Source organism: Dromiciops gliroides, chromosome 1, assembly GCF_019393635.1.
Source record: "Dromiciops gliroides isolate mDroGli1 chromosome 1, mDroGli1.pri, whole genome shotgun sequence".
NCBI lineage: Eukaryota > Metazoa > Chordata > Mammalia > Microbiotheria > Microbiotheriidae > Dromiciops > Dromiciops gliroides.
In genome coordinates, this window is record NC_057861.1 from 631,861,032 (window position 1) to 632,123,123 (window position 262,092).

Genomic DNA, 262,092 nt, shown 5'->3' on the forward strand with positions numbered 1-262,092 from the left:
AAATCCTATTCTAAACTGGGTACTAGAATAGGACAGGTCTCTGTAGGGTTTAGGAAGGTTAGGCCTTTTCTCTGTGAAGAGTTAGGCAGGTGGAGGAAGTGAACTTGAAGAGCTACCTCTGCCCTCGGGCTCTGGGGAGGGTTGACAGGGAGAAACAGGGTTGGGTTTAGAGAAGAAATAAGACTACTTGAGAGCCAGAGAGAGAGGGTGGGTCCCTAAGTTAGGCAGATGGTAAATATACTGTGAATCGGATAGATGGAAGGAGTTTTGCTCTGCTTTAGCCCCAGGGGGACGGTATGAGTGACTCAACTCAGGAGGAGTGTTGGAGGGATGGAGGAGCGGGAGCAAAGATTTTTGGCCCAGGAAAGAGTATGGAGCCTTAAAGGGGTTTGTGGGGAGGGGGAGGCCAAGAAGTAGTAGAACTAAGACCATTATGCCTGGTATCTCTCTCCAAGAGGACTCTACCTTCATCATCAAACCTAGCTCGGACCTTGAGGATGGAGGCTCCAGTCCCTACTGAGTGACCTGGAAGGAGTAAGTAATCGCCTCAATGGGGGATGGAAGAGGGAGGGCAAAAACCACAAAGCTAATCCTCACTCCATCCTAATAGTCCTGTAGGATCCGTTCCCAGAGTAGAGGCCCTGTGCTCAAAGGTCTGGGGCCCTGGGTCCTGCTGCTTTGGTTTTTTCCCCAGAGTGCCCACAGGACACATTTTAGCTGGGCATATACGATGAATACATGCCTGGCCCAAGAGACATACATAGCTCACAGAGAGACAGAGCCTATACACAACATGGTAAGAGGGAACAAAGTGAAAAGGTCCAGAACTGCATTCAAATCTCGGCTGTGCTCTTTGCTTGGCTGCCTGTGTGAGCTTGGGCAAATCCCTTCTGTTCTCTGGGACTTCTACAATGAAGTAGAATGGGGTAGATGCTACCTAAGATCCCTCTCAGCTTTAATCTTAGGATCCTAGAACTGGCTAGGGTCTGGCTGAAAACAAACTCATTGGACTGGGCCAGAGAGAAACTGATGACTTAACGTCTCACCAGCATTAGCCTAAGTGGCTTTATGCCAAGGGAAGTGTGGAGAGGAAGTACCATGTGGAAGTCCACTTAGCCAGGGAGAGTTACCCGAAAAAGGGGTGGGAAGTTGTTGCTGGGATGTCTAAAGAGTGAAAACCAATCAGACAAACACCAGTGCTGAAATGGGGTGTGGGGTGTGGGGTGGGAGGTGGGATTGCCTTGTTTGGTTAGTCTTTCCATTTGGGAAGGGAACAGCTCTAATTCTCTGCCTTCATGGGGAATTGGCTGGGTCTGCTTTGTGGGACGCCCCCAAGCCTGGTAGGCATGTTTTTCATCTCTGCATCTTTCTGAACTAGAGGAAGAAGAGGACCCCAGGAAGAGAAGCCAGAGAATCCCTTTTCTTGGGAAAGCCTGCAGAGAAAAGAGATAACTTGGGTGCTGTGGGATAGCGGCCTAGAGGGGAAAGGGGCAGGGGGGTGGTGGTGGAGATAGAGGCCTCGGGAGAAAGGAGAGAAAATGAGGAAGGGAATCTGAGAGTATGAAGGATGTTATGCAGGTGGGAAGGGCAGCAGCAATGGAAACTGGGGTTTTGCCCCAGGGCACCACTGAAATTAGGGGGTGCCGACAGCTCTTTTCATTATTCCACAGTGTAGAAACATCAGAGCTCAGTACTCGGTTAGCAAGAATATTAGTCAAGCTAAGAAGCTTCCAGATAGTGGGCCAAGGTGAGTTCCTGTGGAGTTCAGTTGGTTTTTATGCTTTCCCCAGGTGCAAAAATTCATGGTTAAATCTCTGTGAGTCTGACCCAGGAGTGGTATGGGACCCTTTGAGAGATTGGGGAAGAGCTTGGAGGTTAAAGAAATTCTTCTAATAGAACAGGCATTACTGTTGCTATGAACAGAGTCAGGGGTTACTCTCACTCACCCACCAGCACTCGCAAATCCTTCTGCAGGGGCCATTTGAAGGGCCAGCATTGCTTCCTTTGATACAGAAGGACAAGGTTTTACCCTTCAGGGACATATTAACTTAAATGAAAGCAGCCTCTTTTACTGATACTTCAAGTACCTATGACTACCTTAGTGTACACACTTCCTCCAAATGACCCAGAAGTCAAATCAAGTCCAGATTCTTTATTAAGTACCTACTTTGTGCCAGGTACTGTGCTAAGTACTGGAAATACCCAGAAAGGCAAAATTAGTCCCTGTTCTCAAGGAACTTAAAATCAAATGGGGGGAGACAACATGAAAATAACCATGTGCAGGTAAGATATATACAGGGTCAATTGCAGATAATCTCAGAGAATTTCTCCATAATTTAGTTGTGGTCTTTGAAAATTGTGGCCAGCCTGAAGAAGAGAGGAGAAAATAACACCTCTCCCTTTTTCCCTTCTTTGGTGAGCTGAAGGACTATGGTGTGGAAATAATTGTAGACTTAGTTGATATCTTGGTTAGTTTTACCAGGTGTTTTTTTCCCCTTTCTCTTTCTTTTCTATTCTTTGTTACAAGGTATGGCTCAATGGGTAGGAGGATGGAGGGGTATACTCAGAAATGAAGCTGATGTAAAACAAACAAAAGGTAGCAATATAATTTTTAAATTTTGGCCAAAATAGTATCTCCCTAGAACCAACCTGGTGATGAGTATCTCAGAACTTAATGAGGCTGGTCTTTGGACAAGAGACTAGTCTACCAAGATTCCATACCCTTGTTCTTTTAAGTGTCTTTAGTTTTTTCTCTTAAGTCCATTTAGCAGGACCCCTGCAATCTTCAAAGCTAAGTATTAGGTCTAAAATGAAAAAGATTTGATCTGTAAAGTGTACTTAGCCAGTAAGGCTGGCCCATTCCAAAGGACTGAGGAGTGAAAAAAATAAACAGACTGAGAGCTGTGGAGGGGTAGAAGGGAGTGATGGGATATTGGCTGAGGGGGAGCATGGCTGGTACAAGTGGAGCAGGAGGAAGAGGGGGAGAGAGGAGGAGAAAGGAGACTGCTATCTCGATCTGAATCATTGCAATTGCTGTGGAGAGAGCAATTTATTCCTATCAAAGACCCCAACTCCCTCAAAATCCCAAGCAGAGCTAGCACAGAATCCAGAGAGATTCTCCATCCTTTCTTGAGGCCAAGTAAATGCCTAAACCCTCTAGGATGGGACTGGAAAGTTGTATGTTCACTGCTGGAAAGTGTTCAGAGGTGGAGAATTCTGAAGGTTGAGCAGACCTTTATGTCTGACAACAAATCTATCTGCAAGAAATCTGTTTCCTCTTTGTAGAATTTGCTCTTCACTCAGGAAAGAGAAGTCTTGCTTGGTTCTGCTTGGGGAGGGTGTGCCAGGTCCTGAGGTGTCCCTCCCTTTACCCTCTGCTCCCACATTCCATGCTGATCTGGTAGATTACAGGGGACTTGTCAGGTGATCCTGAAAAGGGGGTCCCTAGGACACCAAGAGAGTCAGAAAAACGAGGTCAGGCAGGATTGAGAGCTGGTCACAGCCCTGAACCTACTCCTTAGCTGGGGAGGATGGACAAAGTCTGAGATAGAGATTAGCAATGCACAAAGAAAGAAAATTAGCCTTCAAAATGCCCCAGTTAATGTATTTAAGAGTGATTTGGGGAGTAGGGGTATGTGGGACTACAAGAGTGTCAAGGAGTATGGGGGTACGGAAAAGGAATGGGGAAATGGGCTTGTGTAGGCAAGGGTGGGTGGGGTTAAGAGGAATCTGTACTCTCAGGGAGCTTCTTGAAGGATGGTGGGGATTTCTTTCAGGAGCCGGTAAAGGAAAAGACTGGAATTACTGGGTCTGGGAAGAAGAACTGAATACCAGGGAAATGTATCAGGGGCTATCAATGGAGTTAGGGGGAGGGAGAAGGCCTCAAGGTTGAAGCAACAAAGCTAGAAAGAGGACCCCAAGTTTTGAGTAACATACCAGGCAGTCTCTGATAGGTACCTCCGGAGAGCAGAGCTGGCCCCTCTGCGGGAGAGGGCTTTCTGATAGAAGACAGATTGAATGTGATTAGAGGGGAGGGGGAGCTTTAGGGGTATTATCGAGGGATCAGCCCTTCCTCCTGCTTGGGAAACTAGGAACCCAGGGTACCCCTTCCCCACCCCCATCGCCACCGTGTAACTCAGGGACCTGGCCTGCTCCGAGGCAGGAGGACGGGCGAAACGACGACATCCACAAGCCCTTTTCGCAGGGTCCCAGGGTCCCCCGGGAAGGTCCCAGGCAGTGCCCCCTCCCCCCATCCTCCGGCTCCGCCCCCGGACCTCCCACCCGGCGGGGGGCTACTGGGCGGGCGACCCGAGTCCCGGTGGGCAAAGGAAAAGGAGGGGGTGGAGGGGGCGGGGCGGGGGCGGCGCCGAGTAAGGAGCCCAAGCCCGAGCCCGAGCCCTAGCCGGAGCCCGAGCCCGAGCCGGAGCGGGAGCGGAGCTTAGCCACCGCCGCCTCTAGGTCCCAGGCGCCCGCCTCTTTTTGCTCCAGGTCCAGCCCCAGCCCCAGCCTGGGACTCGTCCCTTGGGACGGCAGCAAATCGCAGCCTCCGGGTCAGTCCAGCTTGGTCCGGCCCGAATCTAGAGCCCGGCCCAGGATGGCAGCAGAGGCCCCTGCCCCCGGTCCCAGTCGTTTCCGGCCCGGTGCAGCGTCCAGCCCCGCCTCTGAAGGACCTCCCAACAGCAGTCCCTGGGAGCCTGGCGTCCCTGCCCCAGCCCGCTTCCCCTACACTAGATGAACTGCGGCCCGGACTTCCGGCTCCCCAAGTTCTGCACCCCTCTGCCTACCCCCAGGCCGTGCACCACGATCTCCAGCAACTGAAGCCCCTTCGCACTGCACCCTCCAGTTCCATCCCCCGGATCCGTCAGCCTTGCGCCCGCCACCCCCTCAGCCCTCCCTCCTCCCCCTCTTGCAGCTCTAATCCCCTTCCCCTCTTCACTTCCCCCGTCCCGCATCCTCGGTCCCTCCAGGGCCCCAGACCCCCCCTGGCCTTGCGAGCCTTTCCCGAGCTCTCCAGCCAGCCCCAGGACCTAAGAACCTCGGGTCCTCTACTTCTTGGGTAGGGGTTCCTCGTAGTCGCCCCCGCCCCCTCCGTTCCCCTGAGCTCGCGCCCCCAGCGGCGGCGCCATGGCCAAGGACCAACTGCGGCCCCGGCTGTGCCGGATGATCAAGGGCGAGCAGGGCTACGGTTTTCACCTGCACGGAGAGAAGGGCAAGAGTGGCCAATTCATTCGCAAGGTGGAGCCCGGCTCCCCGGCGGAGGCGGCGGCGCTACGCGCTGGGGACCGACTGGTGGAGGTGAATGGGGTCAACGTGGAGAAGGAGACGCACCTCCAGGTGGGCCCGAGGATTGTTGTGCGTGTGCGGTGTGCGTGTGAGTGTGTGTTTGAGTGTGTGTGTGTGTGTGTGTTGTGTGTGTGTGAGAGTGAGAGAGAGACAGAGACAGAGAGACAGAGACAGAGATAGAGACAGAGACAGGGGTCCGAGGGGAGCGGTGGATAGATGCTATCGTGTCTCTGTGTGTGGTGACACGGTGGCTGTATCTAGGTGTGATAATGTGTGATATTGTGTGCCTCTGTGATTATAATTGTGAGAGACTCTGTGATAGTGTTTGTGTGCGACTCTGTGCCTAAATGTGTATTCCTATGGGATAGTGTGTGTCTGTGTGGAGGTCTGGGAGTAGTAATGGGAAACTGTCTAGAGCGGGGAGCATGACACAGGATGTGTAAGCTAGCTGGCTCTGTGTGACTGTGTGGGTCTCTATTTTGAAGAGAGATTCCTGGCTCTATCTCTATTGGATAATGTATGATATTGTATTCAGGTGATACCATGTGTGGCCATATGTGACAAGGTGTAGCTGTATACTATTGTGATGCTGTGTGTAGCTAAGTATAGCTGTGAATCAAACTGTGTATGACCCTGCCTGTAATATTGTATCCATGTGACATTGTGTATAGTTAACTAAGCAGGCACTATTTGGCTGTATGTGCGTGGCCTTGTGTTATGGGTTCTTATACTGTATATGTATATGATACTATTAGTATATTTGTATACTGTGGGACCCTCTAGTTCTGTGTGATCTTGTGATAGTATGTTACATTGTCTATGACACTGTGTGCCACTGTAGATCTAAGTGTGACAGTGTGCTGCGACATTGTATGTAACTGTGACGCCATCCATATATGGACTGTGTGAGACTTTTTGTGTGTGTGTGTGCACACTGTGCCTGGGTGCCAGAGACCGTGCTGAACAGAGAAAGACACTGTTGTTCTCAAATTATTAGCCAGCTCACAGCTCTCACTTACACCCCCTGGGGAAATCTCCCTGTATGAGGAAGAAAGTTCCAGGGATCAGGAATACCTGTCTCCATGATGGGCATCCTGGGTACTAGCACTGGGTCCTGGAGCTGGCTCTGTTTGGAGGGGACAGCTCTTGGGTCTGGACTGTGGGCTTCCCTAGCACCATGACTCATTGGGAAGGGAGGGTCCAATTCTCTGTCGATTGTGTTTCCCATGTGTATGCAAGTTTGCATCTGTGTGTGTATTTTTGACAGAGAGAACATATGGGTATATGAACACTGGAATTGGATTCAGGAGAGAGACCTGAGCTTGAGTCCTTGTTCTGTTATTTACTAACTGTGTGACCTTGGGTAAACATTTAATCTCCCTGTTTATCTGTAAAATGGAGATGATAATGTTAGGACTTCTGGACTCACAGGAATGTTATGAGGAAAGATTTCGTATGCTAAAGAAACGTAAGCTATTCTCTCTTGGTTTGTCCTGGTTCTATGTGTTTGTGTGTGTGTGTATGTGTGTGTATCTCAATATATGTGTGAAACAGCATATCATACGGTCTAATCTTTAGCTCCAGAGCTACCTCCAGATACACAACACGGGCTTGCAGTTAGGGGCCTTATACTTTTGCTTACTCTGTCTTAGCAAACTGCAGGGGTGGGGTGGAGTTCTCTGTGTGTATCTCCATTGGTCCTAAGGGAGGAAAGGTTAGGTAAGGGCCTTTCCTTAGAGAATCAAAGAATGATGAAGCAACTGGGGATATTTAAGTTGGAAAAGAGAAGACTGGGGTAGGGGGAGATCAGGAGAGTCCTCCTTCAAGGCCTTGAAGGACTGTCATATGGAAAAGGGCTTAGACTGACTCTCTTAGGCTTGAAAAGAACCAGGGCAATGGGTAGAAGCTATAGAAGCAGAATTTACAGAAGCAAAGTTAGGCTCGACATAAAGAAAAAAGTGCTATGGCCGAGTATAATGGACTGACTGTGGAACTAGTGGGTTCCCTCTCAGTTGGAGGTCTTTAACCAAAGACTAGATGGTGACTTGTCCAGTGTGCTGTAGAGGGCTTGTTTCTCTGGTATGGGCTTGGATTACGTGGCTAATGGGGTTCCTTCCAACTCTGAAATTCTGTGATTCTGGGAATTAAGAGCCGGAAAAGGATTTAGAGACCACTCAGTCCAGCGGTTTCCAATCTTTGTATTGTGGACTCCCTTGGCAGTCTGCTGAAGTCTATTATTGACGGACATCTTCTCAGAATGATGCTTTTTAATGCTGAAAAGAAATAGGATTAAAAAGGAAACAAAGTATATTCAAATGCAATTAACAAAATAGATATACATACATATATGTAGATATATATGCACATGCATACATGTGCACACATATACTTATGCATCACAATACATGTATGTGCATGTATATACACGTATATATATTTCAGAGACTCTCTGTTAAGAACCCCTGGTGTATCCCAACCCCTTCATTTTACAGATATAGACACCGAGGCCTAGCCATCATGGTTACATGATTTTCCTAAAGTCTCATAACCATTCTCTGGTTGGACCTCAGTTTCCCTGCTGTGCTGAGCACACTTCTCATTTCCAGGTTGGCCACAGGGTGATGAATTTTATAATAATAATAATAATAATAATAATAACAATTATATAAAGCTTACTATGTGCCAGGTGCTTTACAGTATTATATCATTTGATCTTTACAACAACCCTGGAAGGTAGGTGCTATTATTATTCCCATTTTATAGATGAGGAAATTGAGGTAGACTGAGGTGAAGTGACTTGCCCAGGATCACACAGGTAGTAAGCGTCTGAATTTGAACTCAGCTCTTCCTGACTCCAGGCCCCTCTATTTATTCATCACACCATCTCAAAGACTAGTTGCCTTAGCAACTCTCCAAAACCATTTACTAAGACGAAAAAAGGTTGGAAACCTATGTCAGGAAGAAGGACTACCCATACCGACTAAATTACAGATCCTTGAAGTATTAATTATTCTCCTCCCCTGAAGGTTCATTGTGGTATGGAGGTGCCCTGGGGTTCTCTGGGGTTATGCTAACAGAATGCAAGTTTTGGCAGGTTCTGCCAAGCTGGGAAGACTGAGTACAGCCTGGCAATGGACTGCTTGTCTTTCCTCTAAGGATCAGCTTTAGCTTTGCTAAAGCTGGTGACCAGGTTGGCTGCAGGGTGAATTTTTGAGCCATAGCAACCCCCAAGACAGTCTTTTAAGGCATAGAGGAGTTGAAACCTTTGTTGATGGAGGGAGCACTTCCACTGATGAAATTATGGACTCTTGAATTATTGAAGCTTTAAAATTACTTGTTTTTGTGAAAACTAACCACATACAATCCCCATTTTACAGATGGGGAAACTGAGGTCCAGAGAGGATAAGTTGCCCAAGGAAAGTCATAGAGTGAGTAAGTGTCTGAAATGGGTTTGCAGCTCAGGTCTCCTAGAGCTGAGTGATCTGCTCTTGGATATGATCCAAGCCCCTTTAAGAAAAGCAGAGACAAGAATGGATATAGTGAGGCAGAGAGTTGGGGTATCATGCTCCCATTCCACTTCCTGGAGCCATGGGATATATGTTAGCACAGTTCCTGGCACATAATAGGTACTTACTAAATGTTGATTGATTGATCGATTGTCATGGAACTTATCCCAACCTGAGGCTCTGGACATCACACCCGTAGTTGGCCTGGGACCACATAGGTTCAATGGGGGATAAAGATGCTTATACAGTTTGTGTGGTTATTATGGGGGGTAGGCATCTATCTAACAGTCTAATTTTACAGATGAGAAAAATGAGGTCTAGGGAGGTGATGACTTGCCCAAGGTCACACAGCTAGGAAGTATCAGAGGTGAGATTTGAATTCAGGTCCACTGACTACAGGATTCTACTACATCATTAATGATCCCTCTGTGAGCATGCTCTCAGCAGCAAGGGAAGGGTCCTCTACATACCCTGTGCTACGATTTAGGCCTTTGCTCAGTGCTGGGTTAATATTTAATCAGTCCCAGGTGTGTGGTGGGCACCTATTCACCACTGCTCCCCTGGGTCCTGAATTCTTACTAGCATTTGTCTCTTTCTAGGAGGGTCTTTGGGCTGGGTCCCCACCCCTGGCCAATCCAGCTTTATTGTCTGTGAGCCCAAGCTAATGTCACACATAACCACATACAATCCCCATTTTACAGACGGGGGAAACTGAGGTCCAGAGAGGGTAAGTTGGCCAAGAAATGTCATGCAGCAAGTGTCTGAAATGGATTAGGAGCTCAGGTAGTGGGGAGGGCCCTTGCTGCTTTGCTCCCTGCTCCTCTCTGAATGTCTGCTTTGGAAACTTAGTGAATATTCAAGAGGTGCCAAGAGTGTGCACATGCATTGTGCTATTACCTTCCTCAATCATACCCTCACATTTACATTTACATTGTCATTCTGCTCCAGACACAAATACTCACTCTGTTATATGCACAGATGTATCATGTATAGTGAGATACCTGCACAGAAGTACTTAGTGCTAGAAGGGCATGCACTATTCTTGAATAAGAATGTACCGTGAGTGGTCATCCACCCCCTTCCTGAACACCTTCAGTGTTCATGGGAAGCTCACTATCTCCTGGCGTATCCCATTCCACTTTGAGATATTCCTAAATGGGGCAGCTAGGTGGCGCAGTGGGTAGAGCCACTGCCCTAGAGTCAGGGGACCTGAGTTCAGATTCAGACTCAGACACTGAGTAGCTGTGTGACCCTGAGCTAGTCACCTGCCCTGTGGGGAAGGGGAGAGAGAGAGAGAGAGAGAGAGAGAGAGAGGGAGCGCTCTAATTGTTTGTAAGTTTTAGCTTACATCAAGCCCTGTTGGTCCTATTTCTGCCTAACAGCTGTGCAAATACTTGGAGATGGATGATGTTCTCCATTAGACATCCCCAGTTCTTTTGGGGCTCTAGACTTTTCACCATACTGCTTGCATTTTGTCTGTGACCTTCCTAAAAGATCATGCACAGAAATGTACACAATAAGAAGCCACTGGTCTTTTCTGTTGCCATGTCCCATCATTGTTAGGTCATAGACTGCATCCCCCATGAATTGTTTAATTGTGGCCCTTCCGTTCTGTGCCTAGGTAGTTTTATAAAAATCTAATTTTAGGTCCTTTTATTTATGTCCATTCTATTTCACTGAATTCGATAGAAGCTGTTATTCTATCCTACCCCTCTCTTTGTTGGGACCCTGAAGGTTATGTGGTGGGTGGGTTGTCTGTCTCTCCTGGCTCTGCTTATTTATTTATTTATTTATTTTGCGGGGCAATGGGGGTTAAGTGACTTGCCCAGGGTCACACAGCTAGTAAGTGTCAAGTGTCTGAGGCCGGATTTGAACTCAGGGACTCCTGAATCCAGGGCTGGTGTTTTATCCACTGTGACACCTAGCCGACCTGGCTCTGCTTATTTGTAACTATGATAAGTGTGCCATCCATGCTTCTGTTTCAATCATTGGAATAGCTGTTGAATAGACAAGGACCAAGGTCAGAATTCTTTTATTTATTTATGAATTTTATTTTTTCCCCAAATTACGTTTAACTTTTTTCTTATTATTTATTATTTTTTTTATGAGGCAATTGGGGTTAAGTGACTTGCCCAGGGTACACAGCTGGTAAGTGTCAAGTGTCTGAGGATGGATTTGAACTCAGTCCTCCTGAATCCAGGCGCAGTGCTCTATCCACTGTGCCACCTAGCTGCCCCCCAAATTACATGTAAAAACAAATTTTAACATCGATTTTTCAAACTTTGTGTTCCAAATTCTCTTCCTTCCCTCCCTCCCCCACCCTCTAAGAACATAAGCAATTCAATATAAGTTACACATGTGTAGTCTTTTTTTTATTTAGAATTTTATTTTTGGTGGGGCTCTAGGTGGCGCAGTGGATAAAGCAACCGGCTCTGAATTCAGAAGTTCCTGAGTTCAAATCCAGCCTCAGACACTTACCAGCTGTGTGACCCTAGGCAAGTCACTTAACCCCCATTGCCCTGCAAAAAAAAAAAAATTATTTTTTCCCAAATTGCATGTAAAAACAAATTTTAACATCGATTTAAAAACTCTGCCAAGGCCAGATTGTTGGGGTTTTTTTTGTTTGTTTGTTTTTATTTGTTTGTCTTTGTGCAGGGCAATGAGAGTTAAGTGATTTGCCCAGGGTCACACAACTAGTAAGTATCAAGTGTCTAGAGACTGATTTGAACTCAGTCTCCTGAATCCAGGGCCAGTGCTTTATCCACTGTGCCACCTAGTTGCCCCCAAGGCCAGATTCTTGAACCACACTTCACTGAGGACCTCCCTCACTCCTCCAGGTTGCCTCACTCACATGGCTCCCACAACAGACCCGAGCATTTTCAATCACAACATGCTGCTGGCTGGCACCTTACAGGACATGCGTGCTCATTCCCCACTTTTTTCCCCTCCCGCTAAGTGTGCACCGTACTCACATGCTCTTTGTCACTTCCACCAGATATGCAAATTTGTTTGTACCCTTATTCATACTATACAACATGTATATAACATCATTGTTCTGTCGCCCTCACTGGGTCACTCAGCTGCAGTGGATAGAGCATTGGTCTGGAGTCAGGAAGACCCGAATAGAAATCTCGTCTTAGATACTTACTAGCTTTGTGACCTTAGGCAAGTCACTTAACTTCTGTTTGCTTCAGTTTCCTCATCTGTAAATGGGATGATGATAGTAACAGCCACCTCCCAGGAGGTGAGGATCACATGAGATCAATTGTAAAGAACTTAGCATAGTGCCCGACACTAGTAAGTGCTATATAAAGTTATCTATCATTACCTATCTTATATAGAGAGCTAGTTGGTAGGCAACGGCTAGAGCATGAGACTGAGAGTCAGGAAGACCTGAATTTGAATACTGCCTGGATACTTACGAAGTTGTGTGACCCTGAGCAAGTCACTGAAACTCCGTGCCTCAGTTTCCTCCAGTTGTAAACATGAGAATAATAATGATACTAATCTGTCACAGGGTTGTTGTTCTGAACCAATGAGTTTTTGCAGTGCTTAAAGTACTATATAAATGCTGTCCTATTGTTCCGTCCTTTCTCAGTTTCATATTCCTCATGATGTCCTTATTTCTCTGGGCTGGGCTAGGCACCCAGCCAAGGACCTGGGCTCTCTGGGCTTCAGCAACACCACTGGTTCTTAGTATACCCTTGGGCAAGGTCTCTTGCCCTGTCTGGGCCTCAAATTTGCCTTCTGTGAAATGGGGATTGTGATCCTTGCCCAGCCTCCCTCATATGGGGCTAGTTCGAGGAGCTACTCTGCTGAGAACTCTAACTATTACAGTTGCATGTCACCCAAGGTGTATTATTATTACTAGATTGGGAAACTCTCTGAGGGCAGGGATGATATTCTGTTCTTCTCTGCCTAACCCAAAATTTGAACAGGGTCCACCACGAAGTAGGTTATGTGTGCTAACCGAGGAACCCTCTAAACACGTGTGTGCATGTCTGCTTGCATACTCAGGACTACAGATAAGCACAATTAAGTGTGTTTGGTAGAAAGGGGAGCTTGAGTACCTACTTCCTACTCCTAAAAGAAAGGGTCAGAAGTGTTGACTTGCTTAGCTCCAGGGATAGTGCTCCCTCCCCCACATCCCCAAGCTTTGGTTTCCCCCATCTTGCCCAAACTTCCTCAGTGTCTGCCACTGAGATCTCTGGGGTTAGATCAGGAAAAAGATTAGGACAACATTTCCCTTTAAAGACACAAGCTTCTATCCTCTCAGCCTGATTTCCTTTTGACCGAGCCTGGTTTCTTTCTTTTCTTGTCCAACTGATGAAACTACTGGATAAATGTTTCAGAACTGCCCTATTGGGCAGGCTTTAGAAAGTCTTTTCTTTTTTCTTTAAAGACAAACAGGGTTAATGACTTGCCCAGGGTCACATAGCTAGTAAGCAACTGAAGGCCGGATTTGAACTCAGATCTTCTTGACTGCAGGCAGGTGTTGTATCCAATTGTACCACACAATTGCCCCAAGGAATGGTCTACTGCAGGCATCCTCACCCCATTGAGGATAACACTAGAATCACAGGATAAGAGGGAGGAGGAAGAAACTTAGAGATCATAGATGGCTCAGTGATTAGAGTGTTAAATATGGTTGAATTCGTGTGAGTTTGAATCCTGCCCAGACACTTACCAGCTAAATGGACTAGTTATTCAACCTCTCTCAGCCTTAGTTTTCTTATAGGGATAATAATCTCACTGGTTGTTGTGAAGATCAAAGCCTAGTATTATTACCAATGAGAAAAACTTAAGCCCAGAGAATGGGAATGATTTGTCCAAGGTCACATAGCTGTGACAGTCGAGATTTGGTCTTCTGGTCTCTCCACTATACTAAGCTGCCTTCCCATATGCTTTCCACATGGTGCTTTCTAGAGGAAAGAAATCTAAGGAGATTTCTGAGGGGAAGACAGGTTTAGGAAAGAAGGACTAGATTGGGTGAAATCGGTCAGTCAGTCAACAAGCATTTATTAAGTGACTAATATGTGGCAGGCATTGTCGCTAAGCCATAGAACATTCATAGGGAAAGGGAAGATAGGCTAAGTTCTGATAGACCCAAGGGAAAGGGGAAACCTGGCTAGATTGGGAATTCCTCCAGAAGCTTAGGGGAAACCCCCCAGGAAGGTGCCCATCACATTACAGAGGTATTAATTCAGCCCAGGGCTGGCCACACTGGGACAGCCAAGCCTGCCTTTGAGGCTTCTCTAAGAAGAGGGAGCTACCCATAGAGGGAGGATGTATAAAGATCATAGGATTTTTGAGGTAGAGGGGACCCTTAGATATCATCTGGTCCAATACCATCCCATTTTACAGACTGAAGAAACTGAAGACCAGAGGACGGCGGAATTTGCCCAAGGTCACCCAAACAGTAAGCAGCAGATGATTTTTCTTTTTTTGATGAGGCAATTGGGGTTAAGTGACTTGCCCAGGGTCACACAGCTAGTAAGTGTCAAGTGTCTGAAGCCAAATTTGAACTCAGGTCCTCCTGAATCTAGGACCTGTGCTCTATCCACTGCGCTACCTAGCTGCTCCGAGCAGCAGATGATTTGAACCAAGTTTCTTTGCACCCAAATCTGGCCCTCTTTTTACTAAACTATATATGTATTTGGTGGTAGTGGTGGTGGGTGTGATTTGTGACTACCCAGATCCCCAGATGGGGCATGGACTAGGTGAGCAGAACTCCCAGGACTGTGGCCCCTTTCTATCCTGAAAGCTGCTTCTGGTCACTGGCTTCCAGCCTCCATTCTCTCAGTGCTCTGGGAGGGGAGGGGAGATTTCAATAGTGTGGGAGTGGGGGGCTGGCCTAGCCCCGGAGGAAAGGGGGGAAATGAGCAAGGGGAGCCATCCTCGGTTTCTCACAGGCAGGACAGGGTAGGGCAGGGCAGAACCAGTCATGGGCAGGCGAGGAATCCTCACCCATCTCCTCTTGGCCCGGGAGCTGGGCAAGGCTTGGACAATGATTGTCCAGATGCTCATATGCCCAGATTCTAGCCACTTCCTGGACTGGGTGGGTGGCCAGCTGGGCTTCTAGCTGTTGAAGAGCCTTTGGCCTGGACTTTACCTACCTCTCCCCTCCCCTCAGGTAGTACAGAGAATCAAGCTGTGGAGGGTGAGACCCGGCTCCTGGTGGTGGAAAAGGAGGACTGACGAATACCTGGCCAGCCTGCACCTGACTTGCACAGAGGAGATGGCTCATCACGGAGTCCTGCCTTCAGCTTCCATATCCCCCCAGGATAATGGCAACTTGTGGGAGCCCCAGCCAGAGAGCCGATCCCCAAGGGCTGGGGGGGGGCAGCTTCAGCAGCCAGAAGGTAGGGACCAAAATGGGCTGCAACAGCTGGGATTGCATTAGCCCCTTCCAACTGACCCAGTCTCTGCTCTCAGAGACTCTGGTTTCTACCAGGGGGTGATGTAGTGGTGAGAATATTGCACCTGGAGACCTGGGTCAGAATCCCAGTTCTTCCTGCTACAAGTTTCCCTTTAAATTGCAGTTTCTTTCTGTCTAAAATGAGGAGAACTTGGAGCCTCTGATCTCTAAGCTTAGCTTTAAAACCTTCTGATCCTCTCCCCAGAGATGTGCCAAGTCTGCTGGGGCCAGCAGCCTCTCTCTGAGCTTTCTCAGCCCCTGCAGAGCATGGGCAGCTCTCTCTCTATTGGGAGCTGCCAAGCTCAAGTGCCTGAGCTGTTCCCTCCCACCCAGCCCTCTGCAACAAACACAAGGACAAATGTCAAGCAGAAGCTGCTCGGGGCCCCCCGAGGCAGCGGCCGCCACAGGGGGGTGGGAGAAGAATGCAGGGGTGGGAGGGGTAGGAGGAATCTCACAGCCAGTCCTGTGTGTGGATGGCGTGTGGGCATGTGGGAGAACTAGAGCCAACGCTCCTCAGGGGTGTTGGGGGGCAGGGTGTACTGTGAGGAGGAGAGCTGACGCGATGCGTTCCTTCACACATCCTCCCTGTAAGAAGGAGAGTTCCCTGGGCACTAGCGATTACCACGTTGTGCCCAGCCCTGCCCCCTCCTCAGAGCCCCGTGTACCATCCTCCCCCAGCTGAACGGGACTCAGAGCTGGGCTCCTGATGTAGCCACACTGAGGGTCGGAGGAGGGGAAGAGTTATGGTTCTAGGCCTTTGGTTCTTAACCTGGGCTCACCATCTCCAAACAGTCCACGGATAGATTTCAATGCAGAGGTGGGAGTGAAGGGGGTCTGTGGACGAGGAACATTGACTATTTTTGATAACTGCATTTCAGTAGAATGGGGATGAAATAATGGAGTCCGTAGGCTTCATGGGACTGCCTATTGGGGGTCTGTGACGCAAAAGAGGTTAGAGGACCCTTGTTCTAGGCAGAGATCCAGGAAGGGGTCTGGCAATGGGCTGGAGCTGGGGGGCCAGCTGTGGTTCGGATTCTGGGCTTGGCCAGAGAAGTCATCTGTGAGGCAGGTGGACTGTGTTCTCGGCCGCCTTGTGTCCTTGGCTTTTCTGGTCCTCATTGTTTAAGGAAGGGGGTCAGGACTTTGAAGGAAACTCCCCCCTCCATTGTGAGATGAAAGACCTCCCAGGGCAGGCCATAACAAACCCTCAGGAAGCCAGGCCCGAGCTTCCTGGGGCCCCACCCTAGACGCACCCTCAGGAGCCAGGGCACTGATTTCCCTACTTTAAAGGGCTCTTGATTATCTTCCCTGGGGCACCTTCTTCCTTCCAGGCTGACCACACCTGGCTGTCAGGTGAGGGGTCACTTGTGCTTTTTCTTAAAGACTCCAGCCTCCTGTTTCATCTGTTCCACTCAGTCTTCTCGGACCCAAGCCAAGAGGGAAGGTTCTTACTGAGTTCAGGAAGGCCAGATAGTAGAGAGCTATTTGTGTGTGTGTGTGTGTGTGTGTGTGTGTGTGTGTGTGTGTGTGTGTGTGTACACGCCTGACTGAAGATGAGTCTTGATTGTGCCAGGGGTGGGAGGCATGTCCACAAGATCCTCTTTACCACTTGCTGGTCTTTGCCAAATCCCCCTCCCCCACCCTCTGAAACTCTTCCCATCTCCTGGGTGCTCCCTTCTGTTCCAGTCAAGCTAGATTCCTTAGTCACCCTTTCCTCCAGCTCCCCCCCCACATTGGGCTCACATCATCCCTGTAAGTAAGCCCTTCTTATTCCTTCCTGCTTAGTCAACCCCTACCCAAACCCTACCTCCTCCATGAAGCCTTCCCTGATCCCTCTGACCTACCATCTCGGAGCTCCTAGAACCTTCAGAGTTTGCACACAATGATCCTGCTCTTACTCTCATCCCCCAGGTCCCCTGAGAGTCCCATGTCTTCCCCAGCCTTGACTACAAGTTCCCTAATGTTAGGGCCTGGGTTTGCTCCTCCTGTCTCTGCCCCAAGACTGTCTACCCCTCTAGGTCTGAACCTTTCTCTGCTGTTTCCTGCTGTCATAGTGGGCAACGGGGGTTAGGTTGGAATCTGGAGAACATAAAACTTTATTTGTTTGGTTGTTTTGTTGTTGTTGTTTTGTGGGGCAATGGGGGTTAGTGACTTGCCCAGGGTCACGCAGCTAGTAAGTGTCAGTGTCTGAGGCTGGATTTGAACTCAGGTCCTCTGAATCCAGGGCCGGTGCTTTATCCACTGCACGGCCTAGCTGCCCCAAACATAAAACTTTCGAGCGCTAAGAGTATTTAGACACAGTGGAGCCCAATTCCTTTCATAGCAAAGGAGACTTAGTTTCAGAAAGAGTAGATGATTTACCCCAAATTGCCCATCAGGTGACTAAGAGAGACAAGACAGGAAGCCCAGGTTTTCTGCCTTATAACCAAGGCCTCTTTTCTATAATCCAATCTCCCTTGGAAAGACATCCTGTTGTAAGGGAGATATTCAGTAAGAGGACAGAATGACAAAAGTCTGGGGACTATTGGGACCACGACTGGAAGAGCTATTTCAGGATCCCCACATTCTCATCCCGGGGCCAAAGCGGGCTCCCCCATAAGACACATGAACCCCCGGCAGGTCCTAGGCCCTTAAGGAAGAGGAAAATATAACCTTCTCTCCTCTCCCAATTTATTTTGGACATAAATGTTCTGGGTTCACCTTCCTGTGGAAAAATCCATTAGCCCAGGCTGTCCAGCCCTTATCTATGGGCTCCAGAAGCCCTTGCCAGGAGGGCAGCGCCCCTTGGGCCAGCTGGGGCTGTGTGAGGAGGCACAGGGGTCATTCTGGAGTCTCAGGAAGCCGTGGGGCGGGGGTGCTTCCTCCTGAGGTATTTTTAGCAAAGCACAAAGGCACGGGGGTCCCTCTGTCCTCCTTCGTGAAGCCTAGGGATGGGTGGGGGTAGGGGGAGGAAACCTGGGGAGCAGGGGGTGGGGCAGGCACAATGATTCTGGGTGTGGGGCTCCTTAGACTGGAGAGTCAGGCCATCCCAGGGGAAGATCATCCTGATCCCTACCACTGCTACAAAGATGAGGTCAGAGGTCGAGATATTTCCTCTCCACTTTCATATTAAAGACTAGGTACTGAGGGGGTGTGGGGGGGAGCTGACTTAAAGGTAGCCCTGAACCTGGAACAGAGGGGTATGACTCCAGCTGTCCCAGTGTCCGAGCTCTATCCTTGGGCCAGGTGTTGAGGGACCAGCCTCAGCCGGGATTGATTTAAGGACCGAAGATGATGAGGACGATGACAATGATGATGCTGATCATCAGCATCACTCAGCTATAGATATATGAACCACATATATTTATATATATATAAAAACGCAATAAGACTATATATAATACATATGGGTGTGTGTATATATATATATATATATATATTATATATATATATATATATATAAAATTTTATGGTTTTTACAATTGGCTCTACCTTTGGTGGAGCCAATCCCTCTTCAGGCTCTCAGGATCCAGTGGATCTTCAAGTCCTCGTGGACTCCAATAGAAACTGGCCTTTTAATCTCCACCCCCCCCATATTTTCTGATTATAATTGAGGCCTAATCTGGGGGAATCCCATCAGACCAAAGAAGGACCAAACAGTATTAACTCAGACCCTGTTTTCTGGGTGGGCCAGGATATAAAACCTCTGCGTGCCTCAGTTTATCTCTCCAGATTGGGAGGGCAGGAGGAGAGAAAGCCGTAGCCACTGTCCTCGTATAGACCTTGAATAGACCCTGTCTATCCAAGGGAAAATGGGCTGTGACGGTGATGATTAGCCGAGTGAATTCCTTCTCATTAACTTCCTACTACTCTGGGCAAATTGCAGCAGTGGCCTAGGTGTTCTAGACTGGGGGGGGCGGGCAGAAGAACAGAGGAAGGACCAAAACTCATCAGTAACATACACATACACATATACACACACACAATGTAATTTCTTCGCAAGAACTTCTAAGTAATTATTTTCCTTAGGTACCCATGAGCTGGCAGTATCCTAGTTCCTTAGATATCATTAAGCTGGGATAGATGAAGGTTCAGATGCCCAAGACTAGCCAGAGTCCAGTGGAGTGTTTGTCTTGTATTCTCTTTGCCTTCAAGGGGACTCTTCTGGCCTAGGAGGGAAGGGTGGGTGTTGTTTTGATTAAGGAGAGAGAGGTAATGGTGTTATCTGTTGTCAACAGTAACTCTAGGGGGAGGTCAGGGCTGGGGACAGCCCTTAAGATATGTATGGGGTAGGGCAGCTAGGTGGCACAGTGGATAAAGCACTGGCCTTGGATTCAGGAGGACCTGAGTTCAAATCCAGCCTCAGACACTTGACACTTACTAGCTGTGTGACCCTGGGCAAGTCACTTAACCCTCAGTGCCCTGCCAAAAAAAAAAAAAAGATATGTATGGGGTATGGGCTTAGGGATGGGAGATGGTGAGGGATCTTCTATGAAGTCTAGACTAGATGAAACCTTTCCAAGGCCACTTCCTTTCCCCCCTCAAAAAAAAAAGTCCGTAAGGAAGGATGGCAACAAGAACTTGTTAAAGCATCTACTAGGTGCCAGGCACTATGCTAAGTACTTTACAAATATTGTCTTGTTTGATCCTCACAAACAACTCTTGAAGGTATGCACTGTTATTATTTCCTTTTACAGTTGGGGAAACTGAGGCATATGGCGATGAAGTGACTTTCCTCAGGTCAGTGGCTAGGAAGTATCTATGGAGGGGGATGAGGGAAGGGAGGGTCAACCAGCCCGAAAGGCAGAGATGCTTTTAGTCAAGTGATCCTCACGACTATCAAAGATCTGATTGTGTGGGAGAGTCTCCAGTCTTACTGAAATTGGGGAGATGGGAGGGTGTGGGAGTACTTTCCTCAGTCTCCATAGGGAACGCTCAGAGGACAGGATTAGCGGTTTCCCTGTGTTCGTTTTCCGAATGCCAATTTTTCGTAGATTCCTAAGCATTTCACAGACAACAAACCCAGCAGTATTAGCTAGACCCACAGAGTGGGCAGTTCTTTCCTTCTGTCGCTACTCTCGGCCAACTTCAAACCGGTTAGGGAGGGTAAGCCAGAGACAAGGACAGGGGGCCCTGTAGGCTGGGGTTTAGGGCTGACGCCATCCCCAAGTTGAGGGAGGAGAGTTGACAGAGTGGTGCCCATGTCAGAATGGCTTAATATCCAGAACCCTGCTACAAAATCCCTGGGCTCTTAGAAGGTATAGAAAGAGCTGTCCCAGGGAGGGGCCGTGTCCTTCTAGTTTCCATATCTCTGGGCTGCTTGAATGGGGGCTAGTCCAGATCACCCTAAGAGGGCCCCATGGGTGAAGAGCGGGGCAATATGGGAGACATATTGTCCAGTTGATGCTTCACTATCTTTTCCCAACACCCCCCTCTCCCCTGCCACTTCCTGGGACCTTTATCCAAAAACAGGGCTGGGCCAGTGGCTCCTTTCCTTTTCTGGGGAGGGGGTGGAAACTGAGGCCCAGCTGCTTGGAACTACCCAGTCCCTTCCTTGCCATGTAACCCAGTTAGGTTCAACTATGGGCTCAAAGATTTGAGAGTTTGCCAGAGATTTACACTGAACAAGCCTAGGTTATATCATTGTGTGAGGGAGATGAATCTATGCCCTTCCCCCAAGTCCCCCAAAGTGACTCAGGCCCATAACCCTGGGCTATCAGACCCCTCCAAATGACTCAGACACCCCTTCCAGAGCCCCCCAGTTCCTCCTAGGTGACTCAGTCATCCCCTCCACCCTTTCAGCCGTTATCTTTCCCAGCCGCTCCTCAGACAAAGGGTCTGGCCCCCGCCCTGCCTGTCCCAGTCCCCTGGGTCCCCCAGGATCCCTGGGCCGGGGGAGGAGGTAAATAAGAGGCTGTCTGTACTCAGTTGGGGACAGAATTGTGTTCTCTCCCTGCGGGATAGCTGTGTCCGAGTGTCCATCCAGATGGCTCGATCTGGGATTGCTGCTCAACCTCCCAGAGCCCCTCCGAGGAGTCCCCCCTGGGCAGGCATACAGGTCAGGTTGGGTTGAGTACCATGTGTAACCAGGACTCTGGGCTGGGGAGGGGGTGACCAGAAACCTTAGGGTAAGGGATGTGTCTGAGCTTTGGAGACAAAGATGTGTGAAAGAAACTCTTGGACCAAGGGGCATGTGTGATCAGGAGTGCCAGGATGCGAAAAAGATCCCTGCTGGATCCTCTATGGGTTTACCCATAATCTGGGGGATATAGGAGGGAACTGAGGCACCTAGGACTGGGAGCTCTGCAGAGATGAGTATATTTGACTGCTCTGCCAAGCTGGCTACAACATGGTGGGGGTGCCTGGTCTGGACTTTGGGAGATTTGTAGGGGTGGATGGGAAAGCATCAACTTCTGTGCAGCCACCCTGCTCCATCCCTTCCTGAACCTAAACTTCCTTCCTGGATTTTGGGTGGCATCTTGGCATCCTTTTCTTTGCCTGTTCTCCATCATATTTAGAGAAGCCTTTGAAACCTGAGGAGCAAGGAGAGAGCTGAGGTTTAGGCTGTGTTGTATGTCCTGGGGACAAGCTCTTGTTCTCTCTGTGCCTGGGTTCAGGGCTGAGGATCGACCATTAGCTATCCTATTCCTGTCTCCTCAGGCCCTGCCTTGTATAAGCCCTGATACCTCTAGGGAGAGGAAGGAGGAGGCCTTGGGGAGTCTTTACTATCTGGGGAGGGGTCCTAAGCATTAGTCCTTATCTCCTTTCTTTGTCTTGGGCCTGTCCCTATGCTTGGTTTCCTAAGGTAGGGGCATGCAATGGGGTCAAGACTGTCCCCCTCTCTGCCTCTCCCTTTCCAAAGAGAGATCTCCTTTCTGTCAAGAACTAGTGGCTCAAATAAGGATGTACCCTATGAGGCTGGCCTCCCCTTCCAATTCAGGAAGTGCGTGTGGGTCCTGAATCAAGATCCTTCTGGCTGTGTCCCATGCAGACTTGGGTGTATGTGTTGGGGGGTGGGGCGGGAATGCCTTGTGGAGTGACATAGAGGGCTGTTCTAGTGCCCTGGGATGGGTGTTCTGTGAGTCATCATACCCCCAGGGGAGGTGGGATGCTGTCATACTGAGCCTCCCTGTCCCCTCCTTGGCACAGTCAAAGGCCTTGGACAATGGTTGCCGCCAGTGTGTCCGAGGCCGGGCCCCGCCTTCCTGCCGGGGCCACACAGCTGGCCATGCATGGAGTCAGAGAGATGCTGGAGTAGAGACAAGGGGGTATACTTCAGTGAGTCCGGGGCCTCTGCTTGCCTGTCTGTCAGATGGGGTTGAAAGGAGGGGTGTGAGAGACATCCTTGGGGTAGGGTCTTGCAGCCAGGGTCAGCTGGCCGGGATGGCAGAGGGTGGGGCAGGCAGTCAACTGAGCTCCCTGTTCAGCAGGAAACTGGCTTCTAAGCTAGGAGCCAGAGCCAGAGCCAGGCCAGGAGAAGAATGTCAAGCTATGTGATTTGGCTGGGACACGCACTCCTGCCGCATTCTCTCCCAGCCCTCACCATCCAGAAGGAAGCTGGAAGGGAAACTGGGGACTGGCCACTCCCCATTGGCCTTGGGCTCAGCCCCTCCTCCAGTGTCCCTGCAGAAGGGGAGATGCAGTACAGAAGCCTTACCCTGATTTGGGAAGCTCCTAATCCACTGATTCCCACTGTTGTCTCTGGAGTTTCCTTTCCTGGGGATGGTCTGCTCCAGGGTGGTGCTTTTATGTGTCTATCCAGGGACAGACTCCAGGGCTAGACAACTGGAGGACTGGGGAAGCTAGGTGGCGCAGTGGATAGAGCACCAGCCTGGATTCAGGAAGACCTGAGTTCAAATCCGACCTCAGACACTAGACATTACTGTGTGACCCTGAGCAAGTCACTGTAAACCCCAATTGTCTCTCCCCACCCAAAAAAAAGACAACCGGAGGACTTACCGGCTCTGCAATACAGAGGTAACAAGTGGAATTATGCTTTCCCCAGGAAGGTTGAGGGAAGGGAATGTCCTTGATGACGAGAGGCCCTTTTGGCTTAGTATCATCCCATCCTTATCCCATCCTTATCCCCCACTGGTTCGGTGCTATGAGGGAAGAGGTGTTGGGGCCTGCATAACTCCTTGGACTGTCATCTCCTCCTCCCCCCTCCCCCCTCCATCCCCGTGGCTTTCCCAGTCAGCTTAGCCCAGGAAGGACTGACCCCTGCATGCACCCTGGCTTCCTGTTTCCCTTATTCTGAGGCATAAGCTAAGGGAAGAGACCGCTGAGGCCGTGAGAAAGTTTCTGGGTGGAGAGAGCCTCTGCTGGGGGGCTGTTTGCACATGTGTGCTGAATCCGTGGGGCTTTTCTCTGTCCTTGTCCTCCTTGACCTCTGCATCACTGGATCATGGACCCGAGGATCCAACAGTATGGTGTGATGAGAGGAGCCCTGGGCCTAGAAACAAGATAGCCCAGAGTTCATATTTCTGCTTCTGATACTAAGCCGGGTGATCACTTTAATATCTCAGAGCCTGTTTCCTCATCTGTAAAATGGGTTATGAGAGGATTCCTGGAGCAGTAGATAGAACATCTACCTGGGATTAGGAACATCTGTGTTTGGGTCCTCCTGACAGCAGACCGCCTGTGTGATTTTGGGCAAAGTGCTTAACCTCTCAGTGTGCCCAAGTAGCTCCCAAGACCATAAAGCAGAAGAGTGAGTACCTATTTGCACAGAGAGAAGGATTTTCCTCATTGGGAGTTCTCTGTATCAAATCACAAATCTGGTTTAAAAAAAAAAAAGGAAGGGGGATTTAAAAAATCAGATAATAATATCTATAGATCAATGAGATGTAAAGCAAAATACATTCCTATGTAATTCTCTGACTCAATCACAGCTGACATTTGAAAGACACTTAAAGGTTTAAGAAGCAATTCATACACATTGATCTCGTTGTTCCTCACAACAAATCTGTGAGACAGCTGGTGTTATTGCCCCATTTTACAGATGAGCAAACTGAGGCTGAGACAGTTTGTGTGATTTGCCCAAGGTCCAAAAAGGCTGAAAGCCATCATGGTGTAATGGATAGAGAGATCTGACCTTGAAACCTCAAGTACTTGGGGTTAAGTAATATATACTGGGCTGAGTGACCCTTAGGGACTCAAATCACAGAATTGCTCTGGGCTTTGGCCAAAGGTGTCAAACACTGGCCTGCCCAGCCACTGGTCTGAGGGCCTGAATTCAGTCCACCACCTTCTTTGAGTACAGTGGGAATCAGATTAAAAGGCAACTGGGAAATGGGTTTGACAAAGTGAATAAAAATACAACAAAACAAAGAGAAATAGATTACATTTTAAAATTACATCTACCTAGGGCCTGGAGGGATCCTTAGAGTGGGCCCTGTTTCTTTTTGAGTTGATGTTACTGCTTTTTAGGCCATTCTATAAAATTGTAAATTGGGACAGCTAGGTGGCATGCACAGTAGGAGTCAAGAGGGCCTGAGTTCAAAATCCGGCCTCAGATATTATTAATTGTGTGACTCTGGACAAGTCACTTAAACCCTGATTGCTTCCAAAAAGGAAAAAAAGAATACAGTTATAAATTTCAAGGAAGGTGATGGCCTGCACTGCAAAGAGGGAGTTTCCTTATGTGGAAAGTTCCATTTATACTCTTGGAATCACAAACTAGTCCCTGTCCACACAGTCTCTGAGACAGGATTGGTACTCTGGTCTTCCTGTCTTCAAGTCCCAAGGGCTATCCACCACTCCTCCTAGGGCTATTGTGAAATCCAAATGAGATCAAGTGTTCATTGTGCTCTGCATACTTAAAGTACAATTTAAGCAAATGTTAGCCATTATTATTGTTCATTCCTTCCTTCTGAATATTCCCTTCCCCCGCTTATTTTCAGATTACAGTGCCTTGGCTTAGGACTATAAGGGACTTTAGGAGATCACCCCTCATTTTACAGGGAAGAAATGAATGTTTAGAGAGATTGAGTGACTTGTACAAGGTCACACGGCTAGTAAATGACAAAGGTGGGACTTGAACTCTGGTCCAGCTATACCATGCTGTCTCTGTGACACTCACGTTCTTAGTTATCGTTCTTTTTTTTTTTTTTTTGTGGGGCAAAGAGGGTTAAGTGACTTGCCCAAGGTCACACAGCTAGCAAGTGTCTAGTGTCCTGAGGTCAGATTTGAACTCAGGTCCTCCTGAATTCAGGGCTGGTGCTTTATCCACTGCGACACCTAGCTGCCCCCTTGGTTATCTTTCTTCTGGGTTTCTTCAATGGTTCACCATCTATCTCCTACTTCCTAAATGTAGGTAGGTATCTGGCAATGAGGATCTATGCTAAGCACTTCGTTCTCCATATATTTCTCTGCTTTGGCAATCTTATGCAAGTCTATAGCTTGGGTTATCACCTCTGACCCTCACAAGGATCTAGATCTTTCTTTCTTTCTTTCTTTCTTCGTTCTTTCTTTTCCTTTGCTTTCTTTCTTTCTTCTTTCTTTCTTTCTTTCTTCCTTTCTTTCTTCTTTCTTTCTTCCTTTCTTCCTTTCTTTCTTTCCTTTCTTTCCTTTCTTTCTTCCTTTCTTCCTTCTTTCTTCTTTCTTTCTTTCTTTCTTTCTTTCTTCTTTCTTTCTTTTCTTCTTTCTTTCTTTCTTTCTTTCTTTCTTTCTTTCTTCCTTCCTTCCTTCCTTCCTTCCTTCCTTCCTTCCTTCCTTCCTTCCTTCCTTCCTTCCTTCCTTCCTTCCTTCCTTCCTTCCTTTCTTTCTTTCTTTCTTTCTTTCTTCCTTCCTTCCTTCCTTCCTTCCATCCTTCCGAAGTTGGGGTTAAGTGACTTGCCCAAGGTCACATAGCTAGTTAAGTGTCAAGTGTCTGAGGCCAGATTTGAACTCGGTTCCTCCTGAATCCAGGGCTGGTACTCTATCCACTCTGCTACCTAGCTGCCCTTGTATATACAATTCTAATCTCTCTTTGAAACTCCAGCCCCGAGTTTCCAACTGATGGGTGGACATCTCCATCAAATGCTGCAAAATTCACCATGTCCATAATGGGACTCATTCCCACCCCCAACCTCCAAACCTGATCATTCTTCTTACTTCCCTATCATTGTTCATGGCACCACCAATCGTGCTCCAGGTAACCTAAACTCAAAATCTTGCCATAATCTTCAAGGGATCTTCTGGAGTCAGCTTGACCTGGCTCAGGGGAGCTGATTGTTAAATTTTCAGTGCAAGCATTTACACCTCAAAAATTTGCAAATGCTACATTCTGCCTTGATTTGTTGTCTTGTTGATTGTCCACCTAGACTTAAAAGTGCTGGAGAAGATGTTAATAATGATGATAAATTTAAAAGTATGTTCAGTATATATCTCTCTGCGGCCCCCCCCCCCCGCATTAAAACATTTACTGGTACACTCCTGTGAATACTTTCCTCTCACTTTGCTCCTTTTCATCAATCACACACCAAAGGACAGCTAGGTGGCACAGTGGATAGAGCACCACCCCTGAGTCAGGAGGACCTGAGTTGAAATCCAATCCAGACTTGGGTACTTGTTAGCTGGTATGGCCCCTGGGTAAGTCATTTCCCCTGTGTGCAAAAAAAAAAAATTTAAATCACACACCGCAAGTCTGTATATTTTGTCATTCCTGGTGTCTGTCCCCTACCTTTCCACTGCCACTTACCTCCTTACAGTTTAGACTCTCATCTCATATCTGGCCTGCACTACGGCAATAGCTTTCTAACCATTCTTTCTCTGTCTCTAGTCACTTCCAGTCTGAACCATCCTGTGTAGTTGCCAGGTTAATTTGCTAATGCACAGCTCTGAGTAGATGTTCCCCTGCTCTGAATACCTTTCGTGGCTCCCCACTGCCTGCAGGTAAAATCTAGACTTTTCAGCCTGCCTTTCCAAGCTCTCTATCGTCTGGCTCTCCTCTTGTAGCTCAAACTACTTCTGTACGGATCCAATCTGCCCTAAGCTTTCTATCATAGGTTTTGAGCATTTCCCTCAGTTTTCCTCATTGGTCTCTCTGGGCCCTTCCTTATCCTCTAAGGACCTAGCTCAGGTATTAGATTCTCCTTGAATCTTTCTTGATTTCACTCCTTGACTTGCCCCTCTTCCCACCCCTCACTGAATAATTACAGCTGGGTCCCAATTCATGTACATTTCGAATCTTATTGAATCACACGAAATGGTCACATAATTTAAATTGGCCCCACATATTTCTATTGCACCGGACCCATTTACCACATTGTAGCAAATTCAAATACATGTAACTGTTTCATGAGATTCATTATTCCATTAATTGGAGCCTACCTGAATAACAAGAATAAAACTATTTCCTCATACACAAGCCTTATGAGTGAGATAAAGGAAGTATTATTATCTTCACTCTACATTAAAAAAAAAAATGAGGGGGCACCTAGGTGGTGCAGTGGATAAAGCACCAGCCCTGGATTCAGGAGGACCTGAGTTCAAATTTGACCTCAGACACTTGACACTTACTAGCTGTGTGACCCTAGGAAAGTCACTTAATCCCCATTGTCCTGCCCCCCCCCCAAAAAAAAGAGATTGTGGGAAATTAAGAGACTTGTCCAAGGTTATTCTATGCTACATCTCTCCTTTGTGCTCCCATACCATTTGGGGAGGGGGGGTCATTTGACCTAGAATTTCAACAATATAAGGAACTTCTCCCAGCAATATAGATCAGCAAGCTATCCGAAATTTATATTTAGAGAATTGCCTGGGAGGGTGCTGGGAAGTTAACTAGCTTGCCCTTGGTCCACACAGTTAGTATGTACCTCAAGTTGGAACTTGAACCCAGACCTTCCTGACTCCAAAGCTGACTCTATATTCAGCATACCAAGCACTTCGTACCTCTCTTATGTACTTATCATAAGAGAGCAGCTTTAGTCAAGTGGTAGGGACCAAAGCCAGATTCCTGACTGTTGAAGAGTGAGTAGGTGGTGGAGGGGTGAGTAAGCAGGCAGGTAGTGAGTGAGTAGAACAGTGTAAATGACTCTTGAGAAGCTTGGCCTCAAAAGGGAGGAGAAGGAAATGGGTCGAGAGTAATAGAGGATGCAGGGTTTTTTTCTCCTAACAGGAACAACATGAGTGTGTTTATAGGCAGAGAGGAAGGATCCAATGTGTGTGTGTGTGTGTGTGTGTGTGTGTGTGTGTGTGTGTGTGTGTGTGTGTGTGTGTGTCATTGAAGATGCAGAAGAGAAAGGAAATAATTGGAGTAAGGTCCTAGAAAAGAAGGAAGAGGTTGGGTAGGATGAATATTAACCTTGAGAGAAAGTTAGGAGAAAGGATTCAAAAGAAATTGGGATTTCAGAGGTCTATCTAGTTACTCCGAACCACTCATTTTTACAGATGAGAAAACTGAGGCCCATAAAGGTTTAGTGATTTGCTCCAAGGTCTTCCCACCCTACCAGCTGCCACCAGTCGGGTGAGCTATGGGGAAACTTTGAGGGGGAGGAGATGGCCTTGAAAGAGTAGGTGGGGCGGGCAGCTAGGTAGCACAGTGGATAAAAAGCACCAGCCCTGGATTCAGGAGGACCTTAGTTCAAATCTGGCCCCAGACACTTGATACTTACTAGCTGTGTGACCCTGGGTAAGTCACTTAACCCTCATTGACCCACAAAAAAACCAAAACCAACAAAAAAAGGGGCCAGCTAGGTGGCGCAGTGGATAGAGCACTGGCCCTGGAGTCAGAAGAACCTGAGTTCAAATCTGGCCTCAGACACTTAACACTTACTAGCTGTGTGACCCTGGGCAAGTCACTTAACCCCAATTGCCCTCACTAAAAAAAAATGATTGAAAGAGTAGGTGGGGCAAGGTGGATGGAGTGGTAGACTAAAGCAAAATGTGAAAGAGTTACTGTGCAGCATTGTTCAATAGAGATGAATAAAAGGAGTGTGCCCGCAATACAGGTGCATGCAATGTGTGCATGTATGGTTATGTGGGTGTCTATTTGTTCATGAACACGTGTGCTTGTGTTTATGGGTGTCCAGGATTCTCTAAGAAACCTTTGAGACCTGGCTTTCTGTCACGTCTTGATCAGAATTTTCTGTGTATCTACCCTCATACACCCTTTTGTTTCTCTATCACCCTTCATTTCACAATATATCTGTCCCTCCCTCCTTTCAGAGAGCTATCCCTTAAAGAAAAAAAGAAAAAAGGTAATTAAGCAACAGATCAGCTGAGTCTGAGAGTATAGTGGTGTTCCATACTCTGTCTCCTACCTCAGTAAAGAAGGGAGGGAGGGAGATGCTCCTAGCTCACCTTCAGTGCTAAACTTGGCTCATTATAATTCTACAGCGTTCAATTTTTTTTTTTTTTTTTTAGTGAGGCAATTGGGGGTTAAGTGACTTGCCCAGGGTCACACAGCTAGTAAGTGTTAAGTGTCTGAGGCCGGATTTGAACTCAGGTACTCCTGAATCCAGGGCCGGTGCTTTATCCACTGCGCCACCTAGCTGCCCCTACAGCATTCAATTTTGATTTTATTTTTTCTCTTCTCATTTATGTTATTGTATTGTTGTGTTTATTGTTTCCCTGGTTCTGTCAATTGCATTTCATATCAGTTCACATCAGTCTTCCCATAGTTCTCCTCAATATTTGTCATATTCGTCATTTCTTACAGCACAGTAACATTCTGTTACATTCATGAGCCACAGTCTGTTCAGCTTCTCCCCAGTTGATGGGCATCTACTTTGTTTCTAGTACTTTGCTACTACAGAAGGTACTGCTGTAAATATTTTGGTGTATGCGGAGCCTTTCTCTCAGCTTTGATTTTCCTTGGTTATCTATGCCTAACAGTGACTCAACTCCCTTCTTTTAGCAGCAGCTGGAGAATCTCATTCTCCCACCTCCAGTAGCAGTGTGGGCTAGTGGAAAGAACATGGGATCGCACTGCAGATTCCCGAGCTACTGGTGGGTGACCTTAGGCAAGTCCGTTAATTAGTAGAATGTATTCACTTATTGTCATATTCTTTGTACTTAGCACAGCGCCTTAAACAAAATAGGCACTTTTGATAAGTGTTTTATTATGTTTCAGTTAACCTTGTTGAATCTTAGTTTCCCCATCTGTAATATGGATAACAGGCACCTACTTTTATTACCTATTTTATGAGGCTGATGTGAGGAAAATGCTTTTTAAGCCTTTAAAAGTTGGAAAAGGAAAAAAGTTGTAAAAGGAATATGAGTTGCTGTTATTCTGGACTGATGACTGAGGAGAGAAAGTGTGTATAGCTTTAGGGATGACAGCTTCTCAGTAGCTCAGTGCTCAGCCCTCAGCTTCACAGGCAAAGAAATGAAGATTCCATTGTTCCTCTTCCAGACTGGGCCAGTGAGACCAATTCCTTTCCTTCTGAGCCTCAATTTCCCCAATGTGTGACTTGTACTCCCCCACCCCGCCCCTTTCTGCCCACGCTCTGCCCAGCCCCCTCCAGTTGCCTGAGAAATCCGAGCAGCTGGGCTGCCCTGGTCCTGTCTCCTGGCCACACACCTCGATGTTTAATTCAGCACCTGCCCTGCTGCCTCTGAACTAGCTGAGGCCACTGTTGCTTGCTTGGGGAGCCAGGGGGTGGGAAGGGGGAGGCCCACCCCCCCCTCCCTGGGGGGCTCTCCAAGGTCAAGGTGGCATCTCACACTGAATTAAATGCTGCGCTTCCTCAGCCTCTGAGTAGTACTCCAGCCTCCCTCCCTGTGACTACCATCTTGTGGGCCATCTATCTAAGGAAGCCAGGCATAATGAGGAAGGTAAATCTGATGACCTGATGTGTTACCAGTTATGATCTTTGGATTCTCCATTGCTGTGGATAATCTGGGCTCCAAGATCCCCTCCTGGGATCTGACAGACCAGGGTCTGGACAAGTCAGGAGCTGTTGCTGATTTTGGTGACAGGGGCAGCTGGGAGCTGTCAGGGCTGGAGGCTGGGGGGGACCTCAGAGGGTCCTGAGGGTGGGGGCATGCTATGCTTGAAGCTCCTCTCTTCCCTATATTTTTCTGACTCTAGGCTTGTGGTGCTGGTGAGCTCTGTGTGTGTGTGTGTGCTGTGGGGCTGGTGGGGTGGGGAACTGACCAGCTTGAGTTAGCTGGGGGAGGCTCAGGCTACAGTTGGAATGTTAAGAAAAACAACCCAAGGGTCAGAGCCAGGATCCCAGAAACGACTCCCTTCCAACACACACACATGAACATAGACAGACACGGATCCACGTTATACATTATACACATGGATCATAGGTCTGTAGAATGTCAGAGCCAGAAGAGACCACACAGACCATCTAGTCCAGCCTCCTCATTTGACACACAGCGAAAGGGAGGCTTTGTGCGGGGAGAGAACAAGAGTCAAGGACTGTTTCCACTACTTTGTTCCATCACACACAGAGAAATGTACAATTCTTTCTTGCTCATGTGAATGTGAACAGATCGGACAAACGCGTAGAACCTCCCCCTCCTCTCCTCTCCTCTCCTCTCCTCTCCTCTCCTCTCCTCTCCTCTCCTCTCCTCTCCTCTCCTCTCCTCTCCTCTCCTCTCCTCTCCTCTCCTCTCCTCTCCTCTCCTCTCCTCTCCTCTCCTCTCCTCTCCTCTCCTCTCCTCTCCTCTCCTCTCCTCTCCTCTCCCTCTCGCTCTCATCTATCTTCTTAAGAACCAGGATCTGCAGATGAAGCAGGGAGCTAGTAGGGGTGGGGGGAAATTTTGCTGGAGTTGGGAGAAAGAGCTAAACCCAGGAAAGGCCACAAAAACAGTGAGTTCAAGAGGCATCCTCCCTCCCCTTGCCCTGGCCTGTGACCCTGCATTCCTTAGCATAGTTGTCCTGGTGTGGTGTGCATGTGGAGGCACCCAGATGCGACAGCTGGAGGGGAGGTCACACTGGCAACTGACCAGTCTTTCCTAGGTACCAGGGGATTCCTGGTAGGAAGGAGTGATGTGGGGGTGGGACTCAGGCACAAATGGGATAGCAGAAAGGGAGGTGAGATCTCTGTTTACCCTTGGAAGGGAGGAGAGTGCCTGGGCATAGGAAGTGTTGGCTGTTTGGCCTCCAGTGGTGTGTGTGTTGTGTGTGTGTGTGTGTGTGTTGGGGTGGGATAGGGATGGAGACTTGAAGGATAGTCCTCAGGCCTAGCTGGGACCTGTCCATTGTTCTCAGCTATTGGAGTGGAGTGGGGTCTAGATAGATGCCTATTTACCTATCCCGTGGGGAAGGATGGATCTGCAAAGCCAGAGGTGAGTGGAAGTCCTGTGGGTCTGACCATAGATATAGTCAGGTAAGCTTCAGAGACCATAACTCTGAGCCATGGCAGACCTAACGGAATGTGGCTCTGAGCCATGGGTTGAGTTGTGGGATCTGGAGAGTGCATGGTCTCACCTGTGTCTGAGGCCATGCTCAAGGCTACCTGTCCATCCATCTTTTCTCAGGATGTGCCTGGCACCCCCCGGGAGCTGCGCCCACGTCTCTGCCACCTCCACAAAGGCCCCAACGGCTATGGCTTCAATCTGCATAGTGAGAAGTCCCGACCAGGGCAGTACATTCGGCTGTGGATGCTGGCTCACCCGCCTGCCCACTCTGGCCCTTCGACCCCAGGACCGGTTAATTGAGGTAAGCTCAAGGGGGACTGATGGGACAGTGGCTTGTCTCTGTTTCTATGCATCTAGACCCATTTGTGTTCCAGTGTGTGTGTGTGTGTGTGTGTTTGTGCATAGGATCCATGTTTCTATGTGTCTATGCAGGGAGGTTAGGGAGGGGGGAAGGGGGAGGCTGACCTGCTGTGTTAGGAACCTGAGCCGTGTGCATTAGTCCCAACCTTGGCTGCGTTGGTGGCTCTAATAAATATTTGATGTCAACCCAGTGCTGGGGTGGGGGAGGAAAGGGGATGGGGATAAATAGGGTCCCTGGGAAGTAGGGTAGGTGGGGTGGGCTGGGCCTAGCCCTCGACTCTTCTCCCTGGCTCTCCCTGTCCCCTATTTTCCAGGCTCTCCTCTGACTTTACCTCTGGAAACAGGGTATGACCTTCTGTTCCTAACTGCAGCACTGAAGGTGGACTGACTGGATTGTAGAAGATCTCTGTTTAAGGCCCCTCCCTTCTTTTTCACTCCCCAAATCTGGCCTCACTTTTATCCCCTGGTCCCATAGGTAAATGGCCGAAATGTAGAGGGACTTCGTCACGCAGAAGAAGTTGTGTCCAGCATCAAGGCCCATGAGATGAAGCACGGGCTGCTTGTGGTGGACCCTGAGACTGATGCCTATTTCAAGAGGCTGCGGGTGGTGCCTACTGAAAGAACACGTCACAGGTATGTGTGGGAAGGGCAGTCCAGAGAAGAACCAGGGGACCCCATCTCTGGCTGTTATCATCTTTCTTGGGGACACCCAGTCCTATCAATTTTGGGATAAACTTGGCCCTGTCTATTTGAAGAACACTCAGCTTTCATCCCATCTGCCCTGGGATACTTAGCTCCATCCTTCTGTTGTGCCCTCAACCCAGGCCTCAGCTATCCTGGAGGCTTTTTGCATGGGCTCTTAGAAACCCTCAGGACTGACCTTTTCCATCCTGAGAACTCCCTATCATATCCCTTTCCATCCTAGGGACTTCTGGTATTTAGGGAATTGTTCCCTATAGACGCTATGTTGGGTTGGGATGGGAACCATGTATCTAAGCCTTCCAGGGAATGGATAATCCCGTTACAATGATGGGTTCTCTCTGGCCTCTGCAGGTCCACTGCCTTCCTTGATTACCAATGGGATGAGCCACCACAGGTGAGCAAGCAAATGACCAAAGATTCAGGAGGAAGTTGTGTGTGATAAAGGGAGAAGGGGAAGGGGTTGAATGCTAGTTCCCAAGACACAGGAACCTAGGTACATAGCCTTTTGGGGCTTCAACCCCACCTGAATCTGCAGTGGGCTAGCTGCCATGGGACAAGGGATGGGAGGCTGGACTCCTGGGCGTCCTTCCAATCATTGCTTCAGGCCAGATTCCCCCCATAAGGTTTCAGTTTTCCTCCCCATGGAATGGAGGCGACCATCTCTAGAGTCACCTCCTGATGGGCTTTGGGTGAGGACAGGGATCTGGTGTATGTGTTTGTGGGCAAAACACACTCAACATCCTCTTGGGACTCAAGGAGAGGCCTGAGAGTGTTAACTGTCTGATTTCCCAGATCAATGGCGGCTCGACCCTGCTCGTCTCGGACGTGACCTGCAGAATGTGGACAGGGACACAGAGGTAAACGACTGGCAGATCACCTCGAATCACCACAGCCTCTAATGTGCCCAGCTTCTCTTTCTTCATAATCTCCCTGCCCTAGCCACCCTTGCCCTGTGGTAGCCTAGTGGTTATCCTGACTCCTGGACTTTCTTCCTACGAGGCCTCTTTTCTTTCAACATTCATTTTCGTAGATTTAGAGTTCCAAATTTTTCTCCCTCCCTCCCTCCCTTTCCTCCCCCCTCCACAGATCACAATCAGGTTATATATGTACAATCCACAAGTATTCTTTTTATCAGTTCTTTCTATAGGGGTGCATAGTAAGCTTCTTCATTAGTTCCTTGGGATTGTCTGGATTATTGCACTGCTGAGAGTAGTTAAGTCATTCACAATTGCTCATTGAACAATACTGCTGTCACTACGCACAATGTCCTCTCAGCTCTGCTCACTTCACTATACATCGATGTTCATTAGTCTTTCAAGGTTTTTTTGGGGACTCATCCTGTTTGTCATTTCCTGTAGCACAAGTCCATCCTCTTTTCTTTTCATCTTCTCAGTCATCCCCTTCTTCCCCCTCTACTCCAAAAGTTAAACTCTCCACACCTGAACCTGCTCCTCCCCTTGTGGAAGCTTCTCTCCCCTCTGTCAGTTCTTCTTCCCTTCATCAATCTAGTCCCCTCCTTCCCATCATCAATCCTCATCCTTCTGTCTTTCTCACCTCTGCTATTTGCATTCTTGCTTTGACTGCTGGACACTGAGCCAGATGTACAGTCTGAGATAATGGCCTCCCCATGAGAACTGCTGGCAAAAATCCCATAGACTGACACCTAGCTGTTGTCTGTTGTCTTCTTCTTCTTCTTCTTCTTCTTCTTCTTCTTCTTCTTCTTCTTCTTCTTCTTCTTCCTTCCATGGCAATGAGGGTTAAGTGACTTACCTAGGGTCACACAGGTAGTAAGTGTCAAGTGTTTGAAGTCAAATTTGAACTCAGTCCTCCTGAATCCAGGGCCGCTGCTTTATCCACTGAGGCACCTAGTTGCCCCAACTCATGACTATCATAAAAAGAGAAAGGGATGAGGGCAAGGTTGGAGAGCTGTCCAGCAATAGAAAGGACTATCTCCACAGAATATTCTTTAGTCTGGATGACTACTTGTCAGAGATGTTCTAGAAGGAACTCCTATTGACTTATGGATTGGACTAGTTGGCCTTTGAAGTCCTTTTCAATTCCGAGAGTCTCTGATTTTTTTGGTAACACCATATTGACCCATAAGCTGTTGCAGTAAATAATGAGAGGCTCAGATGAATCAACGAATGAATGAATGAATATAAAAAGTACTTATTGAGTATGTTCTGGATGCAAAGCATCTTACTAAGTTGGAGATACAAGAGAAAGGCAAGATAGTTCCTGCTGTTAGGGGGCTCACATTCTAATAGAGGGATAGCATAAATGGAAGGTCCAGCGACTGGGCAGATGGCAAGGCTGAAAGGCAATGCATCGTCTTTAGTATCATTTCTGTTGATAAAATTATAACTGTTTCTGATGTTGAGCCATTAACACATTGGTTCATCAGTTTCTGGGAAATTGGGAGCTAATTGCATTTTGATTCCTCTGCTCTTGGCAAGATGACTCTGGGAGGAAAAGAGCTTGGTTGCCCACCTCCCATGGAGCTCCCTGTTCAGATGGGCTGCCCCAGTTGTGGCTCATCATCTAAGAGGGGAGGTTCAGCTCTTTGATGTGGCAATTGTGGTCTAAATGAGACATGAGTCCACCTGGGTGCTTTGTCTGGGTGTGTGGGTGTGCACGTGCCTATTAGAGGAGGAATGTATGACACAGATGGACATCTGTAGAATGAGTGTTTAACTTCTGTGTGGGTGCACCATCCCCTGTTGATAAACAGAAACCAGGTGGCCTATTTCTCCACTCCCCTCCCCTTTTTCTATTAAGCAAGGACAGCGGAGGTGGGGGGGTGAGGTGTCTTGGGGAGGACCCGGGAGTTTTGCCCTCTCGGCTCCATCTTAGGCTTGTCTCTTCCCCACAGGACAATGACATGGCCAAGAGGGACCCATTCCAGGAGAGCGGGCTCCACCTGAGCCCCACAGCAGCAGAGGCCAAGGAGAAGGCCCGGGCAAAGCGAGTCAACAAGAGGGCACCGCAGATGGACTGGAACAAGAAGCGAGAGATTTTTAGCAACTTCTGAACCCCTGTTCCTTCCCCATCCCCCACAGCCGGTGGCTCCTCCTGCTTCTCCCTGAAGGAAGGGAACTAGGGAACTCCCTGCCAGGAGGCACAGGCTTTGTGCTCAACTGCCCCACCCCCTTCCTGAGTCCAGAGCTCCAATAGTATCTCCAACCTGTGTCTGAGGAGCCTCCGGCTGAGGTTGGGGAGGGGAGAACTTCCTCTTGGTCCCAAGGATTTGGCCTGGTCTGTTTCCCTCCCAAGTCCCACTGCCTGCCTGCACCCTTGCTGCTGGAAGAGCTACTTCCCTGCCCCCCCCCACCCCCCTCACCCCGACCAGAGCCTCAGTGAGGCAGGACAGAGAATGGGGGTCTCTTTAGCTCCAGGAGCTAAACCTGACCCTGGGGGCTGGACCCTTGCTACAATTCCTGCTGTCTGTTCTTGTCTCTTTGGGGACATATTCCCTGAGAGGAGGGAGAGAGAGAGAGAGATTGAGACGCAGACAGAGAGGAAACAGACAAAGAAAGATAGAGGCCCAGTAAGAGAGAGACCCTTTATTATTGTGTTATTTTATTTTTCATTGGCCAGTGGATTTTAAGGGAATTTTTGTGTTACACATGTTTTCATTTACTGCCAGGAATCTTCCCTCCCCCCATAAGGTCTCAGTCTCCTCTCTCTCTCTCTCTCTCATCTTCTCTCTCTCCTCCTCTCTCTCTCTCTCTCTCTGTCTTTCTCAGGCAGCAAAACAAACTCTCTGCAGTCCCCCTTCCCTTCCCCAATCACTATTCCTCTCCTGTTAAGTCACAGAGAGCAGGGGGACCAAGGCCAGAATTGGCAGCTGACAAGCCCTGTGGGTGGTTAGGAGGGAAGGAAGCTCATTTGGGGCTGTGAGCCAACCTTGCCAGTCTGGGGTCTCTCAGGAGGTTGCCTCCATCTGGGGATGCTGGAAATAACTCAAGGGACCATCCTAGGTCCCTGGAGGCAATGTAGGGGCCCCCAGAACTGAGGGGCCCCCTGCTCCTTGTCACCTGGGCCTGAGCTTTGCTGCCTTATGCTCCATGTGTGCCTAGAACCTGGGTCAAGCCCTAGTTACTGGTGGGCCAGGGTCACCCTGCTCTGCATGAACCTCATTGGGCAGTTGGCTGCTGAACCATAATCCTCTCCAGCAACCTTTTCTCGGATGGGCTGAGCTTGGTAACCAAGGCACCTACAGCTTCTGCATCTTCTAGCCCTGCTTCTCAGATTGGCTCTTCAGTGCTTTAAGCCTCCTTGGCAATCGCCCACCCCTTCCTTGGGACAGCCTCTTGCCTTGGAGCCTGGAGGACAAGCAATGCAGACCTTCTGGGAGTTTCTTTTTTAACCCACCCAGTCTTTCAGCTGCTGACTGATTTGCATTGAAGACAAATGTTTTGGACTGGGGAATGTATGCTTTGAACCCTATTGGGGTCAATTATTAAAATGTCTTTGGGTCTTTTCCTCTTCCCAAAGTCACTGCCAACCCTCCTAGACGAGAGCAACCAGAGACAGTTTGTGGAAAAGGACATGGCCTGGAGGAAGATGGGGTCCCAGGTGGGGAAAAAGGTCTCTGTATACTGTTCTGTAAATGTTATAAAGTGCCTCCTTAGGACTGTCCTGGGTGTCCCAGCCCATTCAGGGAGGGCTGAACTCTGGGGGTGGGTAGGGAAGGGAAGGGTCTTAGGAAAGTGCTCAGGGCTGGGGGAAAAAAGAGACAGGTTTGCTTTGATAAGTTTGTTCTGTTTTATTGGGGTGGGGAGTGAAGATGGAGTGAGGATAGAGTGAGGGAGTATCATGGTGAGGTTGGGGGCAGGGGTCTTTGATGCACAGCAGCAACTGGGGTCCCAGATCTGATTGGAGAGTGGTGTTGTTTGGGTGTTTTACACCCAGCTGGCCCCTGGGAACTGGTGCCACCTTCACTGACTGGAGAATGCTCTCCTGGTTGTTTGGTGCTCCTGAAGAGACAACCAATGGATGGAGTGATTCTGGCACAGAAACCCGTATGAGTTCAACTCACTGTCACACTGGTATGGGCCACTCTGGCCTCTAGGTGTAGGGCCCAAACCTTCCTGAACACGGGATCTTCCTTCCATGTAAAAAGGCAAGACACAGAGTAGACTGCCTTCTCTTAGTGTAAGGGCCAAAACTGGTGGGCACACCCTCACCCACAGACTTCAGGAGGGGGGCTTACAGTGGCAGTTATCATGGGGAAGGCAGAAACAAGTTGTTACTCAGCTGAAATCATGTATGCAGGATTGCAAATACACACTTAAGCTTCCCCTGATAGGGCACCCCTAGAGATCACCTAGCTCTCTTTCTTGTAGTATGATAGTAATAACTGCTTTCTTTCTCCTCCCTCCACTTACTTGGAAACCAATGCAAGTATAAGCTGTCGGCTTGTAAGCTGTAATGTGCACTGTTAACATTGATATAAACTTGGAATTGCCATGTACAGTAAAGATAGGCTGCTAAGCTGTAAGAAAGGCTTGGATTGTTTTCGTGCCACTCAGACCGCATCCACCCAGGGTAAGGGCCAGACGTCAAGCAGCATCCCCTGGGTGTTCTCTGATTATGGAGGGGTAGAGGAGGCCCCTGGGCTCGTGGAGAGCTGGCTGTGGCTTGGAATTCTGAGACAGTGCAACTGGAAAGCATGGTGGGCAAGTCGTCATTCAATGGCAACTCAGCCCCAGACAGGTTAGTGACCAACTGTGCCTGCTGGAGTAAACGTCTTGATTCACAAGGAAGGCCCCAAAGACAACATGGGTTCCCCCAAGGTACCCTCTGACCTTATGGTGGGGTAAAGTACTCTTTGGGAGGGGGGAAGCTAGGTTGGTACAGTGGATAAAGCACCAGCTTTGGATTCAGGAGAACCTGAGTTCAAATCCAGCCTCAAACACTTGACACGCAATAGTTGTGTGACCCTGGGTGAGTCACTTAACCCTCATTGCCTGAAAAAAAAAAAGTACACTTGGTTTGGAGTCAAAAGATTTGGGTTGAAATCCTTGATCTGCTATTATGACCTCTTGGACCCTGGACAAGTCTTTTTGCTTCTCAGGGATTCGGTTTTGTCACCTGTACAAATAAAGGGATTGAACCTAGACAGCTAAGATCCTGCTCAGTGATCGTCTTCTGAGCAGGAGGATACAGCATTTCAAGCTGGGTCAGGGTGGGGTTTGGCATAGTCAGCAGGAGGAAAGATAACATGGGTGTTTTGCTCTGGGCCCCCTTAGACCGCTGCTGCTGGGGTTCCCACGGGATCTGTCCAAACAGCCTTCCCAGAAAGCTAGCCTTAGCCTATTTCCCAACTTCCTCACTTGCTAGCTGGCCCACATGCCTCACTTGCTCTGCCTTTCTGTGTGTCCCTTCTTCCACACAAATCATCACATGCAGACCCTTCCCAGAAGTCACTAACTCACCTCTCCTCACTGAGGGATAGAGGCAACAGAAGAAACGGGGACGCTGATGCCCCCAAAGCCAAGTTGCCTCAGGCCCCTCCATTCCAGCTGAAGGTCTGCCAGATTTTCTCTGCCCTCAGTCAGCAGCTCCCAGCTGATCTCTGTCCCTGGCTCTGCCCCAGTTCCTGGCCCCCTCGTGGAATGGAGTAACGCCATATTTCCAATCTCAAAGAACATCAAACTTATTAAACAGAACCCAATGTTGGGTACAAGTCTTAGGCACTCAATGGGAGGTCTAACACCAGCTGGCTGTCCATCTGACCCTCGAACTTTAGGGGTCTTTGTAGCAGCCTTCTTCAAGGGCTCTGGCTGCTGGGCACAAGCCTTTGTTTAAGGCAGTCTGCACACCGGGTTCACTGGCAGGCAGGTCTGCTGGCCGAAGCCCACCAGCAGCCAGTTAATCTCCTTCCACAGCTGCCTGGAGGGGAAAAGAGGAACAGATTCTGTCGTGAGGGCAATGTGGCTTGGCGGGTATGAGATTAGAGTGAGCCCTGCCCTGGAGTGATGCCCCCCACCCATGCCTCCTTTCCCTAGGCTGAAGCAGATGGTCCAGCCTGGCACCTTCCTTCAGGCTGGCCATACTCGGCCCAATGGGGGGTAGGAAGGACCGAGGCCTTTCAAGTAGCTCTCTTGCTCACATCCATCAACCAAGTCTGAAGGTTGAGTGCTACAGGAAACTGTAACACTCAGCTGTGGCAATCAGAATCCATTTGGCTCCTCCAGGGGTCATATAGGCCAGCTCCTGCCTCCACAACCTTGGCCGCCAGTCCTCCAGGCCAGCTCTGGTTTCCTCAGGGTACTCTGGTCTCCTTCTTGGTCCATTTCAATCTGTTGGTGATCCTGTGTACGTGTGTGTCCACTGCTGCGGGGGCAGACGCAGAGTGGGGTTAGTAAAGTTCATAAACAGGCTTCCCTGTCTGCCTCTGTCCTGGGCCCAGAACATTTCCAGGGCCGGCTTCCCCTCACCCAGACCTACTGAACCACAAGGGAAGACCGTGGAGTGTCCATTATCATCTAGAATGCTGATGGCCCGTCTCTCTGTAGGGCACTTTACAAAGCACTTATCCATCCATTATCTTACCTGATTTTTCCAGGCATCCTGTGGGAGAGGCTGGGCAGGGACTGTTATCCCACATTTTAGAGATGAGGACACGAAGGCCCAGGGAACTTGGGATGACTTGCTCAAAGTTACACAGCGTTAGTGGCAGAGATGTTTTTCTTTCTTTTCTTTTTTCCTCTCTCTTTTTTTGCATAGAGCAATGAAGGTTAAGTGACTTGCTCAGGGTCACACCAGCTAGTGTCAAGTGTCTGAGGCCAGATTTGAACTCAGGTCCTCCTGAATCTAGGGCTAGTGCTGTATCCACTGTGCCACCTAGCTGGCCCCTTCCCCAGTGAGGTGTTTTTCTTTAAAAAAAAAAAATAGATTTTTTTTATTGCTATCTTTGGTTTTTCTATCACCTACATTTCCCTGTATCCCTTCCTTCAACTCTTCCCAGAGAGCCATCACTTATAACAAGGATCAAAAAAGGAAGAAAAGGGGAAAAAAAAGTTCAGCAAAATCAATCAGTGCATTGAAAAAATCTGATGTGATACACAATGGTCCATGACTGCTCCACCTACTTCGGCAGAGGAGCAGGGAGCGAGGAGTATGTGTGTGTGGAGGGGAATGGAGTTTCTCTTAATGGTAGCACTGAGAGCACAACTAAAGTCTTCCTGACTCCCAGGCCCAGGATTTTTTCGATGGGGGCCATATTGATTCTCAGCTTCATTCAAGAGTTTAACCAGGGTCTGGCTCAGATGTCTGAGGTTTCTCTTAAGGCCTCTAGGGTCCTATGGAACTGAACTTGGTGGTATCAGGGTTGGTGGGGCTGGGGAGGCACTGGATAAAAATGCATCTGAATCAAGCCTTTTTCCAGGTGGAATATGGCTTGTCTTTTTCTATCAACAGATAGAGAATGTCTGAGGTGAAGGGCTGATCATGGAGAAAGATGAGGCCAGGATACTACCCCTGCATGGGCCTGGCCTGCTTAGTAGGGGTAGCTTCTCCTACTGTCCCATCAGTTCTCCACTGCAGTTCAAGGGCAGCCACCCAGGATGAGTTGACGTCAGGGTAGCCTAATGAAATGAAGTCCCAATAGCCACTGCTTAGGGACTTTTAATTGAATGGATCCGGCCCAGAGCTCTTTACTTTGCCTACAATGTTCAGTGTTGCTAAATTGCTAAACCAATATGAATTATTCACCCCAGAAAGCTGGGAGCAAACCATAGCCCACAGTTCAGAGCCTCTGCTGAAGCGATATTGTGCTCTAGCAGATTCCGAGCCTCCCCCCTCTTTCCCTGACTGGCTCAGCATCTATCTCTGGGCCACTCCAACCCTCCCCACCCCCAACGTCTCAGTCCTTGACATGTGTTCACACCAAGCTCCAGAGAATGGGATGATGGCCTCAATGAGCAGAGAAGTCCTTTCTTACAGCTAACCTGTGTGTCCCTGTGGCAAATGATGATCTTCCTTGGAATGATGCTGTCTTCCCTCAATCTTCCTCATTTCCACGGAAACTCAGGATCTCAGCTCCCATAACTTTTTCTCACTTCCAACCATTCTTGTGGGAATCCTGTTAATCACATCCAGGTCTCTGCCCTAAAACCTCACACTCACTACCTCACCAGCTGAGAAAGCTGTCCACAGTAAGCTGGAAGCCAAGCCAGGCCCAGCAGTTCAGGGGAGGTGACCCCAGGGATCCTCTCCGGATACAGAACTCCTCTTCACTTCCTGTGCAGGGCTGTCAGGCTTCTGGGAATCAGCTTTCTTACCCCATCCTCCCCCCCCCCCCACTCTCTCTTTCTCTGGGCAGTTTAATTTTTTTTCCACGAACAAACAGTGCGTGCATGGCTCTGGGGTCCATCTGGTGCAAAAGGCTGTGTCAGCAGCAGCTCTGAGTCTGGACTGAGGCCTCCAAAGTCCCCACACTCCCCAGATGGGTATTAAAATCCAAGGAATTCCAAACCAACGCTCAGGGTGTCTGGTCCTGTGTCCTTGCCCGAAGAACAACTCATCACTTTGTGCCTCTCTTGAGTGAATGGGGAGGTGTGTGTGTGTGTGTGTGTGGGGGGAAGCTGATTCAGCTTTGTAGCCAATCTCCAGGCCTCCAAGAACCCTTAGCGCCTGCCTACCCACCCATCCCGATCAGGGAAGCGGCAGCCATCCCTGCAGCAGGGAATGAGATCACCAACACAGAGCTGTCACTAAGCATTGTGGCTAGAGCAAGAAGAGCACAGGAAAGCCGGGCAGGGCTCAGCTGGTTTCTACCTGGGCCAAGAAGAAACTTTAACTCCTTCCTCACCTGGCTGCTGCAGCGCCCCCACTCTCCCCCCCCCCCCCCGCCCCCCCCCCCCCCCGGTACACCTCTCTCCTGAGCGGTGGGGATGGATTCTGGACAAACTGCTGGGGAGCTGAGGGAAAGAGTCACCAGACTATGCCATCCAGGGGCTCTGACGCATTCACACCAAGTGGCCAGACCCTCCCTCCCTCCCCTCTCTCTGCCTAAGCTCATTCAGCCTAGAGATCCCCTCTCAGTTCTTTTCCCTCTCACTCCAGACAACAGTAGAGGCCCCATGGAGCCCCCTGGCCTCAACTCATCTATCCCCCCCCCCCAACACATGCACGCTGCTTAGCTCCAGACAGCACTGCAACCTGAAGTGCACCCTGGGCAGGGCGATGTGTTGAAATCCGGGACATTCCTTCTTCTCTGTGATAAGCCAGCCTGCAGAGCTTGCCAAAGCCAGAACTGTTCCCCCCCCCCAAACCCCGCTTCCCTCAACTTCAGCTGCCTCTGCCTATTGTAGGAAGTAGCTAAATGGTTAAAGACCAGATCTGCTATCCAAACAGCAGGGCAGGGGAAGTGCAGGCCCTCCCCTTGCAGGCTTCTTTCAATCCAATACAATAAAAATTTTGAGGGGGAGGCTACAATGACAGTCCGGGGCATTTCCTACCCTACCCTGCTGTGGAGGCAGTATGGTACAGGGTTCGAATCCCCTCCATGACGCTTACTACCTCTGTGAACTCAGACAAATCACAACTTCTCCGGCACTAGGGATCCTCGTCTGAAAACAAAAGAGGCCATTAAGGCTGTGAAATGAGGATGTGGAGAGGCTCGAAGATTCCTTCCAGCACAAGAGCTGTAAGAAAGGAATCCTGCCACCTCCGTAAGGGGCAGAGCCTGGTGTACACAGGAGGGCAGGGGGCGGGGCGTCCAGCCCTGGCTCTGCCACGGGGTTACTGGGGGACCTCTGTCAAGCCCCATCGTCCCTCAGTTTCTTCATATTAGGGTTGGAATAGCTTCCTCAGGTGTGTGGCACCCCTTCCTCCCCTCCAAGGTTAGAAGTCACAGTATAATAGAGGCAGCCAGGCGGTGGAGCAGACAGGGTGCCACACTTGTAGTCAGGAAGACCTGAGTTTGAATCCTGCCTCATTTATCTATCTATCTATCTATCACCTATCTATCTACCTATCATCTATCTATCTACCTATCATCCATCCATCCATCCATCCTATGTACCTACCTATGTATCTATCTATGTATCTACCTACCTACCTATGTATCTATGTATCTATCTATCTTTGAGGGGCAATGAGGGTTAAGTGACTTGTCCAGGGTCACATAGCTAGTGTCACATGTCTGAGGCCAAATTTGAACTCAGGTCCTCCTGAATCCAGGGCTGGTGCTTTATCCACTGCACCACCTAACTGCCCCCTCATCTATTGATTAGCTGTGTGATCCCAGAAAAGTCACTTAATTTCTCTCTAAGCCTCAGTCTCTTCAACTGTAAAATGGGGCTAATAAATACCACCTACCTCACAGGGCTGTTACGAAGCTCCCATGAGAGAATACATATAACAAACAAGGCCATATAAATGTCCCTTATGGTTATTTTTAATGCCAGTAACTCCTTATTTACATGGTGCTTTACGATTTATGATGTGTTTCCCTCAGAAGCCTGTAGAGGCAGCATAGTATTCTTATGCCCATTTCACATCAGGAAATGGGTTGAGAAGCAAAGTGATTTGCCCATGGTCATAGAAATATTCGAGCAGGGACGTGAGGTCTCTTCCCTCTCCCCTGGCCTAGTACGGTGGCCCCTTTGCTGGTTTAATTAGATCACAGTGTACAGATATAACCTATATCAGATTGCTTTCTGTCTTGGGAAGGGGGAGGGTGGGAGAAAAATTTGGAACTATAAATCATATGAAAACAAATATTGAAAACGATCTTTAGATGTAACTGGAAATAATAAAATACTTAAAAAAAAAACAGATCACAGACTTGGTGTGAGAAGGGACCTGAAAAATGATCTAGTCATGGGATCCCAGATTTAGAGCAGGAAAAGACATTACAGATCATTTTGTCCAACCCCTTCATTTTAGAGATAAAGAGACTGAGGGTCAGAGAGATTAAGTGACTGAGCTTCCCAAGGTCACACAGGCAGCAAGCATTGGAGCCAGGATTTTTACTTGGGTGTCCATTGAATTCACTGCACCCATTGCTCCTCTCTCCATTTATTCTTTACCCAGCTGCCAAAGTAATCTTCCTAATGCATAGTTCTGACTATGTTCCAACTCTTGTTCAAACACTGCTGGCCCACCGCTGACCCAACCAAATGGAAAACCTTGATCCTGGTGTTCAAGGCCTGCCACAATTTGGATCCAATGGACTTTGCCCAGAGCCTTATCACATACCATGCTCCCTTGTTTCTACAGAAATCTGACTCTTTCTGGTGACAGGGTTTAAAGTCAGAAAAGGCCTTAGAGCCCACCTGGTCCAACACTTTCATTTTACAGATAAACTGAGGCCTGGAAAAAAGAAGTAATGACCCAAGGTCATGTAGAACATAAATGGCAGAAGCTGGATTCCAACCCAGGTCTTCTAACTTAACCCCAAAGCCTCTTGGATTCTGCTCTCCTGCCTCTGACCTATCTATGCCACGCTTTCTGTGCCCAGCTCTCAATCTGTCCTTATTCTACACCTGTGCCTTGGAATGGGCTGCCTGCCTTACCCCCAATCTGTCTGTTGGAATTCTCCCCTTCCTTCAAGGCCTCACTCAGGGGCCACTTCCTCCAGGAAGCCTTCCGGAAAGGGCTCGCTCCCCTTTCACATCTCTAACCCTGCTGTTTGGGCCTCTGCTGTGAATTCACCATAGTCTGCCTTGTTATGTAATTATTTATATAGTGGCCAGGTCCCCCTTCCTAAAGTCCCTTCGGCAGGGACCAGGTTTTGGCCCATCGCTATGTCTCTGGCACTTCACATATTTGGGAATTTCGGCTGGACTGATTTCCTTTGTTCCTCACCTCTTTATAGGGTTGTTTTTAGGGAATCTGGTGTCCTCCCTCTGGCAAAGGGAAGACCCCTGGATATCCCAATTCCAAGGCTGAGGCTGAGCCTGGGGAGGTGAGGCTCGTGCCAGGGAGGCCAGTGACTGGGCGCCCCCTGCTGGACTAGCCTTTGCCCACAAAGCCAGTACACCATGCAGCTCACATTCCTTCACTCCTGCTGGTCAGCGGCTCAGCTAAGACTGGTAGATGTGCTCAAGATCTCGGGCTGGAAGTCACGTTGGAGATCATTCAGTCCAGTCCCCTTATTAATTAATTTTTTTTTGGTGAGGCAATTGGGGTTAAGTGACTTGCCCAGGGTCACACAGCTAGTAAGTGTCAAGTGTCTGAGGCCAGATTTGAACTCAGGTCCTCTGGAATCCAAGGTCGATGCTTTATCTACTGTGCCACCTAGCTGCCCCCCCCCTTATTTTACAGAAAAGAAAACTGGCGCCCAGGGAGAAGTGATTTCACAAGGTCACACTGGGAGTTAGGTGGCAGAATTGGAATTTGAACCCAGCTCCTCTGGCTCCAAATCCTTTGCTCTTTCATGGCCATGCCCCACACCAAACTAGGCAGCTGATCGCATCCTGGATAAAGAGCACAGCGCCTGAAGTTAGGAAGAACTGAGTTCAAATCCAGCCTTACACACTTCCTAGCTGGGTGACCCTGGGTAAGTCCCTTAACCTTTGCCTGCCTCAGTTTTCCCATCTGTAGGGAAGATAAAACAAGATAACATTTGTAGAGTGCCTTACAAACCTTAAAGTGCTATGTAGATGCTAGACAGTTAGCTCAGGAGGGAAGAATTGTTGTTGTATATAGCTTAACTGGCTTTGGTGTGGAAGAGAGGCCAGGAAGGGGCAGATTGAGAGTTGAGTATATAGATATAAACAAGGGGAAAAATACAGGCAATGAAAGTCCTTAGATAAAGTCTCCTTCCAAGGTCTCCAAGAAAACAAAACAAAATGTAAACACCTTCCCTCCACCCCCATTAACTCTGTCTCAAGAGACCCATGTTCTAATAGATTTCTCTGGAGAGTGATGGGCACTATAACCAGGAAATACTTCTATCAAATGACCTTGGCAAACAGGGGAACTGAAACCCTCTCCCCATGACGTGAATAGGGTTTTCCCGTCCTTGCTGGACCAAGGCTGCTGTTGGAACACACCTCCAGTCCTTGCTTTCCTAAAGTGCTGGCAAAAGGACCCTTCCTATCGCCTAAGGAACTGATCAGGCCGGTGATCCCTGGAAGACAGGAAGTGACAGCCAGCTCTTCTCCCTCCAAGGTGGGAAGAAGCCAGCCATGCTGCCCAGGTGGATCTCACACTGCAGGTGTGCTCAGAGGAGGCTAGAATGTCCATGTTTGGTGTGGACCTATGTGTTTGCGGGGGTGGAGGGTAGGGGAGATGCAGGCATCTAGATCAACTTGCCTGTTTCCCACTTTCTACATGAATTCCATCTCTCACTCCTATCTCCTCCAGGGTCTATGATGTGGTCTCAGTCTGGAGAATTCACACACTAGCTTGGGGATCAATTGTCTCACTTCTTTTTCTCTAGGAAACCAGTGGGAAGATGATCTGATCTTGTCTGGGAGCTTCACAGCTGTCACCTGGGGCTTGGGAAGGCATAGCCCACCAATCTTCCCAGTGCCAGCCAGTACCAGCTTGTGGCAACTGAATCACCAGTCCCGAACAAAACTAGGAGAATGACATTTAAACACTCATTTCCTGCATTTCCCTGTCTCTAAATGGCCCTTTCAAAACCTCATTACCCAAGCTCCCATCAGCCTATTAACTCCATATCCTTCTTCAAGCAGCCAACTCTCAGTGAGACAGACCCCTGGTGGAGAGGACCCGAGGATGGTGTCAGAAGCAAGCCTCAAGTGCCTGCTGAAAGGCCCACGTTGTGGGATCAAGCAGCATCCTGCCACCAATGCTGGCTCCAGGCCAGGAGATAGGAAGTCTGGTCAACTTCAAGACCCCATTCTCACCCTCCTCAAGGCCGTTGCCCAGAACCCTGCTATGGTCCTATAACCAAATGCTTGAGTTCTGTCTTCAGGACATTTGTAACAGTGTTTGAGGCTGCTTTGTAGGTTACTCATTTAAGAACAAAATCAAAAGAGTCCCTGCTGTGATTATTTTTTTGGGGGGGGGGGGCAATGAGGGTTAAGTGACTTGCTCAGGGTCACATAGCTAGTAAGTGTCAAGTGTCTGAGGTCAGATTTGAACTCAGGTCTTCCTGAATTCAGGGCTGGTGCTTTATCCGCTGCACCACCTAGCTGCCCCCTAGGGTTTGAAGCTTAATCCAGTTTTTTCCAAAGCCCTAGGTCCTCAGAGACACAAGTGAAGATAGGCCCTCCCACTCCAGTCTTTCCTACTGCCAGGGTGATTTTCTCAGACACCTGATATGATCATGCTACCCTCTACTGCTCAGAAACCTTCAATTTCTCCCCACTGTCTACAACTGGGAGCCTCAACTCTTTGGCCAGGCTTTCAAAGCCCCCTCAATCTGGTCCCCTCCTACCTCTCCAACTACAGGGGATCCCCAAAGCTACTCTAACTTAGAACCACACTAAGACTTTAGGGACACCCTCTCCATCTTCCTTTGTTCCCCAACATACATATCATCCAGGAAGGCCCTTCTCACTCGTATCCTGCATGTAAGCATGCTCATTCTCACTTCCAAGACACATAGCATACCGAAAGATAGTTCCTAAACTCTCTCCACCAATCCACAGTTTCCTGCCCTTCAGGGCTGTGATAGAGTCCCGCCCTGTTCCTAGAAGCCTTCCCTTTTTATCACTGCAGACTGCACTGGTCCCTCCCCGCTCCAAGTTCCTCCAAACCTTAGCATCTGTACTATTCACAGCAGCATAAGCAACAATGAACTATTGCTCACCCTTCCTGCTGACACCATGCTGGCCTCACCTGAGCCTATTATGGCAGAAGGAGCCCAGGATTTGGAGTCTGAGGTCCTGGCTTGGGATCCCAGCCCTGTTACTTACTAACCTGCATGACCTTAGGCAAGTTTCCCTAATTTCCCTGGCTTTTAGTTACATCATCTCTCAAAATGGGAGGCTTTTCCTGTTAGTCCCAACTAGACTATGATTTCCTGCAGAGTAGAGGCTTTTCTTTTGCCACCTTTACCCAGTACATTAGTGAGGGCAACACACATAAATGAATATTTGTAGGTAGACATTTTGGCATGAATAATTCCCCGGTGCCTTGTCTGTTTTCATATCTTGGGGGGGGGGGGTTACCCAGAGTCAGAACTGTTGGATTCAGAACTGGAAGAGACCGCGGAGATAATTGAGTCCAAACTCCTCATTTATAGAGGCAAAAACGGAGGGCTGATGAAGGAAGTGACTTGTTCAAGGCACACAATCACTGTTAATAGCTGAGCTGGGTCTTGATTTCAAATCTAGTGCTTGCTATACCAGTGCCTTAAATAAGACTTGCAAGGGACAAGGGGACAAGTAACAGTGAAGTATGAAACTCTGGGACAGGAAACTGTGGGATGGGATTTCTGCTGCAATCCAGTGGCTCAATGGAGAAACTGCTAGGCTTGGAATCAGACAAAATTCAAATCTAAGCTTAGACACCAGCTAGATTTGTGTAACCCTGGGCAAGCCACCTAACCAACACTTACTTCAGTTTCCTCATTGAAAAAATAGGGATAATAATAGCACCTACTTCCTAGGGTTGTTTTGAGGATCTTAAGGCACTTTGCAAACCTCAAAGTACTATATAAATGCTAGCTATTAAATATAAATGCTAGCTATACCGAGTAAGTCCCTTTCCTTCTCTCAATATTGATTTTCGGGGCAGCTAGGTGGTGCAGTGGATAGAGCACTGGCCCTGGATTCAGGAGGACCTGAGTTCAAATTCGGCCTCAGACACTTAACACTTACTACCTGTGTGACCCTGGGCAAGTCACTTAACCCCAATTGCCCGGCCCCCCCAAAAAAAATATTGATTTTCTTTCCTGGACAACAGGAGACACGACTTCTGTCTCATCTGTACCTCACAAGAGGAGGTCCCATAGTAACCCACCACCAAATAAAATGCCCCACTTACCAATGCCTGACACCTTGCCCCAGGCAATGGCCATGGCCAAGTGTGCCATCTTGGGTCCAACGCCAGGAAGTGTCACCAGCTCTGCCACAGTAGCTGGGATGTCGCCCCCCGTATCGCTGCTTCAAGATCTTGCTTGTCTGCTTTATGTACTGCACTTTGCTCTGAAACATCCAAGCTGAGATCAGCTCTCTGCTCTCTGACAACAACAAGTACCCCCAAGACCAACCCATCACAATGAAAGAATACAGGTCTTTAATGCAGGCCAAAGGGGGACTGCATCACCGATTCCTCCTACCCTGGAATGGGTCAGCAGAACCTTTTCTTTGATCTCTTGGGGATAAAGACTTAATGGTAAAAAAAAGGGGGGGGGGCAGCTAGGTGGCACAGTGGAAAGAGCACCAGCCCTGGTTTCAGGAGGACCTAAGTTCAAATTCTGCCTCAGACACTTAACACTTACTAGCTGTGTGACCCTGGGCAAGTCACTTAACCCCAACTGCCTCACCAAAAAAAAAAAAAAAAAAAAGACTTGGTGGTGGTATTTCTGGGTCAAAGGGTTTACATAGTTTTATTGCCCTGTGAACAGAGGTCCAAACAACCGTTTTCTAGAATGGTTGGATCAGTCTACAGCTCCAACAACAGGGCATTAGGGTCGTTACTTTCCTGCATCCCCTCCCGTCAGCTGTCATTTCCCTTTTCTATTAGCCAATCTAATGGGGATGAGGTGCCACCAATAGTTGTTTGTTGGGGGGCAATGAGGGTTAAGTGACTCGCCCAGGGTCACACAGCTAGTAAGTGTCAAGTGTCTGAGGCCAGATTTGAACTCAGGTCCTCCTGAATCCAGGGCTGGTGCTTTATCCACTACACCACCTAACTGCCCCCCGCCCCCACCACCCCAGTTGTTTTCATTTGCATTTCTTTAATGATTAGTGTTTTAGAGCATTTTGTAGTCTTTCTATTTATGTGATAGTGATATTCCATCTCATTCATGTAGCACCCAGCTTTAGGGAGGGTGGCTTAGGAAGCTATTTAGACAAGCCCAGTCCTTTTTGGTTAACTGGATGAGGCAAGTACCTCATGGGTCAGAGGTCTGGCTTCGAGCAAGATGCTGCCAGACGCTCTCCTACTACTTGGGTCCCCTTCTAGGATCATGATTCCTGCACATCTGGGTATGCATGGTGCCTGAATACCAGGGACGTACAGTGTAAGGAAGATTATGAAGAAACAAACCCGAGGAGGAACAACCATCAGAAGTCATCAGGAATAACAAAAGCTTACTGTTCTATGCTTTTTTTGGGGGGGAGGGGGGTTACCTTTCCTCCCAAGTGGTCCTATGAGAAAGATGGTACCTTCATTTTACAGCCAAGGGAACCAAGGCTCAGAGAGGGTCACAGGGCTTTTAAGGCTAAGAGGCAGCTAGCACTGGAACTCAGGCTTCTTTCCTGGCTTCTTTCCATTAACCTACACATTAGATTCTCCAAAAATCCCAAGAAAGGCCACAGAATTGGTGGGACAGGGTAAGGACAAAGGAAGAATCTTGTGTGGCTAGTGCCTTCACCTTTTCCCTTACGGGGAATTCCTTGCTTAGAAACATACCCGTCAGTCAGCCGACATCCCTAGCTGCAAGGGAGTTTCTATATTCATGGCCAGATTCGTGGCAGCAGGTTTGTGAGGCACCAATCTGGCCACTAAGAAATTGCTGGTGTTTATGTCTCTCTCCTGGCATTTGTCATGGGAAAGGGAGCCACGTGTACTGAAAGCTAACAGAGCCAGGGACCTTGAGGGTGAGTGGGGAACAGGACGTTTGTTTGGTTGTTTGACCAGGCATGCATTTCAGCTCAGGATGTTTAGAGCGCAAAGCCAGAGAGAAGCCAGGGTCAAGTTGAACAGGGCACGGGTAGTACATGGAAGCCAGGGACAGGGTCTTCCCCAAGCGGGACACAATAGCTGCTTCTGGCTAAGGGCCTGTGACACCTTTAGCTCATCATTGTGAACAGTATGATCTTGTCCTAACAAGTTGGAACATGAACTCCTCTGGAAAGTAACGGGAAGGAGACCTGGGGGAAGGGTTGGCCTGATTGATGTCTCACATCCCATGCAAAGTCTGGCCTTTGAAAGGCTATAAACCCAAGAGGCCACTCATGGGCCTGATGCTTCAAAACAGGCCTCCCTTCTGCCCCTCAGTGAAGATCCTGGGAAAAACTATAAAGGGGAGACTGTGAGACTTTCAGGGATTCCTTCATTCCGAAGCATCCTGAGTTTGGGGACACTGAGGACATAAAGAAAGCAAGTAGCATTTTCTCTGTGCCAAAGCAGGCTGTGTTCCTTTGCAGACCAGCTTCTAAGCCGCCTGTTTACTGCAGTCCTGATCTGCAGACACGTAGCTGAGAGACCTGGGTGAGAAATCTACCCTCCAAGGCACAGAACACAGAGGACTATTTAAAAACACATCTGACAAAATAGAGCCCACGCTTGGTGCTGCCAGGAAATGACTCCACCCTGCAGGGTACCTCCTTCAGGAACAGGCAGAAAAGCAGAATTGGGTATATTTAGCTTCTGCATTTCCAAGAGCAAGGCTCCTAGGCACAAGGGGTGGACAGCCAGAGATGGCACCAGTGATTTGGGACTGGGGAGAGGGGGGGTGGTGAGAGCTGCTGAGAATACCATATACTTGCTTCACTTGGATGAGGCGCGTGACAAATTCCATAGAGTAAACAGGGGAAATCGGGGAGGGCCAACATGTCCTACAGATCAGTGAAAGGCAGGAAGGGAAGGGCCCAGAGACAGGGATGGTGAAGAAAGCCGGAGTGGGGGTAGGGAAGGCAAGAAGAATGGAAAAGACAACTGAGAAGTAATAGATTTCCAGACCTCTGCATCCAGCAGCAGCCACTCCCCTGACCTTTGGCCTCACTTTTCTAACTGCCCACAGGACAGCTCTGCCTGAATATCTCCATGGCACTTCGCACTCAACATGCCTAAAATGAAATTCATCATTTTCTCCTGAAAAGACACATCCCTTCTCCTGACTTGCTTATTTATGCAAGAGGTACCTTCATTCTCCCAGTTACCCAGGCTTGAAACCTTTGACTCATCTTTGACTTTTCTCTTTTCCTCCCATACCCTTCAGGCCACCTGAACTGCCAATACAACCCAAGGGCCCCTGGATCTTACAGCTGCACCCTCAGGATCTACAGACCCTTTCAATGATCCTGCTGTTGAACTCTCCTATATATGGTGTTGCCTCCTATGGATGACTCTTATTTTTCTATTTTTATCAATAACCCTTGGCACATAATTAGCACTTAATAAATGCTTCTTTCTTTCCCTCCTTCCTTTTTGTTCAAAGCTATTTATTCTCCTAATTCTTTCCTCCAGAGCATTCATTTCACTTTTCATTTATTCTAGGAATATGTACATATGCATACATGTATATATATGTGCATGTGCACTTATGTGTGCATGTGAGCACACACACACAAGCAAACAAATAAATAAATGCTTTGGGCAAAGTCCATTTTTCCTTTGAGTGATGACTTGTAGTTGTTATACTTTCCTTCCAGGGGGGCAAGTAGGTGGTGAAGTGGATAGAGTACTGGGCCTGGAGTCAAGAGGACCTGAGTTCACTCTCTCTCTCTCTCTTTTTTTTTGCATGGGGCAATGAGGGTTAAGTGACTTGCCCAGGGTCACATAGCTAGTAAGTGTCAAGTGTCTGAGGTCATATTTGAACTCAGGTCTTCCTGAATCCAGGGCCTGTGCTTTATCCACCACTAGCTGCCCCAGGATCTGAGTTCAAATATGGCCTCAGACACTTACTAGCTGTGTGACCCTGGGCAGGTCATTTAACCCTGTTTGCCTCAATTTCCTCCTCTGTAATCAATGGATCTGAAAGGCCTTCTATGGTATCTCAGGACAGAGAACTAAGGGCCTGGGCCTTTGGTGTCTTGGTCTACATGCTATTGTACCTACATTTGTCACTGCCTCTCTGTCTCTTCGAAAAGGTTCCTGCTGTGGGTTTCTGACCAGCCTGAGGCTCTATGGGAAGCCCTCTGGACAGAGAGCTTGGCAGGCCATACATGTCTCTGGTGATACTGGGAAGTGGCCGCCTGATTTGCTAGATTGCAGGAGCTGATTTTTCTGATGCTCCCCAACCCTTTTCTTATTTATTGCCTATGGTCTTCTAGCTGCCTATTTGTGCAGTTCTATGGTAGATGAAGTCACTGTAGTTTTTCATTGGATTTATTGATTATTATTTGGTCTAATGTGGGTTTTTTAGGTTTGTTTTTTCTGGAGTAGGTTTTGGGGAGCTGAGCTGACTGTCTCTTTTCAGGCAGCCATCTTGGCTAGAAGTCCTTCTCATCCATTGATTCATTCATTGATTCATTCATTTGAGCAGACATCAAGTCTTGTCAATTCTTCCATTGAGAAGTGTCTTCTACCAAGGTCCATCTCTTCCTTTCTATTCCTACCCAAGTCATTACTTCTTGCCTCAACTATCACAACAGCTTCTCACTGGGTCTCCTCACCTCCTGTCTATTTACCTGTCTGCCCCAATCCATCTTGTAAATGCTACTTATCATCCTAACACAAAGTTCTGACCATGTCACTCCCCTGCTTAAAACCAACAATGGGGGACAGCTAGATGGCACAGTGGATAGAGCACCAGCCCTGGAGTCAGGAGTACCTGAGTTCAAATTCGGCCTCAGACACTTAATACTTATTAGTTGTGTGACCCTGGGCAAGTCACTTAACCCCAATTGCCTCACCAAAAAAACAAAACAAAACCCAACAATGCCCATTGTCTAGAAGATAAAAATAAACTTCTTGACTTAACATTTGAAACTTTCCACAAGTTGAAACCAATTTACCTTTTTTTCTACCTCGATGCTTTTGCTCACTCTTTTCAATAAATCAACTGGTAAGCATTTATTAAGTGCTTCCCACATGCCAAGTACTGTGCTAAGTTCTGGGGATACAAAGAAAGACAAAAACAAACCCTGTCCTCAAGGAGCTTACATTCTGATGGGGGAGGGGGAGTAAAAAACAGGAACACACAAGATATATACAAAGTAGCTAGAAGGTAACCATAGAGGGGAAGGTCCTAGAGCAGCTAGGAGGACTATAGAAGGTGGCATTTAAGCTGAATCTCAAAGGAGGCCAGGGATCCTATGAAGCACAGGTGAAGAGGGAGAGCGTTCCAGGCACGGCGAGTACGAACGCATGGAGATGCATGATGGAATGTCAAGTGGGAGGAACAGTAAACAGGCCGGCATGGCTATTCCATCAAGCGTGTGGAAGGGAATGAAGTGTAAGGAAACTGGAAAGGCAAGAAAGGGCCAGATTGTATAAATGCCAGACAGGATTTTCTACTTGATTCTGAAGCTAAGAAGTAGCCAGGGGGCAGCTAGATGGCGCAGTGATTAAAGCACCGGCCCTGGACTCAGGAGTACCTGAGTTCAAATCCGGCCTCGGACACTTGACACTTACTAGCTGTGTGACCGTGGGCAAGTCACTTAACCCCCATTGCCTAAAAAAAAAAAAAAAAAAAGAAGTAGCCAGGATAATCTGTTAAGTAGTTGGGGTGGGGGAGAGGAGGAATGTGGTCAGGCCTCTACATACCATCCACTTCAAAATGTCCAGTAGGCAGTTGATGATGCATATCTGGAACTCAAGAGAGAGGTGTATATGTGTGGCTAGAACAGGAATAGATCTATATATCTGAGAATCATCTACATAGAGATAATTGAACCCATGGGAGCTGAAAAGATCAAGTGAGAGAGCAAAGAGATGATCCCGAACAAAGCCTTGGGGGCCACCCACTGTCAGTAGGACTGACATTGATGAGGATCCAGCAAAGGAAAATGAGGTGTGTTGGCCATGTAGGAGGAGAAAACCCAGGAAGGAGAGAGCATCCAGGAGCAGAAGTTGGTTAACCGTGTCAAATGCTACAGAGAAGTCAAGAAGGAAGTGGAATGAGTTTTCCATTAATTCTAGCATCTTTTTGGTTTGTCCTTCATAATCCACTTTGACCTCAGCCACATCTTAACAGGATGATTAAGAAATAAATTATAATTTTGGCAAGAGCAGTTTCAGTTAAATGATGAAGTTGGAAGCTGCCACCTCCATCTTTGCCAATTTTTAAGACCCAGATCAAATCAGACATCCTTCCCCACCCTAAACCACACCTACCCCCATGATTGCTTTTTCATGAAGCTTCCCTTACCTGCCCTCCTGGGAGACGAACAACTTGTCCCTTCTCTGACCTCTGACATTCAGTTATTGCCTACTGCTGTCTCGTATTGTTCATTTTCTTTTGGTGTGGGTCCCTTTTCTCCCAATAGTTTGAATTCCCTGTTGTCAGGGACTACTGAGCTCCCAGTAGAGCTCAGTAATCAATTACTGATTGAAGGACCCCTTTCCTTTCATGCCAAGTTGTACCAGTCCCCGACATACACTTGATGTCAATAATTTAGTGTGTTAGTTCTGCATTGAGAATTTATCCATTACTTTTCATTTATCAGAAGGATGCTTTACATACTTATTTCTTCGAATCAGTGTGTAAACATCCAGAGGGCCGGGGGAGAATAGATGGCATCTTTGTAGAAAACATAATAAGCTCCTAGTTAAGGAGCTAGGTGGTATAGTGGATAGCTCGATGGGCCTGGAGTCAGGGAGACCTGAGGTCAAATCCAGCTTCAAATACTTGCTAGCTGTGTGACCCTGGGCAAATCACTTAACCTCTGTTTGCTTCAGTTTTCTCATCTGTAAAATGGGGATAATAATAGCACCAACTTCCCAGGGTTGTTGTGAGGATCAAATGAAATAATCATTGTAAAGTGCTTAGCATAGTGCCTGGCACTTAGTAAATGCTATATAAACGTTAGCTGTTGATGCTATTATTATTGTTATTATTGTTGTTGTTGTTATCAGTAGTGGTAGTGGTAGGTAGTGTTAGTAGACGTAGGAATAGTAAATTGCTAGGAATAGAAAGGCACCAGCCCTTCTGGGGATGGTAATGAAGGAAGAGAAAGTGCCCTTTCCAAAGCTGGCTAAACTTGATGTCACACCTTGGTCCTCTCAGCCCTGGGGATTTCTGGGGAAAAACTCCTGGACTCACCCTCCAAAAGCCAACTGGGTAGATGAGTTGACCCAGGGTATTGTCGTCCATTTGCAAAATGCTGTCTAGAGTCAGGCCTCTCTCCCTAAGCCGCTGCATAGCAGCTGCAGTGACCTGGTCTTTGGTCTGGCTGGACAGCATCAGTGACAGTAGCACTTGGTATCTCATCACCTGTTGGGCAGAAACCAGGAGAAGGAGGAAGTCATACAGAGCAGGAAGGAGGTGACACCTTGAACAATGAAATGAGCTGGAGCCCCCGAAGTAGACCCTATAAACTAGCATAGCACCCAGTTAGTTGGTAGCATTCGTTGGAACCAGAACTGAGTGGCAATCATGCTCTGCAATGTCTGAGGCTTAAATGATAGTTTCCTCCCAGGTACCAACAGTAGTTATCCTACAGGAATCTAAAAGGAGGAGGTATTTATTTTGCTAACCTTTAATGATACCAGGCACTGAGAGCATCTCATTGGTTCAACAGAATGGCCTATTTCTGGTAGAGTCAGATTGATTCTAGGTGTCCCCCTTAAGGAGAGTTTGACAAAATAAAATCCTTATTTAATAGAGGGAGAATCTGCTTTTGAAGCTAGGATTATCATAGTTGCCAGAAAGGAACCTCCCACCCCAAAAGACCAAACAGGTGTAGAGAACACTGAGAACTGATAAGCTGGAGTATATGGACTCGCCTGGCTTCTTTACCTCTGGAGGAGCATTTTGGTCATAACACTGCTCAGCTCCCATGTGATCAACAGGTGCATCTTTGGACTTCCTCATTTCTCGGATGTTCTCTAGCTGAAGTCTCCAGTTTGGGGGTTCCCATTTAGGTTTCTTGGGAGTGATACCATCACTGTCCACTTCTCCATCTTTGTCCAAAGACTCATAAACCATCTCAAGTTTCACCTTCCGTTGTCTTCTCTTGGGTTTTGGTCTTTCTCCTTTCCCTGCAAAGAATCCATTCTCTAGTTCTAGATATACTTGTTCTTTCCTCTTAAAAAAAAACATCCCAGTATTATTATTTAAAATTTTTTTAAAATTCAGTTTCAAATTTTCTCTCCCTCCAGCCCTTCATATCTTTTCTTTTGAAGTAGGGGGGCAGCCTGGTTCTCAAAGGTCAGAAATGGCTAGAATGGGTGGGAAATGAAGCTAATGAGATCACATGGGATGAGCCTTTGGGTTGTATCCTCCCTACCACAGGGTAGAAAAGCCCCCTTCCCTTGCTTTCTCTTCCCAAACCACTCAGCGAGTCTTTTCTGAGTCTCCTACTGTGCCTCAACCCATTCTAAGCAGCCTGGAGGAGACTTCTCAGTTTCTGCCTACCTTAAAATGGTAATTGACTCTTCTGTCTGTTTCAACTTTGGTGTGATCGGCATGTCTTATTCTAGGTAATATAGGAAGGGTTGGTTGTTGTTTTTTTATTTGAATAAACAAACATAAATGTCCTATTACTTCAGAAACCCACCCACTCCAGTCCTATTTCAGGGTTCCTCCTGCTCTTCTGCCTCAAAGTCTGAGGGTCTCTGTTCTGCCCCTCTTTCTCCCCTCACAGTCCCCCTTCTCAGAATCCTCCTTAATAAGTGTGTGGTGTTGTTTTTTTTTTTTGGGGGGGGGCGGCTGATGGATCCTATGAGCGGGACTTGAACCCATGTTGAGAAGCCTCCCCACCCCCGCCCAAATCAGGATCCCAACATGGGTTCAAGTCCCTCTCACAGGATCCATCAGTCCCACAAACATTTATTAATCGTCTACTCTGGGTCAGGCACTAGAGATAAAGGAGTGGACAGGATCCTGGGGGGTCAACTCGCCCAACTCCTTCATTTTACAGGGAAGGAAACTGAAACCTAAGGTTACAAAGGTAGTAGAAATCAGTCAGGATTCGAACTCAGATCCTGTGTTTCTAAGTTTAAGGGCGAAAGATAGGTGGAGGTAGGACACAGGGGTGCTACCTGCAACTGCCTCTTTGCTTAGGGGCGGTGGAAGTTTCCCCTCTGTGAACAGCTGGCCCGAACACCGGCTCATGCCGCGGGTCACCATCCTCGGTCCAGTTGCGGTGCTCATAGTTGACTACCCACCGTGGACTACAACTCCCGGAAGGCGCTGCGGCCGCGTCACGTGACAACCAGTTCCTCAGCCTTTCTAGCACTGAGTCTCTGCCCACTTAGTTTCCTTTCAGTGGAAAATTCTCAAAGACCGGAAGTGAAGGCCGGAAGGCCCCGCCACGTGACGCATCCCGCCTCCTCCCTAGGTCCTTTGAGTCTCCTCCCACCTCGCTCGGTTTCGGGGGAGAGGGAGAGGAGCTGACGGGACTACCACTCCCTGCAGGCCTTGCCCGGGGTCCGCCTAGCGGGCCACAGTTTTGCCGGAAGTGGCGGGTGCGCTTCCGGACGGCCGCTGGGAGCTCTGGGGTTGTTGCAATTCTCGTCTCCCTGGTGGGGACTCCCTCAGTCGGTGCCAAGGGTGGTTCGGGGTGAGTCCTGTCCGGACCCCCGGATCCGGGGCCCCTAGTCCACCCTCGGATCGCGGCGTCCCAAGCAACAATGCCCAGGGCCGGCTGGTGGGCTGAGGCGGGGGGGTGTTCAGGGGGCTGGACCCAGGGCCTCCCAAGGAGCGGGGAGGCCGTCGCTGCGCCGGCCCGAGAGTCTGGGGACCCTCCCGGGCTGCAGCCGCCACGCCCCCTCCCTCCCCTTGCGGGCCAGCCGTGGTTCTGGTTTCGTCGCTGCTCTCACCCCCTTTTGGTGTCTGGGTTTGGGGCGTGGATTAGGCAGCGATTTGGCGATGGCGTGCCTGCCTGGAACCCACGGGGCGTAGGCTGATGTATGGAAAGAGCCTTGCTCGAGTCCGAGCACCCTGGTTCGAGGGTCTGCCCCGAGATTTGGAATTTTACACTCATCAGTGTAGGAAGGAGAACTTAGAAATGATCCGTCAGGGTTGCCCCACCCCCAACCCGATACAAACAAACACAAAACTTCACAGTGTGACTTTGGGCATGCCGTTTAATTTCTTCGAAGCCTTGGTTTCCTTTTCTATAAAATGGGGCTAATAATTGCAGCCCCTTCCTTAGGAAGCTAAGGAATGCGCGTTATAAACCGTGAGGTAGTAGAGAAGTACATCTGGGCTCCCCATCCATTTGGGCAGTGAAATTACCCTTTCCTTCTTTTTTGTTCCCTGGCCCTGGCTCATCCTCTCCTCACCACCCCCTCTCTCCCATCCACTCAGTGTGCGCCCATTGGCTCATCTTTGTACAGTGAGGAAAGTTGTGCTCCCAGACCTAAAAAGATCCTTTCATGACAGAGTCAAGTAGGACGCTTGGTTAGCTCTGGGACCAATGAGACTCAAAAATTGTGGGGGGAAAAGGATGAGCTTCCTCCCAACTGGTATGTGGAAGTCCTTGTATTGTTTTAGATGAACATGCAAGTATGGGGCATGGTAGGCGTTGGCTAAAACAGGGCTGAGGGTATTATGTCTGTTTCAATTGGACAGAGGGGCCCTGGCACTGCCTTGCTTACCATGGCTAAGCCACCAAGCAAAGATTCTGGGCTAAAGGAGAAGTTCAGGACTCTGTTGGGGCTGGGAACATCAAGACCTTCCAGGTCCTCTGAGGGGAAACATACTGAGTTTATCATCACTGCTGAAATCCTGAAGGTGAGTGACTTCCCTGCATGATTTTTCTGCTATTTTGGAAAGATGTGCCTGGGAAAAGAGGCTCGGTTTGTTATGAAATGTCTTGGGTGCTTAGTGACCAACAACACTGCTAGAGATAACGGTCTAGGAAAAACTACCATGTCTTGACTCTTGGAGGAATCTGCTGATTGGACACAGGAAAAAGGAATTCGAATTTTCATGAGGCTATGGATCCAAATATTTGCAAGCTATGATGGGAAGTATATAGTAGCAAGGTTACACCACTGGTTTAGGGTAGCAGTGCATGACAAATCCTCATTTCAGGAAAAAAATGGCCTCAGGCCTACCATCTGAAAACAAGTACAGGAAACTTGGAAGGGACCCCTGTTGGAATGACTTTTCTGTGGCATGGCTCATGGGGTAGATGGTGGCTTGGGCCTAACAGACTTCAAAGACTCTGGAAATGACTGAATTTCTCAACTTCTCTTCTCTTCCCAGGAACTTAGTGTAGAATGTGGCTTGAACAATCGGATTCGGACAATAGGTCAAATCTGTGAAGTAGCAAAAACCAAGAAATTTGAAGAGGTATGTTTGTGCCCAGGGGGATACATGTGAAGAGGTGGAGTGCTTGTTAGAGTCTGAGAGCTTCTAAACTGTAGGAACTGAAGAGATCTGAAACTTCTCCACTTTCCATGATAGGGAGAAAAGTTATTTAAGATGTGAGTGGTATTCTGGTAGGTCTGAACAGGCTGCTGAAAGGGAAGCAGGAAGGAAAATTCTTAGAAGATACTGAGGTAGTTTTTTGGGTAGAGGACTTGTTTTAATAACCTCTAATCTGGTGATTAGACCATTCCTTTTTTTTTTTTTTTTGGTGGGGCAATGAAGGTTAAGTGACTTGCCCAGGGTCACACAGCTAGTAAGTGTCAAGTGTCTGAGGCCGGATTTGAACTCAGGTCCTCCTAAATCCAGGGCCGGCGCTCTATCCACTACACCACTTATCTGCCCCCTAGACCGTTTGTAATGGGAAGTACAGAGGGGAATTAGCCAGGGGTCTCTGGTTCCTTCAGGCCAAAAATTATAGACTTCCAGAACATCTTTAGAAGGGACTCTAGAGAGCCCATCTAGTCACATCCCCACATTCGTAGAGGGAGAAACTAAATGATTTGTGCTGGGTCACTCCATGAATCATTGGTGGAACTGTGACTAGCACCGAACTTTCTTGAAGAGACCTGTGTCTTAACTTACGGGTACCTAGGTGGTACAGTGGATAGAGTGTCAGGCTTGGAATCAGAAAGACTCATCTTCCTGAGTTCAGATCTGGTCTCAGACACATACTAATTTTGTGACCCTGGATAAAACACTTACCCCTGTTTGCCTCAGTTTCCTCATCTATAAAATGAGCTGGAGAAGGAAGTGGCCAACCATTCTAGTATCTTTTTTTTTTTTTTAGTGAGGCAATTGGGGTTAAGTGACTTGCCCAGGGTCACACAGCTAGTAAGTGTTAAGTGTCTGAGGCCAGATTTGAACTCAGGTACTCCTGAATCCAGGGCCGGTGCGCCACCTAGCTGCCCCATTCTAGTATCTTTTTCAGGAAAACCCCAAAGGGTTGGACATGACTGAAACAGCCACAGCAAACAAGTCTTAACTTACTTCGAGCCATTCTATTTGTTAACCTGGCAGTTCTAGGGGATTGTGGACAATACTCAACAAAATGTGGATTTCTAGCCATTGCAAAGGAGAAAAACTTGGTTTTGTAGTTCTGAGATGGAAAGAGACTCCAATTTAAGCCATTTTCTTTTTTCTTTCTTTTTTCCTTCTTGATTTTTTTTTTTTTTTTTGCTGAGCAGTGAGGGTTAAGTGACTTGTCCAGGGTCACAACTAGTAAGTGTCAAGTATCTGAGGCTGGATTTGAATTCAGGTCTCCCTGAATCCAGGGCCAGTGCTTTATCTACTGTGTCACCTAGCTGCCTCCTAAGCAATTTTCTTTAACTTTGGTAATGTCTTTTGGGTGTCCTTATAAGGGATGGGAGCTGAGATTGAGTCCAGAGCAGTAACCACCATTCCCTTTCTTCCCATTTGCAGCATGCAGTAGAAGCTATCTGGAGAGCTGTAGCTGACATGTTACAGCCAGAGAGGCCAGTAGAAGCCCGGCATGCTGTTTTGTATCTGCTGAAGGCCATTATTCAGGGTCAGGTAAATCACGCAAATAAGGGGCCATTGGCTTGCTGTAACAACTTGCCCCACTATTCCCTTCCTTGGGTTCCTATCCCCTAGAGCGAGCCTGTGAAGGGATTAGGAGATCTGTGTGAAGCACTTCCCATTCTAGTAAGTGTTAGTGATGGCAGGCACATGGCCTAGTTAGGTGTTGGTGGGCTTGGAGTCTGGAATCCTTTCTCAGACACTCTCTAGCCTAGTGAGGGGAAGCCATTTAACCTCAGTTTCCTCATCTGTAATATGGGGATAATAATGATATCTACCCCACAGGGTTGTTGGGAGGATCAAGTGAGATATGGAAATGACTTTGCAAACCTTAAAGTGCTATATCAATATTAACTATTATTATCATCAGAAGTGGGAGAGTTAGTATCAGCTAATTCTTCTCCTAACTCTTCTAAAGACTTTCACACCACTTGCTTCTTGGGGAAGTGTTTTTGGCATAACTATAGAAGAGGAACTCATCTCGCTGAAGAGAGTAAGGAAGGAAAGGAGGCGATGGTTGTCATTTTCTCAGCCTTAGCTTCACTCCTGTCGTATTAAGTTTATTTGCATCATCCACTTAGGAGGCTGAAGGGAGAATTCTGGGAGGATCTTAAAATGGGGCTTGGGTGGGAAATGACTCCATATCTGAAGTAGTTCTCAGCACTTAGTTGTATGTTTTGCTCACAGCCTTAATAGCACTATTTCTGATATCTCTGGCCATTATGCACACATGTATTGGCAGTGGCACAGAAGACTCAGCGGCTTTTTCAGAGGAATGAATTCTCACAGGTTCATAGATTTGAAGAAGATAGACCTTAGATGTACTTTAACCTAACCTCCCTTATTTTTTTGTACAGTGCAAGAAACTGAGGCTCACAGAAGGGAAATGACTTGCTTAAGGTTACATGGAAAGTATATGGCAGAGTGGGAATGATTTTTTTCTTTCCCCAGGGGGAACGCTTGGGTGTTCTCAGAGCACATCTCTTCAAGGTAATCAAGAATTACCCCTCCAACGAAGACCTTCATGAGAGACTAGAAGTGTTCAAGGCTCTCACTGACAACGGGAGATACATAACTTACTTGGAAGAAGAACTGGGTGAGTTCATCTTTATGTCAGCTTGTGATCTGACGTGGGGAAAGGAAGATGCTGGGCTGCCCAGGAGAGGGCAGTAAAGCCTGCGGGTGTGATCAGCTGGCCAAGGTGGCCCTGGGTCGTAAACTTGGAATTAGATTTGGAAGGGACTTTAGAAGTCACTGAGGCCAACCTATACCTGACCAGGAAACCCTTCTCCAGTACCCCAGCAACTGGTCATCGGATCTCTCCTTGAAGACCTCTAGCAAGAGAAGACTCAGTACATCCCGAGGCAACCCATTTTACTTTTGAATAGCTGGAATTATTAGGAGATTTTCCCTTATTGGGTCTAAATCTATCTCTTTGCAACTTCCAGTCACTGTTCCTAGCTTTGCCTCTGGAGCCATGCAGAACAAGGGTCATTCCTTTTCTCTGTGACAGCTCCTTTCTCCTCCCCCTCCCCCGCTTCTCTTCCTGAGTAAACATCCCTGGCTCATCTGATCTGAGATCATAGTCTGCAATTGTGCTTTTAGTAGAAGAGATATTATTTAAGGCTCATTGGTGTCCAACAGCTTCATCCCTGATGCAAACATGCTAGGACAACCTATGCCAGACGCCCCTGCTACTCATGCCGTAATATTGGGGAGAGAAATCTCTCCCATCTGTACCCTCTGAATGACTCCAGCGCCTTAGAAATGGAAGTGTCCTAGCAAAGCTCCTCCCCTCCCCCTTGTATTCCTGAGGCTACAGAGGATATTGGCATAGCACCACTGGGTCCAGGGGTCCCTGAGAGGCCCTTCTCCCAAGGTGTTTTCACGTGGCCCTACAGCTCAGGCCCCTCTTTCACAGTGATTAAGGAAGTGCTTCCTTAGCTTCCCATTGTAGAATTGTAGATGGGGGAGGGAAATGTAGGGTGCGTAGCTCCCACATGGTTGCGTTTTATCCCACAGTGTGCCAGTGGGGTTTCCAAGCACCACAGCTGAGAAAGGCTTGACTGCCCAAGTTAGAGCAAGAGAAGGAGGAGTGGGGAAGTAGAGCAAGTGAGAGTGACCCAGCTCTCTATTAACCTATATCTCAGCCTTGAAAATTTCACCTTACCACACTTCTTTGCTTTTCTACATTTTTCCATTTTGTGGGTTCCTTCTAATTTGCTTACATTTTTTTGTGTGGCAGAAGCTTATTTATTTTCTAGGAAAAAAATAGAACAAATTTCCCCTAAATAGGTTGGTGCTTTATTATACAGAATTTTGTGTGTGTGTGTGTGTGTGTGTGAGTAGTAATTTTTCAGTGTTTAATCTTTACATTTTTTTTTTTTGCTTTTTGTTCATTTTTAAGGCGTTAGCACTAAATATATCCATTTACGTATATCCACTTTTACATATGTATTTATTTGTTTGTTTTTTTGCTCAGGGCAATGAGGGTTAAGTGACTTGCCCAGGGTCACACAGCTAGTAAGTGTCAAGTGTCTGAGGCTGGATTTGAACTCAGGTCCTCCTGAATCCAGGGCCAGTGCTTTATCCACTGTGCCAACTAGCTGCCCCTACATATGTATTTATATATCTATATCTGTATCTATATATACATGCACACAGAGTACACACACATACATATAGACAGATAAATTAATTTGGTACAAGAAATTTTATTCCACTTATATTTGTACTTGTCTATCTGTTTCTAAAATTTATGCAAGTTAATTCAAGAGAGAGGAAGCATGGAGTAGTGGAAAGAGATCTAAACTTAGAGTTAGGCAGCCCCAGGTTCAAGTCCTGCCTCTGATACATACTGGTTGTGTAGCCCTGGGCAAGTCACTTAACTTCTCAATACTCTAGGAAACTTCTAAGACTATATATTGTGCTGACCTGTATTGGTAGAGGGAGTTCTCTATAGCAGTGAAATCATAGGTCTGGTCCCTATCCCCTAATTCAATAAATGGGAAGACCAGATATTTATTTATTGGCACTAGAAGGACCAAATTCATTTATAGCCTAGGAACTGGAGGGTGCTGATTAGTTCTGTTAATCTTTTTCCATTAGTGTATTAGTCCAGGTGTTCATCATTATCGATAGTTGGTACCTTTGAAAGGCTGGGAGGGCCTGCCCCTGAGTGGATGAGGTGTGGAGCAAGTGGGGAGGAGGAGGAGGAGGAGGAGGAAAAGGAAGCAAGACATCAGCAGGGCTGCTGGGGTGGCAGTTATTAGGGAGAAGGGCACCTCACTAGAGACTCTGCTTTGAGCAGTGGTGGTGGTTGTGGTGGGATGGGCTTGAGAACTCTACTTTCAGCAATTCGAGTTGTCACATATAATGATTTTGCTTGTCATTGAGATGAATCAGCACGTAGGTCAACATAGACTCTTTCATTTATTTTGTTGTATTTTCTTCAATATTTAGAATTTTATTTTCCCAAATTACATGTAAAATACAAATTTTGACATCAGTTTTTTAAAATTTTGTGTTCCAAATTCTCTCCCCGCCAAGAACTCAAGCAGTTCAATATAAGCTACACATGAGCAGTCATGCAAAATAATCTTTCATTTATTTTGGCTAGAAGAGCCCCAAATCTTTAATCTCTACACCCCATTTGTACAGCTTCTGCCTTAGGTCAGGCCCTCATTGCCTCTCACTTGCACTATTCTAATTACCTCCTAATTGTTCTCCCTGCCTGTCATCCTCTACTTCTCCAACACATCTTCCACATAGCTACCCAAATGATATTCCTAAAGCACAGATCCAACAATATCAACCCAGCCCTTCCTCTCCTTTTCAAAAATCTTTAATGGCCCCCTATTGCCTTTAGGATAACATAAATAATAAGTCTGACTTTTAAGCCTTCACAATCTGGCTTTCATGTACCTTTTCAGTTTTATCACAATCAACAAACACTTATTAATCAGCACAAAGCATTTATTAAGAGCCTGCTATGGACCCAGCACTGTGTTAGGCACTGGTGATAGAAATATGAGTGACAGGTCCTGTTCTGAAGAGCCAGCATTCTCTCATGGCTGCTGTGCTCATGGGCTAATTGATACAGGATATATTTTAAAATATACAGTGGTTTGCTGGGCAGTAGCAAATGGGGAAATTAGGAAGGGGCTCTTGAAGATGTTTTTTGAGCTGAGCCTTACAAAGGAACTTGGAGTCAAAAGAGGTGGAAGAGAGGACAGAGAGCCCCACCGGTGTGGGACAGCCTGGGCAAAGGCATAGATGTGGGAGATGGGCTCATGCAGGAGGAATAGCAAGCCGTCTAGTTTGCTAAGAGCAAACAGTGCATGAGGAGGGAAAGATGTGTACTGAAATCAGCCTGTAAAGATGACCAGAACCAGGTGGTGAAGGGCATTAAATGCCAAACATTTTGTATTTTAGCCTAAAGACAGTGGGGAGCCAATGAAGCTTCTTGAGGAAAGGAGATGTTGAGGTGGTAGAAGATGAGGACTTTTTGGATACAGGGTGAGGGATGGGTAAATAAGAATGCAGATCAGTTGAGAATGACTCTGAGTGCAAATATGGGTAATTAGAAGAATGGTTGTATCCTCAACAGAAATAGGGACATTAGGAAGAGGGGTGGTTTGAGGGAGAAAGGTAACAAATTTTGTCTTTGACATTTTGAGTTTGAACTGCCTATGGGACATCCAGGTGGAGATGTCAAGCAGGTAGTGAGAGACAGCCTACTGGAGCTTAGGAGAGAAATAAAGGTTGGCTGTGTAGATTTGGAAATCACCTGCCTAGAGATGATAGGTAAATCCATTGGAGCTGATGAGATGACCAGGAGAGAAAAGAGAAGAGGGCCTAAGACAGCCCTGGGCTACATTCACAAGTGGAGAGTTAGATGGGGATGAGGAACCTCAAAAGATTCAGAAGGATTGGTTTATTGGGTAGGAAGAGAACCACAAATGCAACAGCACAAAAACACAGGAAGGGGAAAGTATCCAGAAAAAAGGGGTGGTCTAGTTCCTTAGTGTCAGACACTGTAGAGAGGTTAAGAAAGATGAGAACTGAGAAGAAGCCATTGAATTTAGCAGTAAGGTAAGCAAGAGAGCTGTGGTGACTTTGCAGGGAGCAGCTTTTATTTAATTTGGGCAGATGGAAGCCAGATTGCAAGGGGTTGGATATCTTAGCACCTACTCTTATAGTGGTTTTGAGAAAGATGTGGAAGAGGTGCCATCTATTAGAGGAATTCCCTACCCACACTAGTGAAATCACTGGTACACCAAAGAACAAAAATTATTGTTAACATCTCCAGAACATAGCTGGTCTTTTTTTTAAGTATTTTATTATTTTCCAGTTACATGTAGAGATAGTTTTCAGCATTTGTTTATATAAGATTTCCAATTTCAAATTTTTCTCCTGCCCTCCCCCCCTCCCCTAGATAGCAGGCAATCTGATATAGGGTTTTAATATATATGTATGTATGTATGTATGTATATGTATATAACAACATTAAACATATTTCTGCTTCAGTCATGCTATAAGAGAAGAATCAGAGGAATAAGGAAAAACATCAAAATAGAAAAACAACAGCACCCAAAACAAAAGAAATAGTATGGTTCAATCAGCATCCATATTCCACAGGGTTGGTTTTTTATTTTTTTCTGGATTTGGAAAGCCTTTTCCATCATGAGTCCCCTGGAACTCTCTTGTACCATTGTATTGGTGAGAAGAATCCAATCTATCACAGTTGATCAACGTAATGTTGATGGTACTGTGAATAGTGTTATTCTGGTTCTGCTCATCTCACTCATCATCAGTTCATGCAAGTTCTTCCAGGTTTCTCTGAACTCCTCCTGCCCATCGTTTTTTACAGCACAATAGAATTCCATGTAGCTGGTCTTTTAAAACTACATCTGGAGATATCATCAACATTGAGTGTTGATCTACTGTGATGGACTATATTCTTCTCACCAATGCAATGGTACAGAAGAGTTCCAGGGAACTCATGATGGAGGAGGATCTCCAAATCCAGGAAAAAAAAAAAACTGTGGAGTATAGATGCTGAATGAACCATACTATTTCTTTTGTCTTTGGTGCTGTTGTTTTTCTATTTTGAGGTTTTTCATCATTGCTCTCATTTTTCTCTTATAACATGACTAATGCAGAAATATGATTAATGTTATTGTGTTTGTGTGTATATATATATATATATATATATATATATATATATATATATATCTATATATATATATATATATATATATATATATAACCTATATCAGATTACCTGCTGTCTAGGGGAGGGGGGAGGGAGGGGAGGGAGGGAGGGAGAAAAAAATGAAATTGGAAAGCTTGTATAAACAAAAGTTGAGAAAAACTACATCTGGAGAGAAGTTTTTGAGGATGTTAAAAGAATACCAGTCAACATGAGAAATTAAAATTGTATGGATGAGAAAGAATTCTTGATACTGCTTAGAAGCTAACCAGTTTCATTTCTGTCTCTTCTAGCTGACTTTGTTCTACAGTGGATGGATATTGGCTTATCATCAGAATTTCTTCTGGTGCTAGTGAACCTGGTCAAATTTAATAGCTGTTACCTAGATGAATATATTGCTTCAATGGTCCAGTAAGATAACAGTTTTTTAAATTTATTTTTTTTAAGATAAAAATTTAAATGTTTTTGTTGCTATGCTCTTGATGATTTGGGGGGGTGGCTTTTCCTTTTCTGTCTTTTTAGATTGAGTGGCTTCTAGCCCAGGGAGGTATATTGGTAGAGCCCCAGAGATCAGTAGGAAAGTACAGGCAGCTACTTACTATTTACCTGAGTGTTTAAAGAGTGACTGGGTATAGTAGTTGTAGTGATGGAGCTCTGGTCCCTTCTATACAGGATGAGCTACTACTGAAAGTTAGCTGAATAACATATTTTCTTCCTTCAAAGGTATTCTGGTAACAATGTGGTGTTTTCCCCCAACAGCATGATCTGTTTGCTCTGCATTCGCACAGCATCTTCTGTGGACATAGAGGTCAGTAATTCTGCCTTTTTTTTCTGATTACCTATATTGGACAGAACAGGCTTTGGGTAATTAGAACTTTTCTAGTGCTTAGCTTTTTTTTATCAGATTAGGCTACTTTAGCAGTGTGAGAAGTGAAGGGTGATAGAATAGTGCTGGAAGACTAGAAAACAGCATAAAGAATATTTGGAAATCACTACTTTAATCATATGTATTACACCACATATTTCTCATTATCCCATGAGAGAAGGTATCCAATGATTTTGTCTTCACTCATTTTCTTCCTACATCTTCCTTCTGCCACAGGTCTCCTTGCAGGTCCTAGATGCTGTGGTTTGTTATAATTGCCTTCCCTCTGAGAGCCTCCCTGTGTTTATCATCACACTGTGCCGGACCATCAATGTCAAAGAGCTCTGTGAGCCCTGCTGGAAGGTTGGGATTTTTAAAGCTGTTTTTCTGGGAAAATTTTTCCCCAGGATAAAATAGTAAGCCAGGCACGTGGATTGGAGGTGGGCTCAGGGCCATCTTGTCTTAAATGAATTCCAGTCTGGATCTTCATTTGAGCCACATAATAGCCCATTCGATGGAAATCAGATAGCATTTTGCCAGTCTGGGGAACTGAGCTTAGTGTATTATTCCCAAAATTTGAGACTCCTGCTGCCTCCGTCTATAGGATGGAAGTAAAAGCCAAAAGGATATGGTGAGTCACTGAAAACTTACATATACCAGCTAATTTTATTGCAGTGTTTTTTTGCAAGGTTATGAAAGAAGGCAGCATTTCTGAGGTCTCAGAGATAGAGACCTGTCATTTTAAAATCACCTGCATATACTAAAAAGGAATATATTTTACTCTACAGCTCATGCGCAATCTTTTGGGAACCCATTTGGGCCACAGTGCTATATACAACATGTGTCGAATCATGGAGGACAGGTATGTAAAGGCTTATCTTATGGGGTTGGTAGTAGAGAAAAATGAGAGATCAATGATCATGACATATGAATAAATGAAAGCATAATTACTAAAGTCTTTTCCCCGAAGTGTACAAAACCCACTGATGTTTTATGCTGCTTTGGTTTAATTGTTTCATAAGTTCCGTCTTCACTTATATATAGGGCCCAAGATTTTTTCTTTCTCTTATTGAGTGGCTAGCATGTTTGTTCTTTTTATTCATGATTCCCAGAGCTCTGTTATTTCCTTCTTCACCCATAATCATGTAACTGTTAGTCTTTGCTTTTGGCCTTCATTTCTGTGTCCCTTCTTCCCTACCACCAGCAGCTCCCATTCCTTTTCCTGGTCTTAGCTTCTGTTCTTAGGAGTTCCATGTGACCATTGGAGAGACTGATGAGAGTTGGGTAATGGTACTTGGGGGAAACATAACACTAATCCATCTGCTAAGTACATATGTGCTTTTTACCCCCATTATAATTATGTTCTGTGCTTGGAAAATGGTTTTAGAGCCTACATGGAAGATGCCCCTTTGCTGAGAGGAGCAGTATTCTTTGTTGGAATGGCTCTCTGGGGAGCTCACAGACTGTATTCACTCAAGAATTCACCTACATCAGTATTGCCTTCTTTTTATGAGGTAAAGTGTTTCTCATGATAGTAAGAATGAGGACTTACATTTGCTTAGTCTTTCCTGTGCACCATACCTCTCTGCTCAGAAGTGAAAAAGTGTTGTTTGGCTGTCTGAGGTGGTATCTCTAGGTGCCTGCTTTAATTAATCAACCAGTGTTTGTTGCTTTAAAATGTGATAAATCTTGTTTTGACATAGACAAATCCAAACAATTTCATAACTTTTTGCATAATTCCAGATTATTTTCTGAAACTGTAAGGCTGATTCACAACACCACCAATTCATGAGCATGCATGCCTATTTTCCTATAGCTTATTTGGGCAGCTAGGTGGTACAATGGATAGAGCACTGGACCTGGAGTCACGAATATCTGAGATCAAATCTGACCTCAGACACTTACTAGCTGTGTGTGACTCTGGACAAGTCACTTGATCCCTATTTGCCTTACTTCCTCATCTGTAAAATGGGGACACACTGGAGAAAGTAATCGAAAATCACTCCATGGGGTCACATAGAGTCAGACATGATTGAACAACAACAAATTTCCTATAGCCCCATTAACATTAAATATTTCCCTGTTTTGCCACATTTGCTAGTTTGAGGGTGAGATGGAATCTTAGGATTGTTTTAATTTTAATTTTTCTGATTCTTAGTATTTTTGAATATTTTTTTCAGATAGTTGTTGATAGTTTGTGTTTCCTCTTTTGAAACTATATACTTTTACCACTTCCTGTTGGGGAATAATGACTTTCAGATCTTTTCACTTTGTGATTTTGTGTCAATTCCCTAAAGAGTTGGATGTCAAGATTTTTATCAGAAGTGTTTAATTGGGGCAGCTAGGTGGCGCAGGACTACCTGAGTTCAAATCTGGCCTGAGATACTTGACACTTACTAGCTGTGTGACCCTGGGCAAGTCACTTAACCCCAATTGCTCCCCCCCCCCAAAAAAAAGAAGTTTTTAATTAATTTTCCCCCCAATCCATCTTTTCTTCTAGTTGCATTGATATAATTTATGTAAAACCATTTTTTATAAAATCATTGTTAGTGATAATTGTTGTTAGTTCTTTTCCTTTATCTTATCCTTTCTTGGTTTGAGTATTGGAACTTGTTTGTCTCATGATGAACACTCACTGAGACAGTGCTTTCTTTATTTTTGAAAAGACCTTATATAGCATGAGAACTATTTGTTTTTTTAAGTGCTTAGTTAACTCACTTTTTTGCAATCAATAAAAGTAAAATAAATTTTATTTAAGCTCCTCCCTTTTTTCCATAACTAATAACTTTTATTTCTGCCTTTTTAATATCAAAATCATTTCCACACATATCCCCTTACCAAATATGACCATGTAACCAAGATAAATTTAAGCAAAATACACCTATATTTCAATATTATAATCAAGATTACTCATGCATAATCATCTATCTTTTTACCAAGAGGAATGAATTGTTTTTTTCTTAGAATGCATCCTAATCTCATCTCCCAATTTTAAAATCCCTTATTTTCCTTCAAAATTTGCTTAAGAGCCACCTTCCACACTTCTGTCTATATGAATTCTTTCCTGATCCCCTTGTTGCTAGTTCTCCCCTCCACATTTATCGTGTAGTTATGTTGTATTTATTTGATATGTACTTTGCTCTTCTGTTAAGAGACCGTTTCATTTTTTGTCTTTGTATCTTTAATGCCTGCTACATAAGTAGGTGCTTAATAAATACTTGGGTTGACTGACTGACTTATCTAGGACCAAAATTGGTCTCTGAAGTTAACCTTAGTTTAGCAGCAATTTAGTCATATTTTCATGTACGTTATTGTACTCATCATTGTGTATATCATTCTCAACTCCCTTTTTTCTGAGCTCATAGAAGTCTTCATGTTTCTCTGAATTCCTCTATTAGTCATTATTTATGATATATTTCATTACATATATGTATATATACCACAGTTTGTACATCCATTTCCCAATTGATATGTATCCACTTTGTTTCCCATTTTTTTGCTATCACAAAAAGTTCTATGAATATTTTGTTACATATGGGACCTTTCTTTTTGTTATTTATCTCCTTTGGGTTATATGCCTAGTAGTGGGATGATTGAGTCTAAAGGTCTGATTTAGAAACTTTTCTTAAATAATTCTGAATTGTTTTCCAGAATAGTTGAACCAGTTCATAGAGGTAATTCATCCGTAGTAGATAATTAATTTGCCTATTTTCCTATAGTCCATCCAAAAATGATTATTGCCATTTTTATCATATTCTTTTGTTTGTCTAAAAACGTCAGTTATTTTAGTTTACATTTTTACTGTTAATGATTTGAAGCATTTGTTCATGTTGCTGATATTTTGCATTTCTTTTGAGAACTGTTTGATCATATCCTTTGACATTTATTGAAGAATTGCAGTTGGTCTTATATAGTTGCATCAATTTCCTATAGATCTTGGACTTTCATCAGAAATTTTGAAGTTTTGTTTTTTTAACCTATCAATAGTTGATCTTATTCTAATTACATTGATTTTGTGCAAAAACCTTTTTTAAAATGATTTTATGTTACCAAAATTGCCTATTCTGTTTGCTTTTTATGATCACCTTTTCCCCTCATTTGCTTATGAATTCCTTCTCACCCATCTATCTCATCTTGTCTCATCCATCATAAGAAGCAGCATGGTATAGAGGATAGAAAGCTGGCCTTGGAGCCAAAAAGAGCTGGGTTCAAGTCCCACCCTGAGGCTTATTGGCTATGTAGCCCTGCACAGGTCACTGAAGCTCTTAGTGCTTCAGGCAGCTTTGTAAAGCAGTAAGCTGCAGAGGGGATGTCAACCTGAATTGAACCTTCCATGTGTTTCCTTCTCTGTAAGCTCTTGTGCTGGGGAAATACAGGTCCCATCCTTCTCCCCTGGTAAAGAAAGAAACCTCTTTCTGCTGTGGCTTCTAATTGTTGTTGTGTTTTTAATAATATGCACTTTCATATTACTTAGGTACCAACATTTTGTGACATCATTTGTTTTGCTCCCTGATCATAGTCACAATCCTGCCTTAAAGCTTCTTTTGCTTTTTATGGCTTTCAGAGTACTTTTACTTACATCATCTTCCTTACAACAGCCTTTTGGAGGAAGTTCTAATAGGTATCACTTCCATTTTCAAATGACGATGCTGAGGTTACAAGAGGTTAAGTAATATTTCCCAAATTATGGCCCTGAAAGGAGCAGGACAGACACTGAATCCCAGTCACATTCTTTCCAATGGGCTGTGTTGTTAGGAAGGTATGTGGGGTGGTGTCGAGATTCTCTTTGCATGTAGGCTTTGGGACTCACTAGTCCCCCAGAATCCAGAGCCTTAGGATTCAGCAGAATCTATTCCTTTGTGAAGTGACTGTTACTGGTGCCAGCTGCCCTTTCCCCATTTTGGATAAGGTTTCAAAACTTGATTCTTTTCTGAAAATGAACTCATTTGCAGAATGATCACTCAACCAATGCTTCTTTTCTGTGGCATGAACTTTGACTAGGGAATTGTGCAAGTTTATGGGCTCATCTCTGGAAACACAGATACAAAGAAAGTGAAACAATCCCTAATTTCAAAGAACTTAAATTCTGTAGGGGGAGATGAGAGATGAGATGTACTTATGTAAGGATATGCAGAATAAATAAAAAAACAAACGAACAAAGCAATTGCCAAGGATGAACCCTGGCAGTAGGGTGAGGCTGGGGGATTGAAGAAAGGCATCATTTAGAAGATGGTGCTTGAGCTGGGTCTAGAAGGAAGAATGTGATTCTCTGAGCCGTAAGTGAGAAGGGATTGAGGCATAAGGGATGGCCATTTTAAGGGCATGGAGGCAGGAGATGACCTCCCATGGGTGAAGAAGAAGTAGAAGGCTTGTACGGTTAGACCATAGAGTGTGAGAAACGGAATAACACAGAATCAAAGTGGAAAGATGTGTTGAGGCCAAGTTGTAAAGGATTTTGAAAGAAAACACAGGAGTTTGTAGTTTATCCTAGAGACAATAGGGAACCACTGGAGTTTATTAAGTAGGGGATGGTGGTGGTCATATCTGTGCTTAAGGAAAATCACTTTGGATACTGTGTGGAGAATGGATTAGAGTTGGGAGAGACTTGAGGTAGGGAAATGAATTAGGAAGCCATTACAATAGTCTAGGCAAAATACGATGAAGGCCTGAACTGAGGTGATATCTATATAAGAAGAGATTGGGGGTATATGCAAGAGACTGTAGAAATGTCAAGATTTGGTAACTGATTTGGATATGTGGAATGGGGAAGAGTGAGGAGTCAAGGATTACAATGAGGTTACAGATGTGGGAGGCTGGAAGAATAGAGTTGCTGAGAGAAGTTTGGAAGAGGGTGGGTTTGAGGGGAAAGATGATGAGTTCTATTTTGGACACTTTGAATTTGATGTGTCCCTGGGAGAGTCTTTGAAATATCCAATAAGCACTTGGTATTGTGGGACTAAAGCTTAGAGAAGAGACGAGGGCTGCATATATAGGTTTGTGAGTCAACTACATTAAACCTATGGAAGCTAATGAGAGCACCAAGAAGAAAAGTATAGAGGGAAAAGGGAAGAAGGTCTAGGGGTATAGGTGATGATCCCCCCAAAGAGATTTAGAAGGCATAGTGAGACAAGTAGCAGGAGATCCAGGAGAAGAGGGTGGTCAGCAGTGCCATATGCACTGAAAGATTAGGATTGAGTAAAGACCATTCGACTTCACAATTAAGAGATTGTTGGTAATTTAGGAAAAATAATTTCACTTGAGCTAAGAGCCAGATCACAAAAGGTTGAGGAGTAAGTGGGAGGAGAAGAAGTAAAGACAGTGAGTGTAGACTGCTTTTTCTAGGAGTTTGACTGAGAAAGGGAAGAGAACTACAACTTGAGGGGGTGGTAGGGTCGAGAGGTTTTTTAAGGATTGGGAAATCAGTTATATTTAAAAGTAGTAAGTAGGGAAGAAACTAGTATTTAGGGAGAGCTTTAAGGTGTGTGTGTTCCTGTGTGTGTGTGGGGGGGTTAGTCTTGGCAAAGAGAAGGGCCACCTTGTTATTTAGGTAGATAGAGACTAGAGGAAAGGAAGAGAGAGTGGAAGATCATGTGTAGGAGTTTTTAGTTAAAGCATTTAATACATCAGAGAAGTTGTGAGTTGTCCCTTCTCAAGTATCTGGTCCCCATGGTCTTGAGGTATGATGACTACAGGGGCCTCAGGTTAGTGACCTAGAAACTGCTGGCTTTGGAACATTGCATGGGAAATTGTTTTCTAGGCCATGACTTGTCCCAATGAAGTGGTATCATATGAGATAGTCCTGTCTGTGACCAGGCTTGTGAAGAAGTACAGAAAGGAGCTACAAGCAGTCACATGGGACATTCTTCTAAAGATTATTGAGCGACTACTACAGCAGCTGCAGGTGAGTACAGAGGGAAAATTTCCACCAAGGTAATGAGTGTTCATTTGTTCTAATAGACATGCTAATTTTATCCATCCACATTAGTGAGTGTTGTCCCTTTGGGCAGCTATTATTGAGGTTGGCCTTTCTCTTCTTGTTCAGTTTTTGTAGACTCTTTAGGAATTGGTTACAGAACCTGTAGTAGACACTTTTATATGCTTTCAATGAGGGCAAATCCTCATCTTTTGAGAGTGAATTTAAATTTTGGAAATAACTAACATTTAGAGTTCAATGAAATAAGTGGGTAATTATATTGGGAAATGCCTTTTGTGACCAAAAATGAGTTGTACCAAGTAGAATGTCTAGAAAAGAGTGACCAAACTCTTGGGAATTAGGCTTGAAGCTGAATTTTGACTCAGCTTGGTTGGCATTATATAGACCAGAGGATTAGTCTAACTCCCTCATTTTACATGTAGGGAAATAGACTCTGCAAAGGTAAAGGAATTACCTGTTATCACTCAGTCAAGATCTGGAGAGCCAAGCTTTGAATGCTGATTTTTTTTTTTTTGGTGGGGCAATGAGGGTTAAGTGACTTGGCCAGGGTTACACAGCTAGTAAGTGTCAAGTGTCTGAGGTCAGATTTGAACTTAAGTCCTCCTGAATCCAGGGACGGTGCTCTATCCACTATACCACCTAGCTGCCCCTGAGTGCTGATTTTTTTAAAGTCTGAATCTAATGCTCTTTTTACAACCCTAAGGAAATAGAGTATTAAAACTGGTTTTCCTGTGGAATTCCTAAATTGTCTCTGGAAATCACTTACCAGAAAAGAGTCCAGGCCTGAGCAAAGGCAGCTTTGTTGGAATAAATGTGCAGCCTCCAAAGGGGAGTACTTTGAAGGAGACAACACTTACTTGCATATATAGAAGTCCTAATGAGTGTTTGGGGAAAAAAAGGACAAAACTAGTTACGTTAATTTATAGTCATACTTTGTAATTTATTGCTACACTTCATACTTTGGCTCAGTGCTTGCACAGGATTTAGATTTGGTGCTGCTGTTGTGTATTGCAGAGGGGTACAGACAGCAGGCCTATAGGCCTCAGTAATGAGAACCGAGTAACACTGATACTGAAGTGCTTTTAGAGTCAAGGAAAGGCTTTAGGAAACATGGCCAAGGGATCTCCACCTTGCCCACTTGCTGGCTTGGCTATTCCTTAGATGCATTAGCAGTATTTGTTTGCTGCTACTTAGTGTCAATTGGCGGCTCCCTTACTGTTCCTGTGCATGAAATCCCTGGCCCAAGTGTGGAGGAATGGCTATCGAGGAGATGCTTAAGTGGTGCAGTTCTCTTGGTAGTCAAAGCACTGGTCTCTTCTCCCTCTTTTTCCCTCATTACGTAGCTTAATCATCCCCTGTGATTGTCCTGGGCTATGTAGGGCAAACAGAAAATGCAGTGAGCTAGTGCCCCTGCTATACTCACAAGCACTGCATTAGTGCCTGGGCCAGAAGAGAAAAGGAAGAGGAGTGTGCAGAGTAGATACAGTGAATGTCATGGCTCTTTGACCTAAACTTGGTCTGCATAACACAAATCTAGCAGTCCTGGAGCAACAGAAAGAATCTTCTCATCTTGATTCCATATAAACCACTTGACAACTTTGTATTACAGAGTATAGAGAGCCAGGAACTCAAAACCATTGTTCATGATTTGTTGACCACTGTAGAAGAGCTCTGTGATCAGAATGAATTCCACGGCTCAGAGGAGAGATTCTTTGAACTTGTCGAGAGATGTGCTGATCAGAGGCCTGTAAGACCATTTTCTCCCAATCCCTTTTTTCAGGAGCCTTTTCTCTTATGATTTTTTTGCTGCAGGGAGGATGTATGCTTGGGCGGGGAGTTGGGGAGGACACCAATATGGTGGGAGCCCACATGGGTGGGCTGAAGGTAGGTAGCTGAGGGCAGTTTGAGGAGAAGTCCCATCTCTGAAGGAGCTACTGAACATGGAGGTCTGGTAGCACATTGGCTTGGCTCCCTGCCTGTTCTGCTGCGCTCAAGTTTTGTAGGATTTATGTTCTACTGGGGAATTATATCAGGATTTCTGCAAAACCTAATTATCATATGTCAGTTGAAGGGCACTGCGGTAGCCTAACCATCAATTTCCTCCCACCTGTGCGGAGGAAGTTGAAGGGGCAGGCTCTGAGATTGTGTTGCCACCCTGGAGCTGCTGCCTTTTAGTACATCTGCTTCCCACGCTGTATTCAGCACTTTGTCCTGGAAAATCTTGAGACCAAGATTTTTATATACTTTTTTCCCCTTTAATTTTCATTGCTGCCACCTTACTGCCTTTGTTCTCAGTGAGTGACAGGTGGTAGTGAATGCCAGGAGGTTAATCTAACCTGGCAAATTTGTGCAACTGCCCAGATCAAAAACAGGGGGATGTGTTTACTTGAAAGCTGCTTCTGGGGGGGGGGGCGAGATTTGATGGTTGATTTGTTAATACCAAAGTATCCTTCTTTTTGACAGGAATCCTCACTTTTAAACTTAATAACTTATAGAGCTCAGTCTATTCATCCTGCCAAGGATGGCTGGATTCATAATTTACAGTTATTAATGGAGAGATTCTTCAGGTAGGTAAAAATCTTTAAAACTATTGTTTTCAGAACTTAGCTTAAATCCGTGAATTTTAGACAATGGAAATAGGATATGACAGCATTGATTTTAAATCCCTGGGCCTCAAGATGTTGCTACTGAATATGGTTTTATGAATTTTTAATAACAGGAAAGGAAGATTTCTTTTTTATAAGAGTTGCTTTTCAATTGGTCAAATTTCATTTACAAAGCTACTGAATTAATTTTGGACATTCAGAGACAATAATTTTTTGAAAATTGCCCAGAACTCACAATCATACGCATTTCTGTACTGTTAAATTTGGATTCCCAATTCAGCAGTTGGAAATCTGTCTGCAGAATATAGTCACAATATTATGATCAGCATATAATCTGTTTCTGACGTGGACTATCTGATACTTGACTAAGTCCTTTGCTTTGCTGACTCATTTCAGTGTCTTCATATAGAGACTGCTTGGTGAATTCTTGAGGGCTAGAATGTGTCCACTGAAAGTTGCTATATATGTATTTAAGTACAAGAAAGGTGGGAACATATGCTCTGTTGTCTTCCAGTAAACGTCATTCATTTGCACTTCTTCTCCCTTCAGGAATGAGACACGCAGTGCTGTGCGAATTAAAGTACTGGATGTTTTGTCCTTTGTTCTGAGCATTAACAGCCAGTTTTATGAGGTGTGTATTTCATTAGTGTTCCTAGTGAAGCTCAGTACAGTGCAGGGAGAACAGAGGAGGTGCACGGGAATGAGAGCACACTGAGTGGAGACTGGTCATTGTTAGTCCCTTGTCTCAAAGAGGACCAACGACAGCAGGAGGGGGATGTCTTGACTTTTAAGTGAATTGGATCTAACTGAGGCAGGGTTGCACAAAGCTGTCAGCCTTGCTTTCTTCTCCAGAGTCATCCAAGTCCAGTGGCAAGACAGGTCAAGATGACTGGTGATGCCTGGGATGAAGTGGGTGACCTTAGCCTTTCTAAATTAAGGTCTTTCTCAGGCGTTAGTTGAAGTTTGGCCGAAGGAAACACATCAGGGACAGCTCAGTGGTGCAGTGGTTAGAGCGCTGGGCCTGGAGTCAGGAAGACCTGAGGTCAAAGCCTGCCTTAGACACTTGCTAGCTGTGTGACTCTGGACAAGTCACTTCCCCTCTGTCATCTGTAAAATGGGGATGATAACAATAGCACCAACTTCCCAGGGCTGTTATGAGGATCATGAGATAGGCACAGTGCCTGCCACACAGTAGGTGCTTTATAAATGTCAGCTATTGTTAGTAGTAGTAATAGTGGTAGTAGTAATTCTAACCATTGAGTGCCCACCTCTGCAGACCCTAGCTGCATTCTATGCAGGCACTTTGGGCTTTGTGTTGCTCTGGTCAGGTGCTGTCCTTTTCCTTTTCAAGTTTATAGTCCATTACTGCCAATAGTGAGGGCTCATTTCTTCACTGAAATGCCTATCTTTGTGATAGCCTAGTCCTTTTCTTTATAGGGATTTTTGACCATTTTTCATTTATCATTCATTTACATGTTTATTCAGGAAATGTCACCGGGAGTGTATTACATGTAAGGCTCTGGGAAGAACATAAAGATATTATAAAATATAGTTACTGCCCTTTAGGAGCTCACATACTGATAGGTAGTCACCTAGAATTTAGCCCTTGTAATACATTTCCTTTAAAAGTCTAACTGTTGAAAGCAGAGGAAAGAAGGATGTGGGCAGTTTGGTCATAGGCGTATTTTGTTTTTTTTGGTCTCTCCAACTTGGACATTTTGATGCTTGCCCTTCCTAATGCATCACATGTCTGTCTGGTGGTCAAGAGGTTGTCCCCCACTCCCCCGATGAATGTCTGGTAGGTGCAGCAGGGCATTTGTAAAGAGTGACTTGGGAAATAGTGATGGCACCTTTGGCTTTTCAGGCTGTGCCCTCTGTAGGCCCTTGGGTTATGTCTTTTGACATCATTCTGTTAAATCTCAATTTTCTTTGCAAAGAAAAGACTTTGGGAATGTTTTGTTTGAATCCATAAGGTGTCCGGTAAACCATATGCCATATTGGCTTTCTAAAGTCTTGAATAAATGCTGTTTCTAAGTGAGATCTGATAAGCTAATGTCATGCACATTCGCAGATTTTGCTTATAACTGTATTCCGTCTTGTCACAGGAAGAGCTGATTAACATGGTAGTCATCTCACAACTAGCCCACATTCCTGAGGACAAAGACCACCAAGTCCGGAAACTAGCTACTCAGCTGCTGGTAGACCTGGCAGAATGCTGTCATACTCATCACTTTAACAGCTTGCTGGATATCATTGAAAAGGTAGGACCTTCTCAAAATTAGGGATGTTACTTATGTCAACAAAATGTACCTGAGGTTGGGGCAGCTAGGTGGCGCAGTGGATAGAGCACCGGCCCTGGATTCAGGACTACCTGAGTTCAAATCCGGCCTCAGACACTTAACACTTACTAGCTGTGTGACCCTGGGCAAGTCACTTAACCCCAGTTGCCTCACTTAAAAAAAAAAAATGTACCTGAGGCAGACCAAGCCCTCCTGACATAGATATTATTCCAAGCCCAGGCAGTGAATGTATGTATGCCTATGGAGTCTCTGAATGCCCTTTCTTAATTTCCCCTAAGAACTGCTTTGGCTACATTCCATAAGTTTTGTTATGTTGTCTCATTATTGTCATTCTCTTGAATGAAGTTATTGATCATTTCTATGATTTGTTGTTTGACCCACTCATGCTTTAGGATGAGATTATTTAGTTTCCAATTCATATTTAATTTGTCTTCCCATGGCCCTTTATTACATATAATTTTTATTGCATTATGATCTGAAAAGGATGCATTTACTATTTCTGCCTTTCTACATGTGACTGTGAGGGTTTTATGTCCTAATACATGGTCAGTTTTTGTGTAGCTGCCTTGTACGAATGAGAAAAAGGTATATTCCTTTCTGTCCCCATTCAGTTTTCTGCAGAGGTCTATAAAATATAACTTCTAAAATTCAATTCACCTCCATAACTTCTTTCTTATTTATTTTGTGGTTAGATTTATCTAGTTCTGAGAGGGAGAGGATTGAGGTCTCCAACTAGTATAGTTTTACTATCTATTTCTTCCTGTAACCTCCTTAACTTCTCTAAGACTTTGGATACTATACCACTTGGTGCATATATGTTTAATATTGATAATACTTCATTGTCTGTGGTACCTTTTAGCAAGATGTATTTTTCTTCCTTATCTCTTTTTAATTTCTATTTCTCCTTTTGCTTTGTCTGAGATAAGAATTGCTACCCTTGCTTTTTTCACTTCAGCTGAAGCATAACATATTCTCCTCTAGCCTTTTACCTTTACTCTGTGTGTATCTCTGCTTCAAATGTGTTTCTTGTAAACAATATATGGTAGGATTCTGGTTTTTAATTCACTGTGTCATCCACTTGTGTTTTATGGGAGAGTTCATCCCATTGACATTCACAGTTATGATTACTAAGTGTTTATTTCCCTTCATCCTATTTTTCCCTGTATTTTTGCTTTTCTCTCTCCTTTTACCCTGTCCCCCCACATCAGTGTTTTACTTCTGACCACCACCTCCCTCAGTCTGACCTCCCTTCCCTTTCCCTTTTCCCCATTACCCTCCCACTTCCCTATAGGGTAAGATAAAGTTCTATACTCAACTGAATGTGTATGCTATTCTCCCTTTGAGCCAAATTCGATGAGAGTAAGGTTCAAACAATGCTCACCCCCTCCTTTCTTTTCCTCTATTGTAATAGGTCTTTTTTTGCCTCTTCATGATATAATTTATCCCATTCTGCTTCCCCTTTCCTCTTCTCCAAGTACAATCCTTTTTTTTTATCCCTTAAGGTTTTTTAAAAAATTATATCATCGCATCAAAATCAACTTTTACCCACACCCTCTGTGTATATAGACGCCTTCTATTTGTCCTAATAGAGATATAGTTCTCAAGAGTTACATGTATCATCTTCCTTTGTAGGGATGTAAACATTTTAACCTTATTGAATAACATGGTTTGTTTGTGAGTCCTCATTCTTACTATCATGAGAAACACTTTACCTCATAAAAAGAAGGCAATTGATTCATCCAGGGTTCACAGAAAAAGGGGCCCAGTTCTAGTGAACACATTTCCTTGGTCCTCCATGCTGACCTGAAGGTCTCTAGGAGTCGTTGATGTTATGGATACTGACAGCAGAGTCCTAGAAATAGGAGTGATGAAGTGTTGACTTCTTATCCCCTCCAGCTCTTTTTCTCCTTTATGTTTTTGAATTACGTGGAAATCTTGAAAATGTATTGAAGTGAGGGAGATAAACCCTTTTTTGAAGATAAGGAGGACTAGCTCCATCTGCCTGCTAACTCGGAACACAGATTTGACAGATGCTGCAGTAAGGAGTTGTGAGCTTCAATATTAAAAATAGGTGTTTTTTTCTTTCTCTTAGGTGATTGCTCGTTCACTTTCTCCTCCTCCTGAATTAGAAGACCGGGACTTAGCCTCATATTCCGCTTCATTAGAAGATGTAAAAACTGCTGTACTTGGTCTTTTGGTTATCCTTCAGGTAAGTTTTCTAGAAGGGGAGCTTTAGAAATTTCATCCGTTCTTTTCTGGAAAAAGTTTTCTAGTTATATATGATAATCTGACTGCTTTCTCAGAATTTAGTTTGGCTGGAATTTCAGGCTCTGGAATTACCTTCCCTCTGAATCCTTTAAGTCAGAGGTCTCATCACTCCAATTCAGGAGCTGTCTGTGAAGGTGAATGCATCTCAAGGATAATAGGCCTACAACTGTCCTGTTAGATTTCTTTGTTGAAATACCTTCCTAAATCAGTGCCCCCAAACATCCTGTTACTTGATAAATGGTGTGTATAACTATTATTGTCAAATCATTGCAGCCTAGGATGAAAAGATCAGTGCATGCCTTGTATCACCCATTGATAGCACAAGTACCTGCTGGTTGTATGACATGTCTGTCTCTTCTGATTCCCTTCCAGTCAGCTTTACAAACACAAGAAAGTTTTGTGGGTCTGTTTCTTGAGCAGATTCTGGGTGAGGTGCTAGCTCTACAGTACTGATTCTCTATTTGTATTCTAGTGACTGTTTAGGTTTTTCTGTAGGTGGCCCATGGTCTAGCCTCTTTAATGAATACCAAAGAATTGTTATTCAGTACCTCTAGGGAATAAGCTGTGCTGATGAATTGAGTATTCCTCTTAATACTATGTTAGTGTCCACAGATCACCAATTTTCTAGAATTAGAAAAGACCAGAATTTACCTCTTAAATATAATGTCTTCCCTTGATTCAGAGAAGACTTCAGGATCAGTGTTCTGAAGATTAGTTTTCATTACATATAACAACATTAATTAATGATAACTAATGTAGAAAGCTGTGAGGTTTACAAAAATGCTTTATGTGTACCTCATCTGAGCCTTATTATAACCTTAAGAGGTAAACACCATGTTTACCTGATGAGGATAGACTTAGAGAGTTTAAATGCTTTGCCCCTGACTACATAGCCTAGTAAATTTGGAGGAAAGGCTATGCCAGACTCCTTGTAAATGTAGATATTGGAGGAGGATATTAGGCTGAATCTTCCTAGGTATTCTACTAAATGCTACTTTGGTGAATAAATCAAAGCTGTTCCATCCTTCTAACTTACTATTACACTAGACATAAGTTTCCCAGGGATGATGTCTTACCTATCTGTAATCATTTACTCCTACCTTCAAGAAAGCAAATATTCCTGTTCTGGCTTGGGAAATGCTGCAAGATAAGGAAGTTTCTCCAGTTTCATTTGTACTATAATATTCAACATGTCCAAAATTGATCTTCATTCTCCTAACACTTCCTGCTTCTGACCTCATAATTTCTAGACACTGTCATTCACCCATGCTTCTATGTTTGAAACCCCAAACCCATGCTGTCTCCCAGAGAGACAGCACATGGTCTCATGGAGAGTACAGAAGATCTACAAAACCCATGATGTCCTAAGAGGGAGAGCCAAACCAAGAGCATGTCCAGAGAGAGAATGAGCTCCTGGCCCCTTCCAATTTTTATCCTCTTTTGATAGAGGCAGGTCATTATACATTGATCAAAGCTAATTGGTTAGCGTCATTCAATTCCATTGGTTGACACAACTAGTCCAGTATCTAGGTGTGGTTTGATTCCCTCAATCTTTCACTGTGCTAGACAAAAGAGTATGTCTCCATTTCTTTTGTTTCCTTGGGTTTGTCCCAGACTAAGAGAACGGGACTTTCTGTCATGGGGTGGGGAGAAAGGACTGATCTCTGGGTCCCCCAAGAAATCCATTATTAATAATTATTTTCTTACATTCTCTTGGGATTCCTTATGGCCTTTCTTCTGTTCTCTTATTTAATTTATTTTGTTTGGGTTCCCTATCCCCACCCTCTCTTCTTCCCACCTCTTCCTTCAATGAAAAACAAACAAACAAAAACAAAACCCTGGTAACAAATATACATAGTCAAGCAAAACATTAGCTATTTCCAAAAATGAATATATCCTTTTGCATATTGAGGTCATCACCTGTCTGTCAGGAGGTAGCTAAGTATGTTTCATCACTGATACTCTGGATTGATGGTTGGTCATTACATGGTCACAGTTCATAAGTCACTCAAAGTTGTTTTTCTTGACATTACTTACTACACCTATGTCACAGGTTGTTGTGAGGAAAGGACTATGTAAATCTTAAAATATTTTATATATATATATATATATATATACATACATACATTTATATATAATTTATTTATTATTATTTTTCTATCCCTGTTTCATACTACTCCCCTCTACATACTCTGTTCTGTCCAAATAAGACTTTTTAGCATGCCTTTGTTTATGCTGTTTCCTAAGTTTGGAATTCCCTCCTCACCATCATCGCTTCTTTTGGGGAGTCACATTTGTTAGAATGGATAAGACTTAAGGAACTTGTTTTATTCCTACCCCTCCTTTAACTTTCATTTGTTTTTTTGTTAATTATGGCAGGGTATTTTTTTTTTTTTTTGGTGTGTTTTGTTTTGTTTTGCAGGGCAATGAGGGTTAAGTGACTTGCCCAGGGTCACACAGCTAGTAAGTGTCAGGTGTTTGAGTCTGGATTTGAACTCAGGTCCTGCTGACTTCAGGGCCAGTGCTTTATCCACTGCACCACCTAGCTGCCCCCCCATCCTTTAACTTTTAACTCAACTTTAACCTGCTTCCTTCAGGAAGCTTTCTCTGATTTCCCCCCTCTCCCCCAAGACGATAATGATCTTTTGTTCCCCATACTTTTATTCAGTTTCAGGTGTTTCAGAAAACTTGTATTAAACTCCCACTATGTTTAAGGCGAAGGTGCTATGCTGGGCATATAAATGAAGAAATGCAAGGCTTTGCTTTTAGGAAGCTAACATTCTACTGAAGAAGGGCTGTACAGTACAAATGGGTGTGGGACAAGGTAAGGAGTGCTAGGAGCCAGAGAGAAAGGACAGAGTGCTCTAAGAAACTCTGACAAGGGAAGAGAGCAGGGGGTCAGTGGAGGCTTCACAAAGGAGATGGTGCCTGAGCTGAGCTTTGAAGGGAATTAAAGCTTATGAAGGGCAGAGGTGAAGAGGGAACACATTCTAGACTCCAGTAATGCTTAGAAGTGGGTGATGAAATACTAAGGTTAGGGAACAACTAGTTAGGCTTAGATTATAGAGTATTTCGAGGGAAGAAGTGTGAAATAAGGCTGAAAAAAAGAGGCTGAAGCCAAGTTTTAGAGGACTTTTAAACACTAGGTCAGAGAATTTGTATTTTATCTTAGGGGCAGTGGGGAGCCACTGAAGATTGTTTAGCAGGGAAATGGCATGTTCAGATCTGTGCCTTAGGAAGTTAATTTTGGCAGTAATGGGAAGGCCGGATTAGGATAGCAGGGACTGGGGGGAGATGAGTTGGGAGGTTATTATAATAGTCCAGAGGAGAGGTCATAAGGGCCTTAGATTATTAGTGGTGTGGGTAAGAGAGAAGCAGATGCATGCGAAAGATACCGTGAAAGTAGAATGCAGACTTGGTAATGACTCGTATGTCAGATGGGGATAGTGAAGGAAGAATGAAGGACAACTTGAGAAGTTTCAAGTCTCTTTGACTAGGAGAGTGGCAGTGTCACCAACAGAAACGGAAGTTGGGGAAAGGGCAGGCTTCTTTCAGAAGGTGTGTTTTGGATGTAGTCAAATTGAAGGCTTTGGCAGAATATTTAAGTGAAGATTTCCAGTAGGCAGTTGGAGACAGGTTGTGAGACAGAAATTCAGGAAAGAGATGAGAGCTGGAGCTGTAGATTTGAAAACCATCTGTAGAAAGAGGATAATTGAGTCCATGAGAGCAGATGAGAAAAAGTATGCAGAGAGATAGGGGAAGAGGTCTGAAGACAGGGCTTTGGGGCCGTTTAGGGGACAGGAGATGATGATGATTCAGCAAGGGAGATGGAAAATGAGCAATCAGACCAGAGGAAAGCTCTGAGAAACAGGTGCCTCAGAAATCAAGGGAGAGAAGGCTGCTTAGGAGGAGTGTTGAATGCTACACAGTCAGAGAGACTGAGGAGGATAAAAGGTGAAGGATGTAGCAATTAGGAGATCATTAATAACTTTGGAGGGAGCAGTTTCTGGAGAGTGGTGCATTTGAAACATTGCAGAGGGTTTCAGAAGTGAGTGAATGGTGAGGAAATGTAGACTATTCCTCTGAGTTGAGCCATGAAAAGAAGAGAGAGGGTAGGATAAGGGCTTGAGGGGCTGTGCACTTTTGTATCGTAGTTACAGTGGTTGTGTATGTTCGCTAGGTTTTGTCATAAACTCTATGGGGACAGGAATTGGGCCTTATCTAAATTTTTTATATTCCCTAGCAACTAGCACAGTGCTGTACATGGAGTAGGTACTTAATAACATGTTTGTGGAAATGAATAACGACATTCTTTTTGGTATGAATTAATAATTCATGAAATTTAATTAGTAGACAGTACTTTATCTCTCATCAAAAGCAGACTTATCTTTTCTCAGATTCTAGTGTAGACATTCTCAAACTTTCTTGCTTCAGTAATTTTTTTTTCTTTATAGCACCCTTAGGCCAAAAGAAATTACCTAACAGTTCTATTTATTAAGTAGTTAGGTCCAAACAACTTAATATTCATGTCCTAATAACTTAATAGCTATTTGAAAATATAAAACCCATAAATTGAAAGAGAAAATAATTGTTTTATTCCATTCTTAAACCACCACAATTATTTACTAAGGGGATATGTAGTTTTGTTGGGTACTACACAGCTTCTCAAACCTGGGAATCAGATTGGACTCTGCTCCCTTCATTTCTTGTTCCACATTGTTTTTGTGTGTGCTGTACTTGTTTTTTTTATCATAGTAACCAGCAAAAAGAAAATCCAGATTCATAAAGATGTATCACAAACAAGAAAATTTGAGGAGTTACAGGCATAGCTGAAAGTACAAGTAAATAAAAACATTTTTCAAACATTTGAGAACATCCCCTACAAGAATATGGTATGAGCTAATGTTGAAACTGCACACTCCCTCAAGCCTGGGGGTCCTACGGAGACAAATGTGGATCTGCTGTGTTTCTCTTGAAAATTTAAAATATCTTATAGTGCCCTGAGGTTCTAGTGAATGAATTTGTGGGGACAGGTTGACTAGGGCCAGGGAGGTGGTTCAAGAATCCTTGGTTCCATCAGCATAGTCCATAGACAAAAAAAAAAATGGAGAATTTCACTATTCTAAAGGGAAAATACTTTCCCATCCCTGCTCCCACAAAACAGTATGCCATATGAATATTTCGGGTTCCACTTTGGTTCCTTCTTGATGAAAACAGATGAAAGTTGTCACTGTTCTGCTAACTGTGTGCTGTTTTTCCACAGACCAAGCTCTATACCTTGCCAGCCAGTCATGCCTCCAGAGTGTATGAGATGCTGGTCAATCACATTCAACTTCATTATAAGTACATGTATAGGCTTCCAATCGCTAGCAGCATCAGGCTTAAGGTATGAACTGGCCTCTCAGAGTTAGCTGTAAGAGTCCAAATCTAAAGGTCTTAGATGAATTAGAAAACATCTGACAACCACTTTTGCTGCAGAACAAAGCAATACCCCCCAAACGGTTGAATGTTCAAGAATACAAGTCTTACTTAGCTTACAGAGATTGTACAGTAATGTAGAGTTGGGGAAATTGTTCCCAGTGGTTTTCTCCTCCATGTCCATTTCCTGCTAATTGCTGTTTGCAGCCACCAATCCCATAACTAGTACTAGGTGTAGACAGTGAATAGCGTGCCCTTCATCGGCCTGACACTCCCCTTCATGTGAGAATGTGTTTCTGGTGTGTCCATTGCACCTGGCAGCTGACTCTCCTTGTGGCAGAGAAAGTGAGGCCTGGAGGGGAGGTCTCAAGGGTACGCAATTCTCAGCTACAAATATCTCTTCACTTGCAATGGCTGGGTTTTTGGTTTTTTTCCAGTAGGTCATTACTGAGGCTTTGTTAGTTGAGGGAGGGTAGGAAAGGAAACTGTAATCAGAGGCTTCCCAGGCAATTCTGGTCATGAAGCTTCCCTCCTTTCAGTGGCTGCGGGCATGTCTTGAAGTACTGGTCAGCATGACAGAAGCTGTAATCCTACTTTAAGGAGGAACTTTGGCCTTCCCCTTGATTCCTCTGTAGTTGAGAGATGGGGGTCTGCTGACTTATGGGTAAGGAACAGTACAGTGACTTGTCCATAGGCAAATGCATTAGCAGAGCTAGTAATAGAACATAGCAGCTCTCCTTTCAGGCAGAAGTTGCCTGAAGTTCCTTCATTCCTTGAGTCAAGGACTCATGCCCCTTCCACATGTGGTCTGCCCTTTGTACTGTGTCCATTGAGCCTGGAAGTGGGCAGAATGGGACCCCTTTTGCTATTGTGTCTTTGAATATTAGTCTTATCTGAGTTGTCAGTCTGTTCTCTTCCAGGCCTTTGACTTCTTGCTGCTGCTCCGAGCTGATTCGCTCCATCGTCTTGGCCTTCCCAATAAAGATGGTGTTGTGAGATTTAGCCCCTATTGCCTCTGTGACAACATGTATGTTTCTCATTTTGTTGCCTTTCCCCTCAAATGCCACCTTTATTTGCCTTCCCAAATTGGTGACTAATTAGACTTATCATCTTCATTAATTCTGTGCTCTTTAAAGGACACATGGGTAAAGTAGATGGCCTCTGTTGAGTAATCGAATTTGAAATAATGTCCCTAGAGTTTTCTACAGTAGTAGTTATAAGGTTCAGGCTCTAAATCTTCCTGTCTTTTGTTAGAATGATGGCTAGCACTGGTGTTAATTATGCAAATCTTACACTGGAAGCCGCCACCTGAGGGGTTTGCATTTCTTCTTGTAAGATCACTGACAGGAATCCCCCAGGGTGGCTGGGCAGGAAGTGGGCAGGATCTTTGTTGATGAGTAATTGCATGTGTTTCTGTTCTCCCCACTCTTTGCTCCTGCTCCCCCTTAGAGAACCTGAGAGAGGCTCTGAGAAGAAGGCCACTGGTGGTACCCTCTCTCCACCCACAGGACCTCCCAGCATTGCTGCTCAGGGTGCATCTGTCCGTTTGGGCTATTTGCCCTATTCCCGGTTCTTTGGGGTGCTACTTCAGTGTTTGAAACAGGTAAGCAATTGTTCCTTTTACTTTATGCTCAGCTTTTCTTGGTTAAGGAAACAGTCAAGAGTAGGTATGGTCTATAATTTGAATTGTTTCAGAATAAAAATAAGACCAGTACCCCTAAGATAGCTCCCTGTGGTTGAGGGTGATCTGGATGTGTTGTCTTTAAAGTTCTTTCTTGGCTGTTAACAAAACTGTACAGAATTGACTGACTTGATGTTACTGAAGAGCATTCCAAAGACATCTGTGATAGTCTGCAGCCCAAGCATTGCAATTGGAACCTGTGATTCCTGGTGACAGATTTGCTGCTGAATTCACATGCATGGGAATGTATATTTTTGGAAATAGTGATGAAATAGGGGGAATAGCATAAATTTTTACCAGGCACAAGTTTCTAGTTACTTTGTTGTTTCTGATGGACCCACGGCAACTGAATGTGGTCTTGGTCCTACAAGGCATGTAGTAGAGGCAGCTAGGTGGTGTAGGGCAGGGCTTCTTAAACTTTTTGCACTCGTGACCCCTTTTCACCCAAGACATTTTTACATGACCCTAGATATAGAGGCATATAAAATAGGTATACATTACCTTTTACTGTTGCCAAATTTTTCACAACCCACACATTCAGTTACATGACCCCATATGGAGTTGAGCTCCACAGTTTAAGAAGCTAGGGTGTAGGGCAGCTAGGTGGTGCAGTGGATAGAGCACCAGCATTGGATTCAGGAGGACCTGAGTTCAAATCCGGCCTCAGACACTTAACACTTACTAGCTGTGTGGCCCTGGGCAAGTCACTTAACCCCAGTTGCCTCACTTAAAAAAAAAAAAGAAGAAGAAGCTAGGGGATAGGGGATAGGGCACTGGGCCTGGAATCAGGAAGACTTGAGTTCAAATCCAATATCAGACACTTACTGGTTATGTGACCTTGGGCAAGTCACATCACCTCTGCCTGCCTCAGTTTCCTCAACTGTAAAATGAGGATAATAGGAGCACCTTCTTCTCAGGGTTGTCGTGAGGATCCAAGGAGATAATAGTTGTTAAGTGCTTAGCACAAAGTCCGGCACATGGTAGACACTACATAAATGTTGTTATGAGCTTATGTACTCCTAAAGAACTAATTGTTACTTGTTCCTGATTGATACTGCTACCAAAGCAGCACCTGGAGAAAATCACGCCTGGTGCCCTGGTAGGGATCAGGGGAGGAGGGAAGGTGGTAGAGAGGGTGGTATATGTCACAGGAACAGAGGGCTCAAGGGCCTAGGGCAGGGGCCCCACTTTGTGTCACTCCTTTGCAGGTGCAGAACCAGGCAGAGTGGGGGCAAATCAGAAAAGGCTTTTCACTGATTGGATAAGGAGCTTTTAGATGATGGCCTAGTTTCTCCCACCTGATCCCATCATTTGTTCTGAGGCCTGCTTTTGACTTAGAGGCACCTTTCAGGGGACCTTTTCTTTCTTTCAGTAGTATAACCTTGCATAGGATCATGGGGACTGAGAACAGAAGTCATGATTTCAGCAGGTCTACCTCAAAGTGAGACCAGACCAGGAAAAACTGATGCAGGTGGTTTTTAAGTTAAGGGCATCAAACAAAACCTGAAATGATGATACGTGTTACAGCTTTCCAGAAATTTCATTAATCCTGTGTTGACTCTTCCTTCCCTTTCTCTTCCCCAGGAGACTGACTGGAAAGTATTGAAACTGGTTCTTAGTAAGCTGCCTGAGTCCCTCCGCTACAAAGTTCTCATTTTTACTTCTTCTTGCAATGTAGACCAGCTCTCCTCTGCTCTCTGCTCAATGGTAATGTTGACCATTTCCAACATTTGGAAGATTTTTTTAGTGTCCCTTGATGGAAAGGTCTGTGTTGGAGTGGCGCAGGTTGAGCCAGTAAATGGCTTTCCTTCTTCAGCAGGGAAAATGTGAGCTCTAGAAGGCAGGCTGCTGGGCAGGGAGCACCAGATGGTGGTTCAAAGGATCAGAACCCAAGAGCGTAATAGGCTCATGTCTGCTCTGATCACATAGAAGTTGCTGTGGGTTTATGCCATTCTTTTCAGAGGGTTTGATAAGCATGTTTATGATGTTATTCAGCCTCACCACGCTACTGTAAGGCACATCAATTGGCCTTGAACGTTTAGTGTATGAGGACCAGTGGAAAGAACAGTCATATTTAGCTTAGAGACGTGTATAGAAGTTGTTGAGGGCAAAGCAGAAACCTGGCCACTGTCTCCAAGCATCAGAAGGGCTGTGGTGTGAGAGAGGGCTCAGATTTGTTCTGCTTGGCCCCAGAGGACCCAACAAGAACTGGTGAGTGGATGTTACAGAGACAAATTTAGGCTGGATGTAGGGAAAAGCTTACTAACAATTTGAGCTGTTCAGAAATAGAACAGCTTGTCTCTGGAGTTAGTGAGTGCCCTGTTCCTAGAAATCTTTAAGGAGATGACACTTTCCAAGTTCTGTCATAGATGAGACTCCTGCTTCAGAAAAGCATTGGATTAGATGACCTTAGATGTCCCTTCCATCTCTAGGAGGATGAGTCAGAAGCCTAAGGCCGGCTTGACTTCAGATCGGCCTGCCTTACAGAGTGATTGAAGGAATTGTTTGAAAGCAAATGAGCAAGTTTCTTGTTCAAGCCCCGTGTTCTTCTAGCCCTCTTTGCTTCTGGGTTGATTTTGGCAGCCACCTTCTGGGTACAGCAAATGCTGCATCTGACACCACCTCTTACCCCTCAAAGGGAATTGATGCCCTGCTGGAGGCCAGCAACATTGGGAATGAGGCAACTCTTGGCGAGGAGAGACTTTATCATTGAGCCTTGAATCTTCCTATGCCTTAAAATACAGCTGCTCCCCCTTCCCTTGTCTGTCCACCCTTGAAATCTGTGCCGGTGATCTTTTTGGGGATGTGCACTAACAAGAACATTGCCTCTGTTAGCTTTCAGATAAAAAGACTCCTGAGAGACTCTGTGGCACGCCTGATGGCTTCTCTCGAACAGACTTACACTTGGCAGTGGTTCCAGTGCTGACAGCATTGATCTCTTACCATAACTACCTGGATAAAACTAAACAGGTACAAATTGGAAGGGAGTTTGTAGGAGAGAGATGGTTTAACATCAAGGTCCCTTGAATGACAGCTTAGATTAAATGATCTCAGACATTCTCCCCTCTGCCATCCCTCCCCGCACTTGTTCCCATAGCTGCTTTGTGTTTGAGTGGGACCTGAATCTCTTTCTCATCCTCTTGTGTGACAGGCTGACCTCTGCCTCTTGAAAAAGTTCTTTTTGGTAGATGGGTGCTACTCGATCCTTTTTTGATGAAAATCTGACTGGCAAAAAAGGGACTATAATCTCCCAGCCTTAAAGATGTTGCCTTTACCAGTGATTGGCCTTTCCATACCATCTGATTTTGGAAAATGCCTACCCTTAGCAATGAGATGCTTGCAGAGCCTGAAGCTGCTGAAACCAAGGACCTTTAGAAAGGTGAAGGGGTTGTGTCCTACCTTCTTGGTTTCCCATCAGTAACCCTTGTATCTCCTTCCAGCGGGAGATGGTGTACTGCCTAGAGCATGGCCTCATTTACCGCTGTGCTAACCAGTGTGTCGTGGCGCTGTCGGTCTGTAGTGTAGAAATGCCAGATGTCATCATCAAAGCACTGCCAGTCCTGATTGTGAAGCTCACCCACATTTCTGCCACAGCCAACATGGCGATCCCGCTCTTGGAATTCCTTTCAAGTAAGTGGCCCGAGTAACAGGATGGACTGCATGGCTTCCCGGTGCTGCCTTTAGTCTCATAATCCAAACCAGCCTTTTTGGGTGTGCCGAGGACTCGGCATCAGGTGCCCTGGTGGACCTTAGTGCTTTTGAGACTGTGCCTCCCATTCTTGCCTGTGATCCCTTGGTCCAGAACAGCCTTCCCCACTTAGACTTCATGTAAGTCTTTATACCTTTCTAACCTGTTGCTCATGGAGTATTATGCGTTGTAATTATCTGTTTGTTCATTGTCCCCTTGCTAGATTGTAAGCCTTATGAGGGCAGGGAAGTTTTCTCTACCTTGAGAGCTTTTCTAGCACAGTGCTCTACACTCTATTTGGTGCTTTTGATATGTTTGTTGAATGACTTTAGAACACTTTGAACCTCCTTGGCCTGGAATACTTTTGTTGGCTTTTGAAGATTAGCCTGAGAGTACACAAGTATGCAGGGGTGTGCACAGAATTGTGTATGTTTAGATGTGTGTCTGCTTATACTATTTGTTGGTACACCCCACACATCCTCTCATTAGCAGCAGCTTCAGGCCAGCCAGGACTTTGGAGTTGCCATTTGATAAGTGAAGGACCAGATTTCCTGACCCCCGCCTTTCTCCCTTCTCATGTTTCAGCTCTAGCCAGATTGCCTCACCTCTACAGGAACTTTGCTGCCGAGCAGTACGCGAGTGTGTTTGCCATCTCTCTGCCATACACAAACCCTTCCAAGTAAGTTCCTTGCTGTATTGGCTACAGCCTGTGAGGTGCGTCCATTATCCATTCAGCAGCCGAGCTTTTCCTCTGGAAACAGCATGTCTGAGTATCTACAGATGGAAGACCCACCTTAATGTTAGAAGAAACGATTTGCCAAAATTTGTTCCTTTCCTGCTTAGCCCTTTAGAGACTGGTGATAACTTTTGGATCTCTAGTTTGCTGTTGGAAATTCTGAGTGCTTTTTATTCTCAGTTGCTAAGACTAACCTCCAGTTCTTTCTTTCCCTTCCTCCTTTCTTAGATTCAATCAGTATATCGTATGCCTGGCTCATCACGTTATAGCCATGTGGTTCATCAGATGTCGCTTGCCCTTTCGAAAAGACTTTGTTCCTTATATCACCAAGGTATGGCTATTTTCCAGTCACCAAGTACGCACAGTGTCCTGAGGACCAGTGTACCCTACCCATACCACTGAGGGATTGCTAGAGAGGGGTGGTGGATGGGAGAGTGGTACTTAAGAAGAGTGGGCAGTCTAGGGCCCGTGGGCGTGTTTCGTGCCATAGTTCTGCCTGACTGGATTGAGGCATTTTGATGGCCCTCTCTAGTGCTTAGCCTCCTGGGGGGCCCACCTTCCCCTTCTCTGGACTTAAGAACTGAGTGGTTGGAGGGCCAGTGGGTGTGCTTAATGAACCCAGTCTGATCAGGCTGAGCTGCCTTCATTTTAGAGTCCGTGGCCCCTAAGTGTTCTCAGGAAGCTCGGTTAATGGCTAAAAATGGGGGTGTAGAGCAAGCTATAGAGCTGCTTGAGAGGAACAGCCTTGTTAATGAGCAGTCCTCGGGTGTTTCCGTGTTGGTGTTAAAGTTGCTCTCTCGTTTGGTAGGGCTTACGTTCCAATGTTCTCCTATCTTTTGATGACACCCCCGAGAAGGACAGCTTCAGAGCACGGAGCACAAGCCTTAACGAGAGGCCCAAAAGGTAAAAGAGTCTCCCTCAGGGGAACATATGTGGTTAGGAAGAGGAGGGGAGATCTTATCCTTTGTGTAGATGGAGAGGACCAGAGGGTGACTTGGCATCTCATTGTATGTGTAGTGGCCTGAAAATAGAGTCCTAATCTAAGCCGCCTGCATCATCTATAGAGATGCAGAAAGTGTTTGACTGAAAGCAATCCCTTGTACTTCTGTGTAGCTTCTGAGAAGACGGCCAGCCCAGTATTCAGGGAGGCGCCCTGGGAGGGCATGTCTTTGCAGGGCTTACGGAGCCACAGAGTTCAAAGGCCCCCAGTTTGAGCTAACAGCACATACTACCTCTGCTTCTCTAAGTTTAGATGACATTGCCTAAGGCACCTCATTCAAGGAGCCTGAGAAGGGCACTTCCTGTGACTTCTTCTCTCAGATGGGGAGGTACTCCCATCGGGCTCCCTGCCTGAGCCATGGTCTGCTACCCTGCCCTTCTTCACTCTTAGAGAAGAACAGCAGCTAGCCCAGAGCAAGGAAGAGCTATGGGCTTGCAAACTGCCTCCATTTTCCCAAGTCATGGAAGTTCCCACATTGGCCCTTTGATTTCTGTGGAGCTGTGTCTGGAAAGGGGCCAGCGGGCCAATGCCCCTGGCGCTCTCCGACCTGGCTGTCCATTCCATCTCTGACTAGGGAACATGCTCTCTGTCATCCAAGCTCTTCTCCCCCTCGCCCGCCGCCCGCCCCCGACCAGAATGGCCATGAGGCTTCAGCCTTTAGTTCGTGTTTGCATTTCATTTGACATTCCCCTCCTACTCCCTTCTGCCTCCCCTCTCTGCCCCAGGCTTTTTTTTTTTGCCCTTCTTAGGTTGGAATACTGCATTTTGAAGTATGACCAGGTTACTTTGGGATAAGCTTGGGAAGATTCTCCAAAAGCCACGAGGCTTGGAGAGGGGAATGGCCTCCGTGAGACCTGATGGGCAGCCAAGGCAGGAAGCTCATTTCGTCAGCTTGTGTCCCTGCCTAGGAACTGGCCTCTTTTTACTCTAAGTTCCCTCCGGACCTAATGAACCTTCAACTCCAGTATGTCCCTGCATTAGGGTATTAGCATTTCTCCTCTTCATGGTAAGGAGCCTGGGCCTTCAAAGCCTATCTGACTCCAAGATTCAGTCCTAAGTTTCGAAATGTTTCCCTGGTCAGTGCAGTGTCGTATTCCAGCGCTCATTCTGACCCATGCCTGTTTAATTTGTACTAACGTCATTTGTTTTTATGCCATGTGTTCAATCTTTTGTGTTTTCTTGGTCATGTTACAAAATGTATTTTATGCCTTTGTATTTTTCCCTTTTTTTGCAATAACTTTCCTTTTGGCACGTTTCTTTGTTTTGTTGGCCTCACCCTCGGGGATATCCCCATCTTGACCCTGTGAACTGTGACCTTTCAACTTCATTCCTCCAATGGTTCCTTCCCTTCCTGTGAGCTGTGCAATCATCATTCTTTGGGGCTTGGTGCTTCCTCACCTAGTAGTTTAAGGATAGCCAAACCCCCCAAGCAAGGCTTGAATAACTCTCCTCCCGTGAAGGAATTCAAAGAGAGCTCTGCAGTTGATGCCTTCCGGTCCCGCAGCATCAGTGTGTCTGAACATGTGGTTCGCAGGTAGTGGTGCTTTCATAGGGAGGGGGGCGCACATCCTGGAGCTTGGCCCTTGCAAAGTGTTGCGGCTGGGGTGGGGGCAGTGGTGCATGGGGGCTACTTGCATGTCTTCATAGAAGGTAGAGACTTGAGTTCTCCTGGGTACTAGTTCTGGAGGGTCCAGAAGGGTTGCTCACAGAGTACATGGTTGGGCATGGTCCAGGCTGTAGTCCGTTGGGGCTTTACCAGCAAGAATGCACCCCCCTCTTGCAGAGGAGAGCCTGACAGTGAAGGATAAAAAGGTTGCATTCTGTTCCAAACACTTGTAAAAGAAGCTGGGCATAAGGGCACATTGATGAATCACTGCCTTAGGGAGGCCCTGGGGAAGTGGAAGCTGATGAGCTTTCCCTTTGAGAGAGCCCAGGTCCTGGGCAGAAGCTTCTCCAAGGCCTATTTCCGTGGAGGGAGAATTAGCATTTAATATTTTCAACCAGCTGAGAGATTGTCCAATGGGGGAGGGAACCTCTTGATCCTTTGCTCTTTGACCTTTTCCCTCAATGTCAGGTCCTCTCAGTCTTGTTCAAAAAAGGTCTACATTGTGCTATAGCTTAGCCGGAAACAGCAGTGGTGTTATCTAGGTGTGTGTGTGTGTGTGTGTGTGTGTGTGTGTGTGTGTGTGTGTGTGTGTGTGTGCACGCACATACACACCCTTGGGAGAAGTCTAAATGACTAACATTTTCTGTACTTGGGCTTTATCCAGGCTTGTTCTTTGCCTGCCATTGTCTTTCTTATGTCAGAGACATGGCTAAAAACAGTCCCTCAGAGGGAGATTAGCAAGTGGGGTGTCCGGAAGATTATCTCTAAAGTATTTGCATAATAGAAAGTATCCGGATAGTAAGAGCAGAGCAGCCCCTGCTATTTCCTCTAGAAAATGCCCCCTTGGAGCTACAGGGATACCTCCTACCTTGAACAGGGATTTGAATCTCTATTGCAAATGGTTAGGACTTAGGTTTTGTATTCTCTTCCTCTTCCTTGCCTGGTGCCCCTCCTGCCCCACCCCTCCCCCAGCCCATTTCATCTGAATGAGACCTTGGTGTGGCTCTGTTATTAAGGGTGACTTCTTTCCTCCCACCTCCCTACAGGTAAAAGCAGTAATAACTCACATTTCCATAGCATCTTTTTTTTTTAGTGAGGCAATTGGGGTTAAGTGACTTGCCCAGGGTCACACAGCTAGTAAGTGTTAAGTGTCTGAGGCTGGATTTGAACCCAGGTACTCCTGACTCCAGGGCCGGTGCTCTATCCACCGCGCCACCTAGCTGCCCCTCCATAGCATCTTAAGGTTTACAAGCATTTACCTTATAAAACCCCCATGAGGTAGGTGGTACAAGTATTGTTAGTCTCAGTTTACAGAAAAGGAAGTTAAGGCTCAGAGAGATGAAGAGTCCTGTCCAGAACCACAGAACTAATCAGTGCTAGAGCTGGTACCCAAACCCACTTCTTTGAACTCCCAAGGACTAGTATTCTTTTCGCTGTGCTGCAAAAGAGCATGATGTTGTTGAGATGAAACATCTCCGGCGACCTAGTATACATTTGGATTTCTTTTCTAAGAAATTCTTATCTAAGTATGCAAAGTATCTTTTAAGGGTCTTTGGATTTTCCTTTCTAGCAGTTAAGGCAGCAAGGCTGTTTTTGGATCGTAGATATTTGAGTCAGACAAGACACTATTTCAGTTCTGAGGGAATAGGCCCCTGTGTAAGAACTGAGTCTGAATGTGGATGGGCGCTGCCTGTGACCTGACCCGTGTCAATGTCTTCAGCACTGGCATGGTGAAGGCAGGATTGCTTATGTCAATCAAACACTGGTTTTGTGTGCAGAATGCAATCTTTTGTTAATGAATGTACTCCAGAGTTCTGATTCTTGTGCATGACTAAACCTCTTTCTGCAATTAAAACAATCATCAAACTTTAACAACGTGCTTTACTGAGATTTGACACCCTGCCTCACATCTCTCCTAAAGTCTGTCATCCAGCTAGGGTCCCTGGGTCTTCCAAGATCAACCTTCTCCTTTACTCTCTGGGATAATGCAGTTGGTGCTAACTTGCAAAGATGGGGCTAGTCAGTGAATTGCCCTGTGGTTTAGCTCTTTATGGGCCTGGCCAGAGGGCCCTCCCCCAAACCCTTGCATGCCTTACAGCTTTAAGCCAGGTGGCAGGCAGCGTGTCATGGGATGTCCTTGCCCTCCTGACTTAGCTTCTGTGGTTCTTCTTTTCAGCAGGATACAGACATCCATCACTAGCTCTAGTTTGGGCTCCGCAGATGAGAATTCAATGGCTCAGGCCGATGACAACCTAAAAAACCTTCACCTGGAGCTCACAGAAACTTGCTTGGATATGATGGCCAGATATGTCTTTTCCAACTTCACCGCTGTACCCAAGAGGTAGGAAGGACCCAGCAGATGTTCTTTGGCAAAAGCCAGGATTTAAATGATGTGCCTTCAAAGTGAAAACTAAATCTAAACCATCCAACACCACTGCACCCCACCCCCCCTTCCCTTATGAGACAATCAGGAACAAGTAGGCATACAATGCCATTGTTTTTGACTAATTGGTGATAGGGACTTTCACCTCAATCCATTTTTCTTTCTTTTTTTTTTTTTGACTGGGCAATTGGGGTTGAGTGACTTGCCCAGGGTCACACAGCTAGTAAGTGTTAAGTGTCTGAGGCCGGATTTGAACTCAGGTCCTCCTGAATCCAGGGCTGGTGCTCTATCCACTGTGCCACCTAGCTGCCCCCTCGATCCATTTTTCAATAAACTTTTTTATATGCTTATAAGCATGTCCCTGTGGTATTATCTTGGTGACTTTGCCCAGGTGTCACAGAGAATTAGAGTAGTTGTAGTCACAACCCTGGCTAAAGCAAGCATTTCTGAACCTCAGAATTGGGAGGGATTTCATAGGCCCATCCCTCAGTCCTGCTTATGACATAACCAGCAAGTGGTCATCCAGCCTTCTGTTTGTGGAGTGGGCCGTGTGCTGTTAGCCCCCAAATACCGAATCTCTAGAAACTGAGCTTCTCTCTCAAAGGAAAAATTCTTCCATCCCCTCTGGCTCTTTGTCTTTTCAGATCTCCTGTGGGAGAATTTCTTCTTGCTGGAGGAAGAACCAAAACCTGGTTGGTTGGGAACAAGCTGATAACTGTAACAACAAGTGTTGGTGCTGGGACCAGGTCCCTGCTAGGCCTGGACTCTGGGGAGCTGCAGAACACTGAGTCAAGGTAACTTGAAAGAGAACATTTTCCCTTTTAGTATGTTTTTATTCAGTCATTTGAAAAGGCACCATGTTAGGCACTGGGGATAAAAAGACAAAACATGAAACAAAACCTCCATTCAACAAGTGCACATTCTACCAAAAGCGTCCAGCTTTTAGCACCCGACATCTCGTATCATCACTTAGGTGCCTCCTCCGGCCCTGCCTCACTGGGAGAGGCAGCCCTCCTTGTGGTCAAGACAAAGCACTCTCCATGCACAAGTGATCCCATTCCCATCTTACTTCTTCAGAAGATTCTCCCTTCTTCCCCATTCTTACTAGACTTCAGTCTTTCCCCGTCCACTCACTGCTTCCTTACAACCTACAGACAAGCCCGTCATGCTCCCATCCTCAACATCCCAGCATCTGATTCGTCTCTTCCTGCTGACTATCATCCTGTTTCTCCTCTCCTTTTTGTCTAATGTCTAAGGTCCTCAAGGAACCTCCGCTGCCTGTCCTCTCACCCTCTTCTTAACTCTTTGCAGCGTGGTTTCTGATCTTACCATTCAACTGAAACTGCTCTCTCCAAAGTAGCCAATGATTTCTTAATCATCAGATCTAATTAATGACCTTTTCTCAATGTTTATCCTTCTTGACCTCTTGGTAGCCTGTTGATAGTGTCAGTCCTCTTCACCTCTGTTCTCTTCTAGGTTTTTATGAAACTGCTCTGGTCTGGTTCTTCCACCTGTCTCACTGCTCCTGCTTTGCTAGATTCTCACCTAGATCCTATGTGCTAATAGCTTTTAATAGCTTTGGGTGTCTGCCAAAGCTATGTCTTAGGACCTCTACTCTTTCCCCGCTATACGCTTTTACTTGATGATCTCATCAGCTCTCTTGGGTTAAACTGTCATTTCTATGCGGAGGATTCTCAAATCTTCTTTGTCCAATCCTAACCTCTCTTTTGGCCTCCAGTCAAGCATCTCCAGCTGCCTCTTAGACATCTTGAATTAAGTGTTCTGTAGATATCCTGAACTCAGCATGTCTAAAACATCTTTCCTCCCAAACTCCTCCCTCTCACGAACTTCCCTGTTACTATCAAGGTACCATCATTCTTCCGGTCACCAGGGCTCACAACCTAGGTGTCACCCTCAACTTCTCACTCTCTGTCAATCCCCCCCCCCCCAATATCCAATCTCTTGCCAAGGACTGTCAATTTCACCTTTGCACATTTTTTGAATATGCTCCCTTCTTTCCTCTGCCACTGCCACTGCCACTGCCACTGCTGTAGTGTAGTAGGCCTTCATCACCTCATGCCTTGATTACTGCAGTAGCCAGCTGATGGGTGTGCCTGCCTCTCCCCACTCCACCAGCCCATTCTCCATTCAGCCACTAAAGTGAGTGTCCTAAAGCCCAGGTTCCTGATCTCTCTCTCTCTCTCTCTCTCTCTCTCTCTCTCTCTCTCACACACACACACACACACACACACACACACACACCCATTCAGTCACCTCCAGTGGCTTCTTATTACCTCTAGGATCCAATATAAAAATCTTTTTGACTTTTTAGGCCCCTATAACATAGCCCCTTCTACCTTTCCAATCTTCTTACACATTCCACAGATTTTGCTGTTCAGTGACACTGACCTCCTGGCTTTGTGTGGCACATGACACTCCCATCTCCTGACTCAGGGTGTTTTCACTGGCCATGTGTCACACCCACAACTCTTTCCTTCCTCATTTCAGCCTCTGAACTTTTTAGATTTTCTTCAAGTCTGACCTTTTACAAGAAGCCATCTTTCCCAGTCTTCCTTAATCTTAGTTTTTTCCCTTCAAGATTCTCCTCAGTTTACCCTGTACATATCCTTTTTGTACACAGCTTTTTGCATGTTTCTTCCCCCTTAGACTGTGAGCTCCTTAAGAGCAGGGACTATTTTTGCCCTTCTTTGTATCTCCAGTGCTTGGCACAATGCTTGGCACACAGTAGGTCCTTGTTAAATGCTTGTTGACTGACCTAGCTGCTGTCAAGCTAGTTGACACCCTCTCTTATCCTTGATGCCTGATGTGCATATGTGTTTGTGTTTTTAGCACAGATCCCAATTTGCAAGTGAGACAGACAAAGGAAGCACCAGCCAAGTTAGAATCCCAGGCTGGCCAGCAGGTTTGCCGGGGATCTCGAGACCGTGTTCGGTCTATGTCAGGTAAGCTAACTTTTTTCTTCTTCCTTCCTTTCTTGGCTTATGTGGTCACATACACCTAGTTGTTCCCTAAAGAGGGGTGCTCTGCAGTGCTGACTACAGTAAAGATCAGGAGAGATGTGTGGGATAGATATGAGGGCTGAGACCTCGCTGTGCTCTGTGTCTCACACTCCTGGAGCTTCCTGGGAAATCAAGCCTCTGCTTCCACTGTCTCTGAAATGAAGACAGGTCCCTTCGACCTTGTGTTTCATGCTTCTTAAACACGTCAGTGTATGTGGTAGCCTGTGTAGCCCATCTTGCAGCTCTCAGTCTTGCGTTCATTTTGTTATTGTGATGTTTCCCTAGAAATTCTCTGGCAGAAAGAAACTTCGATGTGCTTAGAAGCCTGTCTGTAAAGCATCTCTTTCTCTCTCTGGGAATTTGAAAAGTGAACCTTTGGGCAGGGGCTGTGGTTGTAAATGCTCCTTTTTCCTGGAAGCAGCACAGCTCTCTTCATTCTTTAGCCTCAGGTTTCCTGAGCCTGTCCTTGGGGATGATGGGCAGTAGGGATATAGACTATCATGGAGAGAGAGACCCTTCTCTTCCCCCTGTTAGAATTTGATGTCCCTTGTGTGGCAAGAGTGTGCAGCTCTCGCTAATAGATTTAAAGGTATGTGCTCTCTGATGCTGCTTGGCAAATTGATAGCACTTCGTTAGTTGGCTGCATTCATCTCTTGATACGTAACACAAGTTTTCTTTTCTTCCTGCTACCAGGGGGCCATGCTCTCCGGGTCAATGCCTTGGATTCTCCAGCCTCCCACTTCCCAAGCAGTCCTGCTTCTCCAGGGTTACAGAGTACACCCACTGCTCGGACAGAGAAGGCTTCAGCCAGTGCCCAGACACCTTTACAGAAGGGAAAGACCAACCTGGCTGCCTATGTTCCCCTCCTCACTCAGGGCTGGGCTGAGATCTTGGTCAGGAGGCCCACAGGTATTCAGTTTTCCTTGCCAAAGTCAAGCTTCCTGGCTCATCCCCACATCAGCAGGTGCCTCCTTTCTGGTTTGCTTTCTACAAAGCAGCCCAGTCCCTGACAGAGCTGGCCCATATCATATTCTGCCAGGAGTCTACACTGTTTGCTTTCTCCTGGGGAGTTAGGAGGGTCCTCTTCCAAAAGAGGATTGATATTAGAATGCCAGCTCTTGGTTTATTATGGAGCTGTGCACATAGTCACTGGGATGCTCAGGGCCACAAGACAAGGAGTGAGGAGATCCTAAGAAACCCTGGTTAGGTAGGTGGTTTAGGTGGCTGCTTCAGCAATTTCCAGGCAGTGGCCTTGGGCCTTAGCTTTTTGTTTTTTGTTGTTGTTGTTTTTGTGTGTGTGCTAGGCAATGAGGGTTTAGTGACTTGCCCAGGGTCACACAGCTAGTAAGTGTCAAGTGTCTGAGGCCAGATTTGAACTCGGGTCCTCCTGAATCCAGGGCTGGTGCTTTATCCACTGGGTCATCTAGCTGCCCCCAAGGGCCTTAGCTTTTGTATTCCCTGAAAAAGGTCTAGCAGCTGACTGACTGGAAAAAGTACTTAACATGAACCTGCCAGCCTGGTGGTCTTGTCATGTTTAGGATACCAGCAGCAAAGGACCCTAGTCCCTTAGGAGGAGTAGAACCCACCCAGAGCGTCCTTTAGAAGCAGACGGTAGGGGCAGCTAGGTGGCACAGTGGATAGAACACCGGCCCTGGAGTCAGGAGTACCTGAGTTCAAATCCAGCCTCAGACACTTAACACTTACTAGCTGTGTGACCCTGGGCAAGTCAATTAACCCCAATTGCCTCATTTAAAAAAAAAACAAAAACCAATTATTTAAAAAAAAAGAAGCAGATGGTAGCGTAGGCTCTTACTGCCTAAGACAGAATGGAATTGCTTGCATTGTGTCCCTGGGGAGATGCATCAAGAGAGCCTTTCCTACTTAGTTGGCCTCCACAAGCCAATGTGAATGTACAAATCCTCATTATGCCAATTGGTTGCTTACACTGAGCCAGGTTTAGTTTCTAAGCACTCAGTACAGAATGAAAAAGCAGTCACTTTGCTGAGGGTGAGGGGGCCTTTTGCTCAGGGCCATCTGCCTTACCCACCTTGGCCACTGCTTGGCCACTGCTTCCAAGACTCTCATTTTCTTTTCATGAAGAGGGAGCAGAAGGTCTGTAGCCTGGCCAGTAATGGTTTAGTTGTGATAGTAGCCAAATTGTTTTCTTTAATCCTTGAGTTAGAAGAGAGAGAGGAAATTGTGAATCAGTTTTGGAGTTTGCTAGTTACCGTGGGGACCACTTAAAATGAAAAATGCCCAAATGGGCCGAAGATGGCTCAGACGCCTTAACTTAGCAATAGTTGGTAGGGGCTGATATGGTGGGAGGCAGAAGACCTGGGTGCCAGTTCTGGCTTTGCCCCTAAGTTGCCATGTGACTTGGGCAAATCGCTTCACTTTGCCGAGCCTTACTTTCCCCATCTGTACATGGATTGAGTTTTCAATCCAGTTCTCTTGGGGAGATATTTGCTGACCAAACTCAGAGCTCTGGTTTAAGTAGGCATAGGGACCTCAATGACCCTTTCTGCTTTCTAAAAGACACTCTTTCTTCCTAGGGAATACCAGCTGGCTGATGAGCTTAGAAAACCCTCTCAGTCCGTTCTCATCAGATATCAACAACATGCCGCTGCAGGAGCTTTCTAACGCATTAATGGCAGCAGAACGCTTTAAGGAGCACCGAGAGACAGCCCTGTATAAGTCCTTGTCAGTGCCGTCCTCCAGCCTCACCACAGGAACAGACAAGCCTTCCCTCCTCCAGCGCTCCAATACAGGTGAGCAAGGACCTTGGCTCGGCCCAGGGTGCGGGGCAATGGCACAGGGGGAAGGAGCATGGGAATGTGTGTTGGGGCTGTAGCCAGGCAGTCTCTCTCATGGGCCCGCTATCTCTCCTTGAGATCACATGCTGCATTGACTGACTATCTTGCCTCAGCGCTTCACAGAAAAGACCACCTACTTGAACCAAGTCCCAAGGGAGAGACAAGGTGGGTGGAGGTTATTCCAAAGGTGCTTGCATCTGGCGATACAGTTTGCCTCCTTTTATTTTAAGTCTTTGGGGGAAGAAAGCATTTGGATGACGCTTGGCCCCCTTGGTTCTCAGGTTTTGTTTGGAAAGTTTTGTCGGAACCTACTGTGGCAAATTAATGTGTGGGGGGTAACCCCCTGAGGTTTGCTTTAGTTGTGTGATCTTCAAGAACAGGAGAAGGGAGGCTAGTGCTTACCTGTTCTCACAATTCAAGCTCTCAGAAATGTTCTCATTCCCAGTCTCCATTCTTCATTTCCCCACCCCCCCACGCCCACCCCCATGGAGCAGAGCCTGGTATAAAAGGGCTCGACTTCCTTAGAAGCTACACATGCCAAGACAGTATCAGATGGCTGGTCTTCTAGACTGCCCATTATCAGAGTTCCCTGTTGTGCTGAAGGCTCTGGGCTTGCGAGAAAGAAGAAGAGTAGTTGTGAGGGAGAAGTGGGTAGACATTGGTGAAGTCTCTGACTAAGCTTCAGCATGCTTTCCTTTGAGTTCATTACCTGGGAAATGGGCCTTAGCCATGTCGGCCCTAGGCATATGGTAGGAGGAGGGAGCGCTGCATGCAGTCACCTCTGGACAGGTTTGGGGCTGCTTTGGCCGGTTTCGGGTCCCAGTACGTGTGAGCTCTCTGTAAAGGTGAACCTCGGCCTTCTCTTTCTGTAGTCTTTTCTGGCAAGGCCCTCCTGAAGTTTGTCTTTGAAAATACAAATACAGGGGCAGCTAGGTGGCACAGTGGATAAAGCAGCGGCCCTGGATTCAGGAGGATCTGAATTCAAATATGACCTCAGGTGCTTGACACTTATGGGCAAGTCACTTAACCCTCATTGCTCTGCAAAAAACAACGAAAATACAAATACAGAGGGATTTTGTACTCTTGGTTATTTAGGGGAACAAAGAAGGGGTGGTCAGGGACCCAAATGCCTGGCTGAATGCTAACTAGCCCATAGAGAGTTCCTCCAGTGAGCCCACACAAGGCCCTCCATTCCCAATCAGGGTGTTGGGGTGGCTGTGGGTCCCAGCAGGTGGCTTGCCCTCGCTCACTGTGGCTGACTTTGGTTTGGACTTAAGGGCTCTTGGTCATTGTAATTTCTCTGCTATGATTTGTGTGTGCACATGCATGTGTGTGTGAGTGTGTGACTATGAGCATGCCTGTGTGTGCGTGTATGTGTGTGCGTGCATGCATGCAGGTGTGTGACTGTGAGCGTGTCTGGGGGGGTGCATGTGGAGTCTCTCCTTCCTCTTTTATGTAGCTGCTCACGTGGTTCCCTTTGCAGTGGCCTCTTTCTCTTCCATGTACCAGTCCAGTTGTCAAGGAAAGTTGCATAGGAGCGTTTCCTGGGCAGGTATATTTCTATCTCTTTAAGGAAACAAGTATTTGCCATAGAAGAACACCTGATTCATTAGACACTATTTCCCTCATATTGTCACCCTCCCTTTCATGTCTCCTGTTTGTACCTGGTCTCATGATTCTCAGTGAATGGGATCTTGACTAGCATGAAGAAGTCCATGCCAGAAACAGTATTTGCGATTGTTCTTCAGCTGGCCTCCATTCCCGAAGTGGAAAGAGACAGACCCTCTTTTTGAGGCCTGGGGACAATAGAAGCCCTTGTCAGACTCCTCTGGGCGATGGGCTGGCTTTGGGGTTAGTCGATGTGAATCACAGTTGCCAGTTACTCTTCAGCTACTCCTCTGCTGAAGGAGCAAAGGCTCATTGTCTTCTCTGCCCTTGAAGTTCAGCAGACCCTGTCTCCTCAGCCGGTGTAAGTGCCTGCCCAGGCATTGGCAGGGTAATTGGCTGTAGGGGAAAAAAAGCACTCCAAACCAAATTGGCCTTCATTTGGATTTTATCAAAATTTTGCACCATGAAGCAAAGCCCCAGAATCTTGTGATTCTGATCCTCCCATGGGTGATGAGCAGATCTCGTAGCTCCCTCTGTCGGCCTGCCTCAGTCATCCTGCGGAGAGTGCATGGGTGGTCCCCAGAGCAGAGGCCATCCCGTGGCAGCCTCTGCTCTGTGGGCCCATGCAGCTTCCTCCTGGCTCGGGGTGTTTGCTTGTCTCTACGGCACCATGACCCCATGGCTGTGTAGAAACGTCAGCTGTCCTGGAAAGATCTTGGGCCAGTTAGGAAAGCTCAATGACTGAGGCCCTGTGCAATGGGTTCTGGCTTGGACAGCTAACCAGATCAGCACGTTTCTTAGAAGGCCTGTGTGTGCAGCGCTAACTCCTTACTCGCTTCTGTTAAATAACTGCTCCCGGGAGCTGGAATCCATTCAGAAAAAGCTGCTTCAGCGACTTTCTGCTGATTTTTATTTATTTTTTTAATGTGCTCAAGTTGGTTTTACCTTTTGTTTTGGAAAGCAAATCATAGCCTTTCAGATGAGTCTTCCAATTCTTTGTTTTAAACTTCTTCCCTGTCAGCCTTTTCCTTAGGACTAAAATGATAGAGAAACCAGTGGACTCTGTGAGTTCTAGAGGATCGTGTATTGTAGACTCTGGTTCCACTTCACCTCTCTACCATACATGAGATTCCTAATGGATTCTGAAGGGCTCAGGAGGCTGGTTGAATTGACCATGACTCAGGTCTGCCTCCACGTTTTTGCCCCAGGATCACTCCCAAGAAGGGGTGGGGTGGGGGTGCCAGTCTACCGCTAACTGCATGTCATTGAGTTTGGCTAGTGTACCTGGGCCTTGTCTCCCCCTCGACCCCTGGGATGAGGCACACGTCTGTTGGTGCCCTGGTGAGGAATACAGGGTGATTCAGGGACATGGCCATAGTCCTGAGGTCTCCTTCCCCAGTTGCTTTGATGAACCTGGGCTAACCTGTCACTCCCTACCCATTACTTCAGTCACAGAAAAGATATTAGCACAGAAAGACCTTTCTCTTCCCTTGTGTTCCTCACTGGGTGATTGATTTGGGGGGGTGAGGCAATATTCATTGGGCTCATGAGTGAAGGAGAAGGGTTCAAGGACCTTCTAAGGGAAGGGAGGGTGTGCTGACCAAAGGCTGATCTGCCCTTTGAAGGTCACATCTGCTGGCTTTCTTATGACTGCCCAGCAGTTCTGTGGTAGGAAAAGGCTGACGCTTCTGCAGAGCAGAAGGGCCCCCCCTTTGGGCCGGTCCAGTCTCTGGCACTTACTTGTTTTGTTTGTTTCTTGGTAGAATCTGCAGTTGTCCTAGAAGAGGGAAGTCAAACTGAGGTGGACTTGAGAGAGACAGATTCGCCGTCCGAGTCTCAAGAGCTGGAGGACTTTGAAGCCATTGGCTGTCAGGCAACTGCAAGTGATGAGAGGTTTGGCAGACATCAGGATGTCTATAGCAGGGTGAGTTGTCAGGCTGTATTGGGTTGGGCCTTCAGGAGAATACCATACGTTCATTTCTGGGGTGTCTATAGTACTTCATCCAGCCTTGTCTTCTGCACAGCCAAAGTGAATCAGTTGTTCATTAGCAAGCCAGAGTATCACCCTTCCATCCTGTGGTGTTCAAATCCCAACTAGCTGATGATAGGGGCTGATGTGCAATCTCCCTGGCATTGTGTCAATTTGCTTATGACCACCTCCCTCAGTCCTCTCTGTAGCTGTTGTGTTAAGGCATTTGCCATCCAGAGAGGAATGCCTGTTTTGGGCAGCTGCTCCCTGCCTGGCCTTTTCATTCCCAGGTGGCAATTGATTTATTTTTAGTGAGGCAATTGGGGTTAAGTGAATTGCCCAGGGTCACACAGCTAGTAATTGTTAAGTGTCTGAGGTCGGATTTGAACTCAGGTCCTCCTGAATCCAGGGCCGGTGCTCTATCCACTGCGCAGGGCAATTAATTTTTGAGGAACACAATGTCAGCTCTCATCATTATTACATTCTCAGTGTTGTAAATGTGTCAGTAGCATGTGGGAAAGAGATGTTGGGAAAGGGTTAGGGTTTCATGATGAACTGAACCTTAGGCCAGGATGCTTGCCTCTAGGTTATTGGTTTTTCGGGACAGCTTTGGACAGTGATTTTGGAATAGGACCCTCTCCTTACAATAATTCCCCTCATTCCCAAGGGGACGGGAAATCATCTGCATCTCTGGCCCAGTCTCTTCCACAGATGGGTTTCAGTCCTAACTCCCCTTCTGCTCCTTTTCTGAAGGGTTATCTGGCACCTGGCACCTGCAGCACTGACCTTTGGTGCTTGGGCTCCAAGGCGATTTCCTGGCCCTCGTTTCATGCTGCTCTCCTAACTTGTACACCTTCAAATCCCCCACCACATGCACACACTTCAGTTGGCTCCTGCCTTTATGTTTGTCCCAGGGTGTCAGCCCAGTAGGGAAGAGTTCCCAGCCCAGACCATATGAGGGAGAGGGCCAAGGAGCTATCCTTCCCTCCTCTTTCCCCATGCCTTCAGCTTCCAGAAGGCATAAATCCCTTGGCAAAGGGGCCACCATGTTCCTTCTGAATTGAATGTAGCTAAAGCCATATTGAGGGCTTTTGAAGTAAATGTCCTTCCTAAAAATCTTCTTTTGGATGATTTCATTTAGTCCTCTTCCACTTCAAGTCAAGAAGAGAAATCCTTCCGCTCTGAAGAGCTCATGACGGGTGGGATTCCCATTGAGAGAGCTGTCTCTTCTGAAGACGGCAGGCCCATAGCGGAGCACTCCTTCCAGCCTTCTCAGCCCTTGAGCAAGTCCAGCTCTTCCCCCGAGCTACAGACCTTGCAGGATGTTCTCAAGGATGCTGAAGATAAAGGACACCTTGGGAGGCTGAGCACAGAAGTCAAAGCTAAGTCCCAGTCGGGGAATTTAGAAGGGGAAGGAGCCAACATCTGGCCAAGCCCAGGGGAGGAGAGCAGAGGCCTTAGTGCAGGCCGGCAAGAGGCTGCAGTGCCATCTTCCAGCTCACCACGTTCCCCAAGTGGCCTCCGGCCTCGGGGCTACACTATCTCTGACTCAGCCCCCTCAAGGAGGGGCAAGAAGATGGAAAAGGATGCCTTCAAGAGTCGAGCTGCCACTTCCAACACAGAGAAGGTGCCCGGGATAAACCCCAGGTGCTGTGCACATCTGACCAGTGCCCCTTCCTTTGTCTTTCTGGGCAAACCAGCTGCTCTGGTTCACTTTGTTTTAGCCTCATCTGCCATTCTGGCAGTCCACCGAGCACTGTAGGAAGCCCGGCTGCAACCTTCACGTGGCCTGGCCCTGGACTGCCCACCCCCAGCCCTGGGGAGCCCGAGCAAGCACAGTCTTAGGGGGAGAGGGCTTTCTACAGTCTGCATGTGAACATTTGGGCTTAGGGCTGTAGACCTGATACTGCTTCTTTCTATTTGAAGGGGCGAGAGGGGTGATCAGCAGCTTGGCTGTAGTGGGAGTTGGGGTGGACTAGAGGGTAGGGTTTAGAAGGGAGGTAGGCTCTCCCCTCAGTTGAGAGGCAGGTAGGGTGAGAGGCAGCCACATGCCCTCTGCCTTAGGGCTGTTGAGAGGGTTGTTCCTGAAGCCTTTGGCTAGCACAGTCTAGAAGTAGAACAGGGCCTCTGAAGGAATGGCAGGAAGAGGTCGTTAGCAGACTTTCAAAGGCTCATAGAGGATGGAGAACATTCTTTCAGGCTCCTAGAGAAAGTTGCTCCTAAGTTTCTGAAATGTGACCTCTGGTTCTCCAGTCTTTCTTGGGTCGTACCATGTCCTTTGAAGGTGGACACAATTGTGCCTTGGCCTTTCTCTAAAGGTTGCCATAGGAGATGAAAGCAGTCGCTTGGCTATTTCCTCGTGGGATGTGTGCAGAGGCTCTCCCAGCCTCCCCGCTCTATTGACGTGCCTTTCCTCCTTCTCTCTGTAGCTTTGTATTCCTGCAGCTCTACCATTCCCCTTTCTTTGGCGATGAGTCCAACAAGCCACTCCTCTTACCTCCTGAGGTAGGTGGGCATCCTTCTCTCTCCCCACAGCCCTGTCCTCCTGAAGGGAGGGGGAGGTCTAACTCTTCTACTGGTCAAACTTCCAGAGCTCCCCCTGCTCTGACTCAACTGGGGTGGGTCCCCTCAGACTCTCCTTACTTTTGGAAGTCATAGGACTTTAGCACTCGGGTTTAGCCATGGAAGGTGACAGGGTTCCCGATTTCTTGGCCCAGAGTGAAATAGGCTGGCCATCTGCACAAATGCTAGAGAGACAAGCAGAAACGCTACAGAGACCATCCTTCCTCTCCAGAAGAGGACCTTAGGGTTGTGACCAATCCCAAAGGAAGATAAACTCAGCGAACTAACTAGGCCTTGTGGCCGACCACAGTGACCCCATGACCTCTGCCTTCCAGGGTCCTAGCCAGCTAGTACTTCTTAGTCCCCACACCCATACTTGTCATCCCCCTCATTCTGCGGTCCTTGAGATGTCTGCCTGAACCTTTTTGTCCCTGCTGCCGAAGACTCAGTCTGTGGTTCCTAATGCCTCACTCCTGCCTGCTCGGTTGGGTCTGAGGGGTAGAAAGTCTAGGGAGAGATGAACTCTGTCTCCCCATTGGGCTTATTACAGACTGTCGTCTTGATTGCAGACATTTGAAAGGTCCGTACAGCTCCTAGATCAGCTTCCATCTTATGATACCCACAAGATTGCTGTCCTGTATGTGGGAGAAGGCCAGGTAAGATAGCCTGGACACCTGAAAACTGTTATGTAGGGAAGTAATAGCTACTGCCCTCTGGTGCCCCGGAGGGCACTTTGTCTGAGGACAGAAGGGCAAGCACTTCTCTCTCAGTGGGGAGGCTGGTGTCCATCCTGCCCTTGACCTGGCTGACACTCTGGTGGGAGGAGGGGATGTGAGAATACAGGTTTCTGCACACACGTGCTTTTTCATCTTAAGTATCTTCAGTTCCTTTTTATTCTTGACTGTGGGGTCCTGGTCCTGGTAGAATTCTTTGGTTAGCATTAAAATCCCTTCTTGTGACCACCCTGCCACCCTCTGTCCCCCACCCCATGTGGCCAAGATTGACAAAGAAAAATGAATTTCCTGTTAGCAGAGTGTGCAGGAGGTAGGAGGAGAGGTGGCCCCAAGGCCCAGCAAAGGCCTCAGTTCTAGGGGAGGCAGCCATGCTTGGTTTTGCTAAAAGCGCTACCACACAGCACTTCATTCCCCTGGTGTGTGGGCCAAGGTCCCCTCATCTTTATCTCCTCCAGAGCAACAGTGAGATCGCCATCTTATCCAATGAGCACGGCTCCTACAGGTACACGGAGTTCTTGACAGGCTTGGGGAAGCTCATTGAACTCAAAGACTGCCAGCCAGACAAGATCTACCTGGGAGGCCTAGATGTATGTGGTGAGGACGGACAGTTCACCTACTGCTGGCATGATGACATTATGCAAGGTAAGGAGCAGTTCTCTTCTTGGTGTCCTGCTTGGGGAGGTTGTCAGTGTCCGGCAGAGGACACTTTTTAAATAACAGCAGGATAAAACATTGGTTTCTTTCTAACCTATAACAATGGCCTTCTGTGCCCTGAGGCTGGGTTATGACAATGTCCTTGTGGGGATACACTTCTCAAGGCCTGCCCAGGCTCCTAGGTAGCTCCTGGTTGAGATGGATCAGGTGCTTAGAGGGTTGAGGGTAGGATGAGGCTGAAGGGTGCTCTGTAAGGGATGTTTTGTTGTCAAGGTCCCTGAAGGCCATGAATGCAGATTTGTTCTGCTCAGCCCCCAGGGCTGGTTTTGGGCAACATGATGGGTTTGGTACAGTGAATAGAGCCTGGGCCTGGGTTCATATCTGGCTTCAGATACTTACTCTGTGACCCTGTGCAAGTCATTTAACATCCATTTACCTCAGCTTCCTCAACTGGAAATGGAGATAATAATAGCATTCTCTCTCAAAGACGTTGTGAGATAGTATTTGTAAAGCACTTAGCACAGTACCTAGCACACAGTAGGTGCTCCATAAATGTGTATTCCCTTTCCTTCCTCTAAGGATCTCCTGGTAGGAAGGAATGCAGTCATGGTGCAGGGGAACCAGGCCACCTTATTCTCCTGTAGCCCCCATGTTGTGATGCTCCCAGTCAGGTGCCAGGCCCCTGATGTGCTTTGTCAAGGAAACAGCGTGGTATGGGACTCAGGCCTTTTGAAGTAGATGACTTGGTGATGCCACCTCCCCCAAGCATAATCTGTACCCAGCGGGGCAAATTGCCAAAGGTGGCAGCTCTGTTCAGGACTGGCACTGATCTGCAGGGGGAAGTATACAGAAAAAAGAAAATTGCCTTTCCTCCTGTTTCACCATTCCTGGAATAACAAGGTGCCCTCACTCTGCCCCCATGAGCACATCCCATTTACGTCAGGGTGAGAGGGCTGTATTCAAGTGTCAGCTGCACCAGTGAATGGTCACTGGCACCAGCATTGCTTGAAAGCAGGGAGTGGTATATATTGTGCTGGCTGAGCAGCCAGCTCATAAACCCTGCTTGCCTCCAGCCTGTCCTGCTGTCTGGTCTCAGTGTGTCCCCGGCTTCTGGTTCACAGCTATCTTTCACATCGCCACCCTGATGCCCACCAAAGACCTGGACAAATACCGCTGTGACAAGAAGAGGCATCTGGGCAATGACTTTGTCTCGATCATCTACAATGACTCTGGAGAAGACTTCAAGCTGGGCACCATCAAGGTAAAAATTCTCTTTGGAACATTGACTTTTCCCTCTTCCACATTTTCTTTCCCCCAGCTGCAGTAGACTCTTTGTTAGAGAATGGAAGCAGAAGGAATCAAGTCCCACTGGGCCATCTCCTTTTCCAAGGCCTGGCCTAGGCACAAAGTGTTTGGACTCGTTAGAGATGAGCAGTCCAGTGCCTGGGGCTGCCTGTTTGGGATGGCCGCCTCACATAGCCCCAGAAGAACCATGTTGTTTCTTCCCAGGGCCAGTTCAACTTTGTCCATGTGATCATCACTCCCCTGGATTACGAGTGCAACCTGGTCACACTGCAGTGTCGAAAAGGTAAAGGGCGCCTTCTTTGCTGGAAGGGGACTTGGGTAGCCTGACTTTTCCCATCCCATTTAGCTACAGGCTTGCTTTGGGCCTAGAACAGGTTGTTGAGAAAGACTGTGCCAGGCTTGCAGCTCTCTGTGCTATGAGACCAAAGCAATGTCTGGAAGCAGTTTAGGGGAGTTGTGTGGGAACTTCTCTGCAGACCCTAGTAAAAGGAACAACATTTAAATTGGCTTTATATGCCTGAGACCCAGGCAAGAGCTGGTAGTAGGGACCATGTGGGCTTGGCCAGATGAGCAGTGTTTGTAGTTTGTACCTGTCTTCCATCCACTTAGGGACCTCATGGAGTTCTGTGTAAGCCTTTGGATGTGAGAGCACGCTGAGACTTAAGATCTATGAAGCCTGGCTTCACAGTTACAGATCTCACACGTTTGCCTTTTCCTTTCTTAGATATGGAAGGCCTTGTGGATACCAGTGTGGCTAAAATTGTATCAGACCGAAACCTGCCCTTCGTTGCCCGCCAGATGGCACTGCACGCTAATGTGAGTGTTGCCCACTTCACCCTGGCTTCCACTTGGGGATCTGGGTACCCAGGAGCTGGTGGGTTTGAGAAAGAGGAATGAAATACAAAGACTGAACTGTGCCCAGTACCCAGATGGATCCAAATCAAGTGGTTCAGTCTTCCAGCTTAATGTTTCATCATAGTTCCCGTGCTAAGCAATTGACCATTTAACTTTCTTTCAAACCAGATGGCATCCCAAGTCCATCACAGCAGGTCAAACCCTACAGACATCTACCCTTCCAAGTGGATCGCCAGACTGCGCCACATCAAACGGCTCCGGCAGAGGGTAGGTGCGGAGCAGGGCAGAGAGAGAGACAGAGACCATGTGCTGTGAAGGGGCCCTTGTCTAGGCTAAAGGATGGAGCAGCTTAGTTCTGTGACTTGTTTTGATTTGTGAAATGATGTCTTTTGACCTGTTTGCTTTCAGGTGTGAGGTCAAAAGAGGACAAAAATTACAGACAGGGAGTAGTAACCATTAGGTCCTAAAAGCAAGTTTAAAACATGGCCTCAGCAGCTGGGTGGTGCAGTGGATAGAGCACCGGCCCTGGAGTCAGGAGGACCTGAGTTCAAATCTGGCCTCAGACACTTAACATTTACTAGCTGTGTGACCCTGGGCAAGTCACTTAACCCTAATTGCCTCACAAAAAAAACAAAAAAACATGGCCTCCATTAAAACTGGGGTGGGCAGAACATTGAGGATTTTCTTTGGGGGAAATGTCCTTCAGACTAGAGGTTTCCTTCTTGGAAGTGCCTAGGAGGGAGGGAGCCTGATATGAAACACACCTCTTTTCATTTCATTGTCATATTTTGCTAAGTACTAGCAGACCGGAGAAACATCAGATCCAGCCAGTTAATTTAGTGGCTCAGTAACAGATGTTTGAAACGCTGCTATGTAGGCCTTGTGGAACAGGGTGGAAAAGATGTGTGAAGAGGTAGGGGAATTCATGAACAGACACATCCTTTCTAGCCTGACTTGTTTCTCTTGTGTTTCTTAGATCCGAGAAGAAACCCAGTACCCCAACTCTGGCTTCCCCTTGATGCAGATGCATCCACCGGCTCACCCCAAGTCCCCGCCCCAGGCCCCAGCAGACTCCACCCCCACCTATGAGACAGGCCAGAGGAAACGGCTCATCTCTTCCGTGGATGACTTCACGGAGTTTGTGTGAGCCTTGGGGGACAAAAGCCTCTGCTCACTTCCCAAGGTAGTTCCTGAAACACTTTAGGATGGCAGTGACTTCACAGATTATGTCTCGATTGGCATTTGGGCTGTTGAGCCCCGAACTGGCTCACGTTCTCCTGGGAGATTAGTACAGACTCTCTGCCTAGAGAGCTGGCCCGGCCTGGCCCAGGACTACCAAAGCTGCTTACTTCTGACTGTATTGTTCACCAGCCCAACAACACAGTCAGAACTGTTTATAAATGTAGATGAAATAAAGTGTTTGGATGGTCTGGCCTTGGGGCCCGAGGAGGCCTGAGCTTTCCCCTTGCATGATAGCTTGTTCCGGGGTGTTGTGTGCCAGGTAGTTGAAGCAGATGGAGTCCCAGACAGTAATCACAAACAGAGGCAAGCATGTAGCAGTCCATAGTATTTATTTGACTTTGTCTTTTTTGTAATTGTGGGTTTATTAAAAAAAAAAAAAGGGAAATGTTTGTGGCTTGGTCATGGTCCCAACTAGAAAAGCAGTATATTGACTGCCCAGGCAGAGCTGGGCAGTGTTGCATCCTGGTAGGTAAGACACAACCAATAATAAATAAGAAACCATCTCTGGGGGCCTGCCTAGCTAGCCCTGGGTGGCCAGTCAGCATGAGGAGAGAATTTGACTTCTTACCTTGTTTCCCCCATAGTCCTTTCTCAGCTCCTTTCAGGCCTTTCCCTATGTGCTCCCAAGCAGCTCTGCAGCCTAAGGCTGCAGGGCACTTGTCCTATCTTTGCCACTCTGAGTGGTCTTTTGTGGTCCTCACCAGTGCTCATACCCCTCTTTCTTTCTGTCCCTCCCTCTCCCTCTCCCTCTCTCCCTCTCTCTCTCTCTCTCTCTCTCTCTCCTCCTGTCCCCCACCCCCACCCCCTTCCCCAGCCTTAGGGAGAAAGCACATGTTGTTGGCCTATGGCCCTTTTCTCTGTACAGTGCACCATGGGCATGGCTTTCTCTTAGAGGGATTTGCTTAACTGACAGCTGTTGCCTGTCTCTCTCACACTACCACACAAGCACACCATACACACCCACACACACCCCACCTAACTCCATCACACATCCTTTTGGCACTTATTGATCCTTGCCCCTCTCCCCAATCTGTGGCTAAAGCAAGGTTATGTCTGGGGGGCCTCCTACTCTAATTCCTTCCTCTCCCAATCATTTTGGGCAGGTGGGTAGGACAAATAAGCCTGTAAAAAAGGATCACCACACCCTCTTCCCTCCCTCCCAAGGCTGGACCTGGCCCCCCCAGGCCAGGTTATTGTGCAACAAGCAGAAGTTCCCTGTCCCAGCTCCTAGGCCTCTCATGAGAAACAGACCCCAGCCCTTGTTACCTGCTCCACACCCTGACCCCAGCTCACTGACCTGGGTCCTGCCCCTCTGGCCTCTGAGCTACTCCTCACCCTAGCCTGCTGGAAGCCCATGGCCCCGGCATAGGACCCCAGGAGCAGCCCAGCTCCCTAGGCCCCCAGCTCTGGGGCATCCACACACACCACTAACACTTTATATACAGCAAACTCAGTGAGGGCTATGCCCTCAGGAACATCACCTTAAATAATTGGTGGGAGGGGAGAGGCTCAACTACATGTGCTGTAGCTCTCCCCCCACCCCAGTGCTATGAAAATATAGCGACATACAAAAATATATACATTTTAACCCCGTATAAATTACTGACAATATACATATACATGGTGAGACAGTGGCTGGAATGTAAGTGTAGGGGGTGGCAATAACTTAGGGGGTGGGGAGGCAGGCTGGGGTGCCCTTAGTGTGAGAAGGTGCCTGCCACTGGGGAGGTGGGGCGGGCACAGCCCCGCTGTACCTGAGGGCCCAGGTAATAAATTAGGGTGTGAGGGGCTGAATCCTTAGCCCTCAAAGGCCCCAGCCTCCATCTGCTCTCTGCCTGCCTCCCGCTATCACTGCCATCACCACAGTGAGCCCCACTCCCCTACACGTGGCGGTCACACCTTTGGTTCTTACGTAGTTCACTTGTAGGCCTACAAAATCCAATACTGCTCTTCACCCCAGCCCTGTTCTGGAGTGTTGGGAATACTTGGGTCCCTGCCTGTTAAGACAGCCTCCATTAAAGTGCTGAGTTTTGGAGCCCCTCCACCCAGGGCTCTGATTCCTGGCCAGAGACCGTGCTAGGGATCTGGGTGTCGTCGTCTCTTCTTTCCCCATGACCCCCAGGACCAAGCACATCGCTGTCGGGGGGGTGGGGAAGGGGAAGCTAGGAGCCCTGGGTAAGAGAGCTTAATACTGAGAAGCATCCCTGCTTCAGTTCTAGGGGGCTGCAGCCAGGGACAAACCACAGCCTGCGTCCCGAGGGAAGGAACCGCTGGGCTGGAGGGGGGCCGAGGGAGGGACCCTAGGAAGTGGGGATTCCAGCTGTAGCCAGAACTGGACCAAAGGCTCCGGCTCCTCCCTGGTCAGGTCTCCCTCTAGGTGAGGCTGGGGTGGATCCTGTTCTTTGCCCTTATTGACGCCCTCACGAGAGGTGCGCCAGAGGAGGACTGGGCAGTTGCCATGCCAATCCCCCTGCTGGCCCGTGCAATCCTGGCTGGCAGAGTGGTCTGGGTCCCTAGGGGGGGGCCTGGGGAAGGCGAAGGGGTGGGAGGTCCAGGACCCCAGGGTGGGCTGGCCACATGGCCACTGGATCTCCGGCCTCGTAGCCCCTGCAGCTGCCGTTCTAACTGGTACACATCCTCTGTGGCCTGGTTAAGGCGGTCAAACTGGGCCAGCAGAGCCTCAAAGACTGAGAGGAGGCGAGAGGGCTCTGGCTCAGGGTCTCCCCTGGCCCCTGGCCGACCCATCAGCAGGCTCATCCCGTCCAGCTGACTGGAGGAGGTGGACGGGCGGGAGGTGTCTGAGCCGGCGCTTGGTGGGGACACGTCCTGAGATGATTTGGAATCACTTGATGAGCGTGACGGCAGCGGTTCCATCCCCTCAAACCGGACCTTGTGTCGAAACTAGGAATAATGCACAGGTAGGTCAGTCGGCCTAGTGCAAACAAGGGGAATCAGACCTGCTTAAAATTCTCCAAGTAAGACATAAATGACTCTTGATACGTCAGGCCTGCAGATCGGCTATCCCCTCCGAGGCCCCTGTCCTCCCCTGAGCTTCCCCTGGTCAGGGGCTCCGGCTCCTCGGCACTCACCTCCTTGACCTTGCTGAAACCCATCCAGAGGCGCAGGCGGCGCAGAAATAGCTCCACCATCTCATAGTCCTGCGGCTCCCAGGCTGGGCGGTAAAGCTCTCCCCTGAGGGCATGGTAGCGCCACCGCAGCACTATGGCCCCCAGCCGTAGAGCCCCCCACAGCTGCAACACCATGAGACTGGTGCACAGCAAGGGCGAGAGGCGCCAGGGCTCCGAGGGACACAGGTGGGGGTCCCCACCCGCCGGGCACAGCAGGAACAGGTCCCAGCCCATGCTCCGGAGGGAGTCGGAGCAGGAGGAAAAGAGCTGTGAGGAGAGAGGGGAGGTCAGTGGGGAGGGAGGCAGTGAGCCCAGGTGACAGAGGGTGAGGCCCAGTGTGGATAGGGAAAGGACAGGCCAGAAGAGGCAGAACGAGAGGCAGAGTTTTGGATACAGACAATGTGGGGATTTGTTTTGCTAAACTATTACTTGCTGGCTATAAAGTTGGAGGTGTTTTCTTCATTTGAGAGAATGGGAAAGAAACATCATGTAGTTAACTGAAGAAAGTAAAATAAAGTTTACATTTTTACAAAAGTGATGCTCAGGAAATCTTAATAATAATAGCTAACACCTAACATAGCACTTTTGTGCCAGGCACTGTACCAAGTGCTTTACAGTTATTGTCAATTGATCCTTACAACAACCCTGGGAGGTAGGGCCTATCATTATCCTCACTTTACAGTTGAGGAAACGGAGGCAAACAGGTTATATGACATGCCCAGGGTCACATAGCTAGAAGTATCCAAGATTGGATTTGAATTCAGGTCTTCCAGACTCCAGGCCCACTGTACCACCTAGGGAGTTAAGTTAATTCCCACAAACTCCCACTTTCCCATCCTGCCCCAGCTTCCAGGCACCAGGGTACAAGAACAACACCAAGGAAGCACCTGTCATCCTCAAGCCTCATCAGCTCTTTTGTTCCTACCTGGGGAGAGGTAGGTGACTCTCCTGTCTTAGGGATCCTGACTGGGAAAGGTGACTCACCATGAAGCCCAGTTGGGTGTAGGCTACAGCCAACACTAGGAGGGCCAGGCCAGCTGCCACCAGCTCTCTCACTGAGCGGTAGAGGGTTTTCCCAAACACTGACCACTGGCGGATGAAACGAAGTTGCTGGGCGGCCTGAGGACAAAGGCGAGCTGTCATCAAGTGTGAGAGAAGCCTCGGGGGGGGGGGGGGGAAGGAGACAGGGCTCATGGTGGGGACTCCCAGGGTCGTGAGGTCCGAGTGGGAACTTTTGGGGAGACACTGGCGAGGGAGATGGGGAGACCCACCTTGATCATCAGCAGGAAGAGCAGGGACGCAGCCAGACTGGCAAAGGCTGAGCTGAGCTGAGCCACTTGGTAGAAGCTGGTGAAGTGGTGGGGGCGGCGTTTCAGGTAACGGCCCCACTGCTGGTCAGCCAGGCTCAGCTGACTCAGGTGGATGAGCACGGTGGCTGTGGTCAAGAGGATCAGCAGCCACTGGCCCCAAGCCCCTGCACGAACTAGGTAGGCCTGACCCTCCTTCTGCATGGCCAGGGCCTCAGCCACCACGAAGTACACGACAAAGAGCATCAGGAAAACCTGGGGGCGGCAGGAGACAATCAGCTCACTGGAGGGGAGGCCCAGGTGAGCCAGGCAGAGCCCTGCAGGGACCAAGGGGGAGGGGAGCTGGGAGAGGATCAACACCAAGCAGACAGGAGAGGGAAGGGAAGCACCAAATGCGAGGGGGAAGGGAAGCACCGAGAGGGGCAGCTCAGGACTGACCATCATCAGCAACTGCAGGGTGACGCCTGCACTGAGCCGCTGCAGGGGGAAGGGCCGGACGCTGATGGCCGTCAGAGCGTGTCCGGACACCGGGAACTCGAGGCGCAGTGTGACTGCAGCGTGGAGCCCTACAGCCGGGCTGTACTGGGTGAGCTCAACGAACACCGCCCGGCTCCTGAGGACAGAGAAGCAGGGGCTCACCTCCCTGGCCCGGACTCTCCACCCCCACCACAATCAATGACAGAGGGAGGCCCCTAGGCTAGAGGCCAGTAAGAATGACTGGAACCTGAGCCAGTCCCTGTCCCACTGTGGGCCTCACTTCATCATCGTTAGCATTTAAAGTTCTACAAAGCTCTTCCCCTAAAACAACTCAGGGAGGTAGCAGCCAGCATTATCCTCATTTTACAATTGAGGAAACTGAGGCACACAGGGCATAAGTAGTTTGCCCAGGATCTAGCAAGTGTCTCAGGCTGGATTTCTACTCAGGGTCTTCCTGAATCCAACTCTGTGTAAAATGGGTAGGAAAACTCCCTTCTCTCCCAGGGATAGTGTGTGAATAAAAGGAGAGAAGAAATGATGAGAACTCCGAAAAGTAACCCAACACCGTTGCCCTTCCCTGGGCTCACATGTTGTCGATCCAATTATTCCGCTGTAGGAAGCCCAGCAGCTCTCGGCTCTCCTCCAGGCTGACTCCCAGTTCCTGGATGTAGCCACCACTGTCGTAGACAGAGAAGTAGCCCCAGTACCAGACCCTAGGGGATAGAGGGTGGCAATCAAGGAGTCTGCCTCCTAGGGTCAGGGTATAGCCCCAGCTGCCTCTTGAAGCCAGGGGGTGGAATGGTCCCAAGGTCTTGTCATAAATGCCATGCTATTTGTCCCTGAAAGATCCACAACCTCGAGGTGACATTTCCCAACTCAGGATAGGAGGACAGGAATTCAGGCCATCCCTCCGCAGATCTGAGCTCTCCGGGACCACAAGAGAGAAGCCAGCTCCTCGGGAGCAGGGACACAGCATAACTGAGCACTCGGTTTCGCAGCTAGCCTTGTTGTTTACGTGTGGGCGCCTGGACACGTGGGGGTCCCTCCAGCCCATCCTCCCTCCCCAGGTCTCCACAGAAAGTCATCGCCATGCCCGGCTTCTCACCCCGCCAAATCAGGCGCTGAGTAGGCCCAAGCCCTCGTCCCGTTTGGGGAGCTGTTCTCCCAGCCAACCTCATAATCCTTGGTGCTGAAGCTGCTGGATGTTGTGCACATTCTTCTTACTGTTCCCAGAGCATCTGGGCAGAGTGCTGAAATGCAGTCAGTCATTCAACAAGCATTTATTAAGTGTTTACTATGTACTAAACATGGGTGGCAAAAACAACAAACAAACCCCCAAGCCCTCTACTCTCAAGGAATTCCCATTCTGTCAGTTCCAGAAGGGATAATGGGAATGGTGAGGATGCTTTGGTGGGCAAGGGGGAGAGGGTGATGATGGTGACGCAGGGCTCTGAACAGGCGGAGGATAGGATAGGGGGAAGAAGTGAGCCAACAGGAAAGGATGGGCCAGGGAGAGAGAAGGGACCGCCATCTTCAACTCACCTTCCTGTAGCCGAACCTGCCGAAGTCGTGGGGGCCCCAGCTCCAGAGCAGATTGGTTCCCATGGACATAGGGGAGCAGGACCCGTGACATCCACCCCCAGAATTCATCTGACCTACTCCCCCCAGTCCAAAAAAATGAAAGTTACTCTTCCACCAACATCAGAGACAGTGACATCCCCTTATTCCTACCCCAAAGTCCAGGTCTAACCCCCTGGCAGTAAACCCTTTCCCAGGCCACACAGCTAGGCCTGATTTCTGATGACCCATCAAGTCATGCTCTAACCTCATGTGATGGTAGCAGTGACCAGTCCAGACACAATTCACCTTCATCCTAGTAACTGGTTCTGTGACCGAGCTTTTGGTTGGGGTCATTCATTTCCATAAGCAACACATAAATGAGAGCCAAATCCCTGGGCAGTTTGAATTTGGACTATAAAAGCTGCCTGGGACTAAAAAAATCCTAAAATGGGACTCTTGGTCTTTACAGAGATCTGACACTATATTTGGGGGATCTCAGGGGGACTGAGTTGGAATGGGGTTGGGCAGAGCTGCTTGGGTACACTCACAGACCTGAGATGTGGAAGCCTCATAGCTCATCATCAAAGAGCAACCCTGAGGTTTGGGGGAGCAGGAGGGAGATAAAAGGCAACTCACTCATGAGTAGTGATCTCTCCAAAGGTAACAGGAAAACTACACAGAATGCTAAAGTGTATAGGGATGACTTGAAGGTGGATGGGAAGAGAGATGAACACTTCCCCCTCAACCCTCACCAAAATCCTGCAACCTTTAAGATCCAGCTTGGAGTCAGGAAGATCTGAGTTCAAATGTGACCTCAGACACTTTCTAAGAGGTATGATCCTGGGAAAGTCACTTAACCCTATTTGCCTCAGTTTCTTCACCTGTAAAATTACCTGGAGAGGAAAATGGCAAACTGCTCCAGTATCTTTGCCGAGAAAACCCCAAATGGGGTCACAAAGAGTTGGATGCGGCTGAAACAACTAAACATGAAATGAGAAACTAATTTTCTTTTTTTTTTCTTTTCTTTTAAAAAAGTCTTTTTTTGTGGGGCAATGGGAGTTAAGTGACTTGCCCAGGGTCACACAACTGCTAAGTGTCAAGTGTCTGAGGCTGGATTTGAACTCAGGTCTTCCTGAATCCAAGGCTGGTGCTTTAAACACTATGCCACCTAGCTGCCCCGAGAACCTAATTTTCAAACATTACTCACTCCTTTCTTCCCTAAAAAACAAAAATCTACTGCCCACAGCTGGAAAGGGACACTAATCTCAGGAGAACCAGACAGTGGGGAAAAAATACTGAATCCTAAAGCAATTTGGGAAAGGAGACAGGTAATTGGTTAGAGACTGGGTATTCACGAGGTAAATTTCCCTTCTTTAGTAATGATAATAATAGGTAGCCCTTTAAGGTTTGCAAAGAACTTTACATATATCACAACAACCTTCTGAAGTAAGTGCCATTATTATCACCCTTTTACAGATGAGGAAACTGAAGCTCCGAGAGGTGACTTGCCCAGAGTCCCACAGTTTGTATCTAAGGCAGGATTTGAACACAGGTCTTCCTGACTCTTAAGTCAGTAACTCTATTTCACTACATTGTTCTGGTTTCTCTCAGGGCTAAGAGAAGAGCAACCACTGTGACACAGTGACTTTGAACTTGTAATAGAAAAAGTTAGACTAAAAGGTGTTTTTTTTTAAAGCCTCATCATTTTTTCTCTCCTCAAGTTCCAGAAACAACTGAGGTACAGCAATTCTCAATACTACAACTCAGAATTTCCATTGCTCAAGCAATCCATTAGCCTCGGCCTTCAGTAGCAGGGTTTACCAGCATGCACCACTATGGGCTGCTACTCTCCTCCTGTCTAAATTGCTCTCTTGCTTTCCAGATTATGGTAACAATGTCCTGCATGGTGATGTGACGTTGACTGGGCCAATCTCCAGTGACTTATGCCTGTATTATATTGGAAGGGGCCTGGCATACATTAGTCACTTAATAGATGCTTATTGATTAATTACTGCTTTCTACTCTGGTGAAAGAAACAAAAAGAAACTGCAGCTAAAGACAACTTGACATAAATCCTGGACCCTCACAATGAGGAAACAGGTACCCAAGGGGAAGGCAGGGGCTCTCCCCTAAGGGCATTCAAGGCAAGAACTCCTCCTCAGCAGATGTGTAGAGAGCACTGTGTATGGGGGAGAGTGACTCATCAGAATCCATGCTCTCAACCACAGTTCCTCCAGTGTCCTGTGGCCAGGGTGTCTGTCTCCCATCACAACTGTGCCCTTAACTGGACAGTTTTCAGCCCACTGCCACCATCTTCTCCATTTCCTCCCCACTCTCCCTACCTGACATGCGTGGAAGCAGTGATAGCTTTAACTTTTTTTTTTTCAGGGCAATGAGGGTTAAGTGACTTGCCCAGGGTCACACAGCTAGTGTCAAGTGTCTGAGGCTGGATTTGAACTCAGGATCTCCTGAGTCCAAGGCCAGTTCTTTATCCACTGCGCCACCTAGCTGCCCAGATAGCTTTAACTGTTCTTACCCCAAGTGCAAGTATTCCTAGTTATAAATCTACCCCCCTGCTTAGGATGGCTCTGCCCCCCTGCTTCAGGTTGCTTCCATGGGGTCCTGCCTAAAGGCAGACAATGGAATAGACAAGACAAGCCTGGAGATTGTTCCAGTGTTTACCTGGTGATCCCCAGGAAGGCCTTGCTGTCCAGCTCTTGCTTGATGGAGCTTTGCAGACGGTAGGCATGGGTGTGGCTTGAGGCATCTCCATAGTTAGTGAGGAGGGTCACTAGCAAGAACAGCATGTACACCAGAAAATTCTGAAAATGTGGGGAAGGCCGTGAGCAGTCACCAAAAGACTGAGAGAACCCAAAACACAACAGTGGACATGAGTTCCTGCCTCCCTCTGGAGACCACCTCACCAGAGCACTTGGTAGCCTGGAATATTCATGCATAGCCTCTGCTCAATTCTACTAGCTACCTAATGCCACCTTCCAAACCCCTATTCCAAATGGCCGAAGGAGAGACCATATTTGCTAGTTGTATGAGATATACAATTGGTTTCTCCTTTCTACCTTAGCCTGAGTTTATTTCTGAACTACTTTGTACATATGTATAATTATTTTACTTTATATTATGTGTGTCTGCATTGCGTGTGCATGTATATTCATGTGTGTGTCTGTGTGTGTATAAAGCACTGAGTTATTCAGTATGGCTAGAGTGTGTAGGGAAGGAACATGAGATAAAATTGGAAAGATAGCTGATGGAGGGGCCTTGAATGACAAGTTAAGAAATAGGAATTTTATTCTGTATGCACTGGGGAACTGTCAAAGGCTTTGAAAAATGATCCAGGAAGATTAATTTAGCAGCATGTTCAGGGTGATTTAGAGGGGAAAAGATTTTGATCCAGGAAGCTGGTTAGGAGACTACTGTAATAGCCCTGGAATGATGTAATATGGTCCCTGATCCAAGGTGGGGGATGGGACCGTGGGAATGGAAAGGAAGGGAAGGATGTGACAAATATTGCAAAGGAAGAAGGAGACTTGGCAACTGATTGGATGTGGGTGGTGAGGGAGAGGGAGGAGTTGAAGATGACACTCGTGTTTCATTTGAGCCTAGGTGATGGGGAAGATGTTGGGGCCATTAATAGAAACAGGGAAGTCTGGAGGAGGAGCGGGCTGGTAGGCAGGAGGATGGCGTTAGTTTGACATGTTGAGTTTGGGCTGGGCCGTGCGATGGAGAGGTCCCGGAGGCAGCCAGAAGTGCCAGGGTCCTATGGCTGTCTTCATAAGGAGCAGGCGCCCCCGGCCTCTCTTCTCCCTACTCTGAGGCCCAGCCCTGCCGGCAGTGGAAGATGCGGGGACAAGGATAGGTCTAATGAGATGATCTGGCCAAGCCCAAGGTCACCTTGAGCATCCTGTGCAAGAGCTTGACTTTACGAGCCTCCTCCTTGGCCTGAAAGAGGGCAAAGCCCTGGGGGGGCCGTACTCGGGGGATCCGCTCACACACGGGCTCCACAGCCGGACACTCCACTAGCGTGTCGTCCTCCTCTGGATGGAGTCGCTTTGCCACTAGAGAGAAGTAGAGGGCTTCCAGCAGGACCTGGGGGCACAAGTGAGGACCAGGTCAGGCTCCTGCTTCATCCCAGGCTCCAGCAGTAGGGGCATAGCAGGGCAGGGTAGCTGGTAGAGAAGGGTGGTCAGACACCTGACCCTCCATGTGTGAATGGGCATGTTGGATTGTGGGTGGGTGTCACTGGAGATGGACAGAAGGAAGGGGAAAGGGGTGGTTGTGAAGAGAAAGGCAGAGGTGGGAGGGAGAAGAATCGAGAAGCAGCCAGGTAAAGAGAGGCAGGAGAGAGAGAAACACAGAGAGAGAGAGAGACAGAGAGAGAGACACACACACAGAGACACAGAGACAGAGAATGGGGAAGGGAGACACGATTCACCTTGAGAGGTTCCCAGACCAGGAATGAGGACAGGAAGCTAAAGATGCCCGAGATGAGCCACATGACACCGACGCTGGAGGTGAAGTCAGTGCCAATCCAGCCCGAGATGCCCACGGCCACCAGCACGAGCAGGAGGCTGAGCCCATGGGCGAGGGGGGCACACCACGGAGGAAGCAGCCGTTTCCGCAGACCCTCAGCCAGCCCTGCAGGGGACAAGGTGGAGCCCAGTCAGAACACACAGGGCAGGGAAAGGGGAATAGGAAGAGACAACCAAAGGGAGGGTGCGCTGGGAGTCCTACCTTCTCTGGTGATCTTTGCTGACGGGACCAGTTCCTGTGTGGAGCCCACGGGGGGCAGTCCCTTCTCATTCAGCCTCTGTAGCATGAGTGTCTCTGTTTTTGCCCCCAGAGAACCAGACCTGGGGAAAGGGTTCAGGCTGTGAGCCCACCTTAGTGCAAGGAGAATGAACCACTATTGGTGGGGGAGAGGGGCAGGAAGGAGTGATGAGATCAGATGGATGGGAGAGGAAGTAACCAATTCTTTTCCTCTCTCAAAGAAATTACTTCAAGAGCAGATGTTTTCAGAGCCAGCAAGTCCCTAGACTGGAAGATGGGGGTGGGCTCTAATCCCAGTTCAGACCTTGGTTGGGTAATTAAGTCTTTTTGTGTTTTACTCTTCCCACCTGTGAAATGAGGAAATTTCCTTTTTCAGGAAAAGGTGGCACCACAGAAAGCCTCCATGATGCTGACACAGAGACCTCACTATAATGATGTTCATTACAGAAGCCTCCTAAGGACCTGAGGACCCTGCAAGAATCCTTGCTGAGGCATGGGATTCAGTACCAAGTGGCTAGGCCCATGAATTCAACTCAGAAGGCCAGTTACTGAGTTACCCAAAAGACCCTGGTATCAACAAATCCTAGAGAAGTGGTCTTGATGACAGCCTCATAACAAGGCTTGGGGATGTTACTTTCAAGCTGGGGCTCTGTGGTCTTCACTCATCTGCATGATCCAGGCCTCAGTTAGCCAGAGGACGGGCCTTTCTCCCTCGGGGACCCAATCAGTCAACCACAAGTATTTATTAAGAACCTGCACTATGTGCCAGGCACTGGGCAAGGCAGAGGGGGATGCAAGTCCAAAGAATGAAACTATCCCTGCTGGCTAGGAGCTTATGCTCTGAGCAGAGAGAGAGAGAAAATAGAAGTGAGATATATAAAATGTGACCTCTCCTGGCAAGATTGGAATGCTGGTTTGTCCTGCCAACCAAAGAATTCTCAGTCCCCTCCTCAGGCTGCTTATTCTCCCCCACCCCCAACCCTACACACACACACACACACACACACACACACACACACACACACACACACACACACACACACACACACACGATTTTTGGAGATCCAGGGTTCTTGTACTTATAAGCAATAACCTGACCAGTGAACGAGTTAGGAATCTGCTGGTGAGGTGGCAGTTCTTTGTACAAATCCTAGCCTTTGGATCATTGCCCACACATGAGTCCATTTTCTTATTAGACTAACAATGGCAAGATTGACTGCCTTCCCAAATCACTGCCTGGAGAAAGGAGCTGGGAAATGGTCAATAGAATCAGATGTAGAGCGCTTTCTCATTATGCCAGACAGATGGCCCTGCCCCGCCCCACCAAAGTTGGACCCCAGGAAGGTCGCGCTCCTCCCTGCCACAACAACATCCTGCTTCCACTTCACTCACAGGCCAGTGAGGAGATCAGTTTCCAGGTGGGCATCTCTAGCAGGGGCAATGCTGCTGGCCCTCTCGGCAAGTATCTGTCGGATCAGGTCTTCATCTAGAGGAAGCAGAATCAGCAGAAGAGTATCAGGCATGAGTCAGAATCAGTCCAACACCTATGACCCTGCCCATCACTCACACCCTCCCAGTCCTCCCCTGACCCCGCCAAAGATGAGCAATTGCTTTTCTCAAATGGCTCAGAACTGCTCAGGGACATAGCTGGAAAGACTGAAGGTTGCCCAACTTAGAAATACTCCCTTTCCAGGGAAAGCTGGAATAGGAAACACTCTCTCTCCTAAGTTTTCTGCACTGCTGCCTTGGTTTCTCATCAGAATAGAGGGGGTATTATGATCACAAAAAATTCTGTGTTTTCCTTCATCCCAAACTAAGGCATACTTACTCACCTGAGGTGGAGAAGTACTTGGTCTGGGAAGGGGGGCCTCCCAGGGAGAGACCATCTTCTTCCACGCCCTCCAGGGCCTGAATGTTCCCAGTCCGGGCCCGTACCAGCCTCTGAAGGGTGTTCCCCATAATGGAAGGGTCACTGAGAAGGTCTGGCCAGCTAAGTGTGCCATCACTGGACCGCCAGTGCATCAGGCTGCAAGAAGCAAGCACCCCCCACGCAGAGGAACATGTCAAACATGTCCTGACAAACACTCACCTGCCCGACCGTACCCAGAGAAACCCATGCAGGTGACACAAGCCATGTCCTCTGGAGCAAAGACCACGGGACCATGGTATATTGGGGAAAACATATATGAAATTCAGGCAGCCATCTATATATGACATGTAATTCCTGAACATATGTACATATCTGCCTGAATTCAATGTGATTTTGCTCTAGAGGAACCCACCTTTTAGAATCGTCCAGAAACAAATCTGTCTTAGTTTGTCCAGAAAATGTCTGTGGAGAAGAATACAGAGCATCTCAGAGATGAGATCCGGTCAGGGAGAGTCACAGTCTTTGTCAGTATCTTAGGGATCCATGAACTTTATTTTTTTAATAACTATATTTCCAGGTAATTGGTTTCCTTTGCAACCCCATGTATTTTACTTTATGCATTTAGAAACATTCATCTGAGAAGGGGGTCAATAGGCTTTACCAGACTACCTGAGGGGTCCAGGACACACAAAAGGTTAAGAGCTCCCCACCTCAGGGTCACTGGGACCAAATCAGGGAGCCTCAGCATCAAGTGCTAGTACTCACAATAATAATATATGGCAACAAAAGATTTACAAAATGCTTTCTTCATAACAACTCTGCAAGGCAGGCATGGTATGAGTATCATTCAAACAAGGGCACTGAAGCACTGAGAGGTCATAGGAGACTCATTCACTGTCACAGGACTAGAAAGTGCCCAAGGCAGATACTTGAACCAAAGTCTACAGACTTGGGGAATGGGTTGGGTTGGACAGCTCCCAACATTCCATCCAACTTGGACATTCTGTGTTTCTGTGATTTGGGGGTCTCTGAGACCACATGGCCTCTAGGCTACTAAAGAGCCATGCCAGGCTCCTTATAACAAGAGTATGCATTTTTTTTTGATGAGGCAGTTGGGGTTAAGTGACTTGCCCAGGGTCACACAGCTAGTAAGTGTTAAGTGTCTGAGTCCGGATTTGAACTCAGGTACTCCTGAATCCAGGGCTGGTGCTCTATCTACTGCACCACCTAGCTGCCCAAGAGTATGCATATTTTTATAGCCCCTTGGCCATAGTTCCAAATTGCTCTACAGAATGTTTGAATCAGTTTACAACTTCACCAAGAGTGTATTAATGTCTCATTTTCCCCATATCCCCCACAACATTTGTCATTTTCCTCCATTGTCCTATTATCTAATCCAATAGGTATGAATGAGGTAGTACCCAGAATTGTTTTGACCTGAATCTCTCCAATCAATAGTGAGATAGAGCTTTTTCTTTTTGTGATTTTTTTTGGTTGTTTTGTTTTGTTTTTGTGGGGCAAATGAGGGCTAAGTGACTTGCCCAAGGTCACACAACTAGTAAGTGTCAAGTGTCTGAGGCCAGATTTGAACTCAGGTCCTCCTGAATCCAAGGCTGGTGCTTTATGCACTGCAACACCTAGCTGCCTCCAGGCTCCATATAACAAGGAGGCAGGTCACAAGCAAAGTCTATACCCAGTCCCCATCACCTCAGCACGGAGCCCAGACAAAGTGAGGAAGGAGCTGTCCAGAACTGATGTCTCCAAGTAGTTATCAATGTCCAGCACCTGCTGCCCCCCAGGGCTTCGGTCAGGGCTTACTGATACCTGTAGGAAGAATGGCACTCAGCCTGATGCACTTTGCAAAGAGCCTGGCACATAGTAGGTGTTTAATAAATGTTTACTAACTGACTGACTGACTGGTGCAGCTGCTTTTTTCCTTTCCCTGGAGATCACCTGGAGGTCAGAGCAGGACTAATCTATAACCTCGTGAGTTGGAGTGGGGCAGAGGACTGAATGAACTTTGGAAGCAAACCCCAGAGACAATACAAGATTGACCCCCAAATCTACTCCCTACCCACAAAAGGATGTTTAAATAACCACCACTCCCTCCTGTTGCTGTAGGTCCTGGTCCCTATGTCCCATGTCCACCATGCCACTGGTTCCATCCTTACCTTGCTCCGGGACATTCGGAAGAGAAACAGGATAACAAGGTAAAGGGGGTAGACAATCACACTGGATACCAGGCCAACAGCCACTGTGTCCACACTTAATGGGATGAGGCTGGACATGGGTACATTGCTGCAGGGAAGTAAGGAAACAAGTATTTATTAAGGGCCTGCTATGTACTGGGTACTATTTTAAGGTTTTTATACATGTTATTTCACAACAACTCTAGGGGTGTTATTTTTATTCTCCTTTTACCGTTGAAGAAACTGAGGCAGATAGAGATTAAATGACTTGCCCAAGGTCATACAGCCAGTAAGTAAGTGTCTGAGGCCAAAATTTGAACTCGGGTCTTCTTGACTCCAGGCCCCATTCTGAGGGGACTTAGATCACTTTGTCATAGAGAAAAAGGTAATAGCTAAAACACTCTTTATACGAATAGGGTCAGATTTAAATAATTGGAGAAATATTCATTGCTCATGGGTAGGTAGAGCCAATATAATAAAAAAATGACAATTTTACTTAACTAATCTAATTATTCAATGCCACCCTAATTAAATTACTAAAAACTATTTTACTGAGTTAGAAAAAATAATAAAAACTTATTTGGAAGAACAAAAGGTCATGAATTTGGGGCAGCTAGATGGCGCAGTGGATAGAGCACCGGCCCTGGATTCAGGAGTACCTGAGTTCAAATCCGGCCTCAGACATCAGACACTTACTAGCTGTGTGACCCTGGGCAAGTCACTTAACCCCAACTGCCATACTAAAAAAAAAAAAAGGGTCATGAATTTCAAAGAAATTAAGGGAAAAAATATAAAGGAAAGAGATTCAGTAGTACCAGACCTTAAACTATATTATAAGGCAAGGGCAATATTGAAGTATGAAAGAGATAATTTCAATTATTTAAAGTTTAAATTTTCTTGTAAAAATAAAACCAAGGTAGCTGGGATTAGAAGGAAAGCAGAAAATTGGAAGAAATTTTCACAGACAATGTCTCAGATAGAATATGACTATGATGGAATACTATGGATGCAATTTAGGAAATAATGAGCTGGTTGACTTAGAAAAACATGGAAAGACTCGGACCTATGAAGGAAGATACTATCCACTTCCTGAGAAAGAGATGAGAAATGGAAATATGTATAATATGGTCTTACATAGATGTATATGTATATATGTATATATTTGTAAATGTTTATAGCTATGTATATATATATATTTGCATTTAGTTGTAGCCTTCTCTAGGGCAAGGGAGTAAGGAGGGAGGGAGAAATGAAATAAAATAAAATAAAAGCACACAGCAGAGAACAAAAGAAGACCTTAAAGGATGCACAGAAAAACTGGGTTGCTTCGAAAACAATGTTTAGGATTTAGTACATAAGTTTTTGTGAAATGGAAATTTATTGTTTTATATTGAATCCTCTCATGATCTACAATGCAAATGGAAATGTTCTTTTTTTTCTTTTCTCATTTTACATTTAAATTTAAAATAAATAAAAAATTAAAAGAGAAAGTTAACAGAAAAATATGGCAGGAGCCAGAGAGGTTTAGAGCCAACTGAAAGAAAAGAAATCTGATAGTGAGGGGGGCCAGGTACTACCACAAGAGACCCCCTGAAGGGGTGTGTGTTTGGTAGATGAATGGACCTGATGCCATGAACCTTGGCCACTTCACTTTAGAGGATATCATTGGGATGAGGTAGGAGATCAGATATTACTATATAGGATGGCTGGGGGCGGGGGTAGGGAGAAGCACCCACCTATGATTGACATCTCCCACAACTCCATACCACACAGCATTGGCTCCCAGGAAGAGGCAGATGAGGAGGGCACAGCAAGTGGCGCGCTGGACCCGAGTGAAGCGGCTTCGTGGGGGGCGGTCCCACAATGAGAGCCAGATGTGCTTCTCAAAGAAGCCTCTCTGTAGTTCTGCTGTCAGCAGCCGTGGGAACCTGCGCAGGGTGGCATCGCCTTGGGGAGCACAGAGAGAAGGGGAAAGGAAAGGCACCAAGGTCAGAAGGGAGATGAACACATTCATTCCCATACACACTTAGTTGTCCCTTCACATATAACATACACTGTGGAACAGTGGATAGGGTGCTGAACATGGAGTTGAACAGGAAGATCCAGGTTCAAAATCCAATTCAGGCACTTATTTGCTGTGTGACCCTGGGCAAGTCACTTAACCCTTGTGTCTCAGTTTTCTCATTTATAAAATGAGGGGACTGGGCTCAGTGCTGCCCTCTAAAGTTCCTTCCAGCTTTAAATCTATGCTCCTCAGTCTCACATACCTACAAACATGATTACCCCCCATGCTTACTGTCACATGGACAGACAGAGACATATACAAGCACGGGAATTCCTTTCTTGGATGGAACCAAGAATATGAAAAGTGAAAAATCGTGGAAGGCATGGGGCTAAAATCAAGGGAAGGGGAGTTGGGGAAAAGGTTTAAAGAAAGGATCTAGAGGCTGATGAAGGCTTACTTGCTGCTAGGACCTCTTTCTCTACCAGGCCCCCATTGTCCTCAGTCTCCACTGACAACCAATCATTCACCAAGAAGAAGGCACTTCGGCCAGTCTGGAGATCCCGGACAATAATGTGCTGCAGGAACCAGGCTGGGCTGAGCCCTAGGGAGAGAAGACAGGAAGCTGGAGAGGTTTGGGCCATGGCTTAGAGGAAGAAACAGGCTCACAGTAGGCAGAGGAAGGGAGGTCTCGACTGCCCAAGCCCTCTCTCTGCACCTTTGTTGTCATGCCACACTCGGATCTTCCACACACTTCCAAGGCTGCGCTGTGTGGCAATCTGGAAGATGTCCAGACTGTTTCGATGGAAAGCACTCTCTCCATCCAGGTGCCGGTGTCCACTTCGGCCATCTGCCCCATAGAGGGTGATACCCACATGGGCTGTTGTGCCTAGAGAGGGAGGGAGGGAAGGTAGAGAGACTTTAGCATAGAGAGGCTAGGGAGAGGGTTTTTGCCAAGGCACAGTGAAAGCCATCAGTCTGGGGAATAGGAGGAGCTTTGGAACTGTCCGGTAGGAGACAGGAAACAGGTGGAGGGGCAGGAATAGTATTTATGAGCTTCGATTTCTATACACCAAAGCCCAGAATATGGTTAACAAAGCAAACGAGATCTTTGTGGAAAAAAATGAATTATAATATCACAGGTATCATTGAGATTTGGAGATGATGTTATTATTATTTTATTATTTTTAATGTTCCTTTCAAATGAGATATTCCCTTCTATATCTCATTTGAAAGGAACATTAAAAATAATAAAATAGGGGCAGCTAGATGGCGCAGTGGATAGAGTACCGGCCCTGGAGTCAGGAGTACCTGAGTTCAAATCCGGCCCCAGACACTTAACACTCACTAGCTGTGTGACCCTGGGCAAGTCACTTAACCCCAATTGCCTCACAAAAAAAAAAAAAAGAAAAATAATAAAATAATAATAACAATAACATTTATGTAGTACTTTGAGGTTTACAAAGTGCTTTACATACATAATCTCATTTGATCCTCACAACACCCCTGTGAAGTAAATGCTATTATCACTCCCATTTTCCAGATGATGTTTGGCACATAGTAGACACTTGATAAATGCTAGTTAACTCCATTGGATAAAGCCAAGGCTCTGAGGTTAAAGTTGGCCAGGGCCACACAGCTAGTAAGGGTCTGAACCAGGATTCAAATTTATGTTTTCCATATTCCCAGTCCAACATTCCTATGCCATGATAGGCAATAGTAGGTACTATTCCCACAATGCCACCTACATGATCAGATAAAAAGGGTGGGGCAGGATAGCCAAATGGTAATAAAAAGGTGTTTTAAGGTCTCTGAGGAACAAGAGGGAGGGTTTTGATGGATGCTTGGGGCGAATGAGACAAGAAAGAATGATGGAGTGGAGCCAGAACTATGTTACTCCTATTTTGCTTCTGATCCTCAGACTGGAAAGGATAGAGGGGTAACAAAGAAGTAAAGTTCAAGAAAGGTAAAGTGATGGTAAGAGAGTAACAGGAGATGAAGTCATCTCAGGGCACTGGAAGAACAAGGTAATGTGACTGCTGCCTGTGATCCTGGAGAAACTGTGGAGAATGCGTGGGGCGCTATGGGACAAGAGACAAGCAATCTTTATGCCTCTTTTCTTTTTTTTTCCTTTTTCTTCTTTTTCTTTCCTTTTTGTGGGGCAATGAAGGTTAAGTGACTCGTCCAGAGTCACATAGCTAGTAAGTGTTAAGTGTCTGAGGTCAGATTTGAACTCAGGTCCTCCTGAATCCAGGGCCAGTGCTTTATCCACTGTGCCACCTAGCTGCCCCTATACCTCTTTTCAAAAGGAAGATTATGGGTTCTTTAAATTCTAGTATTGTAAACTTGATGTCAATTCCCAGGAAAATTCTTGAATGTACTATTAAAGGCATGGTTTATGGGCACTACGAAATGGGAGGAGTGACCACTATGAGGCAACATGATGTTATTTTTTCTCTGTTAATTTCCACTTCCTAATGGAACTTTTGCTAGTTACAAATATGTACAGTCAAGAAAAGAAAAGAAGCAATCCAGTAACCATGTCTGAAAATCTATGCATCATTCGACACCTATGGTCCAGAGGAAGATGATGGCAGAACCTTCAAGGACAAGTTACACAGAGGTCAAAAACAGAGCAAAAGTCCCACATATGCCTAAATATTGAAAACAGCATTTTTGGTAGCAGCTAAGAACGGGAAGGAAAGGGGCTCATCACATGGGGAATAGCTGAACAACATGTATATTTATGTAATGGATATAATTTTGCCATGAGAAATAATAAATATGAAGAATTCAAACTTGTATGAACTGATGCAGAGCGAAGAGAAGAGGATGGGGAGAATGTCATACAAATGCAACATTAAATAAACATCAATGAAAAATCTCTGATCAATGCACTGGCTCACTGGACCATCAATGATGAGCTGGAAAGGACCTTCCAGGTCACCTATCCAACCCCACTTTTATAGATGAGGAAACTGAAGCATCAGGATTGAGATTTGAATCATGGTCATTTGACCCGAAACCCAGCATCCCATCTACTGCCATCAGGCTGCCTCTCGATGCAGCAGTGGTGAAGCATATCTCCCTTGCCAGAGAAAGCTTGTGGTCCCTGGGGTCTCTGACCTCGTGCCAGGGTTACTAAATTGGTGCATCAGGGGAAGGTCACAGATATTAGTATTGTTTACCTGGATTTATTCCAGTAAGGAGTCTTTTTTGTTTGTTTGTTTGGTTTTTTTTTTGGCCAGGCAATGAGGGTTAAGTGACTTGCCCAGGGTCACATAGCTAGTAAGTGTCAAGTGTCTGAGGCCGGATTTGAACTCAGGTCCTCCTGAATCCAGGGCTGGTGTTTCATCCACTGTGCCACCTAGCTGCCCCCAGTAAAGAGTCTTGTTATCTTAAATATCCTTGTGGAGAAGGCAGGAAGATGTGGGCAAGAAGATGCAGCTGAGTTATATAAACCCCTGAACAACTTGACCCAAATTGCAGGAATTGGGGAACTACTTTTATCCTGAACAAAGATCTCTCATGAAGTGCCATAAGTGTGGCCTGTCAACATTTTTATCAGTGACTTGTATGAAGATAATGTGCTTATTGAACTGATGGATGACACAAAGTCTATGAGGCTGCTGAGATCTAGAGGAAAGGCAACTAAACTGAGAATTGGATAAAGACCTGGGTTTGAATCCTGGCTCCACTACTTATTCCCTGTGTCACCCAAGCAAGTCACCTCCTCTCTCTGGGCCTCAGTTTCTCCCTCTGTAAAAATGAAGGGATTGGACTAGATGGTTTCCTAAGGTCCAGAACCTATGATCCTAGCTATCAGATTGAATGATGGAATCAAGATCGAAAATGATCTCAACAGGCTAAAACTAAGTTTGGAATTGTGGGCTAAAACAAATAAGATGCAGTGTAAGAGGAACATCTTACACATGGCATAAAAAAATTCAGTCACGCAAACTCAAAATAAGGAAGGCAGACCTAAGCAATCAGGTCATTCAAAAAAGACCTCAGGACTTCAGCAGACTGCAAATTCAATGAATTGAATATCAGTAAAAAAAAAAAATGAATTCAATCTCAGGCAGGCTTAATAGAAATTTAGCATTGCAAGAAGGGCAGGGAGAGTCCCACAGTATTTGACTCTGCTTTGGTCACCTTGGAAACCCTAGAAGCCACATTCTAAGATGGATCTTGACAAACTGGATTATGTTCAGATGGGCAAACAGAAGGGGGAGGGGACTCAGGGTCTTGCCCTATATGGATCAGTTGGGGGGAATTAGAGTTGTTTTGCCTAGAGAGGACTTAGGGGGCCCAGGATTGCTATCTTCAAATATCTAAAGAGCTGTCATTTGTGGGATGAGGGACTCGTCTGATTCTACTTGGCCCCAGAGGACAGAACTAGAACCAATGGGTAGAAGTTACTTAGAGGTAGATTTCAGCTTAAAATAAGGAGAGATTGTCTAACAATTAGGGCTGTCTGAAAGTAGGATGGGCCACCTGAGGGGAGTCTGAATTGTTTATTAATAGAGGTCTTTAATCAAAAGTTGGAAGACCATCTGTCAGGGATTCCTGTTCAAGTGGGAGGACAATGGGATGGATGGCCGTCAAGTCTCCTCCAACTCTCAGATTCTGATCTTGTCTTCAAGATCTCAGCTCCTGGGGAGTGGTAAGGCCAAGGTGGTCTAATAAAGGTGAGAAGGTGGTCAGCAGGCATGGTAAATTGCTGTTTGTCCTTCATTCTCAAAGAGGACTATGGCATCAGGGTCATATCATGACTTGCAGTGAATTGGATTTAAGTGAGGGAAGGATGTGCAAGGTCAGCAACCTCACTCTCTCCTCCAGAGCCATCCTGGGTCCAGTGGCAAAATAGATATCAGGACGACTGGCGATGGCTCCGGAAGTTTAAGGCAATTGGGATTAAGTGACTTGCCCATGGTCACACAGCTAGTAAGTATCTGAGGCCACATTTGAACTCAGGTCTTTCTGACTCCAGGCCCAGCACTCTGTGCACCCCGCCCCTGCCAATTTCTGCTCTTCTCCAGGATTTAAGCTAGGCTCCAAGGCCAGGCTAACCCTGCCCATAGCACCTCCCTCCCACACACACACATTTGCCCTGCCCGCCCCCTCCCGGCCCCTTGCCACCAGTACAGCTGTCTCTGCCTGCTTTCACCTGAGCCCTGGCCCCAGCCAGTCTTCACAAGTATCTCATACTTGAAGCGACCGTTCTTCCCACAGAAGGGGATGATGCTCACTCGGCTGACGTCCATCAGGTCCAGCTTGTGGACAATCAAAGCTGTCACTGCATAGGTGGCCAGGCACACAGCGCAAGTCAGGAGCACAATATAGTTGATGCCTGGAGCTGGTTTCTGTGCCGAGAGAAAGATTGTCAGGCCCAAGGCTGTCACTGGCTCCCTCATGCCTACCATACCTGCTCAGGACCCTCATCCCCCAAGCAGTCTCCACCCCTCTTAATTACTTTCCAGCCACACTAGTTTCTTTGCCTCTTCTTATAGCCCCCCTTCCCCTTAAAAAATAAAGGGGTTTTGGGGCAGCTAGGTGGCCCAGTGGATAAGCACCGGCCCTAGATTCAGGAGGACATGAGTTCAAATCTGACCTCAGACACTTGACACTTACTAGCTGTGTGACCCTGGGCAAGTCATGTAACCCCTATTGCCCCACAAAAACAAAAACAAAAAAAAAAAAGGGGGTTTCTATTTTACTTTATTTTGGAGGCAATCAGGGTTAAGTATCTTGCCCAGGGTCACATAGCTAGTAAGTGTCTGAAGTCAGATTTGATTGAGCTCAGGTCCTCCTGAGTTCAGGGCCATTCACTGTGCCACCTAGCCGCCCCAAAGACTCCCATTTTAAATGGACTTAGAGATAGGTTTTTTGGGTTTTTTTGTTTTTTTAGTGAGGCAATTGGGGTTAAGTGACTTGCCCAGGGTCACACAGCTAGTAAGTGTTAAGTGTCTGAGGCCGGACCTGAACTCAGGTACTCCTGACTCCAGGGCCAGTGCTCCATCCACTGCACCACCCAGCTGCCCCTAGAGATAGTTTTTAAAAGACACCTTGCAGTGAATCCCTTTGTCAGGCAGAGAACATTTTTCAAAAAGTAGTAATCCTCTTGTTAAGCCTTTCTTATGGGAATTTCTTTAAGCAAGGATCCCCTAAATCTCTGGGCTGCTTGGTCATCATTGAGTTTTGTTTTTGCTTTTTTAAAATTTAAAAAAAAATTTTTTTGCAGGGCAATGGGGGTTAAGTGACTTGCCCAGGGTCACACAGCTGGTAAGTGTTTGAGGCCAGATTTGAATTTAGGTACTCCTGAATCCAGGGCCGGTGCTTTATCCACTGCGCCACCTAGCTGCCCCCAGTCATTGAGTTTTATAGGGCAGGGATTATTTTTCCTGATTCCAGCGTCAAGCACCAGAGCCTGGCACATAAATGCAGAAAAAAGGCTTTTTAACTCCCTTACTCATTGATTCATTGCTTCCTTCTGCTTCCCAGTGGTGAGTGCTCTTTTCTCCTTGAAAATACTTTGTATCTACTTTATATTGACTTTGGGGGGTAATATTGTATCTACTTATTTTCCCTCAACTATGAAAGGGGGATGACAACATTACCTATCTGCAAGGGTTGTTGTAAGGATCCAATGAGATAATATTTGCAAAGATGGCTGCTCACAAATGCTTGGCACATATGCTTATGCAAATTGTATTCTCTTCCCTTTCCCCTCCCCCATATAGTGATCATAACTCCCCCAGCAGAATGGAAGCCCCTTGAGGGCAGAGACTGTTTTGATTTTGTCCTTGCATCCCCAGCCCCTAGCACAATTACTTGTACGTAGTATAGGTAACCAATGTTTTTAGAAGTGAATCAAATCCAAGTCCCCAGTCTCTTCCCAACCCTATCCTCCCACTTGCCATTTCTTATCCACTGTTGACATCCCAGCTTGGGGTTGACCAAAGGGAGTTCATTTCCACAAAGCCCATACTCCCACCCCACTCCAACTCCCTTTATTTGCCCCAAGTACAAAAGACCCCAAAGGAGTGGAAATAACTCACGGGGAAGATGAATTTGATAGAGCTGGATGGTACAAAGAGGCTGGCGCCAAAGGCTGTGAGGTGGCGTGTGAGACAGACAGCCTGGTTGGGGGAGGTCTCTTCCAGGGGCACAATGCCCTCTGTCTTCCAAATCATCTCCTTCTCACTGAAGTACTGGCAAAGTGACGTGTAAAGACCCACCGTCACTTCCACCTCGGACCAACGAAAATGGCTGGTCATATTCAGGTAGTAACTTGTTGTGTTGTCCGTCCTAGAGGGCAGAAACAGGAAAAGGGTCACAGCTCAAGGGCCCTGGGAAAGGTGTCCTGGATCAGAGCTCACATACCTCTTCTACTGCCACCTCTAGCCCTAGAATTTCATTACTTCTGATATGATTAGAGCATGGGGACCTTAACTTTTTTGTGTGTCATGGTCCCCTCTGGGGACCTGGTGAAGCCTATGGACTCCTCAGAAAGTGTCATTCTCAGAAGTGCACAAAACTTTGCAGAATAATTTGTCTAAGGATATTATTTTTAAATGCATATAATAAAATAAACATATAGGATTCCAAAGGAAACCAATTATGTTGAAATAGTTATAAAATATTTTTAAAAACAAGTTTTCAAACTTGTTTTGTAAAACAATCAGTCTAGGATGGAAATCCATCGACTAGAGGAAGTCACTTGGACTCTGCTTTGGGGGTCGGGAGGACAAAAGAACTTGACCAGGAATCAGGAAACTGAATTCTAGCCCCAAACTATCTCTGTTAGGGCTGAGTCCCTTCTTCACTTTCTCTTCTGTCAAAAGGGGATGACATTTTTTCTCAGCCTTGGAAAATGTAGGCCAGTGTACTGAACATGAAAGTGTTATGATTTCTTTTCCTCTTCCTCCCCATTTTCCTCCATACCACATTTCCCACCCACCCCTCCCCCTTGCAGAAAGCAAGTACTTACCCTGGAGAGATGAAGAAGGTGTAAGGTCTGTGGTCATCTCCAGTCAATGCCTTCAATCCAATCTTCTTACTGGCAGAGCAGTTATACTCATTGGGCTGTGGGGCGGAGTGTAGATAGACAGCCAGGAAGGGCTCGGGCTCCTCCGACAGGTATCGCTCTGGGACATGGCACAGGGACAAAAGTTAACTTTGCATTGGCTGAGCCACCCTAGCAAAGCTCTGGCCTGTGGGAGGCATGGCTCTGGCAGATCCTGGTACCTCCAGTACACGGGGCCAAGAACATCGCATGAGCCAGTATGATCTGCAGCTGGGGTGACTTCTTTGCACTAAGGCTATGGTGTTTTTGTTTTTTGTTTTGTTTTGTTTTGTTTTTTTGCAGGGCAATGGGGGTTAAGTGACTTGCCCAGGGTCACACTGCTAGTAAGTGTCAAGTGTCTGAGGCCGGATTTGAACTCAGGTACTCCTGAATCCAGGGCCGGTGCTTTATCCATTGCGCCACCTAGCTGCCCCCTAAGCCTACATTTGAGAGAGTGAGCGTGGGCATGTGTTTATAGAGAAGGTGGAAGGTATATGGAATTCAGACAGTGGGCCTTTCATAGGAAACACTGTGAATGATCTAAAGTATCCTCCCCCCAACACCTGCTTTAAAAAAATCCCAACACAACAAGCATTTATTAAACCCCTACTGTGTACCAGGCATTATGCTAAGTGATTTACATATATGATCTCATTTCATTCTCACAACAAGCCTGAGAAGTAGGTGCTATTATCATTCCAATTTTGCAGCTGAAGGAATTGAGGTACATAGAGGTTATGTGACTTTCCCAGGGTCACAGAGCTGATTAAGTGTCTGAGGCAGGATCCAAATTAAGGTCTTCCTGACTCCAGGCCCAGGGCTGTATCTACTGTACCACCTAGCTGCCTTTTTTTTTCCTTTTGCTTTCCTGATGATTCCTGGTGTGATGAAATAATGGGATTTAGCAGATACTCAAAGACCCACCTGGAGATTAATCTAGACTGATTGAATCAAGTGAGAGTGATTGACTGCTGATTAGCCTACTTCAAGTTAACTGGATTGTAATCACACCTGGCTATCCCTTAAGAAGGCACTGTTCTCAGAAGCTAGACTGTGAACTCAACTTGAGAACACCTTCAGAACCATGGATTTGGATGATGCCAACCAATCAGCTTGAAGCAGGGTGTAAGGACCGCCTCTGTTCCAGACCTATAAAAAGCTTCCACAATCAGCTTGCTGGAGAGTTCCTGATTAAAGTAGGCTCATGGAGGAGGACTTGAGGAAGAACCCAACCAGGCTGGAACTCTAGGCTAGATAGACCTTTTCTTAACTTTCTGAACTCCATGTTAATACTTGTATGCTTTAATAAATGTTTAATGCCCAAAGACTGGTATTGAAGCTTCTAATTTAAGGCGACCACAATTTAGATTTTAAACATCACACTGGGATACCTGGACCAAGCTAGGAAAAAACTGGGACCAGGCTCAGAGGGATAAAAGGAGTATGTAGGTCTCTTTCCTTTTCAAAGTTGAAGAAACATTATTTTTAAAAATTTCTAATGGATATACATATTACTTTATATTAAAGAGAATCAATTGTTCTATTAATCACATTTCATAATTGTATAGAATTTTTTTTTCCTTCAGGGCAATGAGGTTTAAGTAATTTGCCCAGGGTCACACAGCTAGTAAATATCAAGGGTCTCAGGCTACATTTGAACTCAGGTCCTCCTGAATCCAGGGCTGGTGCTTCATCTACTGTACCACCTAGCTGCCCCTCAATTGTATAGAATTTTAAGAAACATTTTATGTACATTATCTCATTTGATCCTTACAACAACTCTATGTGGTAGGGTGTGGTTATTATCTTCATTTCAGAGATAAGAAAACGTAACTTGCTCATACAGCCCCTGAGCCCAGGTCTGTCCAATTTCTGAGTCTAGTGCATGATCTACTGTGCCATGCTGCCTATTTCAGGGACGAAAGAAATATACCTCTTTGCCACATTCCAGAAACATAGTGGGTTTTGTTGTGTTTTGGGTTTTTTTATGGTGGTGTTAAAAACAACAGCAACAACAAACCAGTGAACTACTAGACTGAATTAGGAGAGCTTAGATCTGTAATCTTGATCTAGGCCAAGTGGTTGTAATAAATGAATTTGTGAATCAATGACTCAGTCTTGGATGGGTCATCTGACCTCTCTGCACTTCCATGTGCACCTGTGTAAAATGGAGATTTCACCTATCAGAGGTAGCAGCCATGGTTTTCTTTCAGCATAGTTCTGACCGTGTCAATCCCCTACTTAATAAACTCCAGCAACTCCCTCTAGGATATCACCTCTTCTGTATGGCTTTTCAAGCCCCACCCTCTCTATGCCCCACTGGACATCTCTCTTCTTTCCTCACTCTACACTTTAGCCCAACTAGGTTTCGTCATTCATGGAAATCCAGCTCTGGGATCTATTCCTTTCATTGGCTGTTGCTTGTGCCTGGAAATTCTTCCTCACCTCTGCCTCATAGAATACCTCTTCTCTTTCAAGATGGCTCTGGAATGGCTTTCTGCATGAAACTGTTTCTGATCACCATCGAGTGGTAAGTTCCGCTCTCCCTAACCACCTTGTATCTGACCACTTCAGATGTTTTCTTTTAATATTTATTCAATATATAGGGGCAACTAGGTGGCACAGTAGATAAAGTACCAGCCCTGGATTCAGGAGGACTTGAATTCAAATCCTGCCTGAGATACTTGGCACTTACTAGCTATGTGACCTTGGGCAAGTCACTTTACCCCAATTGCCTCACCAAAAAAAAAAAATTATTCAATATATCCTTCAGTATGTTGTAGTTTCCCATTAGGACATATGTTCCTGGCAAGAAGGAATGATTGTTTCATTCTTTGTATCTATATTCTTAGTGGTGCCTGGCACAGAGTAGGTGTTTAATAAATCTTGTTGATTGACTGATTTATAAAGTTTACACTGTCTCATTTGATAACTATTCTAGAGCTGCTGAAAGGAGGAAACAATGCAAGGGATGTAAAATCAGTCATAAAGGACAACAAAAGCTAAAACCACAAGAGAAACGCACCACTGCCCTGAGGACCTGCCTTCCCCTCCCCTCTACAGGCAGGGGCCCTTACTTTCTCTGAATGGGAGCACGGGGCCCCTGAGGATGCTGAGCTCACTATACCCACCATTGAGTACAGTGTAGGTAAGCTGGAAGTGCAGGCCGGCCTCAGGGTTGTGGTTTTCTGGGGCAATGATGACACTGACAGACGTTCGAGGCTGGACGATGGCGGTGCTGGAGGAGAGGACTCGGTCCCCACCGCCTCCACTGGTGTTGTTAGATACCTTGACGGTAATGGCCTTCTCGGAGCCCAGCTGCTCTATGGGGATTTGGGCCCCAGCCTGCGTCTGGAAGGCCATGGAAGCCACCTTAGTGGAAACTGTATAGTTATTGATGTAGCCAAAGGGGAAGGGGTTGGAGTCGACAAGGAAGATGAGCTGGATGACATCAGTGAGGTCAGAGAAGGTGCTGTTGAAAGCAGGCGGGATGGAAAATTGGCAATCGGAGGCATTCTCATAACATAGCAGGCTGAAGGGGTCTGAGCGTTTGCCCCGAGCCACAATCTCTTCCCCTGCCAAGGTCAGCGGTTCCTCATTCAGCACTCGTGACTTCATGAGGATTCGCATCAGGTCAGATGAAAGGTTATAAGCCTGGGAGGCCACTAGAAGAGTGAGGGGTTTGCTGCAGAGCTCTGTAGGCTCTAGGACCTGGCTATCTGAGTTCACCAGGTGAATGAGGTCACCTGAAGAAGATAAAAAAAGTGAGGCAGTTAGTGCCAGCCCCATAGCATGAGCCCCAGCATGCAAAGCACTCAGCTGGACCTTCAGCAGGACACATAGCAAGTGGGAGACATGGCCACTGACTATGGAAGCCCTTCATCTTTTTTGGGGGGGTGGCACTGAGGGTTAAGTGACTTGCCCAGGGTCACACAGCTAGTAAGTGTCAAGTGTCTGAGGTCAAATTTGAACTCAGGTCCTCCTGAATCCAGGGCCAGTGCTTTATCCACTGCACCACCTAGCTGCCCCCAGGAAGCCCTTCATCTGATAGGGGAGCCCCTGACTAGAAAAAAGGGCCACTCTCTCATCCCCGTTTCCTTTTCCAGCCCTCTCCCTGGACTTCGCCACCACCCATTCCCTCTGCTAGATTCCTGGGCTTCCCTCCTGGCTGACCAGTGATGTTGAGGATGTTGTCGGCAATGGCCGTCGGGGTCACTGTGCCTTGCGTGGTCTCGTTCTGCAGGATGGCCATCATGTTCTCCAGCTTGCTCAGAGTTTTTTTCAGGCAGGAATAGCATACAAACTCCTTACTTGCCACCTGAAGGGAGAGAGCCTAGTGCCATCGGCTTCCCCTCCTCTCGTTCTCCCACCCACGAGCAGACAGGGGCCGTTGTTTTCTTCCCCAAAGAGGACATCTGAGGGTCTATGCCCCTCCCTGCTTCACCATCAGTCCCAACCCTTCACATTTATTCATCTCCCTCACTCTGCACATCCCTCACTCTTGGCTTCCTAACATTGTGAACCACTGTCTCTTCATTGTTCCCCACCTCCTATCCCTTTCTCACCTTTGCCTTCCCTCCTCTCCTATGGCGGGGCTCATCTGCTCATCACCATTTCCCTTGTTTTGTTTTGTTTTGTTTTTTTGGTGAGGCAATGAGGGTTAAGTGACTTGCCCAGGGTCACACAGCTAGTAAGTGTCAAGTGTCTGAGGCCAGATTTGAACTCAGGTCCTCTTGAATCCAGGACTGGTGCTTTATCCACTCTGCCACCTAACTGCCCCCATTTCCCTTGTTCTTTCTGACAACCTGCATAACCCCAACATTCAGGTAAGGTACCCTGACACTCAGGTAAGTTAAAATAACCAGAGAACCAAGAGGCAGTGATTTAATTTGATGAAAGAAAACACTAATGAAAAGCACCATCAGCTCTCTCTCAGCCACCCAACCTGTAGGAGAAACATACGTAGCCCCCGATCACTTTCCCTAGGGCATCCTGCAGGATGGGTCTGAGCTGCTATGGAGGAAACAGGGATGTATGGAGAGGGAGTAGGGTGCCTCAGTTTACCGTGCACTGGGCCAGGGCGGCTGAAATCTGCTGAATATCATCCACAGTGTTGACACGAAGGGAGACGAGGATCTCGGTAATGTTTTTGCGCATCAGCACACGCAGGTTCCTCTCGTAGCTAGCCTCTTCCTCTGAAGATGTCACCTGTTCATACTGATGGGAATGGAGGAAATGGGTGCTTCATAACAGCACGGAGAAACCTTGGGGTCTGTACACATCTCACATACATCTCCAATTCCCTTGAGTAACTAATGGTCTTTAAAAACAACAGCCTCTGATCCACTGACAGAGGGCTGGGGCTTTTTCATTTCCAACTTTGCATGCCCAGCACCTAGCACAGGGACTAATAAATGTTTGTTGATCGACTGATCTTCAGTGGTTGGTGGTCAGGGAATAGAGAAGGCCACTGAGAGGCGTCCTTTATGAAATCAGTCTAAGTACCTCAGCACTGATGTCTTAAACTTCAACCACAATGCTGATCAACTGCCATGGGGCTGCCCAGTCTCTCACCTCCTCCCTTGGTTTCCCCATCTGGGCTAGGGGCAGAGATGGCACTGACCTCATTGAGGACGGTGATGAGGGCCAAGGAGTACTCGATGACGTGCTGGGGGTCGGCCTGTTTCACCAACCCCGGAAGGACTGTCTCCGTCAAGCTGTACAGCCAGTGGGTAAGACAGTGGAAGCCAGCAGGAGGCTCAGGCAAGGTAATAGGCAGTGACCTGGAAGGGGAGAACCAGGTGAGGATGAGGGTGAGGGTAAGGCCTTGGTGGCAGTGACTGCCCAAGAGCAGATGCTGGGCTCAGAAATGAACACCCCCAGCAGAGCCTTTGGACCCTCCCCATTCTCAACTCTTTCATTTTAAAGATCATGAAACTGGGGGCAGCTAGGTGGCGCAGTGGATAAAGCACTGTCCTTGGATTCAGGAGGACCTGAGTTCAAATCCAGCCTCAGACACTTGACACTTAACTAGCTGTGTGACCCTGGGTAAGTCACTTAACCCTCATCGCCCAGCAAAAAACAAAAAAAAACACCAACAAACAAATAAAGATCATGAAACCAAGGTCAAGAGGAGGTAAGTAGTTAAGTTCACACAAGTAGGAAGGGGCAGAGCCAGGATTCAAATACAGATGCTCTGGTGTCAAATCCAGCAACCTTCCACTGAATCAAACTGCTGCCCAAGAATGATCAAGTTTTCCCCGGTGATCCTTTCTGTCATCTATCCCAACCCTTCCTATAACCCTGCCAACTCCCTGGGGGCCTAGCCCAGGGCTTGGCCGACCAGGGGCCCTCAGATTACCTAGCACAGTGGCTGGCATATAGTAGGTGCTTAATAAATGGATAATGACTGACTGACTGACTGGATGACAAGACAATCTTGGGTAGGCTGGTGCCCCAAGGTTCAGAACGCCCCTTCGCCCCCTTACCTGTTCAGGGCTACCACGGCAGCACCTAACTGGTCCTGCACCACTATAGAGAGGTCCACAGTGAAGTGGGTCTTAAAGCCAGGGGGCAACACAGCTCCATAGGCAGAGAGACTGCCTTTGTAGATGCAGAATTCTTCACAGTAGCCTTGATGGCAGCGCCGAAGAAGCAAGGAATACACCAATGGGGCATCCTCATCCTCTGTGTCCCGCCAGCCTGCAAGAACCACAGCTCAGCACTGTCCCCCCAGAACCAGCAACTTCTGACCATCCTACCTTGTTCTCCCTCACCCTGGCCCACCCTCCTCCACACCCTTCCACGGACACACCATGACAAGAATCAGCACCCTAGGGGCAGCTAGGTGGCGCAGTGGATAGAGCACCAGCCCTGGATTCAGGAGGACCTGAGTTCAAATCCGGCCTCAGACACTTTACACACTTACTAGCTGTGTGACCCTGGGCAAGTCACTTAACCCCAACTGCCTCACCAAAAAAAAAAAAAAAAAAAAAAAGAATCAGCACCCTAGGTGAAGAGCAGTGATGGGAGCCAGGTGGAAGGAAGGAAAATAAGGCAGGGATAAATGCTTCTTAAGGATCTACTGTGTGCTAGGCACTGCGCTAAGCACTTTACAAATACTATCTCATTTGATCCTCCCGACAACCCTGGGAAGTTGATGGAGTGGGAAGGGGACAGGTAGAAATGGATCAAAGCCATAAGCAGGAATTTGGGAACCTCTCTATTGAAACTGATCTCAAAAGTCACCAGTGACCTCCTAGTTACCAACTCCAATGTTTGGGGATTTTTTGGCTTTAACCTCCGGGATCTTTAATTTTGTGGCAAATTCAGCTGAAGGGGAGGAGACAGAAGATAGTTCACTCTTTGTGGGGAATCATGACAGTGGCAGGTGGGCCCTGGGGGATGATGAGGCCCCTCTGGGCTGGGGTTGTAGGACGGCTTCAAGGAGGAAGTATAACCCCTGGGGGGGGTCAACATCTTGGAGCAAAACCCCAGTGGTCCTGCTGTAGTTATGGCTCTGAGATGGCTCCACTATGAGACAGAAAGGCTGCTCCTCCTGTTCCCTGCCTTTAAATCTCGACTCCTCTCTCTCTCATGTGAGGCAATTGGGGTTAAGTGACTTGCCCAGGGTCACACAGCTAGTAAGTGTCAAGTGTCTGAGGCCGGATTTGAACTCAGGTCCTCCTGAATCCAGGGCCAGTGCTTTATCTACTGTGCCATCTATCTGCCCCCTCTTCTCTCTTTCAGTATCAACCTTGTCCCTAAAAGTTTACTGTGCTTATAGAGGTCTAACGTACTTATTGGGATCACAGAAACTGGTGTTTGTAGTGTGTCCTCACCCACCTCCCCCTTTCAACAATACAGTCCACCTAGGGCAGGGGCCTCACCTTACTTGAGCTTTGCATTGACAATGCCCCTCCCCCACACCCCCAAGATCTGGTAGTGTTCTCTTTGTGGTAGATACTTCATGTTTGCTGAATGAATGAATCAGAGGTGGTCCTTTGTGACTTGAGAATCAATTCCTGGGCTCTCTCCCCAGCCTTTCTCCTTTACCCACTGCCCTGATTCAGTGTGTGATCTTGGACAAATTGCTTGACCTCTCTGGGCCTCAGTATATCCCTTTGGAAAACAGGCCTGTTGTCCTGACTACATGAGTTCAACAAATGAAAAGGTGTGATGTTCTGTGGAGTGGACACTTTTGAGGAGCCTGAGTGTGATTATTGCTGGTGGCTCAGGGGACAAGGAATGCTCTCACCTGTGCACTCAAAGTGAACCTTGGTGGTGAGAGCCCTGATGGCCTCATGGGGGAAGAGGCGGCAAGAGCCCCCAATAGGAGGGCGATTGGGGAACAGGTCAATGGAAGCAAAACCTTCCTCCTCCCCGGAGCAGCCCAACACAGTCAGGGTGAAGGTGTAGCCCTCTCCATCGCGGAGCACGCCTCGCCTCAGTACCAGCCGCATGCCTGAGCTGCCTGTCGATGTTGTCGACTCATCCAGTACTAGGGATTTGTTGCTGAATGTCTGGGCTGCCCATCGCTGCCAGGTGAGACAAAAAATCATGTGTATATATGTATGTGTGTATGTGTGTGTGTGTATATATATGTATGTATATGTATATATATGTATATATAGACATATATATGTACATATAGACATATATATGTATATGTATATATAGACAGACAGACAGACAGGGAGAGACAGAGAGACTAAGACAGTTATACACACAAGAGACAGTTACGTATACACAGTCACAAAGAAACATGTAGATTCAGACTCCTGTAGGTGGGAAGAAACCTTAACCAATGGTCTCATGTCCTGCCCTTGTGTGGCCCCGTTCTCATCCCAGGTGTGTCCCTGGCTCCTTACCCCTCGCTTAGAGCCACTACTGCAGTTGTGGCAGGTCCCCTCCAGGTAGACATAGGAACTCTTGCTCACTTCATACACTGACTGTGCTTTGCAGGAAACACATTCCAGCGACACAATGGGCACCAAACCATTCCTGATCAGCACCTGGAGAAAGGAGATATCAACAGAGTGGGACAGCTGCCTTGGCCTGAAAGTCCTTCTGCCTCCATTCTCTCTCCCCTTTGATCCGTCCTTTATTTGATGCTAATATCATCCATGGCAAACCATAACAGGACCTCTGCCTAGCTCCCAGGGGCAGGTGAATGGGAGTGCCATTAACTTCCCACCATCCATGCCAACAGAGGGCAAAGCAGCCAGACACCACAGGAGCAGCGGGTATGACATACCTCAATGGATATGTGATCTTGACATTGTGGGTATTCCTTCCAATCATGTAAACCAGAACCCATCCATGCCTGCCCCTCATGAATAACTCTTGCCCATTTCCTGTTCTACCATAAACCCCCCAAAGGGGTGAGTAGCTATAGAGGGGCCCAGTTATTCACAGGCCACAGTATCCAGGAAGATAATCAGTAACAATATTCCTGGTCTCTGATATCTATGTAGGGATGTGCAGAGTAGAGGTAATACATAAAATAAACTACAAGCTTAGAGGAAAATGAAACCTCACAGTATCTCTCAGACTTAGCAGGGTGTGACTCCTGACTGGAATACAGCAGTGGATGAAGAGACCTTATTTAAAAACAAGTGATTGGGGCAGCTAGGTGGCGCAGTGGATAGAGCACCAGCCCTGGATTCAGGAGGACCTGAGTTCAAATCCGGCCTCAGACACTTGACACTTACTAGCTGTGTGATCCTGGGCAAGTCACTTAACCCCAATTGCCTCACCAAAATAAATAAATAAATAAATAAATGGAAATTACTTTAAAAAACAACAAGTGATTGTATATGAAATGGTAGAGCATTCTAGAACAAGAAGCTGCACTTCTACTTCTAGCTGGTAGGAAGGAAAATGAGGGAGAACATTCTGGTGAAGTTCAATGCAGCAAGAGGCATACATAATCTTGTAGAATGTTGACGATGGCCTCCATTGATGCTTTTTACCCAAAGCCCCATTATGTCACAGAAATAACCCTATGTTTACTTTTTAAAAATCATATGGGGGGGCAGCTAGGTAGCTCAGTGGATAAAGCACCAGCCCTGGATTCAGGAGGACCTGAGTTCAAATCTGGCCTCAGACACTTGACACTTACTAGCTGTGTGACCCTGGGGAAGTCATTTGACCCTCATTGCCCCACAAAAAACCAAAAACTAAAATAAAAAAAACAACAAATAAAAAGTCAAATAGATATTCTTTTGATATTGATATTAAGTTTTTGATATTGATATAATTTTGTTGATATCACTTACATTTCTCATTGCATTCTACCCTGAATACTCTTGCTTTTGAACAGAGCCATCTCATATAATGAAAAAAAAAAAGAGGAAGTTTTTTTGTTTGTTTTTTAAAGGGGAGTGGAGAGGCCCTGTGTTTGTTGAAGGGCCTATTGTGCCAGCAGAGGGCAAACTCGGACAAGTCTTAGTGAGCTGGAAAGCTTTAGAGTGCTGTCCTCAGCCAGAGGGAGTCACCAGCTGCCTTCAATATGCTGAAGTCATCAGGCCCAGACCGCAGCCTAGGTATAAGGGAAAGAAGGCAGGCTCTGGATTCAGCCCCGATCCTGACTACCTGTTTGACCTTGAGTAAGGGGTTATACTAGAAGGCAACTGAAGTCCCTTCTAGTCCCCAATCCATAATTCTGTGATACTAGGGTACAGAAAGAACTGTCAGACATCATCACTGAACCCTTAAGGGACCTTTGAAGGATTATAGAGCATGGGAGATGGGCAAATATTCTCATTTTCCAAAGGGATGAAGGGAAATCTTTTCAACTATATGCTAGAGGAGCTTGACTTCAATTCCTGGAAAAACTATAGAATGCCTTATTATAGGGATGTTTTTGGAGCACCCAGAAAAGGGAGTAGTGATCACTAAGAACTAATGCAGCTTCATGGTGGTTACTAAGTAGGTAAATCAGGATAATGCTGTCAAAATGGTAATGTGCATGACACAGGCTCTCATGATATCCTTGTGAACAGCTAGGTGTCACAGTGGAATGAGCACCAGGCCTGGGGTTGGGAAGAACTGAGTTCAAATCTAGCCTCAGATACTTCTTAGCCATGTGAACATGGGCAAGTCACTTAACCCTGTTTGCCTCAGTTTTCTCATCTGTAAAATGAGCTGGAGAAGGAAATGGCAAACCACTCCAATATCTTTGCCAAGAAAACCCCAAAAGGGGTCATGAAGAGTCAGACATGCTGAGCATTTTACAAATATTATCTCTTTTGATCCTTAGAACAACACTGGGAGCTAGGTGTTATTATTATCCTCATCCTATTCAACACTTTTATTTTATTTTATTTTTTTTTTTGCAGAGCAATGAGGGTTAAGTGACTTGCCCAGGGACACACAACTAGTAAGTGTCAAGCGTCTGAGGCTATTCAACACTTTTATTAATGACTTGGATGAAGACATTGATGGCAGGCTGATCAAATTCACAAATGACATGCAGCTAGCTCGTATCAATCATTCACATTTATGTTTATATTTATATAGCACTTTAAGGTCTACAAAGTGCTCTTTTAACAACAACCTTGTGAAATAAGTGGTATAAATAGTTACTATTTCTATTTTCAAAGATGAAGAAACTGAGGCTCATAGCTAGTAAGAGGTCCAGGATTTGAACCCAAGTCTTCTAACCCTAAATCCAGTATCCTTCCCACTGCCTCGCACAACTTCACACATTGGATGACAGCCAGGATCCCCAAAAAGTCTCAGCAGTCCACAACAATGGGAACCGTCTAAGATGAAATTAAATATTGTGGGATAAATGCAACGATGTATACTTGAGTCAAAAAAAATCAATGGTACGGAATGGGGGGGGCACTGCTATATAATAGTTCATATGAAAAAATTGGGGGGGGGCAGTTTACTGGACTGTTGGAGGTCCCAGGAAATTCCTGTTCAAACATGCAACCAGGGGGCGGCTAGGTGGTGCAGTGGATGAAGCCCCGGCCCTGGATTCAGGAGTGCCTGAGTTCAAATCCGGCCTCAGACACTTGACACTTACTAGCTATGTGACCCTCGGGCAAGTCACTTAACCCCCATTGTCTCGCAAAAAAACCCAAAACAAAACAAAAATGCAACCAGCTGAACCAGATGCCCTCTGAGTTCTTTTCTAGGTGGAGCAGTGAAAAGAGAGCCAGGTCTGAACTCACACTCTGGCTTCAGACACTTACTAGCTGTGTGACCCTGAGCAAACCATTTCACCAGCCTCAGTTTCCTCAACTGTAAAATGGGGATAATAACACCACCTATGTCCCAGGACTTCTGTAATGATTAAATGAGAACATAATTGTAAAGTTCTTAGCACAGTGCCTGGAATAGAGTAAGCACTGGAGAAATGTTAGCCAAGCCTAATGAGCCCACCCCCTTGAAGGAAGCAACACCAGCCCTGACCCCAAATGAAAAAGTCATTGCTTAATTATCTCTCCCTTGCAGGTCAGCAGTCCTTTCCTTCTTTGTCACCCAGCTGGGTCCTTTACTAATACTGAGAAAGAAGTAGAATCTGTCCCGGAGAAAGTGCAAGGGAGACAGCAGGGATGTGTTTGTTTGCATATAACTTTGTATCTGAATATCCATTTCTGCACCATGGAGAAACAAGGAATTTGGATTGTCCAATATTTGAGCTGATCCACATTTCTCTTTTCCTTTTCTTCTGCATGATCTGGCTATATCACTTCCTCCCCAGGCTATATAACTGAAAGCCCCCAAGACCTGCTTCCCTTCTTTCACCTTGTAAGAGAGGTCACCACGCTGGAAGGGGTACATAAACTTCTAATTCCTGGACTTGGATACCTTTTTTTTTTTTTTTTTTAGGTAAGCTCACCCATCACTTGGGTAGGATATCCAAGGAGTATTGCCTCCCTAGAGAGGGGTCCAGAGCAGTGATACTCACCGTCTGATTGGTCACTTCTTCCTTTCTTCCTGCCTTCCAGACAGTCAGGTTGAATGTATATTCGACGCCAGCCTCAAGCCGCTCCTTGGGAATGGTGATCATGCTGCTCCCCCGGGGGCCAAAGTTTAAGGGACACCCTCCAGGATGACTCTGTATACCACCAGGTGGGATGGAAAGGGAAAGAGAGAAGCCGTCAGACAGACAACCATGGCCAGGAAGGGGAGGAGAAGGCCTTCCACAGAGCTCTCCCATTAGGGAGGGAGCTCTCCCAAGTAGGAATAGTTAGTGTCTGCCCCATGAGGTACTCACTCAACAGATCCCCTTTCTCATTTTGACTCTATGTGCAGGGGGATGATTATTACACAGAGTGTCCTAGCATAAATGATGCAAAGACTATCCTGTAGAAGGATTAACCAGGGGCCCACAATTTTTTTTTCAAGGGTCTCTGGTGGGGAGTAGTCGCTAAATTAGTTTCCCATTGGTTATCCCTCACTCCTCCTATTAGTCCCCTTAGGTACAGAGGGATATGTGTGTCACTGATAATGCCCCTGCCTGTCCCAATCCCCACTGTTCTGTGGTCCCTATTGACTGTCCCCATCCCCAACCATGCCCAACAGAAATGCCATGGAAGCTCAACTGACCTTGGAGGAGGAGACACAGGCCCAGTGGAAGCTGAGGAGGGTCTGGTCGCCATCCTCCAGATTGGGATCATAAGACTTGCTGCCATCAAGCACTAGATCCCGTGTGTTGGACCACACTCTATAGGAGCCCCCATCAATGATGGGGACGAGCCGGCCAGGTGTCACAGTCACATTGGCCTGAATGCTGCGCGATAAGGGTGTATCCCCAAAAGACACCACAAACACAAAGCAGTAGTCACCCACAGCCAGGGCCAGCCGTGGCACAACCAACTGAGGCCGGCTCACGTCCACTCCGGGCAGTGGAACGTGGGCAGAGTGCCGATAATGTAAGCAGCTGGCTGCCCGGTACACCTGCCAGTGGTATTCAGTTTGGTAGGTGACACAGCCCCGTAAGTTGATGTGTGCCTCCAGGTAGCTGCGCTGAGACCGACGCATCACCACCTGGGTAGGCAGGGCCACCTCTACCTCTGGCTCCTCACACTCCAGCACTCGTACCGTCACGGTGGCCTTGGCCACCAAGAAACTAACCAGGTTGGAGGCATTGACCTTTATGCTGTAGTCCCCAGGGAGCAGGTAAGTGTGGTTAGACAAGGGTGTGGAAGTCATTTGGGTCTGGGACCCATCTCCAAAATCCCAGTGATAGAACACACGCCGAGGGCTGGGTGTTGTGACTGCCTCAAATTGTGCTGATCGGTTTGTGAAGCAGCTTCCAGGGTGGAGATCCACAGCCTGGATGAGGTCCTGAACCTCTATGGTCCTGGTGAGGTTGACGCTGCCCAGGTCATTGAAGGCACGGACATGAATCTCAAGGTGGCCAGCCGCCACAGGGGTGTAAGCCACCTCTCGGCCAGAGAGGATGACCAGAGAGTCACCCTGAACCTTCTGCAAGGAGAAATACCAGGCGTACGAGACTCGTGACCCCCTCTGTACCCGGGCTGTGAAATTCCTCTCCCCACCCGTAGGTATGCCAAGCTCACAGCAGCCCACAATCTGTAGCCCACCGATGGCTTCCAGGACAGATATCCGCACCTGGACCTGCTCCCAGCTCACATGATTCTCTGCCTGCACAGTCACCATGTAGTCGCCCACTCTAGGGAAACTGTGGGAGAAGCTGGGCCCGCCCAAAGCTGTGGCGACTCCCCCGCTGATCAGGAGCCGGTAATTGACATCAGAGCCCAAGGTCAGGCGGATGCTGAAATGGACGATTTCCCCTGGTTCTACCACTCTGCTGCTTGCCCAGAGCTCTAGACCCTGGATGGGATCCTCCACAGTGATGTTACAGCTGGCTGTGGTCCAGCTGACAGCATTGGAGGCATTAAGCCTGATGGAGAAGGTACCAGCATTGGGAAAGACCATAGCCATTCTTTGTCCACTCCTAGTGCTGTCTAGCAATTCCCAGGACCAGCTTATGTTGCTCCCATGCTCCAGGTCCCCCCAGAAGCGAACAACAGAGCCCGAGACCACAAAACTGCTGCCTGACTCCCCACACCCAACGGTGAGGCCGGCCACAGGCTCCTGGACATCCACGGAGACTGTGGTATTGACTGAGCCGAGTTGGTTCCTGGCGATGACAGAGACTGCCCACAGCCCAGGGCTGGAAAATGAATGGACAACAAATGGCTGTGTGGATTCCACAGATACTCCTTCTTGCATGAGCCAGGCAAAGGTGATGCTGGTGCCACTGGATATCACAGCACTGATGTTGACAGATGTATTAACAGCAACAGGGTTGGGGGAGGCAGACACTGTCAACTGCCCCACATTCTCCACAAACTCAAATGTCCTGTTGACTGTCGCACTTCCCAGCATGTTGATGGCCTTTAGCTGGACATGGTAAGTGCCAGCCTCCAGGACAGTCAGTGGGAAAACCTTGCCTTGGGCAGTGAGCATGGGAATGCTCTCCTGCTGCACTGTCCAAGTGTAGGAGATGTTGGTGCCATCCTTCACTGCTGCCTGAAGCTGGAGGGTGCAGTTGGTAGGGAAGTAGCTCCCATCACCCCCACCCAGCATCTGTAGCCCCTCAATCTGCTCCAGTACATAAATGAAGATGCTGTCCTGCAGGGAACTGACCTCATTCTCAGCAGTGACAATGATATTGAAGGTTCCTACAGAACGGAAAGTATAAGATATGGTGGAGGAGCCCGGGATGGGGGTGCAGCGATCACACAGGACCCAGGAATAGTGCACATCACTCCCTGCCTGCAATGTGGTACTGAAACTCACAGAGCCATTCAGGGGTACCACCGTCCGGCTGGCGTTGATGTTCAGACCCTGGACCCGCCTCTTGACTGTGATGTTGAGCTGGGCTTCACTGCGACTCACCTCATTCCAGCCCACCACACTGACCGTGTAGCTGCCTGTGTGGTTGTAGGCGTGGACGACCTGCAGGCCCTCTTGCCTCTGGCCATCCCCCAGGTCCCAGCTGTAGCTAGCTGGGCTCCCATTGCCCATAACTGAGAACAGGTAGGGCTGGTTTAGCTCGAGTACATGAGAGCTGTTGACCTCGATGCTGGTGATGCCCATGGGTTCCTGCACCTCTACGAATGCCGTATCATTGTCTGAGGAGACATTGTTGGACACCGTCACTGTAACCAGGTAGATTCCGGGGACCTTATAAGTATAGCTCACCTCAGTGCCTCCTGAGCGGGCAGAGTCATCAGCCCCAAAATCCCAAGAATAGCGGTAGAAAAATGGTGGGAAAGCCTGGACTTCAAGCCTGGCTTCCTGTCCAAGGCGCACAAACTGTCTTTCAGGTCTAAGGGTGATGTTGCTGACCTCAGGTTCCACACACACACTGGTGAAGTAATGGGCCTTGTTGACAAGGCTGGACAGGACCAGCGACAGAGGGAAAACCCCGCTGCGGGTAAAGTTGTGAGTCACTGTGGGATGGCCATGAACGGTGGCCTTGGATGAGCCGTCCCCAAAAGTCCAGTCAAAGACATAGTGTGTATAGTCTCCAGTCACACAGGCAGTCAAACGGACTTCGGGCTGCTCGGGGATGCAGGATGAAGGCTCAATCTTCAGTACTTCTAGGACAAAAATGTGGATGGGAAGGACCTGGGAGATGTTGCTGACAGGGTTGGCTGCGGTCACCTTGATGGTGCAGTTCTCATCCTGTAAGTAGACATGCTGGGCAGAGGCCTCCGGGCCAGTCAGAACTGTGCCATCTCCCATATCAAAGGTCCACGTAATATTGTCCCCAGCTTCCACCGAAGCGTTGACAGTGACAGTCATGCCCTTTTCTGTGGCTGCAATTGGATTCACTCGCAGTCCCCGAATCTCCTCAAATACTCGGACAGAGAGGTGTGTCCTCACACTGCTCACAGTGTTGTTGACCATCAGGCTGATGTTATACACCCCTCGGCTCATGTAGGTATGGTTAACTACTGCCTCACTCTTCAGCACGATTGGGGAGCCGTCCCCAAAATCCCATGTGTATAGGACACCAGTTGGAGAGGGCAGAGGGCATGGGGTAAAGGTGATGGGGTAGCCCACCACCAGGGCTCCACTGTCTGTCTCCACAGTGACATGGGGCAGGGAAGCCCGGACACTCAGAGGTACCTGTTGGGTCAGATTCTCAAAGGTATTGAACACAAACACTGTGAGGTTATAGTCACCTGAAAGAGAGAGATATGGGAAAGAGAAGAGTCAGTCAACCAATCAATAAGCATTTTTTAAGAACCTACTAGGTGCCAGGGATACAGAGACAAAAATGAGAACAGTTCCTGTCCTCAAGAAGCTCACATTCTGAAGCAGCTAAGTTGCAAAGTAGATAGAGCACTGGCCCTGGAGTCAGGAGGACCTGAGTTCGAAACCTGCCTCAGACATTTAATAACTGTGATCCTGGGCAAGTCACTTAACTCTGATTTCCTCCAAAAAAAAAAAAGCTCAGATTCTACTGGAGGAGGCAACATAGTACAGTAGAAAGAACACTGGCTCTGGGGGCAAAATACTTGAATTCCAATCCCACCTCTAACACTTATAACCTGGGTGACCTTGGACAAGTCCCTTAACTTCCCATGGCCTCTGAGGTCCTTCCAAGCTCTAGTTCTATAGTCCGCTATACAAATATAAATATATTAAAATGTGTGCAAAATAAATACAAGATGATTCTGAAGGTAGCCGCTAGCTGGGGCTGTTGGGAAAGACTGTTTTTGTAGGAAATGGCATTTGAGGTAAGTTTTGAAGGAAACCAGGGATTCCACGAGGCAGAAGTGAGGAGACAGGACATTCCAGGCAGGGGAAGAGACTATGCAAAAACACAGAGATGGGAGAGAGATGGAATATCATGTGCGAGGAGGAGGAACCAGTAACCAGTTATTACGCGGACCATTTCAGTAGGAGCCCCACATCCTGGAAGTCACACCTGTGCCTCATTGCTCATGCTGCTGGGACAACACTATAAACTCAGAAAGGGCCATAGGCAGGGGACCAGATGAGAGAAACAGATTTGTTCCATGTCAATGAGCCTGGACAACCTGCTGTCCTGAAGGAGGAAACAAGGGCGAGAGAATTGCTGATTTTGACTCTGATTTGGGGTATGTCTATAGGGAATATCATGGGAAAACTGGGAAGAGCAGGAAAACCCTTACCCTTGACTCTAGCACTCACCTGGGACATGGTAGGTATGCGTGACATTGTGTTCAATTAGCACTTGATGGACACCAGGCTCAGGAACCAGAAAGGACTCGTTGTATGGGGGCTTGAACTGACCACTCTCCTGCTCCCCATCCCCAAATGTCCAACTGGAGAAGGGGGAAGAGAAGGGGTCAGGGAGTGAGCAAGCAGCTGGCAGCAAGAGAAGGGAGGTCAAGAGTATCAGCCAGGCCCAGCACATGACTAATTTAGGGTGTGAAAGGTGACACCCACCACCTCCTGTCCCAGCAGCCCAAGGGGCAATAACTGGAACTGCCACCCGGCACTTTGGAGAGGGGTACCACCTCCTCTGGGTCAGAGGGTCACCTCCATCCCAGGGCAGAAGAAGATGAAGAGGTATAAAAATGCTCATCTGGCTCTGTGGAATTTGTTCAGGCTGAACACATTTCCTTGCTCCTGCCCCACCCCCTCCATACCCACCCCCGCAGTAGCCTAAAGTGTAACTGACTACACCCAGATTCCTAACTCTGGTTGAGAAGCTCCCCAACAAAGCAGCATGTTCTCTGACCAATGCAGACCATCCTGAATGTCCCCAGCCACAACTTCAGCAACAACAGCTCCAAACAGAAGGCACTGTGCCCATTTGACCAGCAAGAAAACTGAGGCTGAAGGTCACACAGGGGCTGAGCTGGAATATGGACCTAAGTGTCCTTGTTGCCAGTCCTCATTTTCCATGCCAGGCAGACCGCCTGTGGGGGAAGACTCACAGGAAAGTTACTTCCACGGCCGAGTCCACTTGGACACTGGCACCAAGCTGCAGTGTGGTGTTCTGGGGAATGATGGCTGGAACCTCTGACACCACCAGGTCTCTCATCTTATTCATCTTCTCCACTGTGACGTTGTAGTTCACGGTGACGTTGCTCACGTGGTTGGAGGCTGTCAGCTGTAGGACACAGGCAGGGCTGGGACCAGAGACCTTGAACCAGGTCCCCAGAGGGGAGGAGGCAGGGGAGAGTAATAGGAAAGGAAGCCAGACAGGATTTCAAAGACAGAGCAGCACACACAAAGGAACAGAAGGTTAGAGAAAGACCCACAGAGTCCCTCTCCTCCTCCCCCTTCCCTCCCCCAAGACCCCCAACCAACTCACTCACCCTTAGGTTTTTCAGGACCCTTCAGGAACAGAAGCAAAGCAGAAAAAAAAGGCAGAGGTGAGATCACAGGAAGCAGTTGCTGCATCAGCCTGTCCTGCTTAGGAAGCAGGGATGCCCAGGCCCAGAGCAGCCAGCCGGCCTCTCTCTAAAGCCCAGGGAATGGACAAGGGGCCAGGACCCTGTTTCTATTTACCGAGAGTTTAAAGACAGCGGCATTCTGGTAGATGACATTGAAGACAACGTTGTAGAAGGTGAAAGACTGCTTGTCATCAATGGTCCACTTAAAGACGACATCTGAGCCAGCTTCCACTACAGGGCTGTATCTCTGGAATGAAGGATACACATTCCCCATGTCCTCAAGTTGAGGAGCAACCAACCAAGACCCCTCCTACCAAAATGGGCCAGGATGGGTATTAGGGAATCCCAAACTATACCGAACTATGGCTCCCTTACCTAACCCTTACTATTCATAATTCTTCCTGGCTCCAGTGAGGGCTGTGAGGTCTTTCGTTCATTCATTCAACAAGCATTTATTAAACACTTATTGTATGCTGAACAAAATCAAAAATGAAACCAAAGTTGCAGAGAGATCGCATTTCACCATAGGTTTCTGATACCGGCACATGGGGTCATTTCTATAAACTGCAGTTAGGAAGAAATGCCCCTCACTTAGGGCCAGCTAAACCTATTGCCCAAGATTCTAGATCCCAAGTCAGGGTAGTCCAGGACTAAGGCTCCTGTTATTCTCAATCCCCTGCGAAGGGTCAAAAGAAGAATTCCTTGAAATACATGCTATTTACATCTAAGGGAAGTTCTCTGACCTTCTGTTCCCTGATTCCTACTCACCACCAGGATGCTCTGCAAGACCCGAGTCTGGGGGTTTGGGGAGGCACTGAGTCCCCGGATGGGTTCCTCAGCCTTCACCCGGATGCTGATGTTCTCACGGCTCACGCGGTTCTCAGCTACAATCTCCACCAGGCTTTCCTCCTCTCCAAGTCCATCAAGTTCAAGTAATGCAAACCAGGTGTCATTGTTTTCCCGGGTACAGTCTGCTGTCAGCTGGGCCACCCCCGGAGGACAGGAGGCTTCAAAGGGCACACTCTGGTTGCTGCCCAGTTGACTGGCTGTGGAGTTGACCCCCGAGCTGATCTTCAACAGTAGGTAAGTCCAGTTGGTAGATACGTAGAATTGACCACTCTGGGGGATAGGATGAATGACTCTGAGTCCCACCACAGGCGAGAGCACATCAAAGCTACAGGACAGGTTGTGGCTGGACACGCCGTTGTCCACGGAGGCTCGAACCACATAGTGTCCAAGGTGCTGTAGTCCAGGGTTAGAGGGCTGGCCGAGGAGACGGGTCACCTGCTCTGTAGCAAAGAGGAGACGCAGGGCACAGGTGGTGCTATTGGAGGTAGGCACCCCAGAGAGGTGAGCAGGCAGGCTGGCCAGCCAAGTTGAGATACTGGCACTGAAACACTCAGGCTGGAGGTATTGGTGGGAAAGTGCTTCATGATTGGGCAGATAGCGTAGAAGAGCTCCTGGCCCTGCATCATGTTGGATACTGAAGAGGTCCCCAGGAAGCAAGGAGATGTTCTTGCTCCTGAAGCTCACCTGGAGTGGAAAGCAGCACCATTAGACAAGCCAACCAGCCCAAGTGGCCCCACTGTTGATTTCTGGTAAGCATTAAGCAGGATGTGATGGGGGGTCAGGCAGAACCTTCCTTGAAACAAAAGGATGTATAACATGACCAGGAGAAACTTTTGCCCCAAAGGTGAGGACAGACACCGTCCCTCCATCCCCCACAATGCATGTCTTCACTGCTATCCCAGGCAAGGCTCTGTCCCTGGGTATGTGGCATAAGAGCAGTCTGTTCCCTCTAATATAGGAGCTCTTTAAACATTTTTTGTGTCTGGGACACCTTTGATAGCTTGGTGAAACCTAGAGACCCCTTCTTGGAGTAATACATAAAATACATAGGGATACAAAGGAAAATAATCATACTGACATACAGCTGTCCAAATGCACACACACACACACACACACACACACACATACACTTAACATGAAACTTAGTTTATTTTTTAAGTGTTGACTTTAACCAAATAGCACCAGAAATGTCCTCTTTGCTCATGCAGATTTGTCTGGGTTATTCTGATATTATTTACATGGTCGTTGTCCGTGCGTATGTTGCTATTTGGATTGTGTTTCTTATCCTCTGCCTCCCTTCATGTAAGGCTTTCCACAAAACTCCATGTTCTTCATAGTATCCCTGTCACATAGCCGTGTACCACTTTACCCAGCTGATTCCCTAATCCTCAGACACATGGATTGTTTCCAAGGATTTTGTTTGGGGAATTGTGTTTCAAAGAACCATTTTACAGAAGCAGGTGTCCTCCAGACTCACCACCACTCCCTTCCATCACAAATACTGTCAGGGCTCAATATATATATATATATATATATATATATATATATATATATATATATATTTTAGTGAGGCAGTTGGGGTTAAGTGACTTGCCCAGGGTCACACAGCTAGTAAGTGTTAAGTGTCTGAGGCCGGATTTGAACTCAGGTACTCCTGACTCCAGGGCCGGTGCTCTATCCACTGCGCCACCTAGCCGCCCAAAATATTTTTTTTAAAAAACCAAGTTCACAGACCCCAGGTTTAGAGCCCTTGCTCTGATGAGAACAGTCCCCCGGGGATAGCTCTGAGAGGGGAGAACATCACATTCCTCTTCTCTCCCCACCCCCAGGGGCCCAGGTCCAGAGCTGGGGGATACATACTGAGTACTGTGAAGAAGGGCCCGCTGGGATGGAGAACAGGAACTCCCTCCAAAGTGAGTAGTAGCTGGACCAATGGCTGTCTTGTTCAGAAGAGGAATCATTAGCACAGGGTGACACGCTGCAAGGACTGTCCAGGGGCAAGCACATATTTGCCAAGGGACACCAGTGCTCCCCAGCCAAGCACTCAAGGGGCACCCAGGTTTGGTTGTCTAAGGGTGGGCATAAAGGTTGGCTGGTGTTCTCTGGGATACCTGGAAGGAGAGCAAGAAGGTGGTATGAAACTGAGGACCCATTTACCCTGACGGAAGATCCCAGTCACACCCAACTAGCCCTTCAACCTTACTCCCAGGAAGAAAAACTGTTTAGTATCTTTCTCTAGCAATAAACAGAGAAGACCCAGTCTTAGCACAGACCAAGTTTGTTTGGCCAAGGGGACAAAAAACATGAGCTTGAATCCTAACCCAAATATATTCTTTCTGGAGCATGTGAGACTGTTCTCATCCCTTCTCTGTTTCTGGGTAGACAAACACAAATATTATCCGCCAACTGTGTCTAACTCATGGGCTCTGAGAGGTGCTAGGCCAGGCATCTACATTCCTTCCCTATATAGCCATACTCTCCTCCCTTGGGACCAAACCATGACAACATGACTGCATCTTACCTCCTGCCACGGGACGATACACCTGAAGCCTTATTTGTGCAGGGTGAGTCAGGTCCTGAGTCCCAAACTCAGCAGCAGTGAGAAAACCCTGATGCTGCAGCACCAGGCCAGGAAAGAGCATCAGCTATATATAGAGAGAAGCAGATCTCAGCACCTAGGTGAAACCTGCATGTTGCCAACATGGAGCAAATGGTGGGTCCTGTGTGTTGAGGACTCTGCTCAGAGCTGGCAGGAGAGGGGAAAGAGAGAGAATCTTTTCTCTTAGAGAGACCCTTCTATGAGAAGGGGAGAGGGAGAATTCCTGACCTCAGGTAACTAAGAAGACACACTGCCCTCATCCTGAGGGAGCTCTCAATAATGGGCTATACATCGTCCTTGTCACTGTGGGGAGAGAAGAGCTCCTAATCTGACAGGATAGAGGCCATCCTTGTCTTTGGGGAGCCCCCAGTCTGACAAGCACCAAATATGATGGGGGAGCCATGGTTTCTGTTGTTTGGTAGTTCCCAGTTTCACTGGGAGATTAGGGAGGTCTCAGGAATCTTCCCATCTGATAGAAGAGGAAGAGTTCCCAGCCCTCTAGGGAGGGATTCTTAACATAGTTAGAAAGACAAGGGGCAAACTCATTAAAACTCAAGAAGGCAACCAATGAATGCCAAGAGATGGGGGTAGAGGATGAAAAGCTCATGAATAATCAGAACCAGGTGGGGTGAATCAGAGGAGGCTTCCTGGAGGAGGTAAGTTTTCAACAGGACTCAGGAAAGATTTAAGGGGCAGAAGCTCTAGATTACCTCGACAGTCTCATGACCTGGGGCAGAGAGGACGTCCTGCTCCTCCAAGGGGACCATGGGCCCTGGTAGACCCAAGCTGGCATCACCAACAAAGAAATTCTCCGCATTAGAGACAGCCCCTAGGAAGGAAAAGAGACTGATGACTTTGATGTTCTTGAGGGTCTGAAGGTCAGAAGGAAGTCTCTGGTCTTGGAGCAGAGGAAGCAATGGCTTGAATGGCTAAGAGAAGCTGGGGCCTCTGTTTTTTTGTTTTTCTTTCTTTCTTTGTGTGTGTGTGTGGGGGGTGGGGGGTGGTGGGTGGGGAGGATGACGGTAGCAGTAATGGTGGCTAGAACTGGACAGGTACACTTGCTGTTCAACCGCCTCAGGTCTCTCCAAGCCCCCTATCACCATAACTTGGCTTTAAGTCAGCCACTCACCCATGGATAACAATTTGGGGCAAGTGAGTGGTCCCAGCACCCAGAGTGGAATTTGAGAGCTATGTAGCTCCCTCTGTGTGGGGCCTGGGGAGGCGAGGATGAGCCTCAGAAAGGCTCTATGCTGTCACACTGCCTTGGGCTTGGACATTAGGGTGCTCTTGGCTGCCAGAGAGCTCATCTCTTGGTGGAGTATGTGTGTGAGTGTGTGAGTGTGTGTGTGTGTGTGTGTGTGTGTGTGTGCGTGCGTGTGCGCACATGCGCTCGGCTGAACACTTTCATTTGCTCTCTCCCCACCTCCCAAGACTGAATACCTGTGGGCTGGAACTCGCACACATAGCTGTGGGTGGCCGTACAGAGGTCAGTATTGCACTGGCCAGCAGGGCCCAGGCGCACACAGTGCTCAGCGTTGGCAGGGTGTGGCTCTCCAGGCAGCCAGTTCTGACAGCTCTCCAGGCTGAAGGCCTCTCCATGGGGTGGCACCCCAGGACCCGTCAAGGCCGTGAAGCCAATCCACACATCGAGGCTCCTGTTAACAGTCAGGGTCCACTTAGCTATAGCTCCAATGACATTTGAGACAGGGGAAGGGTGAGAAGTTGCTAGCCCCAAGAAATCGAGAGTTCTCCTGTCTTCCAAGACCAGGAAAACAACTCCCTCCACCTAGGGCAGAGCAGAGCATAATGGTGGGGGGTAGAGGGAAGCAGCTTGTCTTTGGTGCCCATTCATGTCCAAGAATAGATGCTGTGTGTCTTTGTTCCTCCTAAACCTCAGACTTATAGCCTGGGTAGGAAGCTTATTCTGTAAAAATGGAGTCACTAGTCTAAGGACAAAGTCCTGGAGGAATGTAGTCGATATAGCATGGTGCATAGCTCCATGTCCCCAGAATCCTAGTCACAGCCAGGCCTCTTCTTTCATCCTTTTTCCAGCAGTTTCTCAATTATCCATGCAATGAACAGATGTGTTTTGGATAATCCAAGGAACATGTCTACAGGTTTTGGGGTAGTGAGTTCTCTTGTTTTAAATTTTATTTTATTTTCAGATCCACATTTTCTCCCTCCCCTGTTCCCTAGCTGCCAAGGAAGGCCTTATCGCTCCTCCAGCAAGCACTCCCAGCCACACCACTTCAGGATAGGCGTGTGCATGAATCACGAGGGAGGAAGATTCCTCTCTCTCCTAAAGTGGAAGCTCCTCTTCCCACCCCTCCCCCATCCGGACCCATAACTGAAGAATTGTAGTAATGGACTGGGAATGGGGCAGCTCAGCTCTGGACTGAGCTGTGACCTTAGAGGTGGGCCCCAACCTCCCATGAAGTTGCTCTTGCAAGGTCCCTTTCTGTCTACTGATCTTTGGGGTTTGAAAGCCTCTCTGTGTCCTGGTGGGAGGGAGAGGGAGGAGCATCACCAGGGAAAAAATGGACACACACATGCCCACATGTATTTATACGGACAAGTGGCTTTTAGAAAATAACTTTGCTATGTTTGTTGGTCTCTCTCGAGATGGGGAGTGGGGCGGGGAAGGGAGAGGGAGAGAAAGAGAGGGAGAGAGAAAGAGAGAGAGAGAGAGAGAGAGAGAGAGAGAGAGAGAGAGAGAGAGAGAGAGAGAGAGAGAGAGAGAGAGAGAAAGGAAAAACAGAATCAGAAAGAAACCAAGCAGACAAGCTCTTGCTAATGGGAACCACATTTCTGCTTCATTTCCCTGCAAGGCCAAAAAAATCTGAAGCCTTCAGAAGGGGTGACTGTGCATATGTCTTTTCAGATAGGGTTGGTCACACCTGCTTTCACCAAGACTCGTCTAAGAGGGTCTGAATATTGAAGAGTACAGGGCCCAAGGTGGGAGAAATCAGGAAGCGACAGATGCGCTCAATATGAGAAGTTGGTATCAAGGAACATTGTAGGTGAGAAAAGAGTTTCTCCCCTTCAAGGACATGAGCACTCAGGAGACACTTGAGATTAGAGGGTTGGGATATAAATTAACTGAGAATATTGAGCGTGAGGTTAGGATGGGCCCAGAGCATCAGAGAATTCTGGGGACCGTTCCATTTTGCCCTGTACATCTGGGAACCAGATTCCCTTACTGGGTGGTGTTGGGGGAGGGCCATGCAGTCCAGGGAGGGGCCACTGGGAAACACCCCTCCACCCCCACATCTGGGCCATTCCGTGTGCTTTCCTAGACATGTTTATAAAAGCCGCCCCTGGCCAACATCTGCATCTGGTAGTGTTGACAAGAGCAAGCCATCAGGCCGGAAGAGTTCTTCTCCTCCCCAGGGCCAGAGCAATAATAGCCCTGCCATGGCATCCAGCCAACTGGACAGAACCACCTCCGGACCAAGCTGCCCAGTCCAGCTGCCCCCTCCTATTCTCCCTCCCCTCTTCCACCTCAACTCTCATTCACACCCTTTTTCACTCTCTAACTTCTCCAGTGGGTATTTGTAAAAGCTGACCACATCCAGGGAGCAAAGTCCCCAGACCCTGATTATACCTATCTTATGTCCTGCTTCCTGGCCCCCTGGGGCTTTGGGGAAATCCCCACCAGCAATTCCCTACCACCCTTTTTCCAGCAGTCTCTCAATTATCCATGCTAAGTGAATAGATGTGTTTTGGATACTCCAAGGAACACATCTACAGGTTTTGGGGTAGTGATTTCTCTTGTTTTAAATTTTATTTTATTTTCAGGTCCACATTCTCTCCTTCCTCCTTCACTGCCCTCCCCCCAGGAGAAATTAAGAAAAACAAAGCTCATTACAAATATGTATAGTCAAACAAGATAGATTTTAGCCTTGGCCATCTCTCTCCATCTCTCTCCCTCCCCCCTCTCTTTCTCTGTATGCATGTATATACATACACATATATATTTGGACATAGCCTCTATGCATATGTGTGTATATGTACACACATATATACACAGAATAATAGAATATATATGTATGTATATATATGCATGTATGTATATGTGTATGTATATATGTGTGTATATATATATATATGTATATATATATATGTATATGCATGCCTCATCCCCTCACTATTCAGAGAAAGGTAACAAACACATTTCACCATGAGTCCTCTGTAGTTGGTCATTGCGTTGATCAGGTTTTCTAAGTCTTTCCAATGATCCAAGACAACTCCAAAGGACGAATGGTGAGAAATGCTATCCACTTCCAGAGAGAAAACTGATTAATTCTAAGAGCAGATTGAAGCATACTTTTTTTAAACTTTATTTTTCTTGGGGTTTGTGTGGTATTCTCTCTTGCAACATGGCTAACATGGAAATATGTTTTGCATGAGTTCACAAGTATGATCAATATCATACCACTTGCCTTCTCTGGGGGTGGGAGTGGGGTGGGAGGGAGAAAATTTGGAACTCAACATTTTAAAAAATGAATGTTAAAAAAACCTTTTACATGTAATTGGGAAATACTTAACAAACTAAAATCTTTAAAAATTTTTAAAGAATTCCTAAGTCTTTTAAAGTTGTGCTATTGTTATCTTAGACGAGCATTCTCATCCTAATTCTGCCTAGTTCAGGTGTATGATGCTCATAACTGAGCAGTAGCTAAGCACACACTGCCTGCATCATGTAGAAAAGAGATGGGAAGATGATAAAGGTAATCCAAAGGAGATTTGTCAATATTTATACACCAAAATCCTCCCTTGATGCTAATCATGGTATGGCACTGACTTTAGGTTCTCAGATGTTATGCCAGTGGGGCACAGGCTCTCCCAAGTTAGTAAAACTGCAAATAATGGGCCCACTGACTATCTACTGTTTGAAGATAAGGTCAGCTAAGTTCAAAAAGGATCATGACCCAGTTGACAACAGGGTGATAAATTGTTTTGTTTTAGCAACTCTCATGGAAGCTCATGAAAAGAAAAATGAAAAAAAAAAATGAAAAGCTCATGGAAGAGCTGCAATCTACCTTACTGGAGGGAATACCTGCACTGATGAACCATTGGCTTCCATCTGTTTATCCATGGATAGTCAAGTGAAGAGCCCACACCCGAGGACTGCAATGGATCCAGGCCCCTACCTCTAGGGCTCCCTCTTTGCTCTTTAGCTCTGGGTGGGGGTGGGGAAGCTGACAGTTGGATGCCAGTGTCTACAGAGCTCCTGCCAGACTTGAGACCTGGAGTTGGAGGAGCTAGGGATTTTTAGACCCACTTTAACCCATTCTTTAGGCTCTGAGGTAATAGAGATCCCATCCCTGTCCAGGAAGCCAGTTCAAGTGGATTCCTTGTATCCCGTCTCTACCAGCCAGAGAGAATGCTGTGCTTACCTGGTGACCTGGGAGACCAGGAAGTGTTGGATCTCAGGGCTGCCCACAATGGCCAGATCTCCCCTACCCCAGGCTTGACAGTGCCTCTGCGCCTGGAGCCACGCGGCCTTCTCCACTACCAAGCGGTAGCAGTGACCATTACCAGGGAAGATCTCGGTGTTTGAGGGGCACAGGGGGTGGACTGCTGTAAAAGAGAGGAGGGAAAGAGTAAATGCTACTTTTGAGGGAAACCTGGGAAGACCCCACTGTATCAGTGACCCAAACTCCTGGGCATGCTGCCTTATGACCTAGCCTCCTCTAGGGAGTTGGACTCAGAGGAGTAGGGGAAGGGTGCGGGGGCATGAAGGTCCTTCCTGGCTGTTCCATCACACTTTGCACTGGTAGGAACACAGTGGGGAAGGAACTAGGCCAAGAAATTAGGAGGTAGGAAAACTAGCGGGATTTGTGGCTTCGTTTCTCTCAGATCCTCCCCCAGGACCCTGGGAGGAGTCAATCTGAGCAGGAAAAAGAAAAGGGAGCATATTCCCATGGACTGACCTCGGGCAGGCTGCTCACTCTCTGCCATGATGCTGTAGATGGCACTGAGCCCTGTGCCCCCTCGGTTCCGGATACTAAATTCCAGGCTTTCATTACTTTGTACCCAGGCTGGGCACAGGAGTTCTAGTTCTGTGGGCACAGCCTCTACCTGCACCTCTGTCCACAGCAAGGCTGGTCTTGCTTCCAAGGTCAAAACAGCAGTCACATTGTAGTGACCAGGGAGAAGAAACCGGTGAGAGGCGGCAGGGCCAGTGATCAATGCTGGGGACCCGTCCCCAAAGTCCCAGCGCAAACTGTCAATAGGCAGCAGGGTGCTTATATTGAAGGCCACAGGGTGGCCAGCAGCCTGGGGGATCCCAGGCCCCCAGAGTGAGGCTCTGAGGGAGGCAGGGAAGACATCGTGGAGAACAACAGGTACCCGGCATGCAGCAGGAGATGCTGTGAGCCCGGGGCAGAAGAGGAGGCAGCTGGAGGAGACATTAGGGGAGTGTGCCATACCGCAGAAGCAGCGGTCCTCCTCTGAGAGACCCCCATACTCTTGACCGAGGGAGAAACAGAAGGCACTGCAGCTGTTGCGGGCCAGGACCCCGTCATGGGCAGCAGAGAAGATAACCACAGCTGTAGTGCTCGAGCTGTTGTCTTGGAGGCAGGCAATGTACTCCTCATCTGACAAGGACAGAGGAACACACGGTGGGAGGGGCTGGTGTTCTCTTTCTTCAGGAAGCCTTCCTTGATTTCCCTTCCCCCATCCACATGCCTCCCTTATCTGGACCTCTCCTGGACTCAGTTTGTCTTGTCTTGATTTGCACTTGTTTCTATGTGGCTTCTCCAGCCTTCATTTTCCTGCCTCTGCCTTGTTTTCCCACATCAAAAACTCCCCAAATTAGGGACTAGCTCTCCTCCTTCCTCTGTCTTTCCACCACAGGTCCTAGAAAAGAACTCTAGCAGAAGGGAAACAGCGAGCCATACCAACTGACCCATCCAGGAAGCTTGGCCCTCCCCCGGGAGCCCCACTCACCACAGGTGTCGTCAGAGAAGGAGACACTGAGGAGAGGGACATCTGCCAGGTGTGGGGGCTCAGCACAGCGAGCCTCCCTCAGGTGAACCACACTGACCTTCTGCTCATCCACCCAGCTGGGTAACCAGGACAGGTTGCAGTCACAGACAAATGGGTTCAGACTCAAGTTTCTGCCGCAAGAGAATGGGTGGGGATCAGGAGAGCCTCAGACAGAGGAAATGGGGCACTTAGCTCAACTTTTGCCTATGAGGCAATGCCCCACGCTTGAGGGAAAATGAAAATAGGGCTTATTTTGAAGGTCCTTAGGAATCATTTCACTGCTTCCCTTGGGCCCCCTCCCAGGCAGCACTACCTAATCCTGACAATGGGGAGTAAATGTCTAATCTAAATGCCTCTGAGAATATTACTAACAACTCTCTTTTGTTTTCTATTTAGAGCTGGGAATTCCTGGAGGACCCCGAACCCTACTGGGAAAGGTGATGTAGAGAGAGTTAATCCTACATTGAACTCAGGCCCTGTGACTGAGAGCCCTAGGAAATCCCCAAATGTAGCAGAAAGCCCCAGGGATGCCGAAGTTGGTTCCTCAGACCACTCAGGAAGTAGATATCCAGATAAACCTCTCTGTCCCCCAGGAGCTGCACTGAGGGTCAGTCTATTGGGAAATGTGTGTGTGTGTGTGTGTGTGCTCGCGTTCGTGCACGTGCACTCACGCGTGTGTGTTGTGGGTGGAGGGGTGGGATTCTTGAATTTATCAGACCAGTCATTATTGAATGAAAATCATCCCAGCTTACATTTCACTTAAATTAAATAAATTAGCAAATATTCCTTCTTCTAGTGTCGAAATCTTGTTGTTGCTGATGTCTCTGGAAGACAGGAAAGGAAAGAGAAAGGCCATTTGGTTATAATGATATGTCTCCCCCCCCTTTCCAGAACTCAGGACTGACCTGGGCCCCACCCTGTGCCTAACATTTAGCTAGCTTGGACCAGGTCAGCTGGTCCCTTCCTAGAATGCCTGACTGCTTCCTTGGGCAAGTCAAAGATCTTTCTGCCTTGTTAATAATGAATACCACTGACTTACGAATTCCTAAAGCACTTATTTGTTTTCTTCAGTATAACACTTGGGCATCCTCGGTTCTACACTGTTTTCTAATTGTTTCAAGCCTATAGGTTTGGTCTCCCCCACTAGACTAAGGAACTCCCTAAGGGAAGGGGATGTGTGTTCTTCCCAGATCACCTCTCCCTGAGACAGGCTCACGATATTTCAGGGATCTCCGGTTTCAGTGGGGTGAGCACTGCTTCCATGTGGACAGATGACAGTTTCTCTCTGGCTTAGCAGATGATCACAGAGTTACTGTGACCTAAAAAATGCATCACTTAGTAGCCCACCGATGATGAACCTCTGCCAAGTGACCTAGGTTCATGTCCAAAGCCCTGGTGTCTTAGTAGGTGAGACTTGCAAGGGCTTGTGCTCCACTGTCATTCACGTCGAGAACCAGGATCAGTAATCCATCAAATACCAAACATTTCCTAGGCCTTTACTATGTGCCAGACACTGGGCTAAGAGCACTGAGGGGACAAAGAAAAACGAAAAGTCCCAGCCCTTGAGGAATTGAAAAGGGGAGACCACACCATGTAGAGGCAAAGGAGGAAGATGTGAGTGGAAGTCACTTAAGAACAATTAAATTAACTTTTTAAAAGAATGCCCTGAACTCAAAACAATAAGATTAATTATAAAATGGGTTAAACTTGCAATTAGTAAACAAAAAAAATCACTGAATGTATTTATTAACTTAATTTTCTTTGACTCCAATAAAAATATTTTTAAAATTAAGTTCCTCTTTTTTGTTTTGTTAAGCCCTAAATCTAGCTCTTCTCTGAATGGATCCCATGTGAGTTGGTTTCAACATTTGGGCTGTCAAGTATTTATGAATGGGTTGGATCTCACTGCCTGGTGTCACCTGACCTGTAGCACCCCTAAGGAATGGTCCTGAGGAACTTGGGGGTTGGGGAGGCAATGTGCGGGCATGTTTGTGTGGGGATTGATGCCAACACAGGTTTTAGAAGCATGATGGGAAGAGTATGAGGGTGGTCACAAAATGTAGCCAGAGCAGGTCACATACAGTTGTACCAAGGCAGAGAGGTTTTCAAAGAACTCAGTCTCTAACGCGCTGATGAAGTTGTCTGAGATGTCCCTGGAGAAACAAAAAGAATAATAGGTAAGGCACTGGGTCACTTCCACTGGTTAGGTGCACAGCTGCTTCACTAAAGGACAGGTTTCTGCTAGCATGCCTCCTGAATGCTGGAGACAGGCAAAGCGTTTCCTGTTCTAGTCTCATTCCCATCCTTCTCTGTAAGTGGGTTTTCTGGGCACAAAGGAAGGGAGGGGAAGAAAGAGAATGAAACCCAAAGAACCCCCTGCAGGCCCCTAGGCTGTAGAAATTATCCCAGGTGAAAGCAGAATTACTGTCCAGAGCCCAGGGCAGCTGAGGTGATCAGAGAAGAGCAAATTTTGGTCTAGGGCTATGAAGCAGGTCAAAAGGAGCAAGCTCTGGCCCCAAGCAAAAGAGGGCTAGAGCTACAAGAACAGAGCAGAGCAGAGAAAGGCACGGTGCCCTCGGCACCTTTGGCCACTTTAGTTTTCATCCTCAGAATGAAGGCTCACACTCATGATCAAAGCTCTTTCTTCACAACAGCATCTCACAGTAGATTAAGTATAATCTCTAGATCAGAGGAGGCCTGGTATACTGGATAGGGCTTGACCTCAGAGTTAGGAAGACCAGGGTTCAAATCTCACAACGGACATCCTGCCTGTGTGGTCCTGGATAAATAGCTTAACCTCTCAGTGTCCCCAGACACTTCCCTGCTGCACCTTACAAGGAATCCCTGGCACTCTTGGTTAATACAGATGACCAGGACTGATTCAAGGGCCTGCACACCCCTTCTCTGGGGTTCATTGCTTCCTCTTTAAAGGTAAACACCTCCATTCCTATTGCTAAGTAATTAGTCCCAGTAGAGAGACTCCGATGCCTCAGTACACAGTCAGCTCAGCCTGTCCCCAAGAGAATGCCAACTACAGGGAAGCAGGAAGGGGCCAGGCTTTGATGCAGAGGCATCTGTGTGGGGACCTCAGTGAGACTTGTCTCCTAAGCTTTGCAGAGATGGATTCTGTCTTTCCTTTTCCCGCCCCATTCCTTCCCTGGTCTTTATAGACTTTGTGACTGCATTGATCCTCACCAGAAAAGGATTTTTCATAACAAGGGTGACAACTGGCCTGAGGATGTTGCTTTGCCTGACTCACTCCAGGGGGAGGATGAGAAGGACCACTGTGCAAGGCTATTGCTATAGACAATAGACCTCAGGTGGTAGCAACAAAACCACGGAATGAGACACTTTGCTCCCAGTGAAGTCCTGATTCTCCCCCCCCCACCCCAAACACACACACACACTTTGATGTCCTCTTCTCTGCCCCAGGAACACTGACATACCCCTCAGAGGGAGGAGGCATCCATGCCTAGCAGACTCATCTGGGACCATTTGTACACTCAAAAACTGAAAACTGCACCCTTTAAAAATTATCCACTGCAGGGTTTGAGAGCTCACTGTACTTAGGACAGAATATACAACTAGCACATAATAAACACGAATACCATTTCCATTTTTGGCCTTAAAATGTGCATTTATAAAAAGTAAAAATAGAAAGTGCCCCCTGAATGCTGCAGTTGCCTACACTGTCTAACCCAGTCCCATTTCTTTTGCTTCACTGACAACTCTCATTTCCCTCAGAGAAGAGATGTCTTCCCTGGGTCAAGAGTTGGGGGCTCCTCCCCTAGAGACACAGCTGTCTTGGGTCTCCATGGAAACAAAGAGCTCAAATATTTACTTTCTCTCCCCAGTGACCAGGGCCAACCTGCCATTGGAGAGAGGGAAGTGTGTGTGTGTGTGTGTGTGTGTGTGTGTGTGTGTGTGTATGTATGCGCGTGCACGCACGATCGCTAGTGCACTGGCTGTGGGAGGGTGGTCTCTGGCTATCTGCTTTCTTTTTTCCTTCCACTTTAACTAATCCTATCACCCAAAAAGAAGCAAGCTGAAAAAACTGATTATCCCAGGGGTGGCATAAACTGATTCCCAAAAGGATTAGATAAAATCCCAGGTGACAGACAGATTCAAAAGGGTAAACTAAAGGTAACTTGGAAAAGGCTGGGACATTTCCTCAAGAAGGGCCCACAGGAACATCCCACTCCCCCAAATCTTCCTTTAGTGACTGACAGAACAGATTCCTGTGGGGGCACAGGAGGTATGACACACCTAATGACAAATGCCCACCTTATGTACAAAGCACTACAAGGTAGATGTAAAAATAACCTCTAGCTGAAAGGAGGTCGAGGCATAGAGGATAGAGGGCTGGTCTCAGGTCCAGGAGGACCTCTGACACATGCTGGTTGTGTGGTCCTGGGCGCCATCACTTAACCTTTCAGTTCCCCAGGAACTTTTCTATCATACTGATGAAATCATAGATGCAGTCCAAAAAACCCAACCAACCAAACACAACACTAGATATTATAAGCATCGGAACAATTAAGTGATTTGCACATAGCAGGTATCTCTGCTGAGATTCGGATCCATATCTCGTGATGCCAAAACTCTTTCCAATAAACTATATTGCCTCCTAGAGGGCCCAGCCCAATTTGAGGATTAGGTAGAAGGAACTTCTTCCCTACAGCCAACAGGGATCATAGGTTCACAGATTTAGACCTATAAGGGACTTTAAAGATCACATAGTTCATTTGACAGATGAGGAAATGAGAACTAGAAAGGCCGAACAACTTGTCCAAAGTCATGTAGGCACTAAGTGGCAGAGCTGGGATTTGGAATCCTCGGGAGATTGCAAGTTTAATGCTTTTTTCCATTGTAATACAATGCATCCCTGGGGCCCATCCCCAGGAGACCAGCACCTCACACGATGCCTGGTAGCTGTTGTTCAGTCATTTTCCAGTCACGTCTGACTCTTTATGACCCCATTTGGGGTTTTCTTGGAAGAGATACTGGAATGGTTTGCTATTTCCTTCTCCAACTCATTTTCCAGATAAGGAAACTGAGGCAAACAGGGTTAAGTGACTTGCTCAGGGTCACACAGCTAGTGTCTGAGGCCAGATTTGAACTCAAGGAGATTACTCTTCCTGACTCTTGGCACTCTATCTACCTATCTTTCCTCCCCTCACTCCTTCAGTTCCCTCATCTGCTCCCATTGCAGAAGTGAAGGACTTAACATTGCATATACTGACCAATAGGTCATTGACCTAGCATTGGAAGGGACCTTAAAGGGTATTTAGTTCAAAGGGGTGTTGGACTCAAGCTGCATGTTGAGTTAGAAAACCACAAGCATTATCTATGTTGTATTCTATTTCTATTTATTTTGTTAAACATTTCCCAACCGCACTGGCAAGAGTTTTGCAGGCCATGAGAATGACACCTTTGATAGCAGTAGTTCAATCCCCTCACTGGACAGATAAGGCAACTGAGACCCAGGGAGCTTCAGTAATGTGTCCAAGGTCACATGGGTGCTAAGGAAGCATCACAGGTAGGATCTGAAGTCTGGTCTTTTTGTTCTGTATTGGTAAAATCAGTCAAAATGCTTTTTTCCTCTTCTCTAATTTTTTATTCTTTGTTGTTTTTGTTTGTTTGTTTGTTTTGGCTTGTTTTTTATGCAGGGCAATGGGGGTTAAGTAACTTGCCCAGGGTCACACAGCTAGTAAGTGTCAAGTGTCTGAGGCCAGATTTGAACTCAGGTACTCCTGAATCCAGGACCGGTGCTTTATCCACTGTGCCACCTAGCTGCCCCTTATTCTTTGTTACAGATTCGAGGATGCAGGCTTTCTTAGCAAGTCTTTGGGAGCTGGGCCAGTTTTCAGAGAGAGCAAGTTCTAGTCTAGGAGACACAATAACCTCCCTAAGTACCCTAACATCCCCAGAGAAGTCACTCCTGAATAAGACAGACATCTTAGATGCTTCTGTCTTCCCCGGCTCTGCTATATTCAGGAAGGAACAGGCTATGTCTTCCCCACACACAAACCAAAGGGCCCCTCTCGCCCACCCTGGATGTTAAATTAAATTCCATCCACTCATGGAAAGCCCATCATAGCCCTGTCCAGAAGTCAGATTGTTCCTCCAACCCAGCTGTCAGGCCAGCTGCCCCTAACCTAGAGCTAGCCATTTGTGTCTGCAGAGTCATCGTCGTCGTCAAGGTGAAGCTGGGGTACGGCCAGCTGGGAGTCAGGCTCTGGGGCTTGGAAAAGGCATTCAGATGATACCTGGCAGACAGAAGGGAAGGTGGGAGGATTTTTTGCCCTTGGTTTCCTACCTGTCAGCCAAGTAGACAGAACAGGAAGCCACAAATGGAGGAAATGGGTTTACCTTGTGGCAAGATGAGGAATTTAGGTTGGACATAAGGAAGAACTTTCCAAGTCACTGGCAGGATTGAGAGAGTAGAATCTGATTCTTTGGAAACCTTTTGTTCTATGGCAGAGCCTTATCTGCCTAGCCCAGAGAAGAGTCGGGCCTGGATGGACCAACCAAGTGATCTCTGGAAAGACTTTCCCACCTGATGATTCTGTGATCGTAGGACAGAGTTTGCATCAGAAACAACCACAAAGAACCAAATCACCAAACAAATAGTGATTGTCACATGGAACTTTGGAAAGAGGGCCAGACTTGGAGTCAGAGGACCAAAGTTCAAATCTTGGTCACCCGTGTGACCTTAGGCAAGTCACTGAACTTTTCTAGGTCTGTTTCCACATCTGTAAAAAATGAGAATTGGTGGGAGGATAGATGGCCTCTAAGATCCCTCTCATCTCTAAATCTGTGATTCTGTGACCTATCAGGTAGAAGACGGCAGATAAGGAACTGGAGAGTAAGGAGATGGATTTTCAGATATCTGACACAGGAACAGAGAGTCAGAGGGGCTTGCTTTTGGAAGCCTGAGATGAAAGCTAAAGAAAAACAACCTTGATGGGAATTGGAAGATGGGAGTGGGTCCCAATTTCAAATGCAATTATGGGCTTTTCCCTACTGGGTAAGGTTGCTTCTCAATTTCTTTGTATTTATTCGCTTTATGTTTCTTAGGTTGATATGTAGGCATTTGTAATTTTCCTCATTAGACTAGAAGAGTAGGGATTGTTTCTTTCTTTGTTTATGTATCCCCTGGTGCCAATACGATGTCTGGCACATGGAGACTTAATAAATGCTTGTGAATGATTCTTTCCTCCCCTCCACCCACTTCCTAACCTTCATAAGGTTAGGAAAAGAGTCATTAGGGACCTCCATCCCAAGATGTACCAGCCTCCATGGCACGAGGTGAGAGGGGCACTTTCATCCTTTTCTCAGGAGCTGGTACACCTCCTCAAGTCCTTTTCATGGGTGTCCCCAAATCTTTCTAGATCAGTATTTCCCATGGGCCTCACCCCAGGCAGACCAAACAGGAAGGGGGATTTCTGGCTCCCCACATGGTGTGACTGCCAGATGCCCAGGACAGCCTCCCCATACGATTTGGGGAGACCAGAGAAATGTACCATATTCAGCAAAAATGAGTTTTCCTGGTTTAGGCCTCCCAAAAATACCTTTAAAAATAATATTTTTGAAAAATAAAAAAAAATTCTATTTTCTGGAAAAACTATTATGGATGCCAGAAGCTGGACACTACATCATAGTAACTCCAATGCTCAGTCTGCTCCTCCTACAAGTACTGGTGCCCACCACCACTCAAGTCAAGATAGCAAATGAAATCCCATGCCCTTTTCCTCACTGGGTACTGCCCAATTTCTGTAAAAATGCTCTGTGATGTCAAAGAAGTAGAATCCAGGCATAGATGACATCACGGCCACCCCTACTTTCTATTTTAGGGGAGCTCTAGTTTGAGAGCCTCACAGTCTCCAGACCTCAGTTTCCCCATCAGTTTGGTGGACTAAACACTGAAAGACAACCCAGGGAGAAGCCCACAACATCAACTGCAGGGTTAGGTAAGGCAAAGGAGACCCAGCTATCTGGGGAGTATTTCAACAGCCTGTCACCCGTTACTTAGTCTCTGTTTATCTTGCTGCTAAAGGGCCAGAGCCTTCACTGGCCTCTTAGCCAAATACTGAAGCCAGCTCCCTGCTGAGCAGAACCAAATCCCCCTATTTGCCTGCTCCCTAGCCAAACAGTCAGCAAGTCCAAACAGAGAGCACAGGATGCAGGAGCCCAGAAATCTGTCACTGATAACCTAAATATATCGCTAAACCTCTCTGGCATTCAACTTTCCTTTCTGCCAGCCCTACTGTGCTCATCCCCTCCCACCCTGACCCCAAGCACTCCCCTCTGGGGAGGTTCAACAGTCATCTAGTCAGGCTCTTTCAGCCCTTACCACATACCCAGAAGAGGCAGAAGATAGCTAGAAGCCAAGGGACCAAAACCAGAACCTGAAGCTCCAACTGACTTTTCTCCAAGGACAGATTCAAGGTCTACACAAGAACAACAACTCAAGCTGGGGTCTCTGATGACACCGGCTTGGCTCTACCATTTATTTATGCGTGGTGTACTGGAAAGAGCCTACATGTGGGAACTTGTTTGGCTTGAGAAGGCATATTTGTTACAAGGGTTTTGTTTTTCTTTTCTTTTGGGGGGAAGTGGCGGGGGGAGAAGGGTGGAACTTGGGAGAGAGAGAAAATGAATGCTTATTAATTAAAAAAATAAAATTTGGGGAAATAAAAAGAGCATTGAATTTAGAAGCATAGAAATTCCGAGCTGGAAGGGACCCTAGGGATCCTGAGATTCAGAATTGCAAAAGAACTAAAGAGAACTGGGAAAGATCCTTAGACCAACCACTCATTTCATAGATAAGGGAACTGAGAGGCAGAGGGATGAGTAAATGATCCTGTATTTGACAACCCATATGGCAATAGTCAGGATTTGAACTCAGGTTATCCGACTCCAGATACTGTGTTCTTGCCAATACATCACACTGCTTCATCTATTGTTTTGTTTTGTTTTTGTTTTTGGGGGTTGGGGCAATGAGGGTTAAGTGACTTGCCCAGGGTCACACAGCTAGTAAATGTCAAGTGTCTGAGGCTGGATTTGAACTCAGGTCCTCCTGAATCCAGGGCCAGTGCTTTATCCACTGAACCACCTAGCTGCCCTGTGCCACCTAGCTGCCCATGCTACTACATGTAATCTAAGCCTTTCAGTTTTACAGTAGAGAAAACTGAGGCCTGGAAAAGGCAAGATGTCTTGCTCAGGGTCACACAATTTAGTATCAGAACCAGGACCAGAATCCAGTTCTCCTGACTTTTTTTTTTTTTTAGGGCAATGAGGGTTAAGCGACTTGCCCAGGGTCACACAGCTAGTAAGTGTCAAGTGTCTGAGGCCGGATTTGAACTCAAGTCCTCCTGAATCCAGGGCTGATGCTCTATCCACTGTACCACCTAGCTGCACCTCTCCTAACCCTTAAGGGTCAAATGAGATATCTATAAAAGCTCTCTGAAGTACTACATATCCATGCTAGAGATGGCTGATTATTTCTATGCGGATGCATTTGGTGGCTGTCTACCTTCCTGAGATAGCCACCTTTCACTAAGAATTTTTCTCATTTCTTACCCTCCTTCTGACCCTGTAGACCATCCCCTTCTCCTGAACACTGCTCTTTTCTGGTTCTCCTCTTCACTGCCAGGATGTTTCTTCTTAGTATCCCTAGCATGGGTGTACCTCTGAAACAGTCCTGGTCCCTCTTCTTCCTCTCTCCTCTCCTCTCCTCCTCCTTCTTCCTTTCCCTCCTCTCCTCTCCCCTCCTCCCTCTCCTCTCCTCACCTCTTCCTGATCCTATTGGTTCCCATAGATTCAATTATCATCTCCATGCAGATGATTCCACCTCCAGCCCTCATCCCTCTCCTGAGTTCCTGTCCTTACATCATTTTGCATGCTGGACATGTCATTTCCCTATAACCCCCCCCCTCCTCTTCACTTCCCTGTTTCTGTCAAGAACGTGAACATCTTTCCAATCACCCAGGTTTATAACCTTGGAGTCATCCTTGACTCTTCCTTCTCCCACCCATATTCATTCAATCATTTGCCAAATCTTGTTGATTCTAGCTCTACAGCACCTCTCACATATGTTCCCTTCTAGTTCAAGTCCTCATTCCCTCCCCCTTAGACTCCTGCAAAAGTCTCTTAACTAGGTCTTTTGTTTTCAATCCATCCCCTTTTTGAACCATCCTCCACACAACTGCTAAAATAATCCTCCTTAAACTCCTAAAACTATGTCACTCCCATGCTCATGAATCTTCCATGGCTCCACATTACCTTTAGGATAAAATTTAAATTCCTCTGTTTGGTATTTCAAGACCTATTCCATCTGGCTCCATCCTACCTTTCCAGATATATTTCACATTATTCCCTCTCCATCATGCACACTGAATTCCAGTCAAACTGGCCTGCTTGCTACAGGGCATGAATCTTCTATTTCCAACCTCTGTGACTTTGGATAGCTTTTTTTAATGCAATTGAGAAAATTATTTAACAAAATAAATAAAAAGAGAATAGAATATAATGTATGGGCAGCTAGGTGGCACAGTGGATAGAGAGCCTCGCCTGTAGTCAGGAAGACTCATCTTCCTGAGTTCAAATTTGGCCTCAGACACTTTGTAGCTAGCTGTGTAATGCTGGGCAAATCACTTAACCAGGTTTGCCTCAGTTTTCTCATCTGTAAAAATGAGCTGGAGAGTGAAATGATAAACCACTCTAGTATCTTTGCCAAGAAAACTCCAAATGTAATCAGGAAGAGAAGAACGGGACTGAAACAACTGAACAACAATGTTAACTTGTGGTTTACCAAGTGGATATGCGGCCAGCAGAGATACTTACTAGGGCTTAGTGGCTGGCCCCTGTTTCTATTTTAGTCTCCTAACATCATTCTAGATAAGAAGCATTTACTAAACACCTACTATGTGCCAGGAACTGCGCTAGGCACTTTACAAACGTTATCTCAGACGGGTACTAGTGGAGAGAGTTCCTTGGACTAATGAAGTTACAGGTGTGGTCTCTATTTGCCATGTCTCTATTTGCAGGACTATCCCAGCTCGCTGGTAAGAGGCACTGTCTCCAAACAGCCAGCCGGCAGCAGGCTTTGCTCATCCCCCGAGCTGGCCTCTCCCAGTGTGTTTTGTGTGGACCACAAACTCAAACGAATGAGGGAGGGGCCCAATGAGGCAGGGGTCTGGCAGACGGTGTGGAGATGGGGAGCGCAGTGGGGAAGAGAGAGAGACAGAAGGGGGATCCTAGGCTTCCTTCCAGGTCCCTGGGGAAAGGCTGAGTTACTGGGGACGCCCGACTACGAGGACCCTGCCCATGGATCTCCAGCTACAGTTGGCCTGGGACCGAAAGAAGGGGAAAGGACGCGGGGTGCGGACCCTGAGACTCCCCCTCCCACCCTGCACACACACACACACCCCTGCCCCCGCCCCGGTCTGCTCCTCGGCCCCCTCCCCGAAGTCCCCCCTCCCTGGGCTCCTTTTCTCGGTGGCACTTTGGGAGCCAGTCTGCACCCAGAACTAATCCCAAACTCAGCCAGACGCCTCTGCTGTGCATGGACAATTTTCCATGTCTCAAGCTGCTTTTCCCATCACTGTTCTGGGGGAACGCCAAGGTCCCGAAGGGCCAGGCAACAGGCAGCCAGTCCTCGTCTCTCCGCAGCCCTCCCTCCACTCCACTCTCTCCCGCCTCCACAAAGCGCAGCCCAATCGGCCCCAAGGTAACGTCATGGGAACATGACATCAGCCTTGGCAGCACACTGGCCACCCCTCCCTCTCCCTGCTCCCTCCGCCCCCCTCCCCCATATTCTGGTTAACATTATATGTTCTTTGGAATCGCAGAGACAGGAAAAGGCGGGGGGGGGGGGGGGAGAGCCTTATACTACGATGCTACAAAAATAAAATCAGCAAAGTCTCCAAACTGACTGCATCCCATGAAAACGAAGCCGACTTAGCAGTTAGCGCAGCAGCAGCCCCAGCACTCCTGGCCCCTACAGCAACTCCCAGGGACACTGGGACCCCACTCCAGTCTGTCCAGGTTCTAAAAGCAACCCGAATGGCTCTGAAGGGTCTTCCCTCCAGCAGTCTTCACACTTATAAGGATAACCCAGTCTGTGGTAATCCTACATACCTCCCCCAATGAGCGCCTTACCCCTCCTCAAAACCTCATTCCGCTCAACCCCTAGCCTACACTTCCCCTCTCCCTTCCTCCTCGACCTGGGCCAGGCCCTGCTAGGAAATCAGAAGTAGGACCACCCTCAGCCTCCTGTGGCCAAGCCAGAGCCTGGTGGGGATGAACCAAGGACCCAAATGCCCCACCCACTAACAGGCAGGTTAACCAGTTAATCACCCAGACCTTGAGTGTGGGAATCAATCAGTCAAGTAATCACCAAGTATTTATTAAGTGTTTACTATGAGTGAAGCACTGCGGTGGGCATTGGGGATATGAGTATCCCCAAAATGATGAGCTCTCTGCTTGAAATGAGCTCCTGGTGGGTTTTATATAGGAAGCAAGGGAAAGAGTAGAGAGGGATGGCCTGGAATGAGGGGAGGACAGACCTCCCTCTCTGGTCATGTTTGGCCATCATCTTCTGCTATCCGACTCCTTCCAATAATGACAGGTCATGGAGGAATAGCTGGGAATGATATGTGTTGCCCCAGTGGCAGCCTCACCGTCCCCCTTTCATACACTCCTCTTCTCTAGGGAAAAGGCAGGTGCTTTGGTCAGAACAGTGTTATCCTCTAAGGAAAGAGCCCACTTTCTCCCTGCTCAAGGTTTAATTATGAATTTCCAGAGCACTGACCAGAGGTCAGAACACATGGCACTGCCAGCCCATCCCTGGCAGAGAATTTTCAGCTTCAGTTCTAGATGGGTTATAGGTAGGAGTGTGCTGGAGCCAGCTCAAACCAGCTCCCAAGAAAACTTTCACAAATGCTACAAATCAGGGCTTGATTTATTGTTTTGCAAATTGTCTAGACTTAGGAAAGTGATGGAGAAAATGTTAATAATTCAGATTAAACTTCAAAATGTGTTTTACAGACTTACTCCCCCCACCCTGGAGAACTGGTTGTTAAATGTTTACCAGCACACTCCTAGTTATAGGTTCCTGGACATTCTCTCTTCATGTTTCTGATATCTGAGCCTGGCTTGGTGAGGGCAGTGGGGCCCATGTCCTGTCCCATAAAAGGTTGAGGAGATTGATTTTTCATCAATCCACATTCTTCCTTGCCTTTAAAGTCTTCCTCCAAGGGGCAGCTAGGTGGCTCAGTGAATAAAGCACCAGCCCTGGATTCAGGAGGACCTGAGTTCAAATCCGGCCTCAGACACTTTACACTTACTAGCTGTGTGACCCTGGGCAAGTCACTTAGCCCTCATTGCCCCCCCCCAAAAAAAACCACACAAAACAAATAAAGTCTTCCTCCAGGAAGCCTTCTTTGATTACCCATTCCCGTCATATCCTTCACACTCTTTGATTATAATTATGGCTTTACAGAATCACAGACTGTTTCTGCTGTCATGCACCAACACTCTCATTTCACAGATGAGGAAACAGAAGTACTGGTTTACTGAAAGTCACACACAGCCTGCTTAAAAATGGTAGAGTTGCATTTGGAACCCAGAACTTAGTTTGCACTCATTCATAACAATTACTTTGTTTTTTGTTTTGCTTTGTTTTGAACAGAATCTGTGATTTCATTGAGTAGGGAATTCCTGGTGAAGAAATAAATGCCCTTTACATTGCAATTATCATCTATGACTGCTCTGCAACTTAGAGAGTTACCTGAGACACTGAGAGACCAAGTCACTTGCTCAGGATCAAAGTGTGTCATGGGAGGGACTGGAACACAGGTCTTCCTGACTTACAGATTCAGAGATTTAGAGATAAAAGGGACCTTAGACACCATTTAGTCCAGAGTTATCAACTTCACAGTCCAATACTCTCAAGAGTACCTTGTGTTTGGTAAGGGGTTCCTTGAGCCATGCTGCTGCAGAACCAACCATCAGAAACAATCCCTGAGGGAACACTCAGTCGGGAACAGAATTCGTGTCCACCTAGTTCCCTTCCAGTCCGGCACTTTATAGATTTACTCCTGGAAAAATTCTTTTGCCAAGTGGGGCTTTTCATTACTGACAACCATGGTGGTGGTGGTGGTGGGGGTGGAGGGGCAGGGAGCAACATCTCCATAAACCCATTTTAAAGACAAGTATGGTAAGGTCCCTGAGGTTCCAACAAATCCATTTCCCACACTCAGCCTCAGTTTCCGCATTGGTTAAATGAGGAGATAAGACCTCCTAAGAGGATATAAGAATTTCAGAGCTTCTCTAGTCAAGGATTGAGGTATCCCCCCTCCCCTTCCAAGAGCTGGCCTCAGGCATACCTGTTTGCTCCCCAGAGAGGCCCCAATAAAATTGCAATTTTGTCAGTCCACATCATAAGCAGGAAGGGTTGGTCTTCTCTGGGGAAAATTAACACAAGACTTGGGCTCTTTTCTATAATCTCAAAATACTTGAGTCCTACATTCAATGCAGCGGAGCCAATGGAGAAGCCCAGTATTCCAATGGAACCTTAAAGTTTTCATCATTATTCCTAAGGTCCCTCTCTCATCCTAGCAGGATGACTTCCCTCCTCCCAGAATGCCCAGAATGTACCAGACCCACAGATGCTCTCTGGTTGGAACCTACTTAGCAGTTTAAAAATTCCCACTGGGGGCAGCTAGGTGGCTAAGCACTGGCCCTGGATTCAGGAGGACCTGAGTTCGGATCCGGCCTCAGACACTTGACATTTACTAGCTGTGTGACCCGGGGCAAGTCACTTAACCCCCATTGCCCTGCAAAACAAAAAAACAAACAAGAAATTCCCACTAAGCTTCTACTAATCAGGAAGGGGTGGGCAAAACTGCCCAACTGAAGCCTGGACTCTGCAAGTATGGTCCCCTTCAAGGGGCCACTAGCTAAGTGGTCACAGGACCATGGGATCTGAGCCAGAAGGGACCATTTTACAGATGAGGAAAGTGAGACCCAGACAGGGTAAGCCATTTGCCCAAGCTCACACAAGAAGTTAGAAGCTATGGGATCTGAACAAGTGTACTTTCTAGTGTACCATCTTGTCTCTCTCTCAAACCATGGAGGAGAGGGAATTATGATCCCAAGAAAAGACGACTGGGTTTTCCCCTCAACCTAACAGCTCACAAGGGCCTCGAATTTCTTTATTGCATCTCGGTATCGCCAGGCTTAGGCTGTGGGGCCCTCAAGATCTGGGCCAGAGGTGACCAAACTGGGAAATGTGGAACAGCAGAGGTGGGGGCCTGGCAGGGGAGTTGTTTGGGGCTTGGCTCTGGTTTGGGGTGTGGCTTCCTGCTGGAGTTAGCCTGGACAGGCAGGCGCCCCAACTCCGGCTGGCAGCAGGAACAAGGGAAGAAGAAGGCACAGAGCCCTCGGCTCTCAACCATGGTCAGTGACCGGAGAAAGGGCCACAGCCTGACGTCGAAAAAGCTAGCCGCTACTTCTAGGCAATTTCTTCAGGTTTCCCCAAGCCCGTTGGGTGAGGTGGGGAAGGGAGCCCATGTCATCCAGTGTGGAACCAAGGTACCAACATATCATGAGTTGTCTGTGGGTGGGAGATTCAAGACCATGTAACTCTGCCTACTGAACTGTTTCTTTCTCTCACAACACCTGGGGCTATGATGAGAGCCAAAGGGGCAATGTGACTGGGCAGAGGGGCTGCCAGAACCTCAGAGGACTTCATATCCCTAACTTCACTCAAAGGCCAACTCTGAAGAGTCAGGACCTCGGGGTCCCTCTGATTTGGGAGAAGGCTCCTGGCATCCTTTAAAATTGCCCTCCTCCATAAGAAGCAGAGAGAGAGAGAGAGATCACTGCATCAAGGACTGGGAGCTAGAAGGGACTTTGGATTAGGTAGCCCCGATGTCTGCCTATTAGTCTCTCACCTATCCTTCAGACCCACCTAAAATGATAACACCTTCAGGGGACCAGATTACATTCTGTTCTGCATCATAATCACTGGTGTGCATGCCTAATCTGTTTTACTAGACTATAGACTCCTGGAGGGCAAGAGTCTCTCATTTATGATCCTACATAACATTCTACAGCATGCTCCAAATAATAGATATGATTAAGAAGACACCCCCCCCCCAGGGCAGCTAGGTGGTGCAGTGGTTAAAGCACCGGCCCTGGATTCAGGAGTACCTGAGTTCAAATCCGGCCTCAGATACTTGACACTTACTAGCTGTGTGACCCTGGGTAAGTCACTTAACCCTCATTGCCCCACCAAAACAAACAAACAAAAAAACAAAGAAGACACCCCCCCCCATCCCAATGTATTCCTTACTGCCCCACCCCCCCACTTCCTCTGGAGTTAATGACTCCCAGAATCTTTAAGCTGAAGGTAACCTAAGAGGACATCTAGCCCAACCTATCCCTGACCCAAAACTGCCTCTATAACATCACCGATAACTGGTCTTCCAACTGTTTCTTGGTGAGTTCCAGCAAAGGAGAACCCAATACCTCCTGAGGCAGCCCTAAATAAGTAAATTTAGGCAGCTCCATAATAATAATAATAATCATAGCTAACGTATATAATAATGCCCAAATGCTTATGTAGTGCTTTAAGTTTTGGAAAGCACTTTACACACATGATCTCAGGTGATTCTCATAACAACCCTGGGAGGAAGGTTTTATTTATTATCCCTTTTTTGCAGATAAAGAAACTGAGCCTTTGAGAGATTAAGTAACTTCCTCAGGGTCACACTGCCAGTAAGTATCTGAGGAAGGAAAGAAACAAACATGAGACAAAATCTGAACTAGGGTCTCCCTCAGTCTTTTTTTTTTTTTTTACATCATAAAAGTATTTTATTTTCCAGTTACATGTAAAGATAGTTTTTGACATTTGTTTTCATAAGCTTTTTAGTTCCAAATTTTTTCCTTCCCCTTCCCTCCCTTCCCTCCCCCCTCCCCAATTACAGAAAGCAATCTGATAGAAGTTTTCTATGTACAATTACATTAAACATAGTTCCGTATTAGTCATGTTGTGAAAGAAGAAACAGAACAAAAGTCTTCCTCACTCTTAAGTCCAGTCTTCTTCCTACTGTACTAACTAGCTACCTCTCTACAGGACTTTAGGGTTTGCAAAGTACATATATCATTTTATACAGCTCTAATTGGTAGGAAGTTTCATTTTATAGGCTCTAATTGGTAGGAAGGTTTTCCTTACAGGAAGGGAAACTTGCCACTTTTCAGCTTTCACTCATTGTTTCTAATTTCCCTTGGGGCCAAACAGAACAAATCTAATCTTCTATGTGACAGCTTCTCAATTCTCATCTCACCAAGCCCTCTCTTCCCCGGGCTAAATATCTCTAATTTCTTTACTTGACTCACCATGACTCAGTCTCTCCTCACAATCTCAGCCCCTTCCTTGAGGAAAACATAGGTACCCTAGGTGCCTCCTTTCCCCTCACTCTCTTCTTAACTCTACATATAAAATGGGGATAATCATAGCACCAAGTTGTAAAGGTCCAATGAGATAATTGCTTTCAACCTTACCATTCCTTGGAACTGCTCTCTTCAAAGTTACTTGTTTTTCAGTTATGTCTTACTTTTTGTGACCCATGTCCATGGGAGTTTCTTGGCAAAGATACTGGAGTGGTCTGCCATTTTCTTCTCCAGTGGATTAAGGCAAACAGGGTTAAGTGACTTGCCCAGGGTCATATGGCTAGTAAGTATCTGAGATTGGGTTTGAACTTGGGTCTTCCTGACTCCAGGTGAGGTGCTCTATCCACTAAGCCACCCAAATTACTAGCGATTTCTTAACTGCCGAATCTAATCGTCTCTTCTCAATCTCTATCCATTTTGACCTCTCTTGGCCTTCAACCCTTTAGAACACCCACTTCTCCTTGACATATTCTTCTCTCTAAGTTTCTATTACTTTCTCCTCCTACCTATCTGGCTGCTCCTTTTCAGTCTCTACTGCTGCATCTTCATCTAGGTCATGCCTACTGACTGTTGGGTATCCCACATAGCTCTGTCCTGGGCCACCTTCTCTTCTCCCTCTCTACTATTTTTCACTCCAAGATCTCATCAGCTCTCATGGATTTAATGACCATCCTATGCTGATAATTCTCACATCTATTTATCTATCCCTAATCTCCAGTCTCACTTCTCCCACTGCTTATTGGACATCTTGAACTGGATGTCCCATAGCTATTTTAAACCCAACATGTCCAAATGAGAACTCATTATATTTCCCCCCAAATCCTTCCCTCTTCCTAACTTCTCTGTTACTGTTGAGTCACCCAGGCTAACAACCTAGGTGTCATCCTTGATTCTTGAAGCTGTCTCACCCCTTCTATCCAATTTGTTGCCCATGCTGGTCAGTTTTAGCTTCATAACATCTTTTGAATATGTCTCCTTCTCTCCCCTATGACACTACCACCAACCTGGCCTTTATCACTTCACACACCGGGGCTACTGCAAAAGCCTGCTGGTTTGGATCTCTCTGCCACAAATCTCTCCCCATTCCAGTCCATCCCCCACTCAGCTGCCAAAGTGATCTTCCTATACTGATATAGGTCTGACCATGTCACCCCCTTTCCTCCAGTGGCTCCCTATCACTTCTGGGAGCAAACATAATATCCTCTGTTTGAAGTTTAAAGTCTTTCTCATAATCTGATCTCCCCTGTCCTGTCTTTCCAGGCTTCTTACCCCCTGGGTCCTCCTCATCCACCTCCTCTGTGATCCAGTCACACTGGCCTTATTACAGCCAACGTGTCAAACAAGACACTCTATCTCCCAAATTCAGGCATTTCCCCTGGCTTTCCCTCATGCATGAATTTCTCTCCCTCTTTCCCCATCTCTTCCTCTTGGCTTTTTTCAAGTCCTGGCTAAAATCTCACTTTCTACAGAAAACCCTTCCTGACTCCCCCTTAATTTTAGTGCCCTTTCTCTACTGATTAACTCTAATTTATCCTTTATGTTGTATTTGTACATCATTACTTGCATGTTATCTCCCCCATTAGACTGTGAGCTCCTTGAAGGCAGAGACTGTCTATTGGCTTTCTTTGTATGACCAGGCCTTAGCAGAGAACCTTGGCATGTGGTAGAACCTTAATAAATATTCATGACTAACATTAGATGCTCCCTACTTTGACAACATCCTTCCCAAAATATGGTGATAATTATAATAGCAACAGCAACAACCATCATGTAGTGGACAGAAAGCTGGCCTCAGAGCTAGAAAGGCCTGAGTTCAGGTCTCACCTTTGATGCAAACTAGATGGGAGACTGGCAAATCACCTAACCTTTCAGTTAACACCGCTGTAGGCAATTCTCCAAAACCAGAAGGCTCAAACACTGGGCCAGCCACACTCCAACTGACACCTGAACCAGATTAAAATGTAATCGAGGGGTAGCTAGGTGGTGCAGTGGATAAAGCACTGGCCCTGGATTCAGGATGGACCTGAATTCAAATCTGATCTCAGACACTTGATACTAGCTGTGTGACCCTGGGCAAGTCACATAACATTCACTTCCCCCCCCCAAATTGAGAAATATTTAGCAAAACAAATAAAAATACAATAAAATAAAGATAATATATTTTAAAATTAAGTCAATATAGGCTGCAGGGATCTTTATATATAGATTAGTGAGTGTGAGTGCTCTAAACTCTTAAATATTAGGGAAGGTGCTGACCTGCATAGGTAGAAAGTTTCCTCATCTGAAAATTCCCTTTACCAATAAAATCACAAATCCTGTTCCTTTCCCTAATAACAATATTTTTTGGAGGTAGAGAAGGGCATAAAATCAGAATAGGATTTGCCTTCCCCTTTTCATTTTCCACAATCTTTCCAAGATCAACAATCACATCTGCCTGTTTTATTCAGTATTCTGGAATTTGGTCTATTCAAGATTGTTGACTTGAACTCATCAGGGGAAACTGACTTCACTTCCCAATATTAGCCATTTTTATTCTGCCCTTTTTCATCCAAGGATCATTCTCCTTGACAGAGGAAACAAGGGAAATAGGAGTTCAGGCTTCTCACCAGCCTTCTGTGTAAGAAGCAATAATACTATGCTTTCTTTGATCTATACTTTTCCTCAACATACCTAAAAATAACCTTGCCCTTTTTGTTCCCTTTAGCATTCATCATAAGCCTCAGATCATTCCAAGTTTTACCATTCCTGACACTATAATTAAAAGACCATGTCCTGATTTTGTATTCTATCTCTGTTACCTGACTCTGCTTCTGTCTTCTACACGTCTTTTTAAAGATCTGAGTTGGTCCACGAATTTCTATTTCATTCACATCCATCTGATCTTTAGGCAGCTCCTTCTTTTCTCCTCAATGGTCTTTCTTTTGTTTGTTTGTTTGTTTGAGTCTTCAGAATTTCATTCCTGAGAGATTCTCAGCCTTCCTAGTCTGACTTAACCTCCCGAATTTGAAGCCATGGGATCCTACCTAATCTTCCTTGGAAACCCTTTGAAATCCTCACTCCCCAAACCTAGTTTGGCAGACTATCCTCAGCTTTTGTCTTCTCTATCAAGAATTCCTAAATAGAAATGGTAACTTTCCTCTTCCCTCCCCTGTGCTACAGAAAGGTTACTATCGTTTCTACTTCAGCCCAGGTTTCTCCTTGTTGGTGAGAATTAGGTCCAGAATAGTAGTTCCTCTCATTGCATCCTCCACCTTTGGAAGGATAAAATTATCATTAAGGCAAGCCAAGAATATATAAACTACTCTGTTTCTGGCAGAGAGAGCCTTCCAACAGATGCCCACATAACTGAAATCCCCCCCACCCCTACTCTGTCGTGTCTCTGTGCCAGTCTTGTGATGTTTCCCAAATTTTGTCTAGTTCCTCCAAACTTCATTTATTCCATTTTGTCTCTATACCCATAGCACCTAGCCTAGTACCTTGCACATAGCAGGCACTTAATCTATGCTCATTGAGGTGGATTAGACTGGATACCTCCTTCTGCTCAGGTGGTCTGTAGTATATACTCATAGGACAATATCAATTCTATTTCTCCTTGGTTACTTTTCACCCTGAGGATCCTGCTGTAGCTGCAGGCCATTCTTGGTGGAAGCTAAACCACTTTGGGCTTCACATGCCCTGGGATCATACATCTTTTCCTTCACTCCTAGAAGTTTGGAGTCATGGGTTTTACTGTGGATTTTGCCTCAGTCTCAGTTTCTTAATCTGTAAAATGGATATAATAATAGAACCTAGCTCACAGAGTTGTGAGGAATGAATGAAATATCCTTTATATAGTACCTTGAAAACCTTAAAGTGCTATATTTGTTTCAGTCGTGTCCAACTCTTGGTGACCCCATTTGGGGTTTTCTTGGCAAAGATACTGGAGTGGTTTACCATTTCCTTCTTCTGCTCATTTTTACAGATGAGGAAACTGAGGCAAACAGGGTTAAGTGACAAGCCCAGGATCACACAGCTAGTAAGTGTCTAAGGCCAGATTTAAACTCAGGTCTTCCTGACTCCAGGCCAAGCTATTATTATTATAATTTATCGGATGATTCTATGGTCATCTTATGTTGTCTGCTCCCCTTTGTGGTTTTTAGCTTTCCCTCTCTCGTTAGTGCAAAACTCTTGATTAGATTTACAAGAATCAAAGCATACCCCTTATACATGTAGGAGTGGCAAATATAACAAAAACAGAAAATATTGGATGTTGGAGGGGGATGTGGGAAAGCTGGGATACCAGTGTTGGTGGAGTTGTGGAAAGAGCCAACCATTCCGGAGAGCAATTTGGAACTATGCCCAAAGGGCTATAGAATTGTGCATACCCTTTGATCCAGCAATACCACTGCTAGGTTTATATCCCGAAGACATCCCCCAAAAGAGAAAAAGACCTATTTGTACAAAAATATTTATAGCAGTTCTTTTTGTGGTGGCTAAGAACTGGAAATCAAAGGAATGCTCATCAATTGGGGAATGGCTAAACAAACTGTGGTATATGATGGTGATGGAATATTATTGTGTTATAAGAAATGACAAGCAGGATGACTTCAGAAAGGCCTGGAAAGACTTGTATGAATTGATGTATAATGAAATGAGCAGAAGCAAGAGAACATTGTACACAGAGACAGCAATAATGTTTGATGAAGAATTGTGAATGACAACTATTCTCAACAAACAATGATCCAAGACAATCCCAAAGGACTATTGATAAAACATACTATCCACCTCCAAAGAAAGAACTGATATTGATGGAACACAGACTGAAACATGATGGTTTTCACTTTCGTTTTTTTCTCTTATTCAAGTTTTCTTGAATAAAATTACTAATTTGGTAATGTTTTACATAATTGTACATATATAACCCATATCTGATTGCTTACCTCACCCATAGGGGTGAGGGGAGGGAGGGAGGGATAAAAATTGGAACCCAAAACTATAAATAAAAATGTTTATTACTTAAAAAAAAAACATGAATCAAAGCATACCCACTCTTCCCAGTGTCTGAGAGAACAAAATGGCCTCCACTCACCATTGTACCTATTTCCCATGTGGGTGGCAGTAGGCCCTTTTCTGCTCAATGTCCACTAGCATCTACTTCTCCCTTTGCCATCCCTGGAACTGAGATTCCCTATTATTTTGTAAGTTCCCTGAGGACAAGAACTGTTTCTGACTGTTTCTGCCTTTCTTTGTATCCTCAGAGCTTGGAGCAGTGTCTGGCACATAGAAGGCACTTAATAAATGTTTGTTGACTCAATTTGACTGGGGAGAATGGAGTCCCAGGCCCAACTCTCTGTAGGGACAGGTTTAGAAGTCTCCCTGCCCTGGAACCTACTGGCACCTATAAAGACCGTACCTATTTTGTGTCAGTGAATCCTCTGAGTAAACAACAGTGATGCCGTACTCTCTAAACAGGGGGATTGGCCAATGAGGGCCCAGGAGCATACAAACATGGATGTCTGGGGAGTCCAATGCTAAGTATGGATCATGAAGGACTCTTCCTTCTATTTCAGAATATGTGCAGGTATATACTAAGGTATACTAAGCCTATTTCCTGTCCACTTACAGCAACACCAAGAAAAATCTTTTGATTGGCAGCTGGACCAAAACTTGTACATACGAAAGGCACTAAGAAAAGGTAGAATCAGGGCCTTTTTGCTTCTGGGTTGCTCCTGTGAAGAGGATGACAAACGATAAGCCTTTAGGTGGGGAGAGACCCCAGACCTTTACCCGCCCCACCCAGGCTGCTGCCAAATGATCCAAGAGCTCACAGTCCTGATGCTGCTTCTGACTCTGTTGTGTCTGTTTTTCCTACTCTTAAGTGAAGGGATATAGAGATGGAACGACTATGTAATGACCTAGTGAGCTTCGAAAGGTCAGGGGAGCCACCAGGGCTCCAAGGACGGGAGCCCACAGCAGAGTTGGCAAAGGGGCAGGGGAACAGGCACCTTAGGTGCCTCACCCTGTTCTTCTCCCTGCTCCAGAGTTTGGGTGGCTTCTTCAGTGTCTGTATTTATGTATGAGTGTGAGTGAATGGGTGATGATGAGCATATGTGACTAGAGACAGTTCTTTAGGGAGAGAATACTGGATAGGCAGTGAGGAGGACAGGTTTCAGATCCTTTCTCTCCCACTCATTATTTGTGTGCTGCTGTTCAGTCGTGTCCTACTCCCTTTGTGATCCCATTTGGGGTTTGCATGACAAAGATACTGAAAAGGTTTGCCATTTCTTTCTCTACCTCATTTTACAGATGAAGAAACTGAGGCAAAGAGGGTTAAGTGACTTGTCCAGGCTCACACAGCTTGTAAGTGTCTGAAGCTGGCTTTGAACTCATGGAAATGAGTCTTCCTGACTCCAGGTCCAGTACTCTATCCACTGCACCATCCAGCAGCCCTTATCTGTGTGACTCTAAGCAAATCACTTTCTCTCACTCCCGCCTCAGTTTCCCCATCTATGAAATGAGAGAAACGATGATCTCCAAGGTTCCTCCCAGCCCCACCTTTCTATGGATCTCTGATGTATGTGAGTACATGCGTGTGTGTTTGGGTTTTTGTGAATCAAGTCCTATAGTGGAGGGAGCCATCCCCTCCTTGGTGGGGGGCTGGGGGTGGCCTGGAGCTGATTGGCCACTGAATCCCCCAAAGGAAACATCTGCACATTCCAGACACATGTGGTAACTGGAGAGCAAACCATCCTGGACGTGAGAGTTTACAGCCACCAGGGGCCGACGCCTCATGCTGGCAGCCGGTTGTGGAAAAGTCATGTTTAAAATATTATTACAGGGGAAGGGCCGCCAGAGCCTCAAATTAATCATGAAAATGTCTTCAGAGAGAGCCAGCCCATCCGGGCGTTATGTAACCTCTCCACCTCCGGGCGAGGAGACAAGGAACTGAGCTAGCAGGGCCCTGGGACCCAGCCTGGGCCCAGGCACTGCTCTGCCCTCAAGCAGGAGCAAGCCTCCTTGTCCTGGGTAACCGAGGGGAAATGATTCTGTTTGAGAAGAGAAATTCCTCTCTGAGAAATGAGTCTGGACAACCTCCCTATGTCCTGTAGCACTCAGCATCGGGAATTTTTTCTTGGTTGTCTAACTTCAATCCTTCCCACTACTACTAGGCCCACCCCTCTGGAAGAAGAAGGATACTCAATGTCTCCACTGCAGTCGGATCCATTTAGCACTACAGCCCTTGGTCCCCCTGGGCTCCTCTCTAGAGAGTATTATGTCTTATTTCTGTAATGTGGATTGTACCAAACTGAGCAGATTGTGTGGAGGGGAGGGGGGTGGTCCCAGGACAGGGCCCATACTGGCCAGTCTGGTCCTCCCCCAAACACACACACACACACACACACACACATACCCCTCTTTAACTTTAACAAATGACCTGGAAAGTGGTCCAAGAGACAAGGCCACTGTACATCTCACCATTAGAATTGATCATATGGAACTTAGAAAGGACTTCAAGAGATCATAAAATCCATTCTCCGAGGAGCTGAATGAGCTGGAGTAGCTTCAAAGACCTAGGGGGAGGGGGTTCATTTGAACTTCTTCTAGGCCTCAGTTTCCTTATCTGTAAAATGAGGGGGTTGTGGGAAAAGATCTATAAATACCCTTTCAACTCTAAAAATCCTACAGCCCTATGAAGTAGCTTTCTTGTCTGTTTCATCATCCCATTCCCACTGCCACATCTCTCACCTTGGTGATTATACCAGCTTCTGAACTGACCTGCTTCCACCTTGTCAGCCTCTCCCCCATCCATCCTTTTGACCCATATTCCAGTGCCAGAATAACTTCTATAAAACACATGTAGGACGTGTTGTTTGTTGGTTAATTGTTTGGCGAGAGAAAAGGAATTGTTTTTCAATATTTCTCAACAGCAGGATCTTGGACTTAAGGATGGGGTAGGGAGAAGCTATGCCTTAACTTTTTTTTTTTAATTTTTAAAAAATTATTCATTTTTTTAAAGTGAGGCAGTTGGGGTTAAGTGACTTGCCCAGGGACACACAGCTAATAAATGTTAAGTGTCTGAGGCCGGATTTGAACTCAGGTACTCCTGACTCCAGGGCCAGGGTTCTCTATCCACTGCACCACCTAGCTGCTCCATGCCTTAACTCTTACCAGAAACTAACTTATGGTATCTCAATATCTACCTTTTTGGGGATATAATGAAGGGAGATACCTAAAAGCCCTCAGAAAGACCTTAATAAACGAAGTTCCTTCAAACTTACCAGAGAGTTGGGTGGCTACCTACTACATCAACACATACAGTACTCTTTCTACTACATCACATTTAAAGTGACCATCAAAACACTAGGACATGAGGATACCCCCTCCTTTAGCCTCATTCCGTCAGGACAGCGTACTGAAAAGAGTGATGAGTTTGGATTCAGAATACCTGGGTTTGGATCCTAGATTGGCCACTTAATGTGACCTTGAATAAGTCACTTAACTTTTTTGTACCTCAGTTTTCCCATCTGTCAAATGAGGGGGTTGTACTAGATGATCTCTAAGGGTCCCTTCCAATTCTTTATCAATGATCCAAAGACAAAGCTATTCTAGGATCTCCTCCCAATATAAACATCCAGTTTTTTCATGAACAAAGACATAATCCTCTAGATGAGAAGTGGGAGGAGGAGGAAGAGAGAAGGGAGAAGAGGTGAGAGTTGTCTCCCTTCACATACTCCTATAAACTTTCACCTAGATAGACCAGGATATCGAGTAACACCAACTCTTTCCCATCTTTGGCATAAACCTATAGACAAATCTATTTCCAGGAACCCTTCTTCCTTCCAAGTGGCTGGCAGGCTGCATTTCCTCCTGTTACAAGGATCCGTCTCCACTAGCCAGCCCCCTAACTACCCTTCCCAAAGTTACAATCCACTCATTTACGGCTGGAGCAACCACAATGAAACTACTTTTTCTCAGAGTTCTCCAGGGCAGAACTAGGGTCCCTGGCTCTCCTTCTCTCCCTCTCCCCTTCCCAAAAACTGCCTGGAAATCTCCTTAAAGTCTACTGACTTAAAGCTTCTTCCATCTCCACAATTCTGGGAGGTCGGTTACATAATCACCCAAGGTACTAGCCTACAGGGACAATTCTGAATACTCATCTCCTTGTCAGTAAGATAGCTGCTTTTCTGGGGAGATGTTAGCATATCTCTGCCAACTGTTGCAGGTCCTTCCTTCCTCCCCAGTAGCAAAACTTAAAACAGGTCCTTTCTAATATCGCACTTTCCTGTCTCATTCTCAAGTGAAACTGGGGGAAAAAAAACACAAAACACCTAGAAAAGTTCCTCTGGCTGCCCCTGACTAATTAGGTCACTTCTCTACTCAAAAAACTCACTGCACCCTGTCATCTCTACCTTCTAAATCTCTCCCATACTCATCGTTTTTCTTTCTCATTCGTGCCTTATGGAGACTCATACCACCTCACTAACTGGTACCTCTGCCTCCAGTTTGATTCCCCAACCCCAACAATATAATGATTCATTCACAGTTATTTAACACTTCCTATGTGTGAGATCTCTTTCTCAGTAATGTGCAGGTTTTAAGACATAACACCTGTCCACAATCATGTTGGCAAATGGCTTAACCTCTCTGAACCTCAATTTCCTCACTAGGAAAATAAGGGATGATAATGGAGATCTTCAGTCTAGTAAAGGAAGGGGTGAAATGTGTACAAATGACCATAGTACACAAATCAGCCAAAGGCACCTAGGCAGGAAAGCACGGGGCATATTTAGAGACACTAAGTAGTCCATTTGGCTAGAACATAAAATACAAGAAGGGGGTGGGGGTGGGAAATGTGAGATAAGGCTGGAAAGGGGTCTGACATAGAGAGCTCTATACTATGACAACCCGAGGAACTGGCCTTTGCTCAGTAGGCAATGAAGGATTCTGAGCAGGGCATTGTGCTCTGAGCAGAACTGTGTGAAAATTAATCTGGAAGCCTACATGGGCTGGACAGGATGGAAAGAGACTCACAGCAGGGAGCTGTACTGGAAGACCAAAGCAGAGGTAATGAGGAAGTGAGATTGGGAGTTAGAAATAGTAATGGAAAAGAGAAGATGGATGTGAGAGACCCTGCAGAGGAAGACTCATTGGATGGAAGAGTTGGAATTGGGAAGGACTCCAGCAGTCATCTAATATAATGCCTCTCATTTCACAGGTCAGGAATTGACCCGACTTGTCAACTAATTGGGTGGGAGAGATGAGAGATGAGAGTCCACAATTAGTTAATTAATTCAACAAATATTTATTAAGGGCCTACTATGTGAGTGGTACAACACGAGGAGTTAGGGATGCAACCACCCAAAAATAGCAACAGTCCTTGTTCTAAAGGAAATTACAATCTACTGTTGGGGGAGCAGACATTAAACATAGATAGGGAGGACCAAGTAAGGAGTGATGGAGGCCTGGGCAGGGAGAGAACTCTTTAGGTTTGATGAGCATATGTCAGATATGCTGTCGAGGGGATTTTTGATCTGGTATGAATTAGACTAAATGGGCTCTGAGATCCTCCCTGCCCCAACCCCATCCAGATTCAGTAGAGATAAAGTACTCTAGGCAAATGAGGGCTGTGAACAAACAGTACAAGATATTTGTAATGCATGGATCCTTTTTAGAGGCTCTTTGACAGAAAGTCACACTGAAGCACTGCTTAAATCCTTGAGATATAAGGCATGGCTGGACAGCACTAATTGTTAGAAAGTACTCCCTTACACAGGAAGTAAAACCATCTTCTCTGCAGCCTCACCCAATGATCCTAATTCTGTACTCCGAACAGTAGAGACCTATTCCCTCTTCCTCACAACAGCCCATCTCTGATGACAGCCATCATTAGTTTACTCTTCTCTGTGCTAAATATTCCTTGTTCCTTCGAACCAATATTTCCTAATGTGACTGTAGTTTTCATTGTGTGGGAGGCTTTGAGTCAAAAAAGATCTAGGTTCAAATCCCACCTATTAGCTGTGCAATCATGTTGGTGAGTCATTTAACCTCTCTGAGCCTGTTTCCTTACCAGTAAAGTGGGGGCACAATACTTTCTATGGTGTGTACTTCATGGGGCTTTTGCGAGGATCAAATAAGGCAATGTATGTAGAATACAGTTGGTATTATTTTGGCTGCCCTGTCTTGGATGCTTATCAGTATTCCTTATGAAAATATGGAACCCAGAACTGAACACACTACACTCGATGTGGTCTGACCAGAGCAGAGTATAGGGAGCCTATCATTTGGGGGATCTTGGATGCCTATTTCCACTAATTCTGCCTAAGATTGTGTTAGCTCTGTTAGCAGCCACATCACACTGTTGCTGGCTCACAGTGAATCTGCGGTCAACTAAAACCTTCAGGTCTTTTTGCACAAGAGCCGCTGCCAAGCCAGATTGCTCTCTATCCTGTGCTTATGAAATGGATTAAAAACAAAACTAAAGGAAACTTAAATGCAGGACTTTACATTTAATCCTGTTAAACCACTTTGAAAGACTTAGGAACTCTGATCAACACAATGACCAGCAGAGATTCTAGAGGACTCATAATGCAACATGCTGCTTACCTCCTGAAAGAGAAAGGTAATGGACTCAAGAGTGCAGATTGAGATTTTTTTTTTTTGGACATGACCAATGAGGAAACTTGTTTTGCTTGACTGTCCATATTTGTAACAGGGTTTTTTCTTGCTTTCTCAATGGGAATGGGGGAGGGAGATGGAAGAAGGGAATATAGACCTGAAAATAAGATAAAACTGAATTTTTCTAATTTTTCTTTCTAAAAGTTAAACTCAATGGTTCTAACCCAGTGCTCTGACTTGTCTCCCGAGATCTTTTTGAAGCTTCATTTTGTCACCCATTGTTTTAACTATCCCTCTCAGCTTTGATCATCTAAAATGATAGGAAAACATTTTATGTCTTCATTTAAGTCATGGATTAAATGTTAACTGCAACAGAGTTGAAAATAGATTATTAAGGATCTTCTGCCAGGGCAGCTAGGTGGTTCGATAGATAAAGCAGTAGATTTCAAGTCTGGAAGACCTGAATTCAAATCTAACTCAGAAACTTACTAGCTGTATAACCTCTGAGCAAGTCCCTTAACCTCTGTCTGACTCAGTTTCTTCATCTGTAAAATGGGAATAATAATAGCATCTATTTTCCCCAGGGTTGTTGTGAGGATAAAATGACATAATATATATATAAACACTCTGCCAACCTTAAAGAACTATATAAATTTAGGCTATTGATGTTAGTGATCTACAGTTTTTACCTCCCTCCTCTTTTTGAAAATGGGGCATCTGCCCAGCTCAAATCTTTTGTCATTTTTTCTGCTCCATAAGAGTTCTCAAAGATCAGTGACAACAGTGGCCCAAGCTCTTTCCAGGATGCAGGCCAAGGGGATATGAACTCCTTCCATACATCTTGAAAGTTTCTTGCCTCCTCCTCATCTATCAGGGACTTTAACTCTCTCTATAATATTTAGAAGATCATAGAATTTTGATCTAGAAGGGAACTCAAAGGTCAATTCCCTGGCCCACTCCCCTCTAATTTTACAGATAAGGAAACCGAGGCCTAGGGAGATTAAGCATCAGGGGGCAGCTAGGTGGTGCAGTGGGTAGAGCACCGGTCCAGGAGTCAGGAGGACCTGAGTTCAAATCTGGCCTCAGACACTTGGCACTTACTAGCTGTGTGACCCTGGGCAAGTCACTTAACCCCAATTGCCTTACCCCCCCCCAAAAAAAAAGGAAGATTAAGTGTCTTGCCCAAAGTCACACAGAGAATAAAGAAACAGTGAAGATTAAAACCCAGGTTGGCTGGCTCAAAATCTAACTCTTGACCTTTGTTCTACCTGTTTTGAAGAACACTTAAGAACAGTTCCTAGCTGAGGAAGACTGAAGGAAGATGGGAGATAAGTGGTTTTGTGTTCTGTCCTCTCTTACACCTTCCCCAAATGAGGGGCATTGTTTGTCTTTTGTTGTTGTTATTTTTCTGAGCAAAGCCCTTTGCATTGCCTTGCTCATTTCACCCTGTTATCTTGGCCAGTTAGCTCTCTTGACACTCTTCTTACATGTTCCCATCTCTTTTTTTTTTTTAGTGAGGCAATTGGGGTTAAGTGACTTGCCCAGGGTCACACAGCTAGTAAGTGTTAAGTGTCTAAGGCGGAATTTGAACTCAGGTACTCCTGACTCCAGGGCCGGTGCTCTATCCACTGGGCCACCTAGTTGCCCCCCATCTCTCTTTTAGTGACAAATCTATCCTTGGTCCTTTGCTCCTCATGACATCTTTTGTGTATGTCCTTTTAAAAGCTGAGCTGATTAGAGCACAACCCAAGTAATCACATAGTTGTTACTGACATCTTTTGATGCCTCCCCCTTTTCCCTCTCCGGAACTATTGTTTAGTCAGTTTTATCCCTCATGAGCCCTATTCCATTTTTTTTTTTTTTTTTTTTTGAGATATTTTATTTTTTCCGTTACATGTAAAGATAGTTCTCAACTTTTGTTTATACATGCTTTACAATTTCAGATTTTTCTCCCTCCCTCCCTCCCCTCCCTCCCCCCTCCCCTAGACAGCAGGTAATCTGATATAGGTTATATCTATATATATCTATACATATACATATAGATATATATATACACACACATATATATACACATAATAACATTAATCCTATTTCTGCATTAATCCTGTTACAAGAGAAAGAATCAGAGCAGTGATGCAAAACCTCAAAATAGAAAAAAAAAACAACAGCACCCAAAACAAAAGAAATAATATGGTTCAATCAGCATCTATACTCCACAGTTCTTTCTTTCTTTTTTTTTCTTGGATTTGGAGATCCTCTTCTATCATGAGTTCCCTGGAACTCTTCTGTACCATTGCATTGGTGAGAAGAATATAGTCCATCACAGTAGGTCAACACTCAATGTTGATGATACTGTGTACAATGTTCTTCTGGTTCTGCTCATCTCACTCATCATCAGCTCACGTAAGACCCTCCAGGTTTCTCTGAACTCTTCCTGCTCATCATTTCTTACAGCACAATAGTATTCCATTGTATTCATATACCACAACTTGTCCAGCCATTCCCCAATTGATGGGCACCCCCTCAACTTCCAATTCCTTGCTACCACGTAAAGAGCAGCTATAAATATTTTTGTACATGTGGGTCCCTTTCCCCCTTCCATGATTTCTTTGGGCAAAAGACCTAAAAGTGGGAGCCCTATTCCATTTTAGCAGTGTGTGTGTGTGTGTGTGTGTGTGTGTGTGAAGGCTGCATAGAGGAGGTGGCATCTGTGCTGAACCTTAATGGATGGGTAGGATTTTGACAGACAATTGGGGTGTGAGGGCTTTCTGGACTGAGAAAGAGAGCAAAAGCAAGGAAGTGAGAAAATTACAAGAGGTGTCTAGGGAAACAGAAAACACACCAGGTGGGTTGATGCAGAGACTTAGATAGAAATGCTGCTGGGATTAGTCACCGAGTCCTGTCAATGCCACCTCCACAATATTTCTTTAATCCATCCTCTCCTTCTCATTCCTATTGTCCTTATTCTAGTCTGTCCTCACTTAATTACCTCTCACTTGTACTACTGAAATAGCCTCCTAGCAGGTCTCCTGTCTTCTAGTCTACTCCAGCTCTCCAAATAAAAATGGAAGGGGCATCTTATCCAATTCATCTCTGAAAATGTATTCCTAACAAACAGTGATCCAGATTTGACTTAAAGACCACCTAAGAGAGAGAATCCACCACTTCTTCTTCCCTACACCAAGCCTAGATTTGTTTTTGCTATTCGGTTGTTTAAGTTGTGATCCTTTTGGGGTTTTCTTGGCAAAGATACTGGTGTGGTTTGCCATTTCCTTCTCTAGCTCATTTTACAGATGAGGAATGGAGGCAAACAGGGTTAAGTGACTTGCCCAGGGTCACACAGCTAGTAAGTGTCTGAGGACAGATTTGAACTCAGGGAGAAGAGTCTTCCAGACTCCAGGCCTAGCACTTTATCCACTTCACCACCTAGCTGCCCAAAGCATAGATTTGCTTCCTTGCAGTTACCATCCATTGTTTGTGGTTCTATCCACTAGGGCAAAACAGAGCCAAATCTAAAGAAATCTGAAGACAGCTCTTATGAGCCCCCAAGTCTTCTTCTCTATCTAAATATATCACTGGTTCCTTCATCTGATTCTCCCAGAGGCAGGGTGCTGAGGCCTAGTGCTTTGCACAGTGCCTGGCACATAATGGGTTTTTAATTGATGCTTGTTGACTTGATTGGATCCCCAATGTGTAATATCCTGCTTCAGGAAAGGCAAGATGACATTTAGTGGAAGTGCCCTGGGGAGATGAGTTTCAGTTCAGTCTTTTTTACCTCCTTACTCTTTTGGGAATCAGATGTGAATGCAGCCGATGCCCTGGCTTAGGGCTCTAGCAGAGGCAAATTCAAGATTTAGCTGGCCTCCTCACAAATGATTAAGGCATTCATTTTCCCCACCCTTTCTTGGATGGAAATTCAGATTTAGTATCTAAAGACTTTCCCCTTTTACCTTTCACAGTCTTTTAGCCCCTCCAGACCTGGCACCCCCCTTAGACCCATATGACCTGAACTGGAGGACTTTCACCAGCCCAGCTGTCTTCCTCTGAGTACTCTAGATTATTGGCTTTTTCTTAAAATGTGACTCCCAAAAGAGAACACAACATCGCAGATGTGCTTTGACTAGGTCCTACTGTATCATGGAACAATCTCCTCCCTAATCCCAGAAGCTGAGATTCTCTTAATGCTTTCCACGTTCAAAGGAGGTTTTTAGGCTGCCAAGTCACGCCACTGACATATTGAGGCTATAGTACACTAAACCCCTTGATCTTTTTCAGACAAACCAATGTCTAAGCAGCCTCCTCAAGTGTAAAACTTTACATTTATCTCTACTGAATTTTCCCTAGCTTTGCCATTTGTGACCTATGGGATTGGGCAGGTTACTTAGAGTTTCTGACCCTCAGCTTTGTCATCCGTCCAATCAGGGGGTGAGACTGGTAGAACTGGGTATTTTCCATCTCTCAAACTATGCTACTCAAGAGAAAGAAGAACAAATCAAGGAGCATGCATTTATTAAGTGCCTACTGTGTACCAGGTACAACACAGTCTTGGGAAATACACATGCTGCCAAATTAATTTCCTCATAGAATCATTTTTTCTCTTTCTTTCTTTCTCTTTCTTTCTTTCTTTCTTTCTTTCTTTCTTTCTTTCTTCCTTCCTTCCTTCCTTCCTTCCTTCCTTTTTTTTTTTTTTTGCAGGGCAATGAGGTTAAGTGACTTGCCCAGGGTCATACAGCTAGTAAGTGTCAAGTGGCTGAGGATGGATTTGAACTCAGGTCCCCCTAATCCAGGGCCAGTGCTTTATCTACTGTGCCACCTAGTTTCCCTGATAGAATCACTTTCTTTTTTCTTTCTTTCTTTCTTTTTTTTTAGCGAGGCAATTGGAGTTAAGTGACTTGCCCAGGGTCACACAGCTAGTAAGCGTTAAGTGTCTGAGGCTGGATTTGAACTCTGGTCCTTCTGAATCCAGGACTGGTGCTTTATCCACTGTGCCACCTAGCTGCCCCAGTATCACTTTCTTAATGTCATTACCCTGACTCAAAAATATTTAGTGGGGGGCAGCTAGATGTCGCAGTGGATAGAGCACCTGCCCTGGAGTCAGAAGGACCTGAGTTCAAATCCGGCCTCAGACACTTAACACTTACTAGCTGTGTGACCCTGGGCAAGTCACTTAACCCCAACTGCCTCGCTAAAAAAAAAAAAAAAATTAGTGACTTTTCAGTGCCCTCAGGATAAAGTATATTCTGTCTGCTCTTCAAGGCTGCCCATAATCTGATCTACACCCTTCATATCCAACAAATCAGTTCAGTTAAGCAATTATTAAGTTTCCAGTCACATGTGAGGCACTATCATTCCCTCCTCCTCAGTTTGAATGAATCCTCTTGCTCAGTCATGGCACTGATTTCATCACTGACCCACGAACAGATTTATATTTTTTGTGCCTTTTTCTCATCTTCTTTTCCTTCACCTGGGGTGCCTTTTCTCTCTTTCTTCTATTGAAATTCCTACTTTTATGACCGAACACAAGCCCCACTCCTGCCACAGTCTTCCCTGATCTATCCAGCAGCTGACACTGGTCTCTCCCTCCTCAGGTCAGAGCTGAAAGTGGTAGTAAGCCTCTTCCTTCTTTGTTCCCATTCTCTTGAAACCTGAGACAGCCGAGCTGCTCCTGCTGGCTTCCTGACCTCCTCTGTGGGTCCTTCTCTCTCTCTCTCTCTCTCTCTCTAGTGTCAGAATCACATCCTCACACATTTATTCCATTGATGATCCCATCCTCACAACTTCTTCAGTTCCAATTCAATAAGCCTTCTTTTTATGAAGTAGCTACTGTTCCCCAGGGCACTGTGCTGGGAGTTTGAGTAATGCCTTTGAGCTGGTAGCTAGGAAATGATTCGGAGTTGGCTGCCTGGGTTCAAATCTCAGCTTTTGCTGCTTCCTATTAGTGTGACCTTGGCCAATTCACTCCACCTCGATGGGCCACAGTTTCCTCACAGTTCATAAAATTCCATGAACTATGAAAAAAAACATTAGAAAGGGTCCCTGTCCTCATGGAGCTTACCATCCATCTAGCAGAAGGCTAAGACACAACTACCATGCAAAACAATATATGCTAAGTGCATGAGAAATGCAAGAAAAGTGTTCTGGGTAGTCCAAGGGAAAAAATGACATTGTTGAGGGGAGGGAGGGAAGAGGGGGAAGCTTTCTAAAGGGAATTGGTCTTTAACGGATCATAGCATGATCAGTCCAAAGCTGGAAAAGACCTTAAAGGGCCATCAAGTCCAACCATCTCATTTTACAGATGAGGAGACTGAGACCCCAGGAGGTAATAGGAACTTGAGGCAGTTAAGTGGCCCAGTGGATGGACCTGGAGTTAGGGAAGCCTTGTGATAGAATCCTGTCTGAGACACTTATATGTGACCCTAGTCAAATCACTTAACTGTTGTCTACGCTGTTTCTTTATCTGTAAAAGAGGTTTATATGTGTGGGGGGGAAGGGGAGGGGAGAATAGCACCTACCTCCCAAAGTTGTTCTGAGGACAAAATAAGATAGTATATGTAAAGCACTTTCCAAACCTTAAAGCACTATGCAAATGCCAACTATTATTATTGCTCAAAGTGGTCTGGGCAGTGTCAGAGGCAGGATTTCAACCCTACCACATCTTCTTATTTCAGAGCTAATGATCTTCCCCCTATACTGCCTTGGATAGAAAGGATGAAAGTAGTGCCACTTACATGGGACTAACAGTTTAGTCATGCGTCATGTGCTTCTTCCCCAACTAGACCTCTGACCTGTGCCATGGCAGGCACCATCTTACACTTCACTTGTATTCTCCAATGCTCCTGGCCCAGAGTGGACCACAAGCACATGCTCAGCATATGCTTAATGAACTGGGTAACTAGCCATAGTGCCTCCCTTATGCACCAGACCTGACACTTTCACCAGGCGACCATCATGGATTGGATCCAGTGCCTCACCTGGGTTGGCTGGGGGAGGGAACAAGCATTTTTTTTTTTTTTTTTTGCAGGCAATGGGGGCTAAGCGACTTGCCCAGAGTCACACAGCCAGCAAGTGTCAAGTGTCTGAGGCCGGACCTGAACCCGGGTACTCCTGAATTCAGGGCCGGCGCCCCAACCACTGCGCCATCTAGCTGCCCCCAGGAACAAGCATTTATTAAGTACTGACTGTATTCAGGCAATGTGCTACATCTTTTCCAAATATTCTCATTCTCATTCTCTCTCTCTCTCTCTCTCCCTCCCTCCCTCCCTCCTTCTCTCTCCCTCTCTCCCCCCTGCCTCTCTCTCCCTCTTCCCTCCCCTCTCTCTTGGAGAGACTTGCCCAAGATCACACTAGTAAGCTAATAAGTGTCTGAGGCTGGATTTAAACTCAGGTACTCCTGACTGCAGGGCCAGTGCAATATTACCTCATTTGATAAAATAAAGTTTTCCTTTGTTTTGCAACTGATTTAAGGCCTTTGTTTGATTCTAATTTATATGCATTAAACACCTATTATTTGACAGGTTTGAAAGGACAGGGAGAGGGAGAGAGGGAGGGAGATAGGCAAGGAGGGGGAGAGAGAATCCTTCTCTTCAAGAATCTTAAATTCTCTTGGAAAAATACAACACATTGTGGAGTTAAGTAAATTCAAGGATATTTGAGGAAGGAGATCATCCTAACAGCTGGGAGGACCAAGGAAAACTTCATAAAGGAGGTGATACCTGCACTAAGCTGAGGAACCCAAGAGTAGCAGTGAGATGAAGTGCCTTCCAGACAAAGCAGGCAGCCTGTAGAAAGGCACAGAAACAGGAGACAAGATGTCAAATGTAGCTAAAATGCAGAGTATGCAAAGTACACCAAGTATGAAACAAGACTGGAAAGGTAAATTGGAACCAGAGGGCCTTAATTGTCAAGCTGGGGGCTCTGCATTTTATCCTAGAGGCAACAGAGAGCCATGGAGGGCTTTCTAGCAGGAGACTGGCCTGGTCAGACATGAACTTCAGAAAGATTTTTCTGTCAGCTATGTTTGTGGGGGATGGACCAGAGCAAATGGGACTGGAAGCAGGGAGACTACTTAAGAGGCTACTTCAATAGTCCAAGTAAGGTGGGTTGTACTTAGGTGATGGCTATGTGAGAATAAAGAAGGGGATAAATTTGAGAGATGTTGTGGATGTAGAAATGACAAGACTGTGCAATTGATTGGCTATAGGAAATTATGGAAAGGGAAGATTCAAAGATAACTCTGAAGTTAAGAGCCCAGGTGACTAGAAGAATGGTGTGACCCTCAACTGAAATAGATAAATCTGGAAGGGGGTCAGGCCCTAAGCCTAAGGGAGAAGATCATGAGTTCCATTTTGGCCATGCTAAATTTGAGATGCCAACAGTATGTCATCTACTGATCCAGGGACACCTAGATATCTTTTCTCAAGCTCAGAAATACCCATATTCATAGATAAGCTTTCAACAATTCAATTCAACAACAAAAGTTCAACAAAGTCTCTCCCCTAAAAGATTTTATAATCCCACTGGGGAGACAATACACATGTAAAAAATTAGCTTAAAGTAATATAAAGCAGGACAGATATATCCCATCCAACATCACTGAACATTTTTATGAGAACACAATTTAGAGGAAATAACCTTATGAATGAACCAGCCATAGGCCAAACGTTATCTTGCAATCTTGTGACTTGAAAGTTGGGTTTGTTGTACTGCATTAAGGATGGCATGGCAATTGACCTTAGACTGTGTATGCCCACAGAGGGGTGCAAACAATCATTGTGTACCTCTTTAATTTCCTTACCCACCCCTTTTGTTCTTAATTTGCACTAATGGTCCCCTATATCTACAATGCGCTCCCTCCATCTCTTATACTCTAGTTTCCTTCAGGACTCAATTCAAACACCATCTCCTACATGAAGCCTCTCTTAATCTCCCCAACTGTTTGTAACTCTCCCTCCAAGCCCACCTTGTATTTATTTTGTATATACTTCTATATGGACATATTAGCTCCCCCATAGAATGCAACTCCTCAAGAGTAGGAAGTGTTTCAGTGTAAGCTCCTTGAGCACAGGGACAGAGACTTAATGAACTCTGTAACTCCTTCAGTACCCAGCACCTCAGATTTGGAAACCAATGGCTGCTCAATGACCATCTCTTGGATTAATCTGTTGCACAGGGCCATTATGAGACCAAATGATGGAGGGCCTTGAAGGTCAGAAAGAGTGGAAAGTGAAGAGTCACTAAAGATTTTAGGATAAAAGATAAAAATGAAACTTTAGAAAGGTTCATTTGGCACCGTGTATGAGGGGATGCTTCCCAAGCCTCTACAGTATCCAGTGAAGTGGAAAGAGCAATGGATTCCAAGTCAAGGGAGCTGGGTTCAGATCTCTGCTTCTACCTGCATGACCTTGGGCAAGTCACTATGAAGTTTCTTCATATGTAAAGTGAGAGGGTTGGATTAAATTACTCGTGAGGTCCTTTCTAGCTTTAAACCTATGATTTTGTGTTAACAAATTCTATAGGAGTTCAGAGAAGAGAGGGAGAGAATCTTTAGGAGCCGTCAGACTTGTAAGGCTTCCTGGAGAAAGAAGGCTCTCAGCTAAGCCTCCTACAAATATATATATATATTTTTTTTTTTTTGGTGAGGCAATTGGGGTTAAATGACTTGCACAGGGTCACACAGCTAGTAAGTATCAAGGGTCTGAGGCCGGATTTGAACCCAGGTCCTCCTGAATCCAGGGCCAGTGCTCTAGCCACTGTGCCAGCTCCTACAAATATTTATTAGGCACTATGTCCTCAGTAGGAGGTATATGTGTTGTGGGGGATGGGAAGAACTCTCTCCTCCCTCTTCTTCTCCTTCTCCTTCTCCTCCTCCTCCTCCTCCTCCTTCTCCTTCTCCTTCTCCTCCTCCTCCTCCTTCTCCTCCTCCTTCTCCTCCTCCTCCTCCTCCTCCTCCTCCTCCTCCTCCTCCTCCTCTTCCTCCTCCTCCTCCTCCTCTTCCTCCTCCTCCTCCTCCTCTTCCTCCTCCTCCTCCTCCTCTTCCTCCTCCTCCTCCTTCTTCTTCTTCTTCTTCCTCTCTCTCTCTCTCTCTCTCTCTCTCTCTCTCTCTCTCTCTCTCTCTCTCCCCCCCCCACTCCTTTTCTCCAAGTTTAAAGTACCCCCAGGGATCTGATAGCTCCTTTGGTTCTAGGATGACCTTATAAATATCCATTAAATAGATTATAACAGGAGCTGGCAAAGCCTTTCCCCCCCTACCTTATCCCCATTCCCCCAGTAGCAAAACCAAACAGGGTCCCTGGGTTACTGTCAGCCCATATGTTATTGTAGCCACTGCTGCCTGCCAGCACAAACACCCAGACTTGACAGTCCAACCTTGACAGCGGGGAGCCCAGGCCTAGGAGGCTTCCCTGTCCTTCATTGGACACTTGGTTAGAAAAACCCACCTCTATGAAGGGGAACTCTTGATTCCCTTGCATCCTGACCCCACCCCGACCAAGGAAGAAATTCCTGGGAGTGCCATTACTGGTGTAGGGAATTTTAAGAAGAGACAGACGTCAGGAAAATTGAAGTCAGAAAACATTGTCTTTGAGGAACTCCCTATATAAACAGTAGCCATGTGCCTGTGGAGCTGCAGAAGCGCTAGCCTGGGAGAGGGAGGCCCATGTCTTCTTTCTGTAGCCCCTTCTGAAGGAGGACAAACATACACCCAGACATAAGCACACAAAATCACTGTCACAAAGCTTCAGCCACATTCTTATACTCTCAGTTCTCCCCCACCCCCACCCCATTCTCTCCACCACCATATTCACTGTTGTAGCGGCTGAGAATCTGCTGCTCCTTCTTTTATTTGGGGGCCCTGGAGAAGGGAGGAAACCCACCCAGGGGGATGGAGAAGGTTAAGATCATGATGCTTTGCAGCCAGACTATAATTCTCTCTCCCCATTTAAACACAGATCGCTGGAAGCCTGATCCCAGGCAGCAAAGAAAAGGGGGTGATTCTTGTGAACTTTTGGGAAAAGCTTTAGAGCATGGGTTCTTACCTCAGAGCCATGAAATGGCTTTTAAAAAATATTTTGATAACTGTACTTTAAAATAATTAATTTCCTCTGAAATTCTATGTATTTTATTTTATGCACTTAAAAAATGTTATTCTGAGAAGAAGTTGATAGGCTTCCCCAGGCTGCCAAGAGTCCAAGACACACACACACAAAGTTAAGAACCCCTGCTTTGGATTGGAAGAAGTTTTTCCCATCACAATAATTCAACATGACCCACAGATCTTGGTCATCCCCAAAGTTCACAACAGATAACCAACTCTTTCTATAGCAACACTTTCCCATCCCCCCAGAAAAATAATTCTACCCTCCCCATCAAATATCCTACCTCCGCCCAAGTGTTCATGGCCACAGCCACCCAGAAAAACTCACATCTTCAGCCAAACAAAAGTAAAAATAGGCTGCGGACTGAAAAAGGAGGGGGCCCTGCGCCAAAGCAAACAGCCTAGCCCAGATACCCAACTTAGGACAGCCCTGTGAACAGCCTGGCTGGCACAGAAAACTGCCCCAGAAACATTTACTACAGGTACCTGGGATAGTCCCAGGAACCAGGTAACTTCTGAGGCATTGCCCATTTTAATATCCTGGACCGATTTCCAAGAAGTAGCAAAGGAAAGAGGAAAGAGACACAAGGACCTACAGGGAAGAACAGAAACACACAAAGCCAGAGGAAAAGAAAAAGGCACATGACAGAGGGAAGGTGAGAAACAGGAGGGAAAGAGATGGCTGAGACTAAGCAGGCCTACACTGCAGGGCATAGCTTTAGAGTCAGAAAGACCCCAGGGCAGGGGCTTTTAACCTAAGGTCTGTGAACATGTTGTTTGTTTTAATTTTGATAACTACTTCGGTAGAATTGATTTCCTTTGTAACCCTGTGTATTTTATTTTATGCAATTAAAAATATTATTCTGAGAAGGGATCCATGGGTTTCACCAGACCGCAGAAGGGAGGACCATGTGCCAGGCACTGTGCTAAGCACTTTACAAGTATGATCTCATTTGTGCCAAAAACACACAAAACGGTTAAGAATCCCTGCTCTGGGGTTTCTTCTCAAAAAAGCAGCTTCTCTGGGATTTAAATTTCCTGCCTTGTCTCTTCCTCCTTGCTAGACTGAAGGAGAGCTATGGTGGCTCTGGAGTCAGAGCCTAGAGTTCAGAGTTTTTGTATATCTTGCCTAACAACATTTTCACTGGAGACCCAGGAGTCCCTTCTGTTCTCTCTGACAATGGAAAAGATCCTAGAATCCCTTCTGTGGAGTTACCCATTTTTGATAGGGGTTGGCCTCACTAGCCCACATAGCCAACCAAAAGGCAAAGTGTGATCTCAAAGGCTTAAGAAAATAGGCTTCTGCCAGGCTCCTGCTTAATCCACCAAGAAAGGATTATTCCTGTCCCAACCTGTGGGTTCTAGGGGACCAGTCAATCAATCAGCAGTCAGATTCCAGAAAAGTAAAAATAAATACAAAGATGAAGGAGAGAGCTTCTTCTAACCCAAGGAAATTTGCTCAGGTACCTTTTCACTTGACCCTTTCCACTCCCCAATCCCCAAAAATTCCCTCCAGCAACAAAAGAAGGAAACCAAGAAGCTTACACTCAGATCCAAGGATGGGAAATGAGTGAAGAGAAATTAACTACCCAAGGTGGTGCCTGGGAAGGATATGCAACTACTACTACAAAAGTCTTTCATGTTGTCTTCACATAGTCAAGGGGAGAAATCAGTAGAAAGTCCCAGCCCATACTCCTCTTCCCCCTCCTCATACAGAGAACAGATAGTAGGGGAACAATCAGTGGCTTCATCTTTTCTTATTCGGATTGTGATAATTGCTGTCAAACTGGTCTTCTTGCCTCTAGTCTTTCTCTTTTCTAAGCCATCCTTTACTGTGCTACCTGTACTACCTTTTTTTTTTTTTTTTTTGCGGGGCAATGAGGGTCAAGTGACTTGCCCAGGGTCACACAGCTAGTGTCAGGGGTCTGAGGCTGGATTTGAACTCAGATCCTCCTGAATCCAGGGCCAGTGCTTTATCCATTGCTCCACCTAGCTGCCCCCCTGCACTACCTTTCTAAAATACGTCTTTGATCACGGCATTCCTCTACTCAAAAACCTGCTGTGTGTCCCTATTGCCTATGATGCATAAACGATTCTGACATTCAAGGCTCTTTACATTCTGGCCCTTCACATGTGCTATACTTTCTAGCCCAACATTTTCAACTTACCCTCTCTCATCTCTATACCTTTCCGACACCATTCCTCAATATCTGGAATTGACTTTTCCTCCCTTCTTTACCTTTTCAAGTCCCTATCTCATTCCCCTTCCCTCTTCAAATCCCAATCACATTTCCATATCCCTAAGTAAATAATGACACTCCCCACCCCCATCTCACTTCAGTAAGAAGACTGAGAACCATCCACTAGAGACTTACTCAGCTTCCCTCTTCAGACTTCCCAGAATCATTACCATCTCTCCCATATCAAAGAAATAAGAATGCCTACTCCCTAGTACCTGTGTTCTTAAGCCCATCACTTCTGTCTCATGAATCTTCCATTTCTCCCTCTCCACTGTTTACTATCTCCCTACAAACACACCAAGGTCTCCTTAATCCTAAAATTGTTTTCCCCAGATCCTTCTGTGCCATTCATTTTTCCAATCTCTTTTCCCCTTCACTGACAAACTTCTTGAAAAAAGAAGCCTACAAAAAGTTCTCTACTTCCTTAAGGTCCACTCTCTGCTCAACCTCTACAATCTCCTTTTAAGTCCCTCATCTTCACTGAAGCCTCCCTCTCCGAGGTCACCAGTGGCATCCCCCACACCAGATCCAGAAGCATTATTTCAGTCCTCATGCTCTCTACAAAGCAACTTACCTCGTCCTTCTTGCTCATGCTCCTCTTGACTTCAAGGGAACCACGCTTTCCTTGTTCTCCCTTCTCTTTCTTGATGAGAGATTCATTCCCTCTATTCTTCCTTCTCTTTCATTGGTTCCTTATCCCCCTTTCCTGATCCTTTAAGATGACTGTTCCCAAATTTTCTTTTTGCCCGCCCGCCCTTCTTTATCTGTGACCAGCTTAGGTGGCACAGTGGATAGAGTGCTGGGCCTGGAGTCAGGAAGACTCACCTTCTTTTTTTCTTTTTTTCGCGGGGCAATTGGGGTTAAGTGATTTGCCCAGGGTCACACAGCTAGTGTTAAGTGTCTGAGGCCAGATTTGAACTCAGTTCCTCCTGAATCCAGGGCCGTTGCTCTCTCCACCGCACCATCTAGCTGCCCCAAGACTCACCTTCTTGAGTTCAAATCTGGTTTTAGACACTTACTAGCTGTGTGAACCTGAGCAAGTCACTTAACCTTGTTTGTCTCAGTTTCCTCATCTGTCAAATCAGCTAGGAAATGGCAAACCACTCCAGTATCTCTGCCAAGAAAACCCCAGATGGGGTTGTGAAGAGTCTGATACCACTGAAAAGACTTAACGTCTTTGTCTATCCCCCTGATCTCATTCACAATCACCATTTTAACTATCATCTCCCAGATCTTTATTTCAACCTTGATACACATCTCTCAGTTGCCCTTCTCTGAATGCCTTTTTAAAATCAACATCCTTTTATAAAGTCAGAAATGAAAGTAAAACTTCACAAAATGGTGGTTTTGTCCTGATTTTTCTTTTGCAACATGACTGATGTGGGAATATGTTTAATATGCTTGTACTGTATAACCTGTATCAGATTGCTTGCTTGTCTTGGGGAGGAAAGAGGAGGGAGAAAAAATTTGGAACTCGAAATTTTACAAAAATGAATGTTGAAAATGATCTTTACGTGTAATTGGGAAAAAATAAAATAATATAAATTTTTCTTCAAAGATTTCCACCATTTCTACTTCAGCAAACAGTTCCCCCTTGTTGGTGAGAATCAGGACCAGAAGAGTAGCTTCCCTCTTCCTTCCTTCACATTTCAAAAGATGAAATTATGATTAAGGTAAGTCAAGAAATTATGAGCTGCTCTGTTTTTGGCAAAAAGACAGCTTCAACAGATGTTTGGAAGTACCCCCTATCACTATTAGATATATTAGCTGCCCCCAGTTTCCCTATCTTTAAAATGATGAAAATAGACTAGATGACCTCTGAGATACCTTCTGAATCTAAATCTATGATCAGAGTTCGTGGAATGGCATGGAGGACCCCAAAATAATGCCCCATCATCTGAAAATATCTCCCCCACTGATGCCTGAAATTTTAACAGTAGTGATTCATTCCTTTGAGTATTCACTCTAGTTATCTTTTAAAATGTACATCTTCCTGGGAAGTCAGTTATATCTCAGCATAAACCAGGTGAGGATAAGTTTTCCTAAAGCCAGGTTAGCACTGGAGCACTGGGTGCTTTAAGTTGAGAGAGAAAGAGAGGGGGAAGGGGAGGGGAGGGGAGGGGAGGGGAGGGGAGGGGAGGGGAGGAGAGGGGAGGGGAGGGGAGGGGAGGAGAGGGGAGGGGAGGGGAGGAAGAGGAAGAGGAAGAGGAAGAGGAAGAGGAAGAGGAAGAGGAAGAGGAAGAGGAAGAGGAAGAGGAAGAGGAAGAGGAAGAGGGAGAGGAGAGGAGAGGAGAGGAGAGGAGAGGAGAGGAGAGGAGAGGAGAGGAGAGGAGAGGAGAGGAGAGGAGAGGAGAGGAGAGGAGAGGAGAGGAGAGGAGAGGAGAGGAGAGGAGAGGAGAGGAGAAAGAGTTCAAAAACTTGCCAACTTTGGGGTTTTGACTAGAGGAGGTTCCTGCAGAAATCCTCCCAGAAAAGCTAAGGCCCCTCCTTTGCAGGGTGGTGGCCAGAGATCAGATAGGGGCCCTGTGCTCAGTTCAGTGGATCTCAACCCCTCACACTTTACTCTAGAGCCTTATCCCCCTGACTCCTCTGGCTCTGGGATCCTTAATTGACACCCACTTCCCACACACACACCCCCCAACTCTTCTTGGCAGAGGAAAGGTAATGGGAAACAAGAAGTGTCTGCAATGCTAGGAGGGAGAGAGGACTGGGAAGGGGTCCAGGAATTGCCAAATGGAAACTAATCTCAGCAGGAAATCATTGCATCACACTTCAGACATATTCCCCCAACCCCCTTCCACCCTTCTGTGAAAAAATCTCCCCAATTCCTTAGTGTGGTACAATCCTGAACACACACACACACACACACACACACACACACACACACAAACACACACACACAAACACACACACACACACACCCTTCTCTCCCCTCTCCCATCTAAGAACATGGGAAACCTTAGCAGCAGCATCAAGGATCTGAACCCAGGAGCACATGTTTGGGGGGAGTAGAAGAGGGATTGAAGACCTACTCAGGCCCATCTCTCCCAGGACAAACTGCCTCTTCTACCTTCCTTCTCACAGCCTCACATAAGGTGCCTCCAGGGATGGCAGCTCAGAAAAGACATAAGAGAAAGAAGGGAGAGCCCCTTCCCCAATGCTCCAATCTTCTTGGGTGCCTGGGCTGGGGGCAAATCCACGCTGTCAGTTCCAGATGTGGGGGGAAGATGACCTCATTCTTCTCCACAAGAAGCAAAGTCTAAAGCTAGAACATACCATATGGAGAAGGAAAAGGAATGGGGTGGGGTGGGGGGGAAGATGCAAGAAAGAGCTTACATTTCTATTGGCTGAGACAGTAGAGAACACTCCTAAGAAGCCAGGTCAAGAAGTGGTGTCCAGGGTTCAGGCCCCTAGTGAACCTTCTGGTCCTGAGAAAGTCCCAAATAGTCAGTGTGACCCTCTCTCAAGGGCATCCAGTATGCACAAAGCCAATTCTCCCAAAATAGCAATAAACAAAATGAATGCTGGATAGCACCCCAAAATAGAATTTGAACAGAAAAAAAGCTAAAAAAGAATTGAGGATATGTGTTCTAAAGAAAATATAGCAAAGCTCTTCTCAGCAATACAATGATCCAGGACAATTCCAAAAGACTCATGGTGGAAAATGCTCTCCACATCCAGAAAAAGAACTGTGGAGTCTGAATGCAGATTGAAATATACTATTTTCACTTTTGGGGGTTTTTTCTTCTTCTTTCTTGTGGTTTTCCCCTTTTGTTCTGATTCTTCTCTCGCAACATGACTAATGTGGAAATATGTTTAATGTGACTGTACATATATAACCTATATCAGATTGCTTGCTTTCTTGGGGAGGGGGGAAGGAAGGGAGGGAGGAAGAAAAATTTGGAACTCAAAGCCTTACAAAAATAAATGTTGGGGGCAGCTAGGTGGTACAGTAGATAGAGCGCCAGCCCTGAAGTCAGGAGTACCTGAGTTCAAATCCGGCCTCAGACACTTAACACTTACTAGCTGTGTGACCCTGGGCAAGTCACTTAACCTCAATTGCCTCACTTAAAAAAAAAATTAAAAATAAATGTTGAAAAGTATCTTTACATGCAATTAGAAAAAAAATTAAGTACTATTAAGAAAAAAATAGAAAAGAAAGCAGCAGTCACTATCTTGACATCTATGAAGGTTATAAAATGAAAAAACAGTGCCCTTCCATTTCCTGTGTTCACGGCAGTACAAAATTCAAAGAGCAATAAGAGCCTGGGAGTTAAGTATGAACAAGAACTTGACCAAAGTGAAGCAGGTTCCTGAACCCCTTTCCTAGAATGCCTTTAAGAACAGGTAAGCTGGGGCAGCTAGGTGGCATGGGACAGCTAGGTGTCACAGTGGATAAAGCACTGGCCCTGGATTCAGGAAGACCTGACTTCAAAGCCAGCCTCAGACACTTGACACTTACTAGCTGTGTGACCCTAGGCAAGTCACTTAACCCTCATTGCCCTGGGGGAAAAAAAAAAGAACAGGTAAGCCGCCCATCTGTCTTGGATGGTTGGCGAATTGAGACTAATCAGAATAGCAAATGGAAGGATAACTGGAGGTGACTGACCCTTTTGGAGACTTTTCCTGCTACAGTGGGAGCCGGAATCTGAAGTCAGAGGGCCTAGGTTCAGATGCCAGCTCCTTCCCTTCCTAACTCTGTCACTGTGGGCAAATGACTTAGCCTCTCTGGGCCTTGGCTTCTTCCTCTGTGAAAATGAGTGAGGGATTAGGTGGTCTTTAAGGACTCTTCCAGACCTAAATGGATGGTCCAGAAAGATTTTAAGAAGCAGAAAAGACAATCTGAAATCCTAGATCCTTGCCATTAAAAATAATACCACTTATATATATAACCTATGTCAGATTACCTGCTGTCTAGGGGAGGGGGGAGGGAGGGAGAAAAATCTGAAATTGGAAAGCTTGTATAAACAAAAGTTGAGAACTATCTTTACATGTAACGGGAGAAAAATATAATACTTTATTAATTAAAATTTTTTTAAAAGATGGTGATTTCTAAATAAAATAAAAACAAATGAAAAAAAAATACCACTTGAGCACCAAAATGGGCTGAGCTGTATCATTAGGCCCCATATCCAGCCTAAGGCATTCAGAGTCCCTCTCTCCCCTTGGCATTCTCAAGCCTTGGGCCCCCATCCTTTAGAAGCTGCCAAACAGCACGAACCTGGTGTTCAAGGAATAAATGACATGACCCTTGTTTTCCAAGAGCTCATTTTGGCATGGAAACCTAGACACATCCTCAAGTCTGCCCCTACTTCCAAAAAAAGAAAAAAATATACACAAATAAGTACACACACATAAACCTACATCCTCCAGCACAGCGACAAGAACACATACACATGTGCACACAGAGACACGTGTCTGTGCACACTCAGATACACATCTCTTGTGTCCAAACAGGAAGAAATATGTTTTCATTTCAAAGTGAGGGGTGTGTATGTCTGTACTCACACTGCAACTACTGGACAGCTATAAACTGTATTGCAAAAAGGAAAATATTTATTCCTACCCAAAATGACTTCTCAAGTGTATAACTAAAACCCAGCCACTTGTACCCCTGGTTGTTGGATTCTATGATGTCCAAACACTTTCCAGAAAGGACCCAATTATTTTGCATGGCACCTCATGCAATAGGCTGATTAACCCATTTTTTTCTTTTTCTTTTTTTTTTTCCGGGGCAATGAAGGTTAAATGACTTGCCCAGGGTCACACAGCTAGTGAATGTCAAGTGTCTGAGGCTGGATTTGAACTCAGGTCCTCCTGAATTCAGGGCTGGTGCTTTATCCACTGCGCCACCTAGCTGCCCCCATTAACCCATTTTTAAAGGTTTTAGCCCAGAGATGTGACAGAATGTTGATTTGGGAGGGTACTCAAATTCTGTCCTATAACTCAAACAGGCAGTAGCTGCCTCAAAACAAGTCTGGGGTGCGGGGATGGAAACACTAATATTTGTCTACTCGGTCTGAGATTTTTGAGGACAAAGAACTATATACAAGTGAGGAAAACATGACCCTTAAGGAAATGCAAATAAGCAAGTCCTGCTTCTAAGAACCAAGACTGGAATCTTTTTTATAAAAATGCGTCAGTTCATAATTCAAATTGCATTCATTCTTTCATTCGACAAATATTTATTCTGATGCCTAGCCTTAGCAAAACACTGGGGGTAAAATAGCAAAAATGAAGTCCCTGTCCTCCAATGACTTTACATTCTACTGGAAGAAATCACATGTACATAAATGTCATTAGAAATATACTCAAAGTATTGGTCCAGTATACTCAAAAGCTAGGGGAAATCAGGAAATAGCTCAGCTGCATAAAAATACTACCCATCTCCTACCCTCAATGTTCATTCACTTTCTTCACCACTACCAACACCTTAAGTGCTAACCACTGCCACCAACTGGCAGGTAAACCCATGAGCCTTAGGAGTGTCAGCACTCACCGCCCTGCCCAGACCACTGATCCTGCTTCCAGCCCAGCCCTGAAAGCCAGCATCCCAGGAAACAACGACCCCTATGGAGATTCAGCTTGGTAACTGCTCCTGCAGGTACTGCAGCCACCTCCACTGAAGACCCAGAAAAAGAAATTCTCATCACCAAGCGCCCAAGTCCTGCTAAATGGTTCAATATCAAGAACAGATATTAGTGGATGTGACATTAAAGAAGAATTAACAAGCAGCTTTGCTGCTGCATCCTAAGGAACAAGGACTCTTCTGTGCAGCTGAAACCTTCCATATTTGTTGTCTTCCACATTAGAATGTGATCTTCTGTCTTATTTCTCATTTGTATCCTCCCATATGTGTAGCCCTCCCATACCTCCCCAACTCAGTTCCTTCTATTGGCTTGGCTAACTTGGCTGTTCCTCTTCCTAGCATCCATGAGTGGCTCTGTGCTTTTTACCAGTCTCATTGGTTTTACCTTCTTTTCATCTAGTTAAGGAAGGAAGCCCTGGTTTTGTGTTCTAGTTATAGGACTCACAGGAGATTGTCTGTGGACAGGGCTGATTGGGTTTCCCCGATTATCTCTGCTGTTCTCCTCACTTTTCTTGGTCACCAAGCTTTCTGTGATATGGGATGTAATGTGTTAAGTGCATATGAGAGACACTGGAAGGTGTGAGGGCCCAGAAGGGAGAACATGATTAGTAAACTGCACATTGTAAGTATTTAAGAAATGTTTTTTATTCATTCATTCAAGGCTCAACTCAGGATGTCACTTCCTCCATAAAACCTGTCCTCTTCACGTTTCTCAAATACCTCACCTGGACTTCTTGGCACTTATTTCACTCTTCTTTATATCAGTTACTTGCATACTTGTATCCTTCCCCCCAGTTCTTTCTTCCAATCCTTCTTGAGATCCAAGTTTGCACTGGATCTATCTTTGCATCCCCAATACCTGACACAGTGTCTTACATGTTGTGGGTACTTGATGAATGTTTGTTAAGTTGAATGACTCCCAGATGGAAGGTACCTTAGAGATCCATCAAGGCACATGAGCTATGGGACCCACTTTCAAAAGCGACCTAGGGGCAGCTAGATGGCACAGTGGTTAAAGCACCGGCCCTGGATTCAGAAGTACCTGAGTTCAAATCTGACCTCAGATATTTGACACTTACTAGCTGTGTGACCCTGGGCAAGTCACTTAACCCCAATTGCCTGCAAAAAAAAAAAAAGCAACCTAAAGCAATAGAGAGAGGGAGCCATTGCCACCAGGGTGCTTCACCAACATTCAGTTTTCTCATCTGTAAAATAAAGCAGCTGGGAGGCAGCTAGGTGGTGCAGTGGATAAAGCACCAGCCCTGGATTCAGGAGGACCTGAGTTCAAATCTGACCTCAGGCACTTGACATTTACTAGCTGTGTGACCCTGGGTGAGTAACTTAACCCCCATTGCCCTGCAAAAAAAAAATGGGGGGCAGCTAGGTGGCACAGTGGATAGAGCACCAGCCCTGGTTTCAGGAGGACCTGAGTTCAAATCTGGCCTCAGACGCTTAACAATTACTAGCTGTGTGACCCTAGGCAAGTCACTTAACCCCAATTGCCTCACCAAAAAAAAAATAAATAAAATAAAGCAGCTGGACAAGATCAAGGAATATTAACCTTTTTTTGTCGTTGGGGGCAGGGGGTGGGGGTGGGGGAGAGCCCTGGACCCCTTTGGTGGTCTGGTGAAATCTATGGACCTGTAGGCAACTAGGTGATACAGTAGATAGAACACTGGACCTGGAGTCAGGAAGACCTGATTTCAAATCCAGCCTCAGATACTTACCAACCAGGTGACCCTGGGCAAGTCATTTAACTTCTGTGTCAGTTTATTCAACTATAAAAGGAGACAATAATAAGCACATACCTCCCAGGGTTGTTGTGAGGGTCAAATGAGATAATATCTGTAAAACATCTGGCATATGATAGGTATTTACTCCTCCCCTCCCTTCTCAAATTTTTATATACATAAAATAAGCTAACTGAGCATATTGAAATACAGTTTAAAAAAAAAGTTCACAAATCCCAGGCTAAAAAGCTGTCTACTGGATTTAGCCCTAGATTTCACCCCATGATCCCATGAACAGCAGTTGGAGAAAACCTGGAAAGCCTAGGACAGCATTATCCTTCAGAAAGCAGTGGGGGGTGTGGCCAGAGACTCAGAGAAGGTGTGGGTGGAAAAGGGACCCACCCTGCCCTACTCCCCATTTCCCAAGTAGGAGAGGTAGTGATGGCGGCTAGAGCCCTGGGCCACTATCTTACCAGTTTGACTTTCTGGGTTTATGGACACTGGCTCTTTGGAGAGGCTGAGCCCACCCACTGCACGTTCTCCCTTCTGGGCCCTCACACCACTCTTTTGATGTCTCTCAAATGCACTTAACACACTGGATGCTAGGAAGAGGAACAGACAAGTTAGCCAAGCCAATAGAAGGAACTGAGGTGGGGAGGTATGGGAGGGCTAAAAAGTCAGATTCCCAAAGTCTATCTTTTTCAGCCTTCTCTCTACTCTTTTTAAAAACTTCTTGGGTAGGAGGGCAGCTAGGTGGCGCAGTGGATAAAGCATTTGCCTTGGGTACAGGAGGACCTGAGTTCAAATCCAACCTCAGACACTTGACACTTAACTAGCTGTGTGACCCTGCACAAGTCACTTAACCCTCACTGCCCTGCAAAAATCTTGGGTAGTCACATTGGTCTCCCTCAATTATACCTTTGACCTTCCTGATTTTTCCTCGTTTTCTTCCTCGCTCTTTCAGTTCCTCCTCTAAGTCAATCTTTCCAAACCCTACCCGTCTTCTAAGAGTAGCTGCAGCCCCAGAGCACTGTGCCCCAAGAGGATCACGCCCTAACCCCTACAGCACTAATTACTATAGCCTGTGCCATTCATTTGGCAATAACTCACCTGTAGCTTTATGACACCTCCTATTCTGATTTGCCTTTTCTGACCCGTACTATTGTTTAGCTTTCCATGGGTTTGTATCTTGTTTCCTCCACTACACTGTGAGCTCCCAGAAGGCAAAGGCAGCACTCAGCAGCTGAACACAGAGAAGATACCCAATGCCAACAATTTTGTTGATGAGAACAATGAAGAAACTCAAGCACCCATGAACTGGTCCCAGAGCCTCCCTCACTTTTTCTGTATAGCCAGACTATCACCAAGAACAGGAAAGACAGAGTGTTCCTAGATCCCAGGGGGAGGATCAACACCAGGGGGGAAAAAAGAAAAAGACAGATTTAGCCTTGACTGAAAAGGGTAAATAGAGAAGAAAAAGTCTTTTTAAAATGATTTTTTTCTTTTCTTTTTTTTTTTTTTTCAGGGCAGTGGGGGTTAAGTGACTTACCCGGGGTCACACAGCTAGTAAGTGTTAAGTGTCTGAGGCTGGATTTGAACTCAGGTTCTCCTGAATCCAGGGCTGGTGCTTTATCCACTGTGCCATAAAATGATTTTTTTTAATTGTTTGGTTTTTTTGGATTTAAAAAAATCCCAGTCAAGATTTAACATCTTAGGGGCAGCTAGGTTGCTCAGTGCCTAAAGTTCAGTCCTTGGTCCCTTGCTCTTTCCCCTATAGTCGATGACTCTGAGAACTCATCATGCCTCTTGGTTTCAACTATTGCCTTAATGTTGATGACTCTCCAAAGCATCTTTCTACTCCAGAGCTAAGCTCCAATCCCTCATATCCCACAGTTTAAGGATAGCCGATAATTGTTTTTTTATTTTTTTGGCAAGGCAATGAGGGTTAAGTGACTTGCCCAAGGTCACACAGCTAGTAAGTGTCAGGTATCTGAGGCTGAATTTGAACTCAGGTCCTCCGAAATCCAGGGCCAGTACTTTATACACTGTCCCCGGCTTTTTTTTTTTTTAAAGAGACATCCCTAGGAGAAGGATTAGACTTCCTGCTTGGCCCTAAGGGGCAAAATGAGAAGCAATGGGCAGATCTTCCAAAGAGACATCATTAAACTAGGCATTAGAACAAATTTGGCGGTTACAGCTGCAGCAAAATGGAATGGGCTACCTTCAAAAAGCAGGCATTCTTTTTTTTTTTAATTTTTTTTTTTTTTAGTGAGGCAATTGGGGTTAAATGACTTGCCCAGGGTCACACAGCTAGTAAATGTTAAGTGTCTGAGGCCGGATTTGAACTCAGGTACTCCTGACTCCAGGGCCGGTGCTCTATCCACAAAAAGCAGGCATTCTTGATGCCTTCAAGAAGAGGTCAGGGATGTTAGAGAACTCTTTTTCAGGCAAGGGATGGCCTACATGATCACTGAAATTACCTTCAACTTAAATTCTGTCATTTCCACTTGAATATCTCAACTCGAGACGTGAGCTCAGCCTCTTAACTCTAGAGTCTCTTCCCAACTGTGACATTCTAGTCAGTGGCACCTACTATTCTACCAACCTGCAAACCTTGCCATAGGCTCTAACTTTTCCTTCTCTTTAATATCCCACATTGGATCAGTCACAAAGTCCTGTTTATTCTCCTTCAATATGCTTCCCCTCCATCATTTTCTCTCCATCCCCGTTGACACCAAGCTGATCTTGTCCTTTATAAATACCTGGCTGTTACTCGAAATACTTCCTGGGTGATTTTTCTGAATCCAATTCTTACTATCTCCAGTCCATATGACATTCTATTCCAGATCAATTTTCTTAAAACACTGTTTACGCAGCAAACCATTCTCTTACTCAAAAAAAAATCACAATAGTGTAGTTTCCTATTAGATCAAGTCCAAACTCCTCAGTTTGGCATTCAAGGTCTTCATCAATTGGCCTCAACTTAATTTTATATACATATATGTGTGTGTTTTTGGCAGAGCAATGAGGGTTAAGTGACTTGCCCAGGGTCATACAGCTAGTGTCAAGTGTCTGAGGCTGGATTTGAACTCAGGTTCTCCTGAATCTAGGGCCAGTGCTTTATCCATTGTACTACCTGGCTGTCCCCTCAACTTACTAGACAGGTAGAAAGGAGGATAGCATGCTGTACTTGGAGTCAGGAAGACGTGAGTCCAAATTTGCCTTAGACATTAACTAGGTATGTGACCCTGGACAAGTCATTTAATGTCTCTGGGCCTCAGTTTCCTCATTTGTAAAATGGGGATAATGATAGCACCTACCTCCAAGGTTATTGTGAGGATCAAATGAGATAAGATTTGCACAGTGCTATATGCATGCTAATTATTATAACTAATCAGCCTTCTCTCTCACTTCTTACCAACAAAGATCCTCCCTTCCTGCCAAGACAAGCTCTTCTCAGGCAGCATGCATGCCAGCCTAGTTTTTACCTTCATGTTTTTTATCATCCATCCCTTCTGCAAGGGAATGTATTCTTACCCCCTTCCTCTTTCCTATCCCAAGTGCTGCCAATCTTCCAGGCTGCCTCTTGGTGCCGTGGCACCAAGGAGGACTTCACTGAATACTTGGTGACTTGAGCCAGATTCCTCAAACTAGTCTTGAGGGGGCCTGCCAAATAGATGTAGTCTGGCTAGTAAAGACTTATGACACATAAAGAGGACACACCTGGCATTTCATTAAGACAAAGCTAAGTTAATATAAGCACATAATCAGGGAAACAGGCTCTTAATTGAACACGCTGTTATTCTTCACAACAGAATTAGAAACCAAACAAAAAAATGATAAATCTGTTAATGTTTCTTCCTTCCTTCCCACAGCTCACACATATATTGATTGATTGATATGCTGTACTCACATTCTCAAAGCCAGGCTTATATAGACAAAATGGGGCACATACATTCTTTTTTTTTTTTTTTTTTGAGGCAATTGGGGTTAAGTGACTTGCCCAGGGTCGCACAGCTAGGAAGTATTAAGTGTCTGAGGTCGGATTTGAACTCAGGTACTCCTGAATCCAGGGCCGGTGCTCTATCCACTGCGCCATCTAGCTGCCCCCGGGCACATACATTCTTACATATACCCTGGCTCTCTCCTATAGTTTTCAGTGTTTTGCTACATCTAAGAGCAGGATAAATATCCAATCCCATCCAACTGTTGTTGTTCAATTGTTTTTCAGTTGTGTCTGACTCTTCATAACCTCATTTGGGGTTTTCTTGGCAAAGACACTGGAATGCTTTGTCATTTCCTTCTCCAGCTCATTTTACAGAGGAGGAAACTGAGGCAAACAGGATTAAGTGACTTGCCCAGCATCACTGAGCTAGTAAATGACTGAGGTCTGATTTGAACTCATGAGGTTGAGTCTTCCTGATTCTAAGCCTGGCACTCTACTGTACCACCTAGCTGCCCCAATCCAACTAGCATTGATTAAACACCTATTACATGCAGGGCACTAGGCTATTTGCCAGAAATAAAGTCAAAACAAAAAAAATATTTAAAAAAATTTAAACCCCACAAAATTCTAAAGCTTTTAAATTCTTTCCCTATTCAGCAAAAGAAATGTTGTGAACTTGTCTTTTTTTTCCCCCACACTCCCTTTTCTTCCTTGGTTTTTCTTCCTCATTTAAACCTACCCCACCAAATCTAACCAAAGATACTAAACTCTCTTGTATGAAACAGTCTTCATCAGTCCCAAGTACTCCCAGATGCTGACATGACATGCTGTTGAATAAGTTGGATCTAAGTAGATCAGGGAAGGATAACTGGAGAGAGTCACCCTCATCTACTGCCTGTATCTACAAGCATGGAAGCTGAAAAACACTAGACATAAAGGAGAGGTAGGAAGATACATGAAGGAGAGGCCAACCAGAAGCTGGCAACAGACAAGGACAAGCTATGTCTTCTACTAGGAATCTGTGGGCAAGAGAAATCATACCAAGTAGGATCTCGAATTTTTTTTAAGGAATGTCTGAAAAGATGTGTTTCTCAACTCAGTGCCAGAGTATATCATGTGTAACAGAAGAAAAAATCCCAAACATGTGTGTACATGCACGTGCACTTACAACTGAAGTCATAACTAGGGAGGGGAGGCCAGGGCTTTGTCCCAAGTGCCAACTCAGGAGGGGCAGATTCCATCCCCTTGCTATATGCCTCATGACTCAAAGTCTATCCACCATCCTCCCCACAAGGGTGGGAAGGAAGGTGGGCCACAGGAGAGGGAAAGGAAGAAGAGCCGAGGAAAAGGGAGCAGCACTATGCACCAGCTGAGGAATGAGGAAGGGGACGACAGGTCACCCCTCTCCTGGCAAGACTACATCTTCAATCAGTGTCCTCTGTGCACTGATGCTCCCTACCCTGTCCTCTGAGCAAGTCTCAGTTTCTCACCTCTCCCAACCGCACTTGGTGCACCACCAGCATCTCCCAAATTGTTTTGGTCCGGAAGAAAAAAGTTTCTACTTGTGTATATGTTGCACATATATAGAAAGGTATAATTTAAGCACATCCATTAATATTCTCCCCCAGGTATTTTTAGTTCTAATGCAGTACACAGGTTTGATGGATACCAAATAAAACTCTCCTCTCCTTAATTTTATTTTCTTAGACAAAGTATTCTTAAGGCAACTAATATAATACCTCAGGTATCTGCAATAATGGAAAGGAGCAGGGAACTAAATAGTCTAAAATAAAAAATGACCAATTACTATTTGCTTTAAATCAATGAATGAATCAATGAAATATTTGAGAATCCCAGTCCTAAGCAGAAAACAATTAGCAAGTAGTCATTGAAAAGGTGGAGAGCAGACTTGTCTTTTTTGGAAAATTTTGAATTCCTTTTAACGACCCAAAGCTTCTCTCCCAAACAAAGGTTCATCTTTGTAATAGCAATAGTCTTTTGCTGTTGAAGTATGGCTGTGAGTCATGGAATACCACAGTCTCTGAAGAACTTAATTTGGGGATCACCCAAGGGCAAGAAGAGGCACATGGTGGGTAAAATCAAGCTGTGACAAATTAGGAAAGAGGGATTCTGCAGGGGAATGGGCATCTAAGAAGCAAAGAATTTGGGGGGCCAGTCATACAGTAAGAGCAAAGGACAGGATACAGACAGATCAAGTGGTACCCCTACAGTGTCAAGAGAATTAGTTTCTAGCATGTTAGATGGACCCTTTGTGGTCAGTTTATGAAAGGTCATGGACAAGAGTGACACAGGAGAGGCAGGCATGAATGTAATAGGTTGTGATCTTGGGAAAGAATACCTACATTGATGAGATCACTGATGCAGTGACATACAAAATGATAGATAATTAAGAAATAAATTGTGTGTAGTATAGAATATAAGTGCCTTAAGTAAGAGTTCCAAAGAAGAAAATGTTAGTGTATGTTGGAGTAGGTCCAGAGGGTATCATGAAGGATGTGGGTCTAGAACCAGACCTTAAAGGATGGGTAGAACCTCAACAGATAGAGGAAAGAGCTTAAGGAGAACAATGGGGAGCAAAGAGAAGAAAGGCAAATTTAGTAAGAGCACTATGGCTCTTTTTAGAAACTACTGATCCTTCTATTCTTGCTTAGCTCAAGCCAATATTAAAATTAATCAGTTGGAGGGGGCAGCTAGGTGGTGCAGTGGATAGAGCACTGGCCCTGGATTCAGGAGGACCTGAGTTCAAATCTGAACTCAGACACTTAACACTTACTAGCTGTGTGACCCTGGGCAAGTCACTTAACCCCAACTGCCTCACTAAAAAAAAAAATTAATCAGCTGAGGAAACTGCAGCAGGAAAGAGATTAACCCAACTGTGATGTATGAATGAGATAGGATATGATGGCATCCTAAAAAATGAGAAATTCAGGAAAACATGGGAAGATTTATATGAACTGCTGCAGAGTGAAGAAAACAGAACCAGGAGTACCATGTGCACAATGAATACAATGAAAACAACGCTAAAATTCAACAAAATACAAATCAAATACAATGATCAACATTGGTGCCATTCAACTAATGTTGGAACATAACTACTTCTTCTCAGTAGAGAGGTGGTGGATCACAGGTAGAAAATGTTAGGTACTCTCTCAATATTGGCCAGTTTTGCTTAACTGTTTTGTTTTTCTTTTATGAGAGAGAGTACCATGGGGAAGCAATATAAGGACATTGCAGGAAAGTAAAATGTAATCACAAAACATTTTTAATCAAATGAATTGGCAATCCTCAGGCAATTAGGCACTAAGCAGAGAGAAACTATTTAGGATTAAAAAATGTATCAATAACACACAAAATGGAGAGACCCTGAAGCACAGTTAATTGAGGGCTATCTGTATTCATATTAAAACATTAAGTTAGTACTGACTGGCACTGGCCAGAACTCCTATTTAGGAGAGGAGAGGAGAGGAGAGGAGAGGAGAGGAGAGGAGAGGAGAGGAGAGGAGAGGAGAGGAGAGGAGAGGAGAGGAGAGGAGAGGAGAGGAGAGGAGAGGAGAGGAGAGGAGAGGAGAGGAGAGGAGAGGAGAGGAGAGGAGAGGAGAGGAGAGGAGAGGAGAGGAGAGGAGAGGAGAGGAGAGGAGAGGAGAGGAGAGGAGAGGAGAGGAGAGGAGAGGAGAGGAGAGGAGAGGAGAGGAGAGGAGAGGAGAGGAGAGGAGAGGAGAGGAGAGGAGAGGAGAGGAGAGGAGAGGAGAGGAGAGGAGAGGAGAGGAGAGGAGAGGAGAGGAGAGGAGAGGAGAGGAGAGGAGAGGAGAGGAGAGGAGAGGAGAGGAGAGGAGAGGAGAGGAGAGGAGAGGAGAGGAGAGGAGAGGAGAGGAGAGGAGAGGAGAGGAGAGGAGAGGAGAGGAGAGGAGAGGAGAGGAGAGGAGAGGAGAGGAGAGGAGAGGAGAGGAGAGGAGAGGAGAGGAGAGGAGAGGAGAGGAGAGGAGAGGAGAGGAGAGGAGAATGATTTTGACAGGCTCAATCTGTTTAAGCTGGGAATCCCATACCTACAGTCAGAGAAATGTGGTCCACTCCATCTCCCTAACTCTGGTACAGTATAAACTTTCTTGTGGTTACCTCTGATAGGCCAGAAGTGGAAATGCACTAACAGCTGCAATAAATATTTTTTATATTCATGAGACCTTTCTATCTTTGGCTTCCATGGGGCATAGGGCAACAGTAGAATCTGGGTCAAAGGGCATGGATATCTCAGTCCCTTTTGTTTTGTTTTTTTGGTTTTTTGTGGGGCAATGAGGGTCAAGTGACTTGCCCAAAGTCACACAGCTAGTAAGTGTCAATTGTCTGAGGCTGGATTTGAACTCAGGTCCTCCTGAATCCAGGGCCAGTGCTTTATCCACTGCACCACCTAGCTGCCCTCAGTCCCTTTTTTAAAAGCATTATTCTAAATTGCTTTTCAAAGTGATTGGATCAATGGACAGTTCCACCAGCAGTGTATCAGTGTGTGTGCCACCTCACATCACCCCACCCCCACCCCCACCCCGTGATTTCTATCCTTTATCATCTTTGCCAATTTGTATCAACCCCTTCCATTTCTGGATGAGGAAATGGCTGGTCATCGGTGTTCAGTGATTTGTCCAAGTTCACGTAGGTATTATGCGGCAGAGGTTCTCAGACACCAAGTCCAGAGTTCTTGCCACCCATACCATGCTGCCTCATCATTAGGTTTAACTCTAAAGGTGATTCCATCTTTTTATGGATCAGCTTCAGGCCCTACAGAATATTTAGTCTTGGATCTCAACAGAGGAAGGTAGAGAGGGCCTGAAGTATGACTAGCAATTTGACAGCTGGGGATCCCCTGATCCACTCACTCACCCACTTAAATCATGTTGGACAGCTTGTTTGACTTCTCCATTGTACATTTTCCTTTCCTTAGGGAATGGAAATACTTCCTACTATCCTCATGATGGATACCACAGCTGTCTACAGAGTCCCTACACAAGAATGATTCCAGATGTAAAGACTCAAAGCATGAAACCACCTTGGGACAAGTGGGTAGGGAAGTCAACCCAGAATTCTAGAATCCAGTGTTGTGGAAAACACCTCTGAGGTCATCTGAGGTCATTCTGCACCTGAAGAGGGACCCCATGATCATCCAACTGCTTCACCTGAAGACTTCCAATAATGAGGATCCTTGTACCTTCTAATTTTCAATTTTTGACAAGGCACTCAGTCTCATGAGGGCATCTCAAGACTATAAGGAAGGGGGGTGGGGTGGGAAGCTAGGTGGCACAGTGGATAGAGCACTGGCCCTGGATTCAGGAGTACCTGAGTTCAAATCCAATCTCAGACACTTGACACTTGACACTTGACACTTGACACTTACTAGCTGTATGACCCGGGGCAACTCACTTAATCCTCATTGCCCTGCAAAAAACAAACAAACAAAAAACCCTCAAGCCTTGATGCATTCCACCTCCCCCTGATTGGAGGGCTGGAGGGAAGAGTACTACACTCCTCCCAATGTCTTCCTTTATAGAGGGCAGAAACTGGATTCTCAGCTCCTAACTCCACTTTGCGTCTGCTGTGTTGCCTGTTTTCAACTCCACAGAACAATATGACCTCAGACTGGGCACCCCCTTTTCCTGCCTCCTTTTTTTTTTTTTTTGGTGAAGCAATTGGGGTTAAGTGACTTGCCCAGGGTCACACAGCTAATACTTGTCAAGGGTCTGAGGGTGGATTTGAACTCAGGTCCTCCTGAATCCAGGGCCGGTGCTCTATCCACTGCACCACCTAGCTGCCCCCTTCCTGCCTCCTTTTGTGTGTTGTCTTCCCCTTTTAGAGTTTAAGTTCCTTGAGAGCTGAGATGGTCTTTATTTTTATTGATTGTATCCTCAGTGTTTAGAATCATACCTGGCACATAGTAGGTGCTTAATAACTATTGACTGGATTGGAAATTAAAGCTTCTTCCCTTTACTCTTAGCCTCCAAAAAACACCACTTCTGCCCCCAGAGCTTCCGTATTTTAAAATATTATTTAAAAGTTCAAAATTGCTAGCACTTTAAGTTTTGCAAAGTGCTTTTTCTCACAACTCTGTGAGTTAGGGGCTGTATTATTTACCCAGTTTTACAGATGAGGGAACCGAGGATCATAAAAGCTAATATTTGTAATAAGTAAATGCTCACTGATTATCAACTTAGTTCAACTCAATAAAGATGTATTAAGTACCTACTATGTGAAAGGAAGGCACTGTGTTGGGGATACAGTGACAACAATGGAATGGCTCCTACACTTGAAGAACTGATAGTCTACTAGGGAGATGCAACAAGAACGTAAGCAAATAAATTAAAACTATACAAAAAGTAATTTCTTTTTTTTCCCAAAAAGTAATTTCAAGAGGGAAAGTGCTAATTATTTAGGGGGAAGCAGGAACAACCTCAGGCATGAGGTGATGCTTGAGCTGTGCCTTGAAAAGCTGAGGCACAACTAGCAACTAAGGGGGTGCCCATCATTTGGGACATGACTAAACAAGTTACAGTATATGAATATTCTGGAACACTATTGTGTCATATGATAAAAAGAACATTTTCAAAAAAGCTGAGAAGACTTATATGAACTGATGCAGAGTGAAGTGAGAAGAACTAGGAGAACCATTTATAAAATAACAACATTGTAAAGATAATTTTGAAAGATTTAAGAACTGTGGTGATTGCAATGACCCACCATGATTCCAGGGGACTGGTGATGATATATGCCACTAACTTCCTGATAGACTGTTAGTGGACTCCAGATACAGAATGGAACTTACATTTTGGTACACAGTCATTGTGTGGATTTGTTTTGCTTACATGAATTTGTTTTGTTTTCCTTTTTTTCCCCCAATGAAAGGAGAGAAAATAAATGTAAACCGAAAAAAATAAAGAACTGAGACACAGAGCAGAGGAGACGAGTTTCTTTCAATCATGTAGTGTCAGAAGTGAAAATTATATCTACATAAAGAAACATATCTAAAGGAATCAAATAGAAATTCCCTGTCTGGATTTCCAAGGTTCAACAGAGGGTGGTTATTCTCCTTCCCCTCCACACCCCCCCCCAAAGTAATATTTACTCATTCCCATTATGTGTAAACTTTCTCCCCTCACAGTCTTCATTTTAATTCTATGGGTGATACAATGAAAAACAAGAGATATTATCTTCCCTCAATGAGTTTCCAATCTAATTGGAAAGAAAAGATATAAATATGTAAAAAGGTAAATGAGGGTAGTATGAATTTAAAGCAACAATGTTTTTGATGCAAGTAATATCACTAAGGAGTCTATGCCTAATAGTGGTCTAGAACAAAGCTTCTTAAACTGTGGGTTGTGTCCCCATGTGGGACTGCTTAACGGAATGTGAGAGTTGCAAAAAAACTGGCAACAGTAAAAGGTTATGTCTACCTAGTTTATATACCTATATACCCGAGGTCATGTAAAAATTTCTCAGGTGAAAAAGGGTAATGAGTAGAAAAAGTTTAAGAAGCCCTGGTCTAGAAAGGAAGAACTATTTCCTCTAAGTCTTGAAAAACAGAATTTGGCTCCTACTTTCTTTCCCACTGTCCACAAAGTGAAAGTATTTTTCTTGAAGCAAACAACTTGTGGTTATTCACATGTAGCTTGTCCACAACAAACGTGGAGTCCCAGGTCACCTTCCATTACTCAGCACACTCCTAGGTCACCTGACACCAGGATCATTTGTGCTCGAAACACTTAAGCTCATTTTAAACACTGCACTACAATATTTCCATAATGTACATCTGCTCCAAAATACCACGGTCTATTCCAAATCCAAAAATGATTTTTCTAGATTATCTTTCTCAGTGGTCTCCATCATTATCTGGCTTTTGAACCAGTAGTACTGGATTCAAATGATAGCTCTGCCATTTATGATTACATTTGTGACTCTCTGCTAGTTAACATCTCTGTGCCTCAGTTCCCTCATTTCTGAAATGAAGGGATTAGCCTAAAGCAGTATCAAGCTCAAATATAGTAGAGACAAATCCCTACAGGCAACATATTATAAATTCACTTTATCTGTATTGTACTTTTGTCTATTTTGTTCAACATTGCCTAGTTATATTTTAATCTGGTTCAGGCCACATTGCAGAGTTTGGAAGGCCAGGTACATATGCAGCCTGCAGCTTAATAGTTATTATTAGGCATAGAGGAGCTCTCAAGTCCTTTTCAGTTCCAAATATAAGATTCTATAGCCAATTATGGAGAGGTGAGGTATGCTGATTTTTTTTTTCCCCTCCCAGCCTCCTTTTCAGGTAGATGTCCAACTGCTTCCTCCTAAGCACTGTCACAGTGGTCTGACTTTTTATTTTTTTAACTGTATGTAGCCATTTTACTTGGCATAGTAATTGATAAGCAAACAACTCAATCTGATAAGCAAATAATCAGTACATAATAACTATTACACAATGTATAATAAAATAATGAAAAGCATACCAAATGGCGATAAGCCTGTCACTCTCCAAGACCCCAGTGTTCACTAAATATAAACTTGATCTTGACCCAGGAATCCTCAGAAGTATTCAGTTTGAGTTATCCCTCAAGCAGGCAAAGCAGTAAAACCGATGGTTCTCAAGGAAATTGGACTCATACCTCTGGAGGACTTGTCATTAGACACAAGTGATGCATCCTGGGGGCATGTTAGACCTGGAAATTCACTAGGGATTTGAGTGCACAGTTTACATTCCTAAGTGACTGTACATGAACAACAAAACAAACATCCTAACCTTGAAAACAGGGGAGGTGTTAGGAACTAGACACTTGTTCAAGAGAAGCAACTCAATGAAGATTAAACTGAACCCTTCAAAACATCTCCTAATACATGAAAAGTCAGTTCTGAGCAATCCTATACCAAATACCAGATTGGCCTGCTTGGAATTCTCTCTCCTCCAATTCCACCCAGGAGGACTTATGAGTTTCCTTCTTTACCACAATGAAGTTCTAATTCTAATTGAAACATGGTTCTAGGTTTTCCTTGCTTCACCCATAACACCTATCATTTTTGTGGACAGCAAAGCTCAGTTCCACATTTGGCCTGCCCTTACTCCCCATCGAGGAGAGAAATAACAATTTCACATTTGGAGGGTAAACTACAGAAGAAGGCTGGGACAAAGAGTCCCAAAGGATTTTTGTGGGGCTCTGACCCCCTTGGCTTCAAGGCAAGCCCAAATACATTTCAGATTAGTGATAATGTCTTTGCCATCCGGTGCCCCAAACATACAGGTTCCCCTTCTTCCAAGACCCTTGCAGAATTCCACACAGAAAAACCGTGCTAAATCCCACACATCCATCACCAAGTCAAGTGAGAAAGGGAGATAGATATGTGGTTTCCGTTGTCAAAGTGTGTATATTTCTGTTTGGGGTTGTGTCTGGGTCTCTGGGAGAGTTGGGAGGACAGCGTGAGTGTACATGAAGACCAAACATTCTCTTGGCCTCCATGGACCAAGCACAGAACCAGAGTTCAGCCCTGCTGCTTAGAGATGATGAAGCCTTACCCACAACTTTTTCTGTCCCTCCCCCACCTCCTCCTCCACCCCCTTGCCTTCTTCCAGGCCCAAAGCCATGGCAACAGCACTGCCAGCGTCTCCAGCCAAAGACCAGTTGGCAAAGAACAGGGAAAAGTGCTGTGAAGGAAGGGGAGAGAAGGCCCCCTTGCCCTGGGCCAAGCGGTGCAGAGACGGTCCCTAGTTCCCAGATCCCCAATCTGTTTGCTTTTCCAAGATTGTTCACAGCTTCCCTATGAGTTTGTGCCCCAGAAGAGAAGGGAGGAGGGGTGGCAATAGCCAGACCCTCCTATCTCCAAGTCGACTGTCTCTTTCAGCAGAAACACTGTAAACCTCCCGTTGAAACATTATAACCTGTCCCGAGACAGCCACTTAATGTGTCACCCAGGAAGGGTGCCCCACCTCCACGTGAACCCAGAGATCCGGGACGTACCATTTCCCTCCTGGGCACCCACGATACGGACAGCTGGGGTGGGGGGAGGTTGTGTGTGGAAAGGGGGGTCCGCAGGAGCTGGGGGTCTGAAGGGAGGTGGAGGAGAGGGCGGGCAAAGGGCTGAGGAGTGTGCGGGAGGGAGCAGGAGCAGAAGCCGCAGCGAGCGGGGAGCGGTTACTCACAGCGAAGTCACGTCGGGCGGAATGGGCAGCTCGGGCCCAAGCCCTCGCAAGCCGCGGCCGGAGCAGTTGACGCTGCAGGCACCGCCGGGCCCCGGGGTGCAGTCGCAGTCAAGGCCGCAGGGTTGGCAGCCCGGGTCTGGGGCTGCGGAGAGGCCCCCGATGCAGAGACCCAGGCAAAGGCAGAAAGCGAGTCGGGCGGGGGCGGGGGCGGGAGCAGGGGGCGGCCGGGGGCCGCCATGACCGTGCGGGGAGGGGGCTGCGAGCTGCGGCCCCTGTCCCCGCGGCATCGCTCAGTGCACCCTGCGCATGGCCCCGGCCTGGCCCGGCCCGGCCCGGCCCGGCGGCCGCCGCCCCGCAGCCGCAACCACAGCAGCAGCCGCGGCCGGAGCCAGCGCCGGAGCCGGAGCCAGGCCCGGCCGGAGCGCTCACGCCGGGCTCCCGGGCTGCATGGGCGCGCGAAGGCCAGGGGCCGGGCGGCTGGGAGAGCGGTGGAGTGCACGGGCGGCGGCGGGCTCGCGACCTTTCCCTTCCCGGCTCGGCTGCCGCCGTCGCCTGGGCCAGGCCGCGCTCGCTGTCCGTCCCCGGCCGCTCGCTGTGCAGTGCCGGGCCGGGGTCGCTAGGGCTCCTCCCTGAGCCGGGCCCGGAGGAGGGGACCTAACCAAGCCTCCGCCTCCTGCCGCCGCCGCCGCCTTCGCCTCCGCCTCTCGGGCCGGCGTCGGCTCCGCGCCCAGCCGGGCCCACCCTCGCCGCCCAAGTCGACCTCGCAGTGCAGTTCGGGGACCCGGCCCCGGGGCCTCCCTGCTTCCCGGGATCCCACTGGGGGAAGAAAGGAACTTGTGGCCTTATCGCCCCTTTTCTTCCAGGGGCCTGTGCTCAGGAACCTTCCCAAGCTACCCCAGTCCCCGAGAAAGGGACGTCTAGGGTGACTGCGCCCTCCTTTCTGGGCCACAGGGATGCAGCCCTACCTGAGATGAGGACCTAAGGCTCCAAGGGCAGGGATTGGCCAGAGGGCCCTCCTCCTACCCTGACCAAGAGGAGGGATCTCTAAGCACCACTGTCTCTGGGAGAGAGGTCCTCAGGCACCTCCACACCCTCTCCTGATTTCACCCGGACCCCAAATAAAATCCAGACCTCCTCTCCGAGAGCCTCAAAAACCTTTCTTCCCCTTTGTTTGCACAGAGTTCACATCCTCCTCAAATATTCCTTCATTCAACCAACGTTTTTAAATGCCTATGGCGCACTGTACCAGGCACCCAGAATAGAAAGACAAAAACCAAAATATCCCCTGCCCTCGAGGAGCTAAAGTTCTGGCTCCAGCAAACATTTACAAGAGCGTGTTTATTGTGCTTAGCCCTCCAACAAGTAATGTCTTGGAGTAACTTGGTCCTGAAACTCTAGCTTCAGAAGAGATGGGTTCAAATCCTCCCTTTCCCACTTACTACTTGGGTAACCTTAAGCAAGTCATGGAACGCCAATAAATTTCAGTTACCTCATCTATAAAAATAAGGGTTGGACTAAATAGCTTCTGAGACCCCTCCCAGCTCTGGATGTACACAAAGCACAGTTCCTATTGAATTTGCAGTGTTATTGGAGAATCAGAAACAAACCTATGAAACAAATAAATAGCAGTACCGTAATAACAATAATAACTGGCAGTTTTATATGGTTTTTAAAGCTTGCCAAGGGCTTACTATATATTCTCATTTGAGCTGTGTGAGTTAGGTCCTGATTAATTGCCAAATCGTGCTAGGAGGGTTCAAAAAAGGGAGAGGTCAATAAAAGCTCCCAGAGGGGAGGTACAGATTAGGGGTTTTTTTTTGTTTTGTTTTGTTGTTGTTGTTGTTTTTGAGGGGTAATGAGGGTTAAGTGACTTGCCCAGGGTCTCACAGCTCCTAAGTGTCAAGTGTTTTGAGGCCAGATTTGAACTCAGGTGCTCCTGAGGGCCGGTGCTTTATCCATTGCACCACCTAGCTGCCCCCCAGATTAGTTTTTAATCCTTGTATCATTCCTAATTCATTCGTTAGACACAATAAATGGGAATGGAAACGAAGAACTAGATATGACAAATATTTCAAAGGTAGAATCATTAGTACTACGTGACAATGTGGGGAGGAGCTGAAGATGACACACTTAACTACTTAATCTGTGTGGTGCTGTTCCCTGTTTTAAAAAGGGAAGAAGAGAGAATCATGGAACTTTGGAGCTAGAAGGAACCTTCTAGAGATCAACTAATTCAACACCATTCTGCAAATGATAAAACTGAATCTCAGAGAGGGTAAGTGACTTACTTAAGGACACCCAACTAAACAATTTATACAAATTGACATTTTACACTGCCAAAGCAAGGATATCTGGGATCAATGTGTTAGACTGGGAAGGATGAACTCAGTGGCTCAGGGAGCTGCCTTAGGGTAGAATGAGCCCAGAGCAGGAAGAAACAAGAGAGTAATCTAGTACAAGATTCAGAAGAGACTTGCCTAAGGGAACACAGGTAGTAAGCAGAGGTGGGATTCAAATTCAGGTTCTTTGACTCCCAACGGGATGTCCTCTTTACTTCACCATGCTCCTTCCCAAGATACATTTGGAACAGGACCTATTCACAAGAGGAAGCCCAGATGGTCATTTCCCAGGGGCTAATCTTTATGTGGAGGTGGAATAATAGGCATAATGTAAAGGAAAGCTTCCACTGCATTTGCTGAAATGCCAACCATGAAATAAACTTGAAAGACTGTTTCCTCTTAACATCTAAATGAGGTTCTGCCCAGGCAAAAGGAGTTGGTTGAGGATCAGAGGAATGGACACAGCCATCCCTAGAGAACTTTGGAGCCTTGGGTAAGTCACACTCTATACTTTCTTCATGCATGTGTGTGTGTGTGTGTGAATCCAATTAGAATAAATAGCAAAACATCTATAACCTATATTCAACTGCTTACTATCTGGAGGGGGAAGGGGAGGGAGGGAGAGTATTTAGAAATCAAATTTTTTTAATTACTGTAAAAATGGTTTTTATATGTAGTTGAAAAAAAATTAAAATATTTTTTAAAAGAATGAATAGTGGGGCAGCTAGGTGGCGCAGTGGATAAGGCACCAGCCCTGGATTCAGGAGGACCTGAGTTCAATCTGGCCTCAGACACTTGACACTTACTAGCTGTGTGACCCTGGACAAGTCACTTAACCCTCATTGCCCTGCAAAAAGAAAAGAATGAATAGCAAAGGCAGCCTTGAAAGAAAAAGGGTTACTATAGCTGAGTGTATATATGTATGTGTGTATGTATATATATATATTTATATATATGTATATGTATATATACACACACATAGCTTATACATACATACATACATATACTGCACTAAGCTGCACTAAGGGTTTTAGAATACTCTGTGTATGCCACAAGCCTTTTTCTTTCTTTCTTCTTCCTCTCCTTCCTCTCCTCTCCTTCTTCTCCTTTCTCTCCTCCTCCTCCTTCCTTCTCCTCCTCCTCTTCCTCCTCTTCCTCCTCCTCCTTCCTCTTCAACACCTCCTTTCTGAACATCAGTTACCTCATTCAGTCATTGCTCAGTACCACAGCTCAGACCCGCTCTCAATCCCATCACCAAGCACACTTCCTTGACTCTGGTTAGGAAGGGCAGGAAATAGTAAAAAAAAAAAAAAAAACAAAACAGTTGGAGCATGAGATACCTTACATAGGATAGGTCTGGTATGGAGCTTTGGCAGCATGAGGGGCCTCAGCTGGGAGGGTTGGAATAAAGGTAGGCAGCAGGGGCACTGAGAAATAGATGGGGACTCAGCTATATTAAGCTAGTCCTGCCCTCCTCAAAAAGACCAAGAAAAAGTGCCACTTAACCCTTGAGTCCACTCCATCCAACTGTGTTTTGTTGCTCCAAGCAGACAAAATAGGAGAAGTCTGAGTGGTTTACAATAAACCAGCTCAGTGACGGTGCTGAGGGATGCCTCATTCCTCATTCCCACCGATATTCCTATCCATCCAGCCCAAATGCTACCTCTTCTAGGAAGTCATCCTTGATCTTGCCAATCAGTAATTATCTCTCCTTCACCTCAGCCCTACATGTATAATGCTTTGATTGTACCTGTCATATGTTCCTATGTGTTTTGTATTACAGTTATATATGTGCTATGCCTCTCAAATAAGCTATGAGCTCCATTTAAACTGTTTGTCTTACCCAAAACTGGAACTAAGATGGAGTTACTGGGGTGTTGTTCCAGGGTGAAAAATTTAGCAGGTATTGACAGCTTCCTCTCCACTCCCCCCACTCAGGGAGACGCCTCATCCCAAAATAAGTTTCCTCCTGAGTGACTTCATGCCCCCTTGGCAGTAGCTTGCGGCCTCATCCCAGAACATATTTCTTTCTCCTTCAACAACCTAGAAACCCCAGGGGGTGCTTCCACCAATGCCCCACCTCCAGCAATAGCATCAGAAGCCTTCTCCCTAGCAGTACCCAGCCCTTTGGCAGTATAGAAACCTCTTAGGTTCCTTCCCCTGCCACACCCCAAGTGAGCCTCCCACTAGTCACACTTATCCCAAGTGGGAAAATGTCTAGTTAGGGCTTTGATCTCACCCAGTGTCTCTCTTTCTGGAGTGTCTTAGAATTCTTCAAGACCCTAAGGCTTGGAAGGAATACTCCTGCTTATTGGAATCTAATCAATGGGAACGTTAGGGTTAAATACAACTTTTCGCAAACATAAAAGGAATCTCTCTCATTCAATTGGAGAGATGGGAAACTATGGGTATAGAATGTTACAGATGTCAAATAGTTGGCTTTCAGTTAATTTTGCTTAACTTAAAAATGTTAGTACAAGGCATAGGTAAGGGAGTGGAGGGGGGAAGAATGTATTAATAATGACAAGTATTTATAAAGTGCTTCAAGGTTTACAAAGTGATTTGTATATATTATCTCATTTGAGCCTCATAATCAGTCTTACAGAGTAGGTGCTATTATCATTCCCATTTTATAGATGAAGAAACTTCGACTGAGGAACAGGCTGAGTGACTTGCCATGGCAACACAGCTAGTATCTGAGACAGGATTTGAACTCAGGTCTTCCTGACTCTAAGTCCAACACTCTAGCCACTGCACACCTAACTCCCTCAGAAATAAATGCAAGTCGGGGAAGCTAGGTGGCGAAGTCAATAAAGCACCGCCCCTGGATTCAGGAAGACCTGAGTTCAAATCCGGCTTCAGACACTTGACATGTACTAGCTCTGTGACCCTGGGCAAGTCACTTAACCCCCATTGCCCCGAAAAAAAGAAAAAAAAAGAAAGAAATGCAAGTCTTTCTAACTCTGAGACTGGCATCTACTACTCCAAGCTGTCTCTCAATTAATTCAATTAAATATATATGTTTACTCAGCACCTACTACTACATGCAACACATCATGCTGATGTCTCTGTGTTAGCCTGAGTTGTTCTTAGTGAACTCTTGTTGGGATCATTGTTTCCTTTTCTAATTACCCAGACATTTTTGATAGTTCATTTAATAGTTCAGCTCCTCCCACAGTTCCTTGAATGTAGTAGGGTAATACATGTTTATAGGATTGAATTTTAGGATTTTGCCAAGTATGGGCAGGAATAAATGAGTGAATGATTAGATGAATGAATGAAAAAGTGTTTTTGTGCAATTATGTAAAACATTTCCATATTAGTCATTTTGTACAAGAAGACTCAAAGAGAAAAAAATGAAAGAAAGTGAAAAATAGCATGCCTCAGTCTGTATTCATACAATATCAGTTCCTTCTCTGGAGGTGAATAGTATTCTCCATCATTAGTCCTTTGGGACCTTCTTGGATCATTGTATTGCCAAAAATAGGTAAGCCGTTCACAGTTCTTCATCAAACAATATTGCTGTTACTGTGTACAGTGTTTTCCTGGTTCTGTTCACTTCACTATGCATCTATTCATGTAAGTCTTCCCAGGTTTTTCCGAAATCATTCTGTTTGTCATTTCTTATAGCACAATAATATTCCATTACAATCATATACCACAGCTTGTTTCAATTCTTTGTGGTAGCTAAGAATTGAGAATCAAGGGGATGTCCATCAATTGAAGAATGACAGAAGAAGCTGTGGTATATGATTGTGGTGGAATGGTCTTGTGCTATAGGAAATGACAAACAGGATGATCTCGGAAAAACCTGGAAAGACTCATGAACTGATGTATAGTGAAGTGAGCAGAGCTGGGAGGACATTGTGCATGGTGCTGTTCAGTGAGCAATTGTAAATGACTTAACTACTCTCAGCAGTGCAATGATCCAAGACAATCCCAAGAGACTAATGACAAAGCTTACTATCCACCCCCATAGAAAGAACTGATAAAAAGAGCACTTGTGGATTGTACATGTATAACCTGGTTGTGGTCTTGTGGAGGGGGAAGGAATGGGAGGAAGGGAGGGAGAAAAATTTGGAACTCTAAATCTTATGAAAATGAATGTTGAAAACTCCCCTTATATGTAACTGGAAAAAAATAAAATAAATGTTTGTTGAAAAACAAACAAACAAACAAAACAAAAAAACCAATCATATACCACAGCTTGTTTAGCCATTCCCCAACTGATGAGCATCCCTTCGATTTCCAATTCTTAGCCACCACAAAAAGAGCTGTTATAAATATTTGAAAAAGTATTTATTAATTGCTTACTAAGAACACTGAAATATGAGCTAGGATACAAATACAGAAGAGACAGTCACTGCCTTTGAAGTTTGACTCTTCATGGAGACAACACATATAGGGGAAGAGTGGCTGGGAAAAGGTATTTTGGTATGGGAACAATTAGAAATCAAGCTGGGGGGTGGGAAGGTAGCTAGGTGGCACAGTGGATAAAGCATGGGCCCTAGATTCAGAAGGACCTGAGTTCAAATCTGACCTCAGACACTTGACACTTATTATCTGTGTGACCCTGGGCAAGTCATTTAACCCTCATTGCCCCACCAAAAAAAAAAATCAAGCTTATTGTTCTGTAGTATCCAGAAACTGGGGCAGCTAGGTGGTGCAGTGGATAGAGCACTGGCCTTAAAGTTAGGAGGAACCTGAGATCAAATTTCACTTACTAACTGTATGACCCTGGGCAAGTCACTTAACACCAATTGCCTTAAACATCCAGGGCCAATCTTGCCACTGGACCCAGATGGCTCTGGAGGAGAAAGTGAGGTTGATGACTTTGGACAGCCCTGCCTCACTTAAATCCAATTCAGTGATGTCATGACATCACCCCAATGTCATAGGGTTCCTTTGTTCCTTTGGGAACAAAGGACCAGCAACAACAATCCAGAAACTACTCCCCTGCAGATACTTTTTTGAAATTCAACACATTTGTTCACCTTCAGTCTTTTGGCCCCTCTCCCATTCTCCTGGAATCCCTCAAATTCATGTTGTTCTGGGATCACATCTGTGAATTCTTTCAGATTGCTCTGGGCATAATGATCTGAACTCACTTAAAGCAAGTGCTCTCTTGCTCTCTCCTCACTTAGGGTTCCAAAACCTTCTTAACCATGTTTATTTTACCCTTTCTACTTGTTAGGTCATTTTCCTTGATAGAGAAGAGGAAAGCAAACTAAGAGTTGAGTTAATTCACTTTTTTCTCTGTCATCTGTTAACATTACACCAGCTACCTCAAGCACTGGGTCTAACCCTTCTCAGCTTAGGACAATTGACCCTTTTTGTTTGTTTGTTTACCTTAACATTCTTCACAAGTTTCCACTCATTCTGGGCTTTAGCTTTCCTGACATTACCCTTAGAGCTATTCACTCATATTTATCCTTTTATCTTTTGTACATGTCCTTTCAAAATTTGAGCTCATCAAATACATTTAAGGTGAAATTTGTCCATCTAGGAAGAGCTCAGCTTAACTCATGCTCCGTGGGTTATCTCTAGCCAGAACACATGGTGGGGAGAGGAAGGATGGTTTCATAATATACTCTCCCCCAGTTAAATATTTGCCACCCTCAGCAAGTCAATTAGGGTTCATTTGGTACACTTGTCCATATTCCCAATTGTGGAAAAAAAATTTGGGGAAGTAGGGAGGCTCAAGCATTGTCCTTTTAAGAGTCTTCTAAATGTCTTGTTGTCAAGAGTTTCAGTAAAGTTCACATGGCACAGCTATGAATGGCCTCCTATATGCCATACAAAGCAGGACATTCAACAAGTTCTTAGGTAACCCCAAACTTAATAGTGTCTTGTGAGGGCCTAGAGATTACAATCATCACCAAATAAAGAGTTATGTAAACTGAACAAACGACATTTTACAAATTTTATCATGCTTAATATTTGTCATATTGTCCCAATCCAAGCAAATGGAAGGAAAAATAAAATTTGTGGTTACAATTTTTTCTTTTTTTTCTTTTTCAAAGTATTTTATTATTTTCAAGTTACATGTAAAGATAGTTTTCAATATTTGTTTTCATAGGATTTTTAGTTCCAAATTTTTCTCCCACCCTCCCTTCTTTCCCCTCTCCCCCCCTCCCCAAGATGAAAAGCAATCTGATACAGGTTATATATGTACAATCACATTAAATATATTTCTGCATTAGTCATATTGTGAAAGAAGAATCAGAACACAAGGGAAAAAACTCAAGTGGTTACAATTTTTTTAAAAGACTAACAAAAGGAAAAAATAGAGAAAAGGAAAAGGGAAAAGTCCCAAGTGAGCTCCCAGAATGCACTGGGGTGAGGGTAGGGTCTCCCAATAGAGATTAGGCACCTGGGATAGCCTGAAAATCACAACACCCTCAGTTGGGAAACTAAACTTTTTGGGTGAAGATTCCTCCATGGATCCCTGGAGTATATAGGGCAACCCATACATTTTCCCAACAGATTGTCTGCCAACACATAGAACATTGCTTACTGAGATGGAGGTCCAGATTGTTCCGAATTTCTCTAGGTGTTCCTACAATACATAGAGCACACCAAACACAGGATCAGGATCAAAATCGCCTGATGATGGGATAAGGGGGAGGGGGGGTGTTAACTCTAAAAGAAAGCAAATTCACCTGATCCCTGAACACAAATAGAATTCCCCTAAGCAGAGTAATTCCTCAAAGGTTTATTGAAGTCAGCTTCTCAAACCCCAGACAAATCCCAGAGTGTAACAAAATAGTGGTACTGGAGCCAGAGGGCTGGGGAAACCTTTTCCCACTAAGGGACTGCAACTCTGGGTTCACATGTGGACCTTGTTCAGGCCCAGAGCATCCTAACCTCTAAAGAGAAAGGTCAGGATTTTTTTTTTGGTCATTCCTGGCTCTTTATTCCCCCACTTCAGAGCCCTGGGAAAAATCCCCTATGAATCTAGATTCTCTTCAAAAAGGAATAAAACAATAGGAAACAGATCACATATATGACAGCTATTTATTTCCTCCAAGCAAAAGAAATTCTTAAACCACAAAGATTTCACAACAAAGACTTAAAATATGAAACAATAACCCACAACTCCTATTATACTCTCCTGGGAGGTCAATACTTCAAATATGAAAACACAATACATTTACTAGGTTTGCTGAACAGCTATTTCACCTTAACTTTGGCTTTGTAGTATCCAGAAAGCTCTCTCAAGGTCCATGTGTTCTGGCCAGTCGAGCCAGGGCTTGGACTCCTTCTCCTTCTGCCAGAGCTTCCAAACTCTCAAACTGATAAAATTTCCTCCAAAGCTAGAAACGTCTATCTCAGGATCACTGTTTGGTCACCTATAATCAAAGAATTCAAGACATCCAGGGCTTTGAGATCCTTACTGAAACTCAACCAGATGAGCAGATCTAGGCAACTAGATGATACAGCAGAAAGAGTCCTGAGCCTGAAATCAACAAGAACTGAGCTCAAATCAGTCCTCAAATACTTCCTGGGTAATTCACTTAACCTCTCTCTGCCTCAAGTGCCTCAACTGTAAAATGGAGATAATAATATCTACTACTTCATAGGGTTGTTGTGAGGATCAAATCAGATAATGTTTGTAGAGTACTTAGCACAGTGACTAGCACATAGTAGGCATTTAATAAATACTTATTCCCTCCCTTTCCTCTAGCTGTCATGATTATAAATATATAACCTATATCTGATTGCTTGCTATTTTGGGGAGGGAAGAAAGAAGGGAGGGAGGGAGAAAATTTGGAATTCAAAATCTTACAAAAATGAATGTTGAAAACAATCTTTACATGTAATTGGAAAATAAAATAAAATACTACCATAAGAGAAACAGAAAAATATAATTGGTAAATATTTAGAAAAATAAACAAAAATACAATACTACATTAAAAAGGTAATGTTTGAGCTTTGTCTTATAGGAAAAGATGGACTCTGAGGCAAAGGTAAGGAGTAAAGGCATTCCATACATGAGAGACAATCAGTGCAAAGGCATGAAGATGGGAGATATAGTGTCATGTGTTAGGAATAGAAAGAAGCACAATTTGGCTAAACTGCAGACTGTGGGAATGAGATTGATGTATGATGAGGCTGGAGAGATAGCTTGATGCTAAAATGGAAAGGACTATAAAAGTCAGAGTTTTTATTTTATCCTGGAGGCAATAGGGAGTTACTGGAATTGTTTGAGTAGGGGAATTACATGGTCTGATCTGCACTTAAGGATCACTCTGACTGCTGTGTGAAGGATGGATTGGAGTGGGGAGAAACTTGAGGCAGAGAAACCATTTAGGATGCCATTGCAAAAGTCTAGGCAAGATATGATGAGGGCCTGAATTAAGGTGGTAGTTGTGTGAGTATGGAGAGGGGGGTCATATTGAAAGATTTTATGGAGGTAGAAATAAAAAAGATTTGGCAATTAAAGGGATGTGTGGAGTAAGGGAAAGTGAGGAGTGCAGTATCCAGAGTTATGAACCTGAGAGACTAGAAGGATTACGGTGCCTTTAATTATGTTATTAATTAATCTATTTATTTATTTATTTTTGGTGAGGCAATTGGGGTTAAGTGACTTGCCCAGGGTCACACAGCTAGTAAGTGTTAAGTGTCTGAAGTTGGATTTGAACTCAGCTCCTCCTGAATCCAGGGCTGGTGCTCTATCCACTGCTCCACTTAGCTGCCCCTATGGTGCCTTTAACAGACACAGGAAATTTGGGAGAGGGAAGGCTTTTGAAGAAAGGTAAAAATTCTGTCTTGGATACATGGAGTTTGAGGAATCTCTGGGATTTCCCGTTTGAATGTCTAATAATCAGTGTCCAAGAGCCAGTGAATGTGGACTACTTTTCCTAGGTAATATGGGACTGGAACTCAAGGAAGAAACCGAGACTGGGTCTATAAATCTGAGCCATTTGCTTGGAGGTGCTAGAAAAATCCAGGGGACACGGTAAGATTGTCAAAGGAGAGTACAGAGAAGAAAAGAGTGTCTAGGATACCTCCTAGGGAAACGCCTGTAATTAAGGAGCGAGCATGAGATGGAGGAGGAGCCCACAAAGGAGACATAGGAAGTCGGACAGGTAGGAAAAACCAGAGAACAAAAGATTAGCCAGGTTAAGAGAATTGTCAACAGTGTCAACAGTATTAGGTCAAGAAAGATGAGGACTGGAAAGGCCGTCATACTAGCAATTGTTGGTAACTTTGAAGAGAACACTTTCCGCTGAGTGAAGAGGACCGAGGCCAGGTTGCGAAGGATTGATGCATGAGAGGAGAGGATATAGAGGTAGCAAATATAGCTGGCTTTTCTGGAAAGCTGAAAGCTTAGGAGAAGAAAAGAGATCAAGGCTTTAGAGAGGCTTATCAAAAGCTTAATAGGTAAAGAGGAATTATCTAATAAATGCTGTCTACTGTGCTATACCAGTAAACTAATTCAATACTTGCTAATACTGACATAGAAAAGAGAATAGTTAACCAACAACATACTGATTTATAGAAATAGCTTGATATATCTTTCAATAATAATAACAATAATAAATGTTGAAACTTATTGAGTAGGGGAGCACTCATTTGGATAAAGGCTGAATTTTACCCAGTTGCACGTTACCCTATTTTGATCTCAGTTTAATGCATTGGATCGAACACTTCTCTTTTGTTTGATTCACTAAATTAGATGATTAAATTGGTGCTAGAAATTGATATGGTAGGCACACTTATGATTAGCAATCAACAAATGGGGGAAATTGCCAGCAGACTGCTTACTCATAAAAGCACGAGACATATTTATGAAACACATCCCGAAGTCATAATAATGGGTCTGTTTGGCATATATAAGTGCTGAATCAATTTCAGGTTGGTTATACACACACACATACACATATGTGGAAAGGATGGGAAAGACCTATAGAATGGTCTCTAACACTTTGGGTAGACTTCCATGAAGGCTTAATGGAAAGACACGGACAAGAGTTACATAGGATGGGAGAAGGCAGATAGATTGCGATCTGTACCAGTGGAGGGAGTACTCATACTAATGGACTTGTGGCTCCATTCTATTTCGATTGTTTATTTTTATCTCTTATATGACACTGTCTTATAATAGCAATCACTCAATAATTGATTCGAATTGAATTGGGGGAAAAAACTAGGGAAGGAAGTGAGAGAGAATGACATATACAGGGAATAACAAGTAGGTTACATGATGGAAAATATTTTCCACATCCAGAAAAAAGAACTGTGGATTCTGAATGCAGATTGAACCATACTGTTTCTACTTTTGGGCTGGTTTTTTTTTTCCTTTTTTGAGGTTTTCCCCTCGTGTTCTCATTCTTCTTTCACAATATGACTAACGCAGAAATATATTTAATGTGATTGTACATATATAACCCATATCAGATTGCTTTCTGTCTTGGGGAGAGAAGGAGAAAAAATTTGGAACTAAAAATTTTGTGAAAACAAATGTTGAAAACTATCTCTACATGTAACTGGAAAATAATAAAATACTTTTATGATAAAAAATAACAAGTAGGTTCGCTTCCAGCAGGTTTGCTGGTAAGTTACAGTGCATAAGGGAGTATAATATAAAATCAGTTGAGAAAGATAGGTAAAAGCTAGATCATAGAGGGCTCTAAATGCCAAATATAGGAGTTTGTATTTTTGTTCTAGCAGCAATAGGGAACCACTGAAATTTCTTGAGCAGGGGAGCGACATGGTCAGTTTTATTCTCTCTCTTTTAAAAAAATTCTGAACTTTAGACACCAAAACAAATGAGCATCACCATATACAAAATAGAACCAAAAAAGATGATTTACCATAAAATTGTGAGTCTTTATTATATATGGCTAGTTTTTCTTTTTATCATTTTAATTGAGTTTTAATTTAACTTAATTTTTCCTTATTATTTTAAAAGTAAATCATAAATGGAACATGCAGTTTTCCAAGTTATTCTGCCTATCTGTGTTATTTTCCTGCATTTCCTTCTGATCTCTTCTGTGCTTAAAAAAAACATTCAATGACCCTCTTTTTTTTTTGCCACCCCACCCCATCCACCCCCAACCCAATTCACAAATCTTGGCAGTTGACTGGATTATGTACAAATGAGAGATAATGAAGAGTCCATGCTGGGAATATGGGTGAAAGGGAGTAATGATAGGGCCCTAAACAAAACTAGAGACTGTTAGAAAGAGAAGTGGGGTTAGGAAGAAGATGCTAAGTTCTGTTTTGGAGTACTGAGCTTAGAGATGCCAGTGGGACATCTAGGTAGAGATGGCCAGCAAGCTACAGAGCTTGGGGTAGCAGGGAAATGAGGGCTGGATTTGCTGATTTGAGAATCATCAGCATAGAAATGATAATTAATCCCATGGGAGCTGATAAAATCACCCAGAGAGAGAGGAGAGAGAAAGGAAAGGAGGACCTAGGACAGAGCCCTGGGGCACACCCACACACTGGAGCCAGGACGTGATGAGGATCCAACAAGGGAGACTGACAAGGAGCCATGAGACAGATACCCATGCCCAGGCATAGCTACTTTTCTCTTCTTCCTATATTTAAGATCCTGTCTGATTCACCACCAGACTGCTGCTCAGTCAGCCCATAAACTGCACATGTCCCTTGAGGCGCTGGTTAATTGACTTGTGATTAGGAAGCTGCCGGAGGGTGAAACAAGAACTGAGGATTCTCAGACCTCCAGTAGGGACAAGTGTGCGGAATAATAGAATAATATCGAGAGGACTGGAGGGCAGTCTTAGCTCTGCTAGGGAAGGGTTGATGGACAGGTCAAGGAGGTGGATAAAGCAGCCAGACCCTAGCAAGGGTAAGAGCAGGAACCTTAGACCCACCACCCACAGTCAATAAGCCTCTTGCGATCTCCTAAATTTTAGTTTGTGGTTCTTTGTGGTCCCCAATCCCCCCAAAATAAATATTTGTGAAGAATAAGATCCAGGTGGTGGTAGAAAATAACTTCCAATAAAGTCCTGCTCTGCTGCCTCCTGGTGGCCAAGGTGACCCTGACTCGGAGGCTCTCTGAAGTCCAACGTCCTACCATTGGCAGGTCTTACCAACCTAGAAAGGTTCCCAGTATGGATCCAGTAACAAATGGACAAATTTAGCTCAATTCAGAGAGGTTCATCAGCAGAAGGTTGGCCACTAGGTGAGAAACATTTGGGAGTACAGCAAATCATTAGTGTCAAAGGAAAGAGTACCCATGTCAGACAAAAAAAAAAAAATCAGACCTTTTGAAATACTTAAATGCAAGAGAAGCAGCCTGGGCAAATGAACAAAGGGCTGGTCTTAAAGTCAGCAAGGTCTGGGTTCAAGTCCTGTCTCTAACACTTATTAGATATGTGATCCTGAGCAAGTTGCCAACCCTCTTCCTTCTCCAAACTTACTTTCTGAGCCCACGGTTCTTAACCTGGAGTCTATGAAATCGCATGGTGTCTATGAATAGATTTCATTGGGTCCATGAATCTGGGTAGGAAAAAAGACATCTTTATTTTCAACAATCTCCAACTGAAGTTTGATATTCCCTTCGATTATTTAAAAAACATTTTTCTGCAAAGGGGCCACAATTTTTGCCAGAGTGCCAATAGAGTCTGTGATACCAAAAATGTTAAAAACCCCAACTGTAATAAATTACACAGCTAGGGGCAGCTAGGTGGCACAGTGGATAAAGCACCAGCCTTGGATTCAGGAGGACCTGAGTTCAAATTCGACCTCAGACACTTGAAGCTTACTAGCTGTGTGACCCTGGGCAAGTCACTTAACCCTCATTGCCCCACCAAAGAAAAAAAAATTTAATAAATTACACAACTGTCCAATTTCCATGGGAGAAAGTTTATAGTGGGGGAGGGAAGTCTCCAACAGTAATAAATTCATAGACTCATGGAATTTCAAAGTTAGAAGATACCTTGGTGAACTTCTATCTCAAGCCAGACCTGGAAAAAAAAAATCCCTTCTAGAGTATAACAAACATCCATCCTTCATCCAAGATCTCCTTTGATCGGTAAGGCACTACCTCCCCATAAGACTGATATTCTAGTACTATTTCCTAATTAACATTGGGGGAGGGGTTGGGAAGGGGGGGGGGGTCTTAATAATAAGCCTTCTGGGGCAGCTAGGTGGCGCAGTGGATAAAGCATCGGCCCTGGATTCAGGAAGACCTGAGTTCAAATTCAGCTTTAGACACTTGACACTTACTAGCTGTGTGAACTTGGGCAAGTCACTTAACCATCACTGACCCGCGGAGGGGGGGGGGGAACCCAAACCAAAAATAATAATAATAAGCCTTCAATCATAGGCTTGACCAAAAAAAACCAAACAAAACCCCAAACAAACAAACAACTAGGTGTGAATGGATTAGTGCTTTATCCTTAAAACAAATATGCAAAATGAGTTTAAGGTCATTGGCCAAAAGGAAACTGCTGGCAGAACTCAGTATTTCAGACTCATTCCTGTTTACAGTGGTTACAGATTCAACTGGAGTCATGGCAGCTCCTTCTTACCTGGGGTCTCTACTTCTCTCCTCCAATCCATTTTCTGTGCTTTAAGGGATTACTAAAGAAAGGGTTCATCAGGCTTCAGCAGGATACCAAAACCATGTCATTTCTATCCCAGCAAGCTCTAAAGGTTGATTAGTCACCCACTAATTACAGTGACTCAGATCTGCCTCCTCAATAGGCCCCACAGGTACTGCTTCCTGATTTTGAATTGCAAGGCTGAGTAAGGGGCTTATCTAGAAATGAAGGAGAAGCAGCCCTTAGGAAATGATCAAGGTCCAGTTTGTGCCCCGGGGGTTCATTAGAGATTGACTTGAAAACGAGTTTCCTTCTATTGAGTCAAACTAAAGAACCCCCTATGTACAATATAGGCTACTGGGGAAGATAGTAAACTAAACTGGACAAGGTTCCTGACCTTAAGGAGTTTACCATTTTAAGGAGTGACAAGTACATAGCGGAGATGACAAGTCCACAAGTAAATATCATATAATTTATTGACTTAACTGTATGCAGAACAGTTGGGAATGTTGGGGAAGATAAGGTTAGATAAGACATAGTCCTTTTTCTCATGGACTTTATAGTCTAGAGCAGGGCTTCTTAAACCTTTTCCACTCCCAATCCCTTTTCACCTGAGAAATTTTTATGCAACCCTGGGTATAAAATTTTTCACAGACCCCACATTCAGTTACGTGACTCCATGTGGGGTTGAGACCCACAGTTTAAGAAGCTAAGGTCTAGAGCAGGGCTTCTTAAACTTTTTCCACTCAGACCCCTTTTTGTCAGAGAAATTTTTACACAATCCCATAACGGCATGTGCAGTGCAAAGGGCATATGTTGTGTACTCAGAACCAAGGCTGAAGGGACCCTCCCCCCACCACAAGATGGTGACTCACAGTTTAAGTAGTCCTGGTCTAGAGGGGGAGAAATGAGGGTGTCTTCACCATTTTATGGGACAGAGGTGATAAAGGCAGTCCAGAAGCATCAAAAGCCCATTTCACAAACCTGGCTAATGTGGAAATGTTTTGTATGACTGCTCATGTATAGCTTATATTGAATTGCTTGAGTTCTTGGTGGGGGATGGGAGATGGAGGAAGAGAATTTAGAACACCAAGTTTTTAAAAAATTTAATGTCAAAATTTGTATTTACATGTAATTTGGGAAAGATAAAATTCTAAATAAACAAATAAAAGCCCATTCCATGGAAATAGTCAATGTTGGAGGGGTTGTGGGAAGATAGGTACATGCTCCAGTACTGGTAGAAGAGTGAACTGATTCAGTCATTCTGGAAAACAATTTGTAATTATTTGAAAATGTTTTTACCATTCATACCTTTTGATCCGTGCCAATGTCAGAAAGGTCCTATATATGCCAAAATATTCATAGCAGCAATTTTTTCATAGTAGCAAATAACTGGAAACAATGAGTGGGAAAGAGCCAAATAAATTGTGGTACATGGATGTTTTGGAATGTTATCTCATCATTATGTGGAGACAATGAGGTGTAGTGGTTAGAAGACTGTCCTTAGGGGCAGCTAGGTGGCACAGCGGATAGAGCACGGGCCCTGGAGTCAGGAGGACCTGAGTTCAAATTCGGCCTCAGACACTTGACACTAGCTGTGTGACCCTGGGCAAGTCACTTAACCCCAATTGCCTCACAAAAAAAAAAGACTGTCCTTAAAGTCAGGAAAAACTGAGTTAAAGTCTTGTCTCTGACACGTACTAGCTGTGTGACTGTGGATAAGTCAACATACCTCTAAGTTCACCAGGCACCTCTCTAAGAGGATCAATTACAGATAAGGTGCTGATCTGCAGTGATGGAGGGAGTTTCCACACCTGGAGTTCTTTAAACCAATGAAATCACAGGTTTGACTACCACCCCATCCAAACTCCCCAAAATAACTAGATATGAGAAATTCAGGGAAACATGGGAGACTTGGTTGGTTGGTTGTTGTCCTTCATTCTTGAGGAAGACCAAAATGACATCACTATGTTAAAGTCAAGTTACAGTGCATCCAACTGTGGCAGATCAGACCAATATAAGCTCAGATAATCCATGTGAACGTTTGGGTTGGATTCTCTAACTTTGCATATTTCATGTTTCTTTTGAACTATTTTAATTCTGCTTTGCTCATAGAGTCCAGCACCTTCTCTGATGAGGGCACGACATATGTATACAGAGTAAATAAAGCAGAACCAGGAGAACAATATACACAATTCTGTCAACAAAGTAAAGGCAAGATCCTTTACTGAAAGGAGGGGTGGAGGGGTAGTTTAGAAAGCATGAGGGGCAGCTAGGTGGTGCAGTGGATAGAGCACTGGCCCTGGATTCAGGAGTACCTGAGTTCAAATCCGGCCTCAGACCTTAACACTTACTAGCTGTGTGGACCCTGGGCAAGGTCACTTAACCCCCAATTGCCTCCACTAAAAAAATATAAAATAAAAAATAAAAATAATAGAAAGCATGAGGAAGGAAGGAAAGACTTTGGAGTAGACCTGGTAAAGAATGTGATTAAAAAGTTAACAGAAGAAAATGAAAAAGATGGTCAAGTAGCAGTGATGGCCTAATTGAGATTAGACAGTGGAGAGTGGAGTGGAGTGGAGTGGAGTGGTTAGAGCACTGGCCTCATCAGGATTGCATGACCATCTCCAGCAGCATTCAACATTTTGAGAGTAGTAGCAGAGAAGGCAGATAGTGGGAATAGGACTCAGGGTTTGGACTTGGCAAGAATAATGGGAAAACAAGTGGGATAAGGTCTTCAGGGGTAGAGAACAGAGGCTCAAAGATAATAAAAATAGTTGAACTAGTCAACCAGAAGTCCAAGACTATGAAGGAAGGAAAGAAAAGCCATATCAGGAAGGATAGGCCAGGAGAACAGGTGGGGTTGTAGAATTTAAAGGTTGAAGTGAGGAAGAATACATTTAAGAGCAATAAGAGAGAAATAGAAATAGTTATGATCAGAGAGGATTTTGAGTTCAAGATCATATGGGACAGCATAGTCATGAGGCAAGATGGTAAGAATTAAGATGTGTAAAGCACTGGACTTGGATTCAGGAGGACCTGAGTTCAAATCCAGCCTCATACACTCGACACAACTAGCTGTGTGACCCTGAGAAAGTCACTTAACCCTCATTGCCCTGCAAAAAAAAAAAAAAAGAATTAAGATGTGATCATCCCTGCACTTGTTTTAGGTTGAGGAAAGAGGTTACAATAATTGAAGAGGTTAATCAACTGGGTGGCCAGGGTTTCAAATAAACATCAGAATATTAAGTGAAGTCCCAAGTATGAGTGTAATGGTTGTGGCAGAGAAGACGAATGTGAGGTAATAATAAAACTTGTCAAAGGAGGAAGAATGACCTTGAGTTTGGCAGGTGACTGTGACAAGGATCTAGGTGAGGTGATAAAGAGGGATGAAGTGAACTTCAAAGGAGAGGAAATTTCTGAGTGATGATGACAAAGGAATATTCTGGAAGTATAAATGAGAAGCCAAGAATATACCTTCCCTTCCTTCTGACCCAGAATTGCAGAAATGCAGGGGGAATTGAAAGAAGGAGCACTCAGAGAAACAGCATTTTCTGGAATGATTTAGGTTTCTGTTCATACCAAAATATGAACAAGTGTGAGGAAAATAGGAATTTGTTGACAAGAGTGTGGGTGTTCTAGAATGGAATAAAAAGGCAGGGAACGACATGAACTGTGCATTTTTTCACCATTTTTTGTGCTTCTTTTCCTAGGCTGTTGACTCTTTTTTCATGATTCCCTTGTATCATTTTCAGGGGTTTTTTCCCACAATTTTTCCTCTACCTCTCTTATTTGATTTGATTTTTAAAAATCTTTTTTGAGCTCTTCCAGGAGTTCTTTTTGGGCCTAATACCAATTCACATTTTTCTCTGAGGCTTCACATGTAGGCGGTTTGACATTGTTGTCCTCTTCTGAGTTTATGTTTTTGTTGTTGTTGTGGTGTTTTGTTTTTTTTTTAGTTTATGTTTTGATCCTCCCTGTTACTATAATAACATTCTAAGGTCAGGTTCTTTTTTACTCTCTCATTTTTCCAGTCCATTTCATAACTTTTGACTTTATGTTAAAGTTGGGCTCAGTTCCTGTGGTAGAGGAGGCACTATCCCAAGCTTCTTGAATGGGACTGTAAGGCCTCACTGTGGGGCCAGGCTTCTGGGGTGCAGCCTACTGCTGGTTTGCCTGAATGCTGCCTGTTTGACGACCTTCTAAGTTGTCTTGGGCAAGAGAATTGTTTCACCCCATCCTTTTGTTGGTTCTGTTGCTCAAGAATTCATTTAGAAGTGTTATTTTATAGTTGTTTGTAGGCAAATTCGGGAGAGAGTTCAGGAAAGTTCCTGTCTTACTCCACCATTTTGGTTCCCCCTCCCAAACATGGAGTATGGAGGAAGAGATAGAAAGGAGATGGAGATTCATATGGATAGGATTTTTACTTTAAGAGATGGTGATTAAATCATAGGGCAAAGGTGAATAGGAGTTGAGAGTTTGTTTGCCATAGGATGAGGGACCACTCTAGTGTACCGGGATGACTGAATGAAGCCTCCATGCAGGGGTAGTGGCATCAGCTTCCATAGTAACTTGCTAGAAATATAAGTAGGCTGGGAATGGAGACAGTGGGTGGAGATGGTGAGAAGTTCTGAGTGTCTGGGTCAGCAAATAGCTGGTGTTTCCTAAGGCTCAGAGAGTTTGCCTTTCAATTTCCAGACCCATATAAGCACAGGGCTTTATTGTCTTAAAGGTTTTTTTTAATGTTAATGTTCAAATTATTTTAAAACACTTGAGCAAAAAATGAAAGAAGAGAGGAGTGTAGTATTTCTTGCCTTCTCAATGGGTGGGGGAGGGAGAGAATTTGGAACTGAAAATAAAATCTTTTTTTAATTAAAAAAGAAAAAGAAGAGGATGAGAGGAAAGGGGGATGGATGTTTAATTGCAATGCATTATAACTTTTCTCTAGACTCAATTTCCTTAATTGTAGAAAGAAAGGCTCAATCTTCTCTATCTCCAGTGAGTGCCCAGAATATAGGGCTTCACACCTAGCAGGTATTCAATAAATCTATTGAATGAAAATGGGATTTTTGGTAAAAGGAAAATTACCATCTCGTTAAGTTCACTAACATTTATTTTCTCTGATTCTTGGCTAGTGGTGAGAGTCCCTTCCAGACAACAGAAGGGCAGAATTAAAGAGGCATTTATTAAGCACAGTATGCATTTATTAAGCATAATGTGAATAATAGCAATGCCTTACAGTTCTATCATGCTTCAAGCTTTTTGATCACAAATGCATGAAAAAAACATCATAAATCTTACTATCCTGATTCTAGAAAAAAAGGTTGCTAAGCCTCAGATAGGTAGTGGTTTATCCATGGTCACACAGCTATTAAGTGTCAGGGTTGTCTTTTGACTCCAACTCTGATGCTTTTTCTACCATACTGCACTAGCCCACTTTGCCCCTGGACCTGCACTAGGGTTTGTGTTCAGACAGTTGTTACTTTTCCCTCTAAGGGAACATAAATATTGTTATTGTTTGTCCTTCATTATCAAAGAGGAGCATGACATTGGGAGGCGATGTCATGACTTGCAGTGAATTGGATTTAAGTGAGAGAGGGCTGTGCAAAGTCACCAGTTTCATTCTCTTCTCCAGAACCATCTGGGTCCAGTGGCAAGATATACATCAGGATGACTGGAGATGGCCCTGGATGTTTAAGGCAATTGGGGCTAAGTGACTTACCCAGGGTCACACAGCTAGTAAGTGTCTGAGGTGAGATTTGAAATCAGGTCCTCCCAACTTCGGGACCAGTGCTCTATCCACTGCACCACCCAGCTGCATAAATATATCGGTAGGTCAAGGGGAAGAGCCCTGGTCTCAGAGACAAGAGACAGGAATTCTAATCTAGGTCCAGACTACTCTGTGGGCTACCTTTTCCTCATCACTAAGATTTCTTGCTTAGTTGGTCTTTAGAGTTCTTCTAGCTCTTTTGTATTTATAACAATTGACTCTAGGATACCTGTTCAGACTGGCTGGCACACCCCTGCAAGAGTTCCAGGGCCCCCAAATGGTGAAGAATGACCAGACTAGATGATCTCCAAGATTCCTTCAGTTCGTAACTTCGGTCCTATCATCTGAATTAACAATTCCTTTTGCTGAGATTCCAATTTGCATTCTACCTGTTGGTTCTACCAGAATACCCTGGTCTTGACCCTTTGGGAGACCGTCCTGTTAAGGTAGATCCCACCTGTGATATATACCCCTTCATGGTGAAAGTCACATCTTCACCTTCACAGTGAATAAGGCCTTTGTCATATTCCCCTTCTCCCACCTCCTACCCTACCCATGGAGAAGGCAAGAAAAAGAAAAACCATTACAAATACACAGACATGCAAAACAAATTTCAGCATTTGCCATGTTTTTCAATTTAATTAAAAAATACTTATTAGGGGCAGCTAGGTGGCGCAGTGGATAAAGCACTGGCCCTGGATTCAGGAGGACCAGAGTTCAAATTTGACCTCAGACACTTGACACATACTAGCTGTGTGACCCTGGGCAAGTCACTTAACCCCCATTGCCCCGCAAAACAAAAACAAAAACAAAACAACTTATTAAGTTCCTATTGTGTACAGAGCGCTGTGCTAGGAGCTGGGAAAGATATAAGATTCAGAAAAAACCAATCCTTGCCCACAGAGAGTTTCTGGTTTTGTTTTTGTTTTTGCAGGACAATGAGGGTTAAGTGACTTGCCCAGGGTCACACAGCTAGTAAGTGTCAGGTGTCTGAGGCTGGATTTGAACTCAGGTCTTGCTGAATCCAGGGCTGATGCTTTATCCACTGCACCACTTAGCTACCCCTTTTTTGTTGCTTTTTTCCAGAGAGTTTCATAAACAAGGATTTCTATAGGTATGGCAATAAATAAGTAAGTATAATACAAATAGAACTTAGGAAAATAATGTAGTGCTAGGTAAGGAACAGTGAGGGGAAGATCATTGCCAACTGGAGAGAGGAGGAGATAAAGGAAGGCTTCATTGAAGAAAGGGGTATCTGACCTTGGTCTTGAAGAATGGAAAGAATTTTGACAGTTGACAATGGAAAGAGGCAGAGCATTCCAGTCCTAGAAAATGGCAAATGCAAAGATAGAGAGATATGAGACTGTTTGGGATATGTGTGGGATAACAGGGAATCCAGTTTGGTCAAAACAAAGAATATGTGTATTCCTTGGGAAGTAGGAGATAAAGCTGGAAAGGTAGACTCAGATTGTGACCTACTTTTGGGGGGGGCTGTGGGGGGGTGGGGGGCTTGAATGCCAGGCAACAGAGTTTGGATTTTTTTTTACCCAGTAAATAATAGGGAGCCATTGGAGGATTTTTAGCATGGAAAGGAGCAGGTTTATACATAAGAAAGATTAATCTAGTGCCCTAATCTGGGCAGGATAATATCAAAGAAGAGACTGGAGGCAAGGACACCTATTTCAATAGCCTAGAAAAGTGAAAATGAAGACTCAGGCTAGGGTGGCAGCAGTGGGAATGGAAAAGAGAATGGATTCAAGAGATATTGGCACGGCATTGTTGACACGACTTGACAACATATTGTTTACAGGACAAGCTGGATGTGGGAGGAGATAGAGGAGAGTCAATGATTACACCAGTGTTTTTAACCTTTCCAAGTTAAATGTTATCTGCTTCAATTGATTCTTGTTTGAAAGGGCTTGGGGTACCCTTGTTCCCCTGGTTGCCCTCCTGATACCTATCAGATTCCCTCCTAAAATGGAGAACCTAGGCTGCACAATGTTCCAGCTGTGGTCCAATCAGGGCAGAGGACCTAGGGGCCTTTGACCTCCCTCATTCTAAATTCTACATCCTTGATGTGGGAGAAGTGGCTAACAAGGCTGGGGACCAATGGTTAGATCTATGTCAATCAGCTGAGACTCCCTTTCTGTCCTATCCAAAAACCTCCAGTTCAATTCAACACTTTTCTTAAGTATCTTCTACATGCAAGGCCATTCTGATGTCCTCTGTAAGAGGACACAGACAGAAATCGATAAACTGGTGGAAGATGGGTTATGATTTACACCTGGAAGAAGCACACGCATTAATAAGATCTCGGATCTGTTGAAATATTGTATCATGCTACCTTAATAGCAAGACTTCTGACACTGTCCCCCCAAGGAAGTAAAGACCCTTTTCCAGGTCCTGGGTGAGGGTGTCTTCAGTGTGATAACAGGAACATCACGCTCTCCGGAATTGGGAGAGGAAAGTAGGTGCTTGCCTGCCAGCAGAGAGAGAGAGAGAGATTTGGCACCATCTTTGCTTGGCAATTGAGGCCCCTGGTCCCTTCTGGAAGC

At 45.9% G+C, this 262,092-nt stretch overlaps 4 protein-coding genes across 13 annotated transcripts; 2 read left to right on the forward strand and 2 right to left on the reverse strand.

The window, feature by feature from the left end:
- Positions 1-4,372: 4,372 nt before the first annotated feature.
- Positions 4,373-39,053, forward strand: SLC9A3R2 (SLC9A3 regulator 2). The gene is given in 14 exon segments (XM_044000155.1): positions 4,373-5,365; positions 14,941-14,981; positions 14,983-15,151; positions 15,541-15,637; positions 16,539-16,560; positions 21,005-21,244; positions 32,605-32,757; positions 32,759-32,785; positions 33,320-33,463; positions 33,465-33,477; positions 33,898-33,940; positions 34,339-34,372; positions 34,374-34,403; positions 36,419-39,053. Coding segments are annotated over 14 exon segments (1,413 nt in total). The 5' UTR covers positions 4,373-5,124; the 3' UTR covers positions 36,578-39,053.
- Positions 39,054-40,193: 1,140 nt separating this feature from the next.
- NTHL1 (nth like DNA glycosylase 1) lies at positions 40,194-59,726 on the reverse strand. Its single transcript, XM_043976169.1, is given in 9 exon segments — positions 40,194-40,367; positions 40,370-40,443; positions 40,781-40,824; positions 40,826-40,887; positions 50,467-50,575; positions 50,577-50,627; positions 57,578-57,748; positions 58,274-58,515; positions 59,518-59,726. Coding segments are annotated over 9 exon segments (936 nt in total). The 5' UTR covers positions 59,630-59,726; the 3' UTR covers positions 40,194-40,296.
- Positions 59,727-59,918: 192 nt separating this feature from the next.
- TSC2 (TSC complex subunit 2) lies at positions 59,919-118,231 on the forward strand. Of its 10 annotated transcripts, none has more exons than XM_043993395.1 (42): positions 59,919-60,038; positions 61,052-61,213; positions 61,691-61,777; positions 63,275-63,385; positions 64,343-64,487; positions 69,899-70,016; positions 70,365-70,413; positions 70,708-70,833; positions 71,259-71,332; positions 71,858-71,984; positions 77,228-77,371; positions 79,014-79,151; positions 79,868-79,971; positions 80,560-80,641; positions 82,116-82,271; positions 84,403-84,519; positions 89,842-89,964; positions 90,917-91,023; positions 91,446-91,599; positions 93,262-93,384; positions 94,513-94,647; positions 95,118-95,307; positions 95,951-96,044; positions 96,330-96,432; positions 96,910-97,004; positions 98,504-98,635; positions 100,884-101,048; positions 101,735-101,884; positions 103,941-104,053; positions 104,804-105,019; positions 106,663-106,878; positions 108,383-108,475; positions 110,295-110,455; positions 111,642-112,147; positions 112,930-113,005; positions 113,632-113,718; positions 114,252-114,438; positions 115,572-115,711; positions 115,960-116,038; positions 116,480-116,571; positions 116,779-116,877; positions 117,587-118,231. In XM_043993395.1, exons 2-42 carry the CDS (start codon positions 61,079-61,081, stop codon positions 117,755-117,757), a joined length of 5,520 nt encoding a protein of 1,839 aa, XP_043849330.1. In that variant the 5' UTR covers positions 59,919-60,038; positions 61,052-61,078; the 3' UTR covers positions 117,758-118,231. The 10 variants fall into 10 exon arrangements, with proteins under 10 accessions (XP_043849330.1, XP_043849343.1, XP_043849339.1 ...); XM_043993408.1 differs by having other exon boundaries at positions 108,407-108,475; XM_043993404.1 differs by having other exon boundaries at positions 100,887-101,048.
- A 189-nt stretch (positions 118,232-118,420) lies between these two features.
- Positions 118,421-238,210, reverse strand: PKD1 (polycystin 1, transient receptor potential channel interacting). Its single transcript, XM_043993391.1, has 46 exons — positions 237,909-238,210; positions 175,152-175,223; positions 173,823-173,894; positions 173,032-173,201; positions 172,014-172,679; positions 171,477-171,660; positions 167,518-167,732; positions 166,788-166,906; positions 166,000-166,123; positions 165,339-165,589; positions 163,398-164,162; positions 162,745-162,876; positions 162,168-162,343; positions 161,416-161,549; positions 156,805-160,421; positions 156,164-156,313; positions 152,109-152,252; positions 151,496-151,775; positions 149,727-149,940; positions 148,862-149,021; positions 148,303-148,455; positions 147,412-147,556; positions 146,370-146,984; positions 143,164-143,320; positions 142,232-142,481; positions 140,341-140,536; positions 135,889-136,059; positions 135,631-135,774; positions 134,905-135,115; positions 133,151-133,277; positions 132,687-132,803; positions 131,392-131,441; positions 130,942-131,135; positions 130,502-130,595; positions 129,074-129,192; positions 128,775-128,977; positions 128,234-128,428; positions 127,007-127,146; positions 124,307-124,419; positions 123,870-124,014; positions 123,352-123,477; positions 122,726-122,900; positions 122,252-122,542; positions 121,965-122,099; positions 120,942-121,247; positions 118,421-120,753 (listed from the first exon to the last, which is right to left on the reverse strand). Exons 1-46 carry the CDS (start codon positions 238,193-238,195, stop codon positions 120,226-120,228), a joined length of 13,032 nt encoding a protein of 4,343 aa, XP_043849326.1. The 5' UTR covers positions 238,196-238,210; the 3' UTR covers positions 118,421-120,225.
- Positions 238,211-262,092: the final 23,882 nt, after the last annotated feature.

What these genes read in the sequence shown, in the direction of transcription:
- TSC2 (XM_043993395.1), top strand. Translation starts at nt 61,079, where the DNA reads ATGGCTAAGCCACCAAGCAAAGATTCTGGGCTAAAGGAGAAGTTCAGG. An exon ending in AGGCCATTATTCAGGGTCAG is followed by an intron (nt 63,386 to 64,342) that starts GTAAATCACGCA and finishes TTCTTTCCCCAG; the next exon opens with GGGGAACGCTTGGGTGTTCT. An exon ending in CTTAACGAGAGGCCCAAAAG is followed by an intron (nt 97,005 to 98,503) that starts GTAAAAGAGTCT and finishes TTCCTCACCTAG; the next exon opens with TAGTTTAAGGATAGCCAAAC.
- PKD1 (XM_043993391.1), bottom strand. Translation starts at nt 238,195, where the DNA reads ATGCCGCGGGGACAGGGGCCGCAGCTCGCAGCCCCCTCCCCGCACGGT. An exon ending in GGTTCACTTTGAGTGCACAG is followed by an intron (nt 149,941 to 151,495) that starts GTGAGAGCATTC and finishes TGGTTCTTGCAG; the next exon opens with GCTGGCGGGACACAGAGGAT. An exon ending in TCAGCGCCTGATTTGGCGGG is followed by an intron (nt 123,478 to 123,869) that starts GTGAGAAGCCGG and finishes TCTATCCCCTAG; the next exon opens with GGTCTGGTACTGGGGCTACT.